The 286946-nt window shown below is 46.6% G+C and overlaps 9 protein-coding genes across 19 annotated transcripts; 3 read left to right on the top strand and 6 right to left on the bottom strand.

The window, feature by feature from the left end:
* Positions 1 to 4217: 4217 nt before the first annotated feature.
* ly6pge (lymphocyte antigen 6 family member pge) lies at positions 4218 to 7715 on the bottom strand. Its single transcript, XM_086180834.1, has 3 exons — positions 7520 to 7715; positions 5905 to 6021; positions 4218 to 5649 (listed from the first exon to the last, which is right to left on the bottom strand). Exons 1-3 carry the CDS (start codon positions 7578 to 7580, stop codon positions 5456 to 5458), a joined length of 372 nt encoding a protein of 123 aa, XP_086036960.1. The 5' UTR covers positions 7581 to 7715; the 3' UTR covers positions 4218 to 5455.
* A 1953-nt stretch (positions 7716 to 9668) lies between these two features.
* tacc2 (transforming, acidic coiled-coil containing protein 2) lies at positions 9669 to 55779 on the bottom strand. Of its 2 annotated transcripts, XM_086179612.1 has the most exons (21): positions 52906 to 52962; positions 52131 to 52199; positions 48235 to 48470; positions 38445 to 38957; positions 34363 to 34647; positions 22705 to 22811; positions 20923 to 22336; positions 20698 to 20739; positions 19655 to 19700; positions 19372 to 19567; positions 19036 to 19085; positions 18796 to 18905; positions 18310 to 18463; positions 17859 to 18005; positions 14929 to 15069; positions 14762 to 14838; positions 13163 to 13206; positions 11250 to 11410; positions 11015 to 11121; positions 10726 to 10846; positions 9669 to 10631 (listed from the first exon to the last, which is right to left on the bottom strand). In XM_086179612.1, the coding sequence occupies exons 1-21, from the start codon at positions 52936 to 52938 to the stop codon at positions 10566 to 10568; spliced, it is 4119 nt and encodes a 1372-aa protein (XP_086035738.1). In that variant the 5' UTR covers positions 52939 to 52962; the 3' UTR covers positions 9669 to 10565. The 2 variants fall into 2 exon arrangements, with proteins under 2 accessions (XP_086035738.1, XP_086035737.1); XM_086179611.1 differs by lacking the exons at positions 52131 to 52199; positions 52906 to 52962 and adding an exon at positions 55434 to 55779.
* Positions 55780 to 56395: 616 nt separating this feature from the next.
* nsmce4a (NSE4A component of SMC5/6 complex) lies at positions 56396 to 60454 on the bottom strand. Of its 2 annotated transcripts, none has more exons than XM_086180922.1 (11): positions 60138 to 60454; positions 59702 to 59923; positions 59543 to 59623; positions 59316 to 59446; positions 58305 to 58456; positions 57996 to 58095; positions 57820 to 57910; positions 57647 to 57741; positions 57517 to 57565; positions 57357 to 57442; positions 56396 to 56675 (listed from the first exon to the last, which is right to left on the bottom strand). In XM_086180922.1, exons 2-11 carry the CDS (start codon positions 59913 to 59915, stop codon positions 56610 to 56612), a joined length of 1065 nt encoding a protein of 354 aa, XP_086037048.1. In that variant the 5' UTR covers positions 59916 to 59923; positions 60138 to 60454; the 3' UTR covers positions 56396 to 56609. The 2 variants fall into 2 exon arrangements, with proteins under 2 accessions (XP_086037048.1, XP_086037047.1); XM_086180921.1 differs by having other exon boundaries at positions 59702 to 59958; positions 60138 to 60453.
* LOC147247948 (uncharacterized) lies at positions 59561 to 65139 on the top strand. Its single transcript, XM_086180920.1, has one exon. The coding sequence runs from the start codon at positions 60926 to 60928 to the stop codon at positions 62609 to 62611; it is 1686 nt and encodes a 561-aa protein (XP_086037046.1). The 5' UTR covers positions 59561 to 60925; the 3' UTR covers positions 62612 to 65139.
* A 1476-nt stretch (positions 65140 to 66615) lies between these two features.
* cdh23 (cadherin-related 23) lies at positions 66616 to 236094 on the top strand. 5 transcript variants are annotated; one of them, XM_086181275.1, is made up of 68 exons: positions 66616 to 66850; positions 83303 to 83396; positions 86115 to 86189; positions 107231 to 107373; positions 107614 to 107661; positions 107975 to 108067; positions 137269 to 137463; positions 137538 to 137666; positions 141511 to 141589; positions 157411 to 157523; positions 160473 to 160661; positions 165278 to 165427; positions 165996 to 166154; positions 177455 to 177519; positions 177855 to 178092; positions 179857 to 179962; positions 180106 to 180233; positions 186170 to 186242; positions 187129 to 187245; positions 187414 to 187526; positions 187647 to 187754; positions 190210 to 190399; positions 190652 to 190797; positions 190985 to 191204; positions 192097 to 192249; positions 192493 to 192606; positions 193228 to 193376; positions 198171 to 198231; positions 198446 to 198594; positions 199107 to 199242; positions 200457 to 200845; positions 201107 to 201208; positions 201481 to 201630; positions 202634 to 202762; positions 203493 to 203621; positions 203764 to 203991; positions 219559 to 219780; positions 219873 to 219992; positions 220462 to 220642; positions 220726 to 220859; positions 221711 to 221920; positions 222016 to 222123; positions 222624 to 222726; positions 223104 to 223229; positions 223305 to 223508; positions 223588 to 224046; positions 224148 to 224264; positions 224346 to 224570; positions 224705 to 224874; positions 224959 to 225096; positions 225769 to 225888; positions 226070 to 226247; positions 226384 to 226595; positions 227408 to 227602; positions 227696 to 227809; positions 227940 to 228069; positions 228354 to 228617; positions 228690 to 228851; positions 228990 to 229246; positions 229318 to 229415; positions 229504 to 229624; positions 229711 to 229790; positions 230313 to 230353; positions 230432 to 230492; positions 231756 to 231885; positions 232031 to 232150; positions 232345 to 232455; positions 232960 to 236094. In XM_086181275.1, the coding sequence occupies exons 1-68, from the start codon at positions 66848 to 66850 to the stop codon at positions 233299 to 233301; spliced, it is 10116 nt and encodes a 3371-aa protein (XP_086037401.1). In that variant the 5' UTR covers positions 66616 to 66847; the 3' UTR covers positions 233302 to 236094. The 5 variants fall into 5 exon arrangements, with proteins under 5 accessions (XP_086037401.1, XP_086037403.1, XP_086037402.1 ...); XM_086181276.1 differs by lacking the exon at positions 66616 to 66850 and adding an exon at positions 67492 to 67593; XM_086181277.1 differs by lacking the exon at positions 232345 to 232455.
* LOC147247947 (uncharacterized) lies at positions 192529 to 201510 on the bottom strand. Of its 3 annotated transcripts, XM_086181283.1 has the most exons (4): positions 201471 to 201510; positions 198771 to 198872; positions 196066 to 196198; positions 192529 to 194670 (listed from the first exon to the last, which is right to left on the bottom strand). In XM_086181283.1, exon 4 carries the CDS (start codon positions 194656 to 194658, stop codon positions 194095 to 194097), a length of 564 nt encoding a protein of 187 aa, XP_086037409.1. In that variant the 5' UTR covers positions 194659 to 194670; positions 196066 to 196198; positions 198771 to 198872; positions 201471 to 201510; the 3' UTR covers positions 192529 to 194094. The 3 variants fall into 3 exon arrangements, with proteins under 3 accessions (XP_086037409.1, XP_086037411.1, XP_086037410.1); XM_086181285.1 differs by lacking the exons at positions 196066 to 196198; positions 198771 to 198872; positions 201471 to 201510 and adding an exon at positions 200808 to 201035; XM_086181284.1 differs by lacking the exons at positions 198771 to 198872; positions 201471 to 201510 and having other exon boundaries at positions 196066 to 196388.
* vsir (V-set immunoregulatory receptor) lies at positions 205016 to 217928 on the bottom strand. Its single transcript, XM_086181282.1, has 7 exons — positions 217641 to 217928; positions 210930 to 211346; positions 210798 to 210848; positions 210614 to 210724; positions 210359 to 210386; positions 209300 to 209475; positions 205016 to 207012 (listed from the first exon to the last, which is right to left on the bottom strand). Exons 1-7 carry the CDS (start codon positions 217714 to 217716, stop codon positions 206975 to 206977), a joined length of 897 nt encoding a protein of 298 aa, XP_086037408.1. The 5' UTR covers positions 217717 to 217928; the 3' UTR covers positions 205016 to 206974.
* Positions 234809 to 240551, bottom strand: eif3l (eukaryotic translation initiation factor 3 subunit L). The gene is made up of 15 exons (XM_086181281.1): positions 240395 to 240551; positions 240032 to 240074; positions 239724 to 239934; positions 239564 to 239643; positions 239357 to 239418; positions 239195 to 239264; positions 239010 to 239083; positions 238739 to 238910; positions 237867 to 238021; positions 236938 to 237108; positions 236367 to 236500; positions 235589 to 235762; positions 235309 to 235498; positions 235117 to 235197; positions 234809 to 234977 (listed from the first exon to the last, which is right to left on the bottom strand). The coding sequence occupies exons 1-15, from the start codon at positions 240416 to 240418 to the stop codon at positions 234906 to 234908; spliced, it is 1713 nt and encodes a 570-aa protein (XP_086037407.1). The 5' UTR covers positions 240419 to 240551; the 3' UTR covers positions 234809 to 234905.
* A 480-nt stretch (positions 240552 to 241031) lies between these two features.
* Positions 241032 to 265800, top strand: smoc2 (SPARC related modular calcium binding 2). 3 transcript variants are annotated; one of them, XM_086180957.1, is made up of 14 exons: positions 241032 to 241103; positions 241274 to 241876; positions 246237 to 246399; positions 249171 to 249277; positions 249391 to 249490; positions 251013 to 251054; positions 253542 to 253622; positions 255364 to 255438; positions 257190 to 257376; positions 258688 to 258770; positions 262870 to 262969; positions 263086 to 263333; positions 264110 to 264141; positions 264539 to 265800. In XM_086180957.1, the coding sequence occupies exons 2-14, from the start codon at positions 241802 to 241804 to the stop codon at positions 264560 to 264562; spliced, it is 1317 nt and encodes a 438-aa protein (XP_086037083.1). In that variant the 5' UTR covers positions 241032 to 241103; positions 241274 to 241801; the 3' UTR covers positions 264563 to 265800. The 3 variants fall into 3 exon arrangements, with proteins under 3 accessions (XP_086037083.1, XP_086037084.1, XP_086037085.1); XM_086180958.1 differs by having other exon boundaries at positions 241067 to 241540; positions 241660 to 241876; XM_086180959.1 differs by having other exon boundaries at positions 241070 to 241876; positions 253575 to 253622; positions 264539 to 265797.
* The last annotated feature ends 21146 nt before the right edge of the window (positions 265801 to 286946 follow it).

Below are 286946 nucleotides of genomic sequence, written 5' to 3'. Positions count from 1 at the left end.
AAAACCCGCGAGAAGCCCTCACCTGTGTTGGTGAGTGTGGCGTCGAGAGCTTGCGCTTCTGCACTCTCGACAGCGGTGGCGGTTGGCCAGGCAAACCCTTCCATAACTCTGTGTTGGATCCTTGTTGCTCTGTTGATTCTAAGTTTGGAGGGGGGGTCCAGCCTGGCCACAAATGTGCAAAATAAGTCTCACTTCTGGGCCTCATTAGCATAGGAGGGAAATTATTCTTTAATGAGACTGCTCAGTTCTGTGTAGACCTCAAGTGGTTCATTGTGTTTACATGGACGGGCATTAATGTATGTCTGGAAAGCGGCCAGCTATCGAGTGCAACCAAAAACAGAACTGAGGCTCCGTTTTGATTCCTCATCATCACCCCTCTGTGTCTGGGAGGCTCGGCCGGTGCAGAAGGGCTGGATCTACCATGGTGAAATGGAGCAACAGTCCATGTTGGCCCCAGTCACAGATGGGCTCGGACCGGCCATCTGGCAGTTCTGGCAAACGCCAGAGAGCCACGTGCTGGCTACTAAGGAGGAGTGATCAGGAAGGTGTAGGCCTCCGAGGGTGGCCCCGCTGATGGGTGCCCACCCTGTGTTGGTGATGAGGCAGGCGGGTGGGATGTACGTACTCCTGTCCACTAACATTCAGATGCAGGTTTTGGCTGGATACAGAACCAGAATAATGGTGATGTAGCTCTGGTGAGGACGCCGAGGAGCGAGAGGAGCTGGCAGAAGCTGTTCACCAGCCGGCTGGAGTCGCTTCCTCCGTCTCATCAGTCACTTTTCCTTCTTATATGTCTGCACACACAAAATGGACATCCAGCAGATTATAGTTATTTTCTGAATTTGACTAAAAGTGGATCGAATTTGAATCACTGACTTTACCTTTAATTTTCTTGTATCTGAAGAATGTTGTTTCCATGCCATTTACTTTGTTTTCCATGTTTTAAAAGGTTCAGAAGAAAACTACAATTCATACACGTGCTTCACTCGCTAGAGCCCCGCTGTCGGCTCCTCGCTGTCCTCAAGCCCACTGGCCTCACAGAAGGTGGGCCATTTAGTCATGTTTCAAAGTAGCTCAGGCAGGGGAACACACTCATTACACACAATTCTTCCTCTCCTCTCGCTAGCACGGCTCCCCCTTTACTCCCCCCTCTCCCCCTCTCGCTCACTGTATTTCTCCTCTTCCCTGTTTGAAAGACTAAAAGCCCTTCTGCTCCTTCGTCCGGAGTCCGGAGGTAGATCACTTTAATTCTGCTTCACAGATCTTTTTCAAAAAGACCCAAGACCCGAAGACCTCAGAACCGGTGACCGTTGGATGAACCCATGCCGACCAGCCAGGACCCGGGTGCTTGTAAACACAGCCATCGTCTCACATGCTCTCAATCCCCCCTGAGCGCTTTTGTTCCCTCCCCACAATGGCACAAGCATTCGCTGCTTCGGTGGTGTGTGTTCTTTTAGCCTGGATGTGTTTGTTTGCTACCGCTGACCATCATGTCTGTGACCATCATGTCTGTGACCATCATGTCTGTGACCATCATGTCTGTGACCATCATGTCTGGTCATATCAGCTGTCACTTTACCGAGAGCAGCTGATCAGCCTTTTAATGGCCAGCACACAACTCGTCATGTTGTTGATTTCACTGCATTCTGAGGGAGAGCATCCAAGGCTCCGGGTTACGATGACGGTCTGACCCGTCCTGGGACAGCTGCAAACGGCTCTGTCTCCAGAGAGGAAGCTGTCCTAGATGGACCCGTCCGCTTTGACGGCATAGACCTGGACTCCACTGCCGGTTCGCAAGTTCATTTCCCTCTACGGGATCAGTGCAATCTGTCTGAGTCAAAACTGGATCACAGCTGAGGAACATGATGAACTTCTCTAAAATTAACGCCTATTTAATCTTTCTCGTAGATTGTAGATGTCTTGTATTCTGCATCAGTGCTGCAATCTGCTTTCATCACCAATAAGCCCCACAATCCTAACGGACGATCTCGCTGCACAAAAAAAAAAAAAAAAAAAAAAAAATTGTGTTCATTACAGCAAACGATTGCTTGGATGTTGGAGTCTCCAGAGCACTTCCAAATCAAAAAAGAACAATTCATAAATCCTCTCAAACAACAGCGAAACACACAAGAAAAGAAACACAAAGACATGTCAGTGCTGGAGACACGCGGTGACATTCACACGCAGTGAAACGTGTCTGGTTTACTTCAGACACAAGTTTTCTTCAGCCTGTTACTTTCACAGAGCCTTTCTTAAAGGGCAGGCGGCGGTGGGATTTGCAGACGGCAGGATTTCTGGCAATAATGTCTTCAGTTGCCAGAAGATTGGGATTAAATGTACTCCAATTTAACAGCAAAGTTGCCATGGTGATGACCTTCAGTTTTAGCTGAGATGCAACACGTGCGGGGAATAGTGACTGGTGTTATTGTCCTGAGACGCTGTGATTCACTGGGGGCTTTGGTCATGATCGCACTTTCAAATCTTCCATCAAATTAGAAACTCTGACCTAGAATATGGAGGAAAGTGCAGGTGACATTTCACTCACCGGTGGTGCATCATGGGAATTGCACATCTCCCAAACAATCTCACCTCAGCGAATCATGACTATAACACTGTTGAACAGTTGGAATTGAACTATGAGCCCCATAAGACAAACTTTAGACGCCCTGTATGCCTCAGCAGCACCTTGGCCCCAGGACTCTCCGCCAGCCCTCCACATGAAGGCATGTCTTCCCCTCGCCCTTCTATGTAAAGTGAAAGAAGTCTTTCAGATAAAGCTGATGAGGGCTGGCGTGGGGCTTCTCTCTCAGCTGTCTGTGGATGTGAGCACCCTGAGCAGGCTCAGGCTGAACAGGCCAGGAGACTCACAGTTTGGGGTCAGTGCATATCCCCCTCCAGGGCAGTCCATTCACATTCTCACACCTGCTTGTCAAAGGAGCCAACTGGAGGACATGACCAGGGAGAGAGGAGCAAGAGTGGGAGTGAGTCCTCGCCAGAGACTTTCACAAACCCCTGCAAACGGCAATAAAACACTGCAATTATAATCAATATTGGCTGAATCGCAGCAGCACCGCCAGGCGTGGTTGGTCAGACGGAATAGCAACAGTGTTGCTGGTTTGACTGCAGCTGCTGCAGCCAGCAGTGTGGTTAGACTGCCTCATGGTGGAGGCTTCCTGAACTCCACCAGCAGACGGGCGCCGTCAAAGATCTGCCTGCAGACGCAAGATCTGGGTTTGCTTTAAAAAAATAAATGACATTGTGCTCATGTTTTATTAATTTTCATCAGAACTCCACTGTTCATAATTAAAAAAAACACATCCTCCACTGAACATAACATACTCTACATATTCTATAATTTATTTAATATAGTGTGTGTGTGTGTGTGTGTGTGTGTGTGTGTGTGTGTGCTCAGTCCAACAGATGTCTAACTGTCATGTACTCCTTCCACAGTACGATGGTAAACGCTAACACAGCCCAGCATCGACCAGCTGATGTGTCTCAGCTGTTAGATTTGGTTTGAATGCACTCCGATCCTGACAGGACGCATTCACATCACGTTTAAATGTTAAATAACAAAAACCTATTAACATAAACACATGTCATCTTCTCCACCTTTACGTGTACAGTGCTCATTACGCTCATCGCCACCAGGTGATTCTCAGCAAAGGCGGAAGGACGCATGCTGCATGAGCTACTTCCTGTTAGCCCTCCGCTAACGTGACTGAGGGTGGATGAATGATCGTACAGCTCTTCAATACTCCCAAATGTTATCAGGCTGAATTGATCAGTTGCTGACAGCCATCGCGTCATTTTGTGGAGACCGTTGACAGAGCTGCGCTACGGCTTTAAGATGGCGCTAAAAACACGCCGTATGACAACCTTCCAGTCGCCTGCAACTGAGGCATCCCATTTTGGACGGGGAAGCACAATAGCAGCAAGTTTGTCTCATATAATACTTGATTGATGGGTTTTTTGAGCCACTGATTATTAGGAACGAAACCAAGTCAGATCATTTCACCACTCAAATCGGAATAATACACTTTTGCTCCACAAAGATCCGCTTTTAGAGTCTTAATTAATGACTACATGCACACAGACACATTTGTAAAAAGACTTTAATATTGGTTGTATTTACATTGAATTCTGAATGAGACAGTGCCGTTGTGTCATTTGTACATGAAGCCTTAGATCGGTTGTGCCACCGTTAACAGAGCACGTGTCCGTACGGCAGATACAGGAGGCCTGCAGGGACACATTTACATAAGAACAACACATGACCAATGATGAGAATGCAGTTTTGGATTAAATATGACCTCTTTGACTCATCATATACTCAAACACTTTGTTAAATGAATATAAATGCTCCTTATTTTAAAGACCCCATGCAGCTGCATGTTAACATGACATAAAAACCAGCAATTAGGTGATAAAGAGTGAAGAAATGTGTAGCTGTGCACCGCCCCAGTGAGGTGAGCTCGGGTTCTCTTAATGAACGTGCTGATTCTCCACCTCGCTTGAGTGGATTAACCTCACGGGCGTAAGACACCTGGCCACAGGCATGTGAAAGGCTTACCAGGATTCGCGGTGTGTGCGAACACTTTTCACACCACCTACCAAAATATCTCCCACGGCTTGTCAAATGTGTGATAGACCGGTGGAAGGCTAATGATGTCACGACACACATGTCAGCTGACTGAAGTCCTGGTTCCATATTTAGACACAGTAATATCTGCTGTGACACAGGAAAGCCGAAGGTGCGATGATGAGCTGTAACCTGGAAGGAGCTCGTGAGAGTGTGTGGCCACTTTCATCCTGTTTTTGTGTTAAGCATCAAATTTGGGTAGAGAACACGGATGAACCCAAAGCGCTGCGTCCTCGTTAACCAACAGCAGATGATAAACCATCTGTTCTGTTATTTCAGCTGTTTCTGAATTAGTCGAATCCACCGAAAGACTCGTCTACTTGAGTCTCTCTTGATGGGTCCTGTCCAGCCGGTGTGTTTAAACCAAGCAGTCCCTCATAGAACTGATCTCTGTACCGTCCCTCCCTGATGTGAAGGTTCATGATCACATGAAAAAGGTAAATTATAGAGCAAAGTAGAGCATAAATAGGATAAAGAGAGGTCAGGAAAGGTCATTTGGCATTGTCAGGGGGAATGAATGCAATTGTAGTTGGCATTTGTGTTGCAGATGGATGCCATGGTTGAAGTGATACTTCCCCAAAGAGAGTTGACTAATCAGAGTCTTGACCTCACAAAGGTGTTTTCCCCTCCTGCATCACTTCTTTGTGACTCTAGAATGCAGAAAGACTCAGCCACCTATATTTAGCTTGGCTCTGGAGTCACAAACAAGTGATGCAGTGGTGGAAAAAGGTTGTTTTTATGCTCAAGACAAGTATTTGTGAGCACTTTAAGGTCCCTTTAGGGTGAAGTACCACTTCAAGTTGAGCTGCGAGTCTACTTGAAGAGGCAGTGATAGACCAGAGGCAGAAGCAACAGCCAGCCGTCGCGTGTCTGCAGCCGTGAGGCAGCGCTCATCACATTGCAGTCGTCACTGTAGCAGCAGTGAACGCTGACCCCTGGTGCCCTGTAGCCCTGGCTGGTGGCCTGGCTGCAGAAAGACTTGTAGGAGCACGACTTCATCACCCCACCTGACAGAGAGAGAGAGATGAGGGCAAGTCGATGCTGTGGATTGATGACTAGAGCATGAACAGAAGCTCATTTACAGACAAACACGTTCTTAGATGGTGAGTTTTCGTGTAAAGGGTTTGAAAATTGTCTATTTAAGGATACTGCAAAGCCTCAGGCCTCCTACTGTAGAAGACACACACACACACACACACACACACACACACACACACGTGGAGGGTTGTAGGTAGTACAGAAAGGCCTCCTGGCCGACTCACTGTTCAAACCCACCACCACGGCGCAGGCATCCGAGTAGCTGGGACAAGTTTTGGAACCTTGCCGGTTGCAGTCCTCGTTGTTAGAGCTCATGCAGGTCAAACATCGCAGAGCCTCACCTGAGGAAATCAGATGAGAGACAAACGCAGCATGTTCCAGTCCACACAACGTCCACATATCTCCAGAGCAGACAGACAGTCATGGACTCTGTTTCCATGGAATAACATAACCGTAATAATAATGTAATGTATCTTAAATCCCAGCACAGGTGAATCCATGTCAAGTCATCCCATGAGCAATAAACACTTTGAATTAGCAATGAGAGCCATTAGGAAGCGGCCGCTGCAGGCATGAGGACAAGAACATTCCCACGGTTTTGTTGTTGTTCCTGTTTCTGAACTGTTAGGTGACAATAATCCAACTCTCAGTCAGGAGACGGGTGATTGTGACAGTCGCTGCATTCATCAGGAGTTCAGGGGCGACACGAGTGAAGATCAGAGCATCAACAAGCTCTCCACTCTCATTTACTCAGAATCCACACAGATGATTTGACTCTGAAGTGCACAGTGACGACCGAGAGCCACAGTTTTTCACCTTCTTAACATAATTTCCCCCCCAAATCAACCAGAAAAAAGACTTCGGTGAAAACACATCTGTGTGACCTTCAGCAGCATCTTCAGGAGGCCACTTCAGCACGCAGCGCTCCCTCTCGTGTGTCTGTGGCTCTCCAGAGGAAGGAGTGGTTATTTGAGATCTGGCTGACCTTTGAGATATCACCTTGATACTTTTCTTTCGAAAACTTCCTTCTGCTTCCTAAACTGTGAAACGGCCCTTCAGGAAGTGTTTGATGCTCCTTCATAAGATGATCAAGCAGAGATGGACTCACAGAAATCACTAGAAGCTTCAAATGTTCTTCACAGCATCAAAATAACCTCCAGTGTTTCTTTGCCTTCCATCCAGATGGCAGCTGGGCAAAAGGGCCGATCAGAAAAATGCTGAAAGTGATCTAGTAGCCGTTTAGGATACAAAAATGCTTTAAAATCAAGCGATTCAGTGTTAGAAGTGATATTCCAGACGGTGGAAGATGTGACTACTGCTCTGTGTGTTGACATGACACATAAATGCCCCCCTGCTGTTTCAAGTTGACCCCAATCAATCCCCTCAGCACAGCCGTGCTGCATACACGCTAAAAGTATTAGCCTCCAGGCCTATTAAGAGATTAGTTGGTGGGATTGCATGCTAGTTACAGAACATGATGGCAGGCTGACAGGAAGCAAAACTTTGGGGAATCAAGTGTGATGAGCAAATCTGACATAAAAAAATCAGGGTTATTAAGAGGTTTTACTGAAGAGTTCCAAAGCCTGCAAGAATTTGCCTGGAACATAGGTTGAGTGTTGAGCTGCGGTGAGCTGCGCGATTGGCCGGCACTGCATGTTCTGCCTGTTGTTCACAGTTGCATCACTACACCTGTACCTGTAACCTGCTGCCTCTTTATAACAAACCGGAGTAAGAATCAAGGGAATCTACTGGAAGTCAAAGTTGAGATGTGGACAGGAGGCAAAGCAGTGACCTGCTGGGAGGAAATGAGGATGTGAAGGTAGGAAATCAAGTTCTTACTGTTTGAAGCAAGCAGGACCAAGGAGAGAAGCAGCGGCGGCCAGAACTGGACGGCTCTCATGGTGCTGACGGTCCTCACTCCTCCTGGTCACACACTGAAAAGCAGGTTGTTTGCACCTAAAGTGCCCTGAACTTAATCTGAGCTATCAGATGAGCTAATATTCCCTACTGCACTGACCAGGAGATTACCAATCCCTCTGCTGGGCCCCACAGCTTCGCCTTGAGCTGCTGCCTCCCCGCCCTGGTCGGAGTCAAGAGAAGCAGATTAATCTGTGGGCCACACCCATACTGTTGTAGTACGGGTGTGGCCCATACAACAGTGCTCTGTGGCTCTGAGGGCTGGGTGTTGTTTAATGTATTTGACCAATAGGGTGCTTTACTACTTTCAGACCAGCTGTACTGCTTCAAAATCATCAGTGTAACGTAATAAATGTGTTTTTCCTCCTTCAGTCTTCTCTGGGTGCAGCCATTAAACGATGCACTTTATCAGGGAGGGTGAGGAGCCCCAGCAAGCTGGGGTCAGCTGGTGGTGATGCGGCGTTCGCCTGAGCTGCAGCGAACTTCAGCGATGCCGGTTTCCTTTCAAAGAAACGTCTGAATCTGCTGAGGTGGAAGTGTGACAACTGCTATCAATCGAGAGGAGAAACTAAACGACTTCATACTGTAAACCTCCCCTGCTGCCTTTGGCTGCTAAACTGAGAGCTGAGTTATTTTTGATGCTCTGTGCCAGTAACATTGAAGGGAAGTGTTGTTTCCTGACATTCTGTTATGATGACTTTGATGATGATGGCTGACTTTGTAAAATCCTACACTACATAAATTGCACATTAAAAAAAAAAAAAAATCCTATGTTGAAAGAGAAACGTAAAACGGCAAAATGAAAGAGCTCCAGTAGTTGAGCCTCCCACCGACCTGAAATGTAATAAAATGTTTGCAGTGCAGTGTCAGATGCCTGGAGACACGGTAGAGTAGCCAAGTGGTGTCCCAACAAGTCACAGAGGTATCAGGAATCAGTTTGTTTCACAACTCTCTCTCTCTGCAGCAGTAGGCGTGGCCTGGGACAGTGGCGAGAGCAGTGCATTGTGGTAATTGGTAGATTTCTTTCTTTTGAGCTAAAAAAAAAAAAGACCCTTCCTGTGTGCGATGCATGTGCACGACGGATTAGAGCCCAGCTTCTAGGGGTGCGCCTCCACCCCGAGCACCTGAACCTGAACTGTAACTGACATTGTGGCTCTGCAGGGGTCCATTAGCGATAATCACCTCAGGATTATTGTTGCCCTGAAATGTTCACTTGCCTGTGTGACGCATGTTCTGTGTCATGATGCTAAATGGAAAAACCTGACATAAACATTTCCGATAATGCAGTTTAATCCTTGTAAAGTTAAAAATTATATTTGTGACCCAACATTTGGAGTAAATTCAGATGCAGCGATCATCTGCCAGGCTGAGGGCATACATGGACAACAACCTCTCAACAACCTCTCAACATCCTCAAATGTCCACCCTTTTGTTCAAACCACTTACCCTGTTGTCAGGGGAGGAGCCTATGCCAGCCGCACTGGGCGAGAGGCGGGGTCATCCAGGACAGGTTGCTTGGTCCATCGCAGGGCTGACATCGAGACACACAACCCTTCACACACACATTCACACCTATCCGCTGTCTCCAGTTCTCCAAAACACTCCAACTGGTTTTTGGTTATTTTTGCTGTCCGAGGGAGCTCTTGGACCCAGGCAGGTACCGGAAGGTACTGGTACCGTAACATGCAAACACAGAAAAGCCCAGAACCTTTTTGCTATGAGGCAACAGTTCAAACGCCGCCTTAACTGAATGTTATTCATTAAAAACAAACAAAAAACAAACCAACAGATACTGTATTTTTTCAAGACCACATGGAAGTGATCCTTGATGTTTTAGCGTTTAGCCTTGTGTTTAATCCCGTTTTTACTACTTTTTGTGATTTTTTGGCAGGTTTTTCTAAACAGTCCACTCATTATTTTATTGCACTCAGCTCAAGGTGTTGGAATGCCCTTAGCAGCTGGTGTGTTTATACGGTATACAGAAATATACTGTAGTTTTCTGGACATATTTTTCAGTGTCTAGCTGAGAGAATATCAATGTGCGCTGCAGAGACGTTAGCAGGTCTGACCGTGACGCTGTATTGCCATCTTTTATTGCACGTTGTAAGCAGATGCTGTACAGTAGCTGTGCAGACAAGTTATTCCTCAGTGTGACACAACAACCAGAGCAGGACCGGGACACATCCATCCAAAATTAAATTACTCCTAGTCACAACTGTATACAGTCACAATTAGTTAGCTTTATATCAAAATAAAATCCAAAAAATAAAGTCCCATGATTTCATCAAGAAGCTATGACAAGTATCTACAAGGTTACATGAGGGAAGCAGAATAACTATCAAGAAGTACGAGGACTAGTAACATGTTCCGCCTGTGCTGTGCACAGCAGGCATATAAAATGTTCATTCTTCTTGTTCATTCTCTGAATTTCGTATATACATTGACAAAACCAGGTTTTCTTTCTCTCACATGCAGTACGCTGTTGTGATAACTTCTTTATACAAGTGAATTCTCTGGTGCTCTTTTTTCAAATGTCTTTCTCTCGTGTTACGAGGCGACATCATCAGGAGTGGGTAAACAGTCTTCTCCCTCAGTGGCTGTCATGGCAACATCATAAACTATAGTATAACCCATGCTCACACTTTCTCCTCATCACACACACGCTCACACATTTGCACTCACACACACACTCAAACTGATACACTCATTAATGATATGGTACTTTTTCTAAAACTTTAAACCGGACCCTTGATACAGTACAAGACACTGACACATCAAAAATATACAGAGTGATTAAGAGGAAGCCGTTCCGGTGCATCCTATATACACAAAGTCAGTAGGAAACATAACCCCGAGACCACTTTGGTCTTAAATGTCAATCAGTCCTCAGAGGAGCGGTAAAATGTTCCTTTCCCCCCACAGTCTCTCCCCCTGTGTGAAGGCGATAGGACTCTCTGAGGTGTGGCTGCTAACTCTTTCCCATCTTGGCGATCAGCTCATCGCAGATCTTCGTCAGCTCCTCGATCTCTTTGTTCTGTAAAACAGTTTAGTACAATTCTGAGTCTTACATTTCCTCATTCATCTGGTTCTGCATCTCTTTACGCTGTAGGTAGGGAACCCTGACCAACCTTCTGCTCCAGTGTGCGCTCCAGAGAGTCCACCTTCATCTGCTCCTTCCTCAGACTGGCCTGGTGGGCGGCCTGCTCCTGCTTGGCCTTGGCCCGCACTTGAGCGATCTCAGCGTTGGCTCTGAAGACACACCAGTTCATAATCAACCTGGTGGGCTTTATAAACACGGCACTTCAAATGGAGCTGGTTGATTGTGTTCTTAGTGCACTGTGGTGTTTGCTCTTTGGGCTAAAACGGCACCATCGTTCCAAAACGAACTCGATATGAGGAGTGTGAGTCGGGACTCACTTGTCTAGTTTCTCCTCGGCGTGAATCTTCAGGGCTTGATAACGCTGCTCCTCCTTGCGGACCCTGGACAGATACTCCTGAGCACACTTCTTCAAAACATCCTCGTTCTGCACACAGAGGGAGAAATCTGTTTAATTATTAGCCATTGGGGCTGTCAAGTACATTTTTTCCGGTGACTTACAAGACCGGTCACACTGAAATCACTCATTAGCTGTGAATAATTTGTGTTCGTCACCTTGCGGAAACCCTCCAGCACATCTTTCATCTTCTCATAGCGTCGGAAGAGATCAGCAAGAGACTTCTCCACAGAGTTGAGGTCGGCCAAAGCCTGGTCCTTTTCCAGGATCAGCTGCTGGATGGTGTGGTGGGAGAGAGATTTCTCTTTCTGGTCGTCCTCTGACAGACACACAAATAGAGCGTGACTCAGACCATCGGTCTCACTAGTCTGCAGTGATGGGAACATATTTGGATAAATAAACACAGCAACAAACAAGAAGATTTCAACATGGATCTGTCGACTAGCTTATGATTTAAAGTCATACTTCACCCAAATGAAATGCCTTTAAAATTCTCACAAATAAAAGTCTTGAGCTCACAAAGAGAGATTTTCTGTCCTGCATCTTTGCATGTAGCGAATGGAGACTTACAGGTAACAGCAGCAAAACTGCCCAAAAATGTCAGTTTACAAAAACTCAATTTCATCATCAACATAATCCACATCTTCTCTATCCAGGCGTACGCTCAGTAATCCACAAACACGCCGATGGAGCTAAAAACAAACACTTTACCACCCTTCTGACTCAACCCCCAGGATTTGCTGAGGCATTCAGTTGTACCAACTCGCTCCTGCGTGGAAGCGCTGAAGCAGAAGTGTTGTCGTTAGTTTTGAGCTCAAATCAAAGTGTTTGTGGATTACTGAGCATACGGCTGGATAAAGAGGACGTGGATTAGAGCAGCTGTGTTTGAGAGTTTGTAAATGGACAGCTGGAGACAGTTTTGCCATCATTAGCCATCAATTGCAACGCAAACAGAAGTAACGTCTTTCGTGAGCTCAGGACACCGTTAAGTGAGTGCTCTTTGGATAAAGTATCGCTTTAATAGCATCTAAACTACAAAACATGAGTTTTTATTTTTTGACACGTTCGTGAAGCATGCAAACAGAAACACTGAACGATGGGAACGTTACAGTAACCCGCAGAGACAGAGCCGGTAGCTCTCAGACCCTTCAGTGTTAAAGCTCCTACAGGGTGTCGCCCCTCCCAGCTCTCACTTTCCTTTCCTGTCACAAGCTTAGATGATCAACCTGCTTAACTCGCTAATTCGACGTGACTTTCACACCCAACTACAGTGCAGAAGCACAACAAAGAGCAGATGTTGCTGTAAAGTTTGTCTGTGTGTGGACAAGCATCCAAAAACTTCGGATATGTGTAGAGGATGGGAGCTGAAGAGGAAAATCGCCTTTTCCCCAGTGAAAGAAACACAATAAACAATGTCTGAACATAGAGGATGACACACGCCAAAGAAATGGACTGTCACATATCATGAAGACGCTCCCCTCTCTGACGGACGGACGGACGGATGGAGAGATGTGACACAAAACAAGTGACGGACAAGTGCGTGTTACTCACCTGGCATGCCTGTCAGGGTTATCAAATAGAAAGGGGCAAAGATGGGAGCAGAACAGAAAAAAAAGGGACCGCGTTAAGTCAAGCTGGGAGGGCAAGGCAGGTGAGAGAGGTGAGTGTTAGACACAAGCAGAGACAGATTCTTCCTTCTGGTGCGTTAATGAGACTAGAGGATGGAGTTAGACAGCAGCAAAATCAAATTTTCAGTCAAATCTAGAAGTGGCCAAGCAGGAATAAGGCAGTGTGAACCTTTATTCAACAAAGGTGAGCAGATTCCACTTCACCAGAGGACAATGAGCCCGGATCAGAGCTAGCTCAGTAACATTCCCTGAAATCAGCAGTGATGGATTAGTGCACATCCGTCTTTCCCCAGTTTGCAAATAAATGAGTGCAGCAACAAATAGAGGCAGAGATTGTGACAGAAAATAAATTTAAAATCAAATTCATGTGCACTGGAAAGGGTTTAACAGCATGTGAGTAACGTTTGCTTCTGGTGAAAAGTTATATTTACTGTAGAACTCACCGATCATCTGAGCAATCGTCTTCTCGTACTCAGCAACGATTCTCCTACGGATGAGAAACGATGGTCAGTCGTGGAACTGCTACGGTGCTGCGTGTGTCTCAGCCAGGGCTCGTACAGGTCCTGAGCTGGGCTCCACGCAACAGTCATGATGGGGGTTCAACAAAGTCTTCTGTCAAAGGACCTTCTGTGAAACCTGGTCCAAGTCTCCCTCTTAACGCACACTCGGTCTAAACTGGGCACTGGCCAATCAGAGGGAGGGTAGGGTGGCGGCGAGGACATCTGCTCAGCCAGTACGTCCATTTCCCTCTGGATGGCCTTTAACACCCAATATGTTGCCAAACTTGCCTCAATATGGATAAACACTTGCCATCAACCTCAGTCCAAATCCATGAGAGCAGCAGAAACTGTCAGTGGCGGCACAGCTGAAGAGCGTCCAGACTGTCCAACCATGTGTCTGACAGAGCTAGCATTAATGTTAGCGGTGCTAGCCTTGCTACAGGTGGTGTGTAAAGGGAGAACATGGGGGGCGGTCGAACGTCTCAGGGTTCTTACGCTGTGCAAATCAGAAGTTTCTCTGTTGGTTTTCCTGCTTCCAATCTAAATGTGTTCCATTGCATTTGCTCGGGAAAAACAGGAATGTCCACAGGACATGTGTTTGTCTGGCTGGCGTACGAACATCAGAAGCATGCAAACAGGACCTACATGCTCATCAATATGGACGCCGCCATGTTGCTGTGACTTTAATTTGTCCGACTGATCTACATGGATCTCGACCGAGTTTCTGAGTTGGAGTTCTGACTTGAGAGGCTGTTCCACTGCACTGCTGAGTCAGAGATCAGATTTTCCAAAAGTTCCAAGTACAATGAAACGCAGCATAAGCAGGATAGCTTTACAACCACGATACGAGGCTCTTCTCCTCATAATTTGCAGGCCAAACTAAGTGATAATTATTTGATTCTATATTGTCTAGTGAACTGGAGAACATGACCGTCCTGTCCGCAGCTTGAGAAGATAGAACTGTTCCACATTTCATCTCATCTCTTAGCTTTGTACGTTTTCGCTCAATCCAACTTGACGCTCTGGCTCGCCATGATGAAACCGGTATGTTTTGGGAAAAGCAGGTTGACAGAGGTAAGAGGATTGATTAGCCGTGCCTCTCTCTTAGCCCCTCCTTATCCTAAACCCAATCAGTCAAATGAAGTAAGCCGGTTAACACTCTAACTGAGCTGCGGCCAGCTGGACCCACACCCACCACCTGCTGACGGAGAACCAGGTTGCTGCGGGTTCCTTTGTCTCCTCTAGCAGCCACTTGACAGACACAGACTGATCATGTATACGTAAAAATAAAGGAACCCTTAGGTTGAGGGTGCAGTTTACGGTTTTTATGCAGAATCTTGGTGTCTGAGAGCCATTAACCCTTTACTCCTCAGCCGGTTTATCTTTAACGTTAAACATTTGTGCTGGTGATCGCTGGACTTCCTTAACTGGCTCATAACGCTGCAGTTGATCATGATTGACAGGTGAAAGGCTGATAATGGGCGGCGTCAGATGCGACAGGCGTTAAATCTGTGCTGTCAATGATGAGGTCATACATCTTACCTCATCTCCACCACTTCCTGTCGGCTCTCCTCATATTTCCTCTGCCACTCCAGCACCTCCTTCTCTTTAGTCACGATCTGAGGAGGGCAGCATGTTGTTAGATAAAGTGTCCTAACATTTGCAGCTGACACAAGGGTGTGTAAAAAGAAACATTTTGGGGGGGGCACCTCTTCTCTTGCGATCCCCAGCGAGTGGTCCAGTTCTCTGGGGAGATGAGGACTCTCCCCGTCGATGTAGCTGCTTGCGGTCCTGGCGTACAGGGAGTTCTTGGTCACAGCACTCTCTACTGGAGAAGTCACGTCTCTGTGCTGCTTCCCGTAACCAAAGGAGAGGAGCGAGAGGAAAGGAAGCATAGCCAGTTATCACAAACACCCTCACACACATGCACGAACACACACACACATTCACACACACACACACTCACACGGATATTCTCAACAGGATTCCTGAACCAAAGCACGAAGCAGCATCAAACAATATCAAAATATGTAAATGATGCAGGCTAGTGATGCTCCTGAAGACTTAGTCAGCTGCCATATGATTGGATGAAACAGTCTTCATAGCCGAGTGATTGGCTGATGCTGCCCCCAGCTGAGCGCTGGCGATCACAACGCTCAGTAGCTTGATTGTGATTGGCTCCAGGCAGGGCGAAGGGCAATGAGGGCAGCGCATCAAATACAGGAGAGGAGGGACAGGGCTAGCAGACTGGTAGCAGGGGGAACATGTTAGTCTCATGTTAGAGCACATTACAATATGGCAGCACCAGGATCTCGACCGTATCGTCTCCTCAAATGTTGTCCAGAGAGACGTAGAAGGTGGCGTTGTAAACCGAGAGACAACTACAGCTGACAGCAACAAAGATCCAACAACAGTGACTCACAACACAATCGTGTCAAAAAGTGCAAAAACAATATTTGGTCAGGAACCTCTGTGGCCCCCTGAAGCTCAGCTCTAGAGGGATTTAGCCGACCCATTCAGACGGATTACAGGAGGATTTGATGAAATGGTGGGGGGCTCACAGGGGACTTGATGCATTAAAGCAATACTTCCCCCCCAAAAAGTGTATTCTGCCTTTCAAGTGCTCTCACACAGGTGAGCTTGAGCTTTGGGCTTCCTGCATCACTTCTTCGTGAACCAGTCATGTAAAAATGGCAACTTAATATGAACAGAAAATGAGACACTAAACACTGAAGACAACAGTCAAACCAGAGGTATTCAGCATTAGTAGGTGGAGCTATAGATTTCTCCTCAAACTACAGATACTGGATTAACTGCAATACCCACAATCCAGGCAGATGTACTTACACAGACCAGGTACAGCTATGGAGACGCCACAAAGCTACATAGTGGGGGGCCGAGGTCGTGTCAGGGGTCTACAGGAGCCAGAGTCAGCCCATCCTGCTGCTATTGAGACAGTTTGAGCTGAGCTGGCAACAGAAACAACCACTGGGGAGCTAAAGTGGTAACATTTAGCTTTAATTTTCAATCTTTTTAAATTTTTTACATTTTCAATTAAATTACAGGTCAGAAAAGCTAAAAATTCATGTTACAACAGATGTTAGTGCTCTGCTTCAGAGGATTCCTCTGGATTCATGAACTTGACAATAATTTAATATGAGGCGTTACTAACTAATATAATGATTGATAATCTCCATATTACCAGTTAAATCCAAGACTCTGCTAACCTGCGTGTGTATTTAGGGATGTAGTATGATGGGGCGTGTTTGATGGTCTCGCTGCTGGTTCTGCCTGGTGTTGATTTGTGGATGTTTGTCATCTCATACGTTATAATTGAAGTTTTCAGAGCCATCAGTCAGCACTTGAACCTCGCAGTGATTGTTTCATTTCAAATCTAATCTGCTGACACAGAGAGAGAGAGCCAAGCGAATAAATAGGTCACTGTAAAATATTCAAGCTGCAGGGTCACAGGTCACAGGGCTGAAACGGCAGCTACTCTTACTCTGAGTAAAGGAGAACCGTTGATGTTCCACCGCCGAGTGCTGGGTTTCTTAAGGCGCAGCTGTGAATTGTGTGGGACAATTGCATGAGACAGAGGACAGATAGAAAGACGAGAAGCACCTTTACCTGCTGACCTTTAACCCCCCCACCCCCACCCCAACACCACCTCAACAGGTCACTCTTCTTATATTCACTTATGTGCGCTACAACCCGAAAGTTCGACCCTGAACTCCAAGCAAACTGACACCTGCCTGATGGAGCTGGTAGTTAGTGATTTTAGTTCAGGTACAGGACCCAGTCAGAACACAAGAATGGGACTGGGACCGACTGTCTCAGCTGCCAGTGAGAGAAACTCCCAGTCACATTCATGTTCATGTAATCGTCTCAGGAACAGGCAACATGCACAGTAGAGGCGGGGGGGCTCAGACGGCACAGTACACCTGCTGCTAGTGGGGGTGAAGCCATGTTAGAGATCTCACATGAGGTGACTGGCGTGGTGACAGGGCTGACGATGCGGCGGTGCAGTCACCATGTTGGGAAGGCCAGTCACAATGTTTCAGGGAGGGACAGGCAGGCTGAGGAATACTCATGCACACACACACACTACAGTCGCCTGGACACACACCTGCGGTGTCTGTTGAAATGCATCCTCTCAGGTTAGAGTATTCACACACACACACACGCACACGCACAAACGTAGAGTGGGTGCAGGCTACATCAGCGGAGTACCTGGGGGCTTACAGTGGAGAGGGAGGGGCACTGAGAGATGTTTTTGGCTACTTGCAGAGCCTCTATCCTCAGGGCAGCAAGCACCAGCTCCTCCTGGGCCGCACAAATAGGGGGAGGGGGGATGGGGGTCGACCAATATGGGGGAGGGGGTTGCGGCCCAAGGATGAGAGAGCAAAGGAAAAGCATATAGAAACTTCAGTTGATCTCTCTCTCTCTCGCTCTCTCTCTCACACACACACACACACACACACACACACACACACACACACACACACACACACGCTGCTGTCTAGATAAGAGGGACAAGTGGAAAGGAAGAGAGACACTCAGAGCCACAGGTTCGGGCCACGGGGGGCCACAGAGCCAGTGAGGAGTAACAAGAGGGGTCATGTGTGGTTTGTCAACACACCTGTAGCTTTTGGGCGAATGCAGTGGGGTCGGTCTCAGCGAGGTCAGGCTCCAGGTACTGCACGGGGTCGTCACACTCAGACAGCCTGTCTAACAGGGGCATGGCCAGGGCTGGAGCAGGGGCCTCCACAGGGCCCGGGCTAGGGGGCTACAGGGGCACCAGGAGGGGTAAGCAGAGGGCGGGGGTGGGGGGCAGGGTCAGCAGGGCAAAGCAAGCGCTGAGTGAGTGGCGGTACTGGGGACTGAGTCACTGAGCTCAAGCGGGGGATTTAATGTGGTTGTCTGGCTGTTCGTTATCAGACTTTCACGAGTCAGAGACATTCTACATGTTACAAAACAAAAACTGACAGTTTCACGTAAAATGATGATGAAAAGACATAAGATGAATGTGATTTAAAATAAAATGAACACGCTGAGCTTGCTACCTCCTTCGGCGGGGCTCTGTGACTCACCTGCTCGTCCCTCTCGATGCTCTGGGTTCGGCTGAGAGCCTCGCTCTCCCTCTTCCTGCCCTTTTCCCCGGCAGAACCCTCGGGACCGGGCCGTGAACTCAGCACCGGAGTCTTCATGCCCGCTGTTATCTGGGCCTCCATCTCCTCGAAGCTCCTGGAGAGAAAGACCGTGGAGGGTTAACGGACCACATCGCTGCAGTGGTCCACACTGGACGACCAGTAAAGGACTGGGAATAGAACTGTAAAGAGAATGTTCGTGTGGAGTAAAATAATCACCGGAGGCCTGGACTCACCATAGAGAGGGACGGTATTTGAGGCTTCGAGTTCTATAACTCGTTGAACAAGTTAAACACAAATTAAATTGGTGGAATGAGTTCTATCTTGTGGTCTCAAGATGATATTATAAAGTCCTCTCTATGGCCACTCCAGGGTTCCGTAGTAATCAGGTGACTGTAGGTACTGCAGCAGTGTGGTAGAGTGTGGTACCCTGTGCAGGGCGAGCTGGGCTCAGATCCACGTGCACATGTGTTCTTGGTTAAGGAGTCAGATACCGAGTCCAACTTCAGGTACAGCGAGGGCTTGGTCATGGCGAGAGGCTGCACACAGATCCCAGGATAAAACACAAACTTGCTGAGTCTGAATGAATCTTTCTGTTTGGTGTTGATGCAGAAGAAGAATGTTTTAAAGGTGACACACTCAAGCAGAATCTCATGAGTTGGTACTCACGGGTGAGGACGAGCCGATCTTCTCCATGTACTCAATTTCATAGTCTTGCACTGTCACACAAAGACACAACAGAAATGGAGAGATGTTTCAGGCGGCGTGTTCTGCCCTGGACTGACGGGGCTGTTCTCTATCTCATCCCTGACCCAGATGAGTTGAGCCAAACCGCCTCTGGGAGGAGGTGGCTCCACTGTGGGTGAAAGGGTAGTGGAGAACTGGGCCAACTGGTTTATTTCAGTGCCACAACAAAAATCAATGAAGAGAGAACTTGCTGATTGTTATATACCAGAGTCCATTCCAAAATGAGCTGAGACAGGCGGTCAGACAGGTAGGCCTCACCTGCGGTCTGAAGAGGAAGGCTGTTCTCATTGACAAAGGATGTGAGGTCAGACGGGTGAGGGAAGTCTTGCTGGTCGGAATCGGCATCCATGTCATGCAATGCCGCCCACTTTTGACTGGTGGAGGAGGCCAGCTTCTCCTCATCGGTGGCGTGGTCGTCCTGCGGACGGAGGGAGGAAGGTTCATCGGCAGATTCCTGCAACACCAAGGGAAAGAATCAGAGAGGCGGGAGACAGAGCCGAGGGGAGGGACGATGCACAGATGGGGACAAGACGCTGCGTACCTGGGATTGGGACTTCTTTGGTGACCTCTTCACTCTGAAAGTGTTACTGAACAAATGAAAACAATCGTCAGGTATTCAGAGCCACACCCTCACTACACCCTGCCAAAAATAAATGTGGTACAGTGAAGGTGTGTATCGTCTGTCAGGGTCATCAAGGTGCATAAAATGACAACATAATTTGCACGTCTAATTACGTACTTTAACTGGCTTCGATGAACAGTGAAATGTTTCCTAACTCAAGAGGTCACGAGACAAAGTAGATGAGAGCAATGGTTTTTAATTTGCCACGCGGTACGACGGTAGCACAGCTCTGAGATGTGGACGTGTTTGTTAATGCAGTCTGTTAGTCAGGAGGACACTGATGGGACGGCCCGTGACTCAACTGCCGGGACGTTGTTGCTTCAGTCGCCTCGGGTTTTAATTAGGTCCTGCATTCAAATATATCAACTTCCAGGTTTTACCACCTATTTTTCAACAAGGTGAAGTTAAAATATGATATATTTCATATCCAGGCTGATGTTGATTTCTAGCTAAAAAAAATTTTTTTGTTGCACGCTGTCATATTTAAATTTTGATCTCTCTATAATTGACAGTGTCTGACAATCACCACAGGAGGGAGCACTCGCCGTGTTACACACTGTCAGGCGGGACTGACTCTGCCTAGCAGGGTGTTGGCTGCCAGAAACCTTTTTTGCTCCGGAGCAGACGAACTTTCGTTTTAGAAAAACTGCTGAGGGGAAACTAACAGATTTACAGTTTAAAGACGAAACCCGACAACCTTGATGACACATCTCAGTCAGCAGTTATCAAGGGTTGTTTGACTGGATAAATATAATGATTATTTACATACATAACACTTTGGTTAAACAGGATTAAAACAGTTAATACTGAGATTGTTTGAGGGCGTTCACAAGCGGTTGTGATGTTTCTGTTAATAAGAGGGGGGCGGGACAACTATCAGCAGGGCAACATGCTGGTTTACAGGGAGACACGTGACGTTAAGGGTCAAAAAGGGTGGGCAGTTGCGTTGTCCCTGTACTTACAACAGACAACATAGAGAGGACACACCCCTGGACTTCCTGTGACTGAGAACATGAGAATACACAGACACAGGTGACAGAGAGACAGACACTGGCATAATCAACAGGCAGGACACGTTCAAGGACAGACCAGCCTCTGAACACACACTGACAAAGACGCAGACATTCCTACACTCAGACACAAGGTTCCACCGCAGGTGCAAGGTCAAAGTGTCGCGATGAACTTACGATTTGATGGGAGTTTTCTTCTTTTTGGCGGGCTTGTTCAGGTTTTGGTCTCCTAGCTCCCCGATGTTATCATTTTCAATGTCACAGTCGTTGGATGACAAGTCAAAGGTGGCAGAGGCCTTCGGGGGGGAGTTGGCCATCTTGGTGGATGATTTAAAAGGGTCTATGGTGTCATTGAAGTTATCAGAGTCAAAGTTATACGAAGGCCTAGACAGTTTGGGAGAGTTGGCGATGCCCGTCTTTGATGAAAAAGGATTGAAATTTGGATCGTCCCACTTATCCGGTTCATAGTTGTAGGACCCTTTGGTGACACAGATGTCCTCTTCGTTGCCATTGTGGGCTGCGGGAGGGATGTTGTCCAGCTGCTCAGGCTGCGCTGGGGGGGCCTTCTTCAGCCCCAGCTTTGGTTTCCTCAGAGGCATCTTGGCGCCAGGCTTCTTGCCCAGTTTCTTGGGTGGGGGAGAGGCCTGGTGGGACGCCTCACCGTTCTCCTCGGCGTAGTCGAACTCCAGCCTTACTGACTGACGTTTGGGTAGGATGGGTTGCTCCTCTGGGTTGGTGATTGGCTGTTCAGGAGGTGCTGTGGGAGTGGGTTGATACTGTTTCACGGCAGGGACCGGCGGACCGTCTGGCAGAGGAGCAATGGGGGCACCCACAGGACCTTTACGACCCAGGACAGGGGAATTGGCAATTTTACTACCTCCTGTCTTGAAAGGGTCAATGTTTTCAAAATTATCTGGATCCCATTGGTAGGAGGCACAGGAAGGGATGGGAGACTCGTCCTTGCCAGCTGGACTACCAGGAAGAGGGATCTCCTCCTGGCACAAAGGTAAGGCTGAGACAGCAGGACTCTCCTCTTGTCTGGTATGATTGGTCTCCTCAGGCAGAGGAGGAGGAGTCTCCACACGGGCCTTCCTGGTACGTCGGAGGGTTCCTCCAGGGCTGGGGGTCGCAGAGCCCCCCTCTGTGTCCTCCTGTGCCTGGAGAGGGCTGGCAGTTGGTGGCTTTGCTCGTTTACTGATCTCTGGGGTGCTGCTAGCAGAAGCTGACCTTGGACTCTCAGGGTTGGAGTTCTGTCTGAGGAGGGGCTTCTTCTTCACAGATCCAGGACGGACTTTTTTGGTCCTGCGGAGAGTTCCTGGGGCACTCTCGGTGCCTACGCTGAAGGATTCCGAATGTGGACGGAAGCCACTTGTTGTAGCTCCATCCACCACACCAGAACCATCTAGATCTTCCCCCTGAAGGCTGACTGAACGGGTCAGAGTGTGACTTGAGTCTGGAGCAAAAAGGTCAAAGTTGTATGTGCCACTGGCTGCGATGGGCTTGTTCTCATCAAAAATGATGGGCGAGGAACATTTGGGTGAATCAGCCGAGGTCACGTCAGACGCAGGATCCCTGGCTGATGTGTCTGCTCCTGCCAAAGACAAGGAATGCACGGGGTTAAATTCATTAAAGGAGAAATCAAACCAGCTTTAAAAAACTGAATTGAAATCAGGATGATTGACTGGTTTGTGAGCGCAGGTGGTGCCGATGTGACCAAACCTGCATGGAGATAAAAGCTGCAGGTGGCAAATGTGTGCCGGAAATAGTCCAATTAAGTTGGACATCCATGGAAAACAGAGAGAGACAAGCCAGTGAAGAGGTTTGTCTCAGTTACAGTGTCTCTCCACTAGGGGGTACAATTCACCTGGTCTTTCTCTGCCTTGCTCATTCAAATTTCTGTCTCTGGGCATCTGAATACCAGAGCTCAGCACATGTCAAGGACTCATTCTTCTCCTGTACCTTTGTCATCAGATGGTGGTGCCTGGGTCTGGGGGTCTGTAGGGGATGCAGCCTTCACTGGCGTCGTGGATTCAGGGGTCTCGAATGCTCCATCAGAGTCTGAACTCCTAAAAAAAATTTAAAAAAATAAAAATAAGAGCACACGAAGTGAAGGCTGATAAGACTCAGTCAGATTGCAAAGTTATTAGATTGTAATTTGGCCACTTTCACCAGTAACCTCTGTCATTTCTGATCCACAGCAGGAGAAGTTGATGTCAGCTTTATTTCTTGGTCGTTCATAAAATAAGACATCCTATGTTGGTTCCCATGGTAACCAAAGCTGTCTGTGCTCTGTGTAGGGGTCAGTCAGACAGGTCACTGATCTGATACTGATTCCAAGGTGACAAAAACATGTTCTCACATCCTGACACAAAACATGAGCCCCCTAATGATGAGACAAGAGCCCACATTCACACACTCCAGCCCCGAGCCCTGGGCCTGAGCCCTGGAGTACTGGTGATCAGCCACTGATTTCACTCCAGCTACAATGACTTCTATGACTGTAGCAGGATAATTGACGTCACACGAGGGAAAATTCACCTTCAAACGCAAGCGCTGAGTTTTCTAGCCAGCAGGTGTGAATCTTTCCTTTAGGAAAATACACAGAGGATGAAATAGGAAAGCTGTTATTTTTTATGGTGGGAGAGAAAAACACCCCAGGCGAGAGTGTTTCTGTTTATGGCCAGAAACGAAAATGCTGAATCTGCAATGAGGTGACAGATAACGGCACATCTGAGACAGAAAAAACCTCCAGCCGCACAGCAACCAACCACACGCCCACCTCGAGATCTGAAGACGGAGCCGTGAAAGAGACAATGGTGAACTGAGGGGGATAAAAAAAACACGAGATGACTGATCACAACACACACACACACACACACACACACACACACACACACACACACACACACACACACACACACACACACACACACACACACACACACACACACACCATATGTTCAGAAGCAACACACAACCTGACTCTTTATCAATGATGCCGCCGGCCCTCGCGGCTCGTCCTGTCTCACCTCTGTCTGACCGGCTCCCCGGCAGTCTTGATCATAGTGTCATGGCGTGAGCTCCAGGAGAGACGCCGAAGGAGCCCCAGAGCTGGATCGGAGTCTGGACTGTCTGCGGCCCCTCCCAGCAACGTGTCCCAGCCCCAGCGAGCCCACTGCAGTGGAGACAGAGCCTGCCACGCACTCACCGCCATGGATGCCGGCTGACTACACCTCTCTGCACAGTGATGCAACAGCCTAACAGGTAGACGACGCCCACCACTTCTTCCACCAGACCTCTCCTCCAGATGACGTTCCTACTCGTCTTTTTCTCTATGGCCCAGATCTCTTTGTTCTGGGCTCAGCCGTCAGTCTCCTCCATGACTCCACCGTAGGAACGACGCCGTCCAATCTGAATCAGCCTGGCTGCAGAAGCCCACCACCTGCATACTGGATGTGCCGGCAGCCTTTTGCCTGTAGCTCACTCACTCTCTCCCTTTTCTCCACTTGACCTCCCTCCCTCCCTCCCTCTCTCTCTCTCCCTCCCTCCCTCTCTCTCTCTCCCTCCCTCTCTCTCTCTCTCTCCCTCCCTCTCTCTCTCTCTGCACAGAAGAAAAACCAGATTACTGCCAAGAAGCCCAACATGCTCTAATAAAGCCAGTAGCACTGCATCGGCTATACATTTATTATTGCTAAACACCCCCCCCCCCCGCTCTCTCTCTCCCTCTCCTATCTCTCTCCCTAGGGTAATAACCATACAGCTTATGGTCAATGCAAAGACAAGCCAAGAATTGTGCAACATTATTTAACTGAGAAGAACGAGTGTACTTTGATAATCAGTCCACTTCTGAGCTGGTAAGATATTACTGCATGCATGAGATGGTTCAATAGAATAAACTACAGTTTCACTGATTACAATACTTCACTCAGACTGACGACAGTATCACGAACACAGCGATTTGGGGAAAATCAATGAATCAATAAATTTAAAAACAAAACGTGTTGAAATCCAACAGCAGAAATTAGGTATTAATTGACCGCATCCTTTGTCAGTTTTGTGGAACTATCAAAAAGAAAGACCGAGGCTGTGCTGATGGATAATATCAGCCCGAGTCGAAACAAGCTGTAAAGAGTGAGGAGTGAGGGGCAGCCCTGGCGGGCGGCTCGTGTGCTGCTTCACTGAGTCCGGCTGCACGTGTTTCTGTCTTCATGGAAGTCGTGAGTGAAGAGGAGTGTTTGGTTTGGTTGGAGGTTTCGTCAGATAGCAGGTGAGCAGTGTGCAACTCTGCAGATGAAGCAGCAGATAGTCAAAGCTCGTGCGCGCGCACACGCACGTATGCGTGCACACACACACACATGCACTTGCACATGCTTACTATATTGCAACTTGTACCATCGGTCCAATGAAAAATAGCCGAAATCGGCTAAAAGCCTTGCTAACAGAAATCAGAAGAGTTGTAGAGTAAAAATGTTGAACGTAAAACAAATAAACTGAAGTTAAAAAAAAAGCTTAAAGAGCAGAAACAACACAAGAGCATAAACTGGAGACGACCCCCAACCCCCTCCACACGGAGTTACACGACCCCCTTTTTAAGGTCTATAAAAAATATTGATCTCGATAATTTGAGGAGCCTCATGTTGAAGCCATCAGACACCCTGTGGGTCCCCTGTCACAGACACATGCTAACATGGATCACATAAAGCCTGTGACATGAAAAGCAAGAGGGGGGCAATCAATACTGTCAGCACTGCCGAGACAATGGATATCATTGGAGGCAAAAGTGATTATTGAAGAGTTTGATTCAAATCATCCACCCCACCACCCCTCACCCCAGAGGGAGGGGCTTCCACAACAATGTACAACGACAGAAGCCTGACTCTGCTCAGCTAAAACCTCCAGGATGCTGTGATGGCCGAGAGAGGAGCTGAGCAGCCCAGCGGGATCAGCCTGGTCTGCCTGGCGCTCCATCTGGATCTGACAAGGAGGATCTTCACGTCAGATTGTCAGACAGACAGTGAAACAGGCAGAAACCACACAGCACCGGGTTAGAAAAACAAAACACCACAAATACGACGGTGAAGGAATATTTGGTTGTGGTCACTCAAACCAGCCCGTCTCACTCCCGTTGACGTGTAAACAGAGCAGTCATCGGAGTGTTTGGGCAGCCTTCTGTTTATGTCCTTGCAGAGGACATTTTTCACGCAACTGCATGTGCTGTGTTGCTATGGTAACTGGAGGTTGATCCCACCATATGTTCCACACAGTCACCGTCAACACACACATACCCAAGGATTTCCAAGCCAGTGTGAACCTCTGATGTGTATCATGATGTGGAAGACAAACCACTTCAGGAGTTTGACGGCCATCCTGTGGCCTTCAGCTTCACTTCTGTTCACCTCAGAGCAGCAAACCTGCACGTGCAAATATCGACTAGAAGACATGGAATTGTGTTGTAATCAAACATGGAGGCGATATGAACGCATCTCTTCTGTGCTCCTGAAATCCCATCCTATGTTCCCTCAGAGCAAACAAAACATAGAAAGAGAAAAGGCGGCGTGTGGGTGAGCTGTCTGTCGGGGTATGGGGGGGAACAGAAAACAAAGAGAGCAGCCATTAACAGCAGCCTCTCACAGGCTGAGACCACGTCCTGCCCGCCTGCCTGCCTGGAGACAGCAACTCTGCAGTGTGAGGCGGAGAGACGCTCAGACAGCCAGATGAGCCTCTGCTCACAGCCAAATCCACCTCAGTCTGTCTAAACAGCTCTCACAGTGCTGGGGGGAGACTGAGCTGCACGGACCTGCACACCCGCCTGCCCGTCCTACAAAAACACACTCTCACAAAGACAAATCAACATGAGCGTCGACATTCAGAGTGAGCAGATAGGAGCTGATGATAAGAAGGAGCTGCTGGTCTCCAGGCAGATGTGTGATTAGCTGCCGTGGCTGTCGAACACCTCCAAACCTCCTCTGTCGTTTATTACCTTCCTCTCCTTCTCTGCGTTTAATCCCTTCCCTCACATCGCGCTCTATCATCCTTTTGTTATCTGTAGCCTCTCACCCTCAGTCAGCCTTCTCCTCCTCCTCTGCTGCTCCTGAGCCATCGTCAGCAGCTTCATTAGCATGTTACAACAGGAAAAGACCAGCAGCTCAGCCAGGCTTGGTTTACTGGCTTAAAGTGAAGCATAAATCTGTCATATTGTCTCCTACGAGATGTCGGTGGCACAACAAATGAAAAAACTACAAAAATGAACTCTGATCGAACGAGTGTTGAATGACCATATCGTCTGTCCATCCATCCTGATGTTTGTTCTACACGTGACGAGACCAACAGAGGGAGCTGTTAATCTCCCATGGATCTGTGTGTGTGTGTGTGTGTGTGTGTGTGTGCATGCGTGCGCATGTGTCTCAGTTACATCGTGGACACTCTACACCCTGAGAAACACCACAGTTTATTTCTATTAGACTACAGCCTCTTCAGTTTCTACGCCGAGGTGGTTCAGCGAGCGCCGAGCAGCTCACCAAGGTTCTATAACAAGAGGAGAGCGCCAACCTGCTGGGTCTCATGAAGGACCCCTCTGGACCCTCTCTGTTAGGGCCTGGGCACTAAAATCCATACAGTAACATATCAAAACATTTGTTTTCACGGTGTATTGTTGTTCCATGGCAACTGATGTCACGGCAGCTACATTTAGTGTGTTCAGTAAAACCTGTGCAGCCTTGAACAAGATTCCAATTGTGACTCCGTTGGTCTGTCGAAGTACACAATAACGTGACAAACATTATAAGTTCCCAAGCGGTGCCCAGCAAGTTGTATTTTCAGCTCTATTGTGACATTTTCAGTAAATAATGAGTATGTCAAAATGAATCGTGGTCGACCCTGGTCTGTGTGTGTGTGTGTGTGTGTGTGTGTGTGTGTGTGTGTGTGTTGGAGTTCCCTCAGATACCTGAGTCTGGTTAGATTGCATCAACGCTCAAAACAAAGGAACCACTGAGGAACAAGTGTCAGACTAATAATCTAATACCCCATCCAGCCTAATCTGAGATTCCAAGTGCAAGCAGATGGCACACTGCAAACAAGCGTGTGGCGGAGCAGCAGGGGCTGGGGGGGCAGGGTGGTGGTGGTGGGGGGGTGCACCTTTCTGTTGTGATGAGATCAGACGTTGGATTCATTCAAGTCACCTCAGCAGAGACGCAGCGGCACTCTTTTTCATAATTTGACACATTTACACACATTTAAATTTCTGTTATGGATGAACATATTTTGCTGCTTGAGCCACGCACCTCAAGTTGTGTGTGTGTGTGTGTGTGTGTGTGTGTGGGTGTGTGTATACTGTACATGCGTGCGTGGTTACATAACTGAGGAGTGAACCTTACTATATGGAAGTCACACCTGCAGGGAAACCAACTCACTGGCCTGCTGCACTCTCCTCCTGAGAGCTCCATCAGGAATTCAGCCCTCAAAGGTCCAAATTTAGTGGAACTTTGAGTGGAAACTTTCCTGCTATAAATCATTCATCCCTACATCACACACACATTTGCCTCTCTGGTGCGTTTCTCCCCGGGTCCTCGCTCCCTTGTGCAGCAGTGTGTCTGAGATATAAATAAAGCACAGCAAAGTGGAGCACTCTTCTCCTCCTCCTCTCATACTCCTCCATCACAGCGTGTTCTATTTGAGCAACGTCACAGGCTCCTGCTCCCAGAGCGACGGCCGCGTCCTCCTTCGCACAGAGCAAAACATCACCCCACCAGCCTCCCAGTGGCACCTATTGCCTGATTCTGGTTCCCACAGGCTCTCGGCAGCACCGTAGTCGTGGATGCTCATGAACTGCATGAGTGTGCTTGTGCCTGCGCATGTGCCCCTCATCCTTATTTACATCACAAAAGCAACAACAACAATGATGACAGTTGCAGCGCTACGCAGAGAGACGGTAGAAGGAAAACCACAATTCTGTGATAAATGTTGACCAAAGGAAAACTCCCATGTGGCTGCATCTTTGTAGAAAAGCTGCATTTATTACCACAAACACATCAAAACAGGAACCTGACAGCAGGAGCAGCGACATCTCCAGTCCACCAGCTTCCTCTGGTGTTTTTCTTTGGCAAATAAATATGTGAATATCTCCAGACTCACATGTGTTCTTGAGAGGGACAGGGGGTCTGTCCTTGCTCCATGGACTCGTTGGCTCCCATCCTCAGCTACCTCTGCCCCCCCTCCTCCTCCCACCTGCTCCTGCTCCCCAGCCACCCTCCACATCCACCTGCCGCCTCTAAAACTCCTTCTTCGTTGGCTGCCGTCGGTGTGCTGATGCAGCCCGAGTCTGAGGACCGGCCAACGTTACTGTGCTGCAGTGCAGAGGATGATGGAGTCCTGCTCGCATCAGGAGGAATCACCGGATGATTTAGGACTCCTCACTTTATGCACAGCATCCCTGATTCTCTGCTCCGGTGCAGACCGCCGTCAATATTCCCGTCTCACATGAGCTGGTAAAACAACGAACCATCGAGGAGGACAAAATCCTGAACAACAAAACAAAACAAAGGATGGAACAGTCCTGCTCTCCTGTCGTCTCTCATGTGTGTGAGGTAGCTCCTCTCTGTTTGGCTGCTGCTATCACTGAGCTGCCTCCTCCCCCCTCCATCCTCTATGCACTCCCCCTGACAGCCTCCTGTGCCTTTAAGAAGGAAGGCAGCTTTTTCTAGACTGCTACCGCCACTAAACAGGGGAGACGAACAATAGAACCCCCAGCACCACACTAATTAACACTCACTCTCTTTCTCACTCTGTCAGCTCCCTCCTTCCTCCTCCATCCACCTTTGCCTTTCTACCACCAGGACCCCCCCCCCCCCCTGCACTGTGAACATTTTTTGTCATTTTTTTTGTGCCTGCTCTCAGACAATGGAAGCTTCCAACACTCCATGTAGCCGACCAGAGTGATGCCTGAGGTAAACAATAGACTCTGAGGAACCAGTGAGGGTCAACTCTCTCAACTCCCTTCACTCCAACTCTCCAGCAGCACACGAACAAAGGCTAACCCACACAGAGGAAATTACACGTTGATTCGTATGATCCTATCAGGTCATGCTTAGCTAAGTGTCTACATCTCTAGATAAATTCTTGGCCAGTAGGCTGCTCTGGTGATCGCATTTACTGGCTCGGATCGGACGCTGAGCGTCATCCTGGAGACAGTCATCACTCTCTGTCTAGTCCTGTCTTCCTATTTGTCGTTTGAGACGTGACTAAATGTGAGATGTGTCCTGCGGGATGGAAACCAGAGCAGGAACAGCTTCCTCACAGTGATTGTCCGGGAGCAATAGGAGAGATGCAGGAGGGGGATTCGTCCATTGTTCACTCATGGGAAAGTGCGGGACGCAGCCTGCAGCCCTCCAAAGGACTTGTTCTGTGAGAGTTTCAGGTGTCGCGTTCCGGATTGTAAGAACAAAAAGAAGGAAAGAAATGAGGCTCCACTTCCACAACACAACGGCCACGATCACCGGTGACCCACCAACACACGTGACAGCCGAGGTTGGCATGAAAACATGAAGTCCATTAATAGAGAATATTGACATGATTCAAGCCTGTCGATGTTCAGCGGCCAGCGGGGAAAAGTCCACCAACCCCCCTGCAGCAAACCTATTGATTCCTGCTGCCACCCCCAACCCCCAAATCTAGTTCATAGATGTATTCAGGGCAAAAAAGCATGCAAACATATGTGTACCCCCCCCCCCTCCACTATACAGACAGGAAGCAAAGCCTTTAGATGAGACACAAAACAGCACTAAAGCGGTCTTAAACATTTCTCGTCACAATGGACAGTGAAAAGGTTTTTCCATAAGTGGCTGTTGGCGGAGGGAACCCACGGTGAAGAAAGCTTCCCTGCAGCGCTCGACAGCCACCAGGTTTTCATTTCTGTCTCTAAGGCTAAATTGGGGGCTGGAAAAAAAAAAAAAAGAAGCCCTGTAGTGTTTAAGAACAAATTTGTGCATAAGAAGCTTTCATGAATGAGGGCTCCTCATCCTCGCCTTGCTAAGAGTTTTGCACTGGTGCTGCTTCAGATGTGGATTGAAGGACGAAATGAAAAATTCAACAAACTCAGGCAGCGGAAAATGGAGCCGTGGCAGCTTTTTCTGAAAGATTCATAACAGCGCTGGAGAGGAATCAGGGTCAGTAGGACCTGCACAAATCTGCTGCTCACTACTAGTGAGTGTAACACTGATGCTCCTGCGTGGGCGCGCCACAACGAGCGGCTGCAGGTCCATGCGTGGCTGGACAGAACACCATTTCTATTGAAAACACTCAGAGAAAAATTATAACCTCCAGTTAAAAATAAACCAACAAGTTGAATCTTTTACATGAAAATGGTGATTTCAGCAGGACGACGTGTTCCATGCACGTTGATAGTGAACCCACATGATCAGGGCAGTCGCAGCAGAACCGAAACAAAGAGCTTGTTGACATCTTGTGCACCAAACATTTTGCGTCAGTTTCACTCTCGTCTGATGAATTTTCACACACTACAAGCTGATATTCAATTGTTTGAACCAGAAATGACAAAAGCTCCTCCGTGTGGTATGTGTGTGTGAAGCGTCTCTCAGGGGAATCCTGGCTTCAGACATCCGTGGTAGGACGCTGATCCGCCGCTCGCGTCCTCCTGCTCACCAGTCCAGAGACGGAGAAACAGAGCAGCATCGCTCCTATAAACCGTCTCTCCTGTGGTTGATTTCCTGAGGCTGTCTACCAAACAGCTACCCCCCGCCTGGCTCTGTAAACTCTTGTGCTGTCCTTCTCTTTACATCATCAGTTGATAAAGCCATCAGTGGTGTAATCGACTGAGGAGATTTGTGTTGTGGCCGAGTGATTTTTTTTTTTCGAGACTACAGGGAAGGAAGGAGGCCGACCTGTGAAAAGGTGCACGTGTAATTAAGATGACGTTGTTCTGGCATCTTCTGCCATTCACCTCTAAAGGAAGGGTTAGGGAGAGATGTGGTTACTGGGAGGACTGGAATGATGGTGGGGTTCCAGTAAGCACCGGTCCGGCTGTGGAGCTGATATTCATCTCGTGTCACGCCGGCACTAAACTGAGGAAACTAAAACGTCTCGACCAATAATAAACTTTTAAAAACAAGGTTTTGGGTGAATATCAGGTTGGCTTTCAGGATATTTGCTCCTGTTTTGACTTCTGATTTTTACTGGAATGTTTCATCTTAGTTGGTCGATACATTTGTTGTTAAAAATGGTTGGGAAACCAGAAGAATGTCTGTAAACTCCTTTATACCCTTGTGATTTGTTGCATGTTTGTACTGTCATTTATATTTTGTCCGACCTTTTAAAACCTTTTTTACTGTGTTAACAATTTTGAAAAAGAACTTCAAACAAAACGACTATTACCAGTATCTGTTTTTGTTCATTAGTAAAGTGAACACAGTCATGGCTCTGCAGACGCCAACATAATATGAGCAAGATGATTTAACATAAAATGATTGAAAGAATTTGGACAAATTAGTTTGTTATCCTGAAATCTGACACCGGTCGCGGTGGAGGCTCTTTGAGGGTTGAGGGGAAGATCTCAGGCGCCTGCAACTGTCACCGGCTGAAAAAGTGCCCCAGTCTTTACTTCTCCTTCACAAATATCACCTGCTGTTTGTTGTTGACGGATATTAAAATGATCACATGTGCCGAAGGACAAAAATGCTCACTAGGGCACAAGCTGATGTGTTGGAGTGACTTTGACTTTCAGAAAAGTCTGCAGCCTGAAGGGAGACGCGAGACTCAAACATCCTTTCATCACCTGTTAGTTTGAATGGTTTTTATATTGCGTGTTCAGCTCATACACCAGACCAATGGTGGAGGTGGTAAACACACGCACATACGTGTTGTGTATGTGTGTGTGTTTACACTGCCCTGCACCATCTGGGATGTCCATGTTAGTATCCCGCTCCTCTAAACTGCTCTCAGTGGTCATAAATAAACCAGCAACACAATGGTAGCCTGGACTGACCAGTCAGAAGCCCAACAACCACTCTATTATATCTTTAGTCCTGAGCAAACATGATCTTAATGGGATTTATGGTGATTCATGTACAGCTTGTATGTAATGGCTCGCGTGTCCCTCTGTGTGGCGTTCATGTGTCTGCTGGTCTCAGACAGCAGCGTCCACACAGACCCACGCTGGCAGGACGGCAGGAACACCGTGAGGGCAACACGCCCTCTGCTGGTCACAGGAAGCACTGCAGCGTTAAAGTGGCTGAGTCATTCCCTCTATTAAAGTAATCTGTGAAATAAGTTACAGGACAAAGAGGTACTGCAGAAAAAGTACTTCAAATTACGGTGCTGATAGTAAAATAATGAGCTGAAATGAAACCCAGTTGGTCTTCTGAACAAGAAACTGCTCTGGATTCAAACTGTGGCTTTGTGTCATGATTGTAGAACCGCATGCGCGTGCGCACGCACACACACACACACACACACACACACACACACACACACACACACACACACACACAGAGCTTTCATCACAAGAAGTTAGCCATGATACATCAACATGGGCCAGATAATTACAGCATGTGGTGAGTAAGTTCACTGTTTAATGTCTAAATTTCCTGGATAAACATGTTACCCTTGTGCTTTAGTGATATGCGTCATTAACAAGCCTCAATTACACGGCATACTTTGCCTCCATAACCACAGAGTTCAACTATTAGCTAAACCCATTTCCTCACATGGCAGATGTACACAGCAACACACACACACTGTACTTTAAAGGGGTAACGCAAAATGGCTCACTGGCAGACAGTCACTGTTGAGTTCATTCATTCATTCATTCATTGGTTCACAGTGAGGGATGTGCTGGTGGCCACAGTTTGGTTTCATGTCCTCCAACATTACCCCCCGTCCCCGTCCCCGCTCCTATCATCTCACCACTGTCATGAATACATCATTAGAAAATACTTGAGAACAAACATGTTCCAGTAGTACTTTTTCCTTGCTGATACTTCTGATCTCTGAGCGTCTGCCCACGTCCACCAGCTACCGATGACACACGCACGTAAATAGACTTCTGTTGTGAAGCGGCATCCCAGTTCAGGGGGGACATATTTATGTTAATGGAGCCTGGATTCCATGTAACGAATTGTAAAAAAAAAAATATATATATATATAAAAAAAAGGCTCCAGGTCTGTTAAAATCACAACATCAGAAAGAAAATAGGAGACAAAATGAAGGATTGGAACTTCTATTTTCAATCACTTCAAAAATTGATTTTTAAACAAAAAAAACAAGTATTTCAATCTCTCTCTCTAAAAACAAAGGAAAGGTTTCATTTCCTCAAAGGCGTTCGACATGGACTAAGATTCTGCATCCAACATCTTTGGTGTGCCATGTGTGGATTTAGTGCCGACGGGTGCAGCAGCAGTCGGATGGATAAAGTCGAGGCTGGTTTTCATCAAGCGGGCTAAAAGGACTGGAGCCAGAAGGGAGGAGAGCTACTGTGACCTAGAAGCATGGACGGAAACAACAACCGTCCAGGCACTAGAACGCTTCCGCCCCGACACCAGCACCTTCCACTGAGCAGAGGAAAATCAACCAGCGATGAAGGAAGAGTGACAGAGTTGAGTTCATACCTTAGATGGGGGTGGTGGGGGGCGGAGGCAGAGCTGGGGTCCTCGCGCTGGTGAGCAGAGGGTTCAGGAAGGGGTGCGGGAGCTGGAGGAGGAGGAGGGAGATGGGGGGATGCAGGTGGGGTTGGTAGACCTTCAGGTGCTCGTCTCTCCGGGGGTGTAGCAGGAGGTGTGGGGAACTCTTCAGTATCATGCAAGAGAGGAAGGAGGGCAGGCGGGAGGTGTTGTCTAGGGGACGTCGAGGGGGAGGTGGGGGCACCTCTCTCTGCCTGCTCAGTGAGGGAGGGCCTGCAGGGGAGGGAACACAAAACATCAACAGACCAGAACAAGAAGGCCGAGTCCAGCGAGGTGGAGAGCCTTGTGAGTGCACATTCCATCTGAGTCTACTGAAGCGTGAAGGAAACTCACCTCGAAGCACTCGGCTCTGTGACTTCCCCTAAACCTAGTAGTGACTTGAAGAATGAAAAACTCGCCCCAACCATCCTAAGAACGACTCGGTATTTACACTACAAGCACGGGAACGTGTGACTCCTCTCATCAGGACACTTCTATGATGGTCCATGTTCCCCTGGAGTGTTTGCTTAGCCCTGTGCAGCGCAGCAGCCTCCCCCAGGGTGTCTGGCCACCTGGGGGCCTGGCTTTGGCCCTGATCCAGACCCATCTTATCAGGAGTGGTAGGCTCGCTAATCTGACAGGCAATGCTGTGGACGCCTGTGCAGCTGCTCCCCACTTGGAGCCTGCCTCCTGTTTGGCTCTAAAAATACTGCAGTAGAATGGACCTTCGGAGTGAAGTACCAGGGCTCGTAGGTAAACCTGTGTGGGACTCTCACTGACGGCTGAGATTCTGCTCCGCTTCCCTGTCAGCTCTGTTATTGTCGCCAGTAAAACCAGAACTTAATGACATTTATTGAGGGTGTGTGCTTTCCTTGAGGCTGTAGACGGCTCCAGTTTTTTATCCGACACACTTCAGGTTCCCATCACACCTTTAAAACATATTTCCTCATCTGGCTCCGTTCCTCCCATTTCAAATCCTGAGTCAGTATCCAAAAACGTATACATCTGTCAGCGCCCATGCACGGACCACTCGCCACATGCAGTCTAGAAATAGAAAGTCACAACAGTCTGAGTAAACGGTCACAAGGCTGAGTCCACAGACGGCTACCGCGCAGACATACATCAGGCTAATACTCCACTGGACACTGGGAGGGTGCTGAGTATTTACTGGTTCAGTGACTTTTCAGTGCAGATAATATCAGCTGACATGCTGAGGTTAACAAGTGGAGCTTTCCAACTTGGCTCTGATTCAGTGACGAGGCGAGCTGGAGAGAAAACACACTCCCCAACAGTTATTAACACTGCTGTTTTACTGCCAGTTCGCGAAATAGATAGACAGACTCTCCGTGGCCATGAAGTACATGAAGTACTGCAGTACATTCAAGCCACATAGGCTCAGTACATCGTAACCTTCGAGAAACAGCAGGATGTGGAGAACCAGATGTCCAGGGAGGGTGTTTGACAGGGAGCTGCGACTAAAACCATCTGAAGGCTGCGAAGGGATGGGAGGACCATCACACACACACACACACACACACACACACACACACGGTGAAACTTAAAGAACCTGCATTATGAATCCACTAATTCTCACTTGTCATCACTGAGATTGACAGACGATTTACATCCTGTTAGTCTCTGATAGGTAGAGGGGTTGAATAAACCACCCTGCTTGTGCCAGCTAATACTACCAGTCGCCACGGCAACTGGTCTATTTACAGTTCACTGTGGGCTTTAGCACATCCTACTTCCTTTTTACTCCAAACACATGGATGAGAAATATCCTACATACCAGGCTGAACATTCATTCTAACCCCACGAGTGCCGGCTGGGCGCTGGCAGCATGTGATAGCTAACATGACACCATAAATAAGACAATAATCTACATCCTTTACTGCAAATGTCATTTAAAATTTCCATCCCAGTTTATTAAAGTAGTACTTCAAAAATACTGAACACAGTAAATGTAGCTACAAAAACATCATCTGAAATATGCCATACATGCATCGCGTGACTGTATCGTGACATACTGTGACACAATAAGGTGTTGTGTTAATTAATTATCAGTTCTATTGATTAACACACTCCAAACTATAAGATGTGTGAAAATGAGCCCTGCCTATGAATATAAACTTACTTGAAACGCAGCTGCTCAATAAAAAGACACTTGGAACAATGAGGTATCAATACCAGGGGCAGTATTGTGTACAATAACTGTAATATATCACAATGAGGATTTTATTTCAGAGCCCTGACTCCCACAGTGATTTAACAGTCACATGGTTGCATTAAGGATTAATTTGACAGATTTTATGCCACATCATAATCGCATCCTTCTTTTAAAAGTCATTTTAACATTCCGACTGGATTGTTTAGAAAAGACAATCAGATTTCACATCAGCAGGGACGGAGAGACAATCGTGTTGTAACCCGTAACATTTCTGAAGAGGACACTGTGTCATTCAGAGCGTTTGTATCTGCCTCACCGCCGTCTGTCCCTTCGTCTTTCTCCTCGTCCCTCCCCTCCGCCCATCTGGTGAGGTCAGCAGTGTAATAAGCACTAGTTACCTACAGACCATCTGCTGCATCCACCTGGAGCTACTTAAACGCAAGCACACACACACACACACACACACACACAAAAAGGAAAAAAAATAGGGCATCTACTTCTTATCAACTCACCCAGATTCCAGCCGCGGAGGTATCCATCACACAATGTCTGACCTGACTAACTGATGGGAATGACTTCTGTTGAGCTCCTGCACATCCCCCCTCTCCTTTCTCTGCGACTGACTCGCTCACACACACTCACACTCACACACACTCACAACCATTCGGCACATGCTCAAGTGTTTCTCTGAACTTCTGTTCCTCTCTGTCTGGACTGTGCAACTGACTTCACTGAGTGCATGGCCAAATTCCTCCCACTACACTGCTACAGTTCACAAAGCCGCCCAGGCTGAGGAGAACTGACAGCTAGGGGGTGGGGGGGATAACACACACACACACACACACACACACACACACACACACGCACGCACAAGCGCTCACAAGCACATCATCAACCGCGCCGTCATATTTTTGTTTCTCCCCTATAAGTGTAGTAGAAATAGCACTGTCACTCCTGGTCTCTTGCGGTCTGAACAAACCTTCCTGTCTCCAGCAGCAGGGATGGGACAAGTGTTGTGACTGACAGGCAACAAGTGCTACTCTGGCATGTCAGATGGTTCCTGGGCTTGAAGCAACAGCCAGGAGAGAGCAAGGGGAGAGTGAGACCGACAACTGAGGAAGTTATCACCCTGTTCATAAAACATTCTACGATGGACAATGAATGCCGGAGTGCTTTAGAGCTGTTAAATAAATGAAAAATGTCCACACGGAAACAGAGAGGTCTACGCGAACGCCACTCTGGTTTATTACGTGTATTTAACTCATTACAGGGGTTCACAGGCCTGTCCCAGCTCCTCTCGTTCCTCCAGTTAACACACTGCAGACAGCACACTATGCCAGGCACCCTGGAGGGATATGAACCCTGGACAAACGGAAATTTTAAAAGAGTGGCAAGTGGTGGCGAGTGGCGCCCGATTAAACTCCCTTCACCTCTGACAAATACACAACTTTGTTTTCATGGCTCAGTGTGATGTTGTGAGACTTGCCAGTTGTAAAAGGTCAAATACAAATGTTCTGATGTTTGATGTCCTGCTGGACAACCAGTCCACCACAAAGTTACCAGTCCCCCTTTAATGGTGAGGGGTTATAATCCTGACATTCAACCGAGGATTACTAGGGCAAGTCTTCTAATCCAGTCTCGGATGGAGCTGAGCAGATGACGCCCTCTTGGCAGCAGCCTTGTAGGGGAACATTACTGGGAGGTTTATTCGCTCTGGTAAAGAAGGTTTTCACTGGAAACTACAGACGCCAATTCATAACAAAGACCACATGACACTGACAATAACAAGAGATCTGATCGTCATGGCAACAGTATTAACACTTGTCGTCATGACTGACTCTGTATTTACAGAGGCACTCACCCGCTGCTCTGAAGCTCCTGGGCAGGATCCTGGACTGCCTCAGCCGGCACCTCTCCTGGCTCCTCAGATGAGCTCTGGGCAGGTTTCTCCTCCTGGGGCTGGTCACTGGTCAGTCCCCTCTCTGGTTCTAGGTGTTCGGGCGACTTTAATTGTTCTGGCAGCCATTTATTTGTCGGTTCAGAGAAATCTGCTGTTCTCTCGCAAGGTTCTGGAAGCTCCTCTGTGCTTGCTGTTGTTTGGAGCTCTGCTGGGTGGAGATCCTTTACTGGAAGCTCTTCCAGGAACACCTCTTCTTTCTTGGGTGGCTCTGGCAGCTCTGTTGTCGTCTTCTCCTCAGTCTGTTTTGGTGGTACAGGAAGATCGGCTGGCTCCTTCTCCAGGTCAGGAGTTGGGATCTCTGTTGTTGTTGTTGTTTGCTCGGATGGTGGAATGTTGTCCTGTGACAGAGGAGCAGCAATCTCCTCTGTAGGAGTAAGAAACTCTAGCTGAGGAGACTCCAGAGATGGGAGGGGTCTAAGGAGACAATACAAGAGAGAAGGGGGTTGGGAGAAGCTTTTAGTTTACAGCACATGCACCAGGCATGACTGACAAACGACAAGTGTGTGTGTGCTTATCAAGGTACTGCAGGCTGACCCCCTACCAGGGTGTGTGTGTGCAGAAGTACTGAAGATACGTGTGTGTGTGTGTGTGTCATGTTGCATTATGTGCATGAGAAAAGGCTCATTCTTGCCCAGCAGAGCAGAGACGATGTCACAGCTGATGTCATCCTTTGAATATAAAGGGCTGCATTACTTCCATTAGTCATCTGACCCGAGCTCCAGTCAACACAAAGTGCAGCCTTGTGTTTACCTCTTCATTCATATTCAGCCACGCTGCTCTCAGTCATAACACTCCAAACACGCCTTCAACATGAGGGAAACTCTGAATATCAAACAACCTGCAGGAAATAAAGACACAAGTGGGGTCGTTGCGGCTGCTGCTGCTGCTGCTGCTGATGACTTTGTGACGTTCTTGAGCAAATATGTGACGACATCCTGACAAGCTGCCTAGTGGGGACACGATGACCTCAACTGACCCTTAACGACCGACATCAAGTTATGTGTGCCTTGTTTATCTGTTCACAATAACAATGGCGTGTCACTCGTGCTCGTGTTTACCTCGACGTGTCTGCCGTGTTCTCCTGCTCCACCTGACAGTGGGTTGCAGCTTCTCTCAGAGCTTTAATCCAGTCTGTGTCTGGGTCCTGGCCAGGTTGTCCGGCAGCAGGACTCACACATGCACATGGGGCCACCACGACATCATCGGGCGGCTTTGACAGTGATGTCTGATCATGTAGCTCCTCAGACTGGGAAGAAGCCGGCGGAGGGGTGGATGCCACATCTTCCAGACACTTTGACAGAACAATGGGCGGGACTGTGAGATCGATCTTGTCTGTTGCATCATTTCCAGTATGTGTTAACAGAGCTACGCTCCCCTCAGAGACACCAACAGCTGTTTCAGGGGTGCTTTCAGGGAGGTCTGAATCTTTCATTGATCCCGAGCATCTGTCTTTTGCACCCATGGTTAGATTTATGACCTCCTGTTTTTCTTTTTCTGTACTGGGTATCACTTTTATCTCACTGTGTCCCCTCCCCAGGCTGCCACCTCTCTCTTCATCCAAAGCTACATTACCTCCCTCTTTGATTTCCTCCACATGAGGACCTTTTATGGCTGTTGGTATTACCCCGCTGCTTTGTGTGGTGGAGGTTTTATGGGCGTTTTGCAGCTCCGGAGGCTCACACACTGCATCCGGAATTTCACACTCTGCAGTTTCACCACTGGAAGTACTGCAATCCTTTTCCACTGATTGCCCAACAATATCTGGGGACATTGCAACCATTTTTGTATGAATTTCTGCATCTGTATGAATGTCATGAACACCTGTGAGGCCCTTTGGGGAAACGGAGAATCCCAAAGGTGAAGTCTCATGTTGCTGTGACACAGACGTCACAGAGTCTGCAGTGTTGCTGAAGGCCACATGTTGGTCAGATGATAAATTGCTTTTTAGCTGACCTTTACCATCCAGCTGACTCAGAGGCTCAGGCATTAAAGCCGTCTCTGACTCTTCTTTGCATAAACCTTCACTTTCAGCCATCTTCTGACTTGTTTCACTGACACGAGAAGAGAAGGCGTTTTCCTCCTCAGACCTGGCCGGCTCTGGTATGGCCGGTTCTGGTTCAGGCCTTGCAGCTTCTGATATGGCCGACTCTGGAACAAACCTGGCCGGCTCTGATATGGCCCTGGCTGGCTCTGGTACAGCCCTGGTAGCTTCTGATACGGCCGACTCTGGTACAGACCCGGCCGGCTCTGGTACGGCCCTGGCTGGCTCTGGTACGGCCCTGGCTGGCTCTGGTACGGCCCTGGCTGGCTCTGGTACAGCCCTGGTAGCTTCTGATACGGCAGACTCTGGTATGACCCCGGCTGGCTCTGGTATGGCCGGTTCTGGTACAGCCCTGGCAGCTTCTGATATGGCCGACTCTGGAACAAACCTGGCCGGCTCTGATATGGCCCTGGCTGGCTCTGGTACGGCCCTGGCTGGCTCTGGTACAGCCCTGGTAGCTTCTGATACGGCAGACTCTGGTATGATCCCGGCTGGCTCTGGTATGGCTGGTTCTGGTACAGCCCTGGCAGCTTCTGATATGGCCGACTCCGGTACGGACCTGGCCAGCTCTGGTACGGTCCTTGCTGGCTCTGATACAGCCTTGGCATCTTCTGATATGGCTGACTCTGGTACAGACCCAGCAGGCTCTGGTACAGCCTGCGCTTCCTTTTCTCCACCTTCCTCAAGACTTTTCACTCCATCTTTGCCACTGCTCTCATCACCTGTTGACTCATCCCGACTTCCTGACTGACACAAACTCCCAAAGGACCCTGCTGGCCTTTCCCGCTCCTGTGCTTGAACCTGTGCTTGAGTCAGCCTCACCTCACCTCCCTCAGGCCCCTCCAGACCAGGACCTGTCACCTCCTCTGTGGGGAGCTGCTCCTGAACAAAAGCCTTTATTTCTTGCATAAACTCTGATTGGCTATTATCTGAACTCCAGTCTTCTACTGGGACCCTGTCCCTGTGTTCCTCTGTCAAATTTTGGTCATAACTGGCCTGTGGTTTCCTGCCTGGCCCCACCTTAGCACCTAGCACATCTTCAGATGAGTCTGCAGGTCTGTCAGGAAATGTGGAGTGAGTCTCTCTTTGCAATGCATTACCACTCTGCTGGTCTCCGCCCAAATGTACATCCCTTGTTGGTGATTCAGGCTGTACTTTATGTTTATGTGATGGCTGCTGGTCTCCGACTTCCTCCACAGTCTCTTTATTTGGGCCATTACTCTTTTGCTGGGGTGGTGTTGTGCCTGTCTCCACCCTCAGCAGCGTGCTCCTCTCTTCTGCTTCCTTTTGATTGTCTATTGTTGCTTGTTCAAGCTCTTTCGTTCCCTCTGTAAGAGAAACAGAGGTCTGATCATGCGTTCCGTGTTCTTCTTTCATTCTGTCTCCTTTAATATCCTTGAAAACGCTGCTGGCAGGCGTGTCACAGCTGAGAGGGCTGTTGACATTTATGAGCTCATCCCCAACGGATGCATCATATGTAACAGTTTTGGTGCTGATAGGCTCTGGTTTTGTATCAGTGATCACATTATCAGATTCATTATCTGCCAGTGCACCCACTGCACCAGAGGTATGGGGAGACTGGTTTTCCTCTCGTGAAGATGTAATTTTGTCGTTAGATGGCACTTTTACAGTCATCAAAGGGCTTTCAGGCACGTTGATACACAAAACAGCATCATTTCTATCCTCTGTTGTTTCTGCCTTAACATCGACATCAACATCCTCTGCTGAAAGCATTTGTGCGATTTCCCTTGAGGTCAAGTCACAGTCTGCGCGGCGGATAGCTGTCTGCTCAGGATGGGCGATATCACAGTCGTTAATGAACTCCAAGTGACTCAACATTGGGCCAGGAGGTTGCAGCACAATAGCAGGATTACTGGCAAGCTGCTGGCTGAAAGGAATGGCCTGGTCAGGGTCTGTCACATCTGAAGTCACCACTTCATCCTTTGTTTCATCGGCGGATTGAAGCAGAGAACTAGATTGTGTTGGATCTGAGGGAACAAGTGCACAGGAAGGTGATTGATCTAACTGAGAGAAAGGATACGGACTGGGCTTTGTCTGAGGAGAGGCGGTGCAGGTTAGAGTTTCAGTTTCAGGAACTGAACTGGAGTCAAGTTCAGTGGAGCGCTGCCGATCAGGTGACGCAGTAGGGACCTCGCTTGAAGGTGCACGGATAACATCACCAGCTGGAAGCAGCACCGCACACGGAGGAGGAGGAGGGTGGTCACTTTCTTTTTCATGGACAGCAATATTCTCCACATCCCTTGGTAAAGGGAACTTCTCGGGCTGGTCGGTTCTGACTGAGTCTCTATCGTCTATCTCACCAGGCTGATTCTCCTTTGAAAAACTTTCCGTCTCCACTTTCTCTTGCTTTGTCACCTTTGCTGGCACCTGCTTGGCTGTTAATTTCTCTCTAGGACTTGATTTGGTTATCAAGTCCACATCGTCTTGACCTGTCACATCTCTCACTATATTCTGCGTATCTTGAGAATCCAGATCTGCTTTATCCAATGTACTCTCTTTCTGTGGCTCTGGGGTGTCGCTCGAGCTCTGTATTGCTGGTTCATCCTGAGTAGGAGGTGCCTCTTTGGGAAATTCTGGCTTCTTTGAATTCAGAAAGTCTTGGAAAATGTAGCTGGCTTCAACAACAGGATGGTGCAGACTCTCATGTACCGTCAACGGAGGCAAAGAGGCACAGTCCAACATCGATGCCGACACGTTCTTCGCATTTACAGAGCAACTTCTGTCCACTTTCACTGAGTCTGCAAAGTGAACTCTGCTGCTGCGTCCGCTGCTGTCACACTTGTACACAGCCAGTTCAGACATATCAGGGTGAACACAAGTGCCTTGGCTCTGGGCTTGTTCCTGGACGTCGACTTCCCTGGATTTCGTTGCGCTACTTTCAGGTTGGACCTGTTGATTGTTGCCTGCTTGCTGCTCAGCTGAGATTTGTGGTGAAGTAGTCAAAGGCTGAGTTGAAGTTAGAGGCAGATCGACTTGGCCGTTCTTTCCTCCAGTGATGGATGACGCCTCACAAATGGGTCCCAAAGACAGAGCCTCTTTAGAAATCAGGTTTTCTTGGATGTCAGCTCCTCCGTCTGCATTGCTGGATCTTTGTTCGCAGCGAGTGGGGAGAGGTGAAAATGATGCTCTAATCTGTTCCTGGCAGGGGTGAAAGAGACTCTCCTGTTCAGTGCAGATGCTCTCAGTGATGGTAGCGATCGGCTCACCCCGGCTCTGTGACTTCAGCTGTGACTCGGCAACATCGGTGGGTGGACACGTCTCGGTCTCGACTGATGACACTCCGCTAGCAAAGCCCTCTGGCTGGCTGAATGAACTGTGCTCTCTAGCCAGCCCTCTTTTCTCTCCCACCGCTTCGCCTCCTCCCTCTTCTGCTCCCTCCAATCCCGCAGCACCAGGATCTTGACAATCAGGACCAGTGAGCAGCCCAAGGGGAAATGTGTTGGCTTTTACCCGGTGCGGCTCCTTTTCTCCATCTCCCTCTTCAGCCGAAGAGATCTCTGTGTCTGCACAGCGAACGGCTGCCTCTCTCGGTCCCTTCATATCAGCCTCAGCTGAGTTGTCTGGCATTTTGCTGTTGCAGCTTTTCTCAGATGCAGCCTGTCCCTCTTTGGCTGAGAATGCAAGTGAACATTTTCCCCGTGAACAGAGCTGAGGAGCGCTATCCAGGAGTCTTTCTCTGTCTCTGGCTGCAGAGTCCAGGCACTTTTCTATCCCCTCTAAAGCTCCCTCTCCTGCTGCTTTCTCCCTCACTGCAATTGCTTCAGTCGCTACAAATGAATCACATCTCATGCTTTCTCCCTTGCTTTCTATCACTTCTGGCATCGTGGGTGTTGTCAGTGGCAACGCAGCAACCACCGCTAAAGCCTCTTCAAGGGCACACTCCACGCAACTCTCTCCCACACAGTTTTGGGTGTGTGGGCTGTGTATCTCCGACGGACCAGTACCCTCCTGTGTTTGTGCATCTGATTTCTCTTCAGGAGAATCAGCTGGATTTATGGCTCGGTCATGTGTCACGCTTGTATTTCGGCTGTTAATGACATCACCGCGTGCATGCCGTTTCTGCTGCGGGATTGTGTCGGCGCTGTGATTGATGCCATCTATGTGGCTGTGGTCATGTGACTGATGATGAGAGCCCTGTGCAGGAGCGTGGTTGGATGCAGGTGAACAGGCCAAGTCAGTAAGATGATCCTGCTGGCCGGGAGGAGATGAAAGTGGAGAGTTGGAGCTGGGATTTCCCCCGGGACTCAGCTGCTGCTTGCCAAGCTGTTCCCCACAAATCACGGTCTGAATGTCTGACACAGATTCTGCATTTGTCTCTGAATTTCCAACATTCATAAGTGAAACAGGCAGTAAATCATCTTTCTGTTCAATCCCAGTGTTTTTCTCCACCTTTTTCTTTTTCGCTTGTTTCTTTTTCTCTCTTTTTTTTGCACGTTTGTCCCGCTCAGCCTCTGCCTGTTTGTCACGTGGTGAAGTCATTTGTTTGTCTGTTTTTGTCTCCTGACCCTCCTCAGTTTGACTGGTTGTCTGTGTTTCTAGCAGCATCTCTTGACTTGCATCTTTATCCCTAAATTGATCCTCTTTCTCTCCATTCTCAACCGTAAAAGCACTGAAACTGGACTCATCACTTTGATTTTCTTTCTTTAAGTCCTTTGCTTCTCTCGCTCTGACCACGACATTGTTTCTCTCAGCACCTGCGTAGGAATCAAAGGGTTGTCCCTCCCTCCCGTCGCCTCTCTGCTCACTGGACTGGGTTGCTTTTGCTGATTCTCTCGCCATTTCTAAAAGCGTTTGCTCCTGCTCAGCCTTTTCTGTTTCTTTTTCTGGTTGAATCTCTGGACATTTATTTTGGCTCTCTTTTGTTGTTATTTCTCTCTGCGTCTCTGCGGCTGTGTTCTCAGTACCCAGAATGTAATCCCTGAAGCTAAACACAACTGTATCCATCTGGCTGTTTGCTGCCTCACTCTTTCCGTGTGTACTCTTGTTTCCAAGGCCCCCGTTGCTATGTCCTGGCTGAACTGTGATTGGAGGCAGTGACGATGACTCATTGTTCTTATTAACTGTTGCTTCTCTGCTTTTCTTTGCCTCTTCATTAAGAGATCCAGACTTGGTGCTCTTGTGGTGAGGGAGCATGCCCAGTGAGGCCATTTGCTCCTCACATTCCTGGAGGGCTTCTTGGAGCTCCCAGTCCAGGAGCACAGATGGGGGAGGGGTCAAGGCTCGGCCAGCTTGGTAAGGTGTGGCGGTGGGCTGAGGTGAAGGATGGGCATCTGTGAGAGCTTGGTCTGAGTCATGAGGCCTGAGACGAGGGCAGGGTGACAGAGTTAAGAGTCTGGACTGGCAGGCAGACAGCTGGTCATTCCACGATGCCACAGAACACTGCAACTGGCGGAGCAGACGCCCATGCTCAGGCACGCCACTCACACATATCCACACAAAACACACGCGTGTGCGCAGGGGAACTATTCTGAGATGTGCATTCGCCCTATAGAAGCAAGACCAGCTGCTGCAAGACGCATGGTCGTTAATGAACATGCAGGTCGTACAGCAAAATGTACAAATAAACTCGTGGGGCAGGCTTTTACTTCAAATTAATAGTAAATTACAACTGCAGATGTTACATTTGATCATAGCACTGCAGTAATGATGACATCAGCATTTTTAGAAAGACAGAATGGTATTCACTTATGCCATGAAAAATAATGTCACATGTTCAAAAAAGCCAGTTTTCCCAATACTGATGTTCATCTCAACATCTGCTACGAATCCGCGTGTGAGGAATGTATTTGCATGGACATCAAAATGCCAAATCACAACCATCAGAGTTGAAAACACTCCGATGTTCGATGTAAATGGATATATGGTTCGAACCTTGAGACACTGGGATCAGCCTCACAAGGTCAATGTTGTCCAGCCTGACCAGACAACCACACTTTAAATAAACCAGATGTGAACTAAGTGGGATTCCACTGCAGAGCCGATGTTCACTGCACAGCTGGCTTCATCAGGCCGCAGTGCTCCGAACAAAGGCCTCAACAACTGCTGAGTCACAGCCACAAGCCTGCAGTAGATGATGCTGCGGGGCCCTGAGATCTGCGAATGTCCATCATTACATCATCATCATCATCATCATCATAGTGGGTCTGTGTCCATGATCTTCATCATTATGAGTTGGGATATTCAAATAATCAAAGTCCTTATGTTCTTGGCTGTGTGGCTGCAGGTGATTGGCTGATACAGAGTCACATGACTGCTCGATAAATGCTATGTCACTTCCTTGTAAACAGCGTGTCACACACCTCACTGACAGGCGACTCTGGCAAAGCCCAGACATTGGGAGGAGCAGCACAACCGCCTGCAGGTGACACAGAGTTTTTCTTTACAATAAGCTGCCGCCTGTCACATCTCCTGGAGGCTTGACGGGGCAGCAGCTTCAGGCGGTACTGCAATTAAAAACTCTGACTGTGCTGCTAATAGAAAAGCAGGCAGTTGTGTTGTAACATTGTTGGTCTATGGAATTTATTGAGTAAAAGCTTGCAGTGTTTCTATCCTAAATTGCTGTTAGAATGAATCATCGTGCGGTGGAGCCTCGTCATGGACTGTAGTAATGACACGACTGCGATGAAGCAGGCTGTGTGAGGACAAGGATGTGTGAGGAACTCACCTGCTACAGCAAAAACAGAGATTCAGGCTGCAGTTAATTCACACAGGCATGAAAGAACATCTCACACAAGCCAAGTCTGCTTCAACCAACAGACACAGCCACAATATCCACCTCAACCAGCACCAGTTAGTGACACTCTATCATTCTGTCAGATTTTTGTTTCACTCCATGCTCCCTAACCCGACCCCCCCCCCCCACACACACACACACACACACACACACACACAGCAGACGTCCCCACCGCAACACACCTGGCGTCTAGAACAACCAGAGGATGGCTGGCCTCCATGTGATGCTGCAAACCAGCCAGCAGGGGGTTCAACTGCTCACATTTCCTCTCTCTTACACACACACACACACACACACACACACACACACACACACACACACACACACACACACACACACACACACCAACATCTATTAAATGGTCACCTTGACTAAAGACTCGCTCTATAAATCTGACCTTAAATCCAGAGTAAACGATACATCATGTCATAAATACATGCAGCGTATATTTGTTGGGTCTGCATTTTTAATCTTTAGTAAATTATGCAGTTACATGTGTACCGTGTGCTTTATCGGCGACCCGTCCAAGGACTTCGCCTCATGCTGAGAGATGGTTCAGACCCATGGTCACATGACATGGATGCTGTGTATCAGCAAAAGAGACTTGCAGTGTCTGCTGGACTGAGTTTCCCCCATAAAGAAACCTTCAAACTGACATGTTGCAACAGAATCAAGTGTTTGTAAAACCATTACAGATGTTTGGTATTGTGTATATTACACCAAGAATGCGGACCCATTTAGAGAAAGAATACCACTCTTCTCCGTATTTGACTTCAGTTTGCTCAGGAAGTACATGACGAATACAAAAACCGAGAACCTGTGTCTCCTCTCCCTCTGACATCAAGTCACTGTGAAGGTTCTCAAACCCGTTGATGAGTGTGTAACCTCAAACTCACCCCAGCGAGGACTCCCAGATGTTGAGCTCACTGCTGAAGTCCAGGCTGGGCAGCAGGTCGTGGGGGAACTCTAGCTCCTCCTTGTCGTCAGGGTCTCCAGCGTCACTCCTGCTCTCCTCCACTCCGGTGATGACTGGGACATCTGGGAGCACTGGTAGAGACAGCAGACTCTGGCTGGTCGGAGCTTCAGTCAGCGGCGCTCTAGTATCCCTCTGCTTCTCTGAGGGAGCTTCGGCCTGTGACACATGGAAGAACGCAGCTGGTGAGCTACTATGCACAGTATGGTACACATAAAGATACTACAACGTGTCGGAGCGTGTTGCATACCTGCAGACTTAATGCTTCACGCCAAACAAGATGAACAAACAACTCCACCCAAACTAATGAATAGAAGTGTGTGTGTACAAAGACTGAAGTCCCTCCATTCCAGCACCTGTTGCTCTGTTGGCTTTTCTGATTATATTATTCAGGTTAAATCAATATTCACAGCCCAAAAGCCAATAATTCATGTCTCTGAAACTGTGTCGACTCTCAGGTGTCACATACACTGTCATTCCCAGATAAAAACTGTAATTAAATGACTACATGACGATTACAGTCTGGTTTTTCCACCTGTGTAGCCAGAGGCTCCTCTTTCCTGGGACCCAGAATAATCATTACACCAGCTCTGAGACATCAGGTTTAATCATTGTCTAGAGGAGATTATTGAAATGACATTTTTAGTCCATCCCCCGTCCTGAGTCAACAACAAGCCTGATATTCATTTTTCTTAACAACCTGAAAATAAAGAGCTGTGGCACTGAAGTTCAACAGCAGCTGAATATCACAACACTTGATGGCAGCAGTGTGTTGAAGCGACACGGACTGAACAGTGGTGAGCTTTACCACCCACTCAGATGTAAACGTGTACTCACATGGACAGATACACTACAGCTGCTTATCGTGGAGTTGCTGGGTTTCACAACCCAAAGCATTCTTTCATTATTCATGAATTAGCCCTGGACAGCATAACTGCTCACGTCACATAATCAGGACATGTTAAGAACCATGTTTTCATGAGTTATCATACTGGTAGTACTTACTGTTTCATTCATCCTCTGTATTCAGCGCAGTACTACACTGACACAGTCACGATTTCAGGTCAAACTGACATTAAACTGGTTTAAAACAACAATCAAAAGTTCCTGTCCTCATTTGTGATGCTACAAACCTGCAGGTCTCGCTCCAGTTTCACCTCAGCTGTGCAGTTTGACGTGGATAAGGAAGTGAAGCCGTGTGTGTGTGTGTGTGTGTGTGTGTGTGTGTGTGTGTGTGTGTGTGTGAGTCACTGGCCTCACCTGTATTACTGCTACATTGAGCGTCCTTTGTTGACACATTCAGCACACACGTAGGGGCTCTTTTCTCTCTCAAACATCAGAGTTGCTCAAAGGCACTGGTAACTGAACCACACCGTCTTCTATCTGCTTTCGTGAATATGAACAGTCTGAGCTGTGTTCAGTTATTTGAACATGTACTCTCCGTTAAAAGAACCCTGCTTTGCTCTACGAGACGATTTCCACTGAAACCTGGTCACCCATGAGGTTTTAAGGGAAAAATACATTAAACTGTGCTTTTCAAGTTCTCACAATAAGGTGCCTGCCTCTGCATCACTCCCTTCTGACCCAGAAGGCAGAAATACACATTTAGCCTAAAGCTAATGGTGGTCAACAGACCTCTGAGAACTAAACTGTCCAAAAATGCTCATTTGTAAAGATGTGGATTATACCAGACAACACCCTTGAGAATTTGTAAGGAGACATTTTTGGACAGTTTTGTTGTTGTTGTTGTTGTCAGTTTCCGTTAGCGTCAAGCGAAATGTATGTGGCTGGCTCTTCCTACGTTCTGGAGTCACTCAAAAGTAATACAGGAGGGAAGAAACATCTCCATAGGCTCCACACACCTAACTGTGAGTACTGAAAAACACAACATAAAACACTTCTTGGGTGAAGTATCAATTTGAAGAACCACAGAGAGAAAGAAAGAACTTCAAGCGTCACTCCGGCGCCTTTAATCTCTCAGCTGGCACTATTTTCTGTATGAATGCTCCATAATTAGATTTAACAGTCATGCGAAGATGGTAACCGGGTTATCATGAGACGTGTGCATGTTGACGTTTGCTGGTTTCCTGTTTCCTGCCTGCACTCTCATGTTGTCATGACAGTGACCGTAGAAAGTGTGAATGTGAGGAGCCAACAACTCAACAGGATGATGAACAACGGCCTCACATGCACAACTAAGTTCACAGCCACGTTATCGGCCTTTTAAATGTCATTGGTGAGGTCAAGTATGGAAGCTTGGTGAGGTGGTGGCCCTTCTGACAGACAGACAGACAGACAGACACACACACGTTCTGTCACTGATTAACACGCAAGAAGACAACGGAGGGCGAGCTGGAGCTGCTGCCTGAGTCCATGTGCCAACACAACTGTAATGCCTCACACATGACTGCTGTAAATAGAGACAGGCCCTCACTTGCCTCCTCTCGCACTAACAGCAGATTCTACACACTCTCTTGTTTAAGTGGCTGTCCTCTCTCACACCACCTGAGTGTGTGTGCGTGTGTGTGTTTGACTTACCCAGCAGTGAGTTGAAGGTGACTAGCGTGCAGCCTCTCTAGCAGCTCTCTACCCTGCTCAGTGTGCAGCCTCTGCAGGTCTCAGTGTTGTGAAGGCAGCAGACGAGGACACAAACATGCTGCAACACATGCTGCTGACGTCCCTCTCCTCTCCGCTCCTGTACTGACTCAGCCAGCTTCCCCCACCTCTCCTCTCCTCTCCTCTGCTGCTGCACCCCCCTCTTAAATTTCCATGAGCCTCCTCAAGCTCTTACAGCGTGTGTGTATGTGTGTGTGCGTGTGTGTGGAGTCTAGAAACACTACTCTACCACACACTTAACTGGCCACAGGGAAGTGCTAAGAATTCTCCTCCCCCTTTACTGTAAACTCTTTCCATTCTCCTCCTCCTCCCTGTCCTCTTCCCTCCTTCCCTCTCCACTGCCTCCTCCTTCCCTCTCCGCTGCCTCTTCCTCCTCCTCCTCCTCCCTCCTGCTTGTGTTTTCAGGCTGACTGACAGTGCCTCTGCAGGTGAATGCTGGGAATGAAGCCAAGGCTCGGGCCTGCAGTGACCCTCTGTCAAAGGATCAGGTTACGCTCCACCTATACAACAGTGGAAAACCTCCTCCTTCAACCAACTCTGACTTTCAGTGTGTGACATCATCACCACTACATGACAGTGACTTGCGCTGCCCTAATTAACACACACACACACACTCACACGCACACACATAGTCTTCCTCCTCAAAGCTCTTTAACACACACACACTCACACGCACACACATAGTCTTCCTCCTCAAAGCTCTTTAACACACACACTCACACGCACACACATAGTCTTCCTCCTCAAAGCTCTTTAACACACACACACACACACACACACACACGTCTGATAGAAAATAGAATGTCCTAACAAGTTGTGTTTATTCGTCTCTGCCCGTCAGATTTTTGTGCCTTATTCCTTTGGTTTTTATCTCCTTGTTCGTGAACAAAAGTGCCAGCTGATGTAACTGTGAATGTACAAGCGAGCAACAAAGCACGACACCACTGGTTTAAATGGTAGAAGCAGTAAAAGTCACATTCATCCACACTAAAGAGAGCAGCAGGGTTAGAGCTTCCAACACAGTGATGTGACATTTATCTAGAGTGCAAAAAGACAAAATATCTTACTTGCACGCACAAGCCTCTCGCTCTCTCTCTCGCTCTCTCTCTCTCTCTCTCTCTCACACACACACACACACACACACACACACACACACACACACACACACACACACACACACACACACCACAGACTTGATTGTACCTTCTGGGAGTCATTGTCATTTTCCTGAGGTGGAAACAGAACAACATTTTCTGGAGCGCCCTCTTCTGGCTGTAATGATAAATGAAATGCTTCAACAAGAGACCCTCAGAGAGAACACTTAGTCCTTAGTCGTGAGCATTTGCACATTGCAAACAAATCCCTATTTTTGTTGTTGTTGTTTTGTTTGTTTTTTGGAGGCAAAGCTGACACTGTAAAGCAGGACGCTGCGATCGCCCTGCATGGTCTGCAGCCTCCACAGCTCATGAGACAAATGTCTTTGTTAATCCCATTAAGATAATCCTGAATTCCACAGCTGAGGGGCTCCAGTCACATGTGGAACCGACTGTTTTCCTTCAACTGTCCTTTTGTGCAAATGTTCAAAATAACACAACTAAAATATATGAAGCAATTAACTAAGTTAATTGCAACGATACCTCAACATGCAAAGCAATTCAGAGAAGAAGCAAATCTTGGAAACTATAATGATATGATTGGATGTCCAGCAAGAAACCGAAGCAGAAGCAGCATAAACACAAGATGAAAAAACGGCTACAGTTTTGGCAGAAGTATAAGAAAAATATTAATTTGCTCTACACCAGCAAACCACTAATTACTCCGAGGATAGAAATCTAAATGCTTATTAGACATGCACACACAGCACCATGGACATCCCATGTGCTTTCTGGAAGCCAATAATCATGTGAGTGTTGTTCGTCCTCCGTGCATGAAAGAGCTGACGGCACAAAGGTAGCAATCAGCCCTCCGCCGCTCTTACCAAAGCCTCAGTGGTGCTGCTCTCGTTCCCCATGGCTCCTCTGGCTGAGTGAGACTAGCACAGAGGGACCATCAGCGTACAGCCATCCCCAGACTCAACAGCAGACTGCTGCTCCACGGGATTACAGCGCTCTGGTATGAGGCTCAACTAGCAGGGAGAGAATGGTAAAGTGTGATTGTAGTTTTGGAGATTAGAGACTTGTGATGGAGGACCTCCCTCTGGGCCAAAGTGCAGGCTTTACCTCTACTGATGTGGGCTTAAAACATTTTCATATTCAATCCCACAGTCATGTGATTCTGAGTTCAAGTTTACAGGCAGATAACTCAGCGGTGGTGAGCTCAAAGAAATGGCATCATTTCCTGGAAGAAGAGCATCTTCATGTTTGAAACATTCACATGCTCAGAGTTACTGAGTGCATGTGGATCTAATGTGGGCGTCCTGACTCAGTGGCCGAGGCCGGGTCGTCGTCACATGGTCAGTGGCTCAATCTGCTACCAAAATCTGGATCAGATTCAAAGGTAACACTTAATAAGAGTCAGTTCATACTTGGTTCTATATAGGAGTGCTAAATATGCATTGCTTAACCATTTGTTAATGTTGTGTGTGACCTCTATTATAACAGGGTATCAGTTCACTCCACGAACCCATGACCCCCAGTCCAACCTCCCCATGGGCCTCATCCATGTTTGTTATTTCCTGTAAATCTGTCCGTCTGTAAATGGTCACAAGGCCGTTAACTCATGGTTAACTAAGCATTAACTGCCATTATTAATACATCCTAATCGCAAAATGTCAGCAATTTGTTCAAATGAATCATTTCTTGTAGGAGCACTTCTCCTCCTGACAACTGCAGCATTTAAAGATCAATCTAGAGGGGGAAAAAAAAACTATTTGAGTATTTAATCTGAGGTATTTTGAGTTTTTTTGTTGTTGTATTTTTATCTTGTGATTGCACTTTGTGAGGCTCTGTGCTAAAAATAAGTTGTGTAAATATATTTGACTTACAGAGTCCTAGAATCACATCCAATATTCGCTGGCATGTGGACTGTTGGTGTACATATACTGCAGTTTAGCAGTAATAAACACTGTTTATGCGTTCCTCCTGTGACTGCAGCCACGCTGCGTTTGTTCTGTGTTCAGTCAGAAAACGTTGACCTGAATATGCACGATTTTATAAATAGATATCTGCCCTCTCCTCTGCTGTTCTTCCAGTGTTGTGCACACTAGGTTTCCTACCAAAAGCGCAGCTTTATTCTCGTGTGCACTCATGAATCACTAATTCACTTGAACCACAAACATGTCAAAATATGTATTTCCTCTTCCATCGTCTAATGCGTGTTGTGGCAACCCTCCCCTCATGCCTGCCCACTTGCTATTTGTGTGAATGGGGTGTAATTTCAGCCTATGCAGTGTTAAAGTGTGCGCACACACACACACGCACGCACGCACGCACACACACACACACACACACACACACACACACTTTAACTGGCAACAGTGTTTCAGGGCTTTGTGGTGGCATAGAAAACAGCAGTTCGACTGTTGCTGACGGACTGTCACCCAACATGAACCATCAGGTCTGAGACGCCTCCAGGATGAGGTTACCTGACCCGTACGTGACCCCTCCTCCGGCAGAAGAATCCAAATATATACAATTTCTGATATAAAACATTTGTAACATGACGGCAAGGTTTTTTAAAGTGTGTTTATCCATCAGGCAGTAACACGCTGAAAACATGAAACTGAAGGACAACACAGTCACTCGACCTCTTTCGCTCTTTCACTTGCTGTCATCCACAGACAACAGCACCCAGCCTCAGGGCAGCTACTCACCACTGCAGACCAGAGATTTCCCTCCCTCGCACATATGACCAGCTCCTCTGGTCTGTGTTTACTGACGACTCAAGGCCAACACTGAGTCCTCCCGTGAGGAGCCCCGTTTCTCTGTGGCTATTTTTGCATATTGAGGGGGGGGGGGGGGGGGCTGATAGGTGGTTGCTCTGAGGTGGACACAGGACCAAAGGAGACGTGGGGACAGGGTCGAGGGGGAGGGAAGAGGAGATGAGGGAGGAGACCAAACTGGAGCTGGGGAGGCCATGTCTGCTCAGTGAGAGGAGGGGGAGTCAGCTGGAGGCTTCTGAGGCAACACTGTCAACAAATATGGGAGGCAATGATGTCATCAGCACCATCCCACCGGGAGCTTTCCTTCACCTCATCTACTCTCCAGACACGACAGTGACAGAACAGAGAGTCACTTCTATCAGAACTGGACAACAAAGGAAGTCCAATGTATTTCTTAAGGGTTTCAAACCTTCCACTGGGCAGAGGGGTTTCCTCTCTATAAATCCCTCTGGTTTGATCCCAGCATGGTTCCATCTACCACAGCAAGCAGCATCACCCTCTTCCTCGATGCCTCTGCTTCATTCCTCCACAGCTGATTTTCCATCACCCCTCCTCCAACACTACAGCACTCAGCACCTGACATCTCTCGGCTCACTCACACACAGACGCTCCTCTCCCCTGGTTACCTGTCTGCGTGGGATTCCGATGCAGCCTCCCATCTTGTATTCCATGTCCTCCTCTGGTGAAGTGACTCTGGCACTACATGGCTGGCAGAGCACCTTTCTGCAGAACTGCATCCTTATCAGGCAGCCACAGCATTGCCAAGGCAAGCGGATATTTGCAAGAGCTGCGAGTGTGCGCCTCAGTGACTAATAAATACTCTGCCCTGCATTGCCACTAGTGTATCTGTGACACGTTTTTCAAGCCATTGTTATATAAAATCTACATTACATAAGGAATCCAGCCTCATCAAGTGAGAGTGAGAAGGGGAAGCTACTCTTTCCAGCCTCAGATGCATCTGACATCACAGCACGGATGAGCACACTGAGGCTTTGGAGGGAAAACGCTCAGAGAGGGAGAGAGAGGAGGAGATGGAGGCAGCACAAAGGAAGCCTGTCCCTTTAAAAGAGGCTGGAGACAGCAGGAACGACGGTGATACATCATCGTGATGAGGATCACAACGCTGCAAGTGCACTGGTCTACGGAAGAACCATTACAGCATAAAAATCATTTATCATTTCATATAATCATATCTGCTTTAGAATGAATTCAGTTGTACAAACAGGTTTGTTCCCTGTAGCCTAAAAATTTACCACATCATTAAATTCTTTTCCCAGGTGTTTGATGTGTGCGAACCTTGAGTAACACCAAGATTTGACTGTCTTAACATTATCATCTGGGCCCGTTTGGTCACCATGACAATCTTCGTAAAACGTAACATGGACTCCATACCTGCGGAGGGAAACTGCATGGCCTCTCCAGCCCAGCCTCTCCAGCCTGCTGCTACCAGTCACCATCTCTGGTCTGTGAGCGCCTGGAGGCTCAAAGTTGGCTGCTGGGAATGAACTCTGAACTCCACAGTCAGCTTGAAAAGTCTGTACAGTGCTGCACCAACACTACACTCCTCTGCCATTCATAACGACAAACACAGATTCATCTTCTATTTTATTTCGCATTTTTTTTAAAAACAATAAAAGAAATATTAAAACAGACTGAGTCCCCTGACAGTTCACTACTATATCTTTACAGCTACTTTGTGAATATCTAATCATATGGTTTTATTTTAGAATCTAAAAAGACAACAAAAAAAAAAGTTTTAAAAATAACGTTCAGCTTTAGCAAACAAAAATTTCTTGGGTCCATCAGTCGTTCTGCGTGTTTGGAGGCTGAATCATCGTGTCGGTGATGTCGAAGGCGTCGATGAGCTCCTGAGAGAGAAAAACAACCACATCAACCAACCAGTGAGGGGGGCGTGCCGACTCCACACACTCACGCTCCACTCATCCTGTTCTCTAGCACGGTTCTGTGTAAAAGGCTCCAGTTTTTAAAAATAAAGCAAACCTGCTCCTGGTCCAGTCGTCTCCACCTTCCTGCCTGATGGAAGGAAGGTTTTCATCAGCGCTGATGTGCTCCGTCATGGGTTGTTAAGTGCAAATGAATGGAAGGAGCGTTGGTTCATGGTGTCATGAGGAGCTGCTGGTGTCATTCGGTGCGTTCCAGGTGAAACTGACCTGACTTCTTTCAGTCATTGGTTGTATTTTACTCTTTTGCAAATGAACAGGAACTAAATGAGGTTTCCTCGCTTTGTTCACATTTCCACAGCTTTTCCACACCATCATCAAACCGCGTAACTCAACATTAGTTTTAGTTACGTGGTTTGATGAAATCTAAATATGTATTGAAATAAATCAGAACATTTTTTGAAGTCATTCTTAAACGAACCATAAATACTCTGAAGCAAAATTTCCTAAATTTTCTGTCTTTGTTTATCAAAACCTTTCCAGGCCTGAAAATTATTATTTTCCACTTCCAGAACTTTTCCAGGTTTTTCTTGGCTGCCTGAACCCTGTACATGAGTCCCAGGTTTGCTGATGCTGACAGCTGCTCACCTTCCAGGTTTTTGGGCTGACAGAAATGATGCACTGTTTCCGACTGGATGAGCCAGCATCCCCCCCCTCACCCTCCTCCACCGGAGCTGAGAGACATAAGAACACGATGCTTACATTCAGTCTCCTTCTCTTCATTATTCTAAGACATAAATGTGCTTACCTATACAAGGCAACTTGGCATTGTCCAGATAGATCTGCGCCAGGCCATCCTGAAACATTGCAACACATGCTAACTGTCACTAGGGGGCAGACAAGCTCCAGCCAAGGCCCAAACACCACAGGACACTCACCCTGATCAGAAAGGACGTGTGGAAAATGTTCTCGACCGTCCGAGAGAAGGAGTTGGGGTCGATAACAAACTCGTAGTAGGATATTGGTGACGATGCTGTGATGGAAGCACAGACTTGTCAGCAAATTAGACCTTCACAAGACAAAAAGTCCACGTCATAAACCAGAGGCTCACGATCGTCTTGATGGTAACTCTTCAGGTATCCCAGGATCCTTTCCACCTCCTTCTCTGTTGCCTCCTGATGGGACTCCTCCATCTTCTTTAGCTGATGGACACAATGACAAAGAGAAACAGTGAGAACTGGTTGTTTGGCTGCCAGGTGCCTCTCGTGCAGGTGCGTGCTGGCCTACCTGGGTCGGCATGCTTCTTTTGGCCTCCCTGGCGACTGCTGCCTTCCGTCGCTCCAACCTCGGCTTTGGAGGAGGAGGCTCTGCGTGGAATGAGCCCATCCTGATGAAGGCAGCACGGGGGGCAAGATTAAAAATAACTGGGCAGGTACTAATAAACTCTTATTATCTAGCTGCAGAGTTGCATGTGTACTTTTAGGGCCATCATCACGGAACCCTGTCAGTTAGGGACGGGTTGTGATTTGGTGGAACCATTCCCAGTTCATACTGAATGGTATTTCAGGAGGCGAATGCAGACGATGTGGTGCTCACATGTAGTGGAAGGAGGGTGCCGTACTGAAACAGCAGTTGACTTTCTGGGCGAGTCTGTGCCAGGCGTCCTGGGGCAGGTAGCCCGAGACCGCACCTCCGTTCTGCTGCTCATCCTCCCCGTTCTCCAGCCGGTTCAGACCCATGAAGGACAGCTGTCCAAGAAGCAGAGACATCACATGACCACCCAGATATGAGATCAGGTGCTACAGGTGCTCCATCCCCCAGTGAGCCAAGACAAACAGACCGTTATGAGATTCCACTTCCGCCATTTTAAGTGACAGGAAAAGTAAGTATTTTATTCTAATGAATTTAAACTCCTTCCTGGCACCGACGACAATTTTCCATCACTAATGACACAACGATTCTCAGCCATTTCCTGCTATCAGTGTCATGTGATTGAGGGCACTACTGCCCACCTGGTGAGAGACCACCAGAAGTCTCGGTCTAAAAACAAGTGAAGCAGCAGCTCAGGAAACTGGATCCAGAGCCCTGCAGTCGGTCATGAGGAGGATGCCTGTGCAAGCACACAAGGAACCTGAGACGTGCAGAACAAGGGGGGGGGGGCTTTCTGACGAATACAGCAAAACAGTGAAACTATTACAAATACAGCATATGAGGTGGGTGGAAATTTAGCGCATAAATTATGCTTCTCTGCTTCTCAGTGTCAGAGCTGAAATATCCCTTCGAAGATAAAACTGATAAATGTGGCTTTGAAACAAGAACACAGCGGTGGAACAGCCAGCTCTGTCTTATGATGTCATTATAGAGCTGTTATGGCACACATGACTACGTCCTCACACAGGACAATCAGGCCGACATGCTGCACTCATTTGGAGCCGTGTGTGAATAGTTTCATTACTCTCTCACTATCCAGGTCTTTTTTCAGCTCACAAGAGGGTCAGCAACAGTCCCGACATGCAGGCAGCAGTGTCACTGGGCCACTCTAGTCCTGATGTGTTTCTACTCCACTTTCTCTCTAGCAGCTTACACATGTGTACTAACAATACTCACAAGATGCTCGGCATACACAGAGGTGTCGAAGGCGGCCCCTTCCGCACACAGCTGGCTGGCCTTCTCCTTGCCCAGGTCTGTGGCCACCACCAGGAGCTGGGCATCCAAAGCTGCCTCCCTCGCCTGGCGCACTGTGGGACAGCACCAGACCACGACATGCAAGCATCAGGAATCCATGTGTGGTTGCGTCACGGTTGAGTTGGAGTGACCTGTTAGTTCACACATACCATCTTTAAACAGCTTGTTGGCCTCGTCTAAAACCTCTGTGAGCTTATTGTTGGAGGGGCTGAGTATATCCTCTCGGTTCCCTGTGGGCGGGGGGACATTGGAGTCAGGTAAACAAACAACGGTACGATCATCCTCACTCTCAGCCCAGCCCTACTCACGCTGCACTGAGTTGATGAGGTCTCGGTACTTGCTCCGGATCTCTCTGCGGAGTCGCGCGGTACTGTCGTCGTCTTCGCCCTCCTGCGGGACGGGAGAGCCGAACACCGAGCTCCCGTCGTCCCCGTCCGCCCGCTGCTTCTCCCTTCTCCTGTGGCCGGACGCACCACTTCGCCGGGGAGCTTCCTCGTTGCCACCGCTCCTGGCTCGGTTCATCCTCCTGACTGAGTGTGTGTAGGTGTGTGTGCACCAAAGTAACCTTCAGAATGAGACCAACCGGTAACAACCGTTACACTTCTCAGTTACGGCTAAACTGTGAGCATGACTGATTGCTAACGTCGGCTAACATTTAGCTAGCCGCTGACGCGCGAGAGAAACAGTGGCGGGCTCGTGTGTGTGTTTCCGTTTCCGTGTTTACATTTATAAACTGCTGCTTACTCTTCGTCGATGATGTTTGCTGTTGCAAATTTAGAGCCTCCCGTTCATACTTCAAGCGACGGCGTCTCTCTGGCTACTGTTCAACAGTTTAATCCCTCCATGTTCCTTCGGAGAACTCGAGAGAACCTCCGCCTCAGGTGGAGGAGCGCGGCCACAGGCGGTTCCTCAGCTGCTCCTAGCAGAAGTCAGGTCGGTGTTGTGGGCTGCGATAGAATAATAACGTCACGGACATAAACCTAATAGCACCCTCCATAGTAGTCTGCTGAGGGGGGCGTGGTCATAAACGTCATCGCGGAAGTGTTGGTCCTCCCAGCGTCACTCAACGCGGTGCAGGGCAATTGAACAGCCCTCTTTACGCTTTACGTATTGTTCTGTTGTCATGGTTACTGGAAGCCCCCCCCCCCCCCCAGCTCGTTTCCAGGGCTCAAGCACCAACACCGTGATTTTTCTTACATCTTCACTAGTTTAAAGTGATAACGCCATTATTCTATTTTTTTATTGAATTAAGTCGATGTTTCTAGGCTTCAACTTTTCCCTGAGAGTATTTAAACTTTAAATAACTCTCTATTTCTTACTTAAGTTTCGAAAAAGTACCCAACCTGCCGTCACGTCTTTTGCGTAGACTCAAAGGTACGAGCCTTAACTGTGTATTAACGGTCAGACGCTTGTGAGGGGGCGGGGGTGATCACATGGACAGGTAATCCCTCCGTGACCTCGCCGTCCTGGAGGAGCGACTGCAGGAGTAACGAGAGCTGCTGAACATCCAGCTCCGCGCCCACGTACTCACCATGGGGGAACTGAGGTCCACCTCACCAGCTCCGATACCGGACCTGAGCAACTTCATCACCGCTGAAGCGGAGAGGAGCCCCCGCTCACAGGAGTCCTGCGCTCGGCTCGGAATCAAACCTGTTCAACTCCTGATTAAATCTCTCAACGAGTTGATTGCCGTGCAGCACAAGGCGCCTTTAGAAGCGATGAAATTTGTGCACGAGTCCTATGAAAAGGAGAGAAGGAAGCGTTTACAACCGCGCGGGGGTGAGAGGGAGAGGATTATCCAGGCGGGAGGCGACAGGTGGAGCGGCAGCAAAGTCTCAGGCCTGGAGAACACCGTGGCTCCTGATGACCCCGCGGTGCACAAGTCAACGGGGCCCATCCCATATGCAGATCTGTGCTGTAAGGGCAAATCAGTGAGCAGGTCCCCCTGCTCTGCTGCAGCGGGCCAGAGAGACCCAGACAGGAGCACAATCTGCAGCTTCAGTTTGGGAGACCTCAGACAATCTCCAGCTACTGAGATGAAGCTGGAGAAGCTCACCCAGGACATCACCAGGAAGATGCGGGTCACAATATCCGAGAGAGACCGCAAGATTGCTGCTCTCATGCTGGTGAAGCACCAGGAAGAGCAGGAGTGGCAGAAGCTCTGTCAGCAGGAGCAACAGGAGCGCCAGCAGGCTCGCAGGAGGGAGGAGGTCCTGAGGGCTCAGGCAGAGAAAAAGAGAAGGAAGAAGCTGATTCAGAGCATGGAAAGCTGGCAGGAGGAGCTGGAGGCTCGCAGGAGACTGAGGGTACACAAAGAGAAGGAGAAAGCGCTACAACTCAAGCAGGAGGTGCTGCTGCAAGAGGACCGCTGGAGGAGGCTGAAAGAGGAGGTGGAGGCACAACGCAGAAAACAGATGGCAGCTGCACAGAAAGAGGCAGAGGGGCGGAAGTGCTACCAGGAGAAGCTGCTGAGAAACAAAGAGGACTTGGAGAAAAGGGAGCAAGAGAGGGAGAGGCAGGTGGCTGTGGAGAGGGAGCAGAAGGCCAGGAGGAGCAAAGTGCTGCAAGAGAGGAAGGAGAGGAAGAGGCTGCAGGACGAAAATAGTAGGGAGCTGCTAAGACACATCCTCCTGAAACAGCAGGTAGACCAGCAGGTGGAGGAAGAGGAGGCGCAGATGAGGAATGTACTTGAGAAGAAACTGCGGCACTCCTCGGAGAAACGTGCACAGGTTGTAGAGGCGCGGCTGAGGGAGCTGCAGGAACGTAGCGTCCAGGAGGACAAGCAGATTCAGAGAGCACAGCTGCGGGCCCAGCTGCAGAGCATCCAGCAGCTCACTCACAAACAGCTCCTGGTCCAACGCAGCCAGCGGCGCATGGAGCGAGCCGCCCAGCACGCCTCTGCCCGGCGCCGCAGCAGAGCTCTGCAGGTGCAGCAGCACAACAGGCACCGGGAGCTCTGCCACCAGAGGCTCAGACAGAGGATCCAGAGAGAGGAGGAGGCCATGAGGAGGGTAAGAGAGAGCTGCGTCACCATGAAGGAGTGGAGGAGGGAGAGGCTACGGAGACAACGGGAACAGATGCTGGAGGAGGCGCACAGGCAGGCCCGGGCCTCCTTCCACATGAGGGACAGAGTGAGACAGCACACACAGAGGCACACCTTTGCTCAGATGGCTCTGGAGGCTCAGCTGACCGCCTCTATCAGCCGCATGAAACTGTGACGGACGCGACCCCCCATCCCCACCCTCATTGGTGTAAAAACAGCTCCTCCCATCAGCCCCTCCTGGTGGCCAGCGGGTGGTTTAACTGACTGCAAAAGCCGGTCAGGCCATGAAGGAGCATCGAACCAGAATTTTTGTAGTTTGTTTGTTTTTTAGCTCAGATGTGGTGGATTCAACCGCACAATGCACCTGAGAGTTGGTTAACTCGCATTTTGGGTAGTTTTGTTAGTTAGTCGTCAGTCACCATGAGTATCAAGCTAAATGTTGGTGGCTGGCTGTCACAAAAAGGAATAGCTGGAGGGAAATCACACATTTGTAAGTACTTGAAAAGCAAAAAACCCTTTGTGGGTGAAGTACTGCTGTAACTTGGAGCTTAGTGTCAAATGAATCTTTGCGCACCTTTTATGGTTTGTTCAGGTAAAGCCATTCATGAAATCCATATTCAAACTTGTGAAAATGTCAAAAAAAAAAAAGTGAGATGTCAGTGCTTTTTATCCCTCCACACCACTGCAAACTGCAGGCTCCAAGCATTGTGGTCTTAAATCTACACTAAGAAAAACTGTCAGTTAAGTAAAAATGAAGTTGGTCAACGTCAGTGTTACCTCATGAATACGTCACATCTCTGGAAGCCTTGAGGAACTTCTCCAGGTTTGCCATAAATGTCCACCGGAAGCCGTGACTGTGACGGGCCCACATCTTGGAGTACGGCCATGAGACCCACGTCTGGACGTGGCCACTCTACAGGTCTACAGCATAAACCTTGTTCAGAACTTTGAAGGTGATTTCATTGTTTTTCAAAAGGTAAAAATTATGTGACCACATTTAACAGAGAGAATGTGGGCTTCAGTGAAACTCAGTGTGTTCAACCAGCAGAAATGAAGGTGACGTTTCATGAACTCTGTTTTTAGATTATCTGAAGCATTCCTGACGTCCAGATTTGACTGCATTTTCTGTTTTTTGGAAGAGATCTCACCTCATATAGGAGTCAGAACTCTCTCTCACTCCCTCTCCCAGGAATCCCTCAAAGCTGTTATTAATACGAAGCCGTTTTAAAGAATATTTGATCCAGATTTGACCCGCCCAGGTTCATCTGACCTGGTCCAATGTGGGCTGCATGTCACAAGAGCAAATCTTCCCTTTGTCACATTTTCAAAAAATTTCACATCAAATCAAACGTCAGTTGTTCAGCACTGAGCTGATTTCAGCTTTGCAGGTGCAGCTGGGAGGGGACACCCTGAAGAAATGAGGGGCCCTGAAGGACTCAAACGCGAGTGTGGGTGCAGAGTAGCCGCTCAGGCGGGGGCGGAGCACTGACACTGCGTTAATATGATGTCACGTGTGAGTCTCTGACGTGGTGCAGTACATTTTCAGTGGTGACAGAAAATTAAAAATGGTGGTTTGGAAATAGACGGCATGAGGGCACACGGAAGCAGGCAGGACCAGCAGGGTCCAGAGGGTTACCTTCACCTGGACACATGGATTGACTGACCGCCACACCTCCCCAGAGGTCTGACGGGTCAAACCAGGGCAAGCTGGACCAAACCATGGATTCAAAGAGAAAACATCAGTGCTGCTTCTGCTTCAGAGTTATGGATCCGTTGGTCATGTGATCAAGCATAGGTATTTTCATTGATGTTACATGGTTTTGTGTGATGTAAATACATTGTTTATTCATTGATATATTTCAATTCAAAATGTCTGGCATCACATCTATAAGCCTGATGGGATGTGCCCACATCTCCAGAGTAACAGAAATCCAGGTGTGACATGAGACTCTGGCCATTAAACAGGAATCAGACTGAGATCGATTGAGATCTGTCATTAAATCAGCATCGAGAGCGGAAGCAGCAGTTGTAGTGATGCCGTAGCAACGACGACAAACGGCTGAACAGTGCCGGGGCAGGTGGCGCTGAACGTCACTGATCCAGAGAAGACGCACATCATCCAGGAATGAGCCGCTCCAAACCGCAATGACAGACACAACACACCGATGTATTAAAGTCATGTTGATCAAAGGCTGCAACACTTAACATCACCTGAGCAATGATGACATCATCACCAGACTGTCATTCAGGATATTTTGATTTTATCACCTGGAGCTGCCAGGTTTAACGAACAATGAGTGGATGCAGCTTCTACCTTGTAGGGGTCTGTTTCCACCCTCTCTAAGAAAAGGCTCCCAGTCTCCTGTCCCTGTGCTCCTGCTCCATTCTGGGCGAGAGGCGGGGTTAAGTCAGGTGACCAGTCCATCACAGATGGACTCTGACCGGATTTTCTTGTTGGCGAATCACATCTAACTAGAATGTCTTGTAGCTCACTATGAGTGATGCACTCTCCTCCTCTGTGGCTCTTCCCGGGGCACCCTTGTGTTTGGGGGCTGGGATGTCACTGCTGGAGCCTGCATGACTCATAGCGACACGCACTGAAGCCTCGTCCAGTTGTTTAGAACAGCTGCTTTTACTAAATCTTCTGTCGTGAAGTACGTCACACATTCCTCCTCCAAACTCGAGGACACCAGCCGCTCCCCTGGTCCCGTGCCAGTTCCTCAGCTGCACTACATAGAATTCATACTTACAGATACAGATTCACGTGTGCCTGTTTACCTTTCAAAATAAAAATCTATCCATCCAAAGTCACCAACTCTCAAGGCACAGTTTTCCCTCCAACACTGTATTTGCTGTTTTCACATCTTGAACAATGCAAAGGGACTGCAGGCAACAGACCTGAGGCCAGATTTTGATTTTAAATGACTCTTAAATCACTGAATGTGACTGTGCTACGAATGAGAAGCTGGGCCCCGGGTGGCTCCTCCACGCCTCAAGGACCTGGGAGAGAGTTACACTTGGACCAAAGAACCCAAGCGCAGGTGAGAGGCGTTTGATGGAATATTAACTGCAGTCTTACCCCAGTTTGGACTTTGAAAACTGTCAATGTTTGGATGGTGAAGATGGATCACCATGGAGATTCCTCTTTTTTTTATTATTATGAAGCTCCTCATCAGAGTGACTTATTCTTCGATATGACCTTCAGGTCCACAGTCTGAGGAACACAAGAGCTGACGCTGACACATTGAAGCTAAATCAATTCCAGTCTGTCAAAAGATATTCCAAGAAAAGTTAATTCCTTAGTATTTATTTCCCTTTGCTCCAAAAGTGTCAGAAATTAATATTAGTTTGGCTGTAAAGAGTTCAGTGACTGTTGACGCTTCATCGTTGTCATCATGCAAGATATCTATTTGAGACATTTCTTGCCTTTGGGTAAATGTATACTGCACGACAAAGGAAACACGTCCAAACTATCAACAGAACACAAGCGGGCTGGTCAGCCAGAACTCCTGCGTAAAATGAAATGGGGTGAAACATCAAAACACAGCCACAGAAAAGAAGAAACTTGGAAGTTCTCTGGATGAGGAAGTCACGCCGGAGATGCACTGAAACCAAGTGACCTTAAACTGCACCACACCGGGACCTAAACCGGAAACTGCGTCCTTCACGCATGCAGGTGAGCTGGTGCGGTTCGTCTCCATCACTGGGCGGAAGAGCTCCCCCTGCCGGCCAAAGGCGGGCCTATCAGTCTCTGGCTCGTCAGGCTCGTTACGTTATAAATGCGAGATCTTCCGATATTTAAAATATCCAAAGCAGATGTGAGTGATGCTCATGGAATCATGGCGCTCAAAGCACAGAGGTGAACATGGATGCTGCAGATTTATATCGAGTGGAAGCTTCTCATGCGTGAGGAACACTGAGCATCTCAGTTGAGCCTTTTCGAGTAAAACTGACCTGACACCACATTCATTACACACAACAATATCTCATTTAAAATGTTATTTTACCACACAATTAGTCTTTAATGAATACAAACTTAATTTCTGGTTGAAACTGCAGTTGCAGCGACTTTGGTTCAAAGTCAGGTGAACTGTGTAGCCCTGAATGCTCGCTCCGGACATCGGGAGACACTGAAATCAAGAAGGCCGGGGAACGCGTGGGGCGCCCCGGAGACGACCGAGCACTCACGGAGAAGGCCGAGGACTCACATGTGGGACGCGACTCATTAGCTAGCTTGTTCTGACCCAAGTGGCGCGCGGAGCTCATCGAAACGGACACGTTTACCACGGGAACACGGAGGAAGAACAACCAACGCCACGTTTTTAGTGAGGTTTCCCCGAGAACCTCCCCGCCGGGCCCAGTGGAGTCCACAGGACTGAAGTAGGTGGCGTCCAGGTGACGCAGGACGTAAATGGTGAGTGGCTGTAAAGTGCGTGCGAGTCCGTTGCTGGTGAATTAGCTGATGTTACTGGGTAAACTGGTGACACACAGCGGTGGCGCCAGGTAAGCATCCACGCTCCTGCGAGTTTCTAGGAACACTTTGTTTGTCTGGCAGGTAGTTTTATTTCATTGTAATTCCTCTTCACAACACTTGATGGCGCTATGATACCGGTAAATGCTCCTCATCCGCAACCTTCTTGGTTTTTCAAATTTAATGTGAAAATCTTTCCAGTTGGGTTTATTTTGAAGGTCGATTGTGATTTCTCTTTTTGGTTTTGATTTTTTTCGTAAATTAAACGGTTTTCCCGTCATTTTTTGGGTGTGAATGGTAATCAGGGGCCACGCCACGTCACATCGGGTCCAAATAAAAAGGCTGTTGTAGGTTCAACTCATCAAATATTGGACCAGAAGCTGGCAGGGGCAGAAGCGGGTTCCAGGTGCCGCTGCTGGACGCTGAGCACTGGGAGGACTCCTGATGCATGCTAGAGACGGCCGGGGCGCGCCGGGGGGTTGTGGAAGTGTCATTGGTAACGGCCAGGGCCAGGTGGAGACAGAGGAAAGCCGGTGGTAGAGCTACTGTGGAGAGCGAGGAGAAGGAAGGGAGGGAGGGAGCGAGGGAGGGAGAGACAAGGGGGAGCAGATACTTGGTAACGCATCACAGCAGGACAAACGATCGAATCTGAAGGTGCTCAGCCAGCGACGGACACGCCGAGGCAGGTAGGACTGGACCCTCTCCCCCTGCCATCATCACCCTGCTGCTGGGGGGCTCGCTGCGGCACAGAGCCCCCCCCCCCCTCCCCCGACTCGCTTTCCTTTATTTAGTTACACATTCTTCCACTCACTTGTGCGCAATTCACGACTTTTACGCGCTAATAGTTGTTCTACTTTGGCATGGTTTGCGCTGTCTTTGACTTTGCGCACTGCGCAGGAGAGAAGAGTTTGAGCGGTCGGTCGCGGACGCGCCGGTGACCGATCTGTCAGTCCGGCGCGAGGACCGAAGACACCTCATTAGCCGAAATGGAGTCGTTCCAGTCACGGTCCGCACCAACTGTTGCTTTTGCGTCTTCACGGGATATTTTACCGGAGTCATGATGAGGTCGCTGGCGTGCGTGGCTGCACGGAGGTGTCAGGTGTTCAGTGGGAGCTCAGGTGGCCCCGCGACTCCAGAGGTGCCTGCTGGGAAGCGCCTCGCGCCGCTTATTTATTCATGTGATACTTGAACGCCACAGCAACGCCACGTTAAAGGGAAACACCGCTCAGTGTCAGAGTGGAATACATATACATACACACATAGAAAGGAGAGTGTGTGTGTGTGTGTGTGTGTGTATTTGATGTGAGTTTTTTTTGGTCTTCATGCAGTAATCCTGTAAGTAATGACTTTACAGAGTAACGCACTGTCGAAAATGTATCCTAGTTCTCACTCTTTGGAGCCAGTTGCAAATTTTGGGTTGCAAGTGTCCAACATAAAACTTAATAAATATGTGTGCGTGTGTGTGTGTGTGTGTGTGTGTGTGTATTTATTCATTTATTCTCAGTGAGCAGACATGAATGATTCCTAAAGTATAGGTCTGTACTGAACTACTGAAGTTTTACAAAAAAACATTTACTTAAGAATGGACATTAAATGTTGCAAACATAGTAATTGAAGTTTTGAAACAGTGTGCGTGTGCGTGTGCGTGCGTGTGCACGGGCCACATGACACCAGAACACCAGGCCAGTGGACAGAACCAGACGCTTACGTCGTCACAACTGTTAGTGACGATGCTCTGGTAGAACGACGTGACTGCTGGGGGACTTCAGGTGTGAGGAATTATCAGATCACTACATGCTTCATCTCCATCATATAGATTATAGATTATGATATAGAAATGCTAATCAGCTTGTGCTGTTGTGGAAGGCTCGGACTTCCCAGCTCAGGTGGCTAACGGGTGATCTGCTCCTGTTCTCCCTCTGGTCCTCCTGCTGCTGACAGAGAACCAAAGACGTGCATTTAGTGCCCGAGCCTTCAAAGTGACCGTCTGCTCTCACATTCAAAGGCACTGATGTTGTATGTGATGAATGTGATTGGCTGGAGAGAAACTGCTGCCGTGTGTTATGTAGTGAATGCATGCCTCTGACTCTTGGCCTCCGAGTGTCTGTCACTCCCGTTGAATTCACTCAGAATACGATGAGAGAGGGAGAAAAAAAATCAGAAATGGAGAATCTATATCTGACACCTTGACTGACAGACTCAAATGAAACTCAATATGAGGACTATGGACGATCCTATGAGGTCTTCGACAGGGAGCAGAGCAAGGTATGAGGACAAGGGAGGATTTCAGATTTGGAAAATTGGAAAGTGGTAAATCTGCAGGAGAGGAAGGAAGTTCGGGTGTGAAAAAGCGTCAGATATTGAAATGATGTGTCTCATTTGGTCCCATGGCAACATTCTTGTAGTCTTGCCAGCCAGTGGAAATGCATCCATGTCCGCAGAGAAAGGCTTGGCACTGACTGCCATATGTGAAAGCATCTGAACACACACACACACACACACACACACACTCACCAGCCACATCATTGAGAAGACTTACACAGCCGAGTAAAATCTACATACTTGTACCTTTATGGATTAGTAAGTTTTCCTCACAGTGCTGGTGTACTGGAGAGCCTCGTACTGCAACCTGTTTCTAATATACTGCATCTCTCACGGTGGCCAGAATACAGGAAACATCAAGAATGCAGTTTATTTAAAAAACACTGCAAACTTTCACCTCAGTGATAAATGTAGTTGGACTAATATCTCTCTGATGGCGTAACTCAAAAACAGACAAGAGGGGGTTTGCTGAATGTAGCGTCCTCACATGGGGAGTCAGCCGGCGCTCCCAGCCGCCAAGGAAACAAACAAACAAACAAAAAAATGCACACAAATCCGTCAAGTGATACGTGAGATATTGACGATTGTGTCAAAATGAATAATTCAGTATGGCTGCCACAGGACGCTAGCAGCAGCAGCAACCAAAGAGCATAAGCATCCAGCTCAAAGTGCCGGCACGGATGGTTAGCGGCCATTTTGAAAAGCTCCTTGAGCAAATTCACATGAGACGACATCACCGAGGAAGTCTTACAACGTGGCAGTCAAGCTGATGTGAGCTGGCTGTTGGACAGACAGGTGCATATTCACAGATGGTCACACGGTCTCGATAAGATCCGCTTCTACGATATTCACCTGGTTCACGTACTGAAAAACAAACGTAAACGCTGTAAAGTTGAAGAGGTTACGTTTTTAATCCATTTTCTAAAACATTCAGAAAAGCAGAGGAATCCCGTTCATCACATTGTTTCCTGATCTGGCGATGGAGAGACTTCATCATCAGACTGATGCGTTGAACGATGACGATACCTGCTGGTACCGGTGTCATCAAGCCTCCCGAGACAAAGGTAACTTTACCCTGCGTTACCTGAACTATCCATCCTATCACTTCATTCCTGTTGCAGAGCTTACATGTCTGTTTACAGGCTCATTTACTCTCCTCAGAGGGGGGCGGTGGAGGGGGGGGGGGCACCTGGATGCCACCCATCCACCACCTTGCAGTCGTTTATGTAAATCATTTGCAGCTATTTAGGAGAACATCTCCCCCGCCTTGAAATTTCTGCCAGCGATTCAGTGCAGGTGCGTTTGTGGGTCAGTCTGGTGCCAGAACTCCTCACGTAAGCGTAACCTGATCTGTGGCTGTCAGGCCGTCTGTGCACACGCACACGTTCAATAATCCGTAAAGAAGTACAAGACATTGAAAGGAGCCTCCTTTCACGTGAACGTGATCAGAACTGGGATGCTGGAAGTTAGAAATCTGCATGTGTGATGGATGTAATCAGGCTGGGACGTGTGCGGGTTTCTCACGTGCTCCAGTTGCTTGGTATTTGAATGAAGATTAAAACACACATTTATCAGTTCTTAGGATGATTGTACACATTTATGAATCATATTTTCCCTCTGAGGATCATGTAATATACACATTTGAGTCCATTATGAGTTTATTTTTTCGTCATAAAAACAGACTGTGGCATTTCTGGAGGTGGGCGTTTACAGTACATCTGCTTACTTTAGCACAATTTTTAGCATTGAGCTCATGCAGGGCTGCGTTTGTTTTATTGCAGCCATATTTCATTGTTATATTTTTTGACAGAAAGATGTTATTTGACTCTATGTGACAGCTTTTTTGTCATTTTTTCACTTTCCTGCCTTTTCCCAGTTGCCTGTTGGTGTCCGCACAACATCCTTGGCATTAGAATTATGAGCATCGCACACTTTTCCCATTCCTACTCTTACCTCCCTCCTGGTCCGGCTGTGTGCCGTCATTAAATCAGCAGAGGCAGTCGGGCAGAACTGAAGAAAACAGGTTGGTGAGGAGCGGAGGGCTGAGAAGATAATTTTGCTCAGCCAGTTGTATTAAAGGTGAATCATCAGTCCATGCATGCTGTGGGCCTTATGGATGTGTTGCTGTGCTTTTCTTAATTTGCAATCAGGAAGGAAGCTCGCAGTACATCAAATCAACGCCTTCTTAGAGAAGATGGCTTAAATGGCTGCTTGTAAAACAAACCATCCACAGTAATCACAGTCTTTTGCAACTCATCCCTGCGTCCCTGTATTGATTTATTCTTGTGTATGTGTGAGAGCACAATAAAGGAATTTGGAATTTTCCTCTAGCAAGGGATGAAGTATTTTAATTTCTCACAGTTTAAATCGAAGTACTTAGCATATTGAATCTTATTCTCCAAAGGAGAGGAAGAAGGCAGTGTAAAACCAACAGCACAAGCCTTCACCAGCGGGTTGGCTGTGGATGAATCCTTGTTGATATTTAGAATGGAATGCTGCCCTGAGGCAGAATGACACCAGGCAGCAGGAGAGAAGATGGGGGTGAAGCGAAACAGGAGGCAGAATAGAACGTGGAGAGAATCAAAGGTCACCTGTGCTGGAGACGAGCTTCTAAATGGTGTGTTTTGATCTTTCAACTGGGATGGGAGCCGTCAGCTGCTGCAGGGGTGCAATGACTGCACTCTAACAGAGAGAAACAAAAGGAGATGAATGAGTGTGTGCAGGCTATCGGCTGCCCTCTGACACAGCCGTCTGTGTTTATGTTGTCTGATATGCACACGGGCCTCTGCGGGGACGGCGCTGCCAACCTCGCTGCAGCTGATAATCGTCCAAACAGGCAAGATTGGCATCAGAGTTTGGGAAGGAGGCTGTCAGTTGCCTTTACTTTATTTGCATTATGTTTGAAGAGGAAATAAAACCTCCTATTGAAAAGAAGTGGAAGCGACTGCCACGTTTTTCAAAGTGCTCCGTCTTTTAAAACAGCGCCACCGAGTGACAGGTTGGAATGGAATTTAGCATCGCGGTTCAGTCGACTGGTGTAGTTTTTGGATTATGGAAATACTCCAGTACACATTCACGAAGTGAGTAATCTTTTGTCCAAATTGGACAAAACGCCCCCAGAGGAGCTCCAAAAGTACATTTTTCATAAAGCACATTTTTATGTAAGAGCACCTGTTAACCTATCGGTGCCAAATTAGTAGCACACAAGTATAATTAGTTTCCCGCTACGCGCCGGACCAACTGTTGGAATAGGCAGCACTTCCTGGTTTTACTAGGATGTAGTTTTCGTTTAAGTTTATGATCATTTTTATTTTTCATTAAGTTTCTGAGTTTTTTTTATTAAGTTAAATCCGCAGAAAGTCTTGTTTCCTTGTCTCGTGAAACTCTTGGAAGCTGCAGAGCAGCGAGAAGTACGAGACAGTGTGTTGAAGTGTTGGTGGCCAGAAGGAGGCGCTGAAGGTGCGTTCACCTGCACAAGTGGGTTCCGATCATCATGATTCTGAAATAACGGGAAACCTGTCGACGTGCTGGCACGTTACTTCAGGTTTATGCTGCTTTTGACGTTTTTCTGTGCTTTTTAGAAGAGTTGTTTGCATTGAACGTCTCTTCGGTGGTGGGACTTTTGTCCCTGGTTTGGTTATTTTTGTATTCACGTCTTTCACAGGAGTTTGGACGCTCAACGATTTGAGTTCATTTCCTCCCCATGAACGGAAGTCGTCCTGAAATGTGAAACCAGCTCGGACGTCTCTGTGGTGGTTAAACACAGCTGTGGTACACAGACACGAGTGGGTTGAAGGAGCAGCTCATCAGTGACATCAGCATCCAGTGTGACAGCGCCACCTTGAGCTCGCAGCATGAATTTCTTTGCTATATCGCTCGCTCGCTCGCTCGCTCACTCACTCACTCATTCTCCAAGGCTCTGACATGTTTGTCAGGCTGCTCCCTCTATGTCTGACCAAAAACTCTTGCCTGAGGTTAGGAAAAGATTGTGGCTTATCAGGTTAAAGTTGTGTTTCAATAATCATTATTAATGTCATTATTATTCAGGCTGTGGCAAATTGCACGCTGTGGCAAATGTGAAAATCTCAGCTGGAAACGGGACTCAAACGACGGTCTCCCACTGGACAGTCTGGGATTTTCTTGTTCTAATGTGGATGTCAACACATCGGCTCTTTTGTCCTGTCAGAATGTCCTCGGATTTATCTTCCTCATATGCACAATCTAAGTCAGCAAAGATTAAATGGTGTGAAATGACAAAACTAAAAAAAAATGCGTTATTAAATGTGAACGCTTAATGACTTGAGCAATTGTCGTGTTACTCATACGCCATTGGATACGAGCGGTTTTTTTTCTGTCAGGATTCACTCTGGCAGCAGCAGAAAGGCTTTCCTGGCTTTTTGAATCTCAGAGATGAAATGACCTCACTTTTTTTGATCAAATTCCTTTTATGGCTTGTTTTTGTGCTCCCATTTTATATTCATTTTCTATTTAATGCATTTTAATCTGCTCTCTCTGTTCTCTTGGCAAATGAACACAAGAAACAGATTTTTCCCGAAACCTTCTCATCAGCCCGATTGTGGCATGAAGGATTCATGAGCAGCAGCAGCTGACCTGCTCAGTCAGACCATCGTCTTGAATATGCCAGAGCTGCGAGGAGACGGACGAACACGCTGTTGCTCTCCATTAACTGTGCGTGTATCCGCAACGTAGAAGCACAAGGAAATGAGCAGGCGTGATCGGAGCAGACGTGCAGCCAGGCGGCGTTGACTCTCCTTAGCTGCAGCTCTCAAATTTAGAATTTATTGCCGTCAATTTTAGATTCACATTAGTGTCAGATCATAACGGATACTGTGACAGTGCAGTTGCAACGCAGCTTCTCCAGGTTGTGAGCCCCCAGAATAATCAGGCTGGCGACCCCTGCTCCCACCCACTACCTGCAATTTATGGACTGATAAATTCCATTTTTGATGTTTTAGCTTTGTATAAATAACTGCACCCTCACTGTCATCATGCGGGCCTGAAAGAACAAAGCCATTTCCCTATCACTGAGGGAAGAGGGTCTAATGAGATGTAGAAATAGAACTGTAACTTCATATTTCATTTTCTCAAAGCTATTTGGGATGAGTGAGACCTGATATGTGTGAAAAAAAACAACCTAAAAACTGTGTTTTAACAAAGTACTTAAAAAATGTTCTCGTAAGGCCAGTAGGTTTATTTTACTGTATTGTACTGTCAGAATTGAGTATAAACCCTTCTTTCAATGCCTGAGTCTGTAAAAACAATTTTAAAAAACCACATGCAACAAATCCTAAAGCCTTGACATTCATCGAGTTTGTGTTTTTGGATGGATTTTCCTTCCTCCATACTCCCAAAATGATGATTTCCCCAAATGGGGACCCTGGGTTGCAGGAGGTTAATTTAAGAACTCTTCTCCAAGTTTCTTTTTTATACCAGTTTTCTTAGTTTTCAAGTGAAGCCTTGATTGTCAATATAAAATCTATGAAAGACAAATTATACCAGTTACACGTGGTGGCGTGCAGAGAATATTTTCCAATCTAAAAGTTTTATTTCAATTTTCACAACCAGTAGGCGACCCCCGTGAACGATCTCGCGACTCCATGTTGAGAACCACTGCTCTACAGGAATGAGACACCCGCCACAAAGAGAATACTCGGGAACTGCTAATTATACTAGATTTCAGTTTTGTAAAACACTAGCAGGCTACTCCGATAATTTGAACAAACGCGACGAGCATGAAAGGTAGTTTTTATCAGGCGATTATATATTTGGGGATATTATTATGCTGATGTCCTCCCATGAGTTGGCGAGCTCTCTGCGTGCAGGCTGCTGGGGTGAACACTGACGGTAGCTGGCTGGAGATGCTGGAGGAAGACTTGGCCTCCATCAGTGCACCATTAGTCTTTAATCATTTTTTAATGTTGCTATTCCACACAAAGCTCTTTAGCATTCACTGGATAAGCCGCACGCAGTCTCCCACACCAGCGTCAGTGTGTGGCTTCTCTCGCCTATTTACTTTTTAGTAGCAATCAGCCCCCCCCAACACACACACACCGAGTTGTGGGAAAAGGTGTGTATGACTTGTGCCTCCTAAGTGCTGTTATGTGTGTGTCTGGACCTGCTGCTGCTGTTAATAACAGTGTCCTCTGCTCCTGGGTAAGCTGCCCTCTCTCTCCCATGGCGGTGTGTGTGTGTGTGTGTGTGAAGCTCCACTGTCGGTAGCACACAGGATCAAAGACGTAGCAGGCAGCGTCTCCAGTGGAAGCGCAGCGTTTGGCTTGGCGCGTGGCCCATTGCCCTATCTTCTGTTTGCCTTGTGATCTTTTATTGAGAGGAAGCTTCAGTCCAGCTACTTTGTAACAGCTTGATCCCTCTGTGTTGACACAGCACTTGTGAATTTGGAAGCGCTTGCGTGTTTGCTCACAAGTGGCGAAGCGCGGCTACAGATGTCATCATGCCAAGAGCGGGAAAAGCGTGAAGCTCGTTGTGGTGATGTTGACGTGTCTGTGGTTTGCATTTGAATTTCTGCGTTCATACATGTGGAGTTAATTTGTGAAGATTGTAATTACGAGAAAAACATGTAAGTTTCATCAACTTTGTTTGATAGAGAGCTGATATTCTAGAATATCGAAATCCAGTATCGTCCCATTGGCTCTTGATGAAGGGAACCCATGGAGATGCGTAGTTCTGGGTGGCCCACAAAAGTACATCCTCCCTGGACCACTCTAGAGGAACCCGACTTAACGTTATTAACGTTTGGTATCATATTTGGCACCACAAAGCTGAAAATAACAACAACCACCGCGGTTGAACAGGCAAAGAATGGTAGAAACTTGAGGAAGAATGAGCCAGTCGGTGCTCTTGTTGGGGGCAACGCTGCACCCTTGGCACAGTCGGTGCTCTTGTTGGGGGCGACGCTGCACCCTTGGCACAGTCGGTGCTCTTGTTGGGGGCGATGCTGCACCCTTGGCACAGTCGGTGCTCTTGTTGGGGGCGACGCTGCACCCTTGGCACAGCCTGCACCCTGGTGGGACCCCGGGTGCAGGCTGGGTGCCAGTTAGCTTCAATTCTGCTGAGACAGGACGTGTTCACGCATTGTTACAGATCTAAAATCAAGGAAGGAGCATTGATGTGGAGGTAAATGTCACCCGAAGGGTGCGACCAGCTGTCGTGGTAACCTCGTCTGTTTCAGGACTGGCTACTAGTTTGCTAAGAACCAGCGATTTAATCTGCATGACCAAACAAAGAGTTTACTCAGCACAAATGTGCCGGTTTGATTGTCATCTGTACTTGGGAAGCTGTCCCATTTACATCAGGACTGCTGTCATGGAAGTGGGATTTGCTGAGTCAGGCTGTCAGAGAGTTGTGTCATCCTGGAAATGAAGAGATCAGGAGGGCGGGAAGGAAGACATTACTCAGCTCGTCAGAGCAGCGCTGCCCCTCCCTCCGACCTGACGAAGCCAAACGTCTCTTAATCTGTGATCGCTGTGCTAATGAGTGATGGCTTTTTCATGAGGACAGAAGGCGAGTAGAAATCTGCCATTGATTTGCTGTGATAATCCAGATTTGGCTGCCGGCTGAGGCGCGCCACTCCCACGGAGAAGGGTGCCTGTGAGGTTAAGTCGAGTCAGACACAATTGCCATGTAATCAATAATATCGAGTGCAGCGAGCTGGGAGATGCAGGCAGACGTCTCTGGAGAGAGTCCAGCAGGTCCGGATATTGCTCTTCACTTTATACTGCTTTGATCACACATTACTGTCTGATAAACTAGGAGACCTCAACTCATTAAATGGAGCTGGATCTCAACCACCTGAAACCCTGCCCCAGGGAGCGATATGTCTCCCTCATTCTGGACGTCTTAAAAATGGTGTCGAAATCTTGATTCAGGTCCCTGTCTCTGCCACGTTGGCAACTATTCCAGGTACAAACATTGGACATGATTTACTGCACTCAAGTAATGAAGTCATGTCATGGCAGGTGGGGGTGGTGCAGTGGTTACCGCTGTCCCAGGAAGGAGGCTGGATCTGTCAGTGTGGGCTCTCTCTGGTGTTGCAGCTCCCCCACCACACCAAAAACATGCCAGTTAGGTTAACAGGAGACTTTAACTTCACCGAATGTGAGAACAGTTGTCTGTCTTGAGTTGTCCAGGAGGACCCCGCCTCTTTCCCTAATGACTGCTGGGATTGATTCCGGGCCCGCAACCCTGGACAGGATAAACGGTATTGATGACGGATGGATGCATGGACAGAAAGTCATGGGTGATAATCATGGAATGGAAGAAAAACTTATTCTGCCCTTTTATAGCGAGCTATCTTGGAGTAGATAGACTTTTTATCACTCTTTGAGGTATGGAGAAACGGGCATCCTGGACCCGGGCTTGGGACGGCGTGACAGCACAGTAAATACACAACCCTCTGATGAGAGGTATTTGTTTTGTTGACATTTTACATCAGGACGCAGGAGATGTAATTATCTGCCAAAGCTTAGCCCAAAGCAAAAAAGCAGTTTGCAATGACTAAGTTAAGTTGTATGATATATCAAACAAAGGAAGAGACAAGAGCCAACTTAAGTTCCAACAGGAAAGTGAGAAACAACCGTTACGAGTGGAGAAAACAGAAAAGGCGAGTGAGAGACTGGTATGACGTGCTGCTACGGGTGATGGAGGTGAGCCACAGATGAGCAGTGACTCTGACAGGGTGAAGGAGTTGATGGATAGTGACAGAGTAGCCAGTGGAGGTGTCCTCCGCACTATGATTGATCATTGCGTAACGGACTGATCCTGAACGTCCTGGCCTGTCCTACCGCTACGCCGCCTCATTCTGTCTCTTCGGATGGATTCATTGATCAGTTATGGACTGTGATTATTTGCTGAGGGGTGGAGCAAGGATGCATTGGCTTCTCCAGAATTAAAAAGTTTTGAGTGAGTGAAGAAATGCAAGGCCGTGGATCAAGAGTATTAAAAACCAGTGAGAGAATAACCAAGGCTGGGCCCCTGGGACACCAGGTCCGCTCCTGAGCTGACTGGAGGAACCGTGCTGTCATATTATACAGAAAAATAATGCCATCAATTAAGCTGATTAAAACAGAATACAGTTGCACTGGCACTGAATTCTTCTATCTACGTGTTTTTTATGGCTCACACCTGATGTAGGTTTGCTTTTCTGGGCCAAATTTTCACAGTTTCACTTGAAAGTTGCTCGATACTTAGTGGAAACACAAGGAAGTGTATTAACAGTCGGCAGTACTGAAAGATAACCTTCACCTTTGTGTCATTACTGTGCAGGTAGGTTTAGGGCTGTCTAAAAAAAAAAGACACATGGTAATAATCAGAAGCTTATTTTATCTTGCCAGTCCACTTCTGCTGTTCCTGTGTGCTCCTCCAACACCCTGGTTGTTTTCCTCCCTCTCACACAGCCTTTTGTCATGGAGCACCACCGTCAGCAGCATGTGTGCTTCCTAGACAGCGCAGATTTATGAAAAGACCTCTCCAGCTGTGAAATACTTGTTGAGAAACAGTTCAATGGAGTGACAAAGAACTGAAGTTGTAACATATGTTACCTGCAGCTGGCTTTGCCACTCTGCTCCAAGACTTTGTAGCTAAATGAAATTTGTCTTTTGCTCTCCAAGTATAAAAAGACAAATGGGATTTAAGACTTCCTGTATTACATCACGACATGAAGCTAACTACTACCTTTCTGGAGATACTAGCTTTTGTTTGTGCTTTTAGTTGGCCACAATTTAAATTCTCGCCACTTCGGCTGGGATGGTGACAGACTACCACACAGCAGAGATATCTCCAGACCTCTGCAAAACTTAATTTATCTCTGCATAGCAAAATACCCAGGGGTAAGTTCGGGAAATTGTTTGTAATTTGGGTGAAGTGACCCTTACAGTTAAGTAAACACTTTAGTGTTGACAAAAGAACTGGTGTGCAGTTTTAAAATTAACTTTGTGATTTGCAAGCGAGCGGAATGACAAATACAGATCGAAAGACAAGAAACAATCAGTTCTCTTGTATATCTTAAATGATATCTGCTATGTTTACTTACGCTCTCCTCTTCATCCCCCGTGGAGCACAAAGCTGCTCCCTCCATCACAGTTTGTCCTTGGCAACATGTTGAACATCCTCACCGCTGCACCTGTGCTGTCGGGCCTCCCCAGTTCTCCTCTGCCTGGCGGTGTCCATTCAAAAGCAGCCTTCAAAGGGTTTATGCTCCTCACAAACCATAAGACATTTTAACTTTACTAATGCATCGTTACGGAGACTAATCAGCTAATATCAGCAACTCCCGTTTTTAATGGCTCAGAGCAGGACAGGAAGTAGCAGCCGATGAGCACTGATAAGAGGTGTTTTGTAAGTTTGACCACCTGGTGCTCTGCTGTAGGGCAGTGCATCTGGAATGCTGTGTTTGTGAGTGTGTGTGTGTGTGTGTGTGGGGGGGGGGGGTTCTTGGTGAGAATGTTTAATACTGGATCCTCCTGCCTCCTGCTGAGAGCAGAGAGTGGGATGCTGCTGCAGAAAAGGCTGCAGCTTCTTTCTTTCCTTGGCGTTGGCTGCTATCTCCAGCCAAACGTGTCTGTCTCAGCCAGTATCCATCACTCATCTTCACCCAGTCGTCATCTCGGAAATGTCCTTTAGCATTTGAAGGAAGGTGTAGTGAAGCGGCGTGATAAGGTGTAAGGGGGGTGTGAAAGATCAGCTGTGTGGCAGCGAGGTGCTTTCACACAGAAAGACGACGGTGCATGAATCATCCACCTTCCTGCATTATACAATGGCACATTAAACAGTCATCGATCTTGAAGTTTTGTCTTTGTACGACACTTCTCCACAACAAGGCAAGTCTGAAGTTAAAGAAGCACATAACCATCTTATTATCCATCGTCCCCTGATTCAGGCAAGCAGACCTTCTCCACCCTGACTGGTATTTAGCTTCGCACATCGAAAGGAAGTGGGTGGGAAGCGCTAGCATATTTAATTCAAAAGTAGCCAAACTGGTTCTTGCCTGCACTATCATAATGAAGGTTGTATATAATATTCACCCCGAAATAAATGTAAGACTACCAGATATTCTCATCTTTGAATCAGACCCATAGCTGGAACTACTTGATGGCTGGGTTCGCTGATTTGATGCAGCACCTAAAAGCCTCACTGTGATTAAAGGCCCCAGAAAGTCAAAAGTTGTTTTGTTGACGAGAAGACCAGCGCTGCTGCTAATCGTGGCTGACTCTGTGAGAGAGGATGAGGAGGATCACTGCTGGACAAACAAAGATCTTTAACCAGAACAGGTTGTGGAAGCTGAGCGGGCACGGCAGGTATGCTAAACTGACCACCCATTACCGTTCATTGTGCTAAGCTAACTAGCATCTGTCAGTCTCTTTGGGGAAAGGTAACAGGACTTCATTGAATCGTGACATCAGTTAGACCTCTCTGAGCTACCATTCCTCATGTGTTGTTACAGAAAGTGATGCTGAGGAAACACAAATCCAGATTTCAACAAATGTTCCTTTTTAAACGGACACACACATGCACACAGATCGAAGCGAAGTAAAATCTGGTCAACTGGACGTAAGTCTATCTTGAAGACGTGTCACCTCTCATCCGAGAGGCTTCTTCAGTTCTAGAGAAGAGTGTGGAAGCTCCAGCTTATAAACCTATGTGGGAGTGGTCAGTGCTATTGTGGTGGAAACGACCCTCCCGAGACTCACCTGGCCTCCCCAAACGACAGTCGTTGTGCGGTGTCAGGGAGTTTCAGGGGTGGTCGTTAGGGAGTTTCACCGACCACTCAGATGCTAATGGGCTGTGCTGGCATCAGCCGTTCCACATGGGTCTTTCAGCTGAGCTCTTTGGGGAAGCTTTGAAAGGACTTGGTTGTAAATAGGTGAAAGGAAATGTCGCAGTCCACCTCCTCTGTTCAAAGATGGTTTCTCTATCCTGACGTGGATGGCTTCTTTAACTCCTCTTTCAAACCATCTGTCCTCTCTGTCGAGGATTTGGACATGGTCGTCCTGGAAGGAGTGGCTTTCCTCCTTGAGGTGGAGGAAAACCGCTGAGTCCTGTCCTCCAGAGTTGGCTCTTCTATGTTGGGCCATGCGCTTGTTGAGGGGCTGTTTGGTTTCCCCTATGTAGAGATCCACACACATCATGCACACAGAGGTGTTTCCACAATAAGGAGCGACAGACTTTTGGATATCTTGCGCCTCTTTCTTACTCACCTGTAAATTCGAGCTGCTTTGTCTGAATTGAATCCACCACACGTCTTTATCAGCAGCGCAGCGACTGGACAGCGAGCAGAAACACAAAGGAGCGCATGTATTGTATTTTATTGCTTCTCACACATATCTGTGTGTTTAGCTATTTCTGCTATCAGATACCTGAGGGGGAAAACACTGTTGTCTATGCATGGAGGGTTTATCATGAGCTGAAACAGAGTGAGCTCTAGGGAGAAGAGGAATTTAGACAGATAACCCTTCAAAATTAAATTGTCACCATTTGAGATTGGTGACCGGTGAGGCCTTGCTAGAACAAGAGAAGGTGATGTGAATGGAGAGAAGAAATCGCAGGGAGGAGGATGAGAGGTAGTAGAGGTGGAGGGGAGGGGAGGGGAGCTGCAAGCCCTACAGCATCTACCTACCTGAGCTGCCTCCTAACGGGATATGACAATAGACAAACACATGACCGACAACACCTCAGCTGAGCAGCTACAGTTAATTGAAGGCACGTCTTTACTCTCCTGACAGCAGCGCTGACAGAGAACTCCTACCATCAAACATCCTGGACCAGCAGGAATCTTAATCATGCTGCACATCCAGCGAAGGAGGACGTACACAAGCTCAGTACTTCAGTCAAAGTACACATCCCTCTGGACTCCTCTACAAGTGAAAGTTACTTAGCAACGTATTGTTTTCACGATGCCTCTACAGACCTCGCTGGGAACCTACCATCTGTAGTACTGTGTTTGAGTGAGCGGACTATGGAGCGCGAGAGGAGCCGGAGAATCTGAGCAGCGGTCAGTCTTGTTCCTACTCTCACCTGTGGTCGTGAAATATGGGTCACGACTGAAAGAACAAGCTCGTGGATGTAAAGGATCGAAGCATAGTTGTCCGTCACTGACTCTGGTGTAGAGGCTTTGGCTCTAGTAAGGGCGTCTCCGTAGGGAGGGGTTCCAAACTGAGAGGAGGGCGCAGGGCAAGCCAAGGACCAGGTGGAGAGTCATATCCCCACGCTAGCCTGGGAACTGCTCAGGATGCCCCAGTCGGAGCTGGTTTACGTGTCCAGGAAAAGTTGAAGGTTCCCCGCTGGAACTGGACCTGACGTTGGATGAAACAATAAACTTACTAAGCTGACAGAAAGAACGACAAAACTCAAACATGAACATAAAACATGGCCACGGGCGTTCTGCTTCAGGATCACCCTGATCACCTGTTGCAAACACACACACACACACACACACACACACACACAAAACCCAACAACTTATTTTAAAGCTTCATGTGTAAAGGTAACAACCTTCATAGAAATATTTTTCTCAGAGATGTAGTCGAGTGAAAGCCATTCAGTTACAAAGAAAGAAGTACTCTCAAGTACTCCAGTACCTCTACTTAGTTTCTTCCCACCACTGTACATGTCAGATGTTGGGTGCCACCATCCAGCTGGTTGACAGCAGCTGTGCTATCAGTTCAAATGTCACTGACACTTTTGTTGTCCTTTTTGCATCACACATCACATGAGAGTAATTACTGTACAACAGACAATTAAGGGAGCAGAGTGTCTCGATTATGGCTCTTAATGATGTGGATTTACCCCTCTTATCAAGGACTCTCTGTCTCACACACACACACACACACACACACTAGGAAACACCTTTGAGCATGCGGAGATGCTCAAGGAGGTCTTTTTGCTGTCCTGTAATTATCTAGTTCCTCATCAGTCCTCCCCACTTACACAGTAATCACATAAGGAACATTTGGACATTATGTGGCAAGACTGAAAGTGTAATGTTGGTAATTAGCTAACAAAACGATGGTGACTTTGTTTGTGTGTGTGTCTCATCAGGTGCAGGTGATGTCGTGGAGTGTGGGTTTAGGTGGCAGGATGACATTTGCCAAGCTCCTCCTCCCCTTCTTAATCCTCCACTCTGTGTGTGAAGGTGAGTCCTCCTCACAGCAACTGCTGGTGTTCAGGTTTGTCTGTATAATTCATGCAACGACCATTAATGTCACAGCATCGGACAAAAGCAGTGCGGGGACTGCACCAAGCGATCTTTTTAGAGGTGCATGTGCTGCGTTCAGAGTGTGGACCGTCCGTTAGATGTAAAGAGATAGAGATTAAAAATATGTGTTTGATTTTAAAAAACAAGTTCTTCAAATACATGATCATGAATTTATCTGATGCATGTATGTGTTTAACAGGCATATCGAATACCAGTAAGATAAACTAGACCGTGGCAGCGTTGTTATTTAGTTCCATAGTTTCTCTCCCATTTCAGTTCCTCCCTATTTCATTACCTGTTTTGATACTTTCGGCCCGTTTCTTTTCACACTAAATCTCTGTCAGCACTTCACTCCTCTTTCTCCTCTCCTACCTCATCTGTCTTACATAATGTGGCACATTACTCGGCCTAAGAACCTCTTCCAAATATTTGTCTTCCTCGAGTGTGTTTTATGAGAGTGAGGCTGATAGAGTGAAAGGGCTTCGATGTTGTGGAAAGTCACGGTGCATCTGGCAGAGACATGCAGGAGACACCTCCCATCACACACAGCACTGAAGCAGTGGAGGAAGTTATTAAGTGACTGCCACAGCTTCTCTCCATCAAGCACAATACGTTTATCAGGGTTGTTTTTTATCTCTGTCCCTGAGCCTCTCACTCTTCCCTCATAGCTTGTGTTTCCCCTCTGTATAACCTCCGCTTCCCTTCTTAACTAACTCCTGATCCAGCAAACTGTGATTATTTTGTGTCTATAATCTATTGGCGTTCTGCTGTCCATGCCTGACGCAGCCACACAGCAATTAAGCCACAGGTATAGATGAGACTTGGTCCACTCTCCTCCATTTTCTCAGTAAACACGAAGAGCCACGCTGGATGGACATCTTCCTCCAGATATGTGGACTGAAAAGCTCAGACTCTGAAAGCACAGCCTCACTTTATCAGCCGCTGACACATCAGCCGGCGTGGCCTGGCCTCCTCTTGCCTCTGCCTCTCTGAGGTTTGCTGCCCAGCTCAGCTGATCAAAGACCATCAGCTTTGTTCCCCGATCTCAACAGAACAGCTTGTACCACACTGGCACACCATTCACCCCCAAATATGTGACACACTCTGAATTCTCTTCCGTGTCAGTGTCATGCATACACACTATGCTGTGCATTGGATTGAACGTTAACATACCTTGCCACAGAGGCAAGTAATTAATGAACATGCAAACTTTTTGGGGAGTCTTCTCATTGGTCATCGTCCCCAGAGCCAGAGAACGACATCGATGTGCTCCTCTCATCAACTGACTGCTACTTAGCTTAGCGCAATGAATAGCAGTGAATGGGAAGTGCTAGCATATCTACTTCAGAGGTCATCAAATAGATAATCTGTTTGTGCAGCAGTAATCCCCCTCAACCTCTCTTACAAAGTCAGCCACGATTAGCAGCAGCAGTCAGTCTTCAACCAAAGTTTAGTATGAGGTGGTGAGCCCAGCACAAGTAGGTCCGACTCTGTGTCTGCCTCCAAAATTACAACGGCTTACAATTTTTTAATTGTTTCCTAAAGTTCTAGCACAACTGTAGTCATATTAATGAAGGCAAAGAACATGTTGGGGGGAGGTGTATTTGATGGCGTCTGAAGGGGGCATGCTAACTCTTCCCTTCCACTGGCGTTCCTTGTGCTAAGCCATGTTAGCAGGTCTCTGTGGGTCTCAGCGCCCTGATGCACACACATACATGAGAGGGGTCTCTATTAGTGGTGCGAGGCACCCACCTGACACGTGACCAGAGTCCATCCATACCTCCTGACCCATCCAATATTGCCAAGTTTGTGTATTTATTATTGCTGTATTAATTATAGCATAACCGTCTTCTGGAGGACCCTCTGTGCTGCTGATCCTGCCTGCTGGCATGGGAAGAAGCTTGATAAGCAAATTATTCCAATCAATGTTTTTCATTGTTGATGGAGCAAAACAGGAAACTCTTCATTAAAGATATAAATTCTGTGTCTCTCTTGCACGCTGCTCCCTGCATGCTGCTTTTGTCCTTCTTTGACCCACCTGCCTGAGCGCCATATTTTCTAGAGAGTAGACTTGAAACTGCTCTCCCTGTGAATTGTGGGCCGGCTGCACATCACCATTATCTGGCTTCTTGTCTGGCTCTGGGGAGGATGGCAAATCAGTGCACACCCCAAAAAGTTGGAGTGTTTCTATAGTACACAGACACACACACACACACACAGACACACATACTCAAGGAGATCCACTGTGCTGAATGGGTTTCATGGACCCTCGAGGCATAAATGACTCCCCAGACAGACCATGTAAATATTTTATTCAAGTTAAAGTGTGAAAATAATGATCTGAACTGACAGCACTTTCATACTGTTTGATTTTCTCTGTTAACGTCTTCCTCTTCTTCTTGTTATCCCTACAACCTTATTTAATGTTTCACTAAGAGGCAGTGTGTGAGGTTATTAGGCATGCTTGCTGCTAGCTAAACAACTTTACTATACAATGGTGTATAAGATCATCCGAAAATGAAGAGCAAAAAATTAAAAAAGTTGTTTTTACTGTTTGTGTTGTTTAAAAGCAGCATCGTAGGCAAAACAAAAATCAGCAGAGGTCGTTGCAGGATGTAACGTGTGTTCGTGTTGTCTCTGGTCTCTGCATCACAGGCTCCAACCAGCCACCACGTTTCCTGAACTACTTCTTCTCCACCTACCTTCTCATCTACGAAGACATGCCTGTCGGTGAGTGTCGGATGACTGACAGGAGGCTTCATGTGCCGTGTCTGTGTCATTTGAGGAAAGTCCAGTAACGCATCTTTTCCAGTCGCTTCATCAACTCTGCACAGGAAATTTGGGTGTCGGTGTCCCTTGAACATAAACTGAAAAAGATAAAACAACATGTAAAGTGAGATGTCGTCATGGACACTGACAGTGAAAGTCATGGACGTCCTCCGTCTGGTGACTCTCGGCTCACACCAAATCCAGAAAACTGCAGTAGTTTGGGTTTTCCTGGCGCTGAATAGATTTGGTATCTGCATCATGATTATTTTGCTGATATCTTATGTCTCACTGCTGGTGGGGTTTGTAAAAGGAACACCATGCGTACCTCAGTTGTAGTCCTCCAGGATCTATTTTCCCTCTCGTATTTATTTTCTGTCGTTTTTGTTGGTTGCAGTGATTGACAGGGCAATTTGGTGATGTCTGGCTTTTCATCATTTCTCAGGGTGTCACAGGCCTGGAATTAGAATCCTTTATATTGGTTTGATTTCCTGGACTAACTTCTTTTTTGAATCACGTGACCTTTACTCTCTGCCAGTCTGTCATCAGGGCGTAGTTATTCTGTGCCTCCATGCCCAGGTTTACAGCATGTGAGCAGCTGCATATTGCAGGCAGACAACCTATAATTGTTGCTTCTGTCAGTTTTTTTGTTTGGGTCACCAAAGTTCAAACTACAAGCCAAGCGGCCGTTATCATGGCCGTCCAGACTCCATCGTGTTTATCATCATCATCTAGTTTTGTACTGTCGCCAGGGAAGGTGACACTACATCATCATTATCATGACCACAAACACCGTGTCTTTCATAGTTGTCTGGTTTGGCGTCTTTGTCCAGCAGCAGCAGTCCACCGTCTCTGGCGCGCCCCCATATCTTCATTCAGCTGGTGCACCAGTGTAGGGTTGGCTGTGGCTAATTTCAATAACCACTCTGTCCAGGTTGCCCTCTGGCTATGAATCATGGTGTCCTCTGTCAGCTGGGCTTGTGTCCAGCAATACCTTCCACTGGTCCAAAGAGCTTTCAGTCATTTCGCCGGCCCAGCCCGTGATGGCTTCTTCAGCGGTGTTATTATGAGGGTGGGCTGAGTGATTGGACAGTGACAATTTGTCAAGATTATTGTTTATTAGCTCAGCAGATGTCCTCGTCCAGGAGGCCCTCCAATGCATTAGCTCATGAACACACAGACACGCACCAGCACACGAGCTGCCACGCCAAATGTTTGTGTGAGTGGAGGATGCGACACGATGACGAAGAGCAGAAGGTCTTCATCCTAAACACTTCCTCTCACAAGGTACCCGATCATCCTGAACGAGTCGTCTGCCAGCAGCGTCGATGCTGACATCGCTCTGGCGCTTGATATCATAAAGGGCAAATTAAGAATATATATTTTTCATCTCAAGGTTGACTTCAGAGATTGTGTAAAGAATACAGAATTGTTCAACTGGGCTCTCAGGGCATTGCGGAGGCGATTTAATCACATTCCAAACTTCATACCTTCTTCTCGCCCTCATCAGGCTATTATTTTTCACAAATTTGATGAACATAAATGGGCACCTGTCTGAGTGACTGGAAGACAAATTGCATGACTTGAGCACCAGGATCAGGTTTGAACCACCTCTCCAGTTACCATGGAGGTAGTTTTGCTACATCTCTGAGGGTGATGTAACACTGTCGGCTTCATGGAGGTTCAGAGGGTTTGCTCGCTTGGTGTGGAAGTGCAGCAGCTGAGTGACACGTGCACAATAGGACCATTATTACTGTCTAATGGAGACCATCTAAGCAGACTTTCGTCATTGAAATCAGATCTGCTGGTTCTCACACTCGCAGCACTGTTGCTCTGTGTTAAGGTGCAGTGCAACATGCCATCGTTACGGTGATTCTTCCCCCACAAGTATAATTTGCCTTTCAAGTGCATGCCTTCAGCTCACATACTTTCATTGGGACACAATGCAGGAAGAGCCAGCCATGTATATGTAGCTTTAAAGCTAAAGGCGCCCCAATGACTACCAACTACAAAAAAACCCAAAACAAAACGGCAGAACTGCACAAAAACGTCCATCTAAAAACTCTCAACTGCATTGTCCGGCATAGTCCACATCGTCTCTGTTCATCCTGACGCTCGGTGATCCACAGTCACGATGATTTGAGCTACGAACAAAAAGATTTCCAGTTCAGCGTTGAGGTGTCGTGTGCGTCTGCCCTCGATCGCCCTCTGACCTCCTTCCTCTACAGCCAGGTGTTCGGTTCCTGGACCGGGACAAGATGTGTGAGACGCTGCTGCTAGAGAGCAACTTGAACAGGATACATAAGAATGTTGAATCCCGTGTACTGAAATTTTATAACTGATTTGGCTGATAGCCGTTATTCAACAATGTCGGTGTCAGTTTCAAAACAAGTTTATATGATATTCACCTTTTGTATATTTCTAAGACATTTTGAAAAGTCTACAATAACATGTTTATTGTCTTTTCCTCATTATTAAGGATTAAGAAAGACTTGAGGGGAAAGGCCATGTCTGTCAGCACCGGTGACACGCCGATATGATTGCATATTCCTGGATTTGTGCCACACTGGGAGACCAGTAGAGTTTGATTGTGCTGTGACAGTCTGTCATGCAGACAAATATACCTCCCAGGGTTTGATTTATCCCGGCTCCTGTGATTCAGGGTTCCGGTAGTGGTCCGCGGTACCCTGCTGTGATACAATAATGATATTTAAAACATAGTTTGGCACATCGTGAACGAATTCCATCATCCGTTCCTGAACATTTCTATCTGTCTTTCAGTATTCTGGGCACTTGTGTGTTGAGTGTTCTACACAATAACTACACGTCTCCAGATGCTGTGAGTGTACATGCGTGTTTGTCACTTCCAGGCAGTGGGATCATTTACTCTTACGTGTAAGTAGAGGCAGATAACAGTGTGTGTTGTGTCAAGAAATGAGATGTGTAATTGGACTGAGAGAGCACTTTGATTAAACGCTCTCATCTCCTAATCCACTTTGCCCTGATTCTGCAGATTAAGCTCTTTACTGAGTAATTAACTCGGGAAGACACAACATTTCTTCAAAATGGGAAACTTCCACCACTGCGCTGGAATGTCTGCAGGTTTATGCCTATTGAGCATAAAGCTTCACTTTCTGATTAGATTCAGAAGTTTGGTTGAGGCCACTGCTATGAAAGAGCTCACGTATGCAGGAGAAGATGCTCTGTGTGTGTTGTGTCATAAGACAAGCGATCACACGCCGGACAGATTTGACTTGTAGGGTATTTTGCATGCCTTTAACATGGTGTACAATATCATATGTGGTGTTTTTATTATGTAATATTTACCTGTCACTGTTCTTTTCTTGAGGTCTGTGCTCAAAAATGTAAAATCTGGTGGTAACTAGCACCAGGAGGACAATGAAAACGCCTCCCGATTTCTCCTCATTCCTCTCTCAAACCTCCTCTGTTTAAACCTTTTCACTCCTGCTCTGCTCCTTCACATTCTTCCACTGCCACAGCAAATACCTTGCACTTTTAATTAGCTCTGTGGCATTCCTAATTCAATAATAATTAAGGAGCTGGAAGTAGCCCCAAGGAAAGACTTATTGAAGCCTTCCCCTCAACATGTTGATAATGTCTCTGTATTCTGGCTGCAGCCAATTCCCTGCTGTCAGCTGCCTGGCACACGCTGCATTAACTATGGCTTGTCAACACCCTCTCCTCCGGACACTGAGCTTCCTCAGCCTGTGCTCGCGCTCGCTCGTAAACCCAGCTAGCTACTCCAGATTGATGTTGCTCTGCTTTGGACTGATGCCTCCGTATACAAAGGAGAAATGCCGCTGTCGTCGTCCTCCTCATATCTGGTTGGTCCGGGTCGCGGGGGCAGCAGCCTCAGCAAGGACGCCTCGACTGTCCTCTCCCAGCCACTTCCACCTGCTCTTCCGGGGAATCCCGAGGCGTTCCCAGGCCAGCCGAGAGATATAATCCCTCGTGTCCTTGGTCGGCCTCGAGGCCTCCTCCCCATTGGACATGCCTGGAACACCTCCAGAGGGAGGCGTCCTCACCAGATGCCTGAACCACCTCCACTGACTCCTCTACATGGTAATGATACTTTGGTGGGGAAAAGGCTTGAGTGCTTTTTAGTTTGTTGCACTTTGCTGGGAAGATACTTCCAAGCCCTAGCAGCTCTTTAACCCTTCCCTGGAGCTTTTCATGAATGCATCCATGCTAGCATAGGCCAAACATCCAGGAATAATATGGATTTGCCCCATATGAGCAACATTTTACTCATGGATTGCATCACATGAGCACAGCAGGTAAAGGAGGAACAAATGGACGTTGTTCTGTTTGAAGGAGGAAGTCTCAGCTGAGTGTGATGGAATTTCTGGTTTGAAGCTGCGCCAGAGGAAAGTAAGACGGAGCCGGAATCAGATGCTCATGTTTGTGAGTCTCAGATCTGATAGTGATGCTTCAACAAGTGTGCTTCATGATCCCGTAGTTAAAACAAGGAGTATGCACACTGCTGCTGTTTCTTTTACAGTGTTTTTCAGCGAGCGCTGTCACTGCAGTCTCAAACAAAGACCTTCAAGAAGCAAAGCAGTTTGGTGCTGTGATCATTTTCAATCAGGGGAACTTCAAATGCTGCACATTGTTAAATTACTCCCACACCGCGGTTGATCACGGCCGAGGCTTTCAGGCGCAGCTTGTTCTCCACGTCTTGACAAGGCGCTCGACACTGCGCTCACCTGGGTCACCAGGAACACACGCGCCGAGTGTGAGGTGCATGGGATGAACCCGCGCACCCACGTACCTGCACAGCTCCTTCCATTAAAGATGGACTTCATGTCTTCATGGTGCCAGCAGAGCTTGTTGCTTTGAGCCTCTATGCCCTCCTGCTCAAGTGTTTTTGGGTTTGTGTCAAGAAATCTGTCTTGGACCCGAGCTGGGGACACGACCATTATGTGGCCTTACTGCTGGAAATTCTGTATGAGTTAGTCTGCTGATCCAAACATCCGACTCACGCTTTGACATGTAACTGTAAGGGAAGCAAATTCCAAACATGTATTTAATAAATTCTGTTCCTCTCTCATTTGAAAAAAGTGAACATTTGGACCAAACTTTTGACGTGGCTCTGTTTACATGCAGCCGCGGAAATTCTGACCCTGAAGACAGAGGGTGGAACCAAGGTTTGCTGTCATCGTTTCCCTCCTGTCCTGCTAAAGTTTTACACTCTGTGAGAGTTTCCATCAAGTTGTCTACCAATGTGCTTTCATGACAGAAAAGCCAAGGGACCCCTAAGATGATATTCTCATTTCTGTGCCTGGCCATAAACAGCCTCAAGGTGACAAACTGCTGCCAAAACCCAGAATATTCTGGAGACTTGTCCGAAGAATGTGCCCGAAACCTGAATGACGTCAACGTTCCACACCCCTTAATTGGAAAAAGCTTCATACAGAAGACGGCCACCTGCCAAAAAATGTAACCTGAATATTCTATTAACATTATCAAATTTGACAGGTCGTCATTTCCAACATAATATTGGCACGTCAAGGGAGCCTTTGAAGGCAGAAAGGAGCTTCAGCAGCATCTTTACTCTTTTCTAGATGTTTTATGTTCTTTTTATCAGCCAACATAGCCGAAAACTTCAGAATCAGTGTGAACCCTTAATTTCTTTTTTGACATTTACAACACCTAAAATTACTTTGCTGGCTGATTGTTTTACAGAAGAAAGACCGATCTAATATCTAATATAATCGAGAGCAGAAACAGAAGCATAAAAAGAGAAATAAAAGAGATGAGGGTGATAAAATGAAAGGGTAATCAGCGTATTGTCGGGGGGGGGGGGCTTCTTTTTGAGTGGATTCCGCGTGGCTGGCTGGGATCCAGGGCTGTCTCCTCTTGCAGGGTACGTGCTCCAGATATTTGTTGCTCACTGGCTGTGGGTTGGGGGGTGCAGAAGTTTGTTTATGCTCCCACTTTCAGCTCTCATTTAGTCAAATTGGCATGCAATGTGTCTGTCCTGTCTGCATCTCTGGCAACCGCCGTTGTATCTGTCACTGTTTGTGAGTTTGAGTTGGTGGATGCGCTGTGTGCGTGAGAGTGAGACTGACTGTGTCTCTGTCTGTTTGTGTGTGGTTCTTGGTTTTATAAATCCTATCTACCAGCTGCAGAAGTGAAGTATTTCTCACTGCTGAGGTTGGAACCACCTGGTCTCAGCAGGAGATGAGTTCCAAACATGTCCGGGGGACATTCTTAATGACTGTTAGTTTTCCTCTCCTCGCCTACCTCCCTTTAGGAAGGAGAGGCACTTGATCGTCTTACTTCCTGTGACAGCTCTCTGCTGTCATTTAGCTTCTGCATTGACTCCCACAATGGCTTTCCAATAATGCCAGCGGACTGCCGTCCGTGAGGGACCATGAAGGACCTGTTTTTGTTTAGTCAATCATCCTTTATCTCTCCCCTGTCGTGCCCCCCCCCACACACACACACAAACACACACACACACCCCTCCTCCTCCAGGAAATAATGGGGTCCATGGTTCAGCAGTGTTTGCAAACACCATCCATCAAGACAGTGTGCTCCTTTCAACGGCCTGCACGCATGACGCGTTGGTGTCATCCTGAAACATGCAAACACTCCTAACAGTCTGGCCTGCACTGCAACGCTGCTTCTAAAATTCCTCAAAGGCTGAGCATGCCGCATTTACTCATACATAATAAATTAAATTTAATCAGTTTTTCTTGATCTGGGTTCCTCTTTAGCTTCCTCACTTTCACTCTGGCTTTTCTGCATACACTGCAGAAAAGAAATGTTTATTTGAACAAATCATTTTGCCCCAAATTAAGTTCCAAATTATATGCAACTCTAGATGTGGTGTGGGGAAATGATGCAGAATGCAGCTTCAATGGAGACATTAATTTTCTACAAAAAGTAGAAAAAGTCAGGTCGATCGTATTCTCAAGGGAAATTGATGTAATTTCTACTTAAACAGCTTTCTTTGTGTCTGTGTCTGATTTCAGATCAGAACCTGCCAGTTAAATCCTAACAAATCCAAGTTACACTGAAGCCAAACAATGTGGTTTTGTTTTTAGTTTTTTTCGTCAGTGACATGGAGGAATTATCATGTTTATCTACACTCAACAAAAATGCGAATGTATCAACTCAATTTTTTTTTGCCTTAATTGTACATTTTTATTATCCAGACACATGAAACTGTGCTAAAGTTCAAGGCCTGTGAGCTGTCCGTGGTGCTGCAGGAGCGGCGCGTCGTTCCAGTCGACTGCGTATTCATCAAATAAGTTATGCATTTGCATTAAATACAGCACTGTTTTCTTAATAATGCAATAAAAGGAATGTTTTTCGCGGGTTTTATTTTTTACATCAGTTCCATAGAAGCACATTTTTATGTTTCATGCTTAAGAGCAACTTTTTGATTCAGGCTGATTGTTTCGGGTGTTTGTGATGGGCTGGTGTGTGTGCTGCAACGCAGACGTGGGGGACGGTCGGAGGAAGGGATGCTTCTGTTGAATCCCAGCCACGGGGTTTCTGGGGACTGAGATCTTTTAAGACCATTATTATCTATTTACCATCCAGGTGAGGAACGGGAAGAGCGAATGAATGTATTCCCGTTGTCTTTCGGTGAAAGCATTGTTGAAATCAGAACTGCTCCATTTGAATGCTGTTAATTCTGCCGATTGTTCTTAAAAGCTACAGCAGAAAACGGTTTGGAGCTTCTGTTGCAGCTGCACGCTCCAATCTGCCATGCAAGCCTCATTCAGTGTGGCGAAACCTCTGTTATTCAAATTTTCCTGTGTTAGCGCTTTACAGACTCTCTCTGCGTTCTTACAAAGATAACGTTCCCCTAAAATTGAATAGCCGCAGGGTGTGTGTGTGTGTGTGTGTGTGTGTGTGTGTGTGTTTGAGGAGTGATACTTCCGATGTATCGGCTGTATATCGTATCAGCCTCATTGACTGCTGTTGGCAAATAAGATGAAATTGACTGATGGCAGTACCTGATGTTGTGTGTGTGTGTGTGTGTGTGTGTGTGTGTGTTTGTGAGAAAGAAGGTTTTGTTGGAGATTGTCTGATGTTTGTGTAAGAATATCGTCCGACGGTGTGTTGCTGCCCTCCGACGGTGTGTTGCTTGTTCGTGTGTCATTTGGTTTCTCAAACTTCTCACAGCACAAAATCTTTAGGCAGCACCAGCAACCATTAATTCAGATTCAAGACAACTTTATTGATCTCTGCAGGGAATTTGCTTTATTAGCCTGCAGTTGCTGGAGCACAGGAAGAGGAAATGGATGATTAGAGCTCCTGGAGATTCTGAGTCCAAGTTGCGGACTCTCTTTCCTTCGTCTGCTGTTGTACTTGTGGAACTCACAGATTCATAGGTGGTAAAATCAAACACTTCCATCATCGACTCCAGGAGTTACATTTGGATGAAACTACATCCAGGTTAGATTTCTCTGTGTAACTGCAGTAAGCAGATCCAAACAGTGCAGAAAGTGTCGTTTCTACGAGGCGTTCATGCTTTGTCGCCTCTTCCCACGGGTCAACACACAAGGAAGGCGTGAACTGCTGATTTTCTGATGGATATTTGAAAAGAGATGTGACTTAAATCCCCAGCCGTGCATATTACAACAGAAACATCACACTGCTCCTTTAATACCGCTATTTTTCATCATGAGGATTTCTTTCCCCCACAGGCATCAAATGAGGTATAAATACTTCGAACTAACAAAGTAAATCATCAGCATCAGCTGTCAATCAGATGGTAGTTCAATCGTTGGTACTGCTTAGGTTTTTTGGCCCGCGTCCCTTGTGTGCTTCCCATCATAGTTTTAGGTGAACTGACACCTCGTTAGGGTTGAGTAACACGCTGCAGACACGACAACTACTCCGGTTTAGAGTTGGAGAGTGTGTGTGTGTGTGTGTGTGTGAGAGAGAGAGAGAGTGAGAGGGGGAGAGAGATGTGACATTTGATATCCTAAAACAAAATGGTAGACTAATTTTAATGCTGGCGTGTGATGATTCTGACCATTCTCACCATATCTACATCATCTCAGATTTCAAATGGTTGACACGTCCGTTTGCTGGGCCGTCTGTATTATCTTTGAGCTGGACCCCTATCTGGAACGCCTCAGGTTTAATCCAAGTTTAATCCCAGCTATACGGGCAAATCAAATGATTAAAGTAAAAGAAGGTAAATGTGTGTGTGTGTGTGTGTGTGTTTATGCAGAGCTGCATTGCTTTCATTTGAAGAAATTAGTGATTTTCTAACGCCACTGTGTGTATTCTAATTCATTCACTCAGGTTTTACTATCAGTACACTTACACGTGTGTGTGTGTGTGTGTGTGTGTGTGTGTGTGTGTGTGTGTGTGAGTGAGTGAGAAACCATTCTCCAGCACAAAGAGGTGCATTGCTGGATGGCAGATCAGCTTCTTGCAGCTGCTTATCTGGTCCAGGTGGGTCACGGCTGATACCTGCCTGAGCCACAAGGAGCAGCTAACCTGGAAATTAATGTTTCACATCAGCGCCCACCTCTCTCTGCTCCGGTGGGGGTGAGGGTGGAGAATGCATACGTGTGCGTTTATCTTACATGCATGTGTGTTTGTTGAGTGTGTATTTTTGTTTCTCTGTGGCCCTTCAGAGAAGTCGTGTGTGGCAGTCGTGACTCAAGTGGAAATATGTTGGCGTTGGTTACAAAGTGTTTTTTTTATGCAGATCTAAAAGATCCTTTTACCAATTAGAAATCTGAAAAAATAAAGGAACCTGAAATGTCATGAAAAGCTCTTAATGGTTTCTGGAAATGAGAAGGTTACAGCTCTGACAGACCCCAGAGATGATTTCAAACTGGAGAAAATCTCTCAGTGAGGCGTGAATAATGTCATGAATATTACTTGGAAAATGATTTCCAGCTGAGAGAAAGAACTGTGTTCAGAGCACTTTAGTCATATTCTGTACAAGCTCATTGCTCGATGCGTCACATGCGGCTCGGAACGGCACCAGTGTCCAAACCGGCTGAGTCTCTTCCCAGCAGCACCAGGCGCAGGATCCAGTGGTTGTGGTTGTGGTTGTTGAACGGTTGTGTGAAACACAACACCGACAGGCAGTGATGGAACAGTTGCCGCCAGAGACGATGCCTGTGTGAGGTAACGATGTGGCCGCACTTGGAAACCTCTGAAATGAGTTCAAACTGTAAAGCTAAGAAATTACAGGTGGCGAAGGGTCATGAGCACCAGCTGGATTATTGCAGCGCACAAAGGTTGAGAACTACTGGATTAGATGACGTGTTGGATTCACCGGTGTATATCATCAACCCATTAAATGGCTGTTATCAGCCCTAATGGCTCCACTCCTCTCGCTTTAGTTAGGTGACAGATGTCCTCCAGGGGCCGTATAAATTATGAACAGAGAAGGCGTCGATCACATGACCAGGGCCGGCTCACGGCTGAGGTAACAAACCTACAATCATCTCTGTGTGGTGCAGACGCGCCCAGTGCTGCACTGGGTTTGCCTTCATGACCAGGGCCTGACAGGATGTGCTAGCATCCGTCGCAAGCCTGTCTCTGAAGGTGTGTGGGAGGGAGGCTGACTCAGCTCGCACTGTTCCACTGGCCACGCCTACCAACAAAACAACCAGAAACACTCTGAGCCCCAGAACTGTCAATGCTGACGCGACGGAACGAATCGATGGTAATCTCCAAACTACATTTGAGTTGAGGAAATGAATCTAAAATGGACCAAAACGCGAACAAGGAAGGATGTACTGCCAAGATGAGCCACAGACGCAAACTGTGATGGAGCTGACAATATATTTCCAGATTTGAACCCCCCACAGAGATATTCACTAAAAGTTTTCCAAAGCCTTCTGGAAAGATTTCAGTGTACCAGTGACCGGCAGACGCCACCTGTAGCATCGTCATACTATAAACACGATTGGTTCTGCCTGGAGAGTGATGGACCTTTAGCGGCGCCAGTGAATCTAGCAGTGGTTGAACACTGGTTATTATTGATGGCTTCGGTCATTCAGAGGCATTCTACTGTGATAACAGATTGATAACGGCCATTTAATGGACTGATAACATCAGCAGCGAGTGGTTGGATCAGCTCATATTAGGAGCCTGCAGTGTAATGCCAGCATTGGTTGTCTCAGGCTGATGTGCGTTCTATGAAGAGAGGTTATCTCGTCCTTGTCTTGAAAGCTGACATTTGTTCTCATAAAGGCCAGCATGTCAGTGCCTGATAGGATTAAGTGACGAGTGGGGTGCCTGCTGTCTTTGTCCCCCATTTACAGACCAGTCGCTGCCTCCGACTTGCTGGCTTGGGTCTCATGGTGCCTCTTTCTCTTTGTCCTCTCCAGAAGGATCCGCTCTCTCTCACCCTGAGTGTGCTCGCTCTCATTATGGCCTCCATGCGTCTTGTTTCACTGAGAGGTGGAAGAACCGTGTCCTTTTCAGCACACGCGTGTTTCTGATGTGATGTTTGCACTTGCCGTCTTTGTGTCATTCTTCTAAATTCGTGCATCTTGGCGATAGTTAGCATGATAGGAGTCATGCATGTGTGAGTTCACGTGTGTTTATGTGTGCTGTTTTGCACGCTGGTGGAACATTGAGCTCAAGTGTAATTGAACTCCTCTTTCTTATCTCACAGCTGAGAAGGTGTTTGACATTTAACAGGCTTCCTTAGAAGCGGAGATAATTTTTTTAAAGGAGAACGGCAGACTTGTCTCTCATCTCTGCCTCTCTCTCGCTTTCTGCCTGCCACACATTCTTTGTCTCTTTCTGTCTCCTATTTGTTTCTTGTCTTGAGTGAGAATTCCCAGGCTTTTCTGCTGTCAGCCATCATACGTGTGAGATGTGTGTTTTGTAATGGTTCATCTGTTTCTTTCTTCCTGTGTGCACACCCACACACTCGCATACACTTAACACAGAAAATACACCTCTCTGCTCGCAGGGTGCGAGTCCTCTGCTTTTGAGAAGCGTCTGCTTAAGGATGCTTTTGGCTGCGAGGAGAGAGAGAGAGAGAGGGAGAGAGAGAGTTTGTCTAGGACAGTGCGAGTGAGAGAGATGGTGGGGGGGCGAGTCCAAAACTGATCAGCCAGAGCAGCTGTCATTGCCCAGCTCTCCTTCTCACCTTCCCTCTTCCACTCTGTCTCGCTCTCCAGATTGACCAAGGAGGTCAATTGCCAATTTGCCAGTGCCATTGTCTTTGTCAGGAAACAATATTAATTTTGGCTAATTAGGACCTGGAGCTAATGAGCGCTACAGATAATGAGTTCATTTATAATCCATAAAACAAGTGTGGCGTGTTACGGGACAAAAAAAGCTGGAATGGCAGCAGCCGGACATCAGACTTAGGCGGCAGCGTAGCAAACAATCTGGAAAGACGTATTTAGACACACACACACACACACACACACACACTCTCTCTCTGGCGTGTCTGCATTGCAGCTCTGTGCTGCTTGGCTTAGGCACCTTTTCGGTGTTGTTTTCGGAGAGTGCCCACCCTACTTGTGCTGCTCCTCTTCATATCCTTCCCTCTCTCTTGTTACCTCTCTCCCTGGGTTCTCCCGTCTCTTCTCTCCTTCCATCACACATCTGTCTTGGGCAATAGTGGGTGCCTACTGATAACAGCAAAAAGGAAAGATGAGGAAGTGGAGGAACTGGGGGGGATGGGGGGAGGGGACAAATACAAGGAAAGAGGTACAATGGGGAGCAGGCAGAAATGAGGAAGTGATGCCCACAGAGACATGAGAGCAGATAGCAGAGCTGGAGGAGGATGAGAGGGCCTTCACAGCAGATGGAAATAACAGCGTGAGGAGGCTCCAGTGCACGAGTGAGTGTCCACGTGAAGCCCAGCTGGCCTCAGCCTGGCCCGCTCACGTGCGAACGCTCGTTCAATGCAACACTACAACTGCGACTCCATATTGAAGCACCCCGCCGTGCAGCCTATCTATTACAGAGCAGGGCAGTGAATAGAGCCACCAGTCAATGTTCAACTTTTAACATGCAATTAAATTTCCAGGTTTCAGGTATTGAAATCCAACAGACAGGTGATTGCACTGAACTCCTGAGCTGTTCCTGGGCTGCTGGGAAGCTCTGTTCCTCAAGAGTCTCCACCCGAGGCTGCAGAAACAACAGTGTTTCCTGTCAAATCAAATAATTCGAAGGTGAAAATGGGTTTTTATTCCTCACTCGCCAAAAAAGCTGAGTTTAAAAACCAAACCGGGCACAACACAGGAGCAAGAGCTTGACAGAGACAAAGCTTTTTTTTAGAATTCAAAACTGCTTTCAGCGATACTGATCGCAGGAGAAGTCCTGGTCGTTCCATTTCTACCACGTCGACAAGGTCGGAAACTGCTGTTAATAGAAGCAGAGCCTCCATTAATGTGATTGGTCGTGTTTTTAGCAAGTATTCATGTCAAAATGGCTGCTGTGAAAAATGTCTCCTCTCTCTCTGCCCAATGACAGCTGGAACTGGAGGTCACACGGCCTCATTCTCAACCTGCCATTCTTCAACCTGCACATCCGCGGGGCTGACAGGAACAGCACCAGCGGCGTATCTCACATGCACGCACGGGCCAAATGATAAACATGTAAACAGAAGACAAAAGGGCAAAAAGAGAGAGGGCCTTTTTGTTTCTGTGCCATTGTGTTTGTGTGTGGCCTCGCAATGAAGGCGGCATGTTCCATTACCCGACCATGATTTAGTTGACTCTCAGGTAATAGTCAGTCCTGGTGAGGTCACCAGCAGGGTAATGTAGAAGGGGGGGGGGGGGGGGGTTGCAGAGCAGAGAGGGAAAAAGGAAGTCGAAAACAGGATAAGAAAAGGTTAAAAATCCTGAGGTGAGCTGTAAAACTGAATGTAAAAAGCGAGACAGGAAGAAAATGGAAAGACTTGGGCAGGCACTACGAAGTGCCACTGTTGATGGACATGTGGCCAAAAGTGGTGTGTGTGTGTGCGCGTGCGTGCGTGTGTGCGCGCATGTGTGCGCGCGTTTGGATCGGCCGTTTGCTTTTGCGACAACGACAGGCTAGACTGGCTGAGCCGTCACTCCAGAACTCTCAGTAACACACAGCCACCTGTCGGCTCCTATCAACACTGGCTGTGTCCAGCCTCCACAAGCAGGACTGAGCGTGACGGGATGACGACAAAGAAGAGAGAGAGAGAGAGAGAGAGAGGGGAACGGATGGAAAGTTGGAGGGAACAGCAAGGCTATGATGAGACGGAATAGAAAATCACAACAGCAGAAAGCTCTGTGATTGGAGAGTGAGCAGAGGCGAGTGCCAATGTGCAGTGACAGGTCTGCCGCTCCTCACCAACGCTGAGGACGACTGTCCACTAATGTCCTTCGCTGTCGTCTGATTTTCTCAGTGTGATTGGTGAGTCACAGCCTTGCCACTCACTGTTTTCATCATTTTGCCATTTGGTATATCAGAAAGCCGATCCCAGGCCCGACGTCCAATCACAGGCCTCCTCGGAGCAGACCGAGCTGAGTCGCTGGGACCGTCTGGCTCACGCGCTGCAGTTAAAACAACCTATATTCTTACCTTGACTGCCTGAAAGTGCTGATATACTGTGGAACTTTCTATGCGTGTGGAGGCGTTTGTGGCAAATAACAGCAATGCAGTATTTGTTGTTCTTTCCAGTTAAAAGTTCTCTTTTTCACAAGGTTAAAGCACAGTGGGGTTTTTTTCTTAGAAACTAAAGGTCCATAAACCATTTTTCCCCAACATTACACTTTCTTCCTGAGACTCTAAGTTTGACAAAAGCAGTCTGATTTCTTTAGGTGAGTTTTAAAGTGTACACACCCACTGTGCATCATGGCGGCCTGCACCCTCACCTGAGTCACGAGCCAGCCACAAATGATTCTTTCATTTTCTAGACAGTTGTCATGAATACCAGATGACCTTCAGGAAGTGTTTGCTCATATAAATACAGCTGTGTGTGTGTGTGTGTGTGTGTGTGTGTGTGTGTGTGTGTGAGTGACATAATGTCTTTCACACCCTATAAATGTGTGTGTATTATGTTCCTGATACATCTGGTAACTTAAGCAAATTGCAGACGTGCACCTTTAGGATGTGTGGCGCTGGAGGTGCGCTCCTCTCAGGGATGGCTAAGGGGAAGGTAGAGGGGATTCTCCTCTCATCCGTGACAGATTTAGTCATAAATCTACTGGATTAATAAGCGGCCTCCCAAGGACTCTTGTGATACGTGTTGTTGAAACACAGGAGTCACTTAGAGCCAGACTCCAGGCAACATTTGTCTCCAGCTCTCATTCCCATTGCTGTTATTGATGTTCAGCACACACACACACACACACACACACACACACACACACACACACACACACACACACACACACACACACACACACACACACACACACAAGCCTTGTACTTAAATCTTTGTGAAGACCTTCATTGATATAAAGTCCTCCCCTGCCCCTGATCCTCACTTAAACAAACACAACTAAAACCTGAACCTGAACCTGATCCTGAACCGAACCCAAACCAGACACTGAAACAGAGGTTTGACCTTTAAGCTGCTTTTTATTTTTGTGAGCACCGGTCGAAATGTCCTCACTCTGCCAGTTACACACAGGTTTTGGGCCATATGATTTAGAAAGTACTGGAACACACACACACACACACACACACACACACACACACACACACACACACACACACACACATTCTGATAAGGTCCTCTCTCTTATTTAAGAACACTGGAGAGACGAGGAATGAGAAAAAAAAAACCCCACCTTGAAGTGAAGGAGCTTTTAAAGTTCTAATCTTTTTAAGTGTATTTTGAATTGAAGACATCTTTGGACCTATAAATCGATGACTTCCAGTTGTAATTTGTGTCCACTTTTAATAAGTGAATTGTCCTCATCTGTAGCAGTTGTGTTGATTTGAGAACGTTTTGATTCTGGGTTGTTTTTTTTGTTTTTTTTAATGGCGTCAGGCGGGCAAACTCAGTCTCTAGGCTTTTTCTTTCTTTCCATCTTTTTTATTGCTAGTTGTCTAATTGACCTCCCTGGGGAATATACTTTACTGTCACTCTCCACGCTGTCTTCATCCTCTAGGGAAATGAACTATCTACATGCAGCCTCTTCTCTCCTATTAAAGATGCCCCCTGAACACGTACGCGTCTCTTTGTATGGAAATCGAGGTCCAAGCACTCCGTTTCTGGCCATCTCACGATTGTCATTCCAGGTAGATTTGCTTGGTTTATTTCCACGTGGAGATGGTTTCCCAGAAGGAATCTGAATCTCTAAACATTAACGCAGCACGCCGCGTCCACGGCAGAGCGAGTCGCCGTGACTTGATTTCACTTCATTTCCTTTGTATATCAAATGAAATAAAAAGAAAGAAAGTTTAATTTATTGTGTTTGGGCTGGGGGTGAGTGTCCACGTTAATGCAGGTGCCCCCGAGAGATCTCTTAAAAGGATGAGCCTGAAATAGTGACGTGAGTCCCTTGATGGAATCTGACTTTTAAATTGGCTTTCAAAGTGCCAGATTGAGTGAAGAAGCTGCCGCACGCTCGTGTTTCACGGATGATTTGAAGTTGACACTTCCCTCGGTTTTAGCAGGTAGAATTAACCACCACACTTGGAAAACTATTCTGTTCCTGTTTTTAATTTTCACAAAAAGGTATTTCAGTATTGGAATCCGACGTTCCTAGACAGGAGGGGACTTCTTTTCCATGAAGATCTAAAAACAGCTTCTCGTCGCATCGGTGTACCATCGCCCACTAAGACCTTCATTTTTCGGCCTCTGTAGCAGATTCATATACATAGCATAACATAAAAAAACGCTTTGGCGAGAGAGCGACCCAGATGTTGCCTCAGCGCTCCAGATCCTGACCTCCCCGACCGAGGCAGGCAAACATGCGCTTGTGTGTCTTCAGCGTTCTCCTTCAAGGCCACAGATACTGAGACGTTTGGGCTGCAGCACTGCAGCTAAGATCTCGTGATCACAACTCATCTGTGTGACGGCGGCGCAGGCTTTCTTGCTCTCTGCTCCACTTTTCTTCATTTCTCAACAGTGGAACCACAGACTGGTGAAGGAGCTCCTGCTGCCAGCAAGCTGAAGACAGTATTTGCCTGCGTGAATGTTGGATGCGAGTGACTGACGTGAGGTAATGTGGCTTGCTGATGTGTTTGAAGGCTCTCTTTGTCAGCGGATGGACAGTGTGGTAACATGAGTGGCACCTCCCTGACTCATCGGCCTGCTGATTGCATGACTTCAGCCCGAGCTGCCTCCAGACGATTCATCAACTATTTACCAGCAGCGCGTAAATATCAAACTTCTCTCCGTCCTGCCCCGTTATCCGTGTCATCTCTCTGCTTTGTCTTCAGGTAGCTCTTCTCCTCTCTTTGCTACTGCTTTGGTTGTTGGTGTAAGCCTTTGTGCACCATAAAATATTAAGCTATAATTCACAACATGCCTGAAATTGCAGTCCTGACAGAGGCTGTCCCACTGAATCAGCCCTCAGATGAATGAAAGGTCTAGAGATGTCATCCACATAATAAACAGGGCTTAGGCTTATAGCCCCTTCTCTCTCTGGAGCCGGGGCCCCCAGGGCAGGTCCGAGCTGAGTCCTTGTCTAACTGGCACGACTCCTATTGATCCAGCAGGGATTGATGTCCTCCAGCAGCTGATTTAACACCCCCACCCTCCTGCCACCAAACCCTTCCCTTTCTTGGTCGGAGTAAAACATTTATAAGTTAGCAAGCGTTCGACTCGTATTCCTCCACCTCATCCTCCGTCTTCTGCCACTTTAAGGTTTTTCAGTCCTGTCACAGTGAAGCAGCGATGGTTTGTCTTCATGCAGAAATCCCTCTCCTAATTTTTGGATAAGTGCTTATGGTAATGGGGGACATTTGTTACTTTCTTCATCATGTCTCATCGCCGCTCCTCTGTTACACCTCCTTTATTGTGCACATGTTTCACACTTTTAGCTCACTCTCTTCTCCACACTTCTCACCATTTAAACCTAAATGCTTGCAGCATTTCCTTTAAATCCACCCTAAAGCTAACATTTGCCCCATTTGACAAATTCCCATGGGTTATCTATATTATAAATTCCACTTGTAAAATATTTAAGGTAGCGTTTGTTAGCACCCCATAAAAACAACGTCAGTGGTTTTCTCACACGAAATGCACGCCATGAATGTGGCGAAACCAGCACAACGTGAATCCCTCATGTGGGGCCTGTGAATACATCTTCAGGGGGTCCCAAAGCTCATAGAGACAAAAAAAATGTGTAACCTGGAACTGAATTGGACCAGTTTTTGTTAGAAAACTGAGACCTGGACCCAGCTAGGATTGAGAATTGCTGGCCCTGGTCGGCCCCAAGAAACGAAGACTTGAGCTGCACAGATTTCAGTGGAACATAATATTATTAACGTATTCAACAAAACTAAGCTGACGCTGAGCCCCTCCCCTCCCCTGGTGGTGCCTGACCGATGTGATACATGGACCCGATACACTAAGATGACATCATTCTCTGCCGGTCTAGCAGCTTCTGCATGATGACACATACACTTGTGCTTTAGTTTTGAGTATAATGACCCGCAGCTACAGAACCAACCGGACCTGTCTCAGTACATAAGGCCCAAGCAGACCCGTGAAGACCTCTAATCTGCTGTGGCACCATTGGTACTGTGGTGCAAGACTGGGTGTGTATCCTGGTGTTGTAGTTATCACAGGTCATGTAGTCTGGAACCAGAACAGGATCCAAATAGCTTTTTATCCTGGTTGTCTTGCTCTGGTCAGTTTGGTTGGAACTTAATGTCCAAATATAGAAGCATCAGAGTAGAAGTTCAGAGTGAGAGGTGTGGTGGGCGGCGGGAGAGAGCTGGGGAGGTGATTCTTCCAACCCATCGCTCTCATCATGTGAGCGGTGTTGCAGCGTGGAGGAGGAAACGGGGAGGAGCAGTGCTAATGTGAGCGGTATCGTTCATAACAAGCAGCGCTGGCCTCCTGCTGCTAAATAGCATCATTTGTCAGGGGAAAGGGCTCCACGCCACCGCGCCACAGATAAGCACGTGACGGATACCTTACATTACACACACCAGCTACAGTGTGTCTGTACTTGTGAGGAGTCTTCGTGACGAAGTCGTGTTCTGACCAAAACCTGACTGTGAGCCGTTCCGCACCTGTCTGGACTTGAAAGATTATGGATATTTTTGAAAACCTACAAGAGTTGACCAGTAATGTATTTGATTTTTTTTATTTAATTTTGCAAAAAGAAAAAAATGAAAAAAATGCTTCAGATGTGAAAATCTTCACCTGATCAGATTTCTCCTTTGCTCACATTGATATGTGTAACTAATGGAAGATTAAAAACACTGCATGCAATCAAACTGATGATACAACCGCACATTGACTCAGTAGACGGATCGTAGCTGTGGGTCGGATGAACCTTGTTACATTATTGAATTTATGCTCTTATTTGATCTTTTATCACTGATTTTATGTGATGGAGAGTAAACCCTTGAGGGCCATGAAAGGCACCTCTTTGTAATAATTTATATGTTAATAATGACAATGATAATTTGTGGTAGTAGAACTTTAAATATTAGCTGAGAATCAGAACCATGAAGCTCACGTTGCTCTGTCTGATTTCTCTTTTTTTTAAGAGGAAGAATTAATGTTCCACATGGTTTTTCCCAGATAGTACCAGTCCTAAATGACCGTTTGTTATTCTTCACTCGTGTGTATATGCACACCTGCACGCACACACACACACACACACACACACACACACACACACACACACACACACACACACACACACACACACACAGTAAAAGAAGGCCAGAAGGAGAAAGAGGGAAAAAAAAGTTATTATTGATGACTATGAGGTAAAATGCTTAATTTGCACCGTCTTCAACCAAATTATAACTCATATTGAAAGTAGCTGCATTTGCATAAATCTCATTAGACACAATGAGAGGGGTTCATAAATCGTTATATTAATTAGTCATTTTTGCCACCCTTTTATAGGAAAATGGGGTGTATTAATAAAACCAGGGGGTGTGTGATTGTGAAGCCTAATTGGTTGTTGTGTAAAGCCTTTTGGTGCACAACTGACAGGCTTGATTTAGATCCACTTCCTCTCTATTGTCTGCTCAGAGGGAGAGAGAGGGTGTGTGTGTGTGTGTGTGTGTGTGTGTGTGCTTCTCGTACATGTATATGATCTTTGTATTTACTATGCAGTACTCACTCCCCTTCAGGAGCCTTTTCCTACTGTTTTGGGTCTCTCAGGTCAAGTGGATCAAACACACAGGCAGAAGCATAATGGTTTCAGGCTCAGATTCAGGATTCACCGTGGTTTTGACTCTTTGTGTGTGTTGTCACCTCTTAATAATGCAACAAAAGTGAAGCAACTTTAGCAAACCTGCAGAAAAACAGAGAGAACAAAAGACCTCGACAGAAGCTTCTTACTTTGAGGCGACAGAGAATTGTTGGAGCAGTTTGGGACTTTCTGGTGAGGATGAATTGGAGCAGAGATGTGTGGGTATGACGGGATGGGGGTGTTGTTGGGGGAAAGAGGAAGTCTTGACTCCAGCTTTGGTAACGAATGCAGGCGACTGGCCAGTTTATCCTCACTTGAATGCACCTTAAAATGTGTCTTTCAGCCGTATGTTTGTCAGGTGAATGCTGATGTGCTCTGTAAAGAAAGTGATCAAAGTCTGTGTGTGTGTGTGTGTGTGTGTGTGTGTGTGTGTGTGTGTGTGTGTGTGAGTGAGTGATAGCAGGATACACTCCCCTCCAGCCTTTTATGATACCCTGCCCAGGTGCTGCAGTTTTACTCTGGCTAGCAGAGAAGCTTGTAATTCCAGGTGGGTCTCGTTGGAGCTCCACCTCTGGGTTTGATTAGCCAGCCTGTCTGCAGGTCTGATAAACTCTATGCATGTAAACGTGTGTGTGTGTGTGTGTGTGTGTGTGTGTGTGTGCGCACGCGTCTCATGGGTGTTCTTATGCTAGTGTTGCCTCTGTCTGATAGGTTCATCAGTGGCCCAGCTGAAGGCGAGTGATCCCGAGGGGGAACCCCTCATGTACGGAGTCTCAGGGGAGGAGGCTATGCGATATTTTTCAGTCAATAAAGACACCGGTGTTGTCTGGCTTCGACAGCAGCTCGACAGAGAGGTAAGTCCAACAAACACGCAAGTGTGTGTGTGTGTGTTTACATATTACCCAAAGAAAAACCTGAGACAATTTGTATAATAGGAGATGTAATGCAGCGCAAATGATGAAAGAGCAGTGAAATGTGGGAGGCTCTTTGGTGGAGAGAGATGAAGAAGACAGAGATCAGAGTGACATTTCTGTGTCACTTTTGCTGCACGCGCATGCGAAGCTGGTGCTGATGTGTGTCTCTTTGTCTATCAGAGCAAGTCAGAGATGCAAGTGGAATTCTACGTGAGTGACATTCAAGAGGTAAGGGACAGATTTGCACTGTGATCACACGTATGGCACCCCTGTCACCCGCTGACACCTGGACACGGCCCCACCACACGTCACCTAGATTCCTTCTCTCTCAACTCAATCATTGTGACACCCGTCTCAGTCTAGTTACGAAACGTACTGATGTGTAACCTGCGGTAATCTATCACGCACTTGTCCTGTTATCCTTCACTCTGAGTCTTGTCCTGGAATGGCTAACACACTCTTACAGCAGCTACAGTCAAGCATGTGTGCAGGTGGACCAGTGGCTCTGGAAATCTTAAACCACCGTTGTTTCCTCCCTCAGGTGGTCAAAGACACCGTAAATATCCAGATTGGAGACGTGAACGATAACGCACCAATCTTCCATGGGCAGCCTTACACCGTCCATATCCCAGAGGTAAGGCTGAGTCGGGCTTACTGCTTCCAAGGCAGCAGTAAACCAACCAACTTTTTAGATCAATGCTTGTGATTCACTTTTATTTAACGGGCTCAACCTTTCCCTGCACAAGAGTTCAACAAAATGACAATTCCTCGCATCGCACATCACATAAAAATTGGAATAAAATAACTTTTTCCGTACACGTATCCACTACTAAGTGGTTTGGAGGGCAAAAGTTTACTCTTGGATGTAAAAAAGGCAAGAAAGCATGTATGAAATCACGTCAATGACCAGCAGCGTTGGTGCGAGATTCGAGTGTCTGCCAGCGACCGTGGGCTGCTGCAGGGAGGACGTGTTTGTTTTAGGTCAACGCTCACGTCTAGTCGTATTTTTACACTGGATTTTGGATTATTGCTGACAAACATCAGCTAAAAGCATTTCCGAGTGTGACCTACACCACCGACGCCTGAGCTCAGCGTCAGCACAGCTAACGCTACTGTTGGCAGCGTGATGGTGTTGAGTGTCAGCAGTAAGCACTGGAGAGTTGTGCACTTGTCAACAACCAACCATATTTCATGCCGTAGCAAAAGCCAGTTTAATCACAGATTTCCACAGAACCACAGAAAACCCACTGACTTGGAGGGAGCCAGACTCCCACCATGCTAACTTATTGCCGAGCTTTAGGACTCATTCCTGCGCCGCTCCAGTGATAGTGCTTTCATCCCTGTTGTCCTGGAAATGGCTGTTTTTCTGCACCTATGATCTACCCACAATTTGGGGAGATGTCATCTAGCTCATGTTTAGAGTGAGTGCACAGCCTCTGTGAAAGGAAAGAAAAACACTTACTGCCGTGGAGACCTCAATCTCTGTTCTCGTCTCCGTTTCTCACGCCTCTCTGTCCCCTGTCTGAATCTGCTACCTCCTTTCTAAGCGCTCGCTTCTTTCCATCTTTCTCCCTCCTCTTTGCCCTCTCCCTCATCTAATCCTTGATATGAAGTAATTGCCAGACTGGAGTGGAGGACTTCAAACAGGGGCTGAAATCCACACAGAGGCGCACGTGCACACACACACACACACTCTCACACACACACACATTCACATATCTTGTTGTGTTTATATTGAGCACTTACCCCTTTCTGAGTCTACACCAAATCTTCAAAGCCACTGGCTTTTTCTCTCTCCAGTCCATAAATTCAGGCAAAGAAATGGGAGACAGAACTGTTTGGACCAGACCACCAACCAGAGAACGTTCTCTCAGGCTCAGTTTAGTGAGACTCACTAGTCCACATACACCGGCCAAGCTCTGCAAACAATAGACCAGTTTAGCCTCTGGAAAGCCGTTAAATAGAGTTGGGTTTGACCCTCATTGACATATTGCGGGTTCCCTGGTGGATTCCTGCCCTCATGGTGCTGAAGAAATTCGACTTTCTCATCTGAGGCAACAAGATGTCTCACTAGATCAGGTCCCTTCGAACTGGCAACACAATTGTGGCTCAATTTCCCAGGCTTGTCTTTACTCAACAGCCTCAACAGTGACATACAACCTGGTCACAATAAGACGTGGAATGTGTCTCTCAAATATCACTTGTTTTTTTGCCACATTGTGTTTGGTAAGTGACACACGTGTTAGTAATTGTGTTGCAGTGACATTGCAGCACATAATCCAGATCGTTGTTGAAGAAACTAAGAACTAAAACAGTTTACCAAACATTTATGTTCTCCGTGTTCTTGCTGGATATGAGTTTTCCCGTGTTGTCCCAGCCATGTCTGCTATTTAGTGTGAGTTCACAATTCGCACTGGAGTCATCCTCTTATTCACTGGACTAATTGATTTAATTGTCGCCAGCTAAATCCCACCATCATTGGTGTAAAGAACAGCTACAGGTCACCGCTAACAGCCCACCACAGACCCACAGACCGGCTCTAGTCTGGTTTCACTGCTGCTGGGACTTGCGGTTCATTTGCACATCACTTTGCACTGATTCACTTTGAAAGAGCAGAACCCAGAAACTCATTGCGATACATTCAACAACCGTCGAGCATCTTCACGCCACTACAGAGCGACCGTCACACGTCCAGCCCAAAACTCTGGGGGGTTAGAGAGTCGTAAAAGTAAAAGGGCAGTGATTACAGAGACCAAGGGTTCAAATAATGACGCTAGCAAAGTGAGACGAAGCACAAACCTGATTAGCCAACAGATATCAAGCTCTGATGAGGGAGAGGTAGGTTGAGGTCAGCCTGATGCAGATGAAGCAATGTGAGTGGCAAGGTGAGCAGTGCAGTGAGGAGAGCAGGGGAGTGTGTGTGTAAATGTCGTTTTAATTTGTAGAGCCATAAAGAGGGTGAAGGGGAGCAGGTGGGCTGCTAGCGTTCCCTCTGTCGCCGCTAATGAGCTTGCCAGATTTACAGGACCACACACTCAGCCAGCGTCAGAGACGGGACACAGAGAGTGACAAATATCACCAGAAATAACGTTTGGCTAGAACAGCAGACGGGTGACAACGGAAATCCATTATTGAATGAGATGATAATGTGTGACTAGAACATGCTGAGCGTTGTCACATCCTCTCGACGAGCAGCGCTCCAAATACTGTTGAACCCCCCGTGACAAACTCAGAATGTATGATGTGCAGTGTTGCCGTCTGAGCAGCTCCGGGGTCATCCATGGCTTCAAGAACAACCCCCCTAGACCACTCACACACCACCGCCGAGCTGCCTGACCCTCACACCCCCCCCACTGAGAATCAGCCTCTCTCCGAGTGCCAGTGTGATAATATCAAATGCCAACACTAACTACTTCTCAAACTGTGCCCAGCGTGTGCGATCTCCTGCGGTTTCGTACGATGTCTCTGACCACAAACACAGTTTTATCTTGCTCTTTTAGTCACTTGCAGTTTTCTGCCCCTCTCTCCAACACTGCTTTCACTCCCAAGCCTGCACAAAACACTGTCTTTGTGCCCTTATTGGATCATACACAGTCACCTTGTGGGCGTTTATTATTCATTTTCAGACTCGGTTCCACACGATCTCCGCCTGCTATACGTTTGCTGTGTTATTTGTTCGGTGGAGCCATTCCTTCCAGCATTACAGAATTTCAATCTCATCTTGCCAAGACTCACAATCATTCCTACCTAGATACGCACTGCAGTGGAATCCTCTCTTCGATAACGCAGTAATGATGCACAGAAGATTGTATAGCCGACTGCCTGCCTGAGTTGTAATGCAGCACATAGATGCATTAAAATGTATCGGCAAAGAGGCTGCGATATCAAAGCTTCATCTGTTTACTGTCTCTCAGGTATGTCAGGCAGGTGAGTAAATCCCTCCTCAGCCTCCATTTTCTATCAGCCGTATCTCAGTGTCCCCCTCTGACCTACAGTCTGCTCTGATGAGCTGCAGCTGCTGTAGGAACAAGGTGGAAGCCCCTCAGGCATCCAAAGATTCAGTCTGGTCTGATGGATATGGTTCTGCACTTGCTTTGTAAGAGACGATATTCCTCAGTAGAAGAAGGATTTTGTGTTCCTGAACCGATGATAAGTATCTTTTAATAAACGACTTCGTCCTTTAGCTTCCCCTCCTAAAACTTAGCCGGTGTTTTATTTTATAGTTGAATGACTGATGGTGCAGTTTGGTGGCGAAACTTCACCCAAAAAGTTTATTTTGCCTTTAAAGTTCTCACTTATAGAAGTCTTGAGCTCACACAAAATGTTATTTTCTCCCGTTACCCCAGAATGTGGGAAGAACAACAGCCAGGTCTTCACGCCAAATCTCCCCGCAAGTGCCGGTTTACAAAATCTCAAGTCTGGAATGATCCATGTCTTCTTTATCCAACAAAAACTTCGGTTTCAGATGACAGTTAAAAAAATAATAATTCTGTTCCAGCTCTAAAAAGTGAACACACGAACAAGAAAGGTTATCGTGTTTTTAGTTCAAACCAAAGAGCTCAGGAATTCCTCGCCACACGCAGAGATAACAAGAACGTGAGTTGTTCTTTGTGCTTGTGAGTTTGTAAATTGACATTTTTGGACCGTTTTTCTGTTAGAAGTTGGTCGAGAAGGTCGCTGTTAGCCTCAAGCTAAATATGCGTGACTGGCAATTTCTACGTTCTGGAGTCCCAAAAAAAAGTAATGCAGGAGGGCGAAAAACCATTTTTGTGAGCTGAAGACATTTGTGAGTACTTGAAAGGCAAAATACACTTTTTGGGTAAAGTATCACTTTACATGCGGTTCTGTTGAGGAAGTGAATTCATAGCAGCCCCAACTTTCAGGTGCAACCTCAATTTTAAAAGCACGATTGATTCCCACACGTACATGGAATCACTGATAGTTTGGATAATATTGTAAATATGTGTTACACCTGTGAATGAGTCTTTCCCGTTGATGTGGGCTTCAGCAGCGGCTGCTATCTGATGCGCCCTCTGTCTCTGTCAGGCAGAACATAGATAAATCTGTTTTATTCCATTCTTCTTTGTGTTTGCCACCTTCAGAAAGATGAACATTCAGTCCCTAATCTCTTATCGCCTTCTGCCCTGCATTTGAGCAGGTTACAGTATCCAAAGGTAATTTGTTTCCTTGGTTACAAACAAATAGTTCAACTCTAGAAGAGCGTCAACATTATATGGATGACTATTATCTTCAGAGGTTCTCTTTGGGCTCAAGCCAGTGCAATACATGTGAGGCAATGTTATATATACATATACATGCAGCACACATACATACAGTACATATACATACATATATATATATAATATTACTCACATCCCATTTCTAAAACAACACACACTCCTTTAAACAGCCGCTTCCTCCTGGAAGTAGGTCTTAGCCCATAATGATTTCAGTATTATCTGGCCTGCTCTCTCCGGTAGCGTAATTGAATCTAGCGGTTACTGAGTTGAGGGGTTCCTGGTTGACAGGCGCGGGCCGGTGAGAGACTTCTGCCTGACACTAAGACTCTGAGCCCCAGAGGAAAGGATGGAAGGATTTAACGAGAAAGAGAAAAATAGATAAGTGAGATGGTTAAATGGGAAGTCGTCAATATTTTACTCACCTCCGGCTTCATTTATGTCTTATTCCCACTCTCATCGCCATGCCTTCCAGTCCTTTTCTCCCTCTGACCACCAGATTATGTGCAGCTATTCCCCATTTTATTTTGAAATGACTGACTTTGTGTGTTAGTGCTTGTTGTACTTCCTGCCATTTTCCCACCAGTAATTGCGTATATATGGACCCCTTGTAGCCGCTGACGTCTCACCTGCTCCGTACCCTGAGTTTTCTCTCGCCCACCTTTCTCACCTTTCTCACCTTTCTCAGCTTTCTCTTATAGATTCTTTTATAGGATTTTTTTTCCATTATTCAGAGTCTTTCATCAATTTTTTCCTGCTGCCTTCAGTTGTTCTTCCCTGTTTTCACCTCACTGTTGTTTGAGTTGTAGAAACTGTCCTCTCGTGGACTTCGCAGACATTGAAGTGGGACCTCAGTGAAACTGTGGATGGCCTTTTTACCTTCTCAGAAAAGACTGTCCCTTCTGTCAGGGAGGGACTGTAGTCCCTCATCCCTGTTTCCCCTGCACCTCGTCCACCCGAGGCTATGCCCTAACCCATTTCTCCTGAGACCTGGTCCCCCTCGTCTCTCCAGAGCATACCCATCATCTGGTTCTGGTTTAGTAGGTTCAGGAACTATACTGGTCTCCAGTCAGTGTAGTCCACCGGCCTAGATGTTGAGGGTACTTGTCTGGGGCCCATATGGCGTCCCAGCAGGCATCTCCAGACCCCCAGGGGGGTTCAGCCTGATGGTTTTGGCCATCCACCTGTGGTCCCCTGGAGTTTTCAAGCCCCTCGACTCCTGCCTCATCAGTCTCAACCTCTCAGGCTGCCTGACTCATGACATTCAGCTCCTCCACATGCAGCCTCGGTTCTCCAGGTGTTTCCACTGATTTTCTCCATCTTTCTCCATCTGTTCATTTGATTATTTCTGACAGCGCTGATTAGAACGGAGCGCATGAACTCCATGTCTACAAACTGATCCAGTTTCTGCTCCACAGTTTTTATTCAGAGTAGATGTGGTACGTATGGCCAGTTTATCTTTTGAACCGAGATGTTTAGCCAGCTGTTCACTCACATATTTCAGGCAGAAACAATCAGAGACTTCAGTTCCAGCATGTCATTGATGGGGTTTGTTTAATATGTGGTAGCGAGTGTGTAGTTTTCCATCTGTGGATATCACCGTGCCAGCCTGTAGTCCTGATACCAGAGGACTGATTTCATGCTCTCATTTCACCTACAGGACACAGAAACAAGATCTTATCAACTCCTATTTTTGTTTATTGTGAAAACCAAAATATGACAGTCGTCCTACTCCTCTTATCCGGTTGGTCCGGGTCGCGGGGGCAGCAGCCTCAGCAAGGAAGCCCAGACCGTCCTCTCCCAGCCACGTCCACCAGCTCTTCCAGGCCAGCCGAGAGATATAATCCCTTGTGTCCTGGGTCGGCCTCGAGGCCTCCTCCCGGTTGGACATGCCTGGAACACCTCCAGAGGGAGGTGTCCAGGAGGCGTCCTCACCAGGTGCCTGAACCGCCTCCACTGACTCCTCAACATGGAGGAGCAGCAGCTCTACTCTGAGTCCCTCCTGAAGGACTGAGCTTCTCACCCTGTCTCTCAGGGAGAGCCCAGCCTCCCTGAGGGGGAAACTCATTTCGGCCGCTTGTATTCTTGATCTTGTTCTTTCAGTCATTACCCAGAGCTCATAAGTGAGGGCTGGAACGTTCCAAAATATGGAAACACTTAATAACACTTGGAAACAAGCGTTTTGCTGTTTAAACGGACGATGCTAAAACAAGAATATAAACTGATTTTTTTTTCTTCAAAAAAATGATTAAAAAGAAAGCAAAGATATAAAGTTGCTATTGTCATGTAGATGGCCCCTCTGCTAACATTACCCTGCACTGAAAATGAAGTGACTGAAGATAAATGTTACAGGAGGACATCACAAAACAATACCTGCACGAAAAGAAACAGAACAATTATTATTTTATTGTTTTTCCGAAACTGGAAATGTTTTTCACAGATGAAAACAATCAGCCCAGACCTGACTGCAAAGGGTTAATACCTTAACGTGTACTTTTTATTACAGCTTGAGTTATAATGGCTTTGAAACCACATTCCTATTTTACTGCCAGAGCCTGACTGATCCTGTTGTTGTGTCAGATAATTAATGATAATGATAAATAATTAATTAAGCTCTTTTGCCTCTTGCATAAAAGTGTGCGCAGTTGTCTCTCCGAGAATATTGGTCCTGACATTTCTGCAAAACAAGCTTTAAATCCAATGACAAGAGAACATAAAAGCCTCATTACATCTCACCGTAAGCCATCTCATCTCATCACATTAGTCCTTGTGTTTTTGTGTGTGTGTGTGTGTGTGTGTGTGTGTGTGTGTGAGAGAGTTGAAACATTTTGGAAGGAAGTGACAAAGTAAATTCACATGAAAGGTTTCGTGAGGACTGCCTCCGCCAACGCACGCCGGGCAAACTGGCTTTTGTGACTCTGCTGTCTGCATCTGGATGAATGTCAGGGCTGAAACGTGGAGGGGATCTGGCATTGAGTGTCCTCTGTGCGGTGGAAGCCTAAGCTACTGTCACACATGCACCACATTCCTGATCTTATCGGGAAGTTACTTGGAGGAGCTGTACAGTAAGTGACAACGATAATATCTGAATCAGTCGAATTGAACATAAAACAGACTTCCCTCCGCCAGATCTCCGTCACGTCATGTGACTGGTGACCAAACAGAGGGAGAATCCGAACACACACACACACACACACACACACACACACAAACACACACACACACACACAAACAAGGGTGAAGAATGAGGTCATTTCCACCAAGGTACCAACAAAAATGTTTACCTGGCCAGACAGCAGGGCTCTGGAACTGTGAGACAACTTAAAGGAGCTCAGGGGTTTGGATTGTTTATGGCCACATTACAAATCACATGACCGCCTCAACCAAACAGAAGGAGTTTAGCTGACAGAGACAAGTTCCTGTTGTGTTTGTGTGAAATGTTTGTAGAAGTGGAAGTTTGGCTGTGGGAGACAACGCCTCTATACCAACTTCAGAGCTACATTTTTATCAAGCGGTGGATTTGTTGTTCTTTTTTTCTGTGTGGTGTGAGATTTGTTCAGACACCGAGAGCCCTGGCAACTGTTGGTTTATTATTTCTGATAACAATTTACCGCTCCATGTTGTGCTGCCAGTTGAACGTCCTGCCGTCAGGACTGTGGGCTTATTGTCACAACAGGCAGAAGAATGAGGATAAAAAGCAGCTGTTTAGTCCTAAATCTGGAATTAACTGTGGCTTTTCTCTGCATAATTGTTGCTTCCTGCTTCAAAGGGAAGGACATGAAACTTGTGTTAACTGAGGAGCGCGAAGTCACCTCTGTGATTGACTGGTGACCTGTCCTGTGTGTAGCCCCGCCTCTCACCCAGGGTCAGCTGGGATTGGTTCCAGCTCCCAGTGACCCAGCACAGGATAGTCGGCTTAATTATTAAGTATTTAAACTGTTTTCTTTCATTTCTGTCTATTAAAAAAAGCTCAAATATTAAGGAATGCCAAATTGTGCATGAAGGATAGGATAGAACAGGAGAGATGAGATGATGAATTAGCATCCCTGTGCTGCTCACTTGCAATCAAGAAGGCAGGAACGGACCGAAGCAACGTGCTCATAGCATACAGAGAAACACCACAAACATACACCGCTGTAGATGTACAACCTGTCATTACAAATACTGCAAATATTGCATAATGTCCTGTGGGTTAAGATGACATCGCAGTCGCCCTCTGCTTTGAGTTACTGCCAGGTTGTCTGATGTATGAAGCCTCTATTGCAGGTAAATGAGGGGATGGTTTATTTGTAGTAGCGTTTTATGGCCAAATGAAGCTGAAGTGAGTTCTCAGAGAGGATGTCTGCCTGCGGAACAGTTGTTCCCCTGCATCCTTTCCAGTCCAGAGGTTATTGCAACAAACGCTGCTTGAGCATCACGTGGACTGCGACTTGTGATGGCAAATCACCTCCGCTTCCTCTCTTTATCTTTCTGTCATTTACTTTATCCTGCTGAGCATGAAGAGCACCTTGATTTGCATGCTGCTTGGAGATGGGTGCATATTTGTCTGTCAAAAAAGGAGAGGCTTGTTGTTGAGTGACCATCAAAGAGACATAGAGAGAGAGAGAGAGAGAGAGAGAGATAAAGAGAACAAGAGAGGTAGAGGAGGGAAGGTGGGAGCAGGCAAAGAATGACTGAAGGCAAGATGGCAAGATTGAAGGGGGGACGGGGGTTCACACTCCCAAAATCCATTAAAGTTTTATTCACCCACTCCTCACTCTGAATAAATCAACCTGTCGTTCTCTCTCTCTCTCCCTTTCAGAAGTGTGCATCCCCCCCCCATCTTGGGCTCTCCTCCTCTGACTAACACTCGCCGGCACCATTCTGACAAGGTTTTGCTAATATCGAGACAGTTGTGCATCCTGTTAGTGTGCAGCTGTGTGTGTGTGTGTGTGTGTGTGTGTGTGTTTGTGTTCATGTGGGTTTGAGAGGGAAAGGCAACGTGTAACTGCTGAAAAACGGAGAGAATTAATGTGTGAAAAAATGTGTTCCACCACCAGTCGTCCAGCCAAGCTCGTACCGGCTCCAGACTTTATTTATTTGACAGTTGTGTCTTCAGTCTGCACCTCCGTCTGGTTTGTTCCCTCCTGCTCTCCTCCTCCATAGAAACCTGGCGCTCTGCACATCTTTCACCGGATCGTTGCACTCTCACAATTGTAATGCTTTTATGGAGGTATGAGGTGGGACAGCAACAGCCGGAGCTTTTCCTCTTTCTTGCTGGAATTTTACGACTAATCCAGTAGGACAGGCTTGCTTTCTTTTCCTGGCGTTCATAACAAATATTTGTGTGGAAATATTTCTTTTTCATTAATTATTCATACGTTGGGGTTCATCCACAGGTTACGATCAAAATTTAAGATCAAATCTGTGATTCATCGAAGTTGAAGTTATGTAGTCTGGATGGCTTGATTTCATTAAATTTAATAATGTCATCATGTCGATGCACAGGTCCTCCTTTCTTTTTTTTAAAGATCGAATCAAGCGAATGGCCCAAACCTGCCTCCCACGTTTGCTTGTTGACCCCGCCCACTGGTGAGGGGCTATTCTTTTGGCTTGACCCGGGCCAATCAGGTCCACTGGTCCACAGCTGGCATGTCTGTTGGGTAAATGATGAAAGAAGCAACAACGGCAGTACTTCTTCAGTTCTGTCTGTTTCCCCTGAAGTCACAGAAGAGCACTGATATCATCACCAGGTCCCCCTTCATCCAGTGAATCCCCTGTTGTCCTCAGCTGTCTTGCGCTCTATCTTCTGCTTGCCCCCCCCCACTGTGGTATCCCCAACATAAGTGCTTTGATGTATAATTGAGTTGTGGGCTCCTCTCCTTTTTTCTTCCTCTCCTTCCTCTGTGCCCCTGCAGGACCCGGCTTAAAGGAAAGGTAGGTTAAGAGGAGAGAGAAGAAAAAGACGGAAGGCAGCGACTGAAGGGAAACCAAGACGTTGAGCGTCGACACACCGCAAAAACACGAGTTCATGGAAAGATTTCTGAGAGGAAGGTGTTGAGGTTGGAGCTAATAAATGTTGAACGATTACTGCAACACAAAAAGAGCTCTGATTGTTGAAGGAAAGGAAGCTGTGTGTGTGTGTGTGTGTGTGTGTGTGTGTGTGTGCGCGCGCGCGCACGCACGCATGCTGTGAGACGGACCAGTCAAAGCTGTTGTCGGTACAGGCTACCCAGCAACAGAGACGTATGAAGCGTGGTGGAGCCGTCCCCAGTAGTTGATGGTTTACTGGTGTCGATCCTTCAGTTACCTGTAACTCTACCAGCTTATTGATAACAGGTGGTTGATGTGTATAAAAAACTGCAGGATTAACATGACCTCAGCATAATTAACCATTTATTAACGATTTGTGACCCCTGTTGTCGGGGGGGAACATGTAACCAGTTTGTCCATCTTTGCTGTTACCAGTTAAAGGAACGTGGACACAATTAGTCAACGATTACTTGACACAGTTAATTGTTGACCAGCTCAACATTAGTGAATTACTGAGGGAATTGAGTTATTGAGGGAATGTGGTGTAAACGTCCTCGAGGGCTTAAGGGGGAACTTGAAAGATTTTGTAGTCGAAGGTCAGTGACACCTGACGTGATCGTGACACCTCAGGACTGCCTGGGCTGAATTTCCTCAAATGCGCTCAACCATCCACTGGACTTGGGTGCTCAGAGGTCATTGTGACAGCAGGCTTGCAACCAAAATGCGTTCCCGGTGGATGTTCATCTGTGCGTGGTGGTGCGGTGCAACCCAGTCCTCAGGCGTCCGGGGGTTTCAAATACGTTACAAATACTCTTCACTGGCATGACGTGTTGCTAAATCATGATAGCATATTAGCTGAGATAATTGTATTGACCCTACTGACCAGAAACAGATGGCGAGTGAAGATGAAAAGTTGTAAATACATCCTGGACTGGACATTCTAACTTTTACTTTTTTTTTTTTTTTGGGGGGCAAATCATTATGCCAAGATTGCAGTTAGAATTTAGTATTTAAATGACTCATAAATTCTACTGGGTTAATCTGCCTGCATATCATCTCTCACTTAACAGTTTTGGACAATTAAAAGCTTGCATACTAATACACATCTCAGTGTTGCATGTTATTTTGCCTATCAAACATCCCAGTCCCATTAAGGGTTCCTTGGCTGGTAAGCAGATGGAGACATTTTAATGTGGGTCCCTGCTGGAAGTCAGAGAGAGGAGTAATGAGTCTTAGCACCCGCACACCAACTCTCTCTCTCTCTCTCGCTCTCTCTCTTTTCCAGGAGTAACCACTGTCATTCTTCAAGCACTTTAATAATGCATGAAAAAATTAAAGGCACCTGGGGTCATAGTGCAGGAGGAAGGCAGCCTGGATATTTGTACTCAGATGTGTCTGCAGTGGCTTCAGGTCTGTGAATTATGCATCGGATGGGACGCATACATGTACATTTCGATTGTGTGTGTGTGTGTGGGGGGGGGGGGGTATGTGCGTGCATGTACTGAGACACCACAGACATTACGACTCGCAGAACCTGCGCCCGAGGCTACACATGGAAGGAGACTGTTATAGATCCAGTTGAGTGTACCTATAGAAGCAGGCAGAGGAACAGAGAGAATCAGGGGTCCAGAGTTCACAATGAAGTGAAAACACACAAAGGCCTAGAAGGTGGGTCCACACAGTGATCCAAGGAGGGAGGAGGGAAAAGCTGTGGGGGGAGAGAGCAGGGCAACGTGAGGAAAAACAAGAATTCAATCTCATATCGTGCTGCTGATAAGAGTTGGCTTCAGCAGGAACTCTGGCAGGAGAAAGCGTCGCTTCTCTTGGTCATCGGCCTCAAACAGTACAACTACTGCTGTACTGCAGTTAGAGTCGTATTTGTTCAGGTATTGCTTTAAAAACTGGTGTTTCCTCTGTGAAAGAACAGCAGATAAATCTAGAATTGCACTCGGAGGGCGGTGATGTACACCAAGGCCAGTAGTCCACCACATTCTTTTCGATGCTCATCACGCTCAGGGCGCCAGCGGCTCGGAGCCGATCCTGACAGATATTGAAGGAGGGTCAAGCTTGACCCTCACCAGTCCACTACAGGGCCAACGCTACCACAGGACACGCCGCCAGCTAACGTCACCTGCACAGCGTTACGCCACATGAGGACCAGCCTGCTACGTGACGTCAGAATGGTTGCAGTGTTTTCGGCAGATATGAACTCTCACAGATCTCCTGTTGGACAGCCAAGCTGTGGAGGTGTACAAGAATGAGGATGTTCAATTTACATGCAGGGGGAGACCACAGAGAGGGAGCGCTCTTGATTTTAGCTTCATGAGTCGGAACATGAAAACAATCCTTCTCTTATCTCCTCTCGCTTCATCGTCCTCGCCGCTCCGGCAGCTGGCTTTTCTGGTGATGGTTTATGTAGCAGTTTGTGGTGACATTTGAGATGATTATATACACTTGTGGCGTTACGTGACGCCGTTTGACTCTCATTGTCTCATTTGAATCCAAAAAACTGCCACAACACAGAATGTGAACCTATTTTAGGTACAAGCTTAGTGGGTTTGGTTAGATTCCCACTCTCCTTCTCACGGCTGTCTCCTGGATTCATTTTGTCATTTTTATTTGTCCTTAAACAACTTCACTCTCCCACTGCCGTTAGCCGGGGTTATTTTCCTCCTTGTGCAGCCCCACTAAGAACTCTGATCACCAGCAGAGCCACCTGACCTTAATCCATAGTACTTAATGGAAATGGTTCCCTCCCTTTCTGATCCCTGCGATGCTGGAAACATCCTGCATATATCTTTGGAATGTAATGAAGTGTCACCTTTTGGAATGTCAGGAATGGTGGCACTGTACGGCAGTCGACAACTTTGAGATTCGTTGAATCTAAAGAGTTCATGTCAGGATACAGTTGGATTAGGAAGCACGGTGGAGCAGTGGTCCTCACTGTGGCCCCCCAGCAAGAAGGTTGTGGGTGGCGCCCCGGCTGCAGCACGGGGTCTTTCTGGGTGAGTCTCCATGTTCTCCCTGTTCCTGCTGGGTTCTCTCTGGTACTCCAGCTTCCTCCACAGTCCAAAGACATCAAGAGGGGACCAGGTTAATCCAGACTCTAAATTGACCGTAGGCGTGGCTGGGAGAGCCAATGGTTGTCTGTCTCTATGTGTTGGCCCTGCCATGGACTGGTGACCTGTCCGGGGTGAACCCCGCCTCTTGCCCGTAGCTGCTAGGATAGGCTCCACCCCCCACCCCACCCCCGCGACGCTTAATAGGAACAAGCGGAAGAAAATGGTTGGATGAATGGATTTGGATTATTGATCCCTCCGACTGGAGCTCTGTGATTGGACGGTGCTTGATTGTGAGTTGCAAACATTCTCATGTTGCAGGTTAAAAATATGCTACAGTCAGAATCGTAAAACAGTTGATATGAGAACTACTGCAGTAACTGAAACTTGCTTGAGTAGTACTGTACCTCACTGAGTAGTTTTATAGTTTGATCTATCACAAGCTGGCTGCCTTTCCCAGGATGGACCTCATTTGCATTAAGTAGTATGACAAGTCAACGTGGCGTATCTTTCATGCACCATGTGGTCGGATGGCCTGCTCTCCACAGGCGCCGAGTCACTCCCTGAAGACTTGCATTGTTAGCAGGCATAACTGGAGCCTGAAAACTGCCATCGCTTTCCGCTGGCGACCTCCTCACACACACTCACCTACACAATAGCTGACACCCTCCTGATGTGATTAGCAGAGAGCTCTCAGTGGCGAAGGTGCACGGTGCAGGATGGGCTCCACACGACGCAGCCGACTGGAGTGTTTGTGCATTAAAAAAGACAAACGTGTTGAAGGTGATCTCCTACGAGGACAAATCAGTATGTAACCTGTGTGTGTGTGTGTGTGTGTTCTTAATCTTCTATAACTGTGTTGTGTCACCCATACCAGTGAGGGACTTCAACCAGTCAGATCAATAAACTGATGTAAACCCTGAAGCCAGGCGCCATTGTTGCTGTCGTCGCACCTGAGCCCCACCCTCCTGTCCTCAAAGGATGCTGATTGCTGACAAAAATTGAAGAAGATTGTAGACTCACTGTAAAAACTAGATCGTCGTTATAAAAAAGAGTGATCTGATGTGTGGCATTTGGCGTCTGGGACAGTGCAGGTGACCGTTGTGGAGACGAGAACGGTTCCTGTCAGAGGACCAAAGAGGAGGTAAAGAAAAAGGAAGTCCGGCTCCTCTCAGCACAGGTCTGCAGGTACAGAGCTATAACTGTCAGAGGTCAGAGGTCAGATGCTGAGTAGGACTCCAGCAATGATTCAAGTACATCTGAAAGGTTAATAACTGCTGTTATGACAAAGTGATGAAGTCACACAAAGCCTGCTTTTTCACGAAGTCCCTGATCAGTTGTTATTTTGATTTTCTTGAGTCTCACTCAGACTTTCTATTTTGCATTTATTTTTTCTAAAAGTTGTTCAGCTCGCTGGCTCCATCTGTCCCCTCCATGTTAGTTTCAGGTTTTTGGCCTGAGTTTTGGTCTCCACTCTCTGTGAATTGAAACCAGACCAACTCTGCTGGGAGTGAATGCAAATATCATCCAGATTCAATCAGAAAACCAGTCCACAGAAGAGGAAAAAGCCTGTCCTCAGATATGTAAAGATACCACGCAGTACTGCTTTATGAGGCTTGGTACTAGGAGTGCTCCAAGTGTTTGTAAAATGAGACCAAACTACCAAAGCCTGAAGCAACACACACACACACACACACACACACACACACACACACACACACACACACCTCTCCTTAACTACCCCTTGATTTTATGTCTTTTCAAGAAAATATGGACTGATTAAGAAGTTTTAATGGTAAATTTGGAAAAATCCAACTAAAAAAATAATGCCAGACCATCTTGCCCCCCCGGGCTGTAGCCGTTTATATGATAATCAGCTCATCTCTAATTTGCATGTAATTATACTTTAAAAAAAATGACTGCTTGAAAAAGAGAAGTGGATAAGAGCAGGAAAAAATAATGTATGACAACAAGATCTTCCATGGCAGGAAACGCAAACATGCTATGTTGTTGTTTACCTTTCATCAGGCGGCTTCCTCCAGGCCAGGCGTTCATAATGAAGATGTACGCTGACTGGATGTTCATATGAAGTTTAATTCCTATCACTGCCTTAATTCTGTCTCCGGTGTAGTGTTTTAAAATCTGAGGGAAGCAGACGTCCCCTCCAGCGTCAGCTCAGGCCACAGCACTGCTCTGCATCTCGCTGTTGTGGATTCAACATGCTGCTTTCCAGTTAAATGTGCCGTTTTAGCATGAGCACATCGGCGTGCAGACATGATGGTTGGTTAGTGTAGAAACAGGACCGTCACAATACTTGCATTTTGCATCACGGGTGTAAAGATGCTTTGAAATTGTTGCTTTGAGGTGATGTCACACACTTCGGTGCGTGCATCACGCCTCACGCCCTCAGCCAGCATGATCCACTTCCTGTCCAGACAACCTTCTTCGGCTGCAGGTCTCTCAGGTGAACAAACACAAACTGGTCAAAACTCTCTTCAAACCTTAGAGTTGCAGTTTACAATGAAATGAAAAGAAACCGATCTGTTACTGGTGGACAGAACCGCTTATGGTTGGATTGGCAAATTATAGCCTTCATCTTAATAAAATGGCCACGGACTGAAAGTTGAGACTCCAACTTTCGCAGCTAAAAGGCTTTTGGAATGTGAGTAACCAGCAGTGCAACAGCAGCAGTCCTGCTCTCAGCGTCTTGTGTTCAACGCCTGACAAAAAAACCCTGCAAACAAAATCAAGCAAAGAAGCAGTGGCGAGTCTGAATCTGGAATCTCAGTCCACTCGGGGGTCCGATGATTCGACCCATCGGCTTTCAGGGGTTGGCGCCGGACGTTTGAGTCTATCCTTTCCCGTCAACTTCAGACTGTAGAATCAATTCTTATTCATTAAAAAAAAAAAAAAAATCTTATTCATTGGCCAATTGCTAAAAGAATTTTGTGGCAGAAATATGGGATTAAACCCTCCACTTTTCCTCACATGTCCGTCTGCAGGTTATCCCACCAGTTTGGTTCGTATAGAAAATGAAGACAAACGGCAAGAGGACACAATGAAGCGCCTGTGAACAAAGGCTGGAAACACCGTGGTTTAACTGGCGTTCTCCATCGAGATGGATAACTTTCCTCAACAAGCAAACAGAGGTTGTAAGACTTGCTGATGTGGCCCGTCCTTGCACCCGTCCCTGGGGATCAACCCCATCTGGCTCTCTCTGTCTCCTCTTCCTCTGCTGATCCCTGTGGCAGGCTGGACTTGATTACCTTTACATTTAAACAAACAGCCCGAGCTATTGGGAGGCAGTCAGCCATGAGCCCTGACAGGGACGATGGGGGTGAGGCAGTTGGGGGAGAAGACTAATCAGGAGATAAGGACGTTTTGTTTTTTTGGTTCTTTTCCCAACTGATAAAAGAGCCTGGACGCACACGCACATTATTGTACTTGTCTCCCTTCACCATCTAAGCCTTTTCTTTTACTCCCTTTACATCCCGCCTTGAACCAAATGTTATTTCCAATCTAATTCTAAATATTCCAGCTCCAAAATATGAGCCATTAAATTTGTGTGTCATAAAAAATGGGTTAAAATTGTAGGTGGAGGAACACACAACCCGGTGATTACATGTTGTCATACACACATTCATACAGTGTCTTTGTTGGGTAATTGAGGCTCCCCTTGCTTTCTGCTAGCGTGGAATCGTTTTCTTCAGCTCCGGGCTCCTCCAGAAAATCACCACCGTTCAGGTCGGACAGAAGGGGAGGCAGAGCAAAGCTGCGTGGAGAGCCCAGCGTCAAGCAAATTGTCATGGGGGGGAAAAAAACCCAGAACTGTGATCTGGTGGTAATGACAGCTTTATGAAAGAAGTGTATACGCAGAATATTTTCATTGATCAGTGGTAAATGTAGGAGTCAGTCTACTAAACTGATTATTGATTTCCTCACTGGAATTATCATTTTCCTACAAAGAGCTTCAGTTCTTAGGACAATTTATGCAGACGTTCTCAGGATTGGAACTATGAATCGTTCTAATTTACTCAGTTTGATTTTTCTTGTGCCGTAAATTCCTGCCGGGACGGCGGTCCCGATAAGCTTGCGTACTTTCTCTGTTTTACTGTGCGGTGGGACAGAACTCCTGACGTGCTGTTGCTGTTGTTCAGTGAGTATTTCCTCTGAGTGGTTGCTCCGGCCGACAGCAGCTCCAGCAGCATCCCTTCTCTCCTCCATGTTTACATACTGCTATGTGAGCCGGAGATTACACCGTAATCGTATTGTCAGTGTCAAGGAACACGTCTGGGCGGGAAAATACAAAATATTTCGACACGTTTCATTGGTCGTCCCTCGTGGAGGATGGGGTCTCACCAAGAGGGTTGAAGGAGGGGGAGGGTTGGCCTTCCCAGCGTTCATCTGTGTCATTTAACCGTCACTAGTCATTAGATCTGTCATTGGACTGTCGCTTTCTTGTCATCATGTCGGAGGTGCACAGATTAGGAGAAGACACACAAGCAGATTGGAGATGGAGTTTGGAGAAATTGCCGGCTTTTTGTGACTGATTACCAGGGATGTCTGAGCCTGAGACACCAAGAGTGAAACAACAGTCCAGAAAGTCAAATCAGAGCGAAAGAGGATTTTGTCTGTGGGTAAACAGCAATTTAAAAACTTGGTATTAAGATGCATTCAGAGTGTGAGCAAGACCCAGTGAGTCCAAGCTCTTTAATGGTGAGCCTCTGTCTTACATACAAAAATTCACCGTTCCTGGAATCTGGGTTTGAGCACTGATAGGCTCACCTATCAGCAGACTGCATGTTGTCACTCAGTCTGTCTCTTGGCTCAAACGGTGCTCAAGATGCCTTTCAACAGTCAAGCTGCCACGATACCATCAGCTAGCCAGGCTTTACCACTGGGGCTGCTAAGATTGAGGAGCTTTATGAGTTGGTTTCACTCCTCAACCTCAGCTTGAGCGCAGTGCCCACTGTGATATCACGGGAACATACGAGAGCCGGTGGGAAGGCAAAGGCTTTAAAGGAACCTTTGTCACACGAGTGGAATTACAATGACGCAGGCATCCCTTTATAAGCTGGGCGGTCCTGGTGGCTCGGCGCTGTTGATGTGACACGTGATTTAAAGGTGTCACCACCTCCCGCGGCTTGTTTTATCAGAGCTGCATGAGTTTTCTGGGGTTTTAGTGCGGGTGTCCTGAGAGACAGTGACCCTCATTTGTCATTCGTGCGTACAAACTGGCTCACATCTTAGTGTAGGAGTCATCGTGCAACTGGACTCACGCGATTTTCTTTTTTTTTTTTTAAGCCAGGCTTACCTCACCGATCGCAGCGGACAAATGAGCGGCTATTGATAAACGCAGTGGCTGAAGACAGACATCGTTTAAATGTCATGCCCCAAAATGCTTTTGGTTTGGAAGCCTCGCCCGACAATCCAGCTGAGAAGAGGAACTTGTCTGACCTGGAGATGAAAGCCGTCACACGACCACATCAGCCGAACCAACTGGCGTGAAATCAGAGGAAGTCCGAACATGCAGGTCACGCTGAGTTGAGAATTAGCGACCTCAGACCTGGCGTGAGATGTGGCCCAGACTGATGAATGTCAAGATTTGCGTGGAAATATTCGCCGCCCGTTTCCTGTCGTTCGGTCTTTTGATAAATGACGGCCAATGAGGCATCCTGACATGAATATTTGTTTTATCCTCATTTCCTTGTTCACCAAGCATGAATTTGAGGTATAAACTTACAGAAGTCCCCATAGAGCTTTCGCAACTTTTCGGAAACTACATGTTCATTTATAAGAATGTTTTGAAGTAAGTTAAACCATACTCAGGCTTCCCAGCAGGCTATAAATCATTTTATTATAATTTCCCCCATTTACTGTTGGAGTCTTGCAGATGAAGGAATCTTAGTCTTGTTTCAATAGCAGTGAATTATTGATAGGCTAATTTCAAATGTGAAATATGGCTTTGTGTGTCACCCCTATGATTAATTTAAGTGTTCCCATGATTCTCCTGCTTCAGCGTTCTGCTGCCAAAGCTGCACACTGTGAAATGATTACCAGCACCCGGACATCACCTGTTCTAGATGCCGTTACTCTGCCGATGATTTCTTGAGATGTAATCATCATCTCAGGTGTTCAAGGAGGAATTTGTGACAACTTGTGAAGCTTGGTCAGCTATGGAAATGAAATTTGCATTTTTTTTTGTTTTTTTGTTGTTGTTTTTTTTTTTAATCTGGCCTTCTGGCCTGAGAAAAGTCAGAAAGGTTCTTTTATTGTTTCCTCAAACAGAAGAAAACCTACAACTACCACAATGCACTGCAGCAGAGAAAGAGAGAGAGAGAGAGAGATACCTCTGTGACTAATTCAGACACTTTAGTGGCTTCTCTGCAATTCTCGATAATTTGTTGCTACACTGCCAAGATTTAATTTTATTTTAGTGATTTACCTTTTTTTTAATATATTTATCTTTTCGTGTATGGGACACTTGACTTTTCATGAACGTCTCCTTGTGTGTCACCTTGTATTTTAGGGTCCACGCCATGCTGAGGTCACATGACACTTGAGCAGTACTTAACACCGTGCTGTAGATGGAGTAGATGAATGGCTTCATAGGTGGAATCTGAAGAAGCGCTGCGTAATACTCAAGTAACAAGACAGAGTTCAAGTCATCTGTTGTTTGTTGTTTGTTTGTTGTTTGTCTATGTGTTGGCACTCTGACAGCCTTGCATGTTGGTTTTATAGTTTTATACTCCACCACTGTCTCCGGTTAGTCCTGTTGAGCCTTGTTGAGTCTTCTTGTACTTGAATCTGAGTGTTTGTGGATTACTTGGATGAAGCAGATGTAGATTATACCGGCCGATGACCTTGTAAACTGTCATTTTTGGACAGTTATGCTGTTGTTAGCTGTCAGCCTCCGTTAGCTTTGAGCTAAATCTACGTAGCTGGCTCTTTCTGCACTTCGGAGCCACAAAGAAGTGATGCAGGAGGGAGAAAAACATCTTTCTGAGCTGAAGACATATATAAGAGAGTACTTTGAAAACCAAAAACCACTGCAGTGTATTTGTATTAATGAGAATTGATGTCAGATTCAGATTATATTGCCGTTGACGGGCTTGGTGTTCATGTCTGACGCTACATGCGGTGGGCTTATAGGGCTATATTTTGTTATTTATAGTGTTTTCTTGGCAGCACGATGGAGCAGGTGGCCTCACCGTGGCCCCCATCAAGAAGGTTGTGGGTGGAGCCCCAGCTGGAGCACGGGGTCTTTCTGTGTGAGTCTCCATGTTCTCCCTGTTCCTGCTGGGTTCTCTCTGGTACTCCAGCTTCCTCCACAGTCCAAAGACATCAAGAGGGACCAGGTTAATCCAGACTCTAAATTGACCGTAGGCGTGGCTGGGAGAGCCAATGGTTGTCTGTCTCTATGTGTTGGCCCTGCCATGGACTGGTGACCTGTCCAGGGTGAACCCTGCCTCTCACCTGAAAGTCACTGGGATAGGCTCCACCCCCCTTCCCACCCTTAACAGGATAAGTGGCTGGAAATGGATGGATGGATGGTGTTTTCTTCTACTTGCTGAAACTCCAGCAGGTAGGACGGCTGTCGATGGTACCGACGCTGTTGTTCGATTACCTTCACCTGACAAAAACGAGATGTGTCGATGCAACAGTTTAGGTTCCACTGTTGAGGCGCGTCTCAGGAGATGGTTTCATGAGTCTAAACTTCTCGGGACACCTCGCCTCAGGTGATGCTTACAGATTCCAACTGCTCAGACGTATTTTGTCCTGCCATGGTAGAAGGCCTTCTTAGTTAACGTCTTCCCATTTAATTACCTTTTCTTCACTTTCCACTCATATGACATCGCATCAATCAGAATAATGCCAGGGGCAGTGCGACAAGGCGCTGCATGTGGGAGCCAGCAATGGAGGGACGGGGGTAGCGAGCAGCGGGAAATGAAAGGGTGAATGTGGCTGCGACAATCACATGCCGGTTTGGTTGGAAGGTGAACGCCGACAGATGGGGAGGGAGGAACCAAGAACCTGGCGATCAGTGTAGGTGTAATCATGGCTCTATTGTAGTGAACAGCTGGGTCTCTGTGGCTGAGAGCAGCAGGAAGCCAAAGCCGAGACGCAGCCCCTGCAAATCATGTCCTTAACATTTTTAACAAAATACGAGCAGAGCATTTTGGTCAAAAGTCTGAGTCTGTCATGGCCTTTGTGAGGCAGTGCAAAAAGTCACCTGGTTTTGTGTAGAGCAAACAGCATGCAAAAGACAGACTAATGTCTGGCCCAGCAAGCAGCGGGGAAGACCCGGAAATGAACCTGCCTGGCTGCTAGGAGAGCAGGAAGGTACCGCCGCCACCGTCAGCCATGCTTGGCAGATAGGAACAGATTGTTTTAGGTGGGGAAGACCCAGGACACGTTGGAGAGGCCATGTCTCTCAGCTGGCCTGGGAGCTCCTCAGGATCCCCCGTGAGGAGCTGGATGAAGTCGCGGGGGAGAGGGAAGTCAGGGTCTCTGCTGAGGCTGCTGCCCCCGTGACCCCACCCCAGATAAGCAGAACTTGGATGGATGGATGGATGGATGTTTTATGTGGTGACCAGAATATTATTAATTAGAATTAGATTAGTTTCTTTTTTTTAAAATATCTTATTAGCCACCATTTTGAAGTCCATTGTTAAAGGGACGGCTCACCTCCTAATATTTTAACGAGTATTAAACGAACAACACATTATTTGATTTATTGATCTGTCAGCTTGAATTGTGCTTCTGGTGCACATTTGGTCTATTAATGTTACGAATGTTGTCATCGATGATGTGCTTCATCATCATCATCGTCATTGTCATCAAAATAACTACTTCGATCAACCCGCTGACACCTGCTCTCTCGTCCGGGCCTCTGCAAGACAAACATGGCAACGCCGCTGCTACTCCTACTGTTAATGTCTTCCAGGATTATACAATAATTAACAGTAGCAATAATCGCCATTGGTTGTATTATGAATGAAATGTGCATTCATATGCGACCACTCACGTTATGTTTGGCGTGATGGGCGATATTCAGACTTGCTTCTTGTATTTTATTCAATGTATTCTCCTCACATCCCTCCTGATCTGTTCTCCTACTTCATGACAATGACATTTTCTTGAAGATCAATGAGTCATGGACAATATGGCCGATAAACAGCAGACCAGTCTACATGCATTGCTTTCATATGAAGCAGCAGTGACTGAAAATAACCCTCCTTGTTTTTTGGTTTGTTTGTCACTAGTCTAGCATGCTCTCCCACGGCATTCAACAGCAACCTTCTTCCCCACCACAAGTGTTGGATCATTTGCATTTTACTTTTTTGTTGTTTTTTTTTTTTTTGTGAACAAACCATAAACTAATTTAGTGCTTTTAGCTTGTGCACCTGAAGAGCATAATGTGCCTTTGTGATGCCGTCGCAGAGAATTTGGCTTCCATTCTTCCATCTCTGTGGTGACATTTAAATGAATTAAAAGTTGTTGTTGGATGGAGCATCATCATCATCACACACCGAGGACTCCCCCGTCGAGAGAGCCGACACTAATCACAGGAATCCATTACACTTACAGCTCCAGGCCCCCCCAGTGGTCTCAAGCCCCTGTCATCCCTGCATGCCCCAGAGAGTCCCGAGTGCTGGCCAGCGTCCTCCCTCCAGGGGCACACCATTCTCTCTGCCATGTCCAACCTGAAACTGCACCCCCAGGAGAGCAGCATTCCACTGCAGCTCCCATCACAGGCACCGCCGCGCTAACAGCAGCACAGACACAGACGCAGCTACAGGCGTGCAGGGACTCCCTCCTTTATTAGGGAGAAGTGTCATGGCTGTTAATGACAGGCTTTCACTCTCATATCTGTGCTCCGGCTTTCTCTCTCACCCTCGCGCTCTTACACTATTGACAGAGGAAATTTCCTGCTGCTCCTCAGTAAAAGCTTCCCAAGCAGATTTTATTGTGAAAAAGTTATAGGATATTAAATGTGTTTAAGACCAAGTTAGCAGACCTTTTCACCGGCGCGATTCCTCAATAAAAACAGGCCCATCAAAAACAGATTATCATACATTTTGCAAGCAGGAAAGTACGCGCAGCAACAGTGCGATGATGAGATGGATTCACCTGCTGCAAGTCACCACGGCGGAGAACGCTAGACGGCTGGGTTGCTCGTGTTTGTTCATGGCGCTATCCCGACTACACTGGAGAGCAGTGTACTGACAGCTCCCAGCATTTAAAGCCCAAACACACACACACACTGCAACTTTTTGTTTGTTTTTCATCGGGTGGAATCAGAGTTTGATACTTTCACATTCAGGAACATCCTCGGGGAACGTAGCAGGTCTGTCTGTCAAACGTGCAGACATGAATCAGTTTTTCCTTCGTCTCAAACCTGCACACTGGCCGTCGGTGACTGTGTGGCCTGCTGCACATCTGCTCACATCGTAGCTGCACGTGTGGCATGACTGACAGGCGGGACGGCCAATGAAGCAACAAGGACTGAGGCGGGAGACTGAAAGTGATGACATGATGGGTGAACCCTCCGGAACTAGAGCATCAAAAGTAACACCATTGTCATCGTTGTGTTGGGCTGTAGAATCAACTTACAAGTAGGCTGCGTTTCCATTCAGCCATTTTGATATTAGACTCAGAATTTTATTATTTCTCAAGAAACTACTTTTAGAAAAAGAATCAAAACTCAAAAGGAACCCCAGTGTTTTCTGTGCTTTCCTTAAAGCCAATTAGAGAAGTGTATTCAGCTTCCTCAATTCTGATGTTGAATTTTTAATGGCGCAGCACACAGAATGAGATTTTCTGTGTGTGTGTGTGTGTGTGTGTGTGTGTGTGTGTGTGTGTGTGTGCGCGCGCGCTGGCGCAGCATTAGTATTTTAGATTTTTAGAGACTCTTTTTACATTGTGCCTGCCTCTCATCCTCCTTCATTGGCGTGTCAAGGAGAACGGCCTTTTTGTTCTCTTTCTTTCTTTCTGTCTTTCTTTTTTTGGGTTGGCAGGAATCCTTCGTGCCCTCTAGAGTTGATTAGTGGGTGGGTTTAGTCTCCCGTCTTCCGTGTACAAATGTATGCTGGTTTATAAGTCAAGGAAGACTATTTAAAAAAAGTTGTTTTTTAAAAAATTTAGAATATGAAAACAGATTAATTAGTGCTCACAACAGTGTCTTTAGCTGTCTAAATTTCAGCTTTAAGTAGCGCCCCCTGATGGTGAAAATAATAGCAATGTGAGAAGACGCCCTTGTCTCCCCTAATTCCAGTCCAGTATTGTTGGACACATTGTAGCTCACCAGTGGATATTTTGTGGAAATGTAAAAGCCTGAATCAAAGCTAAATGTTTTTTATCACAACCAGGTGTCTCTGTGTCCCTCCTCTCGTCTGTCTGGACCGATGCGCTCTGTGTCTCCGTCTCCTCCTCGGTCTCAGAGCCTCTCAGCGGGGAACTGTCCTCATCCCTCTGCAACTGCCTCTGCACTTTAACAGAGGAAATAGGACCCATTTATTCAAATGCTGCAGTCACCTAGAAAAGCATTGGCAGGAGCACGAGCCACCACAAAGCGGCCGACGGGTGCACCGGTGAAGGTAGAGAAGTGGCACACGGAGCACCAGCATTGTTTACTGTGTTGCTCATTTAGAGAGGAGTCATTGAACGCTCTTCTACAGTAATAAAACCAGGGATCCACCGTCTAGCATTTCGCGCCCGGACACCCACATTGACTTGCAATCTGCACCACACGGGTCCAATCAATGGCCTGGAGGCGAGGTTATTGAGAGCCGCTGAAAGGTACAAAGGAGCGTGCAGAAGATGAGGTGTTTGCTCTCCCGTAGGCTTCAGCGGGCAGACAGGCTGCAGTGATGTGTGTCGAGACGGACGTGTGGAACGCAGACATTCATCATGAAGGGCTGATGAGTTTGATGACCCCGCACAGATGTTTGAACGGGGCTTTATTGTTTATTCCCCATTGTTAAGTACACCACATACTGGTGCAGCATTTTGACCTTCAGAGCCTCCTATGGGGGGCAACAAGGCGATAAAAGCGGGCTGGATTGAGTTACCTGCGCACAAGTGCACCGACACTCTGACATGGAGAGTTGGACGTGTGCATCTCTGTTAAACCGTTGTTGCTTGAGCTGCTTTCAACACCGGGAAATCCCTCAAGATCCAAACTGGTGTTTGTGTGTGTTCAAATGTGTGAAATTATTTACCAAAGCTTGTCGAGTCTGACACTTAATGAGTCGTCGTTTCACGGGCTGGTGTGTAGAGAGAGATAATAACAGGCGTGCTTTAGGGGAGGAAGAGGATATGTCATATCACACACTTACTCCACACAAATCTTGATGCCTCACACACACACACACACACACACACACACACACACACACACACACACACACATTCTTTTTCAAAAACCAGTAACAGAAGAGACTCTGTCAGTGCATCCTTGACATTAAAGCAATGTGGATAACTGGATATGCACGCATCTACACAAGTACATACGCTATCATGCGCCAGAGAATATTTGATTAATTCATCTATAATATGATTTTGTGTGTTTTTCTGCATTTAATTGGTGCCTGTTCTCCAGTGTCATGCATTAGGCTGCTTGGGTTCCGTTCCAGGTCTCATAAGCAGACAGCTTGGCAAGCATAATAGACAGATATTCCAGAGAAGTGCATCTTAAAAGGTTGCTCAAATGCAGCCATTGTTGTGGAGGAGAGGATGTGTGACTGCAACAGTTAATGAGGTTTGCCTCAGGTAAGCCAGGTGCTGCGGAGAAGAGGTTCCCACGGAGGAACTGAACAACAGGAAGATGAGTGGAAAAAGTAGTCCTGTAGGGTAAATTGAGATCTCTAATGTTGCACCTCCTCACAGTGAAATTATTGCATCCGAGGGAGGTTAACGGGTAGATTTGGTGGTCTGACCAGACCGGTGGAGCCAAAGAGTCCAGGGACTGGTGGAGGCTTCGTCTGCTCTCAGGTTGTTAGAAAAAGATTTGTTGAACCAAATCTGGATTATTTATTTTCTGCAAACATCAGTATATTTGATATTCAAGGTTTCTGAGAGCCTGAATCAAATTAATATTTATCAATTCACCTCACTCTTTGTGTAAGAAATGAAAGATACAACAGAATACACGCACTTTCTGAGAGGTGTAAGATAATTAGAACGGTTTAAATCTATCCCTGAAAACTAGACTAACAGCGTTCGTCAAATAGCCGTCTTTAGAATTTATTGCCTGAAACACCCAATGTGGCTAAATGTGACTAAAACTAGTACCAACTTAACTCTAAAGATTAAAAGCAAAGCAAAAATACTAAAAATGCCTCATAAAATTCGAAGAGACACATTAAGGCTCATCACAAAGAAATGGAGGCCAGTTTTCATCAACTAAACTAGACTTAAGAGAAACAGGGAGAGGATGAATAAATCTGATACCACCGAGAGGAGGACGGTTTAAAGTTGAATACATTAAATGAGCTGCAAAAAGTACCACTACACCCATGGACGGAGTTCTTTCCTGGCTGTGAAGTAAATTTGAATACAAACACCCCCCCCCCCCCCAAAAAAAACAACAATTCTGAACACAGTAAGGACATTTTGACCTCGTTTGGCGAGGCTTATTCTAACTTACATACATCTCAAAAACAAAACAAAAAAAGTTGCCTGTCTGCATTTAGATGTGATCCAACATGGCTCCGACCTCCAGCACTGAGCGCCACTGATATCTGTAGCAATCCATATTATTCATATCGTCATTATTCTTGGCAGTTTGCAGCCCTGGCCACTCTAGAGGCTGATGGCTGGAAGTTAGAGGGCGGAGCCTGATGAACTGTACGCTGGCGAAGGTGCAGCAGCAGAAATATTAAAGCTTCCTGACAGCAGCTTCACCTCAGCACATTTACACAACTCACACGGAGACGCTCATACATATGCATGCAAACGCTGTCTCGTCGTACACACCAAGGAAAACCAACGCACAATCACTCCCACACAAACACACACACACACACACACACATTCCAAGACAAAGGTACAATGTAGTAACCCCCCCCCCCCCACGCGCGCACACACACACACACACACACACACACACACACACTGGCTCGCTCGCTCCCCTGACACCAGCATAGACTGACTGAGGGGTCAACAGCTCTTTTACTGTGTCACTTTAGTTTTGGCTCAGGGCCCAGCTCAGTTTGACCCCATGACCTCCCGATGTGCCCCCCCCCCCCACACACACAGCAGTAAACAAGGCCACACACTCTCTAATCTGTGTATGTGTGTGAGGGGAAGAGAGAGAGCAGGTGACTTCCTCTCCTCCTACACAATCTTTCTTTCTTTTGTTATCAGTTTTCTCATTTGTGCTTGTTTTGAGGTAAAATTCGAATTAATGTGGACGTTCCTCAAACTTCTGAGCAGCTCTGCAGTTCCAGGGGACCTGCATCTTCATACGTCCTCCTGGTGTCTGCGCCGGTCAGAAGGAGATCTGACAACGCCTACGACCACTCACGTCCACACTTGTTTCTTCTGACGTGGCTGAAAATACTCGCGTTTTATTCTTTCTTAAAAAGTCCCTCAGATATTCATATGACGTCCTGGTGGCTGCATCTGAATTGCCTTTGCTCGCCATCCCGGGCAGAGCACGCTGGCGCCGTCACACAGTAGGCACCAGTGTGATGTTGCCAGGTTGGGCGGTTTACCATCAAAACTTTTAGGGCTGTTTTGTGCATTGTTTTTTTTTTTTATTATATTTTTTTGCCAAAATAGTTTTTCAGTATCTGGCAGAACTCACGCAGCTGCAGACGAGCGTGTTCAGCTCACCGCTCACCAAAATCATCACCATGGTTCCCTGTTCATCAGAACCACAAATACTTAATTGACCCCCGGGGGAAATTCCTGTGTTGCATTTCACACAACGCTGCTAAAAGTGTGGATACGTTCTTCAAAACTTGCTGCAAACAACACGCAAAAATATATCTAAAGCTGTGGGTTAGCTAGCAGCCCGCTAGTCAGAGTGTGGACATGGGTGCTGAATTCCTGATACTGTTGACATGTGAAAAGTACCCAGTGGTCATGATTTTGAACTGTAACTGTGCTGCTAAAAATGTGACATCTTTTCCAGGTCTGCAAAACAAATATGAAGGGTTCTTCCTGTTGCCCACCAATGCTGCAGGTTTATTCAGGGAAACTTGATCAGCAAATGTCAAACATCTCTCTTCAGGACATTTTTCTGTATTCTGGTGGAAAGACTTTCATTCAACCATTCGTCCACACGTTTTTTTAGTCCGGCGTCTGTTGGTGTCTGTCGTTCAGGAGAGAGCAGCAGGTTGAGTCTCAGTGTTCCTCAGTCTTTCACCAGACTGGACCTCTGTGGTTCGTTACCGATGATAAAAGGTCAAGAGTTGAATATCTTCTCCTCACTCATCAGTAGCATATGAATAGATCTCATGGAAATAATGGATGTGTGTTTTTCTGTGTGTGTGTGTCTGCGTCTGTGGGGTTTTCAGAACACACCAGTAGGCAGATCAGTTTTTATGGTCAACGCCACAGATCCAGACCAGGGCACCGGAGGAAGTGTCCTCTTCTCCTTCCAGCCACCTTCTCCCTTCTTTGCCATCGATGAAGCCCGAGGCACCGTCACCATCATCAAACCTCTCGATTACGAGACGACGTCTGCCTACCAGCTCACTGTCAACGCCACGGTCAGCCGACACACAACACTGACAGCACGGATGCATCTCACTCAGAGCAGTAAATGCACTTTTGTTTCAATCAGGATCAAGACAAAGTGAGACCCCTGTTCCGGCTCGCCAACCTGGCGATCACCATCACTGACGTCCAGGACATGGACCCCATCTTCACCAATCTGCCCTACAGCACCAACATAGAGGAGGACGTCCCCCTGGTCAGTACCGAGACAGCTTTCATGAGCTTTCCTCTCTCCTCACCTCTCAGCCCCCTGCTCCCGCTGCTTCACCTTCTGATTGTTCAGGATTTTTTTTTCTTTTTGAGCAGGTTCAAGAGAACTAAAGGTAAAAAGAGTTATTGTCTCCCCCAGAAACCCCAACTCAGCCGCGGACCCCAACATACAGCACTGTGGATGTTGGAGGGTGTAATTACTGTTTGAGATTTACAGTTCTGCTTTGGGGATGTGAGGCCTCTTACAAAGGTCACCGGGACGATTGGTTTTATCTCGCCATGCTCCGTCATGCTCACGCTGTTGCTGCGTGGATGAGAAGTATGAAATCTGAAGCTCTAAGCAGTGGGGTCTTACCGTGACCTTACCTTTGTCTTTATTGCAAGTAAGTTTGTAACAGGTATTTAATACAGCGAATGTGTGTTTCCCTGCCCGCTGTTACGTTCACTCCTCTGGCTCAGCCCTGTAAATTCGGTTCCCAGGTGGCTAATGGTCCAGCTATTGATGTTTGCACTCCTACAGAGGGAATTACACACAGGGGCATTATACTGCCTGTCCTTATTTCTGTTCACTCTCTATCAGTATTCATTCCACCTTGCTCTCTGTCTCTCCCCTGCCTCACCCAGCCTCACTCTCTCTCCCACACACATGTCCCTCGTCCCCCGGCCTGCGCGCACTGTAGTAGAAATGTCAAGTGCTACATTTGCATGCATATTAACGGGGCGTGACGGAGTCGACGCCCGGTGTCTCCCCACCTCTCTGATTCATCAACTGTCACCGGGAAGGTCATAACAGGAGGGGGAGGAGGGAGAGGTGGAGGAAGAAGTTTGGGGGCGGTGGAGAGAGCAGTGGTGAAAGTGGTAAAGGTGGAAGGAGAGAGGAAGAGTGCAAAGTTAGAAAGAGATGAAGGAAAAAGAGGAGAGGGTTAAAAACAGAGACAGCACGTTTGATGGAGTCGTCTGAGTCCGAGGACCACACGGCTACAGCCCCTGGATCATCCACCCTCAAACTTAATCACAGTCCACCATCCAATGCTGCATTCCGTTGTGCTCGGACAGACTGAAGACGTTAGAATGCAATGGAATTTCATTAGTTAGAACGCGGAGACTTGGACTGTACACGTCAAACCTGGGTTCACCCGCCTGACGTCACGGCAAACATGGCGGCGCTCATAGTCCCAAGGTGGAGTAGCTTTTAACAAATGTTTTACAGCTCTTTGTGTTGCTTTAACAACACGTTGATTGATTTGTGAGTGATAGGTTTTGCTCACTGCTCCCGTCTCTTTATAGTGTGTTTGCGTGCTTGCAACCAGCCGTCCTCACACCACGTGACAAGCACATATCTAACTGCTGGGAGCACTTCCTAGGTTTCCCAGGAGATGTTCTGGAACACATATTGATGGGAAGTTGGAGATGATTGGAAATATTTTGTAAATACTTCATCCAGATCAGCAACTCAGGTCAGCGTAGCAGAAGCAGATTAGCGTCATTGTAGTTAAAAAATAGCAGCAGATTAGCTTCAATGCAGCGAACAAACAGTAGCAGATTCACATTTGTGTAGCTTCCAAATAGCAGCAGATGAGAAGCAATGTAGCTAACACACAGCAGTAGAGGACCCCACAGCTGTGCATGGGGCTGCCCCAGAAGGTGCCTGACCTGAATAAAATAACAGCTTCATAATAGCAGTTAAAGGGAGATTATGATAATCAAGGATGCAAATTTACAACAGACTTGTAGTGGAATGGAGGGTTATGGTGACCCTGAGCATGTAACCATGGCCACTTCAAACAACGCTCCTCCTCCTGACCATCCTGGATGACCTCATCTGGACTTTTTCATACCCACAGCCACTGGAAAGAAGAACTAGGGTGTTAGCGGTCCTGAATCTGCTGGTGATCCGGCTCTGCAGACATAGGCACGTATTATGATGAGCACCTGTTTTGGTAAACCCCCAAAGTGTTTAACAGTAGGGGGCAGCGTCGAATCCTGTTACAGAAACCCTGTAAAAGGAGGTCAAGGCAGAGGGAGTGCCTTTGACCCAACAACAGATCCAGGGAGGACAACAAGAGAAGTGAAAGACTAAAGTGCCAGTCTGCTACACACACACACACACACACACACACACACACACACACACGATGCCCTCGTGTGGTATTCTAACAGGCATGTGTCATTTTCATTAGCCAGTGCTCGCCGATGATAAGCCGAGGGCGTATAATGACAGAACGAGTGTCAACCGTTCTCAAGGCCCATGACATTTACACGTAAAGGGGTATCAAATTTGTATCCCTGTCATAGGTCATTTCTCTAAGGTGTGAGTGCACACGCACACACACACACACACACACACACACACACACACACACACACCTCTGTCTCTCTCAGTTCCTGTTTACTTCTCTGTCTGTCCTTCTCTTTTCCTCTATCCAATCAACCTGTCAACCTTAAAAAAAACTTTGACAAAAGGAGCAGAAGAAAAGTTTGCTTTTTTTCACCCCAAATCACAAGGCAGGGTTTTTAGCTGTTCGCTGTGAATCCACGCTGCTTGGACTGACATTTAAGCCTCTTCTAGGACAAACACAATTTGGCTGTCAAATCAATGAGAAGAAAGAGAAAAAAAAGAATGGATGGGGGGGGGGGTAATGCACTGTATAGCGAGAAATGAAAGGATGAAGGTGGGGAGGAAGTGGGGTGGGGGTCAGCTTGGGCTTGGGAGATGTGGCGCGTGTGTTCCTCCGTACGTTTGCAGCAGGGCGAATCGTATCGTCGACACCTGATTGAGCTTATTCCACTTGTATGGACAGCTTCAGAATATTGCTCATATTATTTCAGCATCACTTCTTCCTCTCACTTGCTGTCTCTTAGTCTTTCCCATCCCCTCGTGTGTGTGTGTGTGTGTGTGTGTGTGTGTGTGTGTGTGTGTGTTTCCCTCTCAGATCGTGATTCATGTGAATCAGTCCCTCTAAAAGGCTTGTAATTGATTCTGCTGTAATTGGTCAATGACAGGAGATGCTTTGGCAGAAATGGAGCATAAACATGCCTCAGACACAATTTGCAGGATCAATGGGAAGCAGCACACTTGGGCATGAAAGAGAGGGAGAGTGAGAGAGACTGCGGGGGTGAGAGGGAGGAAGGGGAGGAGGGTACAAGAAGGAGACAGGGAACAGAATTGGGAAGCAGGGGAGGGTCGCTCCATCTCTCAGCGCAGCGCAGGGGTATTTAAGTATCACCACCGTGTCTGATTGAGGCACGAAGGCTGAGAAAGCTTAGCGGATCAAAGACTTTCCAAATAGCTTTTTCTATTTCGTTCTCTCTCAGTTTTTCCCCCTCAAACTGTCATACGGTGCTTTTTGTCAATGAAATGAGAAATAAAGGAGAAAATAAATCCCAATGAAATGCTAATAATGCACTCAGTAATGAAAGAGTGTGTTACTGTTCGCCAGCTGTGATGCTTGTTGCCTTCCAAGCGGTGAGGTGCTGGGAGAGCTCGTAGGATGGAATTATTTGTGGGAGTATTTTGGAGACAAAAGTGTGTTCATTCATGTTCTCCTCCGTATCATGGCTGGGAAACATTATGGCAATGACTCCCAAAGTTAATGCTCCCCATGTATATTTATATATTCCACTGATAAATGTCCATCTGAAAATGTTTTACAAGATTAGTGACGAATAGCAGAGGACAAAACCAGGACAAAATGCCAATCATACTGAAATAAAAGGTTTTATTGTCATTGATAACAGGTCATTACTGGAAAATACAAAATGATAGTGACGATTACGTGCAGTTTATTTTATGTGTGCGTGTGTGTGTGTGTGTCTCTCTCTCTCTGCAGGGCTACGAAGTGCGAAAGATAACGGCCATTGACCAGGATCTGGGCCGACCGAGAGGCATCGGCTACACCATCATCTCAGGTCTGAGCCACATAATCAATCTGACATCCCCGGCACAGAGAGGGGAATCGATCACTTCTTATCATAATCCCACACAGTAATAATGGACAAGTCTCATCAAGCACAACAGTCAATAACAGCGGAGAGCAGTGCCTCAGAATTGGAGAATAGGGTTGCCCATGAGCAGTTATTAATCAGCGCTTGGTGCAGTTGTGAGGGAGTCAGACTTCATTTAGTGTTATCATTCACAAGTTGGCTCCTGCCATCCAAACAGGATTAGAGTTTGTCAGAGAGACAAACGTTACCCCGGGCAAGCAGGGTGATGTCATGACAGTCTGTTGTTGCTTACTTATGTTGGTTCAATTGTTTTATTAGACATGGCACACAGATTGTTTGGGTAAAAAGTGCTGAGGGGAAGTGTCGCGGCTGCACTCCGCCATATCGTGTCTCCTGAAGTTATTCTACCTGAGACTTTTCATTGAAAGACTATGACAGGACTCGTGGAGACAGAGCTACAATTTGCATGGGGCTGATAAGGCCACAGCAGTCATCCTGCTTAAATATGACTGAACTGAATTTCTCCGTGCCAATGATGTGATGTTTGTGCCAGGTACTGCGTCTGTCTGCGTGCCAGGAGGGTATCTCAAAAGCACATGAACTAATTTCCATGAAATCAGACGGATAGATCAACCTTGGGACAAGCAGGTCCAAGCCTGACATGGTACGGATCCAGGGATTGTCACTATTAGACCCGTCTGTCTCTTGGCTTATCTTTGAAATGATGGGAAAATAACATGAATGATTCCAAATCCCCCAGGTGGGTTTTTTTTTAAGGATGAATCCCGCCAGTTTAACATAAAACTTTAATGATGTTTTGCAGAGTAACAGCAGAGTGTTTTTGAAAAGTGTTGGTAAGTAGGTTTTTATGGAGGGAGGCTGAACTGAAACTGAAAACCTTAGTTACAAGAACTGGACTCCACTGACCAGAGCCTTGGATTGTTCTAAAGCTGCGAATCCCAAACTGGGGTTCGTGTCCTCCCAGGGGTACGGACAGTTGTTCGGAGGGTACGATAGAAAAATGTACAAAATTTCATACTTTCAAGTGGTGAGGACATGCTCCTTCTTTCCCTCTGATTGGCTCTGACCCTGATCCAACTCACTCCACGCACCTGAAGGCACCAAGTACCAGCCAATCAGAGGCAGCGTAGGACTTCCTGCACTTCCTGACAGGGAAAGGGTTTCAGCGCCCATTCCTAAGCATTCTTCACTCTGAATCAGCTTTCCAGTGCAAACCAAAAAAAATCCTTGTTTTTTTCTCACAAATTGTGATCACCCCCCCCCCCCCCCATTCATCGCTGTCTTACTGCGCAGAGATGAACAAGTGAGGCACGTGACATCTGCAGTCCAAGTCCCAGGAATGAGTGAATCTTGATCCTCTTTTATATCGAACATCTCATCTTTATGTGAACGACTAAGCTGTGCAGCCCCCCCCCCCCCCCCCCCCATGCGACAGTTCAGGTTGGAAGGCCAAGTTAGGGAGAGAGAACCAGGGTTCAGAAGATCTAGAACAGGACTGCACCAGTTCTGTGGTAAAGGGGCTTCAGTAGGTCCTGGGTCGGTCCTTTAATACCCATGTGTGACCATGTATTGTATATGTAACAGCGTGAGTCAGTTGTTGAAACCAGGGCTTCCAGTGCTGTGTCTGACCAGCTAGCCGGGTCAGCAGTGGTGGTTGCGCCATCTAGGGGCAGGGTTCAGCTGAGTCTTCAGGGTATGGGATAACCAGACCTCAACTGCAGGCTTGTGAAGTTCGTCAGTGTGGCAGTAATTACCAGAACGGATCAATGTGATGAGAGGAAACCGGCACAGGAGAAGTTAAGACAGAGGAGGGAACAGTAGATTTAGCTTTTTTGATCATCTGTGTACAACTAATCTTTTGCTTGTTCATAAAGTCTATGACATTTTTACTCGGTCTTCTGATCGTGTTCAAACTGCTCCAATACCCCTGCAGGGTGTTTGTTTTCACCACTATCAACATTTCAATCCTGGTGGATGAACGATCCCTCTGAGATCCTTCCGGACTCAAACATTGATCTGCGAAGGGAAATTAAACGCCCATTGGGAAGATTATAGCCGTGTGTGGGCTGTATCCTTTAAACTCTGCATGCCCCTCGTCTGGCCCGGCGTGGCCAGGATGGAAGGACACCAGTGGCCGCAGTTTTGCCAGCTGGCTGATAAGGGCTGGCGCTGCTCGATAAGCCTGGTGCACCATGGGAATTTTGGGTGATGAAGATATTCATTGTTCAGCCATCTGCTGAGTCACTGCCTGACCTCACGCTGAACGAAGGAATTTGACCCCGTGTGTCAAACTTGAGTGCAGTCATGTGTTTAGGTGTGAGCAGTCGCGTGTGTGAGAGGGACAGTGTGTGTTCTTCAACGCTTGTGTGCTCTTGGTAGCTGGAGACTCTGGACACAACCCAGCCCACATCTTCTCACCAGAAACACTCTGCTCTCACTCAGTGCACACACCTACTCAGTCTTACTTACCATCTGCTGCAACATGCTTTATTGTTGTGTGTTGTGTTTGTTGCAAAGTTGAAGGGTTGAGTTAAGCTCTAGAGGAGAAGAGCATTAAAAAGACATTAATTATGTGGTGCGATGTATTCCCAGTCACTGCAAATCAAGAGTTATAGCACTGCACTAAGCCCTTATGGAGATCGAGTCTGTTGGCTTGATAAAATCATTATAAGTTTGATAGATAATAGAAGTTGAAGGGTGATGCAGCGCCAGGACATGAAGGCGGGAGGTTTTCAGATGATGTGGTTGCTTCACATGTGTGCAAGTTGGTTTTACTTTTTCTTTTTTAAATGTGTGTGTGTGCGTGTGTGTGCTTGTGCGTACACACTCAGTCAGATTAGTGTGAGGGCGTGCTTGTTTGCAGACTTAAGTGTGACTCTGCACGCGGCCTCTCTTGTCTTCCCACTCCTCACGCAGAGTGTCCTCCGAGAGCGCCGCTCACTCCTGCGGGACTCGTCTCATTAGTTCGGTAATTAAGATAAACGAGGTCTTAATTGCAGCTGTGATTTATGTTAATGATTGTGGGACTCAAGTTGAGGCTGTTCTCTCCCTCCTCCAATCAGAGGGTGGATCAGGGATTTCATGTGTGCTGGAGATAGCATCACATCATCGCTCTGCTTCCACCGATGCAGTTGTTATTGTTAGGTGTGATGGTGGCGATGCTGAGAGACCCGGCCCGCAGCGCATGAAGAACCGCGTGTTGTACATCTGACCCACTGGTCTCATCATGCCTCTTGTCTTTTACTGATCCACAGTGTTTTCAGGCCTGACAAGTAAAGGTTTCTGTTGATGTTGACAATTCTATCAGCTTTTACTAAACCCTCTCAGGTTTCAGGAGATTTTTTTAACTCAAATTTTTTCAGTAGGAGTTTTTGTGTTTTTTCAGCGTAAACAGAATGAATAATATTTAAAAAAAATAGTTTCTTCAGTGTCGTTCAATCATTTACCTCATCAGTTTTTGGGAAATATGCTTATCGTCCATCACTTTTGTGCCAGTCAAGCAGGAAGAGCCTTACTCTCCCCTCTACACGTGTTACAGGGCTCCAGACCCCCCTGGATAGCTGCTCGCTAGTTAGCTTAGCAGTATTGAACGCTGGCAGCAGGACAGCAGAGGACGATGTCTCTGAGGTCATCAGGGACTCTTTCTCTGCCGGCGTTAATAGAACCAGGGTTTGGCGCCGCAGCTCAAACATCCCATCGCATCATAAAGAAAACAAAGCGTTTGTTGACACCCAGAGAAACCAAGAAAAACTGCTGCTGCTCATCATGACTGACTTTGTAATGAGGAGGATTATTTATGGACAAACCAAGACCCTGAATCCGATCTGTTTGAAGCAGAACACTCGCAGACGAGGGGCTGCAGGACCTTGAGGCCGAGGCAGCTGAAGCCTTTCAGGGTTTCTGATAAAATAACGTCTCAGAATGTTCATAATTGTTTTCACATAGACTGTTAAAAACAACCCGTTTTCCCCAAAACGTTTGCTTGTTCCTTGAAAGCTGTGCAAATTTGACTCCAATTCATCAGCCTGTTATTGATTTGATTAATCGATACGATTATAGGCAATAATCACCATCGCCACACTCTTCAGCGACACGGCCCCGTGGGAAGAGATGCAGGTCTGAAACTCTCGTTGATGAACGTGAACGCTCTGATCACATGTTGTCACTGACATGTGCGTATTTCTGAGTCAATCTTATTACACCACTGGCAATAAAATATCAACTGATGCATTCCTTTACTCCAAATGTGCATTAAAGTCCCATTCGAATAAATGAATTTGTTCTCGGCTCATGCTGCTAAATGACACATTAGGAAAAGCAGGCACTCGCCAGGTGAGCGGGGAGCCGCTTGAATTCCAGCTGCATTTGTTCAGTCGTGTTTCACTACTTGCAAAGTTCCCCAGCTGTTAAGAACTTTAGTTTGTTCGGGTTGTGGCGCCCCCTCAGGCCAAAAGCAGCAGTGTCACATTTGTTCTGAGGGAAAGTGAAACACTGATGTGACAGATTTACTCTGCAGGTACAGTGATAAGGTCGTGTATCTCATTCACGATCATGAGGCATTGATAATTAGTGCGACTGTTGTGTAACATGTACATTGCTATGATACGGTTACGTTACACTTGAAGTAACGGCTCAACTCCTGTTGCCTGGCAACCCTAAGTTTCAGGTGGTCTGATTTCAAAAGGAAAACCGACCTGAACACAGACTTTCGTGGAAGTGCTGGATCTACCGGGTGATGAACGTGTTGGTCTTTTTCGTTGTTGAACCGATTCTGCTCAAAACTCCTGGTAGCCGTTTCAAATGAGCTTTATGTCCATTGACACTTGTGCATTCAAGTTAAACCCAGAAGTGTTGCACCGAGTTCTTCAGTCACATATATGTGACACGAGGATGAACTTCATCTTCGTGTCTTTGTCACCTTTGGGATGTTGTTTAGCTCAAACCTCACATAAAAAAAACGTGGGCTACGTTCCACTGAAGGAAAAAAAGGATGAGGGACAGGAAATACAAACTTTGCTTCGAGGCTTTAAGCAGGTGTGTGTTGGACAAAGAGGATCATTTTTCACAAATGTTACCAACTGTAAAGATAACAGGCATTATAACAGCCCCTGCTTAGCTTAGCTTTTAGCCAATAGCTCCAAAACAAACAATTGCGAAATGTCAGGCATTATCCACTCAGATCCACCCCGGAGGACGACCAAGGCAGGGGCACAGACAGCCCTGGTCTGTCTCACTGACACCAGCAACCCACGGGACATCCGCATGGACACACTCATGAGGACATCTGCATGCATTCATACACTAAATGGAGGGACTACACACACACACACACACACACACACACACACACACACACACACACACGTATTTGGAGGGTGAGTTAACCTTTACCTCTCTAAAAAGAGCTCGTCTGCGTGTGATTTCTATTACAGAGCGTTACAAGTGCTGTTGCTGTCCGTGAGGATAAGAGTTAAGCCACTGCGTAAAGTTTGTGTCGCCTCTCCACTGTGTTGTAATGATAGTGCAAGAACAAGCAGGACAGAAGTCAGCCTAGCGTCTCCCAGAATGAAAGGACATCCCTGAAGCCTTTTATATCAGCCTCTTGTTTATCTCTGTGTGCTCCTTTCTATCTCTTTTGTCACAAGCAAGCACAACTAATCCCATCTTAAGCCCCTTACCATCTCTACCCTGTTCCATCCTTTTAGAGAATTATTCCTTTCTTATTGCATCTCTTCCGTCTGAGAAACTGCAGCAAAGAATTGACCGCAGCGGATTTTAATTTGTAACAACCCGAGCAGAATAATTGTTTTAAGAGATGATAGTTTCATTTTTATTCACCCCCCCCCCCCAACAACAAAAAAAAAACTCTGCAGTATTTTGAAGTTTGTTAGGAGCTGCAAATGCAAAGCACACATTGCATGACACCATGTAGCTACAGGCATCCACTGACCTCCGTGCCCTCTGTCAGGGGCGGCAGCAGCAGCCTGCCATTGCTCCTGAAACACGAGGGAGAGCGATAACCTGGTCCAGGTCTTTTGGGGGTGAACAGCGGCACCATTTACCACCCAGACACTGATAATCATACTGGTCAGTGTTGTGGGGGCCCGTGCTCTGTACCGCATGCTTTAGATGTCTGTATCTGTCGGCTCCAACACAACTATTTCAAATGATGGATTGTCATCAAGCTCTGCAGGCGCCTGATAACGACGCAGCCGGTGGAACCAGGAGCAGGGAGACATCCACGAGCAGCACGCAGGGCAGCGGGTCCCCACAGCCGTCGTCTTCCTCTCCACACATATCTCCATCCGTCTGCACTGCCACACCCCGATGCTCTGATTCCATTCTGGTTCGACCATATCAGCAGGCATGCTGTACTATGGAGCAGGCTAATACCTGTTATTCTATGGGGAGCTCTTATTGTGACTGCAGTGTGGCTGGGATTTCTCTGGCTTTTCAATTAGACGCTCTGAGGCTCTCCGCAGCCTGTTGCTATGTAATCTCTCCGAGAAGGCAGATAGTCTATGGGACACTGATCACAACACAATCCAAAGTCTAGTCGAGTTTAGTAGAGTGTAGCAGTTGTGTTCAATTGCAGCCTTCACTGAGCTATGATATAGGTAAACGTCTGCTGTGGAGAATCATCTCTTCATTCTGTCAATGTCAAAGCAACACACCGCCCACATCTCCATGTATTTACCATAAATCATATGCAGGCATGGACATTCTTACACAAAAATATGAAATTATCCCGCCTTTATCACCTAAGCATCCCTCATTGATGTAGGCTGTTCCAAAAGGTTCTCCTCACGCTTTAGATCAACAAGAGCTTTCTGTATTTTGCCAAATGCTGAAACGTAGCGCTTTGAGGGGTTCTGTGATTGTGACAGCAACTGTAAGATCGCGTTGTGCTTTCGTCCAGCGGGTGAGCAGCTCGGGTTCGGCCATCACGGTGATAGCCATGTGTCATGCCTTCCCGCCCGCTGTGCTGGCATGAGGATGGAGACTCAAATTTTCTTGTTTATATTGATTTTGTATTCAACATTCGATTTTGTTCGAATTTGATTCATTTAGGAATTTTTAAATATTTTTGAAAAGAACCCCGCCTCTCACCTGAAGGCTGCTGGGTTAGGCTCCACCCCCCCCCCCCCCCACCAACTTTAACAGGATAAGAGGTAGAATCACTCTTGATGAGGATGAACTTTCTATATTTCAATATATCGTATCAGTGACATAAAATGATGCACGCCTTTGTCCAAGAACATGATGTCTCTTCAGCGTGACGTTACTCAGAATCATGTCGCTTGGTTGAGATCGCTGTCCCTGGAGGCTAATAATGTCCCTGTTCTCCAGGGCCTCCCTGTTCCCCAGGCACGTCTCCTACAGAGCATCGGTAAGAAGTTGTGCATCGTCAGGTACACCAGTGTGATCCTGTCACTGGGAATATTCATGAACTCTGCACAGATCTGGTGGATTCATGGGATAATCAGTAATCTCCACTGACCTCATCCCAAACACACACACACACACACACACACACACACACACACACACACACACACACACACACACACACACACACACACACACGTATGTTTTCCTTCATTTCTGTAGCTCAGGATAAAGGGCAGAGGGCTGGAAACTGGCTTTGAGAAATGTTAGTCTAAACTATCTGCTGCTGAACAAGAATCTCTCTAGATGCCAATTTCCGTTGCTGCTGTGTACAAACCAGCTGTTGTTTTGTGCGCTGGAACAGATACTCTATCATATATTGGAACTGCCAAAAAAAAAAACAACAACTGCCAGACATAATTTCTATACAGGCAAAAATAATTATTCTGTGCTTCCACACGTGAACATGTAGAGTGGAGGGACACGAGGGAGGGACTAGAGTAAGTGACTCAGGAACCTGTAGTGGAGTTCAGTCTGAGTAGGAGGGTTTTCTGAGCTGCCGTTACTCTTGGACTTCTTATACAGTCGAGCTACTCCAATAAAGCAAAACTACAAATGTTTTTACTGTGTATTACTGCGTATTTGCAGCAATGTCACTGACAGAGAGGTTGGTCCCCCTTTCAGAACGCTGTAAGTTTCCTGTGGTTCCTGGACAGAAATGTCCAATACCAGTACCTTTACTTCCACCAGCACAATACTTTTCTATTCCAATCAGAAAAATTTTGTAAAATGGAATTTACTCACTGTCGCAAATCATTAGTTTTAGTTTCCAGCTCTTGAGCATTCCCTCATATTCAAAACAAATTCATAACCTGAAAGTATAAACCCATTTACCGAATGTGTTTGGACCGCCGTGCCTCATTTGCTTATGCTAAAACTGTTGTGAGCAAAAACTGTGCTTCTCAAAACCCAGCACTGCAGAATATTCTACATCGAAAAATACCACACTCTTAACGCTAATACGAACATGCCCACATGATTTTGACTGAATACATGTACTATGATAACCGGAATCGAAGTAGTGGGATGAGCATGTATCTGCTGTACAGGCTAAACATGCTAAAATGGTGCTGCGCGATGGGAAATATAAAAACCGCACATTTGAAGGCCAGAAGGACACCCAGAATGATCCGGTGCTTGTTTTTATGCTCGATGGCTGTGGGATTAAACAAGTTGCCGTTTTAATGCAATTAAGTGGCACTCTTTTTCTTTTTTTTTTCTCTTTTTCATTTTCGTACGCTTGAATTTCCATATTCTCCCCTCAGAAATGCAGTCTCGTCAAAGTTATTCCACAATCATGGACGCAGCCACAGGTGGGCCTCCGTCAGTCTGGTGGGTGTTGGGAACGCTCCCAAGCAGCGGAGTGCTCTCGCTAACCGCTGCAACACTGCACCGCGTTACCTAGAGGATGCAGGACGCCGCCGTCCAGACCCAAGAACCTGGCAGTTATCAAAGTCGCGCACATCCTTGCGCTCCTAATTGTCCTGCACGTCAACATCAGGAGCAGACTGGTCACTTGATGGCTGCGACTGTAATGAATCAAAGTTGTTCACTTCACCTGCAGCACACCTCGTCGTGGAATGTACTTCATTCCTCAGTCCCACTGATCAAAGGTAACGATCAACTCTTGAGACGTGGGGTTAAAAAAACCAAGCTTTCAATCAAGCTGCTCCACTTCCTTCACACGGTGTTGCACTGAAGCAACTCGTGACTTCCGCCGGAGGAAAGCACGCGTCTCAGTCGCACGTTGGACAGAAATGACGAGTCCTGATTAACTGGTGCGGCATTGATGAGGTATTATAGGACCTGAAGGTCCATCTAGCCAGACATGTCAACAGCACAAAGTGGGATGGCAAAATAAAAACAGGCGCTTTCATCTGCCATGTATTGTCTTAGAATATCTGTCCTTGAACCTCTTTTGAAGAAAAAAACTTTTGATGAAACCAGTTCATTGAGTATTCATGAAATGCAGCTTGTCTGCCAATGGCAAGACACCCACAGGGGCCATTATCACTCCGCTCACATACAAAAGCACATCCAGACTCACTGGTGGCTGTCATACACTGAAGTCGTGTGTTAATGCACAGATGAGCACCAGCACAGGAGAGCCGCTGTACATCCCGAGCCGCGATATCGACGTAGTTCGAAGATAATAACTAAAACCTCATCATCGACATGATTTGCCTGTAGGCGTAATCCGTAAAAGTGACACTAATTTGTGTACGTTTAGCAAAGTACACAAAATCTTAGCCCCAAGACTCTGAGCATTGGCTGCGTGCCATATCACATTACTAGAATGTTCCAGCGCCCCCATGGTGTTGTCACCAACTAGAGAAAACAGTTGTCACTGGCTTAGTCATGGCGATTACGCTTGAAGAGCTCCGGCTCCGGCTGTCCTCAAGAGCTCATTGTTCAGACGGAGACATCCACTTGTCGCACACCTAATTGAACTCATGAGGTCAAATCACGTTTTTCTTTTCTTCTCTTTGCTCGACAGTCACCTTTTAATAACATACATGTTTTCCACCTCTGATGCTCGGCACTCTCAGCCCCCCCCCCCCCCCAGAAGTAGATTAACATTTTAACGAGGAAACTCTTATAATTAAAAGAGTCTGCGCTTTATTTTTCATGACACAAACATGTGTTACTGGATAAAATGTAATTCACTCCCATGTTTGTCACCGGAAATTATTCAAGGTGGGAAATTGTTATTATTTTATCTTATAATTGTAGTGGAAGCTATTGAGAAGAAAAAAAAAACACCACAAGGAAATAAATAGGTGGTTGGGTGCTTTAACTTTTGTGTGTATATCTGTGTGTGTGTGTGTGTGTGTGTGTGTGTGTGTGTGTGTGTGTGTGTGTTTACTTGAGTGTGTACCCGACATGAGACAAAATGATGCAGAGGTTTCTCATTTTCTAGTCCATTGCTGTCGGTAATGTGAAAGCATGGCTTACCCCACCCCACCCCCCCTACATGTTTGTCTGTCTATACTTGTGAGGACCCCAACTGATAGATTTGATTCTCTGGACCTGAACAGTCACAGCTCGCTCTCCTAACACTGACCCACACTCAAAGTGTGTGTGTAACCTCCCAACAGTCGCTAGATGCAGTGAGAGCCGAATGCAGACGTTTACTGGGGGCATCGGTTTAAATTAATATAATAAAATCGCGCCTCACGAAAAAGGCACCACAGATCCACTCTGGTGTGCACACTCTCCATGTATCTACATAGGAATAGGAATTTGGAAAACCTGCACACACAAAGCTCCCAGCCTTGACCTCCATATCAATATTAACAGTAGAATATTCCTCTTTGCTCAGAACTGGAGTGTTTGTGTGTATCTCTGAGCAGCAATTTTCACCCCATGGGTGTCTAATCGCAGTGCTCTGCCAGATCACTGGAGAACGCCTTCTATCAGCAATTAGAATATGATTATATTCCCTTTCTCAGTTGGACCCGTGAGTCTCTCGCTAATTCCAGTCTGTTTCTGTGGCTGAGCTCAGCTCACATCGGTGGTGAGGTGGAAAACTGTTCAGTGAAACCCTGAAGAAGTGAGTCCAAACTTCTTACCCAATCGATGAATGCAAAGATATCACAAACAGTCTGTTATTACTCTGTGTGTGTGTGTGTGTGTGTGTGCGTGCGTGCGTGCATGAGTCCAGGTGAGTGACCCGTCGCTTGGGTAATGAGCAGCTGTTGAAGTAGTTTGGCATTGTAGTCCAGCTGTTGATGCTGACAAATTAATTTAGTGGCACGATGCTCACACTGAGAGGCTCCAAGTCTCCAATACTTGTCACCACCCACTTCTCATTATCACCCCCACCCCTCCCTCACCCCCCTCCACCATCCAGGCAAAAAAAGATGAATGTTTTGAATGTTCTGTCTGCTTATTTTCTCTGGAGCATGAGACAAAAGACTGGCGTGTTGAGTCTTCCAGTGACAGTGACACTCAGGATTATTAGACTGGTCAACGTCGTCTGGAGGTGACGGTTGGAGACACAGTGATATTTGAACAGATGTCCAGGAGCACGAGCACCAGAGGCTGACCAACACGTCTGGATGAGTCGTATAACAAAGTAAAGTTAGATTTCTGACCACGCGTTCCCTTTCTACGACTGAGTTATCGTCATCGTCCTGTCGTCACATAATCTGACCCACGAATATCCAGTGGTCATTAAACCAGGACACGGCGATGCGGTTAGCCTGAATGCTGCTGTTGTGGGCTGTCAGCCAGCCTCCCCACGTGCTGCTTCTGATGGAGCCACTGAGGCCTGAACCTTCCGCTACCATAGAACCTGGTTCGCTCACACACAGCACAACCATCACATCCAGATCTCGGTTTGCTCTAAACTCTCTTCCCGTTGGTCCCCTACGTTGCCAGTTTTGTCTCTTTACCGTGTGGCCTGACTTGTTTCCTGCTGAGCAATGCAGGAATCAACTCGTGATATCCAGAGGAACACTTTTTCTCCATTCCCACAATTAAATAGAACATGGAGCTTGAGATAATCGGCAGTCATTTTCATCCCTTCCACTCACTCCACCTTTTGGCCTCAATCCAGGCTAATTAGTCGAGGGCTGCGCTCTCTCAGCTGGCCTGCCTCGACTTCTCTACATCCCCTCTGCGCTCTTTGTTCTCCAGCTTCCCTCCTCTCCCCTCCAGGTTCGGTACAGAGCAATAACGGAGCAGCTAGTGGGGAGCACCGGCATGGGTTAATCTGTTGACCCGAGCCGTTGTGGACTGTAGACTTACAATCTAAACGCATCTTTCCAGAGTCTAGACCTCGGCTATTACTATGAACTACCCGAGGAGAGAGATTCTTAATCTCTCATGGTAGAGATCAAGGCTCATTTTGTGCTACCCTAGAAAAAAAAAAAAATCCTAGGGTGAAAATTCAAGAAAAATGAATGCTGAATTAGTTTCTGTACTTGGAACATGTTCGTGTTTGGTACCTGTCAGATGTGCAGCGTCACAAAAGGAAAACAGCTTCTGCGGCGTGAGTTGGCTAACATCTAATCAGGATTTGGATGCAGACAGCAAACCTTTGCTAATTAATATGCTTTGTTATGAGCAGAAGTAATGAAATTCTACCGCGTGTCTGAGTGCGAGGGAGGAGAGACACTCAGAGAACACTCTAAACAAACAGTGCATTTTACACAATTTTCATATTTGATTATTCTCTTTTATGATTTTGGCTGTGTTGATGGTGATGGTCATAAATTTGTCAGGATTTTTTGCATTTTGAAATTTCAGCCTCAGCTCTCGCAGAACAGAAAATTGTCACATTTACAGCGTTAAACACACATGAAGGTTGTTTAACTCATTAAAACTGTACTGTTTAATCACACAGGCATCAGAGCAGGAAAACGGCTGTTTAATGATTCCCGGGTGTCATTTTCTGAGATGTTAACTTGTGTTGAAATGGTTAAGCCGCTCGTCTTTCTTGAACCAAAAACAACATATCTCATATTCTTCCTCTTTATCACTGACGGGGATGTATTTCGGTGCTTGTCCTTGCTTCGTCCTGAGATAATCCTGTCTCACATACGCTGTGTTGCAGAAAGAGTTCCTGTGCTGTCAGCTTGTGAAACAGGCTGTAGTTTATTAACAAGCCACACCTGAATAGGTTCCAGGTGGACTGGACTGTCAGAGTCGTCCCATTCAGGCCCGCCGACTCAATTGTTTGCCTTCTATTGACGAGATTCCTCTGATAACATTGGCATGTATGGACCGGCTCTATCTACAGATTGTATAGGGACCTCCCCAGGTCTCAGACAATATGCACGGACGGCTAAATGAATTACAATGAACGTATGAATGCATTCAGTGTTTCTGAATCAGAAATAATTCGTATTACCTGAATGAGGCAAGAGCAGGTTGTGTGATGAGTGGAAGACACGCAGAGACAACACAGTTTCTGTGTCTGATGGATGCAGCAGGCAGAAAAACAAATCCCAAGATGAGAGCGAGAGTTGAGGAAGGTAACAAGAGGGAGGAGATGATTGAAGTGGCTAATATTTTAATCTTGGAAACTGCAGTGACACAAAGCCCACTTGAAGTAATTAATGACAGCCGCTTGCATAACTCACAGTGTTGCTCATCGAACGCACAGATTTGCTGTAACAGTTAATGCAATTCATCTCTCTGTAGCGACTTGATAAGCTGGTGATGGTGATCTATCTTTAGGATGTTTTGCAGTTGTTACTCGGGGCAACGCTTGTATTTTTGTCTTGTCCAACGAGAAACGATCAGTCTCAGGTTGTTGCTTATCAATGAGTTCTTTGTGGATCAGAGGTTTGCATGAATAGGTATAAATGAGTTGGAGCACTTCTTGGAAATTTAAGAAGGTTTGATACAATTAAGAACAATTCCAAGCAAAGCAATTAAGGCACATACAGTGTGGAGTAGCAGATGAGAATTGGCCTCGATTTATCTGAGCTTCAAGTGGACGGCAAAGGGGCAGGTAGAAAGGTGTGTCGGATGAACGATAGCGACCTACGAGACTACTGAAGAGAGGCTGACCAGAAGGAGGAGTTTGGCAGTGAGGGAGGTTGAGGCCTGAACAGATGCAGCACTGACCTTTGTTATTGTGACAGCGTGAAAACCAACATAATCGGCTTGCGTTCTCAGCTGGCTTGCTCCCATCGATGTACGATAACACTGCAACAAACTGGTGGAGGGACGGCCTAAAAGCCTCCGCCTCGTCGACGGTGGCTCCCGCTGAGATTCACTCGTTGAAGAAGGGAAGTGGAGATTCAAGGCTTACGGGAGGTCAAAAGTATCGCAACCGTGAGCCGCGACTGATGATGAATTACGAAAATAGAAAATCAAGAATTTAGACGCTATGCAGAACGATGCCTTCACAAACTCAAAAACAAGAGGCAGGTTCAACTCCATGTCCCAAAAAAACTTTGCTAAAGGAAATGTTTTTGCAAGGAAAGACGAGAAGTTCTGTCTAAAGTTAAAGAACAAAGAAACAAAAAAATAAGTGGACTAGAAAAGAAAAGGGGAGAGACGGACCAGCCGCTCTAGGAGCTCCTGCAGAAAAAGGGGAAGAAACAAGAAGCGCGGAAGACAGAGCCCAAGCAACGGATGGGGTCGCGACCATTTTAATAAACTAGTCCGCCTTGGAGGAGTGACCTTTGACCTGTGTGGGTTGTTGGCACATCAGCACACTTTTGCTTCACACAGACAGATCGCCTAGCGGATCAGGTTGCTCAGAGTTACGACAATGACCGTGAGGGGGCAAGGAAAGCTCAACAACTACAGACAAACATTCTACACATCATGTTTATACGCATGGGTGTGTGTGTGTGTGTGTGTGTGTGTGTGTGTGTGTGTACACGACACCCCCTTTTGCTAACCCTCCTGACTGGGGTTAGGAGTTCCTGGGTCAGGGTGAACAGGAGACGACGACTGGTACACGTCTTGATAACGGGGAAGTAAATGTTCTTGTTGATTTAAGCTGTGAATTATCACTAGAAAGATCAAGAGGGGATTGTTCTGCTCTTCTTTCAGAATTAAGTGTTCTGAGGAGGTTCTGGGGGGTGGCTCTCTCCAGACATCCTGAGGAATGGGAAAAGTTAGCCACCTCTGATGGCTCGGCCAGGTCTCTGGGCCACCCGCCTGGGGACTCTTCTCTTCCCTTGTCCAGCCTCTGGCCTCAATTCTTCAGCTCCCTTCAGGCCACCTTCTCCCTCCTGGCTCCTGGGAGGGCTGTTGTGTCAACTACTGTTTTATTTGGACAGTTCTGCCATCGTATGTGTCGTCGGCTTTACTTTAATTGTCTTTATTTCTCGTTCCAGCACTTTCTGGTTGCAGGCTCTGCCCTACTACTGACTGATACATAGGTACCTCAGTAGCACTGGCGGTCTCAGAATCTCCAGGCTGCCTTTTATTTCGGGACAGTTATTGGAGGAAATAGTTTGCTCTTCTCTCACTGTAGCGATGCATCGAAGTGACAGTTGACATGCAGTGTGTGCAGTAAGGGCATAAAGAGATGGAGAGGCTGGGTTGGATGGTGGGACAGTGACAGATGAATCAAAGGGATGCAGGGAGGCGGCGTGTGAACAGGTTAGCTGTGGTAGGTCAGCCTGAGGTGGAGAGAAGAAAGACAGCAAAGCAAAAGCTGTATCCATATTGTATGAAATCCAGACATACACAGAACTCATCCACCACCTCACCTTCCACGGGCTCCTCGCTGCATCCCCAGGTTATGTTGAATTATCCACAACGTCAGTTTCAATTGTCTCTGTGACTCTCTGTTTCTCTCTCCCTCTCTCTCTCTTCATCTATCCATCAATCCATCCATCCAGGGAACACCAACAGTGTTTTTGCCCTGGACTACATCAGCGGTGCCCTGACAGTGAATGGCCAGCTGGACAGAGAAAACCCTCTCTACTCAGCAGGTTTCACTCTCACGGTCAAGGTGAGCAGCTGGAGGAAGAGGAGGAGGACAGTGATGAAGGGTTGGGGTGAAGGCAGTGTGACATCAGAGCGGGAAGCAAACGTCTGCTCCTGTCTAGTAGCCTGTGTTTGCTGAATTTCTTCTTAAAGCATTACAGCCCAGTTAGGAGTCCCATCAAATCCCATTCAAAGTTATGGTGACAGAACGATATGTCGAAGTCAAATTGAAAAAAAAAAGCAAACTTATTTAAAAAAGAAAAAGATTATTCATTTACTGTCATATAAAGGTAAAAGTCAAAACAGGGCCATTAATGATACAACATTTACATGGATTTAGACAAGACATTTAAATTGTGGATTTTATACATGTATACTTATTAGAGGGAAGAAATCTTTGTTTAAAACAGTAGTTTGGTGCTTCGTCTGTGTCTGAAATAACACACGCACGCTCACACACTCACACACACACACACACACACACACACACACACACACACACACACACACACACACAGAGTTCTAATGAGGAAAGATTTTGAGGTTAATACTTCACCCAGCACTTCTAGCACTCGATATTGATTGATGCTGTCTGCACAAACGTGACCCAGACACGTTGAAGTACCTCGATGGTGCTTGGTGGTGAAGGCGAGTGTGTTGCAGCTCTATGATAACACACCTCTCACAGTAAACAGCCAGCAGGACGGCCACGGACGGCTGCTCCCCCAGAGGAAGACGAAATAAGGGGATAGAAGTGAGACTTCTCCTGGATGCTGAGGGCTCCTCTGTTGCTCTCTCCAGAGCCGTACAGTGAGAGAGTGCGGCCAACTCAAATGGTGGGCGCCATGTTTGCCAGATGATTCTGCAACACAACGTTACGGGGCAGATATGCCATGTTGCTATAAATCACTTATCCTCACCATTGAGGATCCTAACAATGTTATTGTCACGTCTGTCATTATGTAAAAGCCCCTCACTTAAATAAGCTTAGTTTAAATATCTGAAATAAAATTAATTGTAGCCCAATCGCTCAATCAATCACGAAGCTGTTTAACCTGTCCTTGGTCTCCCGTGTTCCTCCATCGCCGAAAAAAGGTTGAAATTGCTTTTAAAAAAACGGTAATGACTCAGATTTAGTCAAAATTAACCTAGTCTTAGTCATGCTGTTATGACTTATTGACTTACTTATTGTTGGTGTTGTCATCAGTATTATCATTATAATATTACCTAATGTACATACGCATGGTTCTCACAGTAGATAGCAGTTGGCATTGTGGAAGGACGAGTTAGATTCAAGTCAGGACAGTCGCTCCTGATTCTCCAAGCATTTAGTCCAGATAACGAGCCCACTGGTTTAAGCCTGGCTTCAGGCTACCAGAGGTCTTGGTAAACGTCAACCATCGTTCATTTCGAAAGCGGTGTTAGGAGTTTTTGAGAGCCTGAAATGAATAAATGATGGCGTGACTTTATTTTCCAATGTAAATTCTACACGAAAGTGTTGATTATTTGAGGAAGTTGATTGTTGATCGTTTATTAAAGTTGAAAAATTGATCTCTGATACTCGCTTTGCTATGTGGATCATTGGATGAATATTAGTTAATAGTAGTGAACATGGCGCCAATAAAACACGTGACCGCCTCTGAACCAATCCCATGACAGAATTGCTCTGAACGTTTGAAACCTGAGTTGGCCAAACTCTCTCTCTCTCTCTCTCTCTCTCTCTCTCTCTCTCTCTCTCTCTCCCCCCCTCTCCCCCTCTCTCTACTCTGTTGGAAGCAGGAGGGGCAGCCTGTGCCCCTCCGTCCCTCCGTTGAGCCGACAGTCAGTCTCACCTGGCTCCTGAGTGTCATCTCTCCCCTCTCATCCCCACCTACGACCTGCTCACCTTGTCCACTCTCTTTCTTTTCTAGCACGATTGTACAACAAGTGGTTCCCACAGGGTGTGAGAGGGGCGTGAAATGGATTTCCAAGTGCCACTGAAAGTGGAAGGATTTGTGATCCAAGAGAGAGTTGTTCCATCAAACTGCCGTGTTGCACTGTAGAGTCTGACGGCAGGTTAATTCCAATCCTTTTCACCTGCACTGCACAGTAATAATCAGCCTTTAAGGGCGTTTGTCACCTGCTAGAACTCACTTCATTACTCATTTACCTGCAATTATAGCTGGTAGGAGGCCAGCAGGGTGGGATGTTTGTCTGAGAGACCATTGAGATGCTCTCAGCTTTCATTCAAAAAGGGACTCCTGCATTCCAGCCTTAGTCTATCGTTTTAATTAAAATCAATAATCACAAAGACGAAAAGTGGAATAAGTGAAAGTGCTGAAAACTAAAAAGTGCCTCCCCAAAAATTTTATTTGGAAGATATGGATTTTTTTCTCTGCTGTATCTGCTTGTGCTTCCTTAGGTGGAGCGCCTATTGATTGCGATGTGCCGTAGTAATACAACTAATTTCTCAACTTCAGGCAGCTTAGATAGTGCAGGGCGTGTGCGTCGGGATGAGCAAGGCTAAACTAACTTGATTATCCAGGGACCAGCATGTTGTTGCAGCCTTCCACCATTACCTGTGACTCCTCCATCAATAAAAGGCTGCCCATCGTTTTCTCATGTTCTTTTTATCACAAAGGCCTCATGCCTTCTTCATACAGGCAGCCAGAAACAGAGAGAGGCTCTAATTCAATAGGGCCCATTCACCTAAGTGTGTGTGTGTGTGTGTGTGTGTGTGTGTGTGTGTGTGCAGAGGCACATGTGCTGGCCCTCTCTTGGCCTCACTTTGAGCCAATTTCTATGATTGCTATGAGTCTGTCCATTCACTTTTTGATCCAATAAATGAAAAAGTGTAAATACCTGGCTGAGATTGCTTGCTGACCGGCTCCACCGAAAATGACATTTTCTGTGTTCATGGCCTCTCTTGTCTCCCTCTCTGTCTCTTTCTCGCCCAACCTCCTCCTATACAATTGCTGCTTCCTTCCTCTATAAGGCCACAGAGTTGAAAGATGATCGTAGTCCATCAGATGCTACCGTGAGGACCACCTTCACCATCCTGCTGATTGACAAGAACGACAATGCCCCAAAGTTCAACAGCTCCGAGTACCGTGTTCGCATCACTGAACTGGCCCAGGTGGGCTTTGCTCTACCGCTCTTCATCCAGGCTGAGGATAAGGATGAGGTGGGTGGGCCCCAACATTCACACACAACACTCCTCGTTTTGTTATTGGAACAGCTGAAATGGCGTTTTAGAGTTTCTGAATTGAAAGGTGGGATTGTGGGATTCACCATTGCCTGTGTGTGTGTGTGTGTGGGGGCGTATCCAGAGCCTGAGGTGCCTGTATTTCCCCTAAAATGGTGCGATTGCTGATCACCTGTGTAACACAGTCGTGCGCACTTCAGTTCACGTTGAACTCTTCCTGCTAGGCATGAATGCGCCTGCGTTGTATTTTTGAGTTGGAAAGGAAGAGGAGGAGCTCACACACTGAAAAAAATGACTTAAAGTCTTCAAAAAGAAGTTGCTTTTTAATTTTAAAGAGCAAGAGCAGACGTTTCAGCCGTCCGGCTATTCTCAGTGCACGCAGTGAAACGGTACTTTTGAGTTGACAAATGTTCCTCTGGGGAAACGTTCTCCAACCGTGTTGAGTACAGAGCCGTTCTTGAGTTGTATCTGCATTTTTAAGTAGCACAATAATGTTACACGCGGCCTCGACGGTACCGCGGGATAGCAGCGTTCATCAGGGAGAGCAAGAGAGACAAACCCCATCTCCTGCTCCGTGTTGTTGCTGAAGGAGTACTCGCTCATAATCGGGAGCTGTCAATCATCTGACTTTCCTCAGCATGAATCAATCCGAGCAGGCGAGCCTGGGACGTTCGGGGAAAGAAACCAGACATATAGCTACCGTATGTATCTTAGCCTGCTGCTCAATGCATCATAGCTAATGTAGACATACATGCTGTAAACTGATGAAAATAAATGTATAAAAGAATACAATCTCTTATTGCTCTTTTTTCGCAGGTATTTGTGGAGCAGGTGAAGATTGTAACCGAGGATCAGACATAAAAGGGTTAAAACAGCATTTCTCAGTTCAGCTACTCTTATCCAGTTACCCTCCATCCTGCTTCTTTTGGGTCTGATTTTCCCTGAATGTAAAAATCCTGAATGTACTTGAGTTGCCAACAACAGGCTCTGAAAAGAAACATCAATACTGCTCAGTAAAAGCAGTAAAGACACCAGCAAAGTTCACTCCTGCAAGACATTTTTTACTCCTACTGGAAACAGCTGCCGTTCTGAATGCAGCCAAAATGTCAGCTGTAATGAACCTATACAAGTGTGTGTGTGTGTGTGTGTGTGTGTGTATTTGTGTAGCATCATGCTTTTGTGTGCTTTATTGTTTCCGCCACTTACCATTAGCTGTATCTTGCACCCTTGTGCCGTGACTCAGTCATACACACTCAGAATCACAGGCTCAGACGAGACACACATGTACACACACACACACACACTCACACGTGCTCACTCACACAACCTGAGCCCAGCACATTGGACTCGACTACAATTTAATTTGCTTGGGAAGAAATGGGATAGAGCATCAAATTATACCTAACGAGGAAAATCAATCACCTGGGGTGCAGATAAGCCGAAAGCTAGTCAACTCTGATTGATTCAGGCACAGAAGCCGCCAGGGTGGAATTTGACAGATAACTGCAAGTCAAATGGATAGAGAAAAATGTGTAGAGAGGAGAGGAGAGGAAGGAGGAAAGGAGAGGAGAGGATGGAAAGGAGGAGAGGGTGGGGAAAGGAGAGGGGAAATGAAGAAGAGGAGAGGAAGGAGGAAAGGAGGGGAGAGGATGGAGGAGAGGAGAGGGTGGAGGGGGTGGATGGAGGAGATGAGAGGATAGGATAGAGGAAAGGAAAGGAGAGGATGGAGGAAAGGAGACGAGAGGATGGAGGAAAGGAGGGGAGAGGATGAAGGAGAGGGGAGAGCAGAGGGTGAACTGAAAGTAGCCTGCAATGGAGCACAACCAAAAGTTTGAATAATTGGTGGAGTGGGGAGACACAGAGAAGACAAGAGAGAAAGAAATCACATGAAGGAGAGATAGCAGGAGTATTAGGCAGCAGGAGTGTTTATTAATTCTGGCGGCGGCGTGTTTGCTCCTGTCTTTGTTGCGGTGGAGAGGCGACGAGGGGAGCGCGATGAGTGCAGTGCTACACGCCCGGACCCCAGACATGTGCAGCAATCTGGCAGCACACTCAGCTGTTAAGATTGCTCTCCACAAATGAGGGAATAGCTATGGTAATGCTGCCGCTGCTGTTGCTGCTGCCGCCACAGCCACCGCCACTGCTGCCGCCACCACCGCCGCTGCTGCATCCTTCTGTTAGCAGCCACATCTCGCTGAGTATTTGCCATCATAAACCAAACAGAAGCCATCAGAAAGAGATCAGAGCAAATGTGATGAAAAAGTCTGCGTTGTAACGCTGCTGCTGTAGTCACTCTAACACACACACACACACACACACACACACACACACACACACACACATGGTCCAAGGAGTTAAATCTCACCAACACTTTTTGTCAAGCAGTTTTTATTGCTGTTTTGATCCATTAAACCTGCATGTCAGTGCTGATACTCTTTCACACTCTGTTACGCCTGCCCTGTAATCTCTCTGTTCTCAAGTATGAGAGATTACAGGCAGACATGCCATCTCTTCGACTATGAGACAGGTGGTAGTTACCTCTCTCTGTTTGTCACTCTCTCTATTCTTCTGCTCGACCAGCATCCATAAAACTTTAGCTGCTGAAACTTGTCACTAAACTTTGCAGCTGTCGCTTTTGACAGGGTGCTTTTATTTGGGGGCTTCTAAAGGCAGAAGCAAATGGATGAGCAATTACTTTTATGGGCAGTTTGAGGTGACATCCCTGCATATTGGATGGTCTCTTAAATAGGAGTCATCAGCCACAATGGTTCTCCCAGAGATGAAAACAAAAACAAGGGGGCTATTTCAACTGCCAGCATAATGCCAATCGGCCGCTGCAGCCGTCTTCCTCTGTCTGCCACAATGGCTGCGTGATTGGTTGGCCTGCAGCTTCGGGGAGACGGGAGCGCTCCAGAGATGTTTTCTCAGCTCAAGGCAGCGACGCGTTTCTCAGGGCTGCGATGTCACTGTGACCCTTGCTTATGTATTTACCTTTCATTGCGGCGTGCTGGGGGATTTCTGTGCGTGAAGCAAGCTGAAGCTGAGATTTGACAGCGCTCTTCTGAGACTTTATCTAGATTCTACATGAAACCAATCACCAGACAGCGCTAAATGAAAATCCATGCCCACATAACAATGTGTTGGCAGCATTTACTGAGTGAGACATACAACTCCGACGTATAAGTCTGTGTTTAGGTAGATAGTCATGGTTGTCATCAGGAGTCACATCATCTCCTCTTTCCCTGTCATACAAAACAAGCTAGTTGATTAAAGCGCATGGTTTCTGTCAGAAAGCACAGTCTCCAAACACCCAGGAACCCACGTGCAGCCTCGGAGACAGGAAGGGACGGTTGGAAGTCTGTTAAAACAAAGAAAACAATCCCAGCAAATGACGGCGTGTCCAAACGTAGCAAAAGCACAGCAAAAAAAAGAGTGTGTGTGTAAACAAAGAACATCCATGAAGGGAAAGTTCGGACTCAATGGAGCAAATAAGTGTTGACAAACTGTCAGAGAACACCTGGGAGAGTATGGGGGGGGGGGGGGTATATATATGAGGGAACGAGATGAACAAGAGGGCGGGGCAACTGTGTGGCAGGTGATGTGGGTGTGTCAGAGAACAGAGGAGGAGGAGCAGGCAGGAGAGGGAGGGCTGGTGTGAAACAGTTGTGCACTCTCACCCTCTGACTGGTGAACGCAGTCACCTGGGCTGAGCCACATGGAGCCGTTTTCTCCTCTTAATCCTGCAGATTCATCACCCTGCAGTGTGAGTCGTGTTCTAGAACAGATGAAAGTGGACAAAGCCACACCCTAAAGCATAAAACCCACTTTATAATCTGTCTTACTCCACATTTACTCGCCCATAATTTATAAAGTGACCATCGTGCCGTATTAAAGACTTGAAACTGCAGCGATTGAGATAATAAACTCATTAGGAAAATGTTTGCTAGGGTAATAAATCAAGTGCAAAATGTGGGTTAATTTTCTTTTAGACTTCTCTATTTTAGACGTTAGTGCTCTGAAGGGTAGAGCAGAGATGTTCATCACTGCAGCAGAGACACAGAGAGAAAGTGACCTCCGCTAGAGCACTGTTCTGATAGGCTGGAACCTTCTACTAGAACAGCTACAAACTACAAATCAATGACCCTCCGATCTCAGCCTCAGCTGATTGATTGGCTTCTCTTTTTAGACCAAAAAGCTGTGTTGTTTTATACGCTCTATTTTCCTCAAACAAATAGATAAATAGATTAATCGATTAATAAGTTCTGGAACAAAAAATAGGAACCGTACACAGAACAAAGACATTTCCTATGATCTGTTCCATGTTCTCAAATTGTTTTTCTTTTACGCCACTGTAGCTGAGTCCATAGCTGGTAGAAACTGGTTTGCGCTGACTTTGTGTCATCGAGTGGGAAGCTTTGCAGCTTTTTTTAAAAAAAAGTTTTGTCTACTAATAAATCATAAAACCTCCACTGATGTATAAAAAAGTAGTAATTTATCATGTGCATAATTTACAGGTGGGTTATGTCGTTAATACATCACCTGCCCTTTTGTCTGTGATTTTTCGATACTTATCTTCTTTTTTCTGCCTGCGACAGGGTGTGAACAGCATGTTCCAGGTGTTTCTGACAGGAAACAATTCTGAGTACTTCACCATCTCCCCCACGGCGGTTCAGGGGCGTGCCGACATCAGAATGAGGGTGGCCATGCCTCTGGACTATGAACACATACGCAGCTACAGTTTCTCTGTGAGTTCAAGGTGGAATTGAAGTGGAGAAGGAAACGACTGAACAAATACTGAAGTGGCACTTGAATTATTTACCTGTGAAAAGGTGGCATGCGTAGTGTTGCTGAAGATATTTCTCGTCATGGAGTCCAACAGATCCGTTTGATAAAGAGATCTTGTGCTCACGTGACAGTGAGCAGCTGCACACGAGGCGGCACTGCTGACCTGAGAAACTGCCCTCAGATGAACTCTCAACCGAGATTGATTTCTAAGCAAGGACTGTGAATGCAGCTTCATTATGTTGCTTGCAACGTGTTTTTATTTGTTTGGCCACAAAACTCAGCCAGACGGGACTCACTTTCTCTGCGCTGCAGACTTGTTTGAACAGTGAAATTGGTATTTTGTCACCTCAGTTTACCCCAGAGGTCTTTACAGAACCGATAGGTGGCCTGTTGGCATCGCCCTCTGAAACAAAACAGCTCTGTTGTGTGATGGGACTTTTTTTCGCACGTAAAAAAAAAAAAAAAGAACTACTGTCATACATGTTGCCACATTTCGAGTAAATACATTCCTGTTCTGTCTCTCTACAGCTCTACGCCAACGAGTCCATGTCAGACCACGTGGGATTTGCCCGTGTCTTTATCGAGCTCATCAACGAGAACGATAACCGGCCCGTCTTCAGCAGGCCTCTGTACAACATCAGCCTTCCCGAAAACACAGCCAGCGGTACCTCGCTACTGCAGATCGTGGTGAGATTTGCAACTCTTGCTGTCTTGACAGAACCAGAGGATTTATTCCTCCAGAGAAAAGGTTCCAAAGAGACGATAATATGAAATGTATGATAGTTTTACAAGCTGTGTGTCTGTTTGTCCTGAGACTCCTCCCCAGTAAATGAGTTGGACTCACGGTGACTCAGTTCCTGCTCAGGTCCAGGCCAAGTTACACACCAGGGTTTAGAATTCAAGCATTTATGATGCTGAGTCACCTTGACAGCAGCAGACACTCACCGCGGGATTGGTCCTAAAGCTGTAGACCGCCAGGGTTTGGTATCGCTGAACATTCCTTGCTGGCCGTCGCCATGTGACCCAGGGACTCCAAATCAGTAGCAGATATTTTTGCAAGACTTTTGCTTGCAATACACGTTCTCTTATATTTTGTATGATGATTTTATTGACATTTATGTCGCTTGCAGGAGGACCTCCACTCACGTCTCCTATGGCAAAGATTTTAGATTGTAGCTTCAGGGGGATCAGTGGTTCTTCCTCCTTGCAGGGAGGGTCTTTGTACGTTGTGTCCAATCGTCTCAATTGTCTTCTTATGATGGGAATCACATGGTCATGTTGTGGCAGGACATGCTGAGAGCGATATGACCTCATCAGATCTGCATCCGGGTTCAGATGAATTCTAAAAATTGACTGTTGTTCCTCAGCTAAAGTTGTGTCATCCTACAAAATGTTAGCATTGTGCGTGTTGTGTGATTTTCTAAACCAGTGTAGTCTCATTCGTGTTTGCTTTTATTCAGTTGCTCAAAGATGAAGTGTCCTTGCGTCCCACCACACAGCCGAGCTCGCTGTCCCGACCAGCTGACCCCAGTTCAGCTCTGATCAGAAAAACATCTGTGGCCATCTCCGCATAACTGAGCATTATTATTCATTACTCTCATCACAGCCACACATGCAATCCACTCAATGGAGGAGCACAAAGCGCGGTGTGAAAATCAATAGTGTTTATGGACTGGGAGCTCCTGGAATGTTGATTGGAGGGCAGGCTGATACCTGATGAGTGGGATGCTGGTGAGCAGAGCCACTGGGCTGGAAATAGAAGGAGCAGCGACGGCACGCGGTGACAACTGCGACGGCATCACACTCTTACACCGTTAGATGAAGGTTTCTAGATTCTGACCTGCTCACACACACTCACCAGCCCTGTCTAAGATGCCACCAGGGACAGAACACACATACACACACTGATAAAACAGATGTTTGTAACAGTCAGCTAGCTCTGCATTGAGGGATAGAAATAGACGAACGCACAACTAAACCCAAACACATACACAACGCTGTCCTTCAACTCCCTGAAAGTCAACACGACTAACACCAGACAATGTCATTCTAGGCTTTTCTCTGCTCATTATCCCACATGATTACCATCTACTGTGTGTGTGTGCATGTGTGTGTGTGTGTGTGTGTGTGTCCAGTAATGTGTTTGCACAGATTTGTTTACCAGCGTGGGCCCTGTCATAATTTACTTCATTAGTCATTTAGACAATAAGTTACGACGGTTGTAATTCAATCAATGTAGCAGAGACTGTTTATTTATATGCTGCAGTCTGATCAAATAAAGCAGCACTGCCTCACTCATGTTGGTGTGAATAATGAGGGATTTACACGGGAATGACATCCACGTGTCGGATAAACGGTCCCGGAAAGTTTGAGGTGAAAGAAGTTGCTCAAACCTCTGGTTGGGTCCCCTTAAACTGACCATCACCCCAGTGAGATGGCGTTAGGTGCCAAACAAACCAGCCCGTTCTTCACAAACTCCAGCTGATTGTCAGAGTGACTTCTCCCACTTTTCTGACTCTTACTGACCACCTCAGTCCCTCTGGTGTGTAAATGCAGCGCAGGAACCGAGGCTGACCTGGCCGCCGCCACCTATGCACACTGATGCAAATCATGTATAGAAACAATGGAGGAATGAATGGCTTATTTAAAAAAAGGCAGACATTTTGAAACAAGCGTATTTACTCAGTCTGAAAGTTGCACCTCTGCCAGGGAGGTAACATTTTCCGTGCTGTTTGTCTGACTGTTTGCAGAACCAAAGCACCAAGCATCTTGGTTGGAGGGTGGGTCAGAGGTCAAGCAAGTTTAGAGCACGTCTGGATTGAGGGACGCGTCCAGGAGTTTCTAAGTCACTGTTTTTATATTTTGCTAGCAGGATATCTAAGAAAACAAATTGACTGTGGGGTAAAGTATTGCAAGGAACAACTTTTTATTAACTTTTGGAGGTGATTTAAGTAGATTTTAATTGTAGATCATGGATCCTGTGCACTATTATTGGATCCATATTTTTCACAAAAATATTGTCCAGTATTCGCTCTCAGGGAGCTGCTTCTTTTAGTTAAGACTCTAACCAGCCAGTTTACCTACTAAAAGCAACAACAACAACAAAAATCGAAACAAGAGTAAGAAGATTTCCAGGCTAGATATTAAACAAAGCCGTTTTTTGCAGTGCAGTTCTAAAGGTAACAACTTAACACCTCAAATGGTGGTGATGGCAAGATAACAAGTGGCTGCGTCTCGATACACAAACATGGTTTGAGAGTCATGACTGAAATGAGGTGTAATGGACTTTGATCTTCCACTTTGGGACAAAGCCAGGCTTCCCTCTGCGTCAAGTCTTTATATTGAGCTCCGGTATGCTAACAGAGTGGTATCAGGCCGCCAGTATAGACGCGCTCTTTACTGCTTGATGCTGTACGGGCCGTTCGTCATCTGTGCTGCAAAGATGCTTTTACATTTAAAAAGAAAGCTGAAGAAAGAAGGACAAAATGGTGAGATCTTTAGATGAGCGTCACCACTGGAGCATGAATTAAATTGGTTCAGAAAGGCCTGTTTGTTTGTTCTGTGTTCAAACATTAGCCCATGATGTGACAACGCCGTCTGTGATGAAACTGCACCCACAGATCGAGTGGCGGAGGTGCAAACAAATGAGTGCATTACCCTCGTAAGGCAGTTTGCCTCCATGTTTACTACCAACAATGTCGGGGAGACTCATCAAATCAGCTTTATCTCCTGCTATTACAGCAACTGTGTGACTCTGTCACAGCAAAGTTATTATTGAGCTCCATGTAAGAGCGTCAGAGTGTGTCTGCACTACATCAGTAATCTGTCCAGAGCGGTTAGCATGCGACGAGGTCTGGAGGATCTCTATATAAAGCTTTATACCTATGCTAATTGAAATTATGCATGCTGTTCCCATTTCATCTTAAAAAAGTGCCAAACAAGCAATCTGATAATGTAATTGAAAGGCTTTGTTTAGGTTAATATTCATAGCTCATCTGATCGGCGCTTGTGTACAATGTTAGTCAATGCGTTTGGCTGTGCCCACTGCTGCATCCCTGTGGACACTTACATAAAAGTACACACACAGATGCAGCGGCTGTTTAATATTTATGGTCTGCAGCATTACTTATCATTATAAATATTTATTGTGATTTACTCTTTTGTCCAGATCCTTTTCTCTTTCACTTGTTCTTTCTGTCTCTTCCTTTCCCTGGAGGCGTAGACACAAGCAGCCGCTCCTATCAGCGGAATCGCTCGGAGAATATGCCAACTTTTATTTCTTATTTATCATATCCCATCAGTTCTTGTTGTTTTTCTCCTTTTCTCTGTTTTACCATTAGATTGCTAATGCTTTTCAGGTGTTGCATTGACTGGTGCGCAGCTCTCCCTCTGCCTCTGTCTGTCAAGGAAGTTCTGCCTCTGAGGAAATGTGTGACTGCACCTGTCTTTCTTGGGTACTTTTGGTTCTGCTGCTAGCACCAGACTGGTCTCTCTCGTGGCTGTGTGTGCAGGGAAGTATAAAGACGACTGGAGGCCAGCGCTCACTCGTTCCTATGAAGGTGGCTCACTGCTGCATGAAGCCAGAAAGTTCCAAGTCCAGGTGTGAAATAGCACGCAGGCTCTAAGGGCCACACAGGAGAATAGAGCTCAGGGGGAGAGTGGCCGTCTGGTAGCAGAAGGGTTGCTGGTTAGATCCCTTCTGGCCTCAGAGACCATGTGGAAGTGTCCTTGAGGCTGCTGGATGTTGCAACTTTAGAATTCATTTCTTTTATTCTTTGATTTCCGAGTGTTCAGTATTGGTTAGATTTAATAGTCTGAGTGATATACAGCACACATTCAGATCGCCAGTCGAAACGTTGCTAAAATTTGGCAGAAGTGCTAATGAATTAATATTTTGGTATATTTTTGTTTTTCATCATTAAAGAATCAGCATAAAGAAGTGGGAGAGGATCCTGTCGCCACACTGAGACGAATGGATCGGCTCACTGGATACAGAAAGAATTCCCATCGTCCGGTTGAATTGGTCTCCATCCGTTTGTCTGCTAATTATCGCTGCAAACAGAAAATTCAGCTTAAAAAAAATCCTCACCACTGTTTTGCAGCATTTCACACGTTACAGTGGAGGGTTACTGGTACGCTGCAATTTAAAGTTAAAAGAGGACGGCTGTCCCAGATGCTCCTGACGTGTTCTTTTTCAACTTTTAAGTGTCCATTGTGATTGTGTCAAGTCTTGACGTTTAACACACACTAACACCCAAACATGGCTGCTTTGTCCCTTTATTCAGTGCGTGTCTTCAGTGCAGTCTTTGCTCTCTAATCTCATTCCTTCATCATGGAGGACGGAGACAGGAAGAGAGGGGGAGGACAAAGGCCTCTCGGCAAAAAGTGAAGCTGGCAGCAACAGGGATCTCTGCTTTAAGCCTTTTTACTGGCAGCTCAAACTCATCTCCAGCTTATGCGTCCAACACAGTCCTCCGCCTTTCTTTCTCTATCCCCCTCTTTCTTTATTTCAGAGTTAACAGCTGTTCCTGTCTCCTCACATGTGGTTGGAATCATTATAGAGTGGCTGTGTAAACATGCAAATGGTTGGATTTATCTAGAAAGCTGTCAGCGGAAGACATCCCCTCCACTTTATCAGACTTGTCTTTTACAAAAATATCAATTGTTTAAAAGTGTTAATTTCTCGGTGTCTCGGCGTGGTGCTGTTGTCTGGGAGGAGCTGTGCACTCCTGTCAGCGGGCAGCGGTCGCTCTGGGCACCCCCACCTGCTCCTTAATGCTTTGGAGAAGTAAAGCAGTCGTAAAGGTGCGCTCGCCGTTACGCTGAAGTGTCCACAGTAAAAACACACACGGCTCAAATCATCCCCCCCCTGCAGGTGCTCCGGGTCACGGAGGGAGGGGAACCGGTGAGAGATGCTGCCCTCCCCTGGTATGCGAGGGTGCTTTTACCGACAGTTTCATATCAAACTTCTGAACGCGCATTCCGGCGTTTCAGCAGCTGAGGTGAAACAAATCCCTCGCTTCATGTTCAAGGTTATAATCTATGCCAGATCACTTTTGTGTGTTACTTGAAATTTAGTGCTAAAACACCAACTTTGACCCTTTGAGGAGGCCGAAGTTTCGTGTTTAGCTCAAATTCAGACATCCCAACCAAAATGACCCAAATTCTACTTTCCTGCTTCATCATACTACACAACCTTTGAGAGCTCTGATTCTCATGAACAGGTCTGAGAGGGAATGTTAGCAACGTGTCTAAATCTCATTCGATCACCCTAGAATAAAGGCTGGCGAGTGGGAAATACAGTTTTCTGGGATATCTTGATGAATCGGAACCTGAACTCGATCAGTCCTGACGCCTCATTAGGTGTTTTAGCTGATATCTGCTGGCAATATCCACCTGTGGGCGTGCATTCAGGTGAGAATAAAAACCTTTTGTTATCAAAAGTTACCACTGTTAAACTTCAAATGAACCCAAAACCATGAATTCCCTTTGTCTGCATCAACAACAGCTTCCATCTCTCCGTCCTTCTCTCTCAGAATCCGGAAGTTTGTCCCTGTCACGTATAAATATTTGCTGTGAAGAGGAATTGTGGACGTTTGCGGGCACACGTCTCCACAGTGATGATACACAAGGATGTTCTTACAAGAGCTGATGTGCTCCTTAGAATCGTGACGAGTGCTCCATGGTGGTGGTGGAGAGAGAAAAGACGATCAAGTGAGACACAGAGCCTTAAATGAGCCCACATGAGAGGAGTGGACCAGAGCTGATGGAGATAACCTGACAACCATGTCTTCATCATTGTCTCGCCTGCAATGATTGTCAGAAAGTGGACATCTTCACTATAGTGGTGTGTGTTTGTTATCTAGTCTCTGGTGTTTAGGTGTACAAGGCTGAGACAGAGGAGGTTGTCCACTTGAACTGGGGGTCATCTCTATTTTGACAGCAGGCTTTGACGGCCAATAATTGGTTTCCTTGTCCGCGTCTCTCACGGCTCCTGTAGAAAAAGCAATTTTAGCGACCAATCAATTCAAATTCCAGCTCACACCAGATAGAAAAGCCTGCGCCACTTTAACCTCCCTTGCTGTCCTTTAAATAGCCGGGCTGATAATCTTCTCCTGTACCCCCTTTAAGCCACCCCCAGAGTCTCTCACACACACACACACACACACACACACACACACACACACACACACTGTCACCCATGAGGGGAAGCTCTCATCTCTGCTTTCTCTTGAAAGCAATTGAGTGTGATAATAGGGCTTTATACTGTAAATGGATGGGCTGCATATTTACCCCCAGACTGAATGGAGCTGGAGACATTGTGTATCACTGTCCATGTTATCACACTCACACTGACATATCTGCACACACAACACTTTGCATAAAGACACACACACACACAGAGGGACACACATTTTCATTATCAGGCCTGTAGCCACACAAATGAGCTCACAGGTACACTCTCACACACACACACACACACACACACACACACGCACGGACACGGTGGTGTTTGCCTGCTGGCTTCGCCTCTGATGGGAAGAAACACATCATTTAACCAAACTGGTCAACTGAGAACTAATTTCTCTTTTGTAGTTAGTGCCTGAGGACTCTGGGGTTTGCAGACTTTATATTGGCAATCAGCGGTGCACTGACTTTTTGTGCAGAAACTCCTTAACAACTTAGTTGAGATTTTGACCAGCAAGCTGACTGTGATACTTGGGGCTCTGCTCTTTAGCATAGTGGAGACTTTCCCAGATGTTTTCTGACCCCCGTGTTTATCTGCCGCCGCTCCTGCTGCTGCTGGCGGGAAGCGCGTTGATGCTTCTGCTGTTATCTGATGTTCTGACCTCAGTATTAACCTGTTGGGGTTTTTTTTTTGTTGTTTTTTCTTAACACAGTGCTTCACTGCTATTTCAAAATAATAGCATTAATTTGCTGCTATCTTTTAATAGATCTTAGATGAAACACATCATCATTGAAAAGCTGATCTAATGCCCAAAACAATGTCAAGCTGGTTGGTGGCTGGAAATGTGATCTCAGTCGCAGCACAGAACAAGTCAGGAAGCTCTTGCTGCAGTTTTCATTAACACTGCTGAACTGCACATTTAGGACATTTTACAGCAAATAAATGGCAAAAAAAAAAGTTTTAACAGTGACTTGAAAAAGTTACATATTCCTTTTATTTCCAAATCATTTGGAAAAAAACCCACAAATGCTATATTTACTGTTTTCTCCTCATGATAGATAACATTAACCAACATCAACGTGGGTCACACCTGAGAATCATGACAGCAGGCCGACCACCGTCCAACAGGCCTCCTGCCACTGAAACAGCCTGAAAAGTTGGGATTTTGTGCTTCTTTCCTGTTTCATTTCTTTCCTCATCTTGACTACAAGCATCAGACATGGCAGCACGTGACAGCTCATTCATGATCGTAATCCCTGAACGGGCTGTTTTTGTATTTAACCATAAAAAGAATTGAAATTCTTTTGTTGTACTTTGAAAAGAGAGGTTACTGAGCAGACGGCCATCAGCGAAATAATGACATCATTTTTCCAACATTTCTCTGCATGTGAAGATTAAGATTTTTATAAAAGACCCAGACCAGGTAAGATGAGGATTTGTGTGATATTAAGATGAAACTCTATTGAAGAGCAGTAAACCGATGAAGGTTCTAAAACGTTTTACTTCAGCGCTGTTTTGTTGGCCATCAACTTCACGTCACATTGTCGAAAAACCGACTGGAGGCTCAAAGAAGGTCTTCAGGTTGCGGCGTCGCAAAAGTGAACCAACAAATTCTTCTGAACAAACCGTTTTAGTGAGCGATGGGTAGCAGGTCAGTCTGTCCACACTCGCCTTCACGCTGCAGTGCTGCTGCGCCCTGATAGGTGCGTGAGGAGTGAGTGAATGAGTGAGCGGGTGAGTGGGTGAGGACCACCAGGGTGGGACTCAGAGGAAGTCTGAGGCAGGCTGCGCTGCACACAGGCCAGGCTGAACCGAGCGGCACCGTTGTAGTCGGTCACATTTGCTGTCTTCCGAAGGCACACGTGCAGGATGGATGTTTGTCTACGCACCAACGTTTGAAACACCAGAGAGGTTCCAGACAGTTCCAGGCATCGGCTGAAGTGGTCTGACTCTGAGTCACCACTGAGAGTGGCTTATTAAAACTGATGAGTGAAAAACGTCTCAGACACACTTGCAGTCTAGACACGGGGTCTCACTTCCTCCCTCCCTCCCTCCCTCCCTCCACCTCTCCTTCCTTCTCTCCCTCCCTTCATATGCATTTTACTTCAACAACTTTCAACCACTTCCGACTACTCAACCAAGAAAAATTTAAACTACTTTGGCTACAAGGGGCAACTGCTTAATACCCCAGAGTGACGGCTTCAGGCCCAGTGTATTAAAATCCTTTTACAAACCAATCTCCTCCGTCCATCTGCCACAGGCGGCGGAAAGTCTTTGGTGAGCAGTTGGCAAAGTGACCAGTCCACACTGTCATGATTGTTTGTTTGGAAAAAGGGAGCATGTCGATGAATGATTGAGGGGGGCTGGCTATCATCATTTATTTCCCCATTTCTCTCACCCCCCCCCCCCGTCTGTCTGTCGTCATGGCGAGAGGGGCACGGCCGTTGAGGCAATATTAGCTCCCTGACGAAGCTTCTGTCACCTCCTCGATAGCTGTCACGCTAACACCCCCACCGCCGCTATCACTGGAGCACTTATGGGCCTGTCACTCACCTGGGAGAGAGGGAGCAAAGGAGGGACGGAGGCATCGAGGGGAAAAGTGTGTTGAGGGAGATATGTAGAAGAGTGCAAAGACAGTAGAGAGGGAGGTGGAGCAGAGTGTGCAATAACGAAAGAGACGGAATGGAGAAGGGGAAGATAAAAGAGGAGGAGGCTGGAGGGATGAGAGGGAAGGAATACAAAGAGAAACAGAGAGAAGTAGTTGAGTGGCACTAAATGATGAGGTCACAGAGACCGGGACAGATGAAACGTCAAAGGTTAACGCAGGAACCTGACCGGAGTTCCAAGCGACTCACATTTTGGTGTCCCATTCTACATGTTTAGCAGGATGCGCTTTGGTGCTCTTGACAACAAAACCAGGGCCATTTGGACATTAAAAGGAAACATTGATTTACCATCCAGGACGCCGCGCTGGAAGCTCTCTGGGAAATTACCAGCCTGAGCTAAACAGCATGGTGTAATTTTTAGAAGGTGGAGAAAAAACAGGTGGATAACTGCAGCCGTCATTCCATCTGCGAGAGGCATCATCGGTGGTGTGCACACATCTGTGTGTGCACACCACCGATGATGTTCACACACACAGATGTGTGCACACACACTCACACACGTTGGTAAATGCATTTGATTTGAAAGGCACAGATATTCCCTAACGCCCTCAAATGTGCACGTTCACACTTACAGGCAAAAGAGACAGCTTCTGCATTACCTGTCAGACATTTTGAGCCATTTGCTTTTGCATACATTCTCTCTCTCTTTCTCTCTCTTTCACAAACACACACACACACACACACACACAAAGATTCATCATTCAGCACACTTCAGCATATCTTCACTATTTTTTTAGGTATTAGCCACATGTGAAACAGTGTGCGCCACACACACACACACACACACACACACCCACACCCACACAGTCCCAGTCAATAAGGTCGGTATCAGGGCATCAGTGAATCACGGTGACCAGCATTGTGTTTGACAGCGCCGGCTGCACACACGTTCCAGTTTGGCCTTTCAACTGACTGCAGAGCCACTGAAGTGAAACTCTATTACAAGTGCCTCTCCATCCACAATCCATCAGCGCCGACATCGTACTCTGTTCACCCGTCGCCGCGCGTGTGCACATGCATTGTGCACAAAGACGGATCGTGTTAATGTGGTGTTTCAGAAGTACAAGATTTCTGAAAGTGTGGCTCTCTAAACGGCGTTTTTTTTTACTTTACATCCCTTTCATCATTACTGTTATTTAAGGCAACAGAGGTTCATGTGAGTGAGAGCGATGTATCTGCCCCCCCCCCCCCCCCCCCACCACACACACACACACACACACACACCAATCAACAGCTCTGGGAAACGTGTCTGGCATCATCATGGAGTCAGACAATTCTAGACAGTTGCTGGAGTGAGAAAGTTGGGTGACTGAGCTGAACTTGTTCACTCGGATGATTTCTCGCGGCCGTTTGGAGGCATCGTGTCACGAACAACGCACAAACCGCGAGAGTGACGTTAACGCCATTGAAACACCGATGAAGGTGTCGGTCCTTCTCCTGATTAGTCGACATATTCACAGATTTTAAAACAGGCTTTGAGTCCGTGGAAGCTAACGGACTCCACAATGAACGTCCTTTTCGCTTTCACGATAGTTTGCCATTGATTATTCTCACAATTTATCCGCTGTGCTGCATACAGAAGTTTGTGAGATTTACACGTTTTCTTTTTTTTTCAGCAAATTTTGTTCATCCTCAATCCCCAGAAGCGAAACGCTGATGTTGAACTGAAAACGAGCGATGGTGCCTGACAGCCTCAACAGCCTTCTCGCCTTCTGCCACTTGTTTGCAACCAGCATTTTTAAGATGTCAGCAGCGTGGTGCTTCTTCCTGGTCATGAATGTCTGGTGTCGTTAACTTCCTACATTCGATGGTGCTGATAAACTCTTCCACAGTTACGGGAGTGCTCGTCATTACAAATGTTCATTCCCCAAAGCAGGAATCCTGCTGGCTTTACAGGACTATTCCTTGAGAAGATGTTGCTGGTGCCAAATGTTATCCAGGTATTTATCACGTTAGCGCACCGATGCCAGCGTCATCCTTCCTCACTCAATACCTGGAACTCCTGGAGGAGTGTGAACAGTTAAACCCCAAACAAATGAGACATTCAACTGGGATTTGAAGAAAAAAACTGATGGGTAATTAAACGAACAATGAAAATACAACGAGACGTAGATATGTTTTTGTTTTTACAGGCTACAGACGGAGACTCGGGCACGTTTGGGATTGTGCGTTATTACTTCAGCGATGAACCAGACCAGTAAGACACCCCCCCCCCCCACACACACACACACACACATTATCAGAGTCGAGTTGAAGAAATGTTTCCTTTCTATTGTGATGTAAACATCTTTGTAAGATGATGATAAAAAGATCCGACCAAAGCCTGCAGAGATGAAATTGAAGCCTTAAACCTAGAAACGTACAAATGGTCCCTTCATACTGATCCTAACGCTTCCTCAATAATGATTTATAATCCGTGAGCAAACCAGAAATCCTGCTCGGACTCGGTTCCTGTGCCACATGCGTCATAACGCGTGTTCCAGTAGATCGGCGGGGGAAAATGTCCTCTAACTGACTTGGTTACACTTGCAGGTTTTCGTTGGATGCCGAGACCGGCTGGGTGATCCTGCGGGCCGGTCTGGACTATGAGTTGATGCGTCGTTTCACGCTGACTGTGCTGGCGAGGGATGGCGGCGGGGAGGAGACCACAGGGAGGATCCGGGTCAACGTGTTAGACGTCAACGACAACGCGCCACTCTTCCAGAAGGAGGCGTACGTGGGCTCGCTGAGAGAGAACGAACAGGCCGTCCAGCCGGTGGCTCGAGTCAGGGTGAGGCGGACGAAACATGCGCACACGCGGCTACACACATCAGCACTGCGCTGTGACTTGGTAACCACATTGCTTAGCTGCAGTCAGCAGACAAAACTGGCAACAACAAAAAAAAATTTAACATCTAAATGTGCGTGCGGTGTTGATTAATGGCCAAAAAAGTGATCTTTAAACTGAAAATGGCATTATTTTTTTCCCTGTTGGTCATTGGCGGTATTTTGTCGCAGCCATCATAGTTCTTGAGTTTTAGCCTGAGTCGGGTTTGTTGGGGACTCGCATTGACTGCCGCATCATGGAAATTATGGAATGTTGCATTTCTTATCTGTAACATAATTTTGTGTCATAGTTAGTGAGATGCAGTCCGCCAGGTACGGACACACACATTCACCTGCAAGTATGTATAGAAATAGTAATTTACGCTCACACAAGTACTTGTAAGGTACACAGAAAATCACTTCCAACAAAGGATCTTATTCTGACTCAAAATACCAGCAATCATCAGACTCCCAAGCCTTGTTCTTGCTCTCCTCTTCTCGCCTGTGTTTGTTTCCTCTCCATCGCTATAATCATGCAGGTATGTGTTTGTGTGTTTTGTATCCGGGAAGAACACTTCAGCCTGGTGTATTGGCCATCAGTCACTGCCACAAAAAAACTGCCAGAAGTACATGAGCACAATGGTAACTAATGGCTCAGCGTTTCCTTTGATTGCACCCTGGAGACAAACGCTATCACATCCTTTGTGGGCACAGCCATGGCGGACCCCGCCACCGTGCACCACGGAGGGGTGTGTGTTTTATGTTGTGAGTTCAGCTGATGACTGGACGCAACACTTGGCTTGCTGTGTTTGATTAGTCAGGCTAACCTTAAACGCTGCTGATATTAATAAGTTGCCCGAGAGGAACGAGGGAAGTCAGTCGCACAATCCTGTGTGTCAGCAATTTGCCCTGGAAGCTGCTACACACACACACACACACACACACACACACACATACACACACACACACACACACACACACACAAATACCAGTCTGGAAAAAAAAGGAGAGAGGGAGAAAAAGTATGACCTATGTAGAAGGACGAGGATGTGGGGAGGCTTTCGTGCTGTTAGCTTCTGTCTTTGTGTCTCCTCCATCAGTGCCAAGGCTTTCTATCAGCTGCGTCTTTCACAAGCCTTTATTGCTACTTGTCTGTTTATATAAGTTTAAACTTGATATAGGACCGACAGTAGGAGAAGAAAAGCAGCTTGGGTAGTTGTGTGGGAAGAGCTGTATTGCTTACTCAACATTTTGGCATTAAATCAAAGAGTGTGTAATGGGGAGATACAAGTGACTGTTTTTGACAACCTGTCCAGCCTCTAATGTTGCCAGTGAGGCCCAGTCGACTTTCCTCAGAGCCGGAGGAATCGTGTTTAAGTCCCTGCCAACTCTGGAATAATGAGGGGGTGTCATCATTGTTGTGGATGTTGTTGTGGATTAGCCCTACAAAGTACGGTTTCATCTGTCCTGCTTGGCTTGTCTCGCCTCGGTTGGTGTTCATCCAATATTGATGCATGTGCTACTAATAGCCAAAATCAGCTTTAATCTTTCCAATAACATGCTGTCGCTGAGTGACAGCTATGAACAGATTAAAACACACGGGCGCACACTCGTGTACACACACGCCCAGGCTGTAGTGTCTGTCCCGCTACACCATCTCACCCAAAACTTCTTCTCTGTGCGGATGTTTAACTGTCACTGAGGTTTCCATCCTGTCTGCCTCTCACAGGCAACCGATGAGGATTCTCCTCCCAATAACTTCCTGACATACACCATCACGTCCGCCTCCGCCTTCCCTGACTACTTCAGCATCATCATGGTGGAGGGCTACGCAGGTACGCCGGCAACATAAACACACGTTCAAAACTTGCCCCTGCACCGGTTATTCCTGAAAACAGTTGGATGGGTTAATCAAACACATCCCGCAGAAACCTTTTACTTGTAACTTGTATTTTTCTCCTCTTTTTTGCCTCCCCAGTGATCAGCGTGATCAGACCGCTGGACTATGAGCAGGTTCCCAGTGGAATGATACATTTGACAGTGATGGCCAAAGATGGAGGCAACCCAGCGCTCAACAGCACCGTGCTTGTCACCGTGGAGGTCATTGTGAGTACATTCCTGCACACGCATGCACACACACACACACACACACACGCGCGCGTGTGCGCTTGACTTCTGTCACGTAGACTCCCGTTTATAACAGACGAGCACAGAGCTCCGCCAAGGACAATATCACACTTCTGAACACACTTTCCCGCAGTGAATCCTACATATTAGTCATCACCTCCGTCATGGCGATCATGTTGTCAGTATTTTCAGTAATAATCCGCCAAGCCTGTGTGGCTGATTTACACCATCGCATTTTGGGGCAAATTAGTCATGGCGCCATCTGGTGGCAACAGCATATACCTTATTTTTCCTGTTACATTTTAATGATCTCTTGGTTCTATCAGATCCATCTTAAATGGGGTCAGGATCTCTTAAAGAACAAGATGATGGGTGACTGTGAAGACTGTGAGTTTACTTTAAGCGGCGTTGCCATGGCAAGGCGGCCATGTTTGGATTTGTCCTAGAACAGGTATCTGTAGTAACTGGACTCCACATGGTCAGATCTTTTCCAAACACCACACGTTTGATGCCAGTCTCAGCATGAAGACGTTTACAAGCTGAATTTAAGTCACAGTGTCGCCTAGTGGCTACAGGAGGTAAGACTGGTAATAAATCTGAACTATAGATTGATTGACATCAGAATGGTACTGCTGTCTTCACGTGATGTATAGCAATAAATATAGTAAGTATGTGTTCTTTACCTACCCAATGCAGGAAGTGATATTTGCATCACAGTGCATCACCGCCCCAAGCAGGGAGGAGCTGAACTCTCTGAGGGCTTTCTAGTTGATTGGAACCCTGTAAATATTCCTGATTTTTGTAGAAGTTGGTGAAAATGGTAAAAGTGCCCTGTCAATGTTGAAGAAAGTGGAGGCAAACCTTAGATGAGCCTCCTGGTGCGGAGCCTCTCCGTGCTCTTACCCTGCACCATGAAAATCAGCCTGGTGATTTACCCATAATCCTACTTACAGCTGCGATGACAACACAACCTTGTTGATGGAGGGAAATGTTGAGTTTATGTCACTGCAGCCTGCGCAGCTGCCCGGTGAAGACACACACCTCAGTCATCAGCTCATCCTCGAACACTGAGACGGCAGGGACACAAATACATCTGTTGTCTTTTCTTCTTTGTGTGTCCACACAACCGTCCGCATGACATGAAAACAGACGTGAGCAGTAAACATCTGGCCGCAGAACACGCTTCAGACATGTTCCTTCTACCTGCGGGGTTGAACCGCTCGTGTGTTGAGGTTCAGTTGGCTCTAGAGGTCAGTGAATTCTCCATCGTCTCTGTCACGCCGGTTTGCCCGCGGTGACAATGAGAATACGTCAAGACATCTGCTGTTTTAGTGACTTACAAGCTGAGCAAATTGTAAATCAATGTTCATGGAAGTCTTTAAACGTAACATTCAATACAGTAATAAGCACAACGCATAATGATCAGCCAACCGCGGTGCTAGCCTGTAATTAATGCTCAAAGTCAGCTTTATTTGTCAAATGCACCAAATAAAATGTCATATCATGTATAAATACTGCTGGCACAGTACCACAAGTGATTAGAAATAAGATAAATAATCCAGATAAAGACCATTTATAAGAAGCAAAGGAACTGAGAGGCTGGTGTTCTTCACACCAGCAGGAGGGTTCTTTACGTCCTGCACGGGTGACTGACCGCCTCTGGGTGTCTGAGGGAGCGCCTTCATTCATTCATTTCTTCCTTAATTATTTGACAACGTGTGCTTCGTCTATTTTATTTCACTGCGTGATGTATCGCCTTTTCCGTTTCTGAGCAGTCCAGTTACCGTTCTGAGAGGTGGAGGGACGGACACAAACCACCGCCTCACCATCGACGTCTGAGGCGTCACGGTGCAGGAGAGCTTTGATCGAAAGCTGCTGGTGACCTGAGCCGCTTCCCCCACGCCGTCCTCTGCTGGATCAGCCAGCAACATAAATCAATTACGATAGCGGCGTTCCCACCAGCAGAGGGCAGTCACCCTGCATAGTTATTACACTATTATTGGAATAAAATATCCAACCTTGGGCCAAAATACCACCTAATTCCCGTATACAGTGGCTTCCATGTGAAATAGGAAGTTCTTCAGTTTAGTTGTTCTTTAAAACGCTGCTATGCAACATGTCGGCTGCGTCTGAATCTGTCAAACGGATAAATGTTTGATGTGGATGAATGTGGAATGTTGGTAAAGAAGCATAATTCAGATAAATAGAGGTTTGTAGGAGGTGACCTGCCCCAGAGTACCGATGTACACACCAGCTTTCATTAAACGACGTACAGATGATATCATCCAGCTCCAGGGTAGCCACACACACGCGCGCGCGCGCACGCATCCGTGCATCGGGCTGGTCAGCCAGTAGACTGTTCGTTAGTCTAATCAATGCAATCTCTCCCACCTTTTTTTTTTTTGTTTCAAAAACTGGGATTTCATTTTTCATGTTCAGCAACTTGTGGCATTGGAGGGTAATATCGTCGCAGGTGAACCTGGTCCGCACCAGCCGCCTCTGTCGCTAACTCTTGAGGAAGCTCTCTTTCTGTCCCCTGAATAAGTGCTGCCATGATTTGCTGTGATTGGCACAGCTGCTTCACCAAGCTGGGAAACCAATTCATGAAGTGACTGGGCGAGGGTGTAGCTATTAATCACCACATCACACACATTTGTGCTGCTTCTGCTGCTGCTGAAAACGTATAAACAACATTAGCAGGGGAAACTCCAGAGCTCCTCCGGTCCTGACGCTCCGCTCTGAGCGCTGTGGGACAAAAAAGGAAGCCCTGAAATGTTTCTCACACTTTCTTGGCTGCTGTTCTTTATGGGTCAGACTGCAACAAAGACGATTCCCCGCGTTCAGTCAGCACAGCCTCCCAGTATGTTCATGTTCATGTCTTGGTCTCCTGCTTTGTTCGCTTGTGGTGGTGATCTGGATCAAATTGAGGATCCTGACTCCTGAAGACTGTCGGGACCGTTAGCAGGTTGTAGCTATTAGCCCTGTTTGTCTGAACATGTCATTGATGACCCAGAAGAACGTTTTGGTTCTGGAAATCATCTTGGTGGTATTTTAGACCTGTTTATGATAGGATGGTCAATATTTCCAAAATATCCGAACAGCAAAATCTGAAGAAATCTGTTGAGATCATGCGTTTTAATCAGAGGTCAGTATTTAGAGAAGGTGAAGCTTGTTTAATAGATATGTGACTTTTAACGTTCCTGTGTTCATAGTGGCGCCTCTGAGCGCGGCGTTCCGTCTGCGATGCCTCTCCTCACTCTCTTATCCGGGGCCTCCCTGCATGGCGAAGTCCACATCTGTATGGAGGTTGTGCAAACTAATCACAACTCTGTAAACTTTTCCTGATGGCTCACTTGAAGACAGTGAGGAGATTAAATCGGTTCAGCATGAGGAGTTTCATTGGCGGTCACAGATTGAAGGGATGCACTCAGATTCTTGTTTTCTTTTCTTCAACTTCGCACACAGAGATAGACTTTTGGCTGCAGCTGTGCTGTCCAACATCCGCCATTAAAACACGTAAAATGTGTCACTGATTTCCCATTTTGTCGAAGCATCAGAGGAAGTCATGCTCTCTTACAATGATGCATATACAGGAGCAGCGTGTGTGTGTGTGTGCGTGTGTGTAGTGACAGCTTCGATACACTCCTGATGGTACTCATCTAAACTGTTACTTCATAAACTGGGTAGATGTTATAAATATAGCAGTAAAATTGTAACGAGCCACCAGACCTCAGCAACAGGGTTTGTTCTCACTCTTTAGCTAATTTCCCTCGATAAGCATCCATTATACATGTAGCCTTTTATTCATAAAAGAAGAAATAACAGCAGGATGAATGAATCCAGATGGGATGCTCTCTGATAGATGAGGACAGCAAGCGTATCGGTGGATGTTCTACATGAGGGAGAGATGCTGTGTACAAAAAGAAGAAGAAGAGGAAGAAGAGGAAATCTATGCTGGACTGCAAAAACCAACAGGGAGAGATGTGCATAATTCTGTATTCTCTCTCTCCCTCTCTCCGCCTCTGTCCTCCACAGTGTTGTGACTCACACCACAGTGGTTTATCAGTTGCTGGCAGCATCACACACACACAATGCTGTGCAGCAGTGTAACACAGAGCCCAGATAGATAATGGTGCCAGTTACTGTTGTTAAAGTGTTAACATTTCTCAGCAGCTCACACAGTGGGGAGCCTCGCTGTGAATAACCACACAACTGGATGTGTTGCCGTGGAAGAAAGTCGAATGCAGTGAGTGGGAGGTTGTGAGTGATGTCTCTGGGAAAGTGCACGTGACGGTGGACGCTGTTGCATGTTGCAGTCATTCATGCGCCTTAAATCTTAATTATGGACTCACAGTGTTTTCTGGCCTGTCACTGTCGCTCATGCGTGTCCTGACTCATGACAATAAATGCAACCATCTAGTTTAGTTGGATCCATTTGCTTAATGTATCTAAAATACAGACGCGGGACAAACGCTCGCAGGAGCGACCTGCGGCGTCCGGGTGAGGCGCTGCAGCTCCAGAGCTTGTTAGCATGGATTCTGTGAGCCTGCAGGAGGGATTCGCTCCATTTCTCCCAAAAGATATTCCTTCATTTGATGAAGTGAGAGAGCTGTTCTCCCATCAGTGACCCCCTCCTGCACTATGGCTGGGGTGGTGGTGGGGGGGGGGGGGGGCTACTGGACACCCTCTGGTATTCAGGCCTCGACTGTTCTCATGGTGGACGCCAAATGTGGAACACCCTCTCTATAATCCTGCGTGTTCGTCAGACTCCTGACTCACATTGTCATTCATAATCAAATGATTGGACTTAATCGAATTTAATTTAGTCTTATTTTGATTCAATGTTAACTATTTCTTTTCAATTTTGTTGTGTCTTAGTTTATTAAATGTGTCATCCCGTCATCTCTTCCTCTTTGTACACTCTTAGCTTTCTCCGACCTTTACTTTGACAATTATTGTTAGTAGTAGTAGTAGTAGTATTTCATAAAACCTCTTTAACTGATCCTTGCACTTTTTCCTATCTATTTAATTTACCTTATTTACTTCATTTTTTTTTTTTAAAAAGGGGTCACTGCTAGGGGTCACTGCTAGGGGTCAACTGTGGCGCCACCTTCATGTTGTACAGATGATGATGTCAGCACATCACGTGTGTGCTGGTCAGGTGACTGACAGCCTGGTTCTCGTCTTCTTGGCTCATCATCGATGATGAAGGAAATGAAGGGAACAAAACAATGACGATATTATCGTGGGATTTTTGCAAATGTTTTGCAAAACGAAGAGAAATTTCACTTTTTTCAAACTCACGTTAAACTTGTTTTTATACAGTAAATATTGACCTCTGTTAATGCCTTCATATCGGCAAAAATCCAATATTGTGCGTCCCAAGGACCAAGCAGACATGCTAACGAACTTTCTGACAGCATTCATGCTCCCAGCTGTCAGATGTGGATGGATATCCTTGCAGTGTATTCATCTTTTTAATGGGGGGTTTTGCACTACAACCATGTAATCATATCTCCCTCCGTGCGGTCGGCTGTATGATCACGCCGCGCATTAACATCATGTAACAAATATAACATGAGAACCTTGCAAGATTCAAGACTCTAGAATCATCAGACGTCTGCTGTCGATCATTTCAGACTATTTAGCAGTTTTTCTCACCGATGTAAATGCCCCTCTGTCCCAGACTGTTGAGGTGAAGCACCAGCTTGTGTGTCAGTGACGACCACTACGACAGCGCACAACTACACTTTGTTAAAAACACCTTGTGCTCCTTAATCCCCAGATATGTTAATCTCACTGCTAACGCGCGATGACAGCTCCAAACGCTTTTAAGTTTTTCTGTTTTAAGTAACATTTGCATTCTGTCGTTGTTTCACACTTGGAGCTGTTGTTGATGATTATACCACCTCCAGGATGAAAACGACAACCCACCCGAGTTCAGCAAGCCATCCTACATCGTCAAGATCCCAGAGAACATCATTGCTGGTGAGTCCGCCCGTGTAGTGGAGGTTACGCCTCGCTCTCTGGCGCTTCTCCGTTTAAACACCACAACAACCTAGGCAGTCTCTTTCTTGAATTTCCTGAGTTTCCTCATATTCAATAAATAGCTCTGCCTTGTTGGTGTGTGTGTGTGTGTGTGTGTGTGTGTGTGTGTGTGTGTGTGTGTGTGTGTGTTGTTTTTTATGTTTTATTTTATTTCCTTCCTCTGGCCTCTGCAGTCGTAGTTGTTTAGATTTTGCATAATGTTTTTAAAAGCTCAGTCAGAATGCAGGATATTGACTATTCAAAGCAAAATCACTGGCTGCTCTATTCATTCTCATGCATGCATTCAGAAGAGCCTTTTATCCCAGACAATAGATTAGTTTCCAGTTGCTAGAGGGAAATGAGATATTTGACTGCCCCTTTCACTCTCTGAGCTCCTCTGGCAGATGCTGGCCACTTTTTGTGGCTCAGACACGATTTGAAGGAGCATATTTCTGAGCGTCTTTGGGCCGGGGCTGAGATTTAGGGGACTATGGTTAAAGTGCTTGGGTCTGAGCTGGGGACCTAAGGCTTGGGCTTCAAGGCTGAGCTCCAGGCTAGCCCTGCAGCTCTGGCTAGCCTCTCATCCAGCCTGCCTGTGTATTGATCAGCCGTGTGCCAAGTCTGGCCTGTGCCAAACAAGCTGATAATCCGCTAATCCATAAACCCACTCACTGCCGTGCCATCACTTGAGCTGTGGATGGGGGCGGTGAAGAAATTAGCCGAATGCCATGTTCGTCTATCTGTGCAGCTTGTCTTTTTTTCCTCTCCGCTCTGTTTTTTTTCTCTTTCTCCGTCTCTGTGAGTTGTAACGTTCTCCCTCCGTCCCCCCCCCCCCCCTCCTCCACAGGGGCGACTGTGCTGCTTGTGAATGCGACTGATTTGGATGCCTCTCGAGAGTTTGGCCAGGCCTCACTCATCTACTCCCTGGAGGGCTCCTCCCAATTCCGTCTCAACTCACGCTCAGGTACGTGTGCACGTGAGTGTGTGCTTTCAGAATCAGGATTCTCTCGTTTGATCATGCGCAGGAAATTTTATTTACATATACATGATACGTTTCCCCAACTCTCTCTCTCCCCCGGTGTCCATACCGTGGTTGTTGTGTGTGTGTGTTCTAATTCCGCGCGTGCTGCAGGAGAGATCACCACCACAGCTTTGCTGGACCGAGAACTGAAGTCCGAGTACATCCTAATAGTCAGAGCTGTGGATGGAGGGGTGGGCCCACAACAGAAGACTGGCATTGCCACGGTAACGGCTTCAGCCAATCATTCATCTGATTCCACCTTCTGTTCATAGAACCAGTTTCCCCATCGGTGTTTCACCTAAAAACTCAGAGGAGCCTAATTATCTGTACTCCTTTCTGTTCAGGTGAACATCACCATCCTGGACATCAATGATAACGCCCCCCAGTGGAGGGACGAGCCGTACCACGCTAACGTGGTGGAGATGAGCCCAATAAACACAGACGTTATCTCTGTGAGTGCACTGACACCAACTTGATTACTTTAATAGGCCGATTGCTAAATGGTTGTTGTGAACAACATAAACCAAGACACTGGAACGAACATTCTTTGATTTATTTTCAACTTTACCTTAGAGCAACACTCCGCTCTTTCAGGAACTAGAAACAGGCGTCTGGAATTCACAAAGAAGTCCCCCCCCCCCCCCCCCCCCCCCGCATTTCTTCTTTGTGGCTGCAGAATGCAGAAAAAGCCAGCCACATAAATTTAGCTTGAAGCTCACGAAAACTGACAGCTAACGCCTCTACTATTTTATGAAAATTTGATGTGGGTGAATTTAATCAGAACAAGCAGTGATTAGTGCGCATAATAAAACAATCTTTCAATTCATGTGTTTGTGATTATAGGAGTTTAGAATAGAACTGACGGTTGATCTTTCATCCACAAGTGACTATTAGCTACACCGTGAGTGCAACAGTGCCTGGTGAAGGATGTGTTTACAGGCGTATTCCTCCACTCTCGGTGAACACATTGGCATCCTTGTCTAGGTCATGGCAAAGTAAACACTAATATTACTCCAAAGTCTCTCACTGTCCTGCTGGTGTCTTTGGCAGCGTGTTGTTGGAAATTAAACCCTGATCATTCATTAATTAAAGAGGCGTCAGTGAGTGTAATTAAGGGAGCCCGATTGCTAATTAAAATGTAGCCTGCAGTCATATGCATGGCAAATTATTCAGCTGCTAGGCAAAAAAGGAAGTGAGAACCCATCTTGCAGTGCACGAGAGCAAATGGAGAATCAGGGAAGAGAGACACAAATGTCGAGGTGCTACAAGGTCGCTACGTCTTCTCCTCTGGTGAAGCTAACACAGGTGAGGTCGTCCAGGGAGAAGCGCTGCTGCCGTATGTGACTCAGTCTCCGTGGACAGCCATTGTTGGCTCTATGACCATTTTTCAATAAATCTGACCAACCAGGGTCACTCTGCTGTAATTGGCACCAAAGTGCTCAGCTAGTGTTTCCATGGCGACGAGAGGCCACCTGCTGAGTCCTCCTGGAGATGTCCAGTGTGCCTGTTTGCTGTGCCCAGTGCATGGTCAGCCCACACAAATCTCCACCACCGCTTCATTCAGCACCTACACACACACACACGCACACATGCACACACACACACACACACACACACACACACACTCCTCTAATGTCTCTGTTCAAAACAATACTCTCTTTTTCGCCACTCTGCAGCTGACTGCAGTGAGTTCAATAGACGAGGTTAATATATTTGCTCACCATCTTTTAATGTGCTCTGCTTGGGCCAGAATTGATTAGTTCAGCTGGCCCCGGCTCCAGTTTCTCACATCTTATATCACCTACGTTTGTCTGTGCAGTTGCTAATCAATGGCCCTGCCTACTATGTCCCCTTAATAATTAAATACCTGCAAAACCTTTGTTCCTCTAATGACCAATTAACCAGTTTCCAGCGTTTTTAGTCAGCGCACTGAATAATTGATCAGCTCTTTAAAAATCAGCCAGTGTTTTAGGCGGGCACCCGGCCTGACGCATTCATCACCTATTGCCACTTTGTGTCAGAAAAGAGACATTATCATTTTTCTTTGAACTGACTCGTGGGCTGGAGCAGTTGGGGAGGGCCGCACATGTGAAGATGCTCTGGAGCTGAGGAGAGGATGTATTCATTCGTGTTGTCGTTGCTGTTACTGTTTTGTTCAGCTCATCATTTCCCCCTTTTGCTTATTTTGCTGTTTTCACACCTTTTGAAATTAGCCTTATTAAAAATCATATTTCACCTAAAAAGGGCATTTTGCCTTTCACGCACTCACAAGTTCACCAAGACATTTTTCCTGCAACACTTGTTTGTGATGCCAGAATAAAACAAAGTGCCAGTCATGTATATTTAGCCTGACGCTAACGGCTAGCAAATCTGTGAGTCTGTTCATAAACTCTCATTATCAGGTATAACGAACATCTTTTATCCAGTTATATGTTCTGAAACCCACACACACACACGGATTTGAGATGAAAACAAACTTTAATACTTCGATTTCTGAGCTCATTCACCTCAGATTCAATCGCGCGGTTACAGTTTGGCTAGTTTGGAGAGAGAAGACTTGGATTATACCATACAATGTAACTGAGTCTGTAGCAGTCGTAAATGAATGGTTCAGACCAGTGTTGCTGTTGTTAACCATCAGGCTCTATTAGCTTCATGCTAAATATACGTCGCTGTCTCTTTGGGCATTCTGGGAAAAAATAAACTCTTTGTGAGCTGAAGACACCGATTTCAAGTCACTTGAAAGGCAAAGATACTTTTTGGTTGCAGTATCACTTTAAGCAAGCTTTTATCAAGCCACACCACTGAGAGGAATATTACTCTTGTGCTAAGCCAAGCAGGAAAAACCCCTCATTAGGAGGGAGATTAAAGAGGCATTTAAAACATCTGGGTCAATTTCCTGTCCAGGTCTTGGCAGTGGACCCTGACAACGGGGAAAACGGGACAGTGGTGTACAGGATCAGTCCTGAGAACCCCTTCTACACCATAAATAGCAGCACAGGGAAGATCCGCACCAGTGGAGTAACCCTGGACAGGGAGAGCTCCGACCCAAAGAACACAGCACTGATGAGGACCATCGTCATCTCCGCTGTTGATCGTGAGTAGCTTGTAGTTGTCTATGCTCGTGTAGTGAGTTGCCCCAGACTCGTGAAACATCCAAACTATCTGTAAGCAAGTTTAAATTACTTCTCAGTAGAGAGCTTTCAATTGTGGGTGATTAGCCTCTAACTTCAAACCTTAGTCCTCAAGTTTTATGCTCACCATGAAACATTTTATTGTGGCTAATAAATTCCCTTGACCATGAAACCTGCGTCTCTCTCTGTCTGTGTCCCTCTGGCGCCCTCCTTAGGTGGTACACCTCCCCTGCATGCATCTGTGAGCACCACTGTATTTGTCAACCTGCTGGATCTCAATGACAACGACCCGGCATTTGTCAATCTCCCATTTGTGGCTGAAGTGCCAGAGGGACTCCCCATCGGATCCTCCGTTTTTAAGGTGAAAAAATAGATGATTGATGATAAATATGAAGGATCTGAACATTTCTTCACAGTAATTAATGTAAAAAGTTCAAAAAGTAGTTTCAGGGGGAAATGCTGGGATTTGAAGCTTTTGAGATTGCTTACAAAGCATGATCAGTGCTGTTCGCCCATGTTCCTCCTTTACCATCATCTCCTTCTGTCAGGTCCAAGTGGAGGACCCAGATGAGGATAAGAACGGTTTGATAACAATGGCGCTGCAGATGGGGATGCCTCGCCTGAACTTCTACCTCAACACCTCCACTGGCATCCTCACCTCCACGGCAGTCCTAGACCGGGAGCAGATTGCGCAGTACCATTTGAGGATTATAGCCTACGATGCAGGAAAGTTCCCTCGCACCTCCACTTCAACCCTCACCGTCACAGGTGAGAGTCTGTGGCTGATGATGATAAAGATGAGGCTCTGGCTTTGATTTCCCTTTGCTCTCTCTGAAATTACCACACATGTGGAACTGCCGCGCTGAGGTATGATTAGATTCACAGTGACGTGATCAGTTACTTTATTCGACTGACTTCTCTGGAATCTTCTGTGACTGATGCTACCACCTGCTGGTGGGATGTGAAAAGGAGATAAGTTTTCTGAACGTGGGGGTGGGGGGTTATGTGGGGGTGAGCAAGGGTCTCTCAAACGGATCACATGACTCATCAGAAAATTAAAATATTCCGATTAGCCACAGAACATTTAGAGGTGCATGTCAGTTACTTAAAGGAACCCAGCAACTCTTTGGACAATACGTTTATTGTCCATCATTTTTAGAGCCAGACAAGCAGACGGAGAGTCGTCTGTCCTCCCTGGTGACTCACGGACCCCCATCGGACAGCTGACTGCTAGTTAGCCTAGCTGGAATGAATGTTGACAGTAGGTCAGTGGTGAAAGACATCTCAGAAGTCGTCAGATACACTTCTCCTGAACTGCCTTTGGCTACATTAACAGAAATAGAGTTTTGTTTAACATTTGTTTTGGAAAAACTAATAAAAACAACGAGACTGCCGTTGCTCCAAAGCTCCATTGTAACTTCAGTCAACAGAAGGTTTGTTTAACAGTCGGCCGTCCGGAGCTCCGCCAGAGGGGGAGGAAGGGTCTTTGTCTGCTTCCCTGACACTAAAAATGATGGACAATAAACTTATTTCCCAAAAGCTTGCTGGGTTCCTTTATCAATGGTCTTTCTCAAAGCGCCACCCTGTTGCCTTATTTGTCCTCGTGTACATCTATCTGTATGTCCTAATGTCTGTCTGTGTGTTTGTGTGTGGGGGTCAGTTCTGGATGTAAATGATGAGACGCCCACCTTCAACCCCCGCGTGTACAATGTGTCCCTGAAGGAGAGTGTCCCTAGAGACCACATTGTAGCACGTCTCAGCTGCTCTGACAACGACGCCGGCCTCAACGCCGAACTTAGCTACTTCATCACAGGTCAGAGGTCACAGTGGGAGGTGTGTTTGTGTTTTATGTGTCTTTGGGCCAACAAGTTGTACAATCACAGGAACTATGTTCAGGTAGAGTGCCGTTGTGTTTCCATCATTGTGTGAATCTGTGTATGTGGTGAGTTCCACTTGCATGCTTGTTGGTTTGTGGCTGTCATGTGAGCAATTGCGTGTGTTTTACTCAGTCTCTGTAAGTTAATCTTAGATGTGGGTTTGTGTTTTATACTTTTAGGTGGTAATCAGGATGGTAAATTCAGTGTGGGCTTCAGAGACGGCATTGTTCGTACGGTGGTTGGCCTAGACAGAGAGACCCAGGCGGCGTACACTCTGGTCGTAGAGGCTATAGGTGCGTAAGCTCTTCACATCTTGAACATCCTTCGCATGCTTACACAGAATGTGTTGATTCGTGTAATAATCACACTTGTTTTCTCACAAATTCTGTGTGTCAAAGTTACTCCTGTCTGCTTTTTGTATGAAGTTTTTTTTGTTTTGTTTTTTTCTAAGTGATGCCTGCACGTCTGCAGTGATTTCAGGCCGTTGCTCAACTGTCTTTGTTCCCTTTTGAAAAGAAAGAACAAAAACTCTGAGGTTTTCCTGTTTTGGAAAGCATTGAGTCGGGGTGGCTTATCTGCTGAGGGGGCCAGCGATGCAAGAGAGAAGAGAAGAGGCAGAGATAATGTAAAACCGTGCAAGACAAGAGAATTACACTTATTTTCCTAATCCACAAGTAGCTGGAAATATCCCACGGTTTGATGAGCCAACAATGTCTAAAAAACACGTCTGGAAATCAGGCTGTGTTTGGTTTCTGCTTCATTTTCTGCAGACTACAGGGCCATAATAAGTGACAGATTTATTTCCATTTTGTGTCTGGCTTTTACTCATACAGTTGTTCTTTTTCTGTCCTGGTGTTTCACCTGACATGAGAACGCATCTGTAACTGATGTCTTTGTCTCTGTTTCCCCTCTAGACAACGGCCCAGCGGGCAGCAGGAGAACGGGCACAGCTACAGTATTTGTTGAGGTTCAGGATGTTAATGACAACAGACCCATCTTCCTCCAAAACAGCTATGAGACCAGCATCCTGGAGAGCGTGGCCCGAGGTACCAGCATCCTCCAGGTACAAACATTGCTAGACTAAGTAGAAGCATACAAAATGTCTCTTTTATTGTTCATCACAAAACGAAGAATCAGACGGCTCAGGTTTGCGTTTGTTTGTTCAGCAAGGAACTCTGTCAGCAGGAGTAATAGAGACCTGCATGAAATTGCACTGTTAAATAATTCCTGGTGTTTGTCGTGATGCTCATGAATAACCAGATGGATGGGTTTACTGCACCACAACTAATGTTTGATGTCTGTCTGATGTGGAGGAGTGGACGGAAAACCTCTGTCTTCTGTTATCGTGTAGGCTTGATGGAGCTGTGGACTTTGGCGGCCAAAAAAATTGGCCTTGAAATAACCCTTTTTTTTCTCTCTTTTTTTTCTTTTTTAGAACTTTACATCTGAGGAGTTTTTTTTTTTCAAGAATTTAATCCAATTTAATGTCATCCTTGACAGGATTTGAGTTTTGATGATCTTTCTGAGACAAACTGAACTAGAGTGAAGGGAAGAATGCTTGGTTTAATGATTCCACTCCCAGGAATTACGGCGCTGAGGAAAGTCCATCCGTGCCAAACACTTCTTGCTATCAACAGAAAAAAAAAAACCTGCTGGGAAGCAAAACCATCGAGCACCCATGATGTTAGAACAGATGCTAAAAGGTCTTTTCATGTACCCACACTGGTATTAGTGATTGTTTGGGGCGGGGGGGGGGGGGGGTCTGTCAGTCCGTCCTCTTGTTAGATTTCAGTCACATAGTCGAACAGACAAGGCATAATGAGGTGGGGCTCCACGCTGGCCTCTGGCTGGGGGGTCCGTCTTGCTGGAGACTGAGAAGCATGCGAGCTTCCACGCTGATGTGGCCGGCGATGGGGCGGTCTTCTGAAGGAGAGGTGGTATGAACGCCGATAGGAGCCCAGCCTCTTCCACACCTTGAGCTGGGGCTCACTGGACCGGCTTTTTCCGCGGGTCAAGCTCTCACCCGGACTGCAGCTGGCCTCAGTGTCTGCATCCTGTTCAGAGGGCCGGCACACAGCCAGGAAGGCCGCGACCCCTGCCAGCAGCAGTGATAAACCCAGCACCACCATGATGGTGAACTCTGGGTCATGGATGTCTGAAGAATAAGATGGCGGGAGAGAGATGGTGGCAGAAATGTTGGGAGGGATGGTGAGAGAAATGGTGGGAGGGATGCTGGGAGGGATACTGGGAGGGATGGTGCTACCGCTGGTTGTCACACTGAAGAAGGTGATGTTTGCTGGGGTGGAGGAAAAGGTCAAGTTGAAGCCGGGGTCACTGGTGTTCATGTTGTCCAGGTCCTGAATGAAGAAAGCAGCGTTAGACTGGAGCACATTTGTGTGTGCGTGTCTGTGTGTGTGGGGTGGGGGGGTGGGGGTGTGTGTGGGGGGGTGGTCCCCTTCTGTTGATTATCCGCATTTTGCCTCACTAGCCAAGCCTGACTGAACTTAGGTTTATTTTGGGGCTCTTTTTTCACTAAGAGTAATCATGCACTCCTGCACACATACATCGAAACACAGACAGGCCTGCGTACGCATGCAGATGTGCTGAGTGTTTGGCATTTGCTGCAATTATGTTGCTATTAAATCAAGGTTACCAAACAGCCAATGCTTGACAGGCTTGCTTCAGTGTAAAACAAATTGGGTTTATTAAAATGCCCCTTGTAAAATGTATGGCATCCACCTCTTCTAGCCTGGTCTCCAATTATCCCCCTCCCATTCTCTGTGCCCCCATCTTCAGCATAGTAACATTTGTAAATGTCATCGTCCTTAATTCAGCGGAGACAAAGCATAGCTTATCGGTTTAAGGGAAACACATTGGGACGTGAAATTATTTTTAAGACCAAATGCCAGGAAAGCTGTGAAAAGGCCAGTGGAGCAGGATGGCTCGTTAGAGAGTCAGTTCATTAGTCAGTGCCTTGCTCACACACACACACAGACACACACACACACACACACACACACACACACACACACACACCTATTCAAAGACAAACTTTCCATCTCACTCACATGGGCGGTAGCTTGTACGGCTCTTAAGCTTGGAAGCTTAGCTCGAAGGTCCTCTCGCTCCCATCACCCCACATTGTTTCTCCCCCAGATATGACGGCTCAACTAGTTCAGACACACGTATTTCTTTTTGAGCCACGTGTTTCCTAACTTATTTGCATTGTTAAAGTCTGATCAGCTGCGTTCGTAATGTAATTTCTGATTAGCATTCTCGTTAAAAGCCTATTTGTTCCATTCTCCTTTATTGCTTCTTTATTGCTCGTATCACCATATTTGCCCTGTGTTGTCTGCAGGGAAGCAAAATAAAGCAACAGTTCTTAGATGATAGATGTGCTGCCTGTGTGAGAAAAATCCAATCCCAGATAGTCCAACTGAGGCAAATGAATACACTGTCCTATACAAACAGCCTTTTGCTCCCACAGACAATGTGCAGTTGCTGAAGCACATGTCAAGCAGTCCACATGTCAAACTCAGCATTTTAGAAGCTTCATTCCATGAATGGACGCCACAGCAGGTGTTCCTGAGACTGGTAACTTCCCTCAAAACTTAAGATTTGAGACATTTTGAATTATATTTACTTCAGAAATGCAAAGGAGTACACCATTCGTTTTATATCTTCAGTGATGCGGAATAAAAAGGCTTCAAATACATACATATACAAATATATATATTTATACATATACTCACACCCACACTTTAGAGACTCCTTAGAAAAGCACTTTGCTTAGTTCCAGTTACTGAGGTCAGACCTGTTTCTTGGCTCCACACACTTGTTTTTCCCCCCTTAAAGTGCCGCTTTCCCAGAGACAGCAGAGAAATGCTGGGGAGGAAGAGGGGAACATGGAGAGAAAGAGGGGTAAAATGTGGCTAAGAGCCTCAGCCTTCAAACATCTTGTTTTTAGGGACCAGTTACAATCCTGTGTTTTCTGAGCCATGCAGAGACTGAGCGGATAAACTCTCAGTGCTTTACACTCCATGTACCTCCGCTCACAACATCTGGCTCTGCAATATACTCTTACACTTTATACACCCCCTTTTATGGCCTAAGTGGTGCAGTCCGCTGTGTAATACCCTATTCATCACTCACCAATTTGACCCCCCAGCCTCTTTTTTCTCTCTCCTCCCCCTTCCCACTCCCCGTCTTTCTCCTCTCTTCTCCACATCTCTTTATAAAGCTAATGAGACTGAAGTTGGGCCCCTCTTCACAGAGGAAGTGGGTGAGAGTGAGGGAGGACACACAGGGCAAACTAGAAAGTGACTGAGTGTGTGTGCTGCGTACCTGTGTGCATGTGCTCCAGTGTGCAGCTCAGTGTGTGTTTGCAATTGAATATGCACTTTGTAAGCACCTCCACAGGTTTTGACTCATCCACAGAGGAGCGGGTGTGACATGAAGTCAGCTGCATCCAGTGCCAACAGCTCTGTGCCTCTCTGGATTCAGAAGTCAGTTTTCTGACACGGCCCATTCAGCAGCAGCGCAGCGTGTTCCACTATTTATCTGTGTGCACTGTGGAGCCGCGCTGTCTGTGCTGGGTTTGGGGCTTCTTGCTGCCTCTGGCCTTCTGCCTGTGACGCTGAAACACAGAGAGGTTCTCCCTGCCAAGCCGGGTTGTTGTGGCAACAAGACACTGGGTGCCGGCGGATGTGTGGTGGAGGAGTATGTTCATCTGTTTGTGGAAATTGTTTGACCAATTAAAACCAGTATGGAATTAAAATGGACTATACATCATGTCGTCAAATGTGCTGGAACATCCAACAGAACATCAGGCTGGTCACCGGTAACAGAATTCATCTGCTCCGCTCAGAATATTTGCATGATCATCAGACTTCAAAATTTAAACAGTTATAAAAAAGCCGGCAAAGGCTAGAGAACCTGTGTGTGTGTGTGTGTGTGTGTGTGTGTGTGGGGGGGGGGGGGGGGGGGCGCACCGTTTTTAAAGATTATTTTACTGGCCTGTTTATAAGGTAACTTATTGTGAAGCAATGACAGGAGAGGGGATGACGTGCAGAAAAGGACCCGTGGCCAGAATGTATCCCTGGCTCTCTGTGTGGCTGTGGCCTACGTGGTAGCCACTCAACCAAAGCGCCACCAGGATGCCCTGATAAAACCATGGTTTGACAAGTTAGAGTGTAAATTTGACATCTATAGCAGGGGTTTAACACAAAAACAATGAGAGCTGCAAGAGCAGCAGCTCAGAGAAAATATAAATGCATTTACTAGAAGTTGACTGATGGAAACATCCATTTTCATGATTGTTGGACATTAAATTAAACCGTTTCCAGCTGACTCTGGGTGGTACTGGAGAGCCAGCACTAATTATCCATTGTTTTGCTGGATATCAAGTGGAGACAATACAACACAACTTTGATCTGAATCAGTAGGTCCCAAACTTTCCTGTACAGCCTGAAATACTAATAACTCCAGAGAGGGCACGAGCACTACCGGGGGCGAGGCTAGCCCCGCTAACATTAAAGCTAGCTGTGTCAGACACAGTAGTGGACAGTGCAACTGATGGGACTCTAAGAAAGTTAAGCAACATTTTGGGTGCAGAATGGCTGACCGAGGAGGAAGTGATCATTGGCCAAACCACGTCACAAAAGTTGAATAAGTCTGACAATAATGATCCCTCCAAAAACAGCAGGTTCCTCCCACTTCAGGCCAGGAGCTGTTGGCACCAGGGGTTTCAGGGCTAAGCTGGGACAACCCCTGCTACACTGTGCATTTACACTCTAATGTAGCTGTCGTGAGTTATTTTATGCGTGTCCTGACATTCTGCTCGGTTGTGTTTATACAGGTGCAGGCTACAGATGCTGACCAGGGCGAGAATGGCCGTGTCCTCTACAGGATCCTCACAGGTGAGTACAGCTGTTCCTCAGTGGCTTTTTAGGGCAGTGCAATGATTCAAACAACCAGGCCAGATTTAATGTTCTGCTAAAACTAACAGGGTTTTTTTGGAGTACAACACTGGTGCTCATTGGTGCTCTTTTCTCTCCCGCTGTGTGTGTGCATGTGTGTGTGTGTGTGCGCGTGTGTGTGTGTGTGTGTGTGTGTTGTTTTTTGTGAATGCAGGGAACAGTAACAACCTGTTCAGCATTGACAGGCAGACGGGGCTGGTGACGAGAGGCCTCAGGGCCTTGGACAGAGAAACCAGCAGCTCCCATGTGTTAGAGGTGGAGGCCTACAACAGTGACGAGGGCAGCATGAGGAGCTCCGTGAGGGTGAGACAGCACAACGGCTGCTGGCACAGCTCACCAAGCAAGCACAGCTCACCAAGCTAGCACCGCTAGTTAACTTGCTCTGTCACACACAGTACTGGAAATCCTGCATCTGACTGGGTACTGCTTCTGTGGGCATTGTGCTGCCTCAATCATTTATGAATATTAAGGCAACATACCAGGTTTCAAAGGGTCTTTTTCCTGACCCAGGAGGAATCAGTTGTAGGTCTACTGTGTGTGCATCCCCAGCAGGTCCTCCCATGGTCCTCGTCTGCCCCTGACTAGGAGCCGTCGGGCGTGTGGGGAGAGAGATGGCTCAGGGTCATAGAATACGAGCAGGAAAAACATAAAACACTGATTTATTTTTGATAGAGGACTTTAAGAGACAAACGTTGCTGTTGGTACCCAGTCTGGCTGTCATGGCCTCAGATGAGACACACATGATGAAATCAGACTTTATTGCTCAAACTGAATATGCATAAATTATGTGCAGCTACGCATGTCTGCCCCAGCAGGTGATTGTGTATGTGGACGATGCCAACGATGAGGTTCCAGTATTTACACAGCAGCAATACAACCGCCTGGGCCTACGAGAGACCGCTGGCATCGGCACCTCCGTGATCGTGGTCCGTGCCACAGACCCTGACACTGGTGAGTTCAGGGTGTTGTGCTTGTTGCTGATTCTTCCTGTTCCTGCGTAACCAGGAAACAAGTTTGCTCAGCTCCCTTTGTTTCCTTCTTTGCACATCACGAACCTGCACTGCCCCAACGCAATGCCGGTCATCAGTTTCTCAACCAGAACCCTTTGTACCTTATTACACTGCACATGAACACACAAAGTGACACCCGGTGACTGGCATCTAAACCACTGCTTCTGCTTCACACTTCAGACTTCCTCTATTCACTTCCCACCATGTACAGTATTTCTAAGCCACTTCATGGCATATTTGGCTCCGTGACACACATTGTCCCTGACACCAGAGCAGGCTGGAAACAGAAATAAACACATCCATGCCAACGCAGCTGGATGCCGACAACCATTAACATAAAACACAAACTTCAGTGTGTTGCCACGTTGTGACTACAGATCCAAAATAATCCTGGTTGTCAGTGTGTCTCCAAAATATAACGGCCTGTCAGTAGTCAGGTTTCCATCAACACATCTTGATGAATATTTTTCAAGTATGCATAAGAAAAGGTTGTTTGAAATAAAAAAAAAAAAAAAAGTGAATAAAAATATTGCAAAAAGAAAAAGTTTTCAGTTGCTTGGTGGTTTGGGCCTTCTTTTTTTTTTTGGGAGTTCATCTTTAATGCTCATGACCGACCAGCTGTTACTGCCACCGCCGTCTTCATCGATATTCCTGAACTTTGTAATGGTCTCCAAACACCTGGCACTTGAGAGCAAATCTAGTTTGTCCAACTGAAGGTAATTCCTCAAGACCACCATCCATTTTTCACCAATGAAATGGCTTTTCTTCTTCTTGGCTGTTTTCTTAGCTGCATGCTGAGGCAACGTTGCCTCTACTGCCATCTTCTGGCAGCATTACGCAGCGTACTTTCTCTTCTCCAGTCCACGTGTTGCACATTTCCTTTTTTTTGTGCCATTTCCCCAGTTTGATTAAGATTCACTATGACAATGAAACACAACTTGCAGCCACATTAGTTTTCCCCACTGAGGGATGAATAAAGGTTTATCTTATCTTAGAGCCACAGCTCGTCCCTCATTGGGTGACTATGAAGTTGCGATGTCCTTTTTTTTGTGCAGTCGGTGGCATGAACTGCACGTAGAACGACACAGAGTCCCAGAGTAAGAAGCTTTTACTGTAAATATCACATTTTCCTCATTCATTCATCTTTGTGTTCAGGTGACGGCGGAGCAGTCGCCTACACCCTTGTGTCTGGTTCAGACCGCAAGTTTGAGGTGGATGTTAGCACTGGCCTGGTCACCACTGTGGACTACCTGGACTATGAGACCAAGACCACCTATCTTATGAACATCTCAGCCACCGACCAGGCCCCGCCGTTCCACCGAGGCTTCTGCACCGTCTATGTCACATTACTGAATGAGCTGGACGAGGCTGTGGCCTTCTTCTCTGCCGGCTACGAGGCTTCGCTCCACGAGAACATCGCCACAGGAACAGAGGTGGTCCAGGTTCAGGCGCAGTCTGCCGACAACTTGAACCAGCTGACATACAGATTTGATCCTGATACGTCACCTGCAGCTCTGGCCCTCTTCAAGATAGACAGCGTTACGGTGAGGAGGGGGCGGGTAGCCATGAGCGTCATGTGCACCTCTTGTTTTTTTTAACACTTCAAAGGTGACACCAGCCAACCTTCCGTCAAGTGGGTACTATATGAATTAACAGTGTGACACGAGAACAGCGTTCTTTGTAGTTTCAGCGCGATCGTGAGCTGATCAAAGAGCTTCTTTGCTTTGAAGTAGTTGGTGTTTTTCAGATGAGTGTTGACCTCCGTCATACTCGCTCGTCTCTGGCTCATATTTATGATGTTTCAGGGCCGCATCACAGTGACGGGCCTGCTGGACAGGGAGAAGGGGGACATGTACACCTTAACAGTTGTAGCTGATGATGGAGGACCCAAAAAAGACTCCACAGTGGTACGATGCTTCAGTCCAAATTCTTTGATCAAAACTCGTCATGTGACATTTGTTACCGTCTGTTCTGTTGTGGGAATCTGAATATTATTCCTCTTGTGCTCTTTGCATCTCTTACTGGAACTGCAGAAGGTAAGACCGTAATATTTGGGCGGGCGACGTGAAGCACAAAACCTTTTCACCTGCGCTATGTGAAGTACCTGTGTGTTATTTTTCCAGTGGGGTGTTGTTGGTAGGTAGTCATGGAGACTACATTTGATCTTACCTCTTGACAGGTGTCAATCACCATACTGGATGAGAATGACAACAGTCCAGAGTTCGACATCACATCTGATACCTCAGTGGACATTCTGGAAAACACAGCCTTGGGGAAGAAAGTGGCGGTGGTACTGGGAAGGGATAAAGATGCAGGACTGAACGGCCTGGTGAGGAGTAAACAAGCAAGGACTCACAGTCAGTGACACTTGAACACCGGCAGCAAGGCCGGCCTGTACGCTGCATGTCGCTTCGTGTTCATTTATCAGGGAATCTTCTTTAATCAACAAATTTACTGCACAAAACAGGAAGATTAAATATCCGACTAGGTTTTTTTCTGCCTCTGCTGTAGGCCTTGTGTTTTCAGGTTGTCTGTATAAACCACATGGTACCTCAGGAAAACCCTGAAGGAATTTCTTCAAACATGATCCAAATGTTTACTTAGACTCAAAGAGGAGGGTGTTTGGTTTTGGTGGTCAAAGGTCAAGGTCATTGTGCACTAACAAAAGAAAAAAAATGTTTCTGTTCATAAAAAAAGAACTCACACATTAATCGTGACTGCAACATTTCACACAAATGTTGCAACAGCATAGAAAGAGGCCGTTATTAATGTCAAGGTTCTACTTAATGTGTTGTCATAGGTGAAATGGTCAAAGATCAACTTCAGTGTCGGGTCGTAATTTGCTGAAAAATCCCTTCTCTGGTCAAATTCATCATGCTTCATATCAGTAAACCCTTAAAAGCCTGCACCACATCCAGTATATTCCTGAAAACATGAATATGACCTGCGACGGGACTGGTTGGCGGCGGTAACGCTGGTCTGTTTAGTTCGTCTTGGTGATGCGTCTGCTTCCAGACAAACAGCCTCCTGGTTGCGGCGCCGTCCGAGTCCTGGGAGCTTCAGAACCTGCACTCTCAGTGAGCTCCAGCAGCCATTTGAACATGTCATGACAGGATAAACAGATATTAAACTGATAACATTTATTTCGTTCTAGTTGGTGTGTCTTGTGTAAGCCTGCATGGAACAGAACCTGAACTGAGACTCACCCTGCAGTGACTCGCTAACATGGTGGCTGCGTATGGGCCTGCACAGCTGTTAGTGTGTGACTCAACTGGAGTTGTGTGACATTTGCATTCTCTTTTTTTTTCTCTGTGACTTCTCACTTCTCTCAGGTCAACTTTACTCTGGTTGCTGGCAACATGGAAGATGTGTTTAAGATCAAGACGGTGAACCACTCCTATGGGGAGGTCTATGTCAATGCCCCCCTGGACAGAGAGTCTGTGGATCGCTACCTTCTCAAGGTCGGCAGCATCCACGTGCATTCATGAGACCTTTGGCTGCAGCCCTCTGACATTCTTCAGTGTTCTTCCTCTTTCGACTACATAACTTTTGTTTCTGGTTTCTATGGCAAGAGCACAGAGACAAAATGAAACACAAATGTGTCTCCTCATCATTGTCTTGGGTGTTGGTAGGCGCTCATGACTCCTAGTAAGAAGCTGTAGATACAGTACCTGGCCTTTAAGACATCATCTTCCCCTTAATGTTAATGAAGTTACTTCGATACCCAGTTGAGTACTAACGTGCCACCTCATGTCCTCAACCTTTCCATACTGGAGGAAACAGCATCCTTTTGGGGAAGCGCAGGTGTGACTCTGGGGTGGTGGCCAGCGTCGATGCTGCTACACCATCAGACCCATCAGAAAACACACAGCAGAGAAAGCTACAGAAGGCTCTTCACCATGGAAAAGATGGTTTTGCTCTTCTACCAGCTGGCTTCAGTGATTCTGTGGATCTGATTAATTAAAGTTAGCCTGTGATAGACAGAAGGTTCATCCAATCATCTTTCGTGACTCTTTATAAGGCGTCTGACCTTTTTGCAGATAGTTTCTATCCAGAACAAGAAAGCGCCAAAAGGAGAGGTTGGATTTACTTTGACAAGGAGACACAGTGGGCACAGTGTCTCTATCCAGTCTGTGTAACGATGTTCCTTGTGTCCCTGGCTTACATCAGTGCATGTGCATGCTGTTCCAGGTGCGGGCCACGGACAACGGCTCCCCTCCCAGACACACAGACCACTCCCTCACCATCAACATCCTGGACGTCAACGACAACGCGCCTGTGATTGAAAGCCAGAGGGGCTACAATGTCAGCATCAGCGAGGTGACCTGCAGCACACTTTCACTCCGCTTTTCTGTACATTAGCATCTTTAGCTCGTGGTGAATCTAGTTCTTTACCCACACTTATACAAATTGTTCAGTCTGTTCATTTTCTACTGGGACTGAAAATTCTTTATGATTGTAGAATGTTGGTGGAGGCACATCAGTCCTCCGAGTGATGGCCACCGATCGGGACATTGGCCCCAACGCCATGCTGTTTTACTACATCACAGCCGGAAACCAGGACCTAACTTTCCGCATGGACCGTGTAACAGGAGAGATGGTGACACGACCGGCCCCTCCGGACCGAGAGCGCCAGCAGGAGTACCGGCTCATTGTGACCGTGGAAGATGACGGCACGCCGCCTCTGTCGGTAAGACGAGAAAAGTGAGGATGAACTGCATCAAAGCCAACTGATGTGTTTTCAGATCGACTCCTTTGGGGTTCATCCTGGTGTTTTACTGCTGCGCTCTCTGTGGACGATCACTCACTGCAGTCCTACTTGAGGGTGCAGCTGAAACCAGCTTGTCGACTTGATGAGCCGTGAAGGCACAGGAAACACCTGTTTAAAAACAGGAAAGCCACAATTCATATTTCCAAAGAGAGGAAGAGAAATTGTTGTTGCTTCTCTGGGGTACGTTTGTCTGCAATATGTTTTAAATATGTGCACAGGCAGGAAATGGTGATATTCAAAGAGAATTTTGCCCTTCAGATACTCCCAAATAGGTGTCTTGACCTCTTAAAGATGTTCTTCTCCCCTGTGTTACTTTTTTTTTCTGTGTCTAGATTGCAGAAAGAGTCATCCATGTAAAGTTAGCTTGGAGCCAATGGAGACTGATGGCTAAGAACATGTTCATGTCCATAAACTCCAAACCAAACACGTGGCAGGCCCTTCTTGCAGTCTGGAGTCAAGAAGAAGTAATGCAGGAGGGGAAAAAATGTCTTTGTCAGCAGAACACATCCAACTTTTGAGTACTTAAGAGGCAAAAAGCCACTGAGTGGGTGAAGTATCACTCTGTAGAGCTCACTGCTGGAGCTGTGGTTGGAACAAACTGATCAGAGATTAGATTACTGTTAATTCAAGATTGATTACTGGTCAGAATAGTTAGCACAGGGGGTGGGGGAAGTACCGGGGTGAGGACACAGCCAGTAATCCTCACCCCCTTCCTATCACGGTGTGTGTCATTTCTCATAAACCAAGATAATAAGATTGTTTGATCCTTTTACCTCCTCAATGCCAGGGTCCCTCCTGGCTGCACCATCAGAGGCACACAAGTGGAACAGCCTTGCTCCGTCTGTAATGGCCCCCCCGGCTCGAGTACAGCACATCCTTGTATCATGATTGTTCCTTTCCGCCGGAAGGTCTCTAAAACGATGACTCACAGAGCAGCCGCGCGGCTTTCAGTAGAAGCAGCTCCGCTTTATTATACAAGCTACAACCAGGGCAACTCCACTGTAATAATTTACACAACAAACATACAACTGGGTGTCTAATACAAGCTCTGTACAGCATAAAATCACTCGCAAAAGATCCAGAATTCTGGTCATGAATGCTTACACACATTTTCATCAGAACATTTTTACATAAAAATATTGAAACAACCAAAAAGAGGCAATTTTCCAAAAATCTTAATACCTTGTCCTACATCTGCTACACATCACTTCTAGATACCGTCCTCTCAGCAACTGCTGTTCACAACTCCCGACGAATAAACCACCAGCGGTTTCTCTCAGGTGCAATAACCACACTCAGCATCTGAAGTCACATCTGCTCTGGTCTAGACCTACTCTGGCACAGCCGGGTTCATATTGCAAAAGCCGTTCCTGCACACGTGCTTCATATTATCTACATAAACACTCCCAGAGTCTGCAAACGTAGCAGTGACACACCATATACACACCTGTCACTCAACAAGATTGTTAAAAATCCAGACACCATGAAAAAAACAACAAAGTGGCAAATGTGGCATGATGGCAGCAGTTAAACTGTTTGCTACTGATGGTTTGCGTAAAGAATTTCTTGGGCAATAAACATCAAACTGTACATGATCATAATGAACCATTTAAAAAAATAATTACCACAGTTTGACTCATTTTCAGCACTTTATGAACACATTGAAGGCCACGGGGAAGTGCTTCATGTCTGAATACAGGAAGGAAGGTGACTTTAGAGCAAAAGAGCTGACGGTGACCGAGGTAGCAAAGACGGAAGAGAAAATCAGCTGAGTTCAAGTAGAAATCAAATGGAGGAGGAAGAACAGTGTAATGCCATAAAACCTGCAGTGAACTTTTGGGACTTTTATTCAGCTCCACTTGGTAGGAAGCTGTTACATCTAAAACGATAACAGGAGTGAGAGAGGCTTCACACCTTCAGTTCGGTTCACTTGGTCTGGAAGATAAATGAATTCTGCAGTCGCTTTGTGTCCGCGCTGACGTATGAGGAAGGAGCCCTGACATGTAAAGATGGAGTTCCATGGACTGGAGGACGACTCGCTCTTCCTGCGCCGCCAACGCTCCATGGACCCATGAGAGAAAAGCTAGAGTGATGAACTTCAATTCGCCTTACTTCTTCTTTTTCCGCACCAACAGCAGTTTGTCAGCCTGTTTGTGGGTTGTTCGTCCATCCTATTCTCATTCATGCATATTTAAGGAACGTCTCTAAATCAAGAACAGACGTCCAATGTCACTCCAGCATGAGATGAAAGGAGTCGGGCGTTCACTTCACCTGTGTCCGTCCCATTCTCCAGGTACCTCAGGAATGCCGTGAGGGAACCTCTTAAAAATTGCCACAAACTTCCTCTACAACTCGAGGATGAGTTGAAAGGACTGAAATGTTGTCATTATGCTTTGAAACTGCACCAAACCGGAAAACCGGGTGGAGACTTCGAAGCAGATTTTGGTGAATTGCAACGTTCGAATGATAGCGTGTCCGCCAGTCTAAATGAACCGAACCAAAACTCTACTTCTTCTGTGCCAACACATTAGGTGTGAAGGCAGCCTTCAAGTCCACAGGACCTGCTTCATAACTCCCACCAAGCCAACCCAGAACACCACCCTCAGAACTCAAGAAGCAGGGCCCAGCAGACCAGCACGACTGTCAGTCCACAAGCCGTCGGCAGGGTCTATTCTACTCGTTTCGAGGCCTCCGGCTGTTGTTGCAGGTGGAACCTGTTCTTAGATGCAGTCTGTTCCCTCCTGCAGTCCAGACATTGCAGAGACGACAATCCCAGCAGAGGTGCTGTAACTGTGAGACAGTCCAAGGGCAACACTGCTCTGGAGGCAGAGAGAAGAAGAAGAAGAGTGGCGGGACTGTTTCCAGGTGAGCAGTGAGAGCGATGAAGGCGGTTCCAACCCCGTTAAACCCGCAGGAGGTCTGGAGACTCTGGGATGGTGTCTGTGATAGAGACAAATGCAGGTCAGTGAGGGCACAACCGGGAAAGCAGGGAGTTCACTCGCATCAACTTGCACCCATTCACACTCCATGTCTGAAACGTTACGATGGAAGTGACGTTGAACTTTCAAAATCGCGACTCTGCCGACCACATGCAGAAAATTTCCTCAAGACACCCAACGAGCGTTCCTTCGTAAGATAACGGACACATTTCTGAGAAAAGCAGTTTCGCCAGGATCCCTTTAAAAATATTGAACAAAGAAGCCTATAGTCAGAGTTGCAGCATGCTGAAGAGGGAACTGCTGATAGGGAAATTTCCACTGAAGGTCACCGAGCTGAAAAAGATGAAGAAAGCTCAAGTGTGGCATTTATTCAGCCCGAACTAAACCATGGACATGAAACCAGGCTCTGCATTGACCAGTGAAAACCCACCAGGACCCGCTGTGACCGCAGGGCATCATGTGATGAGGGAGGCACATAAGAAATCCCAGAAAGCAATTTCATTGGATGGGAAAATAGTACACGCCCCTTAGTGCAGGATGAGTCATTGCTGTTTTTTTTGTTTTTTTTACAGAAAGAGACACACAAGTATAAGAAATATGAGACAAAAGAAAAATTAACGCAAGATAAAATGGCAAATGCATTTCTCATTTCATGAGAGATTCAATATTTGAGTCTCTTTTCAAAGAAACATGGCTGCAGTCAAGTGGGGGAAGTTTCCGTCTGTCTCGTATGTAACTACAGATTTTCCCACTACTGAGATTATGCACAACCGGTTTTATTTTGCCACATAAGCCCAAACTGCTAAGACTCATTTATGGTTCTTTTACTGGTCTTTTTCCTTGCTTGTCACAACTTTCTCACATAAAATCCCTCATTGCCCAGAAACTGTCTCTGAGACGTGTTCACGCTTGCACACTAAACGGGAGAAATAACAGGATAGTTTAAGATATTTTTTAGTACGTCTGGGTCTGCCAGGAAACAGGACAATCCATCTCAGTATGCCTGGAATGTCTGCACAGGTGCCCTGGGAATCGGTGGAGAAACGCTCCAGATTGAACCCCTTCACCGTAACTTATGTCTCACTATTATTTCAAGCTGAGCTGCAGCGAGCAGCCGAAGGGGCCATTAGTGTTAAATGAGAATTCTGATGGCTGCAGAACTGAGAGAATAACAGCAAAGACTGGTGCTTTCATTTGTGTGGGGAGAAAAATTAAAGCGCGATTGCAGGAGGTTTTCTCTTGGTCACTTTACACTCAGCCAGCTGTTGTGAGTGTGAGCACACATCTTCCTGTTAACACTTCCACCTCGAGCAGGATGTCTCAACAAAGGCATGAAAAACTGAGGTAGCGTTTGATTGCATCACACTCTTTTATCATAATGAGTGCATTTTGACATAGATATTTCCAGAAGTGTCCTCCTGCAATACTGGTCCACCCCAGAACACGGAGGGTCTGGATGTGGAGGGACTATACAATGGTTCCAACAGCTACTCTGGGTCAGTCTGAGCCAGAGCAGAAGCTGAGCTAAACGAACGTGTGGGGTAAAACTTGGATTGTGTAATATTCTAGACCACTGGTGACAGCTTCAGAACCACAGCCTGAAAAATGCGCTCCCCTGTCGCAGCAGGGACGGCGGTCATTGTAACTTCTTAGTTGGTTGTTTAGTTCCCCTGGGTTTTAAAGCAATTCTTCCCCCAAAGTGTGTATTTTGCCCTTCAAGTACTCACAGGTAAATGTCTTGAGCCCATGGAGATGGTTTTTCCCTTCTGCATTACTATGTAGCTTGATGCTAACAGCTACAGTAACAAAAAATCAGTAAAACTGCCTGAAAACATACACAGTAAAGGTCATAATCCAGTATAATCCACAACTTCTTTGTGCAGCCGTATGATCAGGAATCTACAGCTGATTAAGAAGACACGGATTATACCAGATGATTCACTTTACTGAATGTGTTTGGGACAGTTTTGCTGTTGCGAGCCGTCAGTAGCTTCCAGCTAAATATACGTGGCTGGCTTTTTCCAGATCCTGGAGTCACGAAATAGAAAGAGAGACGTTTATCTGTGAGTACTTAAAAGGTAAAATACACTTTATGGGTGAAGTATCCCTGGAGCTCTCGTCATCCGTGCAGCCTGGCAAAGCTCCCATCTAACCAAAGACGCGCTAGACTGGGACCTGCTGCGACGTGTCTGGTGGAATCAAACTAGCCCAGAGGAAACCAGCCGCAACTCTGTGTGTGTGTGTGTGTGTGTGTGTGTGTGTGTGTGTGTGTGTGTGTGTGTGTATACCTTCTATTGGGAAGAAAACATCTCCATGGACAGGAGGAGTAAAGGGGGTTCCTGGTTCAGACAGCAGGTGACGCCCCACCTCTGAAGACTGCCTAGTCATGATCTGAGAAACGGTGCGGGTCTTTACCTCAGGGGACCCCCGTAGAAACACAGGGTTCTCGTGGCCTTGAGCCTCACTGGATGGACGCACACGTGCACAGAAAAGAACATGACAACAGCAACAATGACAGCATGTTCTTGTAGTGGTCAGGACTTTAAACGTTTCTGTTGCAGAATAAAAGGTTCTAATGGCATCATTTGTAATACAGCACACAGACTCTAGGGAAAAGTTTCTTTATGTTAAGTAAGACAACAGATTTCCCACAAAATATAACAAAGACAAGCTATAAGTATCAGAGTTTTAACACTTTATCATTCTTGCTGACTTGTGCTCATTTTTTGTCTGGATTTTCTTTTGTCATCAGAAGTAGAGGACTTGTTTGGGAGAGACTGCTCTATCCTGCCCTGTTTCGCTCGCAGAAGAACAAATCAAAGACAAACGATCCAGTCGAAACCACAGCAAATAGGAGTTTCTCTGCTGAGCTCAAAGGCTTCGGAGTAAATTGAGGGCCTCGAAATTGATGGAGACAAATTTTTCCTTCCAGGTTTATTTATAAGCTAATCTCAGGAGTATTTCAGACAAAGATCAGCACGGAGAGAGAAAAACAGAACATTTTAAGATCTTAAAATAGGAACGGGCGTAGAGAGATGGAAGGGAGCTGAATTTCGATCTCATGTGGATGTTAAATTAAGCTCAGATATGCCCAGGATAAAATAAGATGGAAAGATCTCATTTTAAAATGTTCTTCTCCTCTGGGATATCTCAAAATGAAGGATTCCGGTGGTGAATGTCTATGTAGATCCTCTAGAGGGTAATAATATAGCTTTGTCTCACTGAAGCCATCTACTGTGCAAAGACTGTTAAGCCAGTAATAGAATCCACTCATACTGTGTAATTATTTGAAGGAGCAGGTGTGTTATTGTGAGACCAGCTGCTGAACAGACTGTGGGAAAACATACCTGTCCATCCTCACCAGCTCCTGAGCACCTGGGAGAGAGGAAAAAGGAAATAGGCCATTGTGAATATTCGGAAGCCGAGCGGAACACCACAGATGGGGTGTGAATGTGCTTCCTTCTGTGTGAAATACAGTTAATACGGCTCTTTGACAGGAAGTGTCTGTGCCAGACAAAACACTACAGGGGAAACCAGAGTCAGCCATTTCCATTTGACCCATGGCATGGGGATGGAAATGGATGTGTGTGGGTGACACGTACGTCTGCTCGACTGGGCGTTGTTCCTCTGTTTGTACACAAGCACCAGAATCAGAGGCAGTGAGAGCATAGCCAAGACGCAGGCTGCGATGGCCAAGGCCACTGGCACCGAGCCTGGAAACAGAACACACAGACTCAGAGACCGGACTGCTGGTTTGTCTATACGTGCTTGAGTGAGGTGGCCTACCCTCAGATGGCGTGGGATCCCAGACGGTGCACTCCTGCGATCCGTTTCTTCCTGGAGAGAGAGAGTAAACATGTAGTTTCACTCTTACAGTGAAGGATAGCCTCCTAACTCACTGCGTTTGACCGTCCTTACGGGGTGTAACTTGGAGGACAACATGGCTGTGGGGTCTTTGCATCAAGGTGCCATGTTTATGCTCCACATGGAAGTCCAACACCATGCAACAGTAGCGCCCCTGGTCTGAGGGGGTCACGTTCTGCAAAATCACCCAGAAGTCCTTGTCCGTGGATCCAAATTGCAGTCCTTGGGGCAAGGTGTGGTTGCCATGGGGATGACTACTGATGACATTATGGCGTGGGCCCATCCGTCCTGTACAGTGTTGGTCGCTGTGTGGCGTGAAAAGCCAGCCGCGTTTCAAGACATCAGTGGGGTACAAGGTAGCGCCTCGCTGGGCACACACCAGCTTGACAGTGGCCCCCTCCGGACAGGTGTAGTAGAGGTGGGGGGAGGACACCCCCAGCGTGGGGTGGGAGTGGAACGACTCAGCCTTGACTGGAGAGAAGAGACCAATGATTAGATGTAACCCAAGAGTGAGTGTCTCTCTCTCTCTCTCATACACACACACACACACACACACACACACACACTTTCTACCAGGGTACAAGAAAGTAGGGGTTGGGGCACGAGGGGCCGCAGAGGATTTCAGAGAATTCAGAAAGAAAAAACTAAAAAATTAGATTTACAGAGCTCCATTATTTCTTAAGATAGAAATAATACAATAATATGAAAACAGCAGACTAATTTCAAAAAAGATTAAAATCGGCTGAGTTTGGATTGGTTATAATAAGTGATTACTATGTGTGTCTCTTAAACAGTCCAGGGATGAAAGGGGTCATGAGGAACCTTCAGCTCAGGAGTTTGTAAATCTTAGATATGGAAAGATTGACAGAAGAAGAGGAAACACGGAGATGGGCTTTCTGCTGGGTACCGTCGGTGCAACATGAAGTCCCGCTGTGGATTCACAGTCAACACTGTCAAAGCGGGTTCCCATGGCACATTTCAACACATTCCTTGCTTCCTGGTTTTGGTGCATTCTGGGGTTTCTGCTCTGTACTGTATGTTCACATCGAGGTTGAAGTAAACAGAGCATCGCCCCGTGGGAGTTAAACTGCTTGTTCCTCTCAAAACAACCACAGAGATTCTAACCACTGTATACAGGATCACGTGACTTGTCTTATACAGACATGCTGAAACCTTGTGTGGGGGGGGGGGGGCAGGTGTTCCTCATGTTGTGGCCTCTGTTTGTGTACACATTCATACGTTTTAGGCTGTAGACCTGATGCAGGGTCAAGCGTAGGCTTGGAGTCAGGATTAGTTATGATGAGTATGATGAATCTATGTAACCCAATTCTTTACATGCAGGAAACCAGACAGACAGCTGACATCCATGTCTTTGCATGTTGCTCTTGTACTCTCGTACTTCTACCACATCCTGTGCAGAGGTTTTCACTGCATGTGCAAGTAGATCAGCGCTCTAATGAACTGTCTGAACGATTATTCCATTGCATCAACGCGAGCGTAACCTGGGGCTACCCAGTCTGAAGCCAGCCAACAACAGACTGAGGGCCCTATCTGAGGTTCTGTGGTGGTTGGTGGAGGGTTCTGGGTTTTCACCGTTTAGCCTCATTTTGGTTCCTAAGCTCGGCAGAAGCGAGCGCTCCTCCTCTGGAGAACCTGACTTCCAAAGCCCAGCCTCTTGTGGTCTTTTTCTGGTGGGTTTTCTGGTGTCCCAGAGTAGCAATGCACCATGGCCGCGCCGGGCCACGCATCATTTACATATGTAAGCACCTGTCCGCACGAGTAGAGCGCAAGTTCATTTGCTATTTAAAGGGCGAGGGTGTGAAAATGTCAGTTGTGCCGGCTTGAAATTAGCAATGAAGCTTCTGCTTGACTGAGCGCCAGCCTGCGCCGTGATTGTACTACAGCCCTGAGTTACGTTTCCTCGGCAGCAAACAGCCCAGCAAACAACAGCGCCGCCTTTCTCAGTCCTCAGAGGTCTTCACCAATCTGAGTCAGACACGGCTGTGTGGTTCTAGCAGCCAAGGACGGATCCTGGGATGATTGTGTAACTGCTGGAGGAAGATGGCGGCCCACATAGAACCTGGACCTGCTCAATGTTTCTGCCTGCCTGAGGGCGGTTTTTCAGCTGCTCCTCTAGCAGTGTTTGCTCATGGGGAATATTTGGGTTCCTGAAAAACTAAATTTGAGTGTTTACTCTTTTAGTAAAGTGTCATGAGGTAAGTTTTGTTGTGATTTGGCAGATAAAAGGAATTGATTTTCCTTCTGTCATCAGTCTTTACTGTGAAGCGTATTGAGCTGCACTTGCTGTTGGAAATGTGCTGCGATTGATTGGTTTGATTGAGTCATCTGTTGATGTGTTGGCACATCAGGAAGGGGCGGGGCCACAAGGCACCGTCAGAGACGAGGTTGGACGGCACAGCAGCATCACGTGCAGATGTGGAACAGGAGAGGATGACGGTCGCAAAAGTAGAAGAACTCAGATGGTAGTTCATTACTTTTAAAAGTAGCACACAAGAATCTGGATCCTTTCACCGGAACAAATAAACACCCATCAATACAAAGCAAACGTTCTCCAAATGGTTCCACAGTAGCAGAGCATCATTTTGGCTGTGCTTTGGGTTGGAGCTGAATTTTACAAAGTATGGAAACAAATAAAGCAGCAGAGAAGACAGGAAGGCTGCACCAGTGTGTGCTAATGGCCTGCAGACACACAAAACACACACACACGCGTGCGTGCATGATGAGTCAGAGGGTTCTTTAATATTTGCACCCACTCTACCCAGTCCACTCCTCATGGTCCTGCTGCAGGTGTTTTCCATCTGGTGTCCCAGACGGAACACAGCGGCTTCTTTTTTTAAATGGATGGAATTTTCTTAGTGTTATAATCTTGTGGGTCAGTTGGAACATGAAAGAGGAAGCAGGACAGTCCTTATTTTCAAAATGTCAATGCAGTCAGCTTGATAGCACAAAGAGTAGCTGTTGCGTGTGCGTGTGCGTGTGTGTGTGTGTGTGTGAGTGAGATAGAAACTGGTGAATTCATGGCCGTTTCTACTTGTGTGGAGGCTGGAAATGGGGGTGGGGGCACTCTCTTGTTTCACTCTGCCCCCCACCCTGGTTTCTCTAGCCTCATTCACTCACGTGAAGACAGTTTCTGTTATAAACTCTGTATCTCTCACACACACACACACACACACACACACACACACACACACACACACTGAAGTTTTGCAGGATTGATAACAAATAATGTAATTACTGGAAAGTGCATTTTTAACCGCTTGATTTGAATTTGTCTTTTCATGGTCCGGACCAGCTGTCACTGTCCCCCCAGATTAACACAAAAATCATGAGTATGTCCAAGTCATGGAATTTTACATTTTAAATTTCAAAGCTTGGAATTAAAATAAATAAATAAATAAATAAATCAAGCCAGATGTTGCTCCACAAGTTCAGGAACAAAGATAAAGACTGAGCTTTCTTGCATATTTATGTTGTATCATAATTTGTCTAATTTCGTTTTTTTTTCTCTTTTTTTCACGCGTAAACAAATGTTTCAGAGACTGATGGGTTGTAAAAAAAAAAAAAAAAAGTTTCCCACCGACTTGGAAAAGCTGTGAAAATGTTGTGTAGAAAAAAAAACGATCCCGTTCTACACAAACTGTGTATTCAGAATTTATCTGACTGGGTCAAAAGACAGACATTGTGGTGCTGAGTGGGTGACGTCTCCCTCAGTGTGGCATCATCGGAACCGTCTTGATCTGCATGCAACAAGATACAAAAAGTCCCAAAGTGGAACCATTTTTCCACTTGCAGACATCTGTGTTCTTGCTCTGTAATAATCGGCATTCCCTCCTGTGATGACTGGACTCTGATAGTCCCTCAGGGTCCAGAAACAGTCCCCCTTTTGTTGAAGGCCTGAACGCCACCTGTTTCGGACACGTCCTCGACTCTGTCACAGATGTGCCTGCTTGTGGTGAATTGTTGGGTCGAAATTGACTTGAGGGTGGCTGTGGACCTGCTCTGCTTGCAGAGAGTCACAAGACAACTTTTGTTTTGATTTGTCGTTCATAAAAATGACGTCTGACAGCTGTCCGTCTTCCATTCAGAGAGAAACGAAGACTGAGTACATGAATTAAACCTGTGAGCCTTAGTTTAATACGTGAATATAAATCGTAAATCTGGTGTGGTTTCACTCAGATGAGCCCGCTATCTGTGTTTGTGAGCACACACACACACACACACACACACACACACACACACACACACTCTCTATAATGGTAATGACTATCCAGCCTATTACAGGGTGTCGGTGAAACTAACAGGAGGAACCCAGATTAGCTGCTCCACTCAGTTTAAGCACATCTCAACACCGGAAAGTTTCAAAGATCAGACATGAGTCAACAGGCTCAGCTTCCATATTTCAGGACAAGCATTCATCATTAACTTCTGTAGACGACGTGCAAATTCGTCAGTCGCCCCCTTCCTCAACCATTATTTCATAAATGTGGCTTCAACACCAGCAGGTTGAGTAACTGCAGCTTCGTAAGCACTTTTAAAACCTCGTTGCGACACAGTTTTGTCACGTAACTGCAGCGACATCACGGCTTCGGTGACATTTTGAAACTCTTGGTCTTTTCATGCTTTCGCGACAGGGGAGTGTTCTCAGAGTGACGTCTCCTTCAGCGTTCGTGCTCTTCCTGCTTCTCGCTCTCTGTATTTGTTATGATGGCACTCAGAAGTACCGCCCACCTTTGGAACGGCACCAGGCAATTCTTCAATTCATGTTTCAGCAAATTCTTTGAATGAAATAGTTTTGACCTAAGAACCAAGACGACCAGCGAGTCGGTGAAACTTGATCGTAAAATGTTTGATTCGGTGAAAACGACATGAAAAGAGAGGAAGTGGCAAAAGGTAGGAACGGGCCATCCCGTCAGGCACTAAAAATGCCTTTTCAAACCCAACGTAGTTTAACTACATCACGTGACTAACCGACCAGCTTCATGTTTGCTAGCTAACTTGTCCAGATCAGTAAGCATACGTGTAAAAGATTCAACGTTTTTACGTCAGAGGGAAAATCCTGTTTCTGCAGGAGCTCAGGACACTCTAGAAGGCCGACAGCGAGGGGTTTAGTGTCCATGGCAATCAGTGATAAACTGAAAGATGAAGGCAAGTGCAGCAAGTGTCTGAGAGATCGCAAAAATAAAAGAAAGGAAAAGCTTGAAATGCCGCGATCTTGAGGCGACAGCAGGAGCTGCTTGAGGTCGTTGACCTCAGATGTTACGGCATCACGGCTGATAATCATCTCCTCTACAGAGAAGGACGTGGTTGGGTTTTTCATGTTGAGCTCTATAATCAAATATATTGGAACTTTACTGACCAACGTTGTTGTTGCCCTGACGAGAACAGTGAAGGTTCTCTCACTGGAGGTCAAAGCTGGGTCCTTGGGCTCTCTAGTAGGCCGCCGCCGCCGCCACTGTTGTTGTTTTTACTATTTTCTGCACAGGGTCAAAGCAGGACGACAAATCATCTTTACAAATACTCTGAAAACTCACAGGAGAAAAGTCCCTCCTCCTTGAATTCCTCATCTGCAGGTCACTCCCACACTCCTCCAGGGCAGAACAACTGCTCCTGACGAGAGTGACCCACCAGGAAGCTGCATCCTGTTATTGATGGGTAATTTAGTGCAGAGGATCGATGCGTGGCAGCAGCTCTGCCACAGCAGCAGGAGAAAGTCACATCCTGTTTGGTTCATTGACCCTTCTGGGCTGTGCCATTGTCCCCTGGTAGGAACTAAATGTTTATCTCCAGAGAGGAAAGTGGGCCCTGAGTATGGGTGTGATTACCTTCAGTCACAAACAGCCGGTTTCATCATGACAGGAAAGAAACTTCCAAACAAAGATGACAACGCAGAGCCCCGGTGGAGACGTCGTGTCCACGTAAACTTGGACAAACCTTTGATTCCAAACATGTTCCGAATATTAGGTGATATTTTTGGGTGGGAGTAAACATCCAGCTGCCTGTGATGGACAGATAGTGTGCGTTTATCTAAATGGACCAAATCCTGACGCCGAAAGCTGAGAACTCCTGTGAGCTTCCAGGGTTGTTTGAAGTGCAGCGGCCCTGAAGGCAGCAGCTGCCTCCCATCAGCCCTCCATGTCTCCACCAGCGACTCGGCTCAGCTCAGCACGCAGGAGCTGCTGTTATTCCAGTCCCAGCTCAAACTCAGCTTTTTACTAGTTTCTGGTCATTTTAGGATGCGTCTTTAAAACCAGGACAGGCCACGCACTCTCCAATTAGTGGTTTGGTTTACACACCCTTCATCCCACAGGAGGGGGCTTTAACTTAGCTCAAACACACACACACACACACACACACCAGATGTTCTCCCTCAAAATAACAACATCAACAAACAGGGTGGGAAAAACTTCATGCAGCTGAAATTCTTAAAGACAGGAAACAAGTAAAACTACAAGTATTATTTAAGGACACACACACACACACTGATCCACTCGTTAGAGCAACTAATTCGAACCTGTACAAAACATAAACTAGTTCAGATCAGGCCAGTCTGTAACATGTGACCCTATCTGTGCCCCTCTCTCTCTCTCTCACACACACACACACACACACACACACACGAACACGCACTCGCACTCTCTCTCTCTGCAGCATTGATGTCTTCAAGCTGCCAGTTAGTCAGGTAAAGCGGGCTGTCAACAAGCTGACACACGCCCGGACGCGGGTGACGCAGGCCGGCCGACTCACCTCCAGCTGCGTAAAACGCGACGCAGCACAGCCAGAGCTGGCGTCGCCACAGCGGCCCGGCGGCTCCCAACTTCATGCTCGTCTGCAGGCTGGAATCGTTGAACACTGACAGAAACTTTCATCAACTGATTGATTCCACAGTGACTCCTCTGGTGTTCCCTTCACTGTCTGACGGAATTCTCAGTATCCTCCCGCCGTTCCTTGTCACTCAACCGCCAACGTGTTTAGACGCCTGAGTGTTTGCAAAGTTTGGAACGCGAAAGAAACGTGATACACAGATGCACAAAGCTCCTCCCCCTCCCCGCTGTCAGCCTCTCTCTCTCTCTCTATCTCTCTCTTTCTCTCTCTCTGTCTCTCCACCCACATGACTAGGTGTAGTATTGCAGGAACAATACGGTGTAAAAATACTCAAATTAGTAGTGAACTGATATTTCTCCGCACAGTCTTCCTGAAGTGGCCATGGAGAGAGAGAGAGAGAGAGAGAGAGAGAGAGAGAAGTTCCCACATTTTGATCAATTCGAGTCCTGGAGACATCAGGTTGTCAGACTTTCATTTGTTGCCCTGAGATGTTACTTGTTGCCACATTTAATTAAATTACTTCCTTCAAGATACCATTATTCCCATAATTAAGTAATATAAATAAATATATCATATAAATAATACCTCACCGTGAGGTGTAAGTCGTTGCCCCACTGTGTAATTTGGGGGTAACTTGTTCATGCATTCGGTCGATGAGTAATACGAGATATCAGTCGTTCCCAAGCTTTGACGAATTTGTGACCACAAGAACAAAATAAAAAACCTGTTACCACGTTTTAATTAATTTGTGAAAATAACTTTGTTTCTGCCACTCGGTGGTCACAGGAATTGATTGGTGTCCACACTTACTTTGTGGTCTCAAGATATAATTTATCACAATCAGATTGATCTGTGGTCATGTGATGTAACTTGTTCCCATGCTCCGGTTGATTAGTGGCCACTAACTAAGCATGGGAACAGTTTATATCCTGGGACCACAAAATGCCTCTCCCTCTCTGTGTGCTCCACCACATCAAGGCTGAGGAAGCCCGAGCTCTCGGTGCTGTAAGTCAGCGCGGCAGAGGCGTCACCTTCGCTTGCACCCTGATTGTTGGAGGAAAAATCCCCTGTGACATCATCAGGGTTGTTTTCTCCTGCAGGTCCAGACATTCTTCAGTGATAACCATGTTCTCTGTTTGTCAGTGTGATCGTTATTTTATTCCATCACTGATAGAACTGTTGTGAGCTCATAAGGCCTCGCTGAGGTGCCGCTGCCTGAGGGTTCCCAGCTGGTTCATCTCTCGGGTCCCTGGGAGGGAAACTGGCGCTGAAGCTTCTGGCTCTCAACTTTTATTCCACACTGTGATATTTCTGCTTTTGCTTACATACCGGAATCTTCCAGTGGTTTGAAGAAATTGAATGTTTTGCCGTTCTTCACCCTCTTTACTTACAGTGGAAGGTTTTTCTGGAGCAGCAGGGAGTCTGAGCTTTTGCTGGACCTCTTTCTTCCACCTCACTTCCAAGCTATTTTGGATTCTGACTCAAACTGAACGTCTCTGACTGTTCCTGTCTCACATGCATATCACATGTCCTCATGAAGGCAGCTATGTCTCCCTTAACAGCAGCGTTTGTGAACATTGTAGTGAAGATGAAGGCGTGAAGGCGGCAAATGTTTGTTGCCGTCAGTACAGATATATATTGTGGGTGTGTTTAATGATGATGAATCATTGTAGAATCTTTTATCCTGACAATGAAATAATGGGATCTGATTCTGACTGTCTGGCACAGCTGACTCCTCTGCTGGGGGTGAACGTGCAGCAGTGTGTGATGTCATAACTCATAAATAGTCCTTCCTGCTGTAGCGGTCCTGCGTTTAAAGGTCGTGCTCTTTCCCTCGCAGACCTCCACCACCATCCATGTTCGCATTGTGGATGAGAACGACAACGCGCCAGAGTTCCCTGAGGAGGAGTACGTCACGGTGCTGAGCGAGGGGCCCGACACAGTGGGGGCCACCATCGCCACGGTAACAGCCATTGACCCAGATGAGGGTCTGAATGGCACCTTGAGATATGCTATCGCCCACGGCAACCTGATCCAAACGTTTCACATCAACAGTGTTTCGGTGAGTTAGGACGATATTAGTGAGTGTCCCTGAAATCAGTGTTGGGAAAATATTAAGATTTCCTGTGTGCGTGTGTGCGTGTGTGTGTGTAGGGGAGGATCACAGCTGTTAAGGAACTGGACTTCGAGATCAGCAATGGACACTATGCACTGGTTGTCACGGCAACAGACCAGTGTCCAAATCCTGCTCTTCGCTTGACATCTAGCACGACAGTAATGACACGAATGAATACACACCAACTAGCATGAGTGCACAAACACACACACACTGACTAGAATAGCACTGTCCTGTTCTACATTGAATGCTGTGGAACCCTGGAATGAATGTTTGATTCATTCATGAGAACTTGTTCCCTTTATTCGGGTCTTTTGAGGCCACATATTATAACGTGCCCTCAAGTTAGTTTTTTTCGTGGCTAAAAGATATCAGCTTAGTTATCTCGTGGCCTCAAAATATCGAAATTGTGAGGATGTGATATGTCTCGTGATCACAAACTGTGTTTCTTCCTCTCCTCGGCCACCCTTGGGCTCCCTGACATTTAAAGTGCAGGGTGAAGAGGAAAGCAGCACCTTTTCAAATGGTTCCATCCCACTTATATCGACAAATGTCATATATGTTCATTTTTTGCACCATGCGCCGTCTCATTCACTCGCGATGAATATGTGTGCTTCTCTCTCGTAGGTTCTGGTGAACGTCCTGGATGTGAACGATGTGACGCCAACGTTCCCCAGAGCTTACGAGGGACCCTTTGAGGTGACAGAAGGCCAGCCGGGTCCTCGGGTCTGGACACTCAGAGCCAGTGATGAAGACTCTGGGCCTAATGGCAAAGTGGAATACAGCATCACTGGTGGAGATCATCAAAGTGAGCTGGGGATTGTCGGTGGAGACGGTGATACGCGATGAAATCCCGGAGGCTGTAATTACTCCTCTCTCCTGCTCTCTCAGATGAGTTCATGGTTTCCCCCGTGGAGGGTGAACTTCGAGTGAGGAAGGATGTAGAGCTGGACAGAGAGACCACGGCCTTCTACAACATCACCGTCACAGCCCGGGACCTGGGCACGCCATCGCGCAACAGCTCGGTGGGCCTGTGTTACACAAAAATACACAAACGTGCCGGCTGCACTTGTTCGATCCCGTACTAAATAATCAGCACACTTAAAAGACTTCCTGAAAACCACATCGGCAGCTTCAAGTGATGCTGCATTAGAATATCATCATTTGTTGATCACTCACCCTCAGATGACTTCAATTCATTGAAATATTTTTTTCCCTCTGCATGACTTTTTGGTGAATCCAGAATTCAGGAAACATCGGCCACATACTTGTTGATGGTAGCTAATGGAGGTCACGGATTAACAGTAAACTTTTCCAAAACAACGGCTTAAACACTCTCAAAAGGTATCATCCTGTATAATCGGAAACACTTTGATTTGAGCTGAAAGTGAAGTCAAACAGTTCCTGCTCCACATTCTCACCCAGCATAACCAGCCGGCTAAAAAATGTTGCCTCCCAGCTCCTTCACTGGCCAGAAATCCTGCGAAGAAGAAAGGACCTCTAATCTGTGAGCTGACTTCCGACACACACACGTGGTCAAGCTCACGCTGTTGAGAGGAATCACGAATGCTCCAGTTTGCTAGTGTGACGCTCAGACATTTTGTATTGTGGGCTAGTTTTAGGTCGTAAATGTCTATAGTTTTGCTGTTGCTGAGCTTCGGTCACCATGAGCTTAACTATGTGGCTAGCCCTTTCTGAGTTGTGGATCCACCAGAGTGATGCAAGGGCAAAATATCCTCCTACTGAAGATGTCTCATGGTGAGTAACTGGAAAGCAAAAGCCACTGAGAGGATGAAGCATCACTTTAATATGAGGAAGTCACTAGAATATAGAAACGTTAACTGCTGTATTTTGACTTGACTCCCGCTTTCGTCAGGTGGTTGTTGGGGTCCACGTCCTGGACATCAATGACAATGACCCCGTCCTCCTAAACATGCCCTTCAACACCAGTGTGAGTGAGGGCGCCTCCATACACACCTCTGTGGCCCGAGTGCGTGCACGAGATGCAGACAGCGGGCACAACGCACTGCTCACTTACAACATCACGGCTGGCAACCGGGACGGAGCCTTCTACGTCAATGACACTGTGAGAGACGCCCTCTAAAACGCTGGATGTGAATCCATGACAGTGAGTGAAGGTGGAAAGATGGTAAACGCTTGTGTTGTGTTTTGTGCTCTCAGACAGGTGTGGTGCAGGTGAACAGACCGCTGGACAGAGAGCGGGTGGCGGAGTACAGACTCACCATCACTGTCAAAGACAACCCAGAGAACCCCCGCATCGCTCGCAGGGTAATCCCCCTCCACCGCGCCTGCACGCTTCCACCCCAGAACAATACCAGCGAAACAATACCAGCGAATCAATACCGCTCGTCTTTTCTAGACAGATTTTGAAGAATTCATCACAAAAGATGTAATTTCAGAGCTCATTTGTCACAATGGTAAATGATCTGCACTCAGCACGTCAGCGCTTCACTTTGAACAATACACGGGTGGGATTTTCAGCTGGAGAGAACCAGAATTTAATTTCGAGGAAATGAGAAAAAACACATTAATGAAAAGGAGCATGTCTTTGTTGCACACATTTTTTCATTTTTGGCTTCCTTTCTTTGCTGTTGCTTCTATATGTCCTGTCCAGCTGCTATCAGACGATCATACGCTTAATTGGCTCTCAGAACATAAGAACCACACTCACGCTTGAATTATTAAGAGTCCTTAAAAATAACTCACGTTAAAGTAAATCAGGTTTTCTGCAGAATGAACTAGACCCTCTTCCTGTCCCGCACCACCAGGACTCAGACCTCTTGGTGATCACCATCTTGGACGAGAACGACAACAGGCCTGTATTCACCAGGTCTAGCTACAGGGCCGAGATCATCGAGAACGCTGCACCAGGTAGAACTCGTGTGTGTGTGTGTGTGTGTGTGTGTTCCCTGCTTCCTGCTGTTTTTCACTCAAGGTAGAAGCTCAGGAATGTTACGTTTGATCATTTGGGTCCAGAATCATGACGGGTAATCAGATGAGTAGAAGCAGCTGCCGCTGGTTCACCCTCCTGTCCCAGTGGACGTTTGTGCCAAATTTTGATGGATTCCTTCCAGGTGTTCCTGAGATATCATGTTATTGAAAACAGGACAGATATTGCACATGTTAGGTCACATTGACCTTGACCTTTTGACCTTTGACTACTGAAAACGTTTCAGTTCATCTTCCAGATGGACATGTAGCTGTAAATACGCTAGACTGAGTCTGATGTGTCTGTGACCATCCCTCAGGCAGCACTGTAGCAGTGTTGAACGGGCCGGTTCTGGCTGAGGATAAAGATATTGGACCCAACGCGGTGGTGAAGTACCGCCTGCTTGGGAACAGGGTGGACCTCTTCGCCGTGGACGCCACCACTGGTAACACTGTTCCATCTCAGCTAAAAGACACATGGTTAGAAAACAGCCAGTGTTGATGTCTCTGTGTCCCTGCAGGTGTGATATATGTGCGTCAGGGGGCCAAGTTGGACCGCGAGGCCTTCCAGGAGCCTCGGGTAGAACTGTTCCTGGTTGGGGAGGACATAGGGGGGCTGAACAGCAGCGTTCCTCTCACTGTGACAATAATGGACCAGAATGACAACCCTCCTGTTTTCAGCCCCGCCAGCTTCAGCGTGCGGCTCCCGGAGAACAGCCCTACTGGTTGGTATCTAGCTTTACATCCAAGGATTGGGGGAGGACCGGCGGTTGCTGAAGGTGCTGCGTGCGTGTCTCCCCCCAGGTGTGGTGGTGACACAGCTGTCCGCCACCGACTCCGACTCCGGCTCCAACGGTTGGCTGATGTATCGGTTGGAGAGCGGTGCACAGGACCGCTTTGTCGTAGACCCTCTCTCTGGAGCTGTTCTGGTGGGCAACACCACCCTTGACAGGGAGGAGCGTGGGTCCTACCGCCTAGTTGTCATGGCAACCGACCGCGGCACACCACCTTTGTCGGGCACAGCCACTCTGACCGTCATCTTGGATGATGTCAATGACTCGCGGCCCCGTTTCGTAGAGCCTGTAACCATGATAAACGTCAATGAGTCTACGCCACCGGGTGTGGTGGTGGCCACACTGACCGCAGAGGACCCTGACCTCCATCCCCGGCTGGAGTATTACATCATCTCAGTGGAGGCAAAGGATGATGGGAACAACCCAGTCGATGGACTGCAGGAGTCCTTTGGCATCGACTTACACACTGGTAGGACAGTTTAGCCCCTGAAGCTTTGGCGTTGATGGATGACGGTGGTTTGACGGTGACTTACACTTGTGATAACTACTTGTGTTTGGGTGAATTTGCAGGTGCGGTGTTTGTACGCAACCCACTCAACCGTGAGCTGGTAGCCACCTTTGAGATCATCGTGTCTGTCCACGACAACGCCAGTGAAGTTATTGACAAGTCGGGTAGCGTTCCAAACGGTGAGTCCGCGACCCAACATGGAACTCGTTTTCAGTTTGTTGCAGACTCTTTATTAGACATTCTCAACTTCCTGTCCTCAGCGAGACTAACCATCAACATCTTGGATGTAAATGACAACGCTCCTCGTTTCCGGCCCTTCGGAGTGTCCAACTTCACGGAGAAAATCTTGGAAGGAGCACAGCCAGGCACAACCCTGCTGTCAGTGTCGGCGGTGGACCCAGATAAAGGTCCCAACGGCCAGGTCATCTACCAGCTGCTCCACCTGCCACGAGGGGGATACGTCCGACTGGAGGACCCCTCCACTGGTACGACCAGTAGAACAGCAGACCAGCCTGAGAGGAGCCGTGCCGCACAATAACAGCTCCTTCAAACTCAAACTGACAAGTGAAATTAAAACCAAAAATATCAGAGCCTGACTGTAACCGCCACTGTGTTGCAGGTAAGATTGTAGCAAACCAGACGGTGGATTTTGAGCAAATACAGTGGCTGAACTTCACCATTCGGGCTCAGGACCACGGCACCCCGCCCAGGATAGCCGAGTTGCCTGTATTCCTGCGCATAGTGGATGTCAATGACAACAACCCGGTCTTCCTACAGCCGTCGTATCAGGTACTGGGACACAACATTTGAGCTGATCGAGCTTTATTTTGATGAATCATAACCTTTGTGGTGTGTGTTCATCCGTGTTTGTAGGAGCCGGTGTTTGAGAATGTCAACCTGGGCACAACCATCGTCCGCGTCAGTGCCACAGACGCTGATTCCGGCCTCTTTGCAGTCATCGAGTACAGCCTGGTAGACGGCGAGGGAAAGTTTGGCATCAAGTCTTCCACTGTGAGTCCCTGAGTCATAATTTGATTATCAGATTAAATTTTTATGTAATTAAGTTTATTGGAAAGACTTTCCAGGAAGGCTTCATTAGTAATGGTTAGTTAATGTCTGAATAAGCCTTAATAATGCTTGGTTAGGTAGCGGTTAACTAATTTGTGTAGTGATTACTTCCCAGAGGGGCTCATGTTAGTTTTAGGGGTCCAGGTGAAGTATAATTGAAGGAATAAATGTTCCCCACTATGATACGTCTCACATAGAGGTTCATTACACTCAGGCTAGTTGTTATTGGACACATTTATAAATGAATTTCTTGACGTCTTGGCAAAAAAATGTAGCTTGGATATTCATGAACTTCTGAGCTGCTGCATCTAAAACAAATGTGTTGCCAAGAATCTCAGAGAAAATGTCATAAAAGTCCTAGAAAAGACGACACTCTGTCAGGCGTGTGTGGGGCGGGGAGTTCCTCCTCCAGCGGTGAGGGCTGTCAACAATGAGCGCCATCCTGCCTGGAAATGAAAGTTTAAACAGAGGTCTTGACTTTTCTTAAGACAATCTGAATATTTGACCTCAATTCTCGGTTTCTGTCACACAGACTCAAACTAATGTCTTGATATGGGCACCACTCCCAGTAGCTGCTTGACTTCCTTCCTAATCATTCCTCCTCCTCTGTGTCAGGGTGAAATCTACATCCTCTCTCCTTTGGACCGAGAGACAAAGGACCATTACACACTGACCGCCGTTGCCCGTGACAACCCTGGCGGCAGCTCCAACAACAGACGAGAGAACTCTGTCCAGGTAGAGATCAACAGGTCTAGGGTCAACATCTCCACACTCACTGTTGTCAAGATGTGCCAGACAGTAAAGTGGCCAAGTGGAAGTATCAGACTCCACTATGTCTGACCTTTGGTAGAAAGGAACCTTGTGTGAAGAATATGGCGTTAGAAAGCTTCTCATCGCTCGTCGCTGTGCTCCTCAGGTGCTGGTCACAGTTCTTGATGTCAACGATTATCGTCCACGTTTCTCTGAGCGAGTTTTCAACACCAGCGTGTTTGAGAATGAGCCCAGCGGCACGTCTGTGATCACGGTGAAGGCTACGGACCTGGATGAAGGCGAGAACGGAGCGGTGCTCTACAGCGTACTGGGACCCCATTCAGGTATTGAGCCATGATAATATCAACACTTATCCTTACTGAGCTGCTCCTGGAAACCACAATTATTCCCCACGTTTCTTAAAAAGTCTGGTTTGCTTCAGCATTCACACCTGACCCTTAAAACTCCCTCTCCCTTTAGATGCTTTTTCCCTGGATCCCAACACAGGCCTGGTGCGTTCTCGCCGGCTGCTTCAGTCCTCGGAGCGTTTCAACCTGACTGTGGTGGCTACTGACCAGGGGCGTCCGCCGCTGTGGGGCACCGCGGACCTGATCATCACAGTTATAGATGTCAACGACAACAGACCTGTATTTGTCAGGCCTGCCAATGGCACCATCATCCATATATTAGAGGTAGTTGATGAGACAGCTGGATAGTTCAGTAGTGGTGATGGTGCAGTGGTCAGCACTGTGGCCCCCCAGCAAGAAGGTTGTGGGTGGAGCCCTGGCTGCAGCACGGGGTCTTTCTGTGTGAGTCTCCATGTTCTCCCTGTTCCTGCTGGGTTCTCTCTGGTACTCCAGCTTCCTCCCACAGTCCAAAGACATCAAGAGGGACCAGGTTAATCCAGACTTTAAATTGACCGTAGGCGTGGCTGGGAGAGCCAATGGTTGTCTGTCTCTATGTGTTGGCCCTGCCATGGACTGGTGACCTGTCCAGGGGGAAGGCTGCTGGGATAGGCTCCACCCCCACCACCCTGAACAGGAGAAGAGGAAGAAAATGGATGGATGGGTGGAGGGAGGGATGGATGGTTAGTTGGTTAGTTCAGTGAAAGTTTCATAGGTGTGTTTTCACTGCTGCCTTTAATCAGCCAAAACTGATTAGTGATGCTTTAAAGTGATATTCCAACAAAAAAGTGAATTTTGCCAGTAGTTTGCCAGGCGCCACGTTCGAGTGCGCATCCGTTGTCCTGGTAGGAGAGTCTTGCTGTTGGTTGAGAGGTTTGCTATTTGACTTTTGTGAGCTCAAGACAACGTTTGTGAACATTTGGGAGCTACAATACCCTTGAAATATCACTGTGAGGGTGAAGTAGCGCTGAGGTCAGGGATGATTTTTCTCCCATTTAACATGAACCGTTGATACAAATATTGGTCTTCTCTTTGCGTATTCTAAGCTGTTATAAGAATGAAACATAAGCTGGCTGGCCTCCTCTGTGCCCTCCGTGCAGGAGCAGCCCCCCGGCCTGCCAGTGTACGAGGTGCATGCGACAGACTCAGACGAAGGGGTGAATGGAGAGATTCGCTACGCCTTCCTGCAGACTGGAGCGGGTAACCGGGACTGGGAGAACTTCCACATCGATGCCATGTCTGGCGTCATTACCACGACTGTCAAACTGGACCGAGAGAAACAGGCGCTCCACAGCGTGAGTCGACCATGTGACTGTGTGTAACAGTTATTCATGTAATATACCTGAGTGTGCAGGTATGTGTCTGACTGAGAGGAACGCCTCTTTCAGCTTATTATTGTGGCCCGTGACATGGGTCAGCCCGTGCCTTATGAGACCACACAGCCCCTGCAGGTGGCGCTGCTGGACATTGATGACAATGAGCCAGTCTTCCTCAAACCACCGGTGAGTATAAAGACTTTTATCTCAGTGTGATTAACTGTACATGATGAGATGCCACTGAGCCGTTTTTGTGTGTGTGTGTGTGTGTGTGTGTGTGTGTGTGTGTGTGTGTGTGTGTGTGTGTGTACACCAGCGTGGCATTGTGCCTTACCAGAAGCTGACTGTGCGTGAGCACTCACCTCCAGGTACTGTGGTGGGGAACGTGACCCGAGCCGTGGACGCGGATGAAGGCTCCAACGCCATCGTCTACTACTTCATCGCAGGTGATTCAACGTCCAACACAGAGATGCGTCATGTTGCATGACTTTGCTGCTGGTGATAAACTGTTATCCTCTGCCTCTCCTCCTTTTAAGTTAACACACCTACGGAAAGTTGTTAATGCAGCTTGTCTGGAAGCTCTTGTATCCATTGTGTGCTTAGATGAAAGTCCTCTCACTTCAAAAGCAGATGAATAATGAGGACACTTGTATCGGCTCATTTTTTTCATTTAGGCTGATTGTTTTCTCAGTCTACCACTGATGTGACAGAGCACCGTCTCTTCCTGTAGGGGGAAACAGCGATGGAAACTTTGGCTTGAGTCTAGAAGGAGAGCTGAAGCTGCACAGGGATCTAGATCGAGAGGAGACCCCAGTCTACTCCATCATCATCAAGGCTTCCAGCAACAAGAGCTGGACTCCTTCCAGAGGTCAGAGGGCAGCACGGGCCAAAGCCCTGGACCCCGCCCGAGACCCCAGCCTACTGGAGGTCCGGATAGAACTGGAAGACATCAATGACCAGAAACCACGGTTCACCAAGGCAGAGTACACTGCAGGTGATCTGCATTCTTGATGGTTTATATGCTGGGCTACGTAAACCTACCTTAACCCCCCGCCTCTTGCTTCAGGTGTTGCTGCCAATGCTAAAGTGGGCTCTGAGCTGATCAAGGTTGTGGCCATAGATAATGACATTGGCAACAACAGCTTGGTCCAATATCACATCGTCACAATCCGCTACTTCCAGTCACAGAGCAACGGTAGCGAGGACGTCGGCAGCATCTTCACCATAGGTGAGTGTCACCACCTGGTGTCCGGGTCCAGTGACCCGCTCATCTCAGACAGGACGTGTTCTTGATCCCAGTGTCTTCTTAAATCAGGGAGTTGTTTGTGTGTCTTTTGAAAGGCAATGTTCAATATGATGTCCACAGGTTTGACGGATGGAATCATCCGAACCTACGACCTCTTCACGGCCTATAATCCAGGGTATTTTCAGCTGGAGATTTTGGCATGTGACTTAGCCGGACACAGCACGACCACCAACGTAAACATCTACATCCTCCGGGATGATCAGAGGGTCAAGATAGTCTTCAATGAGATCCCTGACCTGGTCCGCGAAAACCAGGAAGATTTCATCAACCTGCTGTCCAACATCACCGGAGCCATAGTCAACTTGGATGACATCCAGGTTCTCGGGTTTTTCACTGACAGTTGGATTTGCACGTGTCAAGATGTTAATATCTCTATCTTCTTCTTCAGTTCCATGTGGACAAGAAGGGCAGAGTGAATTACGCTCAGACCGACATGCTGATCCACGTCGTCAACAACCAGACCAACACCATCCTGGATGTTGAAAGGTGTAATATTCCTCCCTCAGCTCCTGTTGTGTCTTCACTTTATCATTCACACCATGTTTGAGGAGTACGGCCTCCTTATTGTTTGCAGAGTAATCCAGATGATCGATGAAAACAAGGAGCAGCTGAGAAACCTGTTCAGGAAATACAACACGGTGGACGTTCAGCCTGCTGTCAGTGACAAACTGCCCGATGACATCTCCACCCTCCAGGTCTGCAGGCTGATTCCTCCACAAACCCCAAGTCTGGTTCCCCGTTTCATTTTGTGCCTCTAAACTCGTGTCTCTCTAACACACAGCTGGTCATCATTATCCTGGCAGTGCTGCTGTGCTTGGCTGGAATTTTGTTTGTCACACTCAACTGGCACTATCGCAGAGTGTAAGAATTTCTCAGCGTGCCACGTTAATCTTTGAAATACACTCAGAACACAGAGTTTCATTAAGTTTAAGCCATACGTCCCAAAAAACATGTTTTGCCTTTCAATTGGCATCAGCGTACAGAATGCAGAAAGATTCAGCCACATGTTTAGCTTGAAGCTAATGGCCACTGACGGCTAACAACAGCAAAAACATACATTTACAAATTCAGCCTCGTCGCCTGGTATAATCCACGTCTTCCTTATCCAGCAGTTTGCTCAGGAATCCACAAACATTTTCTTTTTTATTTGAAGTCAGTTGATATTAGCTTCAAGCTACGTATGCATGTCTGGCTTTTTCTGCATTCTGGAGTTCCAGAGAAGTAACGCAGGAGGGAAAACACCTCTGTTAGCTCAAGACACCTATTTGATGAGTACTTCAAAGGAAGAAAACACCGTTTGGGTGTAGTTTCACTTTAAAGTGTCATGCAAATGGCCTCAGATGTGTGCAGCGGTGACTCGACTTGTGTGTTGTTGTGTTGCAGACATCAGAGGAAGCTGAAAGCAATCGTTGCAGGATCAACAGGTGGGAAGAGAAGTTCAGAGTGATGTCAGTGAAGCGCGCGTGTTTGTCTCATACGTTTACCTGTCGCCCCCCATCCAGGGAACCAGGGTCTGATGGATATCCTGGACATGCCCAACACCAACAAGTACTCTTTTGAGGGGTGAGATCATGGCTGTGGTGTCACACTTCTACGCACGTGCTTCAAGACAACTGTCACCAAATACTGCTGTCATTTGGGTTTACATGTTTCAAAGTCACCGGGAAATACTGTAGCTACAGATATGCTTGAGAGGAAACAAAATAGACAGAGGTGAACTTTAAAGATACTAGCAGGCGGGGACATGCACTCTCAGCACGAAAACGTATATTTCCTGTGACTTAACGTCTCTCAAATGTCTCAACCTTTTCCGATAACACTGGTATAATCTTGATTTAACTTCAGAGCTGATAATACTCAGATATAATAACTGTAAAACAACCAGAACATCAGGTAAATGTCAAAGTCAGATTTTTGTCTGCTATTGGGATTTTTTTTTTTTTTTTGGTAGCTTCTTTTAAAGCAATATGATGCAGTATTTATATTTTAAAGGAGTAGTTCATCCAACAAATGACTATTCGCTGATTATCTACTCACCCTCATGCTGATGGAAGGTCAAAGTTTGCTAGTCTGCAAATCACTGATGTGGTTTCAAAGGAAAAGGTGTCACTACAACCTCCAAACAGCTGGAATAAAAAACTACTCTCAACCTTCCAGCAGCATGAGGGTGATGAACTACACCTTTAAAACAAGCGGCTGCCACTTTAATTCCTCCTCCGAGCTGTGAACGTCTTGTCCTTGATTAAGTAATAGACTTACTAAGCATGATACACAGGCTGGTTTGTAGTACTGCTTTCAGGTACTACAAACTGACTTTCTCAGTACAGAAATTAAAGAGACACTAAAAAAGGATTTTTACAGAGGAAGTTAACTTGAGCCTCAACGTCTGCCAGTCACTCAGTCAGAAGCCGCTTTCACGTGCAGGTTGAAGTGCCGCTGTATCACTTTGATCCTTTACTCAGAACAAAACGATGTCGTAATGATGTGTGTGGATTTATCCAGCAACGGTGACATGACACACACACGCGTGCACATTCACACCCTAAATTTTACTCTGTCCTCATTTATAGAACTAACGAGATAAAACAGCACTGCAGTTTTCCTGCCTAGAACTGCAGAACTGCATCTTAACAGTCCAGACTGACAATTACGGTTGCGACATCGACGTTTCGGTCTGATCAGCTGTTTCATTTCATCAAGTCACTGCGGTGCAATACGCTGAAATGAACCACTCAGAATCTGCACAGCAAAGCTACGTACTTTAGCTTTACTCCTACTGATTGTGTCAGTGTGTGACAGAGTGTGTGACACCGTTTACATCCGCAGAGCTAATCCAGTGTGGCTGGACCCCTTCTGTCGCAACCTGGAGCTGGCTGCCCAGGCCGACCACGAGGACGACCTGCCGGAGAACCTGAGTGAGATAACGGACCTGTGGAACAGCCCTGCACGCACTCACGTCAGTACCCACTAACTGAGCTCTGGAACCAGAGTCTGAGAGTGGAACGCTAAGAGAAGAGATGGACATCACCTCCAGTGTGTGTGTGCCTGTGCGTGTTCGTGTGCGTGTGTGTGTGTGTGTGTGTGTGTGTGTGTCTTCACAGGGCACCTTTGGTCGGGAGCCTCAAGCGAAGCCTGAGGATGATCGTTACTTGAGAGCAGCCATTCAGGAGTACGACAATATCGCAAAACTGGGCCAGATCATGAGGGAGGGGCCTATCAAGGTGAGACATGTTTGGTTTAGATTAGCTGGGCGTAATCCTACCTGTGTAATGTCTCTCCCTCCATCCATCTCAAAGCCTGTGGGGCGAGCAGGTCAGTGGATGGGCCCTAAGACCTCCTCGTGAGTTGGGTTCTGTGAGGGTCTGTACGTGCCGGTGTGGTGGCCTCTGTTTGATTCTAACTGCCATCTTATCAGGGGTCCCTGCTCAAGGTGGTCCTGGACGACTACCTGAGACTGAAAAAGCTCTTTGCAGCCCGACTCGTCACCGTGTCCACCAGCCAGGGAGATCACTCATCAGTCACTGAGGTGGGCTCGAGGAAGCTCTTCCTATCCACCACCACTGGGGGCAGCATTTCTCTCATTTTCCCCCGCTGACGTCTCTGTGTGCTCCTCTGATGTGGCGTCTTCTCTGTACCTCTGCTGTCTCTGCTAGCATGGAGCAGACTTTGGGGCACATTCACGTTTTAGATAGGCTGGAGGTAAAAGTGAATATTGCACATTTCTCAATCACTAACAAGGATCCAGAGCTCAACTTCTGCACTCACCTACCACTTGGTGAGGGATTGTTGTAATGTGGGAAACCTGTCACATGACTCCATCCAACATGAGCCATCTCTAAGAACTGTTTGCAACAAATAAAACCAGGTGTTGTGGTTCTCTGCCGATGCTGCTGTCTTACAACTCTTGCTGATTTCTCCTCGAAATCTTCCTTCCCCTTTGACTTCTCTTCAGCCTGCATCAGTTATCTTATTTAGGAAATGTGTTTTTAATCAGCTGCCTCATTAAATCTTTTCCTTCCTCCTCCATCAGCTAATCCAGAGTGATCTGGATGATGACGAGGATGAGCGCCTGAGCATGGGCGGAGGACGTGGAACGCTTCGCTTCAAACACAAGCTTCCAGTGGAGCTGAAGGGTCCAGAAGGTGTGCACGTAGTCCACGGCAGCACAGGCACTCTCCTCACTTCTGACCTCAACAGCCTCCCTGAGGATGACCAGCGGGCCCTGGCGCGTTCTCTGGAGGCACTAAACGCTGACGGGGGGCTTTATTCTGAGCGCAACGCCCGCACAGAGTCGGCCAAGTCCACCCCGATGCACCGTCACAAGGACGGGGACACCCTGTCCGAGAGTCCCCTGGAGATCACAGAATTATGACTAGCCGAGGCCTCGCTGGTCTGAGCCCACCCATGACTCGTGTGTCCCTGTGCCTCCACACCGCCACCCTGACCAGGTTGGGCAGGCGTGGGGCGGCCCTATGGAGGACCTGAGTGTGTGTAGTCTAGGGACCGTCATCAGTGAGAAAGCCCGCCAGAGCACTGACTCTTCAGCAGGTTGCTCCCAAAGATGCTGTCACGAACTTCCATCCAAAGACCAGATGAGACGGCGGGGCGTGTTGAACCTTACAGTCCTCGAACGGTGCCTCATCCTCAGCAAAACTTTACAAATCATAACCTGGACTGCATACACTCACTCACACATGCACACACACACACGCTTAAACACTCATAGAAAATGAAGCTCCACATGCCCAGACCAGCGAATGGCCAACAATGAAAATTCCTCTTCATACCCTGAGTTTTTTGTTGTTTTTGTTTTTAATTTGTTTTGTTTTTCAAGATGATGCAATCAATGTTTCTGAGGGGAGGATGGGAGACGGAACGCTACCAGTGTTGTGGGACAGAGCCGCCCGTCTCCCCAGTGATGCTGACTGAAAGGAAGCGGGACTCTCGCCTTCGGGCAGTTGTTGACATCCTGTAGAAGTTTGATGCTTTTTTGGATAAAGGACAAAAAAACAAGTCTATAAAGCAGCGGGGAACATTCCGACCCCGGTCCAGGTCTCCATCTGTTCAAGGGGACACTTTCCTGAAAGGCTTCATAATGGATGAACACTGTCTGACACAGGGAGGGGAAAAACAACCTTTTATGAGAAATAGCAAATTTAAATGCAGTCAAAGACAGACTATGTAAGGATGGAAAAAAAGAAAAGAATAAATAGCTGCATTTTATAGATATGAAGATGGAATTATGCTCAGACTTTTCACTGCCACCTGGGGGAGTAAGAGTCATGCTCAGAAAGAGCAACCTTTGCTTTATTTTTTTATTTTATAGAAAATATGATGGAATTAAAAGATATTTTTGAAGACGAATGCTGGCTTACCAAAACAGGTAGGGCATTTTTCTGGAATGTCTGTTGCAGTATGTGTATTGTGTTATGGTGAGATATGGTGTTTTCCTTTCTATGACAACTGTTCCTGGTGAGTGGTGTGTTTTTAAAATTAATTTTTATATTTCCATTTTGTAAGTTTTTATTTCTTCGTCATTACTGTCACCAGCCCTGAGATCTGTGAAAATAAAAGAAATATGCAACAGCGTCTGACGCTGGTCAGTGGGATGACGGGAGAGCACGCAGGATATTAAGAGACAGATGCAGAGGAACGTCTGGGATTCTTCCGTGACTGCTGAGAAAAGATTTCTCCTCCAATGAGAAGTGAAGGAGAGGAACAGCGAAAGCTTAAACTGCCAACACTTGTGTTTGTTTGATCCAAAATATTCCTGCGAGTACTTGCCTCTGTTTGCTTGAGATCTCCCTTTAGCACAAATGTAATTCAGCCTCTTGGTAAATACTGCCATCTAGTGGTTCTACAAAATAAACACACCAAACTCTCGCCGGTCAACACTCCACTCTTATTGTTTCCGAGTTACATAGAAAAATGATCAATAATAGTTTTCAGAACTCTTGACAGCGTCTGGTAGAGGTCTCATCGGGCGGTGGCGCTGGTGGCGGTGGTGCTGGTGCTGCTGACTGGCATCTTCTTCAGGGTCCGATTCAACTGTTGGGGGATGATTTCAATCAGTACACAAACACTACAACTGTCAGCTGTGTGTTGGAGTTAAAAACATCACCAACACAAATGCCTGTTTGGCTCTGCAATTCCCAAACTGTGCAGTTTCCTCCTGATTGCCACTCACCTCCTCAAACTTGTGAATCTGTCGGATGAAAAAGTCTCCATAGCGACGAGCCACTTTAGTATCAGCGATGTGGATCATGTCCTGAGGAAAGTGAACAGATGATCAGCGTGTGTTCCCCGCCACTGGACCAGTAACTATTTACACACATGGACATTCAGGAGGGGCTTCAGGACACTTTCAGCACCACTCTACCTTGTCAATGTAGAAGTCGACCTCAGAGGCGGACTGGAACTCTCCGTCCAGGGCTGAGATCCCGCTGGTCCACACCAGGTTCTTCATCTTGTGTTTGAAGACAAGCAGCTGAATTCGGAACTCCTGCTCTGACATGTCCAGGAACCCTGCCAGCTTGGCCACTGGCATCGTGGTGTACAGCTTCAGGAAACTGGGGAGGGGGTGAGGGGGCACACCAACACTTAGACATGGAACTCACACAAATCCCACTGAGATCCTCTCACCCGCTCAGGTGTTGTACCTGCGGATGGTGGAGAGCTGCGCCTGCTGCTGCACCTCCTCTGCAAAGACCTTCAGCTGCTGCTGGAAGGGCTCCTTGTGGTAGTTGGGGTGGACGTTGTCGTAGTTTGGCACCACCGGGGACAGAAACTTGGGACAGGCGAAGCTGAACAGCTCCTCAAACACCTGCAGGTCTCTGAGACGGAAACAACATTCATTTCACTCTGTTGTCCCTCCCCCCAGTACAACAGGACTTGTTCACTTATTTAACTCTACCAATGCCAGTGAGGTGAGGTGTCCCAGCAATCAATCATTAGTTGCTATAATGTAGGGGGCGCTGTTACAGATCACGGCACAAAACAGGTCATGTGATGCTGGTGAAGTTGATGTTCTGCTTGAAAGGATGTTGATAAAACTGCAGGTTTCTTTGTCTGAAAAGTCGTCTTCTTTTCTTTTTTATTTTTACAAGAATGGCAACTGTTAAAGCATTTGTTAAAAAAAATGAATGGGTGTAGAATAAAATGTTTTTGTGTCAACTGCTGGTTCTGTTCTTCTTATTCCCGTTTAGATGTTTACAGAGCTGAATATTCTAGATTTAATGGACCGGTTCACAAATGCTGCTGGCTGACAGCTTTTTAAGGATTCCTATGATGAGAAGTTCTTCCTTTTATGAACACTGACTAATGAAAATAATATATAAATAAAAAGTTATTCAGAATTATAAAAAAAGAGTCATGATCAGAGTCATGACAGGACACCACTTCTGCTCTGACGGGGGCCGTGCTGAGCTGCGTTCGTACCCTTTCTGCATGCGCAGCATCTTGTCTCCGTACTTCTCCCTCAGCTGCGTGTGGATGCTCTCGTCGATGCGCATCGGGTACATGGTGAGCGCGATGGCCAGCAGGCCGTGCATCTGCTCGTTCTGTTTGTTAATCTGACAACAACCAAAAAAGAAAAACGAGGGATTGTAACTGAAACGTAATTACACAGGAAGTGTCCTGAAGGAATGAGAGGTTGCATTTTCTACGGAAAATAATCCCTGAAATCTATAATGGAATATAAATTTGAACACTAAAATTCACAGACAAAAACAGTGATGAATGAAGATTCTGTCCAGAAACACACACAAACTACCAGTTTATAGTAACCATATATTCTTTTAAAGTGAACGATTGATGAAGCTGATCATAAGCACACCATCATGTTATCCACTAAGCCGTATAACTGTTCTTTTCATTCGTGTAACGTGTGCGGACTCTCCATCTCACTACTCTCCTGTCTTGTTTGCAACTCATTTGCATCATGGCTGTGTGTGTTGAAGTTGACCTTTGACCTTAATACATGATCTACCGAAGCGTTGCTGTGACTGACCATCTCATACTTGTATGTTGACCTCTGGAACATGTTTCTGGTCCTCTGGATGTAGAGCAGGATGTTGGCAAAGACTCGGATGGCGTCCTGGTAGCGTCTCATCATCAGATAAGCAAAACCCACGTAGTAATACGTGGTGATCTGACACTCGGGCACACGGGAGTACATGCTCTACAAGACAGGACAAGCTGGTGAGGCCTCCAGGACCACAGACAACACCGAGCCTGAAACTTCTACCTTTTCACACTGAAAAACGCGTGTCAACGTGGGTTTTTGGACCCGCGTTTGCTTGGCATCAGGGTGCATTCAAGCTTCCAGAAGACCCGGGTCTGAACTCCCGCTGTGAGGCTGCGTGGCTCTCTGCCTCTCTTGTACGTCATCGCGCTGACAATGTCATCATTTCACATACATGTGCGCCGGAACACTGAGAGGTAAACAAACAACAATGTGGACGTCGTCGAATCGAACGTTAGCGTTCTCGTTGCGGCATTGCAATGTTGTCTCTTTTGCAAAGCTTACAAACTCGGCACAGATTGGAAAATGTCCGAGCGCTACTGCGGCGAAGGAGGATGGAGTTGTTGGCTCATCTGGAAGGGAGCTGAAGAAGCTACAGGCGAAGCCTGACAGGCGGCACAGTGACAAAATCAGGATGCAACAGGAAGGTCGCGTGAAACCGGAGACGACGCAGGTTGCCTTTTTCCACACTGCAGATGAGCCGAGTTGTTAAACACCAAGGTCGCTTGGCGAGTCGGTCGACGCAGGTCGAAATGCAGAGTCGACCCTTTCAGAGTGCCCAAAACCCGCGTTGACTCGCGTTTTTGGTGCAGTGTCAAAGGGGCTTTAGAGATCAGAATCCAAACAACCTGAGGTGCTGACCAGTGATCCAACCAGTGATCTCAGTGTCGCCATGACAACCAAGATGTTCTCACCTTCTTGTTGAGCTCGATGTTCTCCAGCACCTTGATGGCCTGGTAATAATCCCCCAGCAGAGAGTGCAGCCTCAGCAGCCCCACCAGGCTGAAGTAGCCCAACATCTTGTAGAGCGAGTGGCGCCCGTATTCGCCCGCTACGCTCTCAGGGTCTCCTGCAACACACAACACCTTTGCTGCTTGCTAGACAAAAACCAACGACTGAAAGACATTTCCGTTTGTACGTAGAAGTTTTTTCTCACCAAAAATGGACCAAATCAGAAATGTTTTATAAGACAACAAATCAACCAAGAACTTCAATTACACCGTGTTTTTTTTTGGGGGGGGGGGGTTACAAACACAATCACTACTACATTTACTGGTCAATTTCAAATTATTCATATATATTATATATATTCGGCCGTAGGGAGGTTCGGAGGGCTTCGCAAATGTCTGGTCCAGCTGGAGCGTTTGTTTTTTTTTACAACCCAAAATACCGCGTTTTTATTCCACCCTGCCCTCACCGCCGCAGCACAAACAGTCAGCTACACTGATAATCCACAAGCGACCACACTTGCACTTCACTTCACCCCAACCCCCGTGACACGATATACTGGCCGAGACTCGTCTCTGTGCCAACGATACGGGGACAGCCTGTCACTGGGTCACTCAGTTCACTGCTGCAAGCACAATTTTTTAACTTTCATTTTTGGGGCAGTTTTTAAAATTGTAATCAGTTTGTTAAACTGAGAGGGACATTTGGTTTGTCTGCAGTACCGATGCTAGTTTGGAATTCCTGAGATGATTCACCACAGGACAGACACACATTTGTCCTTCTTCCTTGTGGTTCTTTGCGTTTGTATTTAAAAAGACAAGGTGTTCTTCCCCCATACCTCCACTGGTGTAAACCTCCAGCTGGCGGTTGATGTTACTTTTATCCACCAAGGAGTGGAGAACGTTGAGGACGCTGTGGACGTTCCAGATCTTTGGGTTGTTCCTCAGGAACTCGATCTCCTCCTCCGACTTCTTGGCCGTCTTACAGCGGTACTGACTGAAGGACTGGAACTGATGGGGTGGGGGTGGGGGTAGAGAATGTTCTCAAATCCTGCCAGCAAACACCTGCCTGATAGGAAGACATAAGCCACACCGAGCGACGCACCGTACCTGATAGATAAACTCATCGATTATATCCCAGAGCCACTGGTTAGGCAGTTCCAAGGGGGCGGGGCCATCAGCATCTGTTGATGATCACAAACAGTCTCATGTCACTGGTTTTTCATCACTGGGGGAGTCATTAAAATATGGAACTCCATCAGGAGGTGAGGAACGTCAGTCCTCCTGGAGCTTACTGAGGATGTAGTTGAAGAGGTTGCAGTAGTTGTAGTAGGATTCAAACCTCTGGTCCAACGTGGGTCCACCCTGCAGGACATTCCAGAACACACTGTCAACATCAAGAAAGGTCTGGGTGCTCCAGAGGAACAGAGGCCTGCTGGAGAACGTTAGCTACTCACGCTGACTTTGGCGTAGATGTGTCTGTAGTAGAGCTCCTTATAGAGGATGAGGAACACAGCGTCTGTGGAGGATAAGAGGCAGAGAACGTCAGAAAGGGAAATCATTCTGTCACTCCTCAGTCAAGAGTAGCTGAATGTTGTCACCTACCAACCAGTAACGCAGCTTCGCTTTGATTTCATCTAATTTCTCTTTCATTTCTCACTCACCATTACCGACGAGTGATGCGATGGCCTCCGCCTCAGGCCAAGGTGACGTCTTGAAGAAACGGTCCGTCAACTTGTTCCAACTGAAACCAAGTAGGTGAGGGAAGAAAGGTGAGCAAGAGGAACATGCTTGGCTGTGACAGAGGCGTTTCAGTGCATCCACCTGTTCTCATAGACATCCTGGATCTCATAGATCTTCTGCTCAATGCTCTCGCTGGACACACGGTTGGACTGCAGCTCGTAGACCTTCTGATCGATCAGATCTGAGATGGTTTTGTGGAAATACTGAAGGAAGTTCTTGATCACCTCGGGGATGACATGGTAGGTCTGCTGCTCGTACTGCCTCTCGTAGGCCAGGTCTGCTTTAGGGTCACCTGCAGGGAGACGGAACGGAGATGAGCTGCTGGGTAACCAACAGCTACTTGTTCGAGGACTGGCTGATGACAAATGACAGAACTTGAGTTTACAAACCGGTGTGCAGGTCGTACTCGTTGGAGTAAGAGTAGGGGTCATACTGCGAGAGAAAAGAGCGAATCATTGTTAGCAGATACTAATTCAACATCTGTCAAAGAACCTATCGTCAGCAAAAAAAATGATTCTGCTTTCGCCAGAACATTTCACTTAATATAAAGTTGTACTGTAGCGTGTATGTGCTGATGTTTGGCCTGTTTTCCTGCCATGAAGAAGACAGAGGACTCGCATTCATGTCATGTTGGCTGATCTAAAGGCGACTGTTGTGCCGGTGGAGCGAGCTAGCTAGAAGCAGCTACAGCTAGCTAGCCTTGCTGTTAACATGAGCGCGTTCTAACGTCCAGATAAGAGAAAATTACTGACTTCTTCCTCGTCGTGGTATGACATGGCGACTGAATCAGTCCGAGCTCTGGTGACACGGGAGTGGAATGTGGAGGAGAAGCTCGGCTAGCTAACCCAGCTAAACCACGCAGCTGGCGCTGGAGAGGCGACCGGAAGCGGAAAGAGTGTGACGTACGGGAGTTAAACAACGCGAGAATAGGCACCGGTTATCGCGATACAATGCGTCATGGGAACTTGAGTCTCTGTAGACGTGTTCGATCATTCACAGTCATGCTTTGATGACAACAATAAGAGTTTTACAACAGTAAATCGGATGTGGTTTTATTTCAGAATTGAATTTTTCATTTAATCACACAATCGATTGCATTTTAAATTCTGGTTGAGCAGGAAACGGAACAATAAACCACACACGTCCACAGTTATGGGAGCCTACAGCTCACAAGATGAATGTTAATAAAGTGGAATGGATTAGGATATAAAAAATAATATATAATAAATCGAGGAGAAGAGAATAGAGCGGCTGTTTTACTAAGGATCACTCAGTCCTCACGGTCGGTCCTCAATCTAAGAGCTCTTTATCAGAATATACCTTCCCTGTTTTATGTATTTTGTCTTTTGCTGGCGGCCCCTCTACTGGGGACTTCTGGGAGAACCTGTAACTCCCCGGAAGAACCATTTGGTGGCGTAATAGTCGCGGTGTGGTCTTGGTCCAACAGCGAGGATAACCCAGGTGCCTCGTGATTGTGGTAGTACACCAAGAGGAAGTTAATTTAAACATTTTAATTGATGTATTTGTTAATTTCCTCTTAGAGAAGCCCAGTCCTGATCTTGTCATTTATTGACAGCGTGTCTGACTCCAGCCCTCGTTGTCCGTCTGATCCCATCTTCTCTCATCACAAGGGGGGAAAAATTGTCTCCATTTGAAGAAACTAGAAGGGACAAGAACCTCCGAGGTAACTGCTGCGGCTACAGCAGCAGAGGGAGTCCCACAAACCCAGCTACACCTCCGCACCTACCTTCCCTCCTACCTGCCTGCCTACCCACGGAGAGGGAGCTGCCTGCGTCTGATAAGGCATCGAGTCCTCAAGTGAGGAGGGGAGGGGGGTGTGGAGAAAAAAAGGAGTCGAACTGGAGAGAGGGAGAAGAGACACCGAGGGAGGGAAAAAGGTCAGGGACACGGGGGGTTTATCACACTGGCAGAAATAAGGAGAGTGTCTACACAAACGGTTGGACAGACGCAACCAGGGAGACGGAGTGATTAACCAGCTCTCCCTCCTTCACCTCAGATCGCTTAAGCGGGACTACCTGGGGGCTTGAACCATATTCAACCTTTTCCACAGTCTTCTGTGCTCTTGTGCGCGTACAGACAGACAGTCGTGAGTCTGGACCGTGCGTAATTTGGAGAGTTTACTGCTACGCTGCGTCAGGATGCGCGTCTGTCCGCTGCTGGTCTTCCTCTGCCTGCTGTGCGCTGGACGCGCTCAGAAGTTCTCCGCTCTCACGGTAAGAATGAACACAAACGTCCGACGACCCACATTCACGGTGTGGAAGATGTTTTTGAAATAGAAACTCAGTTTTTTAAAAGTCATTAAAAAAAGGTTGGTATTCGCCACCTTTTTGTGTGGAAATCCTTTCATCTACTCAAATGCTTGCATACAAATGAATAAGGAAACACATAGGACGATGATATCATGGTTATATTTCATGTTGATGTCGGCTCATTGATCCCCTGCCTGTAACATCTCTGAGGTGGCAGAGCTGTGTGGACTGGGTCTGTCAGGTCTGCTGCTCTACCTGTCCTCCTCCCAGCTCCTCCACTTGTCTCCCTCTGCCCTGCCTTCCCTGTTGTTCTATGGGAGCTTCTCTGCCAGCAGCTCAGCTTCACCGGAGCACATGGCGTTGTTTACAGCAGCAGCAGCGTTGTTCATTTCCCTCAAACTGCAGAAGAAAAGCAGCTGTACATGGAGGTGACTTCCACGATCAAGTGCAGGTACATTATGAAAGGTGGAATGATAGAGAGTGGAATGTGCACTGTCAGAGGCTTCCCCCCTTGATTTATAGCTTCATGTGACAGCCGCCCCCTCCCTGCACCATTATTTATGGTCCCGCTGAAGATGCCTTAATATCCAATTGGAAACAAATGGCCATGAGTTGTTAACCTGCAGGTGAAGGGTCGGAGATCCTTTCTCCCTGACGGTACTGTGCAGTTGTGGAATGTGGGAGGAAGTGTTGCACTGAGCAGATGCGCCTCTGATTTTCACTGTGATGGAAACATTCACACAGACACGCCGAGTATCTGTCATGGGTGGTTATATTTACCCAGCAATTAATGCCGAGAGCTCAAAGACTCAGCTGGGCGTCCAGTTATGACACCACACTCTCATAAGACTCCTGTGTTTCATAGCATGTGTGTGTCAGACGTCTCCCTGCGGTTCATCGCACCCTCTTTATTGGAATAGCACATGGAGCACTGGACTTCTACTGGCTTATTGTTTGAATGACACATGAGACGCTGTTGCTGGTTTAAAGAAAACGTCTCCATATGATACAGTATTTTGTGCATATTTGAGGTCAGACTAGTAGTTACATAAATTGGATGCTTGCCCAGGTTATTCTGAATTTCCATGGTGTGGGGAAGCATGAAATAGTGCTTCCTCCTCCTCTGACCCAATCTTTGCAGTGGAACATATGGGCTCCACGGCCCTCCGCAAAACTGTGCACCTGCCTAACAAGACCTTGTATTGTCTGATGACAACCGGCAGCCTTTCGCACCACCTCTCTTTCTTTGGAGCATCTATCACAGCAATTAATTGCCTTTCCTTTGATTGAGTTAGTAGCCTGGTCAAAGGCTGTCACTTTCTTCCCCTTCCACCATGCTGGAAACTAATGATCCACTTTGCGTCCTAGCGTCCACGCAGGAAACTCCCGCCAAGGCCATTTAACACATTTACCTCAGCTCTCAGCTGGGGCACCTATTGACCCTTTGAGGCCGTGGTGTGAGGGGCCTCTCGGGGTGTTGGAAGCAGGGGCCTCCCGGCCCAGAAAGCCCTTATCAGTCTACAATGTGCTCTCTGCTGGAGGCTCGCCTCCTCCGTACTTCATTCAGTCCCACAAAGCTGCAGAGCCAGGGGGAGGTAATAGGATTTGATTTGTATGCTGGTTGGTCTTTGGAAGGGAGAAGAAAAAAAAAAAAAACTTGCCCGTCTCGCCCTTTTTTGCTTCTGTCTTGTTCTTTTGCCAACTGCTTGTATTATTTGAGCAGATGCAAAAAGAATCTTCCAAGAGGGATCATGAGAAGAAAGAGAGCCAAGTAGAGGGAAAAAGAATCAGAGAAAGTGAGGTACAGCTGTCCGGAAGTGGAGAAGAAAAGGATTTGAGCAATAAATAGATTGTCACAATATGTGTACGCATCTGCCTTTATGATGAATCAGGGTGGGAGCTTGTGCTGCTTGTCGCTGAGGTAATCCATCACTCTGCTGTGTTGCTGGCAATGCTGCTGGCTCGGAGAGGTTGGAATGAGACATCAGGGGAGTGTCAGCCTCGGCCTCGTCCATCCATCACCTCAGGCCAAACCAAAACTGTCTGCAGCAGACAGGTAACTACCTCCAGGAGTACACAGGAGGAAGAGGTCCTGGATAAACCATCCATCTCTTTCACTTGTACATCTTATTTGTGCTCCAGTGTGGCCAACTGCAACTCTGAAACAAACACAGTGAATCTGGGTGGCTGATTTCATGGCTAACTGTGTTCTTTGTGCTGCGTTCTCGGGGCTTTATCGTGAACTCACAGGCTCTTGGCACTCTGCTGCGTGGTGTTGAGTGGACACTGAGCAGGATGCTGAGCTGCTGAATGAATCTGTTGGGGTTGTCAGTCTGCTGGCTGGTGGAGGCTGATACTGGTGGTACTGGAGGGGTGTGGGCAGCATGGGTTGTGGCAAGACTGGCAGCCCACCACCGAAACATGGCAGTCACACATTATCGGAGCGCTTACTTGCTTGGCGGGAACTTTGCAGAAACCGTGTCCCTGTCCAGACCGTCACACCTGCTACACGATGAGAACAATCGAAATGGACCAACTGATCCAAACTGGTGTGCTGGAGGACAGAATCTGAGGGAGTGGGGGCACCAGCCGGGCGCTGCTCTCAGATGCAACGATTCAAGACAACAAAGACGGCTGCGGCTTCCTTTGATCGTCAGTTTAAACAGAAACTGACAAAAACAGCAAGGATTTGACCTGAACTAGAACACCATCATCATGCAAAATACAGCTAATCTTAGGACAGTTAATAAAGTCTAACTGAGTTAGACAGCAGGTGAAGGTTGGACACTGGCTCTTCAACATCAGGACTCGTTCCGACAGTTGACGTGGTCATAAAGATTTTCTGTTAGTTTTCATTCAATCCACAGCGCTCGTCCTCACTCAGTCACGGCTCCTGGTCCGATGTGTTTGAACGGGCCTCTTCTCTCTGATCCCCTCTCGGGAAGATTTATGAGCAGGCCTGACGGAGTTTGTCTCCCCCCCGGCCCAGGGCGACTCTGCCTCCCTGGCCAACCCTCTTCCAGGTGCGGTGCAGCCTGCAGCCCTGCTCGACCGAAAGCAGGGGGCTGCCACTAAACCCCATCTCTCATCTGATTTGTAAGAAGTCAGACTCAACAAATTTCTTTTACTGCTCACGTTCCCACCCTAATAACGGATGTATGTCTCTTTCTTCTTACTCCGTCTTGCCAAATTCAGAGCAAATTTATCTGTCAGCTGAGGTTCTTGTGCCCTGAATTCAGAAATGTGACGCAAGAAAGACAAATGTTGGTGTGTTTGTGCATCCGCAATGAATTTAACAAAAACCCAATATGGGGAGAGAGATAGATAAAGAGAAAATATACGCACACATTTTTTGCAACAAATATGGTACAAAGACATGCATAAGAAAAAAAAATAAAACAAGTTTAATTGTCCAAAATGGTGTCAGTGCAGCACCGCCGGCCTACAGTACATGCTCACATCTGCTACTATCAACTAATAATGCCAGCTGGATGATTCATCGCTCAGGTCCTGCAAAAGAGCAAAACTGAATGAAAACTTTCAGTGTTTCACATCAGTAAATAATGAGCTGGGGGGTTTTTCATCTGTGACTGAGTGAACCTTCAGCCACATGGCCATGTTAGCTTGTTTTGTCATCCCACTTCATTATTCCACTCAGTACAAACTTGTTGAAAACCCAACTCTCACACTGTAGCAACACAAAGCTCCCTGACATCTATTTTATTCAGCCACTCGATCATTCACTGTCTCTTATTCACTGCTGCAGTCACACGCCCTCCTCCTCCTCCTCTTCCTCCTCCCTCTCTTCCTCCGCCACCGCCGCCCCATTGTGTGGCCTGGCGAGGGGGTTGCATACGGTGGTGGTGGCAGATACAATGGTGTCATTGACACAGGTGATCTGATTCGTTCAGCTGCTGTTGTCTTGTTTCTCTTTTCATGGCTCAGTCAAACAGGAGTGAATCCAGGTGCAGGTGCTGGCAAACACTAAGAGGAGAGGAAACGTCAGTCAAATCTTCTCCAGCAGTTTGAACAAAGACAAAGCTGCTCTCTGACAGGCTTGTAATAACAGCCTTGTCTTTGTCTCTGTTTGCTGTGCTCACTGGTCTGTTTATGAAAAGATGTTGCTGTTCAACATCTGAGAGTTTTGAACTTGAACAGCTTTGGCAATGGACTCACACCTGTGACGTCTTTTATTAAAAGCCTGTTCGAACATGCTCCGAATAAACTTCTTAAATGATTCACCTGTTGCTGTGGAGCTTCAGCTCAACACAGAAATGGCTAATCTAGTTCTCTCTTCTCGTGTCATCCCTTCTCCTGTGTGCAGTTCCTGCGGGTGGATCAGGATAAAGAGTGCAACATGGAATGCAGCGGAGCTCCTCGCAAACCCCTGTGCGCCTCCGATGGACGGACCTTCACATCTCGCTGCGAGTTCCAGCGAGCCAAGTGCCGCGACCCCCTGCTGGAGGTCATCCGAGGGCCATGCAAAGGTCAGGTCATGAGTCACGCTTCAGCGCCGCCTGATGCTCAGAGGGGGTCACAGTAGAAACTTGGGGGTTAAATTCATTTCAGCATAATTGATTCTTTGAGTGGTGGGAGGACGAGTGGGGTTGACAGTGAGAGTGGGTGTGAGGTTTCGCTGCCAAGCACCATCATTTCACAACTGCAGTGAGGAAGGAGATGTGGTTTTCCTTTGGAGTGGAAATGTTTTCTTGCTTTGTATCAACAGACTTACATGACATACGTGTAGCAAAGCCTCATGGGATACACAACCTCCTGATTGTGGATCACGGGGGTGGGGTGGGGGTGAAACATCTTGACAAGAATTAATGGTCTCGTTTCATCATCTGAAGCTGTGCGTATGTGATGGGTGAGAAGCTAAAGGGGAAGGACATCAGTAGTGAGGTCAGGCAGCCCACAGACTCCTTCATTGTTGCCCCCCCCCCCCCCCATCCAATGTGTTTAGGAGTCTACAGCGAAATATAAAACTTGGCCTCATCTCTTGAAGTTCTTATAATAACCTAAGATGGATCTGGTTGACCAACTCGTTTTTTTGTGCATGTCTTCTTTCTAGGGATATATATACTTTCTATTATTTATGTTTATTTTTATGTTTGTTCTGCTAATTCCATGAGTGACGCCAACGGCCGGAGTCAAATTCCCTCTATATTGTGAACATACTTGCCACTTAAACTGATTCTGATTCTGAACAAGGAGTTCAACTGCAAATTCAAGTGTGAAAAACAGGGTACTTCCTGATTCCAACAGGGGGCGCACTGACAACCACCCCCCCCCCACCCCCTGTTTATAAAAAAGGAAGAAAATGATAGAAACGAAGAAGATCTGACTCAAAATAAAACTAAATTAAAAAAATAGCTGCCACCTTTGGCGCTAGTTTGAAGCCTGTTTTAGCAGATGCAGACAGGAACAGCTTTAGAACGACTCTAGAACATTATGACGTTCCTCTGACTCATCATTTTAAACTTGGATGGCCGGAGCTGTGACACATGTAGCATTGCTGGAAGGTTCTTCTAATATTTCTAATAAGAATTCTTAATTAGAGAACAACTTAAAAATGTTTATCATTCAAAATAGCGTTCATTAAAGGTTACTTGGACAAAATGTTGTGATTGCAGCATTCGGAGGGTATTTTTAGGCAAAAGATCATTGAAAAGATTAACATTTTCAAACCATTTTGAAACATTTGATTTAAATTTGAGTACGTCATTGGCGCTTGAACATTGAGGGAACGTTCTCTACAAACTGGGTGCGATGAATTCCCTCTCACAAATCACAATTTTAGATCACTAATGCAGACAGCCTGAGAGACGGCGTTTGCTAAAAAACAATCTTGCATGATGGAAAAACATTCCACACTTGTGTGCCCGCGCTGGGTCTCCATGGCAACGTCTCTAAGCGGACATCTGGATGTGGCGGACAGCGCCGGGACACAGAATAGAGGATTCCAGCTAGGAAGCTGAAAGGGACGAGAGTCCATGAAAGTCGTATTGTACGTGTCAATAACACGGGTCTATAAGAGTCTGGACCCCCCTCTGCTTCTGGACTGCCGGGGTGAAAGACACAGCAGACGCGGTCGAGTCAGTAGACGAGGGGAACCAGAGGACTGGTCTGGCCTAAGAGCACAGAGATGGGTTTGTGTTTAAGGATGGTGAGACTGGCAACACATTTGTTTTCTATCACTGCGCTCAGATGATTCAAGTGTCCTGTCATTTTTTCCAGTCAGCTTTTTGGTCGGAGCCCCCAGGAGAAGGACGATGGTTTTGGGTTTTTCCAGTAGATCTAACTTTAGAGCTCCTTAACTCACTGCTTTCCTCAATCTGGAACATCCAGCATCTTGCCCCTCTCCTGGCTAGTGACAGTGACCCACTCACACACACGCACAAACACTCACACATTTACACACACACACACACACACACACGCACGCGCGTACATACACTCTGGAGAGAGAGAAACCAGTGCACATTCCCCTGCATGTGTCTAATAGACCATCTACTGTAAGGCCTGCCAGCGACATGCAGCCTCCTGACCAAAGTGCTGCATGTTTTTAAGCTTAGCAGCTCAGCATGAGTCATTGTTTTAATGTGATTTGAACCTGCCGACCAGACGGGCACTGTGTGGTAGCTAATGCGTCTCACTGCGTTACCTTCCAAGCCATCACTGTGAGTTTGAACAGCTGGTGCTGTTGGCCAGACCAGGTGAGATGAGAGGAAGATGCATGGCTCTGACGGCAGGATGTGAAAGCACACAGGTGAAAAGTGGCTGACCCACATTTATATGGTCAAACACTTGGAGGGCAGCTCAGGTTGAACTGAGGAGACGTCTTAGTAGGAGAAAGAGAGGCAGACTGAGAGACATGAAGGTAAGGTCAGGTTTTCCCTGTGCATCAGCCCTTTTCATGAGTGACTGGAATGTTCTACAGGAGCAGCACGAGCCGCCTCCGTCAGTAATGGCTTTACCACCAGGCAGAGCGCAGGCCAGCCTGACGTGCTCCTAATAAGACCGGGGGTGTTGGTTCTTTTCCCAGCCGCACAAGTATCTGCTGCTTCCGAAATGTCTTGAATTGTTTCCCCGTCCGCCTCCCTCTCTCCCCGCATTTCACTTTAGTTCTTCATCACTTGTGACATTCTTCCACTGTCGGTTTTGTAGCTGCACAGCAAAAATAAATAATTGGGCCGTGTGGGTGTATCATGGCTCTCTGTGACGTGTGGTGATTCTGGTGATTTGTGGCACTCCTCAGATACGTCCAGATGTGTAGCAGAGAAGAAGTACACGGAGCAGCAGGCCAAGAAGCTCTTCCCCCAGGTCTTCGTGCCTGTATGCAACCCTGACGGCACCTACAGCGAGGTGACACAACATCAGAGATTCTGTTGAAAAACTTACCTAAAGAATTCGAGTTGACGACACCGAAGTTGCTTTTGGAGCACCGACCTGGTCTTTATATGTTTTGTCTCTTGCAGGTTCAGTGCCACAGCTACACTGGGTACTGCTGGTGTGTCACCCCCAACGGTCGGCCCATCAGTGGCTCAGCAGTGGCCAATAAAAAGCCTCGATGCCAAGGTGAGTACAACCCCACCAACTTCTCTGATAGTCATTGATAATTTATCCATGCATATTCAAAGGAACATGCCAACCTTTGGGGAAATATGCTGACTGTCCTCTAGATCCTGTTCTTTCTTGTTGTGAAGTCCAGAAACAGCAGACGGCTGTCTGCTAGTTAGCGTAGCTGCAGTGATGGAAGTGACGGGGCAGTAGAGAAAGAGAACGTAGAGAACGCTCTCTCAAAAGTCTCCAAACACAATTTAATCCAAAGCAGTCTCCGCTTGCATCCATAGGACTATGGATGTGTTTTGCATCTGTTGTGAAAAGCCTTGAAAATGACAGGATTTTGTGATTTAATGGGATGCGTACGCGGAACTACATCACCGGCCTCGGCCTCCTGTCTCGTCTTGCTCCCGCAGCTGCAGGCTGCAGCTCCTCCTCTGTGTGTTCTGGTTCAACAAGATCAGGATCAGGATGTTGGTGTGTCCTGCACTAATCCTCTTCATCCTCTCTCTCAAAGTCGGCCGTGATTGGTAGCAGTAGTTGCTCTATTAGTCGTCAATGAACGCTTGGTTTTGTTGACAGAATTATATAGATCTGGATTTTTTATATATCTGACTAAAACTAGAATATCATCTGTCATTCCCCTGTGAATGCCAAACACAACCCCAGTTCTATGAATGCAGGCAAACACGGTTTTGAAGAAGAGGGTATTTGGTGACTTCTGAGACCAACAAATGTTAAGAAGCTTGAAGAAGCCACTTGCCGAATGCACTCATTAAAAAGAAGAACCGAGATAAGAAACCGCTTAGAAATTACATCCAGTGTAGTGACGAGCTTTCGAAAATCAATTGATAAAGCATCACAAAAAAAACCCTGAATACTTTACACTTTTAAAGCCAAATAAGAGCCTGCACTTCTTTACTTTTACTTGAGAAAATAGTTTGAATCACTTTTGTTCAAGAATAACAAGGCAAAGCCTGAAATTCCATGTTTGTGTGGGTATAAAAGGCCATTCCAGTGGGACAGTGGTCAGTGCCTGGACGGAGGGCCACCTGAGGACTGTGCCTTGCTCAACGCTGTGTAAATAAGCCAGTAGAAAATCCCTGCTGCAGAGTTGAGCAACAAAGCTAAACTGTAAGGAATGTGTTCTTGGAGGATGGCGTCTGCCAAACAATCAAATAACCAATGCCACATGTCCTCCCTGTGCCTCTCCTTGGGGGCTGCTGTTTCAATTGGAGAAAACTGCAGAAAGAGTGGAAGTGGCAGTGGTCGTAAAACCACCAGCTGTACTGTAATTGTTCAAATGTATATGAAGAAAATGACATTCAAAGGCATCTCCAACCCAAAGTATACACACATTAATAACATGTGACAATAAAAAATGGTAGAATTTTCCACTGCGGTTCATTAGTGGAGTCTGGTTGGTTCTCGTCCCACGGAGGAGCCAGAGTCCGTCAGGTGTCGCTCTTTTATCACTGGCGGTGACATGAAAACATGTTTTGTGGTGAAAAATTCATTAATTTCATTTTGCCTTCAGGATCAAAGCAAGAGAGAGCTACCACAAGAGAGCCGGGCAAAGGTGAGAATTCAATCCAAGAAGCAAACCTGCTCCGTCTCTCATATGTTCTTGTGCTTTGTCCAAGTGCATGTGTGTACCAACTGAAGCCTGTATGTACTTGTGTGTGTGTTTTCGTTTGTATCTGTGAGTGTTTGCCTGCATCTGTGTCAGGGATGTGCAGGGCGGGGCGCCTGTTAAGGCTTGCCTCTCTAACATTTTGTCAATTTGAGAGAGTGTGAGCAGCCTGAAGGCTGATATAAAAGCAATCTGTGAGTGCAGTGGAAGGAGAGAGGCTGCGGTGTGCAGCTTTCAAGCACGCCGCCAACAGCTGCAGTGCCTCTAACCGCCTGTTGTCTTCACCAGGCTTCCAAACAAGCAGGAGGCGACCGGCATGGAGGGCCTGCTCCTCTAACGTTATCATTCGAAGTCACTTCTTTTTCAGCTTTGTCAGAATACACGAGGAAACGTTCACTCTTCATCTCCCACCAGACTTACATTCACATGGACTCATCATCATCTGTTTCCCCCCAGCTCCATTCCAGATATCCAGATCTCAAACTTCAAGAGAATTTGATGCAATATTTCATTCAACAGGTGTATTTTGCCTCTCAAGAGCTCACAAATCGGTGTGTTTTCGATGTCATTCACTCCTGCGTTGCTGCTGAGTGACTCCAGAATGCAGAAAGAAGCAGCTACGTATATGTTGCTTGAAGCTAATGGTGATTGCTAATGATTACGGCAACAAAACAACAGGAAAACGTCGTAAAAGTGTTCATTTACAGTTGAGCTTCTTTTTTTTTGCAAATGGATTTTGTTGTTTTGTCACCGTAACTGTTGTTAGCCGTCAGTGTCCATTAGCTTCAAACTAAATCCTCATGGCTGGCTCTTTCTGCATTCTGGAGTCACAAAGAAGTAATGCAGGAGTGAAAAGCACTTCTGTGAGCTCCAGACATCTATTTGTGAGTAGGTGAAAGGAAAAATACAGCGTTTGAGTGAATTCACCTTTTAACTGATGTGATTTGAATGCTCTCAAAGTCTCATTTGGAGGCCTTGGGATGATTCTCTATGTGATTGTGCTCATGATGCATGAATGTGTGTATCTTAACGACAGGAGAGTATTAATCGACTTGTGTGTGTGTTCCGTGCAATACTCCCATCAGTGTGACGTGTGCGCCTCTCTCTGTAAACAGTCTTGGTTGTAGTGTCTGTCTGAGCCCGGCCAACTCATTACACATACATCAAGAGGGACTACAAAATTTGAGAGAGGAGGCAGGATGGAGGGAGAGGCAAAGAGAGAGAGAAGGAGGTGGGGGTTCAATCTGAGCTGGCTGGATAAACATGGTGGTGAAAAGCAGAATAAACTGTAAATTTGTGGTGTCCCGGCACTGAAAATAGCAGTGTTTGCATCAATATTTTGATTGAGCAGAAGCCCTTCAGTACCCAAGCCCTCCACCGTGGCTGTTGCTGCACTCTCGCTTTCGAGACATTTGGTACACTAACACACCAAATGCTTTACCATAAATTCATTTCTGGTGCTGGACTTGACAAATCCATTCACATGCTGGGATCATATGCCGCCGACGATGGACATACAGCAGTAAAACTAATGCTGTATGACCACAAATAGCGCAGGGGTTTCCTGGCAGATGCTAAAAGAGGTGTTACAGTCATGTAAAAGCCCGCAAAGTAAAGACAGGTCATTAGTGGTTCATCGTAAATCCGAATCATAAATGCACTTTTTGAAATGGCATTTCCATCCGTTAAGTGAGCAGGGTAATAACATGTCTGCCAAGTCAGTCACACTGAGTGTGTGTATTTTTATCCGCCAAGCATGCTTGATGAACGTCTGGCACGGCAAACTGGCATTCAATGTGAAATCCTGATTTTGCAATGGAGAATACATTGTTTAAAAAAAAAAAAAAGCTCAAGATTAATCCCTGTTTGTGGAGCCACCCGTTAGATATGCCCTGACTCATGCACTAACAGAGCTCTACTTTGAGCAGAATGAGTGACCCACACTGAGGTTAACCACATATATGGCCTTGGCTTCATCCTAAGCGACTCAAAACCTCCATCCCCGTCCCCGACCGACCGCAAATCAAACAAACAGAGACCAAACAAACACTGAGCTGGATTTGCTCTCTGTTAATTGGTTCGTCTCAGACTTGGCTACTACATTCTTCGCCCCTTGTGTCTCTCCCACCTTCAGCTCATATGCAGGAGATTAAAGGATGAAGACGCACATCACGGACAACTGGTCCTCTTCATTCATTATAACTGACCTCAATCTGTCCTCTGTAGCACAATGATCTCCCTCATTGCATGAAGTGAGGCCATGGGAATATATGACCACTATACTTGCTTCTTCCTCTGAGTCTTCTCCTCTTCTTTCCAACATACACATTCCCTCTGTTTCTTTAACTTCTACCTCCATTCTACGTGGCCGGGCAACGTGCAAATCGTACATAGTTCTGTGTTTTCTAATCTAGCTTACTCTTGTAATTGTAGTCTCCTTGCAAATATTCTCCATTCTAAATGCAGATGAGACTGGCCTAGTGGTGGATCCACAGCCTCCTGCGGATGAGGAAGGTAAGATTTTATCCATCCAGATTAAAAAATGTTTGGTTCCGAGCTTGTGTTTACTGAGACGCCACTGAGTGACTCAAAGTGTTGCCATCCTTAAAAGGCCATCGGTGGCTGCATGAGTCAGCCACGGCATGAATCTTCAAATAAGGACATCGATGGGGATGTTCTATAAGATGCACTGAATTCAATATGAAGAAAAGCCTAATGGGCTGCTTTTTTTTATATGATGCAGGGAAATCAAAGAGAAAATGTGTGACGTGGCCGTGAGCTCCCAAAGCGCGGTGAGGGCGTGTAATCTGCGGGACGACGTAAACAATCCCAGTTTAAATCAATTAGGATCCTTTTTCCTCGGCGAGCGCACAAATTCCCCGGTACAACGAGGTGAAGTGGTCCTGGTGTTAAAACTATCTGCATCAGGAGCAGGTCGAGGCGGTGACTAGTACCACTAACACCAGACCAAACCCCACCCTGGGCTGACACGTAAGAACGCAGTATTGTCCAACAATTAATGTACATTCGTTTCCACCAGTAGCGTTACATTACCGAACCAGGGTCTCTATCGGAGTGGTGGTCATCAGACAGACACGGAGTCACCAGGGAGGAGGACAAATGAGAGGAGAGGAGTTGAGAAAGAAACGCTGTCAGAGTTAAGCCTAAGAGATGAAGCTGTACTGACATGATACACCTGTCAGTTCAGGATACACCTGCTCTGCTTCACTCACGGCTTCAAATATGTTCAGTTTATTCCTTGAATTTTTCCTCCACGTACATCATAGTGCAACCCCTCTCTCCTCTCATTTTGCGACGCCCGGCCCTCAATGTGGTGTGAATTAACTTGAATTTATCTGAACAACATCAGCCACGATGAGTCAAACACCAGCCAAAGGGATTCGAGGAAATTTAAGATTCAGTTTTATTTGCGATATGAAGAATGATATCCTCTTTTAAAAAGTCACTGGATACAGGAAATGAATCAGTCAAATGCAGCTGAAGGAGGATTCACTCAAAAATACCCTTAAATGACACTTTGTACTGAAACTTTACTTAAACTAACCAGTTTTAGAAAGTAAAAAGTACCACATATACTTTGTTGTCTACTTTATAGATATTTGAATATCTTTTTACACCGCTAGATTCATATTTATCGTATCATCCTCTTTTAAAAAATGATTTCTATATACTAATAGCAATATGCGTACTAAAACTGTTAAATTCAATGAATGGATAATAGAATTATTTTCTCAACTTGTGAATGGGCTAATCTGCCACTGGTTTGGTTTTCCTTTTGTTCTATCTTGGATGTAATACTTTCCTTTTCATGTTGTTTTTATATTGCTGTAAATAAACCTCTTCAGCTGAAGAGTACTCAGATAAAACAGGAGATACTTGACTGTGTATTGAGCGCGACAGTTATTTCCTGGAGGGATGTGGAAGCAGCTTCCTACATTTCTAGTCAATAAAGATGATTCATGACTGTGACTGAGAGGCAGAGAATCGCATTTTGCAAAGTTGAATTTGAGTCCAACTTTTTTATACTGTGGAGTATCATTTCATGTTAATGTGACCATCTGAAGACACGGTCATAGCAGTTTACATTCCACATCCACTCCAGCAGTTTGAGATTCGATAACCTTGATGTGCATTTTACAGTTTGTGAGTTTTGGAACCACCAGGTTTGGCTCAAATGATATACGAGTGTGTTTTCAATTGAAGCTAATAAAGCTGTCTTGTGGATTACTTTCAGACATCATTTCCCAGTACCCCACTCTGTGGACAGAGCAGGTTCGCAGTCGACAAAACAATAGAACCAGAGCACCATGTAAGTTTCACAAACCGCCATTTCTTTCTTTAATGACGGAGACTTCGACTCAAAGCTGCTCTGTGCTTCTCCTACTTGTGTGAGCAATCATGGTCTGAGGCTTTTCCTGTCTTTTGAGACAGATGGTGTGTTGTGAAACCAGTACATCTTGGTGTTGGAGTGCATGAGGCTTTGAGGATCTGCTTCTCTGTGGTTCTTTGCATTGCAGTGTATCTTTAATTATCAGCACATGGCGCACACACACACACACACACACACACACACACAAGACCTCTTATTCTTTTGGCTCTCTCTCTTCTCTCTCCTTTTTTTTTTTTTTTTTTTAACAAATATGCACATTGATCTCATACACATCAGGTCCTCTTTTGAGAAATAAGATGCTAACAGCATAAAAAAAGAGTGCTATTTAGCACTAGCCTAGAGATAAAACCTGCCATGCATGTGCGCATTTATGTGTGAATTCCATTATCATAATTTAAAACCAATAAAAATGCTTGAGAAATGCAGCAACGATGGTTTTGATTAGCATGTGCTCTATGGGGTATCGGGGTAAAAGAAAAAAAAAGCGCCCACCCCAACAAAGAGAGCCCATACGGAGGAACTGGAGCGAGGAGAGTCGGTTGAGAAAGCGGGGAGGCATTTCATTTGGTCTCTTTTGTGTGGGTAAAGATTTCTAATGAAAATAAACAAAGAAAAGGGATATCCATAATCCCGCAGTAGCTTCCGAGCCTTGAGGCGAGCAGCAAGAAAAAAGATTGGTAATGAAAGCCCTTGTGGCCAGAAGAGATCTGCTTCCATCCCCGAGTTTAATGCGAAAATCTCTGTTGGAGAGCTGCATGGCAGAGAAAGAGGCTGCTGCACAGAGGAAGTCTGATTAGATCCTGCTGAGGCTCTGCAAAAGCCCATCTTTCCCCCACTAAGACGGTTGTATTCTCTGTATGCACGGATAAAGGAGCGGATCATGATGCATTGCGTTTTCCCTGGGAATTTTGAACATGTAAACATATATATCCCTGGTACTTTACAGTACCCTGCAGTGGTGTGTCGAAGTGTGTGGGTGTGTGAAGGAGAAGGCCTGACTGACCACTGCTCGCTCTTTGTCTTGTCTGTTTCTCTCGCTGTCACACACATCCATTGAGGGCAGGTGGGTGTCCAAATATTTACTTAACTTGTGGCATAGGGAGCTGTACTTAGTCATTAGCCCATTAACGTCTGTAAACAGTGCCGCAGGGGGCTGATATCGCCGTCTACACACTGTCTCGGAGCTCTCATCCTCCACCTCTTTGTCTTCCAGCCCTCTCCTCCTCCTCTTCAGGGCTTCTGCAGCAACAGTTTGTGAGCGATGAATGGGTTTGGCTTTTAAAGAGAACTGTAAACTATTACAGCAGTAATTGCAATTAATATGCAAATGTTGCCAGGCTGGTTTTGGCCTTGTTCAAACTACAAAGTGTACCCCAGCATCCAGAACAGCATTTTCCTTTTTTTTCCTTTAACCGATTTACCCATGAAGCAAAAGCAACTACCACAGTACTTTTACTGATTTCTCTGGTCATGTAGTAACATTTTCAATAATATCTCCACTACTCAGGGCATCTTTCAAGTGGTTAAATACAAATTGTGTTAGCCACATGTGACTTTTTCAACAACCATTTTGTTCACATCACAGTCGTGCATCTAAGTTCGTAAGTGAATGCTGCCTTGCCAGTGTTCCATGGAAGCTCCACTGATTCCTCTCTGACCTCCCTTTCCAGCCTCATCATGTGACCAGGAACAGCAGTCTGCTCAGGAAGAGGCGAGGCAGCACAAGAACGATGCTGTGTTCGTGCCTGATTGCGCCCAAGGCGGGCTGTACAAGCCAGTCCAGTGCCACCCGTCCACCGGCTACTGCTGGTGTGTACTGGTGGACACTGGACGGCCCATACCCGGGACCTCCACCAGGTAGGGCAGTCAAAGCACACAGACAGTCGTTATGTGAGTGATCATTAGCCACGTTAACTCATCAGACCGGTCTGTTGATGGAGGGCGTCCTTCAGCCTCAAGGTCTTTGTTGACAAATGCTTTATCACCTGCGTTAAGGCTGCTGTCACACTTGGCCTGGTCGTGCCTTTCTGAAGCATGATTGTCCCCCCCACTTCCTCCTCCCCCTGGCAGCCTGCCCTCACATCACTCCCAGCCTGACGTGCCCTCAATATGGCAGCAGACACTGTAACTAGAGGGGGCAGGTTTGCCCCCCTCCAACGTAGCCGCCACGAGCACTTAGCGTCAGCTGGTGTTGCTCAGCTCTGTCTCGGACGTTTCGTGAACTGGACTCTAAAACTTTAGGTTCACTTCTTGGTTTAGGGCTGATTGTTTGTTGACAGTGTCTAACACTATAATTTATCCTTTTCATTCTCCGAGCTGCCTGTGCTCAAGCCATTTCTGCCAACCGTGCCCGGGCGCGGTACAGTGCTATTATGCTAGAGAGAACTGAACTTTGGTGGAAAAACATGTTGGACACGGTACGGATCACCTAGTGTGACGAAGCCCTTAAATGTCAGCGAACAACTGTGGGCGTTATTTTAGTCTCCAGTTTGAATATCTGTTAACTTTACTGGATATTTTGTATTTACACAACAACTTTGGATCTAAGGCGACATTGAGCCAACAAAAAGAAGATGCTCTATTTCAGACCCACAAAAGGCTGAAGTCTGACATAAGCAGGCAGACAGAGTGACTCAGTTAGTCTGGAGAGGGGCAGGTCAGAGGTCAGCCAGGCTGGCAGAGTGGGGCACTGGTACACTTCTGTAGAGCAGCAAAGCTGGGTATCAGATTAACAAGGCTCCAGGCAGAGAGCCAGGCAGCACATTAGCTCACATATGGAAGCAGGGATTTTACCGCTTCTCTCTCCTTGTCCCAGGCCAGCTCTTGGCCCAGTCACACAGCAGCAATCGGTGCCCTGCTGGTTCTCCAAGGAAAGCCGTCAAAGCTTCCTTGTGTCCCACGCTCCCTGTCTGCCTCTCGCCCTCCATTGCTCTCCTTCTCACCCCCCGCCCCCAACTGTCCTCATACCAGCCCCAAATCTTTCCCCTCTTCTTGGATGTGTTTCACAGCCCCTGATTTTCCACAAACAACTATTTGAATCCCTGAGATTTAACAGGGGAAAATGAGATTAATATCTGATCTTACAATGAAGATGTTGTAAACAGGATGTTGACTCATTTCACTTGGAGTGAAGTGGCATTTGGTCAAAGTGTGTGTTTACTGTCACAGGTATGAACAGCCGAAGTGTGACGGTAATGCCAGGGCCCACCCAACAAAACCAAAGGACCACTACAGAAGCAGACATCTCCAAGGTAGGTCTCCCAAGATTCTGTTTTTCCTCTCTGTTAGACCACATGTTGAAGTTCTTGTGTGCGTGCGTGCGTGCGTGTGTGTGTGTGTGTTGACATGATTAGCAGTGTTGGTTGAGGAAATACTTGATAAAGACTTGAGGATTGCCAGATACTGCCCCTCGCTGGTCAATAAACCAGGAGACAGAGGTGAACTGGGGTGGGGGGTTAATCTATAAGTGACAAGTGGAGATGGAGGATAGAGGGATGGATGGGTGAGATAGTAGGTGAGGAGAAACAGCAGGGAAGAGAGTTGGAGATAATGGATAATAGGGTGTCAGAGACAGGGTGTGATGGATTGACACTGGTGTAGAGAGCCACAACGGAGGCGGGAAAGGAGTTTGAGCAAGTGAGGTCATGATGGCTAGATTCTCAAGTTAAAATAACTTTGTGCACGAGGCTGAACATCCACATGAAGCCACAGCAAACTAGAAAGTACTAGGAGCACTTTCCTCCATCGAGGTGAACTTTTGCGTCTTGCTCTGCTTAAAGCGACGAGTGGGCACCCCAGCACACTACAGTGTGTGTGTGTTGTGTAGAGCGAGAGGGTGTTGGAACCCGTTAAGATTTGGATTTTGCATGAAGGTGCAAACATCACTTCCTGTGTCCACTAGGTATCAATAAAGAATACACACTTACTATGTATTATGTTGCTGTACATCATGGGATCACAGTTTTGATGTTAACCAAGTTGTCCCTCACAATGAGGAAGGTTGTCATGCACAACCACCGTAGCTCTAGAGCTACAAAATATCACTTAAAATATTAATCGTGTAAAATAAAACCAGAGAAACTTGGTCGATATCGAAAAATTGATTTGAGAACAAAACTGCACTGCAATAAAAAATATATTTCATCACATATCAAATAATGATGGCTTCTCATGTTGGCAAAGGTGTCCCACAGGGCGCCATACTCAGCCCTTTTCATTTAAAGTAAAACAATGTAGGTGTGATGAACAGTTTAGTTTATCTAGGTGTAGATGACGCAGTTCTAAATACAACAGAAGCCTGTGTTGCCCAGGTGCTCGAAACAGTAAGTGACCTTGAATTAATGTTTAACTCAGACAAAGCAAAACTCATACTACCTCTCTTTAATATGCATACAGCTGTATTTCTATTTAAATTAATGTTGCATTATAATTACATATTTATTATATATACAACATTATATATTGTAGTTCAGTTTTATTTTTGCCATTATTTCCATTGCCATTGTCAAGACAGCTTGCATTTAATGGGCTTCCCTGTTTAAATAAATACATACAAACTCATACATTCAGATCAAATTTGACCGATTATGAATTGGATGACATCATAGTTGATGATTTGGGTGCTTCTTCTTCCCATATTTGAGGATTTCTTTGATAATAAATGTCAAAGTGCTTAATTTTGTTCTCCAGGCTTTGGTTAAATGTCGTCACATAACAAATGACAGACACGTTAGCGTTTAGTCCTCAGGTGCTGCATACAACCCAATCATAGTCTACAGCTTAATGGTGCTTGGCACATTTGCCGTCTTCAGCTGGGTTTTTTTTGGTGGTTTGGTAAACATGTTAATAATCCAGCAGCATATGAACAGAGCTCCCACTGTTCCTGTCCCATCCACAACTGTTTATGTAACAGTGTGCCAGGCCAGAGCTGTGCTCTCCCCTTGCAGGTGCTGCATTTTAGCAGCAGAGCAACACGCGGACATTGAGGACTGCTGTACGGTGTGTATAAAAGACTGGGAGAGAGCGTCTAGCCATGAACGCTCCTCGCACCGACTCACAATACTCATCTTTGCCATCCAGTGGCACTGATGGCCGGTGCAGGACGGCAAAGACTACAACTGTCAGCCGAACATGCGAGCGTGTGAGATGATGGTGGGGTGGAAACCCATCCAAAGAACACCTGCTCAACACATAGCAGGAGGACAGAAAAGAAAATGTAGATTACGCAGCTGAATCACCCAGAACAGGTTCTCTCAGGAGTTTACAGACTCCCTCCTAAACCTCTGAACCTGCACCGGATCAGCCAGGTCTCCCATTATGAAATACGCAGTGGCACAGTCAAAAACACAGCATCTTATTTTCTTTACGGGCAATTGCGTCAACGGCTGTAAACCCTGTTACTGTATGGACCAGGGATAATTATAAATGTCGCCTTCACGTTGCTACAGCCCATTTGCTGTTGAAGCACTGGTGTTGAGTGGTTTATGGGGCGAGATGCGAGAAAGGAACCACTTGCCCTGAAAGAGGCAGGAGAGGAAAGCAGTTTATTTGGCTTGCTTTCTCACCAGAGTGGGATCATGGGATACTATTGGGGGCGGGCACTGGGAGCTGTGTCTGTGAGTGCTGACAGGGCTCTGCCCCATGAGGCTCGGTAGAAAAACACTGCTCCTTACTGACAGTAACTCACAGGTATACACATACAATCATGCACTTACAACTTGGACAACTTTTTTCAGCTTGCAGGCTGCAGATGGATGGAGGTGTTGGAGTAGTGGTGCATATCTCAGCTTTCATCAAGAAAAAAAACCCTGAATCTTTTCTCAACTCGATCCCATCCTGCATCTGTCAAATTACATAATTATGACTATTACTGAACGAGACAGCAACCGTTTCCTGCTGCAGCCTTGAGCCGGAGGGAAAATGGACGGACTCAATTTCCTCTGACAGACAGCGGAGACACTAAACGGTGTCCAGACAGAAGCAGATCCATCCCTCCCCCATGAGAAAACACCCCTGCTGCCAACAGGAAGGGACTGGAAGCTTACCCAGTGGCTTCCTATTTGAATGAATCGGTATGCTCAACAGAGAGGACGTGTGCCCGCCGTGAAAAACCCTGAGCCTCAATGGCATCCCACTAGTCCCATCCCGGTGAACTGCCAGATAAAACCTGTCTGAAGGTGCAATTGTGTGTGTCTAGACTAATTCATCACAAGAGATTCCACAAGGCACAATTTTGACCATTAACAGGTGGGTCAGATATTTTACTGGGCGAGAGCCAGGGAGGGCCCACTAAAACTTGAACGCAAGAATGCTCAGCGTGTAAAGACTGCGAAACAGTTTGGGCATGTGTATTATTCCACCTCTGGCTCAGTGCAGGCTGCTGAAGCTCTGCGATACTTGGGAAAGGTGGAGGGGAGGCGAGGAACTGGGTGTTTACACCTATGCTGGTCGCCACCTGTTAGAGAGCGGCAAAGCATACTATTATCTCTAACTCAGGAGAATCTGGCCCCGCAGGGCTGGGCCGTAAAAAGAGTGGCAGCAGAATTGCAGAGGGGAGCCGGACTGTGAGAAAGCAGAGAAGAGCCCGGAGAAAAATCCAGGAATCTCTCAGGCCTTTGTAGCCTTCAGCCCTTCCACAAAAACCTTGGCCTCACTCTTAAAACTATACGGCCTAACAGACAATTACTATCATTAGGGTCATTCCACTCCGTCGTCCCTCATTTTAATTTTTTTCCCGTCATTCTGCATGTAATATTGCTCCATGGCTGGTTTTAATTGGCTGGTTTATGATAGATTTGACCTTGATAGGTGACTGGGCTAATGAGCGGAGCTGATTTTTACCACGCTCCACCACGCTCTGACGCTGTCTCTACATATCTGATGTATTCCTTTAAACCAGACGTCCCTCAGACATGCAACAATGTGTCTGTCAATCCTGAATATGGTCCACTTGATGTCTCAGGTGAACCTCAGGTGCTGCGTGGAGCCTCCTGTCCATGCATACAACTTTCAGTCACGTCTTCTATGTCTCCAGCTGTCAAAACCACTCAGGGGCCTCTCGCTTGATTGGCAGGTATCCTCTTCCTCCTCCAGATGAGGGGAGGTCTGACACTTTATGAGAGGGAGTAAAAGACAACTGCGAGAGTCTTGTTTGGGTTTATTTTCTCCTCTGCCGCCTTTATGTGCCGTTCACCTTAAAACTACGCTGTCTGTTACATGACGTCCCTCCCCAGACATTTATTGGGCCACCTATGACGGCAGCATTCCATACTCTCCGACTCTGTTTGCTGATATATGCTTCATATGAAGAATTCTCACACACACTCATTCATGTACTTGTGTATTTTCCAGGTTGTCCTGGGGCAAAGAAAACAGAGTTCCTGACAAGTGTTCTTGACGCGCTGTCGACAGACATGGTGCACGCCGTCACAGATCCAGCATCCGCCGGAAGGTATGACAGTCGGAAATGGATTTCATCCTCTGTTTTTTTGCTCTCATCCCCGAGTTCAGTCATTTAACTGTACCGCAGCTGCTTGCTGATTATTGGATGATAACTTGGTCCTACAGGGTGATGGAGCCAGACCCCAACCACACACTGGAGGAGAGGGTGGTCCACTGGTATTTCAGTCAGCTGGACAAAAACTCTAGCGGCGACATCGGAAAGAAGGAAATCAAGCCGTTCAAACGCTTCCTCCGCAAGAAATCCAAGCCAAAAAAGTGCGTGAAGAAGTTTGTGGAGTACTGTGACATCAGCAACGACAAAGCTCTGTCTCTGCAGGAGCTGATGGGCTGCTTGGGGGTGACCAAGGAAGAGGGTGAGCTGAAAAGCAACATAATAAGTTTTCCTGTATTAAACCAGGCTTCTAGCTCCAGGTCAGTGGCTGTAATGTGATATTCACAGCAGCTGGAAGGTCAGTTAGAACTTGAACTGTCCCCCAAACAGCAATTGGCTAATCGTAGCTCAGCAGGTGGCACTGGGATCAGCAAGCTGTTCCACAGAGTAAACCTGTGTGTGTGTTTTTTGAGTCACATTCACAAAACCTCAACAAGGGAGACGCATCTTCAAACAGGACTAAGTTAGGAGGGCGTCGAATTTTAATTCAAGATAGTTGAAATATTTAAAGAGATGTCAGGAGCTAACAGCCCACAGCTAAATCTTTGCTGGTGACAGTTCAGCTGGCAACGGGCACCAACTACAAATACAAGTCTTATCCGTCTGAAGTCAAAGCCCCATTGTTTAAAAAATGAATGATTTGTTTGTTGTAATCTGCCGTGACTCTTGGTGATTTGGCTTCCATGTGGCTCGTATTGGGAAGTGAACGACAAGCCGCATCTTGTCCAAGGGGACTGAGGGTATGGCAAAACATTATGGCGGCCAAATCATAGTGCATATATTTTTCCACACCTTAAAGTAATATGATTGAAGCAGATCTGCCAGGATGGCGTTCTGTTTTATTAGCCCACATCTGCAGTAAACAGCATTTGCTGTCAGGGGCGAGCGGTTAGCGGACAGTCAGTTTGGATCTTCGCTGCAGGATTCTTCCCTATCGTGGCTGTCAAAGTTTACATTGGGTGTTTTTTTGTCTGACAGGCGGCAAAACAGGAGAATCCTCCAGTAAACTAGTAAGTGACGTGCACCTCCCAGCCCACCTCATATTAACAGCTACTGTTTTCATGTACTGGAGTTGTGGATCTGTTGCTGTTCAAAAAAAACCAGCATGAATTAGTTGAGTAAAATGAGCATGAGCATGTCATAGTGATGAAGCAGAACCAGGGGTTCTTGCTTCTAAAATGGCGTGGTGAAGAGTGGAAACACCATAAAGCCGAATCAAAATGTGATGACGGTTGAATTTCTGACATTATATTAACGTCTAACACGAGGAAGGAAGAATCTGTTACCAAGTGCTTTTCCTTTCATTAAGGACTGTTTTTCTGGAATTGCGCAAAAATACACAGTAAAAGCTAACCGCAGTAAAGCAAGTTTACTTCATGCATCCAACTGATGTTTTCCTCTCCTCAGCATCCCTCGAAGAAGCAAGGCTAAACCAACGAGCGAGATTTTCCTTCCCGCATGGAGATTCTGCCCTCACCAATCGGCAATAATGGAAACCATAGTATTTGCACTTTGTACTTTAAAAAAAAATGTAAATTCACTTTGTAGAAATAAGGTATTTAAACAGACTGCTGAATCTGTGAATGATGTAGTTAGCTTTTTATGTCCTGACAAACAAAAATTATTTTAACACATACAATGTATGTGTCCTTTGTGTGTCTAAAAGGTATACTTTTCAGAGTTGTACAAGTTTTCATGTTTGATGTTTCGTTTTGCGCCCCTCCCGAGGTGTACGTTTTCTCTCATGTTGATGATGTTGAAAGCAGATGTATGATAGTTCGCTGCACAGCTACAATAACTTACCATTTCTTTGCATTTTGCAAGAATGTTTTCAACGTAAAAAACAAAACAAAACCAACAAAAACACCCCCAGAAAAAACAAAAACAAAACAAAAAAAAAACGTCCAACGTGTTCACGTGTATCCATGTTTATTAGAAATAAAGACCTCTTTTATACACTATTGTTCTCTGTGCATCTGCCGGACTGAATGTGTCAAAGACAGTTAATTAGTCAGTGAGTTCCTGTATTTCTCTCTAATCCAATTAGATCTCTGTATTTTCCTGCTCGTTATATAAGTCTTGTAATGTTTTTGCCGTTTGTGTTCTTGCTGCATATTTAATAAAACACCTTGTTGACACAGTCTTTAGGAGCCAAGTATTAGTCATACATAGCAAAGGTCGTGTATCATCCCCTTTTCAGACAGCTTGCCAATCCCCCCCTAGGCAACATGTTGAAATTGGAAAAACGGATGGTACTTATTCCTGCGCTCATCGTAGATTCCCCTTGTAGGCTGAAGACAGATAAATGGACCAATCCATGCAGTGTGTAAGTGCCCATTTAAAAGGCGTTATATGAGCCAGTGAGTGTGTGAGTGTGTGTGTATTTGCATAAGGTATGCTTACATGTTTGAATGGATTCTTTCTTAAAGAATAACACTGAGCTCAGAGCAGTCTTGACACATTACACTGTAGTACATTGTTCCAGCCTGATTATGTTGGGGCTACTAAGTGCTAAGCTGTGGCTTTTCACACAGAAAGTCTTCTATAGGGCTGAGCGAATGACCGCAGACTGACCTGTTCATTCAGGCTTAGCCTCTAATTTATGATTAACACATTAGTCTCCTTTCCGTGATATAATCCGGCCCAACCGTCTGGTTTAACACCCTGGGAGAACACAGGGAGATTATGGCTGTTTGCTATAAAATGGTGGATTAGAGATGGGTAACCCTTGGCCTTTTTTAGGAGCTTTTTCCATCCACAGCTACAGCAACCTGATGCAACAGGTACATAAATGTTCTATGTCCCTGAAAAGAACAGGCTCTAACAAACTGTTTGGACTCCAATAAAGCATATATGGCTCTTGTTTTTGGGGTGAACACAGTCTGCTAATTATAAATGTCGGCTCCATCTCTTTGCAACATTCCTACCCATGTTCTTGGCCTGGATGACGTTAGCTCCATGCCCAGAACAACATTTGCTTTTCCCAGGCAGCCATATAATCCGGTAATGTGGCTCGGATGGTTACAAGTGTAGCACTGCAGAAGCTACACCTCATCCACCACTCACCAGCTTCCACCTAAACCTCTAGCCAACCCCTCAAGTGTCGCTGATTCTCCAACCTCCTCCAACCCGCCACAATGCTAAAGTCTTGTCATGTGTGATTTCTGCTCCCCTGGCCCGAGATGCACGTAAACACCTTTTACGAGTTGGCTGGATGTCAACGCATGGTTTTCCGAGTATGTTCCCCTGATGGGTTGGACTCGTGCCTAAACTGATGGAGTAGCTGAGGATACACATCCAAACCTTTTGGCCCGGGTACCAGGACCGTCTCACGGTTGGCAAGGCCTTCCCCTCTCTTGCTCTTCAGTCACACAAGCACAAACACACTCCCTGAGCACAGAGATACCATTGAGCGGGATTTGTGGGCACAGTTTGTGTGCTTTAATGGGCAAGAGAGGTACCCAATCTCACCACTGGCAGGCCCTGCGGGCTGTGGACTCATGAAGAAATTACTGTCAAAAGCCATCAGAGCTTTAATAGCCTCTGGCCCAGTCGTGGCTTCCCCCCGGCCCTCAGAGGGGCTCTGGTCTGTGGGTAAACAGTGTGAGGACAGCCTGCACCCTGGGACTCTCTTTTACTCTCTTACTGCTTCCCCTGGTGTGGCCCAAACTCCCCTGCAGTGCATCTGGAGCTACAGAACACTGCCACTCATTACATTCACTCAAATTAATTGCTCGAGGTGTGACTTTTAAATTAATAATGATGAATAATAAACCGAGCAGTATGGAGTGGTCTCCCACAAGAGGCCTTTTCACAAACTTCACCCCCCTCTCACTTGATCTAATGTGTCATGATGGTGACAGAACCAGTGTGACGGTTTTGGAAATGCGCTCATCGTTTTTGCAGAGGCAGTTTTGTGCCTAACCCTACTGTAAAAGGCAGAATCGCTCTTTTCTTACCAGCCTGAAATTTAGAAATATGTGAAATGATCAAGAAAATGACCACAACCTCTTAACGCAGCATTACATGGTGGTGACATGACATCTGTTAAAGTTGTGTGCTGCAACACAGAAAAAAAAAAGTCAATAGAATATTGATTTGAATTATTTTGTGGTCAAGACACAAAATCCCAACAACGTAACACTCTGGGCCGCCGTTTCAGTTGTTTTGTAGTTTTGAAAACTCAATCTTATAGTTAACCGTTCACTGGCTACGACTACTTGACATTCACTGATACAGTTTGAGTCTGGTTATGTTTAAGAGCAAAAACATCCTCAGGCAGGCTAGCATGGACATGAAGGAGACTCAAACGCTCACCCAAGACAGTAAAGTCTCCGGTTTGTTGGATCTGACCATCACCCTTGGGAACAGACGTTAAACAACGCCATCCACCGCAGGTCATGTGACATAGAACCAGAGAATTTGTGTGCCCACTATGACAAAAAACACATGTGATTTTAGCACCTTATGTGCCACCACCCTTGGTTTTACACTCTGACAGAAGCAACGCGTCACATCTGACTGAGAAATATCAAAACAAATAAGTCTTCATTTATTGAAAAAAAAAAAAATGCACGCCCCAAAACATTTAGCTGTCTGGACACAACTGAACTTTGTGATCGGTGGTTTTATCTGGAACATCCTGAGTGAATAGTGCACTTTCTGCTGGTACCGACCGTCCGCGCAAACCCACACCGCTGACATGTTAGTGCATCCAGCACATAGCAACCGCTGCTGTTGTCCAGAGGGCCGCGCTGTCACGTCGGCCATCCTTGGTTGAGATGGACACCAACAGCCAGACAGTCGACGGAGGAAGATAAAATGTTGTACTCGAGAGTGTCTGCCGTGTCAGTGGAAAGGCTTACTGGGAGAATTGTGCTGCTTTTCTCATTTCTGTGTTCCAGCTGAATGGGGTGGCTGCCAAGTTCAGGATCTGGCCTGACATCAGAATTTCCCGAGTTGATAAAGAGACTCTTGTTTGAATCGCAGTTAGTAGACAGTGAGAGGAAAGAAAAGAAAAGAAAAAACCCTGTGGAACTGTGAGAGTGATATGGGCAATTAGACGTGTGACACAGACACAGTGTGCCCTCACACCTACAAAACACATTAATTGCGCCTTCACAAAGACACAAATAGAAACCTGTGCAGTCTCATCTGATTTATATCTGTGATAAATATGATTCATGTGCTCAGTGTCCACTCTCCTCCAAAACAAGCCTTCAGATCTGGACGCAACAATATTTGCTTTCATTCTTGAATATTTGGGGGGATTAAAACCTCTGGGAGCTGGAGGGTGGGTGTGCATGCGGGGGGGGGGGGGGGGGGTAACATGTCCTTTCATCTCCTTCTCACAGTGTCTACCTTTGACATAGCAGTATCCCATTTGAGGCTGACCAGGGCTGAGAGGGAGAGGAAGGAGCGAGGATGAGAGGGAGAGGGGGGTCAATGAGGGGTTCTGGAGGTATCGTGAGATAGGGGTGGGGGGGGTGGGGTGACTGTCGGGCCTAAACTCAAGGGATTAACGGGGTGACTTCTCCTCTGGAATGTTCCTCTGACAGCCAAGGCCCGCCCACCCACAGCTGCCTGTTACAGACAGGTGCACGGACGAGGCGAGGCGGGTGGTGTGGGGTGGGTTGGTGGAGACGGGGAGGAAAACAGGCTTCCATACCTCGACTGATAAGTATATCAATAAAAGATTTGGTCAAAGATAATCTCTGGAGCGTTTCAAAGCAAACCAGTCCGCCAGCCTGCTGGAGAGGAGCTGACGTGGAGAGATTACAACACCTGAATAGTGTTAAAATTAGATTGTAGGGCGATGAAGAGATAATCATGTGCAATTGAAAACAACCGTGAAGGTTTACACTTCAAAATAAAAAGCCCATGCCTTAAGAAAACAACTCAGAGTCACCTCAGCAGATTTAGGACTCAGGTGAGTTGGTGGTCCAGGAAAAAAAAAAACCTCTGCTGGCAGCAACGATGAACGAGCACAATAAGTTACAGATCAACTTCACACACAAACCTCTCCCTCTCTCTCTCTCTCTCCCTCTCCCTCTCTCTCTGTCTCACACACACACACACACACACACACACACACACACACACACACACACACACACCAGAACAATGCCTGTGTATCTCAGTCCAGTCATTTCATCAGTGTGTTGGAAACAAAGCAGCCACGGCAGCGTTTGCTAACACAGACAACAGTCGGTGAATTCATTTGTCCTGCCATAATTTATGTTTGGGAATGTACAAGAGCCTGCCCATGCTTGCTGCACAGTGTTAAGTAATACTTGGCAGGAGAGGAAGACAAAAGATTAATTTTCCGCCACTATTACTGCCGTGTTGCATTAATTCCATAATGATAAATGAACCGCAGTCTTGGTAACGTCCCCAGGTTGTGTCAAGTAGCAACAGAGGACAATAAACGCAGCTGCTGATCTACAACAATCCCAAACTCCCAAGCCAGGAAAAATCCCTCACAGCTTTGCTTTGAAGCTGCTGGGATTCCTGTAGGTAGAGTGAGTGCGATTCTAAGATGTTTGATTGATAGAGGGTCTCTGAAATCTGAGTCTTTGTTTTTGCTCTCCCTTTGGTGACCTGCCCTGTCATGTCTCCCCTGTTTTGAGAAGTAGGTAGTCTCTAAACATTAAGTTAAAACCGGGGGATAGCACACTGCTCAGTTTGTGGCACTCCAGACCGTGAGAGGTCAAAGGTGACGAGCCCGGGTCAATCTGAGATCCAGGTGGATGCTCTGCAGGAACGTTACGGACTTGTCGAGGTGCCAGTGAAGAACGAAAACATAAGATAACGTATTTGAAGGTTTTCCATACAAAAATAGAGGTAGCAGTGTGTACCTAAAAGAGCAAGTGGGGGGGGGGGGGGGGGCAATTGTGTACCCTTCAGTGAGTTCTTTGTCAGTTTGTGCCGTTTCATTGAGTCCAAAGGTGCACTTGTAGCCTTTTCAAGATCAAAGCCGTACTTTTGAGGGGACATTTTCAAAAGTGTAACTTTGACTCTAGACCTGCTCCTGCACTGTGTGCTGCACACTTTATTGAAGCAAGTTCTTCAAATGTGAACCTCGCTTTGCCATAAATTCCTCCAGAAAAAAATAGTTGTTGCCAGTTTTCACATTTGTTTGTTTCATTCTATACTCATCACACGCCTACCGAACCCTTTTGAAACACATCTTTTACTCTGTTCCTGCTTATTTAATTCTGATCCATCGTCTTATCCTCATTTCTTAGGTGGAATCGACAAATCAGCCGTGATCATCTTAATTCTAACAGCGATCCGTCTGGTTGTAGACCACAGGAAACGAAAAGATCTTGGATGAATGGTCTAGGTTGAGGCTACCTGAAACCTGTGGTGCCTCGCAGTCTTTGCAATTACACAGGACGGATTTTCAGTCGGCCACAGTGAGGAAGATGGTGTTGACAAAGCAGGTGTGTCTCTGCCACCCCGCCATCCAAGCTGTTTTGGGCAGATCATCCAGGCATGTGTGCAGACCACCAGGTAAGGCTTTGTACTTTCCCTAGATGAAACAAGTCAAAGCAGCTTCCCATCGCATCTCAGCTCCAGTGGCTCACGCTACAGAACACAAAGCTAGATTAAAAACTCACTTGCTAATTCATCCTCTGAGTCTCAAACCCATTTGATGCTTTAGCACGGCAGCATCTCATGATCATGTCTCCCCTGCAACTCAGTCACTGGAGTATAGTGCCCTCTATTGAAACAGAACCACTCTGCTTTTCTCTTCTGACTGAAGTCCTTGTAGCCTGTCACATGAAACCTGACTTTGTCATCTCTCTGCCTCGTCTCTCCCCATGCTGCTGTAATCCTCACATTTCCAATGGTAAATGAGGTGGTTTTATGATTGTAAACCTACAGAGTTCCACCAGAGCTACCAAGAAGTTCTTGATGTCACATTGTTCAAAAGCACCGTCAGTTGCTGCCATCCACAGTCAAATGCCCCTGAAAGAGGCTCTCGTTGGCACCCTCCCAAACCCTCCAGCAGCCACCAAACCTTAGAAGTCAGGTTATGTGAATGTCTGATGTCAGAGGGGCTTGCATCAGAGCAAAAGCCCATCGTTGCAAACTGATCCAAGCCTGAGAGTGGGACTGAAGTCAGGTGACAGACACCCACCCAGGCTGGGAGAGTTGCGTTTTTATTCAGGCTTTGTTACAGATGTTGGTTCTGGCCACAAGCTGAAACTTTGTGAATTGTGTAAATATTCAACATTCGTTCCTTTGGTGAAAGAATTCCTTGTGCAACTGCGGTTCATCTATCTAAGGGCATGCTTTGCTTGTCTGTGGAGCAGCCAGAGCTGCACAGTCGTGGACTTGTAAACTTCTCATCCATCTGCGGGTTAAAGTTTAATAATATAAATATCCCAACATCTACTTTGTAGGTTAGCAGAAATGGCAGCCGTTTTTTTTTTTTTCTTTTTTCTTTTCAGATGATGAATCCTCCAGACTGGAGTTATTCTCCGCCAGTTCATGTTTGTGGTTTTGAATGAAATGTTTCGACTGGATTGCATTGCTTTAAAAAATCGAAGTGCCATCATTCAAGGCCACATTTTAATAACATTTTTGTAATATTTACGTTGATGACAAAACATCTGCAAAACAAATGCTTCATCTGCATCGGCAAGGGTGAGCATGAGAACACCCTCAACCAAGATGACGGTCATGGTGGCAGTGATACTCCACCCAAAAATTGTACTTTACCATTCAAGTACTCACAAATAGGTTCCTTGATTAAGACATTTCTCCTCCTGCATGACTTCTTTGCGACCCCAGAATGAAGAAAGAGCCAGCCACGTATATTTAGCTTGAAGCTAATGCTGACTTACGGCTAACAACGGTCCAGACATGTGACTCCCTCTGCATTCTAGAGTCACAAAGAAGTGATGCACTTTGTGATTTTTCCTGCTTCACATCAGCATGTTAGCATGTTGAAGTTAGCTTGTAGCGAGCAGCTCAGGACGCCGCCTCTCAAACACTACGGAGGGCGTGGATTCTGGCCAGGTTTTTAGAACGCTTTCATTGCTTTAAATTACTTTACACTATAATCTCACGATAAGGAAAAAGGTTTCTTCTCTCTCTCTCTCCATTTGTCATCCTCTTCCTATACAACCCTTGTTTTTACCCACCAGCACCCATCAGGCTCAAAGCTCGCAGCGGTGTCTCCAAGTGATGAAGCCTCCCTCTAAAGGCAGACGGGGGACGCCAACAAATGACGAAGCATGTTATGACAAATTATACAGGGAGATTGTAGCACTATTGTGACCTGATAACTGCACACAAAGCACCTCTAAAAGAGAAGTTTTCTTCCTCCACTTCTGGCCCTGGGGAGCTCCGACCCACAATCCCCCTTCACCCCCATCGCTCCCACAGCCGCCCATCCCTATCAAAGGCTTAGTGTAATCTGTGGACAGATGAAGGGGAAAATGTGATTCTGAAGAAGAAAAAAATGATTAAAAGAAAAAATGTGTGAGGCCAGTGAAGTGTGAAGGAACTGAGAGTTCATGTGTCAAAAAATGAGGGAGTTATGAATCAAACCAAACAAATTTCCAAGCCAAGAACAAATCCCATTATCAAAGAAAGAGATTGTGCACAGTTTTCAAAAATAAAAAACGTAATGATGGTTTGGGGTTTCACCACTGGTTTCAGAGTTAACCCGCAGCAGTGTTATTGTTGAGGAGGTACGGGGGTGGTGGGCGAGGGGGTGTTGAGACCGATGGTGAGGTTGAAAGACGTGTTGTTGAAAGAGACAGCATCCGAGGTGTCAAAGCAAACAGGACTAGACAGAGGGGCCACAGGTGTGCAGTCTGTGTCTGGCTGCTAACAGGCTGCAGCACAGACTGCCTTAAGCTCCCAGCATGCATACCATCCAGCCGTATGCCCCGCAGGACTCCCTCTGACTGGCCTCCATCCACCTGGATCGCCTGCACAAGTGAGGAGGGGAAAAAAACTCAATAAATTTTTGTTGCGAAGTTCAACACTCTAGAAATGAGACATTACAACACTGATTTTATTTTTATTTTTTTTAAAAAGTACATTTTCCATGAACACTAGGAGATTGTTTTGTGCTATTTAAGCTCTGACTAAAAAGGAGGTAATCATTGTTTTGCTGAGCAAAGTGACTGCAATCTCAAATCTAATTTGCTCAGTAATCCTCATAGATCAAGCAGCTGCTGTATCCAGTGCTGCAGCAAGTGGGGGAGACAACAATCTGTCCATACTTTGACTTGGATTCTTCTGTTTCAAACCTCAAATATGACTCCTGCCTAATACTCTCCAAGTGGGATTTTGCCATCCAGCCCCCCTGCAATGATTTATCTTCATCTCTCTCACACTCCATCTTTTCTCATAGCCACTGCGTCCCCCCCTACCGCCCCTCTGAGGATAAGCTGTGGTTGGGCCCTGACATCCCAAGTAATTTACTAAGTCAACACAGAGTGAAGAGGGCCCGTGTGCTGCAGAGAAAGCCCCTCTATGCAATAGCCTCGGTCCCCAAGGACACACTACACACAACAGCACAAGGCTGCCATGCTGCGAATAATTTATTCATTTCAAAAGAATAAAAGTGTATCGATAAATGCATAACAACAAAGAACATATCGTATATAAGATGAGGTAAGAACATCTTTCTCTCGTTCTTGTCCTATGCACATGCCCAGTGCAGCAGAAACAGAGGACGTAGCTCTCAGTCGTCAGCATCATTCATCCATTCATATAAAGAACATGAATCAAGGCAGAGACCAGCAGAGCTAAAGGTGACGTGATACAGAGGCATGTTTGATAGCGGCAGCCTGTTCGGGTTTCATCTCAGCTCCACATGGGCGCACTGAATGTGTGAATGTTGCCAAATCTCAAAATTCTTGTGTTTTCAGGATTCTCAAATGGTGAAAAATGTCACTGAGGCACTGGGAGAGCGCCGACATCCCCAGCAAAGCGCCTTCAGCCAAACCTGATGTAAAGAAAAAAACAACCCACAGCTTTTTGGAGCAGATCTGCCCCGCAACCTCTCCTTTGGTTCATGCTGCATCCCTCCACCAAGTTTGGTGCAAATCAGCCTCAGTGTCTTTGCATAATCCTGCTGGTAGAAGGACAGACAAACAAATAAGGAAACAAAAAGAGGGATTGGTCACATGACCTTGACGGAGGTTGTAACCCTAAATTCTGATCAACACTGATACACAAGACACACACTGTCGTTTTTAACCTCTCACCTGAACAGTTAAGTTGTAGCGCAGCAAAATGGACTGTGGTCGCTATAAGAAAGCTCACTTACATTTATGTACCCAAATGAAAAAAACAACGCTCACACGATTCGCTTCTCATTTCTACATTTTTCATGTTGGAGATCGACAGCTGACAACAGCTGTAACGTCACGTCTCATAAAGTCAAAGCTCAGGTTACAGTCAGTTCCAACATCAGCATGGATACAATGCATGTGTGAGGGACACACACACACACACACACACACATGCTTGTTCAAGTGCAGCTCTCCACTCTGGCTGCAGGCTGCTCCTTGTAAAGGGGCCTTGGTAATCACCGTGTTTGCTTTCCCATTAGGTTGCTCTTCAGATGTGAGGGCTACCTGGGCCCGCGTGCTCCCCAAGGAGAGCTTTTCACACCTCTCCCCAATGCATTATGAAGAATTAGCCACATAAACGCCTGCAAATCTAGAACGAGGCTCTGCAAAACACATCACATATCGAAGCTTGTCAGGGCAGAACTGGATTCATTTGAGTTGAAAATTCCTGAATGACTCTTTTAGCAACTCCACTGGTGATTTATGTTTATGTTTATGTTTATGTTTATATATTTGTTGGTGTTGAGCAATGCAGTGATAACCAGCCCTTTACAGCTGCTGCTCAGCATCCAACAGTAGCGTTCGTGCTGAGTTGCTCCCTGGTGTGAATGTGTGTAATTACTCAAGACGTGAAGCAAGCTGCTGCTGAAAAGGAGCATGCATGCTCAGCAATACTTCTCCTTAGATAAATAAATGTTGAAAAGGGAGCTGTTTGTCTGGGTCGGAATGGCTTTCGGCTGATTTTGTCCCAGAATGTCTTCAAATTTCAGCCGAGCACAAAGATACATGTTCTTAATCAGTGGCAAAGCTCTTGCAGATGTGTGTTTTTTCATTTTGCAAGCTAATCCACCTGAGTTTTTCTACTGCAGCACAGAGGCAAACCCAGATGTGCACCACACACTACAGGCCGTCACTGCAGATGTTCACAAGAGGTGGATTAAGGAGAGGCATCTGGGGAGGTGATGGAGGTCTCAACAATGACAGCACTGAGAATTTAGTGCCCTCCTCACAAGGCGTAGAAGAATGGGCTTCTTCAGAGCAGAGAGCCAGCTCTATGCAGTGACGGACGATGAGTCGAGACAAACCTCATCCTGAACCCAGCGTGGAATGTTGCGTTTACAGTCACCCACATGGACACCCGGCCTGTGCCTTGTCTGCCAAGACACAAGAATGATGGGGATTTCAAACAATGTAGATAATTCAGAGCTCCAGCTTCCCCCACCGCACAAAAGATCGACACGCACTCAGTCTTGCCCACTCGCTCTCACTGTGTCTTCCCTTCTCGCTCTCAACATCCATGTTATCTCGCCATCTCTGTCGCTGTCCTCACAAGGAATTTGTTAACTTTAAATTCCAGCTAAAAAAAAAAAAAACTCCATGACACCTGATTTACCAAAATTATTAAAACCAACATTTGCAGTGTAAGCAAACAGGGTTTTCAGCCACAAACCCTCCTTTGTGCTTGTTTTTTTGACCCTGGACCATACTTTTTCTCAGCCTTTGAGACAATATTTTCCCTGCAGTAATTACAGTGATGTAGCCATCATAGTTGTCAATAAAATCTGATGTGACGCTCACAGTTGGCAGCTTAAGATGGAGTTGGGATGTTGCCACACTGGGACTGAGCCCAGCAGAATGAAGCCTTATCTTTATAAAAACATCGTAATGTTGCAACTCTGATGAATGTCTGGTAAACACCAGCTGAAAATCAAAACTTCCAAACAGGCATCAGCCCAGGAATGTTTTTCCATACTCCAGGTCGACCTCTCCACTTAATCCATCCGGTTCAACTTCTATGATTCCTCACAGACAGAACACAGCGTCCACGGCCACCACATCATGGTGGCGACGTGATTTGCACTCGAGAAAACATCAACATTCGAGAAATATGGGGCCACATTGGGGCTCTCTTTATAATGACGTTAGCTGAGTAAAATCGTGCAGTGTTTGGTGCTGGTGGGAGCTGGGAAGGCTCCTCGCCGAGCTAGGTCATGTATAGCCTGTGGTCATCAATCACAAACAGCAGGGACGGCGTAGCGACGAGCTGGCAAAAGTAGTTGATGGCTTGACATGACTTGGCCTAAGTTGCCTCCTCAAAATTCCACGCCATCACTGACTGAAAGGATAACTTGCATAATCTAATATTTGGTGGCACAAGACCACATTCATGCTTCACTTTGCTAGGTTTTTATTGGCCTTTTCACATGTGATTTAGTAATGTGTGGCCCCCTTTGCTTCCAATCTCCATATTTTTCTTTGCATATTATAATTACTTTTTCATTAGAATTCAAATTATTCCCCAGCATCCAAGTTTAACTCTTCATTTAACCGAAGGAAACTCACCATTCAGTCTCCAAACAGCCCCTATTCCTCCATGCAAAGCCCCTATCCCATGCACTCGACTGACATCACATCCACACATAAACGCTTTTCGAGACGAGTCAGTGTGAATGAAGTCATGGTGTCATGTGTTCAGACGCACTGCATGCAGACGTATGGAGCCGTCAGCTAGCGCTCTCTGTGTGACAACTCAGCGAAAGCTTAAAGAATATCTTTGCCTTTCAAGCTCTCACAAATAGGAATCCTCAGATCACAAAGATGTTTTCCCCCCTCCTGCATCACTTCTTTGTGACTACAGAATGCAGAAAGAGCCAGACACGTATATTTAGCTTGAAGCTAATGGAGACTGATGGCCAACCACAGCTAAACCGCCATCAATAGTCAATTTATAAGCCCACACCAGCATCTCTGTCTTCTTCATCTCTCAGTATCAACTAGCATTTTCATTTGAGCTACAGCAAGTTGGTTTGGTCCAACCGCTGTGGATTTCTCTGCGCACATCCGGATGCAAAAGCCGTGTCTTACACGAGACGATAGTTGGTTAACAGGCATTTTTGGACAGTTCTGCTGCTGTTAACCTCGGTCACCATTAGCTTCAAGCTAAATATACGTGGCTGGCTCTTCCTGCATTCTGGAATCAGAGAGAATTCACCTTTGCATACAACAGCATTGGGTGGCACGGTGGTGCAGTGGTCAGCACTGTCGCCTCACAGCAAAAGGGGTCCGGGGTCGAGTCCTGGCACAGGCACGGGGTCTGTCTGTGTGGAGTCTCCATGTTCTCCCTGTTCCTGTGTGGGTTCTCTCTGGTACTCCAGCTTCCTCCACAGTCCAAAGACATCAAGAGGGGACCAGGTTAATCCAGACTCTAAATTGACCGTAGGCGTGGCTGGGAGAGCCAATGGTTGTCTGTCTCTATGTGTTGGCCCTGCCATGGACTGGTGACCTGTCCAGGGTGAACCCCGCCCCTCGACCATAGATGCTGGGATAGGCTCCAGCCCCCCCCCCCCCCCCCGCGACCCTTGACAGGAATAAGCAGAAGACAATGGATGGATGGATGGATGGATGGATGGACAACAGCGTCCCCTGGACCTTCTGTAGTTGAAATCAATTATACAAGCTTTTTTTCTCAATCCAGTTTCCTCCTTCAACTGCATTCTAGAGTCACAAAGAAGTGATGCAGGAGGGAAAAAATGTCGTTGTCAGCTCCAGACACCTATTCGTGTGTACTTGAATATACTTTTTGGGTGAAGTAATACTTTAACCTCCCAGAGATTTATAGCTTGTGTTCTATTTTTGCTAGTTGGGATGAACATTTTGATACTGTTTTCGTATTCTGCAAATAACACGTCCATTTCTTCCTTTTCCGTCCGTTTCCTCCAATACACTGAAAATGCAGGCTTTACCTGGTTCGCCGTGGCCCTTTCCTCTGTCACATCACCAGGATGACATTATCAGTGACTCATCCTGCGGATCACAACTGTGAGAGAAATCTTTCCGCCATCTTCTCCTTCAGTAACAGCAGGGAAGGAGATATTGCGCCATGACCCACAGCGGTGAGTTTACATAGCTCAGATACTCAGAGAGATACCCAGACCTCTCGCTGGGCGCGTCCTCGTCACAAGAACTGATAGGAACTAATCAGTATATGGCGGTTTTAACTGGCAGGGCGATCTGACGTGAGCTGGACCTCACAGGAGGAACAGATTCTATCACACCAAAACTGCTATCTTACTCCACTTTTAACAGTAACTTTTTATGACATGGTTTTACTTTCATTTTCATGTATATAAGTTGCAATGTGCTTGAACTACCATATGTCCACTCCCGTGCGTAGAATTAATCGCAAATGGGTTTTTGAGAGTGGAACTTTTCATTTTAGAGTTTCTTCTGCAATTCTGCATCAGGAAGAGTTATAGTTTGTTGGACTACATCGGTGTGACACAAAATACAGGTGACGCTTCACAAATTAACAGAGTCAACATGTGGCTGTCGTGGGACGCTGCTCGTGACAGAATACAGGGGATTCCACACGGCAGCGAGAGGTGACAGGGTTTCTGCGGTTGGCTCCACACACAGACCTGCTCTGTCCCTACCTGCAGAGCATCGGGCTCCCTGCGTCAGACCTGGCCTTGGAGAGAAGGGCTATATTATGGCTCCTTGGCCCCTGCCTCTCCCCTGTAGTTCACAACTTTTTTCACGAGAAGAAAATGTCAGGGATCAAGTTTTTAATTTTACCCCCAAAAAATTTCCCTTTCTAATCACGCGTCTCAGCTCTTGGCTCTAGCAGCAGGGAAACTCAGCACCCTGTCATTTCCAGAAACATGTCTGTGCCATCAGTCGCTCCATCAACGTATTTGCCAACCAAGTGATAAACCAATTCAGAGCTTGGACACTGATTCTAATAAAACTTGTTCTTTCTGAAATACCTGTGCTGATATGTGATACAGGGAGGATTTACAGAAGTGCTTTTTGAACCATTTTAGAGGAAAAGCAATAAAAGCTCTCACCACCACCACTCCTGCATCTCTCGTGTCCTGAAGTCACTGCTATTTTCATCCAGCTTCCTTAAACATAATGGAGACTGAAGATTCTGAGCAAATGAGGCCAAGCAAATTTAAGACTTCTAAGAGCTGAAAGTCTCTCTCAGCATCCACCTCCAACAACTGTCTGGCATTTTATGAATGGCTCCATGGGGCCCGCCGCTTGACCTTTGGCTCTCTCCATTTGAGGTGTCAAGTTGTGGTCAGAAGAGGATATCATTCAGAACTGAAGGGATCTGCCAGGACAGTTTCAAGCTCTCATTCTTCAAATATGTGAGGAGGGATTCTCAAACATTTGCTGGCCATTATCTTATTACAAACACTCCTAATCCTCACTTTTTCCCTGATAGAATAAAAAAGATAATTGCTCTTCCTCAGGGAGAGATTGGTAGCGATTGTTTCTTTTATTGTGTCCTGTTGACCAGATTCACTGTACCTTAAATGACAAATAAACTTGTCGATTTCATGTTTGTGTGTTCGACTCCAATGAGAATAAAATTCAATGAAGATCTGGGGAGAGAAAGTTCCCTCGAGAGGCTGGCGAAGGGCTGCATGTCATTTTAAGGACATGAAAGTTGCAAAGGTACATACTTTTGCTCTGTGAGAGTCTGGAAAACCAGCTGAAAGTTTTGTTTGTGCAAAATCAAACTTTAATCTGGCACTTTTGATAGATGTTGCTTTTATTTCAAATGTTTATGGAAATACACAACAGTCTTGTGTGGTCCTGTGTTTAATGAAACACACTCACATCGCATCACCAGACTGCAGCCCACACTGGTCACCGGGAGGTTTCTGGGGGGACGAGAATGTTCTTCAGCAGTCGTCACATTTTATAAAAGTGGGTGCTCGGAGGTTTCCAGTCTCATGCGGCGCTGGGCTCTGCAGGCCAGCTGTGTTGGTGCTGTCAGTCTCATCTCCTCCAGTCCATCTCCTCTGGGCCACATGAGCTGCCACAGAGGGCTCCAGGAGGATTAGCACAACAGAGGAGGGGCTGGAGGGTTCAGGAGCAAGTGTTCAGGGGTCAGCCAGGGGTTTTACATTTGATCTCCTCACTGGGACAAATTATTGTGCTCTTGAACAAGCTTCCAGCCAGCTATCGAACATGCTGACACCCAGGCTGGAGCAGAGGATCAGTCTGCTGAAGAACACACAGCACAAATTCATCAGTGTCAACAGCATTGTGCTGTAGAAGCAGCTGAAGCAAAACCTCACCTTCTCCTTTTTTTTTTCCAGGTGAAGGAGCAGATGTGTGTTTCCATGTTTGATGAATGTCAATTTTAAGTGGAAAGACTGTTTCTAATACCACCCTGAGGGCATGGGAAACTCACACCCCCACACAGGTGGAAAAACTCACCCACCTGCATGGAGACGCAGCACAAAAGCAAAGTTAAATATTGCAAAAGCCAGAATCAGATGCTGAGCAGACATAAGGGAAGTTTAGACACAGCAATGCTGGATCGACTGTATCTGAGGTAGTGTTGCGAATGCATTGTGATAACTCGGTGGATGTCTAAAGCCGCATCTGCCCTCAGTTCCTGTGTACAAGAAGAAACTTGCTCATCTAAAGCAAGAGCGGATTTAGTTGTTTTCTTTTTTATTCCAACACAGCCAGGCTTTTTCCTGCACCACCATCTTGATAAACATACATAAACAGCGCACAAAGGACAAAACAACTGTGTTGTAAGGCTCAATGACATTACAGCTTCCCATCCCTTACAAGCAGAAACACAATGCATAAAACAAAAAAGAACACAAATTCAATAAAGTCATCAAATCTGGTTCTCAAGAAATCTAATCAAAAACCACAAATTTCAACCTCAAGGTGGCGTTAGAGGAAAAGAGCCAATTGCTCACTTGCATACAACAGGAGACCTGTACGCAATTTTATGACAGGACATAATCCTGTCAGTTCTTCTTTCACTTGCACTCTTTCACATTTGTCTGGGCAGTTCCACTGAACCGCAGTTGTGCTACCACAAAACTGCTGACTCTATTTCACAAGGGAGCCAAAAGAAGAAATGTAGCATGTCATTCTGTTGTACACGCTGAGATTGTTGCCTAACTCTATTGTTCAGAAGTACTTCTTTCAGAGCTGTAATAATAAACTCTGTGTAACAGAATCAACCGTCTGTTCTGCTTTGGGGGCAGAGGTGGAGAGGTGAAAGCAAGCAGACCAGAGAGGCTGGGATCTGTACTAAACCGTGAAATCATTTATGAGTGATTTTCCACCTTTTATTAAATGAAATAGGGTTTGTTCTTAAGCTGCAAGGCATCAAGAGTGACACTTTAATGAGATGTCCTGCTCGTAAACCGATGTGACGTCTGTCTCCCTGCCGATGGAACGATATGGGCCATTTGAGACCCGCCGTGATAAGTCCCCCTTGTATGAGCCTGGACGTTTTTATATTCACATCTGAAATATCGGCTGCTGCAGGTAAATTACGTCCTTTCGACTTGTGTCCAGTTAGTCCTGCTTTTCTCCCTCTGAAGCCCAAATCAATGCGATGTGCACAAATCTCAAGGTTTTATGAAATATTCGTTGGTGTAAACAGGCCTAAACGTATAAAAATGATTTAACCCAACTCACTTCAGATTCACGTTGATGCTGCATGACACAGTGGCTCTCTGGGGCTTCACAGAACAAAAAGACATTCTTCAAACGTCCTCCCCGGCTTGTCACACAAGAGGAACGGACCGTCTACTGCTTTAAATTGTGGCTGAAAGTAGCTCACTGCATTCATAGCTAAAGCAAACTGGTTAAATCTAAACTGATGTCTTTATGACATGCAAGAGTAGGGCATGGAAGCCAGTCTCCCTCACTTGCTGAATAAACAGAAATTTGTTCAGCTCAAATAAAATTTGATGAGGAGATAATTTTGTGAGCATACAGCATAAAGGTCTCTCTCATTTGCAGAGGCGCTGGACTCCGAGGGCGAATTATGGGAACATTCTGAAGAGGTTGTTCAGAACATGGAGGACAAGATGATAAAGGGAGATAAAGCTGATCAGGTTCAGACAGAACGAAGCAGAGCCTCAAACAGCCCGCTAGCAGAACTTGGAACTTTCTCTCCTCCAATCTGTGTCGATAAACTACAACAAAACCTGGAAATACCACACTGTGGTTGCACGCCTCCGTCACATGAGCCAGTGGCCTCTGACCTTTTCCTCAGGTCATCCTGGATTTACAGTGGATACTGTCAGCATGTTTACAGAAATTCCCCTCAGGTGTTCTTGAGATACGGCGTTAATGTGAAGTAACACTGACCTTGACCTTTGACCTCTCAGATCCTTTCAGTACATCCATGAGTCCCAGCGGACATTTTTGATAAACTTTGAAGAAAATCCCTCAAGGTGCTCCAACGATTTTGCAATGGCTCAGGCAGACAAGTGGGCTGACAGAAAACCTGAAAACATGACACGACTGCTTTCTGAGTGTTAAACACATTAATGATGTGGCCAAGCGAACCCATTTCATGACTGGTTTGATGAATATCCCACTGCATTCTTTAACTTAATATCCCTACTGAAGCAAGAAAAGTAACCCAGACAACATTGGAGAGCTCACTCAACATTTTCTGGCTTGAACAACGTCTAATCAAAGCTGAAAAAGCCACAGAAACAAGCCTCTAATCTAGGGTGTCATCAGGAGATAAGTCCTGGAGCTGCTCCGCTGACAATGAATGAGCATTCGAGTAGCTTTGACAGGAACTCCAGCGCTACTATGAAGCAGAACATGTGTCAAAAAACAAAACAAAAAACAAAACCCATAGAACCTCGGAAACTGTCATTTTGTCTGACATCCATCGGCGTCACAGAACAACGATAGGAAATATTTCCTGGGTGCAGCTCTGACTATGAGGCCTTCTTTGGAAGCGTCCGAGAAATTTAAAAAAAGAACTCTGCTCCCTCGGTAGCTGTAACACTGGGGATGTCCCGAGCAGCCTGCAGGAATCCCTGACATGTCTCACCAGCAAGATAAAGTTGGAGCTTTTAGATCGGAATCACTCGGGGCATTAAAAAATACATATAAGGTTTCAAACCATCGTACTGACGAATCCACATGAAGCTTTTCTCCAAAAGGATCCTTAAATAAGAAGCGGCAGATAAAGAGCAGATACATTTCATTGGCAGTAAATCTCGCTCGGAAATAAAATCCAACTCCGTAAGAGGAGGTAGAAGACATCTGGCGGGTGGCTGCGCGTTGACGTCTACAAGTGGGAGTCTGTGTGAAAGGTTCTCTGTGGTTCATTCGTTTATTTATACAGCTACTTCAGTTCAGATCGGTTCACTTCATTGTCCCAGATGAGAAACACGTTTGACAGTTTGAGTGACAAAAGCAAGAACAATACGAATTCAAGAGCACAGAATAAAAGATAAACGGTCCCTGAGCACTGCAGAGCACCGTAGCACAGCAGCGGGAGCAGTCGCTACCAGGCTTCATGAGCAGAACCTCGGGGTTATAACACCAGGAACATACGTGTTTTACTTCTATGGTTTTTGGCCTCAAGTCCAGGTGAAGGGGTGGTCACTCTAGACTGGACCCGGTCTTGTGGGCCGGCTGGTCAGTGGTCAGCATCAGAGATATCTGGGGAACATCTATTACTGTACCAGCCACATTCTCCGTACGGTTCACATCCCTCGTGTTCAGGTTCCCCCACCAGGCAATCAGAGCAAAAGAAAGAACTGACTCAAACACGGCACGATATTTGTTTGCCTCGGAGAAATGTGCCTGGATCAGTGACCTCTGACCACAAAAACTGTTCCGTTCATCTGCAAGTCCCAGTGGATGCTTGTGGCAATCAGAAGAAATCCCCTGGAGACGTTGCTGCACCACTAGAATGGAACAGATGACGCACAGGTGACGCTGCCTTGACCCCTTTGACCTTTGACCACCAAAATAATTCCTGTCCCAGTGGACATTTGTCCCACATGAAGGGAGAGACAACTCCACTACGTACTGTCTCCAGTCCACCCTACATCACCAGCACAGAGGTTAGTAAAAGATGTTCAAAACAAGGACATGTATGTCCTATCGAGCTTAAAAACATTATTTTCTATCTACCCAGGTCTTAAACTCACGCAACACAGAAGCTGCTGTTCCTCCTTCTGCTCGAAGCCGAGGTGACAAAAGAGGGCAGCTTCCCAAAAAGCCACTTTGATCTCTGTAATTCTCTGTATTTGCCTTTGATGACAGAATACCTGTGACAGGGGTTTTCAATCAGAGAACCTGCATGGGAATCCCCAAACACACAACGGGAACAACACAAACACACGAGAATATGTGAAAATATATGAAACCCCTGTAAAAAGCCTGAGATCAACAACATCCATCAGAGGAATTCTCTCTTTTGAAGCATCAGAGTGACTAATGTTTGATATCAGATGTTCCACCTTTGAAGTCGTCAGCTCATAATGGCTACATGTGAAAAGGTTGTGTTTTTCCATCTACAGAGAGCTTTCACTCACATCCACACACACACACGCACCCTCATATGACAACACCCCGTGTTTATCTCCTCGACTTCCATCCCTCACATCCTGTTTGTGGCAGCATCTTCCATTGTTTCCCTCTGTATCTACCTGAGCAGGTACAAACATTTTATCACACTGTTTCCACTGCACACGTACATGAATACAGTGAAAGGGATCCTTGCCTGTGTGCTTTTTTTTTTGTTTGTTTCGTTATCAACTTTTGGCTGCTTTATCATTTCTTAAGTGGATAAAAAAAAGAGCATCTGCTGATACTTGTAGCGCACAAAGAGGAAACCACACAAAGAGAAACCTCCAGTGAGACAAAGCTCTCTGGATCTGAGGAGGAGGTGAGGTTGTTGTTCAGCTCTGAGTCTTACACGGTGCCCAAACTTTATCGCCAAAAAAAGAGGGCACCCCAGCTGATGTCACCTTGTAGGAAGAGCTTTGAAGGGGATGGGGGCAGAAGGACATCCAGGCATCACAATGCAGTGTTGTATGCCAGCAGCATCACAAAGACATGACGCGATCCCTGTGAGGAGTGGGCTTCACAATGCACTGTGTATTTGCTCTAATGTGAGCAGGATGAGGGGCCCGTCAGCGTGACACGGACGTGTTTCTGGGTAAACAAGTTACCAGCTGGGAGAACCTGCTTTCTAGAACAAAGCAACATTCACTCTTACGATCTAAAAAAGTATAAAATGTTCTCACCACCTGCAGACAACAGTTGAGAACATGTTTCAAGTGTGAGCAGTGTAAGACTGCCCTCTAGTGTTTAAAATAGCAAAGTTTAAATTTAAATCCATTCCTTGTGTGTGTGTGTGTGTGTGTGTGTGTGTGTGTGTGTGTGTGTGTGTGTGTGTGTGTTGTACTCACACAGGTGTACACCGCCTGTGGTATTTCAGTATTTCCTTTGAACCTCCAGCTTTAAGATAGCAGGAGATACCAGGATGAAAGCATCGCCCCACCTGCGAGAGATGCAGCGCAGCAGCGAAGGTGAATAGACTGCAGTCTCGCCTGGCGCTGCCTTGGCCTGCGATGAGGGCCCAATCACTCCTTTATTGATGCCTTATCAGATTATTGAAAACGGGGACCTGTGTTTCATTTGGCGGAGACTGATGACCAGGACTATTTGGCGCATGAGGCACATTGTTGTGAAGCTGCTGACACGGGGAGGAGAGCTTGATGAACGTTTGGCCTCGTAAATAAATGAACGTGTGATTCGGATGATTCCTCATCCACGTCTCATACTGTGCCTCCAAATATGTATGGTGGGAAAATATTCGCAGAACCTGAAACAAAAAAATTGCATTATGAAATGCAGTCTTGGTTCATGTGCTGTGTAAAGCACTGGGACGAGCTCAAGCCTCTCTGCCAGACAGTTTGGAATTAGATTATTCAAATAATATCAACGCTATTATGGGAGAAATGAAATGGGAGATGAAATTAAATCAAATCTCATTTGATTTCCAAGATCACAAATCCCAGTTTGCCTCAGGGGGGTTTAAAATCTGTACGATTTGCAAAACCCTTTGACCTCAGACCCTCAATTTGAGTCAGGAAAAAAAACAACCACAAACCTTTCTAACTGCGCACGAACCTCAGGACGCGGCTCAGTGTCACACTCTTACTTTTATGGTTCTGATCAACTTCCTTCAGTCCTGTCGATGACTGAACGACACCTTGGCATTTCACACCACATTTCATGACCTGATGAGGACATCTCCAAATTGCAATGTATTTTTTGATGTTGTGCTGCTTTGAGTGGGAAAAAGCCGACATGCTGAAATACACAACTAAAGAGTTAAAATATACAAATAAACCACAACCATATTTTGGAGAACTGGATTTTACTGTCATGTTGTCAAACTGTTTGGAGCTGTGTAACATCAAGTAATTTGTGTTCCACTTTTAATCAATTCTGAAAAATGTAAAATGCAGAAACTAGTAACAAGTATGACAGCAGAATAGAAGATATTAGGGTGCTACTCAGGTCTGGTGAGGAGGACTCCCTCCACCAAGACATGACACTGTCAACAAAGTCACAATACACGCAACATTTAAACATTTCTGAGACGTGTAAAATGATACAACACAGTCATTATAACCACATAATAATAATAATAATAATAATAATAATAA

This window comes from Aulostomus chinensis, chromosome 16 (assembly GCF_037954235.1).
Source record: "Aulostomus chinensis isolate RoL2024-O1b breed Wild chromosome 16, RoL_Achi_v1.0, whole genome shotgun sequence".
NCBI classification, from domain to species: domain Eukaryota; kingdom Metazoa; phylum Chordata; class Actinopteri; order Syngnathiformes; family Aulostomidae; genus Aulostomus; species Aulostomus chinensis.
Note: the sequence above shows the minus strand (reverse complement) of the source record. Positions and strands in the feature narration are given on the sequence as shown.

Coding starts and splice junctions, on each gene's coding strand:
- vsir (XM_086181282.1), bottom strand. CDS start 217,716: ATGAAGTTGGGAGCCGCCGGGCCGCTGTGGCGACGCCAGCTCTGGCTG. Junction 210,725..210,797: donor GGATCCCACGCCATCTGAGG/GTAGGCCACCTC, acceptor TTCTGTTTCCAG/GCTCGGTGCCAGTGGCCTTG. Junction 210,387..210,613: donor CAACGCCCAGTCGAGCAGAC/GTACGTGTCACC, acceptor CCTCTCTCCCAG/GTGCTCAGGAGCTGGTGAGG.
- smoc2 (XM_086180957.1), top strand. CDS start 241,802: ATGCGCGTCTGTCCGCTGCTGGTCTTCCTCTGCCTGCTGTGCGCTGGA. Junction 249,278..249,390: donor CTGACGGCACCTACAGCGAG/GTGACACAACAT, acceptor TGTCTCTTGCAG/GTTCAGTGCCACAGCTACAC. Junction 257,377..258,687: donor ATACCCGGGACCTCCACCAG/GTAGGGCAGTCA, acceptor TTACTGTCACAG/GTATGAACAGCCGAAGTGTG.
- ly6pge (XM_086180834.1), bottom strand. CDS start 7,580: ATGAGAGCCGTCCAGTTCTGGCCGCCGCTGCTTCTCTCCTTGGTCCTG. Junction 6,022..7,519: donor GGTCCTGCTTGCTTCAAACA/GTAAGAACTTGA, acceptor TGATTTCCTCAG/GTGAGGCTCTGCGATGTTTG. Junction 5,650..5,904: donor CGTGGTGGTGGGTTTGAACA/GTGAGTCGGCCA, acceptor TCTCTCTGTCAG/GTGGGGTGATGAAGTCGTGC.
- LOC147247947 (XM_086181283.1), bottom strand. CDS start 194,658: ATGAACACCAGTGACCCCGGCTTCAACTTGACCTTTTCCTCCACCCCA.
- nsmce4a (XM_086180922.1), bottom strand. CDS start 59,915: ATGAACCGAGCCAGGAGCGGTGGCAACGAGGAAGCTCCCCGGCGAAGT. Junction 58,457..59,315: donor CTGTGTATGCCGAGCATCTT/GTGAGTATTGTT, acceptor CTTCTTGGACAG/CTGTCCTTCATGGGTCTGAA. Junction 56,676..57,356: donor TCAGCCCAAAAACCTGGAAG/GTGAGCAGCTGT, acceptor TTTCTCTCTCAG/GAGCTCATCGACGCCTTCGA.
- tacc2 (XM_086179611.1), bottom strand. CDS start 55,544: ATGCAGTTCTGCAGAAAGGTGCTCTGCCAGCCATGTAGTGCCAGAGTC. Junction 15,070..17,858: donor CATTCGCCCAAAAGCTACAG/GTGTGTTGACAA, acceptor TACGGGAAGCAG/CACAGAGACGTGACTTCTCC. Junction 11,122..11,249: donor TGCTGGAGGGTTTCCGCAAG/GTGACGAACACA, acceptor CTCTGTGTGCAG/AACGAGGATGTTTTGAAGAA.
- LOC147247948 (XM_086180920.1), top strand. CDS start 60,926: ATGGGGGAACTGAGGTCCACCTCACCAGCTCCGATACCGGACCTGAGC.
- eif3l (XM_086181281.1), bottom strand. CDS start 240,418: ATGTCATACCACGACGAGGAAGAA. Junction 238,911..239,009: donor TCGATGAGTTTATCTATCAG/GTACGGTGCGTC, acceptor CCACCCCATCAG/TTCCAGTCCTTCAGTCAGTA. Junction 235,499..235,588: donor CAGCTCTCCACCATCCGCAG/GTACAACACCTG, acceptor CCCCCTCCCCAG/TTTCCTGAAGCTGTACACCA.
- cdh23 (XM_086181275.1), top strand. Junction 228,070..228,353: donor CGTCTACTACTTCATCGCAG/GTGATTCAACGT, acceptor CTCTTCCTGTAG/GGGGAAACAGCGATGGAAAC. Junction 229,416..229,503: donor ACCATCCTGGATGTTGAAAG/GTGTAATATTCC, acceptor TATTGTTTGCAG/AGTAATCCAGATGATCGATG.